The 288,358-nt window shown below is 42.6% G+C and overlaps 2 protein-coding genes across 8 annotated transcripts; one reads left to right on the top strand and one right to left on the bottom strand.

Annotated features, from left to right (window-relative positions):
* The first annotated feature begins 22,264 nt into the window (after positions 1-22,264).
* Positions 22,265-86,718, top strand: LOC139369089 (ethanolamine kinase 1). Of its 3 annotated transcripts, none has more exons than XM_071108618.1 (8): positions 22,265-22,351; positions 49,170-49,432; positions 55,445-55,585; positions 64,052-64,200; positions 65,401-65,484; positions 66,285-66,445; positions 82,261-82,334; positions 85,985-86,718. In XM_071108618.1, the coding sequence occupies exons 2-8, from the start codon at positions 49,200-49,202 to the stop codon at positions 86,052-86,054; spliced, it is 912 nt and encodes a 303-aa protein (XP_070964719.1). In that variant the 5' UTR covers positions 22,265-22,351; positions 49,170-49,199; the 3' UTR covers positions 86,055-86,718. The 3 variants fall into 3 exon arrangements, with proteins under 3 accessions (XP_070964719.1, XP_070964717.1, XP_070964718.1); XM_071108616.1 differs by lacking the exon at positions 22,265-22,351 and adding an exon at positions 42,842-45,900; XM_071108617.1 differs by lacking the exon at positions 22,265-22,351 and adding an exon at positions 46,383-46,524.
* Positions 86,719-110,805: 24,087 nt separating this feature from the next.
* On the bottom strand, positions 110,806-263,194 carry LOC139369033 (transcription factor SOX-6-like). Of its 5 annotated transcripts, none has more exons than XM_071108612.1 (16): positions 262,923-263,194; positions 232,502-232,574; positions 195,891-196,110; positions 192,768-192,978; positions 168,854-168,943; positions 152,701-152,873; positions 151,382-151,450; positions 145,758-145,875; positions 143,900-143,976; positions 135,771-135,920; positions 134,515-134,689; positions 133,563-133,744; positions 125,190-125,298; positions 123,629-123,802; positions 116,004-116,220; positions 110,806-113,931 (listed from the first exon to the last, which is right to left on the bottom strand). In XM_071108612.1, exons 3-16 carry the CDS (start codon positions 196,107-196,109, stop codon positions 113,634-113,636), a joined length of 2,262 nt encoding a protein of 753 aa, XP_070964713.1. In that variant the 5' UTR covers position 196,110; positions 232,502-232,574; positions 262,923-263,194; the 3' UTR covers positions 110,806-113,633. The 5 variants fall into 5 exon arrangements, with proteins under 5 accessions (XP_070964713.1, XP_070964712.1, XP_070964714.1 ...); XM_071108611.1 differs by lacking the exon at positions 262,923-263,194 and adding an exon at positions 261,950-262,241; XM_071108613.1 differs by lacking the exon at positions 262,923-263,194 and adding an exon at positions 261,214-261,366.
* Between the last annotated feature and the right edge of the window lie 25,164 nt (positions 263,195-288,358).

Here is a 288,358-nt window from a genome sequence, read left to right as displayed (position 1 = left end):
AGGAGAGAGAGAATCTTTCATCTTATCAAACACTTTAATAACTTGTTTCTCTTGAAATGGGTGTAGAATACAACATTTTAGAGTCAACTAAGGGCCTTTTACACTGTCAGAATTAACTTTCATATTATGTGTTGGGACCTACATTTTTGTGAAATATAAAGACAATTTAATATTATCATGTACACTGAACAAAAATATAAACGCAACAATTTAAACGATTTTATTGAGTTCAGTTCACGTAAGGAAATCAGCCAACATCATCAGTAATGACTTACCACTCATGTATTAAATAACTAGTGAAACACGTATTATTGAGTAGAACTTATAACGTAGTGATTCATAGTAAGTTAGTTGTTCTTTCATGAGGTTGTGGCGATATACTGCTATCTGGTGGTGACTAGAAACAATTGCATAATAGGAAGTATTGCAAAGTAGGCCAGATGGCGGACTGAACACAGCGGAGCAGATCGCCTCAAGATAAAAACATAATATTCAATATCTGTAAGTTTGACTAAATATTAGCACTTCACTCCACATTCGTGCGTAATAACCTTCAATCTGGATAACAACACAAAACAAATTATAACTTCTTAGGGCTAGGCCCCTTTTTCCCTCAATTTCTGCCTGTATGACGTGCCCAAAGTAAACTGCCTGTTGCTCAGGCCCTGAAGCCAGGATAAGCATATAATTGGTACCATTGGAAAGAAAACACTTTGATGTTTGTATAAGTGTTAAAATAATGTAGGATAATGTAACACAATAGATATGGTAGGAATAAATCCAAAGAAAAACCAACCTGAAATTGTTTTTGAGAGAGACCATGCTCTTACAATGGCAAGTATAAGGGCATACCCAATTCTAGCTCCCAGGATGCAATTCATATGGCTTCCACGGGGTGTCAGCAGTCTATGTTCAAGGTTTCAGGCTTGTAACTTCCAAAATGAATAAGAGATACCAGTTTTAGTACAGGGACACAGTCTTGGAAATTTGTGTTTGCGCTCGCCATGAAGACAAGACGCACCTGCTAAAATCGGTTTCCTATTGAACATACTTGTTTCCGTAAGAAATATTGTAGTTTGATTATACGAGTAGATTACTCAAGTCGATGGCGCCAACTAAACAGACGCTTTGGGATATAAAGGAGGATTTTATGTAAGAAAACGACACTACATGTTATAGCTGGGACCCTTTGGATGACAAATCAGAGGACGATTTTTTTAAAGGAAGTGAATATTAAATCCCTATTTGTGAATTTATGAAATCTGTGCCGGTGGAAATATATTTTGATGTGGGGTGCCATCCTCAAATCGCATGGCATGCTTTCCCTGTAATAGCCACTGTAAATCGGACATTGCAGTTAGATTAACAAGAATTTAAGCATTCAACCGATAGAAGACACTTGAATGTACCTAAATGTTTAATATCCATAATTTTTATGATTATTTATTTGAATTGCGCGCCCTCCAGTTTCACTGGAAGCTGTTAACAACATAACAAATTATAAGGCTAGAGAAATGTATCAACCAATATTATCAAACCATGACTGAGACTAAACATAGAGATCCAATCCCCCCCAAAAAGTGACTCCGACGGACACAGTCGAATTATGCTTTTCACCACCCGGAATGGTAAGGGTGGAAACAGATCTGTTAAAGTCAATAAATGAGAAACTGGGCATACTTGAATTAGTCAGTAAAGGTGAAGACGAGCCTTGAGATGAGTGACGAAAAAGCTGCGACAATGGAGAAAGAAACAAACAAGCTAAAAGGTATAGTCAATAAGATGGAAATGGACTTTAATGAACTTAAAAAGGAGAACATGTTTTTAAGACAAGCCTTACTTGACGTACAGAATAGATCTATGAGAGAAAATCTGGTACTTGCTGGTATCAAAGAAAATGGCGAAAATCCTGAAATCGTGGTGAAATAATTATTTCTTACAGTGCTCAGATCCCAGGCGATGTTTTCGTCAAAATCCAATTTGAACGTGTACACCGTATAGGACAGAGATGAGCACCCAATCGTTGCCAAATTTGCATTCTTTATAGATAAAATAATGGTTAAAAGCCTGGGTAAAAGACTCGCTGGCACGAAAATAGGCATGAGTGATCTTTTCCCGAAGGAAATTGCAGTACCGTACAAAGTTTTGTACCCACTCATCATGGAGAATAGATTAAAAGTGAAACGTGTAGCTCTTGTAGTCGATAAACTATATATTAATAACCAAATGTTACAAGACTACTCCATGACTATTCTAAATATTCCATAGAGGAATTGAATAATGGAATACCATCCATGGTAGGAATTGTAATAGAAAAAATATAGGAAAACAATAAACTAATGAAATAAACTGCAACAACACTACTATTCCAGATAGAGAATGTGGTAAAATAATGAGTATTCAACTTTCTATTTATAGTATTTTATAAATAGATAAAGCATTAGAATAAAGGATAATTAGCTAAATAATAAATCTTCAAATATAAGGAACTGGAAGATAAAAACACAGCACACAGAGAACATAGAAAGCACAGTATGTGGGTATGTGCGGATGTATTGTGACGTTAGAACTGTCACAAAATAACAATAATTAGACGCCCCTTTTGTTAAGATGGAAACAAAATAGCAGGCCATCTAATTATTGTTATTTTGTGACAGTTCTAACGTTAAAGGTCATCTATTTATGATATTTTGTTTTGTGGTATCGTTTGCTAAATGATCTGGTAAAATGATTGGGAAATCAGGGTGCGTTCATGTTATGTGTTTCTGTGGTTGTGCGATTGTGTTTACATTATAACGTTAAACTTCCAATGGAAAATAATATTTCTTATCCAATTTGGTCATTAAGTAACTGGATCATTTTTGTAATATTCTGCAGAAAAGTAAATGAAATGTATTTTACTGCCGCGTAAGTTAACAGTATGAAAAGGCAGGTTAACAGTAGTCTAACGTTAATTTATAGGACTGAGTAGGTTATCGACACATGCAACGACTAACGTAAAGGGATTTCTAACACGTTTAGGCCAGTTTCATAATCAGCAATCAGATTGTGTTGTTAACTTACAGCAAACTGCTAACAAACCCCTTCTGATTAATCAAGGTGAGTGTTCCCTGAAAATGACAGAAGTTTTTGAATGTTAACCTGTTATGGCTGCAATCCCGATACCGGGATCGATATGACAACTACCAGTAAAAATAGAGGGCGCCAAATTCAAACCACAGAAATCTCATAATTACAATTCCTAAAACATGTCTTATATCACTTTAAAGCTTTTCTTGTTGTTAATCCCACCAAAGTGTCCGATTTCAAATAGGCTTTTCAGCGAAAGCACCACAAATGATTATGTTAGGTCTCCACCAAACCACAATAAGCACAGCCATTTTCCAGCAAAATATAGCATTCATAAAAACCAGAAATAAAGATAAAATTAATCACTAACCTTGAATTATCTTCATCAGATGACACTCATAGGACTTTATGTTACACAATACATGCATGTTTTGTTTGATAAAGTTCATATTTATATTTAAAAAAATCGGAGTTTACATTGGCGCGTTAGATTCACTAGTTCCAAAAACATCAAGTGATTTTGCATAGCCCCATCATTCAACAGAAATATTCATCATAAATGTAGATGATAATACATGTTATACACATGGAATTATAGATATACCTCTCCTTAATGCAACCGCTGTGTCAGATTTCAAAAAAACTTTACGGAAAAAGAAACGCATGCAACTCAGGATTTTGCCTGCCAATATGAGTTCTGTTATACTCACAGACATCATTCAAACAGTTTTAGAATCTGCAGAGTGCTTTATATCCAATAATAATATCCAAATATTAGCAACTATGACTGAGGAACAGGCCGTTTGATAAGGGCACCTTTCATCCAAGCTACTCAATACTTCCCCTGCAGCCATAAGAAGTAAATGCAGTCACCTTGACACCTAAAAATCTCTGCTCTGTCTCTCTAACCTGCCAGCTAATTCCAGCAGTAGCCCCAGCTCTTCCCCCTACAGCCAGCCAGCTATTCAGCCAACAAAGGTGATTAAGGTTCCTAAGAATGAATGCAAGTCACTTTCCTTTAGTAATTCAGTTCATCAATGTGTGTTTTAGAGCTGACATTTGTCAGAAATGACTGAGAAGTTTTCAGAGTATAGTGAGATTTCAAACATCCGGTGAAGGTATACTGCAAACGTATCAAGATTTCTGACCTCTATCCAACAAGAGCAGTCTACACTTCATGTTGAAAATAATGCTGTTCCTCAGACATTTTATATGTCCAATGAGGCCGCTGAGGAAACGTTGCTCAGTGGTCAGGATTTTGAGGATGAACTGTTTGTGGATGCGTTGATGGACACTGCAGGTGTAGAAGGTGGAGGTCAGGGTCAAATCAAATCAAATTTATTTATATAGCCCTTCGTACACTAGCTGATATCTCAAAGTGCTGTACAGAAACCCAGCCTAAAACCCCAAACAGCAAGCAATGCAGGTGTAGAAGCACGGTGGCTAGGAAAAACTCCCTAGAAAGGCCAAAACCTAGGAAGAAACCTAGAGAGGAACCAGGCTATGTGGGGTGGCCAGTCCTCTTCTGGCTGTGCCGGGTGGAGATTATAACAGAACATGGCCAAGATGTTCAAATGTTCATAAATGACCAGCATGGTCGAAATAATAATAAGGCAAAACAGTTGAAACTGGAGCAGAAGCACGGTCAGGTGGACTGGGGACAGCAAGGAGTCATCATGTCAGGTAGTCCTGGGGCATGGTCCTAGGGCTCAGGTCCTCCGAGAGAGAGAAAGAAAGAGAGAATTAGAGAGAGCATATGTGGGGTGGCCAGTCCTCTTCTGGCTGTGCCGGGTGGAGATTATAACAGAACATGGCCAAGATGTTCAAATGTTCATAAATGACCAGCATGGTCGAATAATAATAAGGCAGAACAGTTGAAACTGGAGCAGCAGCACGGTCAGGTGGACTGGGGACAGCAAGGAGTCATCATGTCAGGTAGTCCTGGGGCATGGTCCTAGGGCTCAGGTCCTCCGAGAGAGAGAAAGAAAGAGAGAAGGAGAGAATTAGAGAACGCACACTTAGATTCACACAGGACACCGAATAGGACAGGAGAAGTACTCCAGATATAACAAACTGACCCTAGCCCCCCGACACATAAACTACTGCAGCATAAATACTGGAGGCTGAGACAGGAGGGGTGAGGTTGATGATGCTGAGGAGATGGTTGACAATACGGTTGAATTGGGCTCTTGAATATGGAATAACATTAGTTGCGTTAACAGCCCTGCTTTCGATTCTGAGGTTCCATCATCCAACCTTGCCAAAAGATGCAAGTACCCTCCTCAATACCAACAGGCTAAAGAGTTGCTGGGTTGCTGGTGGCACTTTTTTTTTAAACTTTGGTATTCTCTATCTTGCACACTTGTCAAACTTTGGCAGAAACTCCCAAAATCAATTTTGATGGGCTTCCTCTTTTCAAAAGTTATTCTATGCAGCTGTGGCCCATATTGGGACTAATGCAAGGATTTAACATTAAGAAATCAAATTCATTGGCAGTGTATCTAAAAGATTTAGTTGAAGAAGCAAAACAATTACACTCTGGCTTTATGTTTAAAGGGAAACAACTGTTCATTACAATTAGTTCAGTAATGGGTGATGCCCTGCACAGGCTTTCATCAAAGGCATCAAGTCACACATGGGCTATCCTGGGTGTGATAAATGTACAGCATATGGTTTGCTTTTTCAAGGTAAAGTCTCAGAATCTACTTTCTCTAAAAAGCTATACTCCCTCTGAGAAAGCCCTAGGGCTGTTGCTGAAAGACACAGGTGGAAGGCTACAGAATTCAGACAATTTTTGTTATACACTGGGCCAGTTGTGCTTTACAATTTTGAGTTTTGAGTGCACCGGTGTACAATCATTTCGTGCTCCTTTCAGTTGCAATATCAAATCTTGCTCGTCATTCCCTATGTGTTCAGATGTGTGACTGCTAAAGACTTTGCTGGTGTCTTTTGTAGAGCACTTTGCCAGCTCTATGGGGATAAGAATTTGGTACAATGTGTATGTCCTTATCCATACTGCCCTCCCAAGCAAAAAGGCAGTAACTGCTCATTTGGTCGAAAAGTGAGTTGTCATTTTTGTTACATTAAATGCATGCTTAATCATGTGGACAAGTACCCTGCCTCTACTGTATTGTGTTTTGGAGACAATGGGGGTCATATTAGCAGTAACTGCAAAAAGTTACCGTGAAACCAAGGTAAATGGCAGTAACTGAACTTACTGCCTTTTAGCTTGGTTTCAACCTGCCCTTGGCTGCAGTTACTGCGTTTTACCTTTGCATCTTATCATTTTATTCTGATAGTGATGCAATCGAACCTGTATGACACTGACTGACAGCGACACACACATACATTGCTAATCTAGGGATACAACACCATGGCACAGCATTCCCGGGGGGAAATGATGGTTGAACTTGCTCTGAAACGCCAACATCCAGACACTGCTAAGAACTAGCTAGCTAAGTAGATCTGACATCAAAATGAATTAGCTAGCTAGCTAAGCTACCTAACTAGCTAGCGTGCATAGACTAACAATGCTGCCTACTCTCATAAGAGATCTGCAATTGATGCTAACTTCAATCTATTACCCATATAATGAATTATATTCTGAAATGTCATCTGATGGTTTCTTTGAATCAGTACACCATACACACGATTTCTAGCCAGTGACAGCCACCTAGCCAAAACGTCAAAACCTACCTAGCTAGCATTAGCATGAAGCAATAGATTTGTGCTACATATTCCCATAAGAAACGATCAACAGTTTATACTAGCTTCAATCTATTATACCTAGAATTAATATAATCCTTATAGTTGTATTCTGACATTCCATGGGTTATTTGAATCCGTAACGTTACACCACACACACGATCTCTAGCCAGCTGACGGTCAGTTGGACGTGCACCCCATACTGAATTGTCAAAAACCACGCACACTCGTTTTCCGGATGAGCGCACACACAGCATTGCTAGCTCAATAATATCTCTACTCACATGTTCAGGGTTTCTGGCTTTGTTTTATATTCAAGTATTGCATGACTGTCCCGGTCAGGAAAGTTAAAATCCCAAATTGTATCCATCCCCTTTGTTGGTGGCATATGTAATTAGTACAACAAGCTTTGACATGCCAAATGTGTGCTCAATGGGTCTGCTTCAGTGCCATCATTACATGAATGCAGAAAAACAGTTTTGCATGACTTCCACCAATCTCTGCAGTGTAGATGATTAGTATCTATGCGGATCAAAGTTGCCATGTGAGGGTGTATTAGGACAGTACAACCACGTCAATACTAGATTTTTTTCCTGTCAATGTCCATCCATGCAATTCTTTTGTATTTGTAAATAAAGATGAAAATTTAAGAGCATTTTTGGGAGCAGGTATGACATTTATAGATTAACTGAGTTATGACAGTGAAAATTATTATGATAATGTTTGCACAAGATAAAATCAACATTGATTATATCCTATATTATAGAATAACTGAAAAGGATTATGGTCATATGTTTGCACACCACAAAATGTCAGTATTCATTATTATCATCCATGACAGATTAGAATCATTAGGATGCATGTCCCTGATTATTTGCTCTATTTATTTCAGTTGAGTTTGAGGGCTACATTCCAACAAAGATTCCTGATCTACCCTCTTTAACTGAAGTCACAGTGTCAACACTATTTGAATAAATAGAGAACCAGTGGGTGGTCTCTGACTCCTTAGACATCAGTCTATCAGATGAGAAATCAATTGCCAATGATGATGATGACCAGAGTTGGATGTTCCAGTACAAGTGGCAGCTGAGCCCGTGGACACAACTCCAGACAACCTATCAAACAAGAAATCCACTATTTCACCAATGGGTAAGCCGTGTGGTCCAAAATGCAAGAGGCAATGTGCTCAAAATATTTCAGAGGTTAGGTGAAAGGAAATATGGGAAAAGTATCGGGAGATGGAGAAGAGGACATGAAAAATATTGCTGTTGGCGCTGACAGTCGACGCAGCAGGTCGTTTCTGTACCATCTTCCAAACCAGAGTGGTTCCGCACAACAGGTGTGCAAAGTGTTTTTTCTGACAACATTGGGCTACCATCCCAAAAATGACGATGATGGGCAAGTCAATCACCACCAAACTGATTCCACCAAAGGATCCGAGGGGAAAGAAAGCTTCAGTAAGAAAATTGAACATGAATCCAATCCTGCAACACATTGAGTCGTTCCATCCCCAAATCAGCCACTACAGACGAGAGCATGCCCCACATCGCATCTAATGACGTCAATATTCGGTTCATGCATAATGACTAAAAGGAGAAGAACAAAGATGCCAGCTGCGGTTACGAAACCTACCCAAAGCGGTAAAGGGAAGGAACATCAGCTTTGTGAAGCTTGGAGAGGAGGAGTGCGAGCTCTGTTTGGTGCAGGGTCATCATCTGAAGATGGAGCACAGGGAGAATGAGGCCATGGAAACACAAGCCTGCCAAGACAACAGCCATGCAGCACCTGAATTCATCATCCCCAACCCCAACTGCATGCAATGTAGGAAATATGAGGACCTGAAGAAGACTGCAGGGCAGACAGAATGATTGGCTTGAGGACTGGTCTGTGAGGAACGTTATGCAAAAAGTCATCATGCTCCCTCGCATGCCAGGTGTGAAAACAGCATTGTTCACAAGAAGAATCGTTGCCTATCACGAGACATTCGCCACCACTGGAAAGAAGTATCAACAGAAGAAGAAAACAATCTCAGTGGTATGGCATGAAGGAACAGCTGGTCGGAAGGCAGAGGAGATTGCTTTATCTTACGTAACAGCACTGGAGAGGGAGAGAGATGTCAAGCATGCAGTGTATTGGGTGAATAACTGCACTTCTCAAAACAAAACTGGTGCCTCCTAACATCACTGGTGAGTGTTGTCAATGCTGACTCAACTTTGATGGAGGACATCACCATCAGGTTCATCGAGCCAGGACGCACCTTCATAAGTGCAGACAGTTTCCACCATTGCGTGGAACAGGAAATTAATGCTCGACCTGGAGGTGTGGTGTACGACTTCGGGGACTTCCTCCATGTGGTCGCCACTTCCAATGCAGGCAAGTTGGAGGTGGTCGAAATGAAAAAGGAAAACATCCTGGCATGGAAAGCTGGCCATTCCATCGTCAAGCTGAAGAAGGCAGCAGCACCAAAGCTGGCAGAGATGGCTGAGATCCAGTTGAGGTGTGGATCCAGGAGCCTCTTCTACAAAGTCTCCCATGAAAAAAAGGACTTCACAGAGCTTAATTTCATCATGAAGAAAGTCACTCTAGAGACACCCTCAACACTACGTACACATGATAGAGGGATAGAAGAGTCCAAGAAGATGGACATAATCACCAAGATGTATCCTCTGATGCCTGCAAATCGAAGGCAGTTCTGGAATGACTTGGCTGTGAACAGCATTGATGAGGATGAGGAGTAATATGGAAGAGCACTGAAGAAGTTTTTCTTAAAAATGAAATGAACTATTCAGCATTTGATCAATTGTAGCTTAATGTCATTTGTGTCCTCTTATGAATAGGAACATGTAAATACGTTTAAAATGTATTCTTAACGCTGTTATTTATTTCTTAATTTTAAAAAATACAAATAAATGTTTTTATTAGCCATCTCATGGTCATTTTATATAATTTTATTACCCTACGTCATACTTCTGTCATGTTCCATCATTATATATTACAAGACAGGTAATCATTTCATGTAATTCAAACAATTGCAGTGCTGCTTTTCACATTTATTCTTATAACAAGACATGGGCTACTTGTCAAACACAGTATGTAATGTGACTGACGCAGGACATACATCTCTATGTAAATGCAACTGGTATCTTAGTGGAAGACACACAAAGGATGCAGTTTCAACTCTGTTACACTGTCAGACATTGCACTGCTCTTGTATTAATAGCATACATGAGAGGTATAGTAAACTAACAAATGAAAATGGCCGATACTGCTCTTTGCTTTGGTATTACCCTGCAACTTATAACATATCATGCCAAGGAAGAAGGCAGTAACTGCTGTTTAAGGGTCAAAGGTCATGTCAGAGGTCATGGTCAACATGAATAAAAAATGTACTCATAGTAAGGCAATAGATAATTACATCTCCAATGATCTACCTAGAATGCATTTGGCTCGACAATTAAAAAACTCGGAAGACATTTTTCTCAGTTTCACTCTATGAGCAGTTACTGCCTTTTTGCTTGGGGGGGCAGCATAAGGCCTTATACATCTAAGTGATGATGTGAAACAGCACGGTCACCTTGATACTATCTTCGGTTTTCCTTTTGTAAACTTCTTAGGTCAAATTTAAAAAATGTTTAAAGTCCACACTTTCCTGTGGCACGGATATCAGAGTTGGAACATATGACCTCTGATGGTTGTAGTGACATTTCTTAACCTAAAGTGATTATTTTTTTCACATTGATGGTCCTATTCCACAACATGTTACCTGTCCAGTAAGTAAATACAAGGAAATATATGTAGCCAAATTCTGCGTCAAGGTTGTCACTGGTGACAATTGCATCCAAAGCAAAGACAGTATAGGTTTAGTTAGAAATATAATTTTGATTAAAGGGGATATCTATGTTGTACAGTTGGGCAAAATAGTATTTAGTCAGCCACCAATTGTGCAAGTTCTCCCACTTAAAAAGATGGGAGAGGCCTGTAATTTTCATCATAGGTACACTTCAACTATGACAGACAAAATGAGAAAAAAAATCCAGAAAATCATATTGGAGGATTTTTAATGAATTTCTAAGCAAATTATGGTGGAAAATAAGTATTTGGTCACCTACAAACAAGCAAGATTTCTGGCTCTCACAGACCTGTAACTTCTTCTTTAAGAGGCGCCTCTGTCCTCCACTCGTTACCTTTATTTTATGGCACCTGTTTGAACTTGTTATCAGTATAAAAGACACCTGTCCACAACCTCAAACAGTCACACTCCAAACTCCACTATGGCCAAGACCAAAGAGCTGTCAAAGGACACCAGAAACAAAATTGTAGACCTGCACCAGGCTGGGAAGACTGAATCTGCAATCGGTGAGCAGCTTGGTTTGAAGAAACCAACTGTGGGAGCAATTATTAGGAAATGGAAGACATGCAAGACCACTGATAATCTCCCTCGATCTGGAGCTCCACGCAAGATCTCACCCCGTGGGGTCAAAATGATCACAAGAACGGTGAGCAAAAATCCCAGAACCACACGGGGGGACCTAGTGAATGACCTGCAGAGAGCTGGGACCAAAGTAACAACGCCTACCATCAGTAACACACTACGCCGCCAGGGACTCAAATCCTGCAGTGCCAGACGTGTCTCCCTGCTTAAGCCAGTACATGTCCAGGCCCATCTGAAGTTTGCTAGAGAGCATTTGGATGATCCAGAAGAAGATTGGGAGAATGTCATATGGTCAGATGAAACCCAAAATAAAACTTTTTGGTAAAAACTCAACTCGTCGTGTTTGGAGGACAAAGAATGCTGAGTTGCATCCAAAGAACACCATACCTACTGTGAAGCATGGGGGTGGAAACATCATGCTTTGGGGCTGTTTTTCTGAAAAAGGACCGGGACAACTGATCTGTGTAAAGGAAAGAATGAATGGGGCCATGTATCGTGAGATTTTGAGTGAAAACCTCCTTCCATCAGCAAGGGCATTGAAGATGAAACGTGGCTGGGTCTTTCAGCATAACAAGGATCCCAAACACACCGCCCGGGCAACGAAGGAGTGGCTTCGTTAGAAGCATTTCAAGGTCCTGGAGTGGCCTAGCCAGTCTCCAGATCTCAACCCCATAGAAAATCTTTGGAGGGAGTTGAAAGTCTGTGTTGCCCAGCAACAGCCCCAAAACATCACTGCTCTAGAGGAGATCTGCATGGAGGAATGGGCCAAAATACCAGCAACAGTGTGTGAAAACCTTGTGAAGACCTACAGAAAACATTTGACCTCTGTCATTGCCAACAAAGGGTATATAACAAAGTATTGAGATACATTTTTGTTATTGACCAAATACTTATTTTCCACCATAATTTGCAAATAAATTCATAAAAAATCCTACAATGTGATTTTCTGGATTTTTTTTTCTCCATTTTGTCTGTCATAGCTGAAGTGTACCTATGATGAAAATTACAGGCCTCATCTTTTTAAGTGGGAGAACTTGCACAATTGGTGGCTGACTAAATACTTTTTTGCCCCACTGTATCTGGTTTCTGTTATTGTTAAGTTTGAGTTCTAACAAAAAACAGTCTGTGGTTTGCTACACTACGTTCTGTATGTGTCCGTTTTTATGTTATTCTGTATTTTTCCATCATGAGAAAGGCCCATGGCCCTGAAACTGTTAACAATGTTTCAAGTCAGCAATGGTGCATAACACATACATACATCCACACAAGCCAACAGCAGATAATATTCAATCACATATATGGTAACTGGCTATAGTGCATAACACAGAATCCTCATAGTGTCTGATCAGCATGCACTGCGCCCAGCCTGCCACAGGAGTCGCTAGTGTGGGACGAGACAGGGATATCCCTGCCGGCCAAACCCTCCTGATCTGTGACACTGGGCCAATTGTGCGCTGTCCCATGGACCTCCCGGTCGCGGCAGGCTGTGACAGAGCCTGGGCTTGAACCCAGAGTCTCTGGTGGCACAACTAGCACTGCATCTTAGACCAATGCGCCACCTGGGAGGCGCATTGTACGGAATGGGGTTAGCTTACGTTACTGCAAATGTAATGTACCATTGTGTAAGCTTGCCTTGCAATGCAGCTGAAGTAACATAGCTAGCTAACTATTTACTTTCTTATTGTGTACTGGAGGATAAAAATAACTGTATGCCTATGGATGTGTAGCCTGTCTGTTTATGGACCCTTAAACGTTAGATTGTTATGAATATTAGTTCAGAACCTATGAACCTCAGCTATCATAGTTGTATCAACTTCCAAGTCTGAATGGAATTAATGAAGCCTGTTGAAAGAGTAGAATATAATAACTTTGTGCCAAGGATGCAAGTCCTATATACACATGTACTGTAGTTATTACCACGCATGAGATTCCCACATTGTAGCCTGTACATTGATTATATTCACGTGTATATTCATGTAATCTTCCCTGGCAAGTAAAAGTGCGGTTCAGGTATGAGAGTCTGAGACATGATTTTTCAGTCATATCAAACTCCATTATTTGAATGATGCTGTGTCTACATGTATGTATTACAAATATACACACTTTAACAGTGTCTACTGCTCCTGGGACATCAATGATTACACATTGTAGCTATGCAATAGACTAGAAACATGATTGATTTGTAATTCATATATACAGAAAAAAAACTATGCATATATAACTCCCTTCATCTGCGGACACAGGATAGTATTTCAATGAGATACTTAATTTCAACCAGTGGAGAATGTGAAACGCTTTATTGAAAGAGGTTCATTATCCAGGTTTTGTAAATACATATGCATTATAATTATGGTAATTGTAATATATTATCAATACAAGTTCAATCTGTACTTCAACGCATGATAAAATGAGGAAGAAAGACGAGGTGGGGAGAGAGGTGTAGAAGACAAAGGGAATGAGGTAAGAACAGCGGCAGACAGTATATGATTAATTAATTACAGTGCTACCCTAATATTCTCTCAGTTCATTACAATTGCGGTGTCGCCTAACCAGCCTTGGGTCCCAAGTTTGCCCGAAGGTTCTTTTAAGAGCGGGTGAGGTGGCAATGACAGGACTGGCTTCCTCTCACATCAAAACATACCTGCAGACGAGTGACAGATGGATAGAGAGAGAGCCTTGTTTTTTTTATTCTATCATGGTCAGTCATCATAAATAAGGAGGTGAAATGCAAAACTGACCTTGGATCATTAACTCTGGGACTACTACATCTCTGTCTGTATTTCAATGAAAAGCATCTCTTTAATAATACTTCCTGTTGACCCGACAAAGTGACGCAGACACCTATTGGAGTGTACCTGAAACATTTAAATATAGAGGGCTTGTAACGGCCGTTGGTGGAAGAAGGTGAGGACCAAAGCGCAGCGTGGTACGTGTTCGTCATTTATTAAATAGAACTGAACACTAAATACAAAGTAACAAAAAGAACAACCGAAACAGCTCCGTCAGGTACAAAACAGAAAGCAACTACCCACAAAACCCATGTGGGCAAGAGCTACCCAAGTATGGTTCTCAATCAGAGACAACAATAGACAGCTGTCCCTGATTGAGAACCATACCCGGCCAAAAACAAAGAAATACAAAAACATAGAAAAAGGAACATAGAATGCCCACCCTAGTCACACCCTGGCCTAACCAAATTAGAGAATAAAAGCCTCTCTATGGCCAGGACGTGACAGGGCTATGTGTCTGGTTATTGCAAGGCTAACCTCCAGGGAAATCATGACTTGGCAGCAACAGATAGTCCAGTGAAAATGACTGTTTATGTGGTGTAAATCTGAAAATTAGCAGCTGACATCTTAAGGGTTTAAGTTTTTTTTCCATGTACAACAAAACAGGCAGAGATGGAGAAAAAGAACACAGAACAGTTTAATTACCTCTGGTTATGGACACAATAAAGCCAGCAATAAAGCTTCCACGGCCTGTTCCTCACACAGTGAACATCTGGCAATATCTACATTTTTTGACCCCTTGATCAGCTCGCTCTCTGAAAGTAAAGAAAACAGCTTATTTTTTTTATAGATATGAAAACAATAACTGAGATATCTGTTAAAGAGGCTGCGAATTTTTGCAGCTTTTTGTTAAAAATCGCGCAACATTTCAACGTCCTGCTACTCATGCCAGGAATATAGTATATGCATATGATTAGTATGTGTGGATAGAAAACTCTGAAGTTTATAAAACTGGTTAAATCATGTCTGTGACTATAACAGAACGCATTTAGCAGGAAAAATCCCAAGGAAAACTGTTCACAAAAAAAAATAAAAAAAATATCCCTCCGCCAGTCTCTGTATTGTCTATGGCAAGGGAAAATAGATAGGGCCCTGTTTACAATGCCTACAATGCTTCCACACGATGTCGCCAGTACTGTCAATTGATTTTAAATTAATCCTTGGTAACATAAGGAATAGGCACTTCCTGTCGTCGAGCACACCACAGGAAGTTATGAAAGAGAGAATGTGGACCATGATTTCAAAACGTGCTGCTATTGAATACAGATCGCCCCGTGATCAATTTGATCAATTATTAACGTTTACTAATACCTAAAGTTTGATTACAAAAGTAGTTTGAAGTGTTTTGTCAAAGTTTATAGGTAACTTTTTTTATTTAAAAAAATTACGGTGCGTTTTGGAACGATGCTTTTCCATGGATCAGACGGCCTTCATAAATGGACATTTTGGGTATACATGGACGGATTTAATCGAAAAAAAGACCCAATTGTGATGTTTATGGGACATAGGAGTGCCAACAAAGAAGCTCGTCAAAGGTAATGAATGTTTTATATTTTATTTCTGCGTTTTGTGTAGCGCCGGCTACGCTAATTATTCTGTTTACGTCCCCTTTGTGCATTTCGGGGGTTGCATGCTATCAGATAATAGCTTCTCATGCTTTCGCCGAAAAGCATTTTAAAAATCTGACATGTTGGCTAGATTCACAACGAGTGTAGCTTTAATTGAGTACCCTGCATGTGTGTTTTAATGAAAGTTTGAGTTGTATCGAGTACTATTAGTTGTCACTCTGAAATTTCCGCTGATGTTGATCCCTGTACAGGGACAGCAGCCGTAACTAAGACCTTTCAATCTAAAGCAGCAGATGTCATTTTTAGGATATGTCAATACAGCCCAGTGCTGCTTACCTGAGATGCCATCTTCTTAGGTGTCCACTTTGACTTCCTTTGTGTTGGAAAAAAGTTGCTTTCAGAACAATTATTTTTGATTGAAAATAAAGGTTTCGCTCTTGACAAAAAGACACAAACGCACCTCCATAGCATATAACAATTTGCCTGTGAATAACCACACCTTCATACAAACGTGCTACTGTATGCAGAATTCTTGAGCCACAACCAAAAAGGCTGCCATATCCTGCCAGCATGCCCACAAGCAAGCCACTGAGAATGATGACGCATGGAAGAGGGAAAGGAATGAGCTGGGAACAGCAATTTGTTGCAAGTTGGGGAGGAGGGCTAATAGCAGAACAATAGACTATTCAACCTTTACTACGGAAGGTTGCAAGTTCAAACCCCCGAGCAGACAAGGTCTGTCGTTCTGCACCTGAACAGGCAGTTAACCCACTGTTCCTAGGCCGTCATTGTAAATAAGAATTTGTTCTTAACTGAAAGTAAAAAAATAAAATTAAAAAAAAGAATAGTCTAATAGCCGAGCTAGGTGTAAACCTCCCCATCACAGACCAGATTTGCCCTATCAAATTAGTTACCTTGTTTGCATAAATTACCTGTGTTCTCCTGAAATTTATGCAAGATTACTAATGAGGGAATGCAAACCAGGTGTGTGGGAAAACAAGACAAAACAAATGGAAAATTAAAGGTGGAACGGTGATGGCTAGAAGACCGGTGATGTCGACCACCGAACGCCACCCGAACAAGGAGAGGGACCGACCTCGGCGGAAGTCGTGACACTTGATGTCACAAATACATGGTAGATAGGTTTGAGCCAAAAACCCATTTCCTTACATGCCAGATTGTTGACCAGTATCATACATTTACTATAGTACTTATCCATTATTTATTAGTTATTACATTAAAAGTTTCATTTGTTGTGGTCAGGATAGACTTCCATACCGTTCCACCACTTACTCCCAGCCCAGCTCTGCAGCATTCCCCTTCCCTGTAAACAACTCCTCATTTGCTGCTCGAAGAGTAATGAGGGTTTTGGTCTCGTCGTCTGACTCTGTTGTATACATCAACCTTGGGTGATAATTTGACAGTCAAGTATCGAGATAGATATCTAATTAGAATATATGATTATACAGTGCCTTGCGAAAGTATTCGGCCCCCTTGAACTTTGCGACCTTTTGCCACATTTCAGGCTTCAAACATAAAGATATAAAACTGTATTTTTTTGTGAAGAATCAACAACAAGTGGGACACAATCATGAAGTGGAACGACCTTTATTGGATATTTCAAACTTTTTTAACAAATCAAAAACTGAAAAATTGGGCGTGCAAAATTATTCAGCCCCCTTAAGTTAATACTTTGTAGCGCCACCTTTTGCTGCGATTACAGCTGTAAGTCTCTTGGGGTATGTCTCTATCAGTTTTGCACATCGAGAGACTGAAATTTTTTCCCATTCCTCCTTGCAAAACAGCTCGAGCTCAGTGAGGTTGGATGGAGAGCATTTGTGAACAGCAGTTTTCAGTTATTTCCACAGATTCTCGATTGGATTCAGGTCTGGACTTTGACTTGGCCATTCTAACACCTGGATATGTTTATTTTTTAACCATTCCATTGTAGATTTTGCTTTATGTTTTGGATCATTGTCTTGTTGGAAGACAAATCTCCGTCCCAGTCTCAGGTCTTTGCAGACTCCATCAGGTTTTCTTCCAGAATGGTCCTGTATTTGGCTCCATCCATCTTCCCATCAATTTTAACCATCTTCCCTGTCCCTGCTGAAGAAAAGCAGGCCCAAACCATGATGCTGCCACCACCATGTTTGACAGTGGGGATGGTGTGTTCAGCTGTGTTGCTTTTACGCCAAACAGAACGTTTTGCATTGTTGCCAAAAAGTTCAATTTTGGTTTCATCTGACCAGAGCACCTTCTTCCACATGTTTGGTGTGTCTCCCAGGTGGCTTGTGGCAAACTTTAAACAACACTTTTTATGGATATCTTTAAGAAATGTCTTTCTTCTTGCCACTCTTCCATAAAGGCCAGATTTGTGCAATATACGACTGATTGTTGTCCTATGGACAGAGTCTCCCACCTCAGCTGCAGATCTCTGCAGTTCATCCAGAGTGATCATGGGCCTCTTGGCTGCATCACTGATCAGTCTTCTCCTTGTATGAGCTGAAAGTTTAGAGGGACGGCCAGGTCTTGGTAGATTTGCAGTGGTCTGATACTCCTTCCATTTCAATATTATCGCTTGCACAGTGCTCCTTGGGATGTTTAAAGCTTGGGAAATCTTTTTGTATCCAAATCCGGCTTTAAACTTCTTCACAACAGTATCTCGGACCTGCCTGGTGTGTTCCTTGTTCTTCATGATGCTCTCTGCGCTTTTGACGGACCTCTGAGACTATCACAGTGTAGGTGCATTTATACGGAGACTTGATTACACACAGGTGGATTGTATTTATCATCATTAATCATTTAGGTCAACATTGGATCATTCAGAGATCCTCACTGAACTTCTGGAGAGAGTTTGCTGCACTGAAAGTAAAGGGGCTGAATAATTTTGCACGCCCAATTTTTCAGTTTTTGATTTGTTAAAAAAGTTTAAAATATCCAATAAATGTCGTTCCACTTCATGATTGTGTCCCACTTGTTGTTGATTCTTCACAAAAAAATACAGTTTTATATCTTTATGTTTGAAGCCTGAAATGTGGCAAAAGGTCGCAAAGTTCAAGGGGGCCGAATACTTTCGCAAGGCACTGTATACTGCCATTGCTATGTAAAGTATTTTTCAAAAGGGACTTGCAGTGATTTTCTTCAGTCACCCTTTCAAAACGAAACTTTTAAAGAGATAAAAACATCAACACAACAATTAAAGAGTTTGCTGTCCATTTTTAGCTACGTTTTACCCTCTACTGACCCTGACCAAACACTGTGACCACAGAAATGTTCATATTAATGCAGTGTTGATGTTTAAGTGTATATTAGCAATTAAAATCCCTCTGGGTCCAAATATGGCGACCATACCACCATGGACCCAAGTAGTACTAAATAAATATACATATTTTAATTGGCTGTCAAACCAATGGTGAAATGTGCACTAATTAGTCTCAGGTTTGAGTCTGGACATAAACGCTCTAATAACTTATTTATGAGGAAATACCCCCCAATATTTAGGCTAATGGCAGAAGACTACTTTCTAAGGATGTTATGCTCGACATTCACACTTGAAACTGTAGTGCTAGTGTTTTGACATCCGCCTCAAAATGCTGTTTCGACCATTCAAAACTGTTTTCGAAACAGCATTTCGAGCCAGATGTCAAAACACTAGAGCTACGTTAGCAATGACTATGGACACAGGTTTTTATTTAAATGTAACTATAAAATTCAAATATACATAGAATGCAAATTTTAAATAAAAATCACATGGCCATATAGTTTCACAAACAAATAAAAATTATGATGAGCAAATAAATTCAAGACAGTTTTTTTCTGATTAATAAACATTTCTTATCATGCAAACTAATTTGCAGTGGTCATATGTTTTTGTGAATGTGACAACATTTGTGACTCCACAGATTACCTTTGTGACCTACATTTTCCGTATTTGTGAATTTAATTGCGTTTGTGACTTGCGTCGCATTTGTGAGTTTTCTCACATATTTGTGAGTTGTGTTTTATGGATCAGTATGTGCAGATCAAAGATACACGATCCATATTAGGACATCCTCAGCTCTCAAGTCAAACTCCCTCAGTTGTTATTTTTCCTCCTCGTACCAAACTTCTACAACTTCTACTGCTTCAGTCCTACAGCTACTACATTAACTATTAATACTAAGACTACTACAGTAGTGACTTTGGGCATTCTACACTGCTACTATTATAGTCACAATAACAGTAGCAGCGAATCAGTGGCCATGTGGTTGTCACGCCCTGATCTGTTTCACCTGTATTTGTGATTGTCTCCACCCACCTCCAGGTGTCACCCGTTTTCCCCATTAGTCCCTGGGTATTTATTCCGGTGTTCCCTGTTTGTCTGTTGCCAGTTCGTTGTTCAGTTAAAGTCTCAGTTGTTGAATCTCGTTATGTTCATACAAATATTTACACATGTTAAATTTGCTGAAAATAAACGCAGTTGACAGTGAGGGAATATTTCTATTTTTGCTGAGTTTAGAAGCAACTCCTATTTTAGCAGCTGGCAACGTAAATGCTCATTGTCACATGCACAATGATTGAATAACATGTACAGTTGAAGTCGGAAGTTTACATACATACACTGGACGATGACCCCAAACATACTTCCAAAGTTGTGGCAAAATGGCTTAAGGACAACAAAGTCAAGGTATTGGAGTGGCCATCACAAAGCCCTGACCTCAATCCTGTAGAAAATGTGTGGGCAGAACTGAAAAAAACGTGTGCGAGCAAGGAGGCCTACAAACCTGACTCAGTTACACAAGTTCTGTCAGGAGGAATGGGCCAAAATTCACCCAACTCATTGTGGAAGGCTACCCGAAACGTTTGATCCAAGTTAAACAATTTAAAGGCAATGCTACCAAATACTAATTGAGTGTATGTAAACTTCTGACCCACTGGGAATGTGATGAAAGAAATTAAAGAGGAAATAAATCATTCTCTCTACTATTATAATGACGTTTCACATAATTAAAATAAAGTGGTGATCCTAACTGACCTAAGACAGGGAATATTTACTAGGATTAAATGTCAGGAATTGTGAAACACTGAGTTTAAATGTAGTTGGCTAAGGTTTATGTAAACTCTCGACTTCAACTGTATGTGTACATTTATTTTGCAATGCTCGCGCATGCGACGTGTCCGGTTTGGGGAGCGTGTAAGGGGTGGCTTAATAGCATGAGATTGACACATCGTATACACATCACAGTAACCCCCTTTTGCCACATATGACATTCCCAGGTTGCTAAGAATCAGGGATTCAGGCATCACCATTGAAAGACCACCACAACATGTCTCCTCCACTTAGTGCTGTCCCCCCAGAACCAACCTCTGAACAAAGGTTTTCAACTCCGAATACAAGGCCCTCGCTTCCTTCTCTTTCCTTCCTTCTAACATTGCGAATGATATGTTTCCTTGGCTCTCCTCTCGGCATCAATGCCAACACAGTGACTGAATTGCATTTCGGCTTCTGGATTGTTGCTCTAACTGCTTACAGTAACTGACTGTGGGGTATTCTTTTGAATGCTAGATACGGTAATAATGACTTTCAATGAGTAACTACGGCTTGGAATCCAAGTACAGTAAAAACCTGAACAGAAAATCTGAAATAGTAAGCCATTTTCATTAACACAGTAAACATTTGACAAGTCTGGATTTTTGTAAAATGTTTTACAGTAGCTTATTTCTTCTCCAATTATCGAGCCCTGGGAGAGAAAAAAACACTCACTGTCTGATGTGCATGTGACAACCCTCATGACCTGACTTGACATCTGCAATAAAACATTAAACAGCCCGGTTTGTTAGTTGGCCCATGCCGTGTGTTAAATGGAATGGTTGTGTTTCTGGGAATGGGACCTGTATCCTGCTTAAACGCTGTCACAATCAGTAACTTACGCACAAGCCAATGGACATAGTCTAAGGACATCATTGCACATTAAAGACAGATAACAGCAACTCGCTTGACTTTGGTACAAAACAGTCTATTATATCACAGGTTGTTCCTACAGCTTTTGTTAATAAAGTACATACAAACAGATAGTACATCTAAGTCACCTGCTCATGTATATGGACTTTGACTGTTTGGCTTTTTGGTTAATAATAAGTGACCAAGAGTCATCACATGAAATAGCTTCATAGACCATTTCAAATCCTCATTGTCTCTTTACTCTGGTCCACATTGTCCTGTCTCTCTCTCTCTCTCTCTCTCTCTCTCTCTCTCTCTCTCTCTCTCTCTCTCTCTCTCTCTCTCACATACATACATACATACATACATACACAATTTCACATGCAGCCTCACATCACCTCTAGAAACCGATACAATTTTCACCTGGTGTTTTTATAAGTCTACACATTTTATCTTGTTTATTTCTTTCCAAGCCCATGTTTGTTTTAAATGTTCCCGTGTGTTTCTGGCTTCCTCTATTAAAGTGGGCGATTGTGTACTTAATTCCATATACTCCTGTGCTGCTGATCCGTATCCCGGTCTATGAGCGAGCATCAGTACCCCAATGTAAATCTCTTTCATACACAAAGACAACAAGCCAATACGAGAGGAGGGGGACATTTCTTTGCTCCCCTTGACTGCAGAAATTCGAACAGCATTCAACACAGGTCCGGATGCCCTGCTCTAGTAGGGCTGTATAGTGAGACATCTGTAGAAAGTGTGTGTGTGTGTGTGTGTGTGTGTGTGTGTGTGTGTGTGTGTGTGTGTGTGTGTGTGTGTGTGTGTGTGTGTGTGTGTCCTGCTGCTCTAACAAAGCAATGGTAAATGGGTGAGTAAACGCTTATAAATATGTTATAAACTAAATAGTGTAGTTACACAGTGAACAGTTCCAAAGTAAACCACTTTGAATTGTTGTATGTGAGTATTGCTCTTTGTCAGTAAAAAGGCACTGTAAGTGAACAAGCATAAGGGAAATGTTTTTCTGACTAGCTTTGTTTTCTGCACCATTACCCACAATTTGTCCAGACGAAATATGGACAGTAAATATAACAAAAATGTATCTAGACTTTCAACATTTATTGCGCAGGACACTTGATATCGTTTCGAACATTTTATCCAACAAGAGGGAGCCAGCAGCATTGAGGCTAGACTGTGTGATCAGGGATGAAAGTGAATTTGTAATTAACACTCTCCCTGTAATTGCTATCAGACTTTCTTTTCATTTGAAGATGAAATGATTTATGTTCTCTTCCGAAACCAAGGTCAGATGCCCAGTCATAGATATTTAATAAAAACAGGCAGGAATAACACACGGGCGGGCAGGCTGGCTGCGAAGCTAAATGTCATGCTATCATATGCTCTAACGGGCATCTCTAAATGAATTCAATGCCATATCCAAAGTACACTCATCATGCAGACAATTATTACTGTAAAATGAAATCAAACTTGGTGATAGAGTTGGAGTTGACGTAACCATGGGTGAACGGGGAGTACGTTAGGGGACTGTGTGTGGAGTAGGCGTTGTCGCTTATCCTGTATTTGTGCATATTAATAGGCCCATAAATGCATATCTTAGTTCATTATTATCTCACAGTGCAAAACGGTATATTTCATTGGACCATGTAGTGCTAATAGCCCCTACTTAGAACAAACAACAGTCGGGTCGTTTCATTTCAGCAAGCCATGACACCCACAATCTCAGATTCTTCTGAAATGGGTTTCTGTATTTAGAAACAGATAATATAATCATTCCTGCAACGTTATTTTTGTTGAAAGACAATATGAACTCTGAGACATTAAGCTAATTTACTCCACCCAAATTGGCCATTTTAATTTATGGGATTCATATAATATTCAATAAATATAGTACCCAACATCGGATTTGGACCAAAGCTCCTCTTAACAATCCAAATAAATGGTCAAAAACTGCCCACGAACCACCCCAAACCCCACACCAAGCCCACCGCAATGGCCAGTATACATTATCAGGACAAACTGAATTGCTTTCATGGAGGACTGGCTTGAATTGTGACGATTACCACACAATTTATTTTCATAATGAACAAAGGCTATTGTTGCAACGAAAATGTACTCGGCTCTTGCAACCCATTATGACACACACCTGGCAACCCTCATTATGCACACCTGCGCCCCATCATGAGGCACACCTGGACACCATACCTCTGACGGAGGGCCTCCTACCACGGGTCGTCACAGTGAGCCAGTCCCCCAGCCTACCCAGCCGTCCGCCCAGGTCAGCGATGCCCGACTTTCCCTTCCGAGAAGTATGACGGTACTCTATCGAAATGCCGTGGCTTTCTATTCCAGTGCGCCCTCTATTTCACCTATCAGACGGGAGCCCCCACCCTCGAGAGGTCCAAGGTTGCCACGGTCATTTCCATGCTGACTGGACAGGCGTTGGAGTGGGCTACGGCCGTCTGGGAGAGAGGGGAGGATGAGTTGGGTTCCTATGAAAGGAACCCAACCATCCTCCAGAGGGCAGAGAGGGAGGTGAGTGACTTTTTATTTTTCTAAGGGGACACTGGTGTCCACCTCGCCACTCCTTTGGCTGTCCTGAGGCAGAGCCTGAACCCATGGAGGTGTGGGCCATGCACCTCTCCTTGTCACCGGAGACAGCTGGGACTCTGTTCCTATTGCGGTCAGGAGGAACACCAGCTTCAGCGGTGCCCGGTGCGCCCTAACCCGGGGTCCACTAGAACAGAGGGGTGGCCCTGTGACCTTCCATCTCCCAGGGTAGGCGTGAGTATTCCATCACTTTCCTCCAAACCCTTTCTGGCTTCAATTTTACTGGCTGTCCCATCTGTCTCTACAGCTCTAGTGGACTCCGGTGCCGCTCAGGTCCTCACCTCCTCCCTGAACTTAACTTCATACCTGCTCTCCTCTCCTTTTCCTGTCCAAGCTCTGGATATGCGACCATTGGGATCCACCACAATTACTCATGTCAAAGCACCACTCACCTTCAACGTGGGACCCAAGCACTATGAACGCCTTTCCTTCATCACCGCACCCATATACAAAGTCATCCTCGGCCTCCCGTGGCATCAACTCCATAACCCCACCATCTCCTGGTCAAGGATGAGACTCACCGCCTGGGAACCAGGATGCCGGAGGACCTGCTTTCCCGCACCCTGTGGTTCCACATCGGTGGAGAGTCCTGGGAGTGTCCTCCAGCCCATCAAGCGGTCCTCCCGTATCGTTGGTCCCATGTTTTAGGACATAGATGTGGACATCTGCCATGCTCTGGAGAGAACCAGCTCCTGCCACCTGCCCTGCAGAGAGCATCTACGTCCCCAAGGAGATGAGAGATCGGCTGTTGACCTGGGCACACACATCCCTTGCCGCTAGACACCCAGGTATCACCCGCACCATCTAGTTCCTCTCCGATAAATACTGGTTGCCCACCTTGGCGTAGGACGTCGCCCACTATGTCAACTCATGTTCGGTATGTACCCAATCCAAATCTTCCCGGCACACTACAGCAGGTAAACTACTTCCCCTTCCCTCAGCGCCCTTGGTCACATCTGTCCATAGACTTTGTTATGGATCTCCCCATTTCTGATGGTTTTACCACTGTTCTGGTTGTTGTTGACAGATTCTCAATCTTGCCGTTTTATCCTTTTCTCTGGTCTACCTACCGCTCTCCAGGTCGCTGAGGCACTATTCCAGCAGCTCTTCCGACACACGTCGCTGGTCTGGAAAGCCTTTATGGAGAAGCTTGGGACCACGGTCAGCCTCACATCTGGGTACTGGCCTCAGTAACGGGCAAGTGGAGAAGACCAACCAGGAGCTGGAGAGGTTCCCAAGGAGTCACTGGCAAGGGGAGTGGGCCCGGTTCCTTCCCTGGGTGGAATATGCCCAGAACCCACTCCTCCACCGGACTGACTCCCTTCCAGTGTGTCCTGGGATGTCAGCTGGCCCTGGCTCTGGCTCTGTGGACTCCGAGCCAGACTGAGGCCAGTGCAGTTTACGAGTGGTTCCGTCAGAAGGATCAGGTGGACCACCACTGCAGTGAGGCTCCCGTGGACTGGGAGGGTATGGTCCAGATGAGCAGTGTTGGGTTCCGGTGATTGACATTCTAGATCCCAACATCATCCAAGATTTCCACCCTCGCCATCCGGACCAGCTGGAGTCGTGCGCTCGACATCACCGGATTACTAACCACCAGTCCTGGCAACCCATCATTACGCTCACCTGAGCCTCATCACCACCTTGATTACTTCCCCTTTATGTAGCAATCCCTAGCGTCAGTCTTCAGGCAGTATTGGTTCAGTTTTCATGTCCAGGTGCATCTCTTGTTTTGTAACTCCATGTTATTATTAAACCAACCGTCTACGTTACAAATGTTTTTAAAATTGTATATTTTCCTTAATTTTGCTGGACCTCAGGAAGAGTATGTCGATCCATAATAAATACAAATAAACAATACACTCTGCCACAGCTTCATAATACTTGTCAAACATAGAGAACTGATACTTGGTTTTGGGGGGTCTGTGAGTGGCTTTTGACCATTTATTAAAATCATTGTTAAGAAGACGCTTGGTCCAAGTTGGATACTATATTTATTGAACGTTACATGAATCCAACAAATTGAAATAGCCAGTTTGGGTGCATCAATTGGCATAATTTCTTAGTTCTAATTATCTTTCAACAAAATGTTGCTGGAATGCTTATCTCTTTCCATCTACAGAAATTGTTCCATTTCGGAACAATCTAAGATGGTGGGTGTCGAAATCGTCTTGTGCTTTTTGAGGTGGAATGACTCGGTCGCCAGACCTAACTATCCAGTACTCATTATAAAACTACATTTGGGACTCATATGGTTGCGTGGTTATGGTGGCTGGGTCTCCGACAGATGATTTCAGCACTTAACCCACTGCCATGCTCGATAAACACAGCCCAACCGCAGTATTGCTTTCTGCGTATCCTACTATTCACATTTATTAACATTCACAGTCCGAGGAAATCTCTGGTAAAACGTTTTCTGAACATGGAATATATAATCCAGGAATGATACAATTTTATGGGGGAAATATAAGAGTGTTACCGGAGCAAGCCTAAGACTACATTTGTTCTATGCTAAGCACCCCAGCTGTGGTGAGGGATATGGCCTCTTCTGCCAATAAGCAGCACTGCTTTACAGACGCTAAGTATGAGTCCCAAATGGCACCCTAGTCCCAACATAGCGTCTTACTTTTGACCAGAGCCTTGGGCATGGTCAAACGTAGTGCACTATATAGGGAATAGGGTGCCGTTTGGGAAGTAACCCAACATCCTTGTAGAAGCTGCTGTTAGTATTAGACTAGAGCCATTTCTGTGGGTGACCTCATGGACTGTGGTTTGGATGGCACTCCAATGACGAACAATACTTAAAGGTATGGCAAAGGATGACAGGAAAGTGTACAGTACAACATGACCTCAACGTTTCAATCCTTGTCTGCTCTACACGTAGTAGCGTTTCTCCAACTCTTGACTGCCAAGCCAATTGATTGGATAAACATTGCCTACACATTTTCATTACAAACTGGATACAGTACATACACTCAGAAATAAAGGTTTATTTTAGTTCTTAAAGGGGTACAAACACTGTCACTGTAGTGGTACCCTGTAAGGTATGCCCTTTGTACCTTTAGTTATAGATACTTAATTGTACTCTTACCTTAAAAGAGCCAATAGTGTACCTTAGGGGACAGGTACAAAAACATACCTTTTTAGGGTACCACCAGTGTGACAAAACCATTTGTTACTTTAAGGTGGCAAAAAAAAATTCTAGATTTTTTTTCTCATTTTGTCTGTCATAGTTGAAGTGTACCTATGATGAAAATTACAGGCCTCTCTCATCTTTTTAAGTGGGAGAACTTGCACAAACCTACATGCCAACCAAGTATAGCATAGATTTTCTTTATCATTAGCCTATCAGACTTACTACCAATGCTCCTTATAGGACACATCACTGCACCATGTACTTCTCTGTAAACTGGCAATCTCTGTATACCGGGTGCAAGACACACTGGTTGATGCTTATTTACACTGAACAAAAATATAAATGGAACATGCAATAATTTAAAACATTGTACTGAGTGACAGTTCATTCAAGTCAATTGAAATAAATAAATTAGGCCTGGCCGAATCTATGGATTTCACATGACTGGAAATAGACATATGCATCTGTTGGTCACAGATACCTTTTAAAAAAACATTTAAAGGCAGGAGAGTGGATCAGAAAACCATCCAGAATCTGGTGTGACTATCATTTGCAACAAGCTCAATGGGTGACATGTCTGGTGAGTATGCAGGCCATGGAAGAACTGGAACATTTTCTGCTTCCAGGAATTGTGTACAGATCCTTGTGACATGGGGCCGTGCATTATCATGTTAAAACTTGAGTTGATGGTGGCGGATGAATTGCACAACAATGGGCCTCAGAATCTTGTCACGGTATCTCTGTGCATTCAAATTGCCATCGATAAAATGCAATTCTGTTATGCCTGCCCATAACATAACCCCACCGCCATCATGGGGCACTCTGTTCACAACGTTGACATCGGCAAACCGCTTGCCAACACAATGCCATAAACGTTGTCTGCGGTTGTGAGGCTGGTTGGGCGTACTGCCAAGTTCTCTAAAACGATGTTGGAGGCGGCTTATGGTAGAGAAATGAACATTCTGGCAACAGCTCTGGTGGACATTCCTGCAGTCAGCATGCCAATTCCACGCTCCCTCAAAACTTGAGACATCTGTGCCATTGTGTTGTGTGACAAAAATGTATCTTTTAGTGGCCTTTTATTTATCCCAACACAAGGTATAACGATCCTGCTGTTAATTCAGCTTCTTGATATGCCACACCTGCCAGGTGGAAAGGATTATCTTGGCAAAGGAGAAATGCTCACTAAGAGGCATGTAAACAAATTTGTGCACGACATTTGAGAGTAATATGCTTTTTGTGCGTACGGAACATTTTTGGGATCTTTTATTTCAGCTCATACATGTATTTGTATTTGTATTTATTATGGATCCCCATTAGCTGCTGCCAAGGCTACTCTTCCTGGGGTCCAGCAAAATTTAGGCAGTTTAGGCATTACAATACATTCACAGATTTCACAACACACTGTGTGCCCTCAGGCCCCTACTCCATCACTACCACATACAGTTGAAGTCGGAAGTTAACATACACCTTAGCCAAATACATTTAAACTCAGTTTTTCACAATTCCTGACATTTAATCAGAGTAAAGAGTCCCTGTCTTAGGTTAGTTAGGATCACCACTTTATTTTAAGAATGTGAAATGTCAGAATAATTGAAGAGAGAATGATTTATTTCAGCTTTTATTTCTTTCATCACATTCCCAGTGGGTCAGAAGTTTACATACACTCAATTAGTATTTGGTAGCATTGCCTTAAATGGTTTAACTTGGGTCAAATGTTTTGTGTAGCCTTCCACAAGTGTTAACTAACCTCCAGACGAGCTTCAATGCCATACAACTCTCCTAACTGAAGCTCTATGTTAAGTGTTGCAGTCATTTCAGTCGCTGTAGTAGCTGACCTGTATAGTGTTGAGTCATCCGCATACATAGACACTCTGGTTTTACTCAAAGTCAGTGGCATGTTGTTAGTAAACAAATTAAAAGGCAAGGGGCCTAAACAGCTACCCTGGGGAATTCCTGATTCTACCTGGATTATGTTTGAGAGGCTTCCATTAAAGGACACCCTCTGTGTTCTGTTAGACAAGTAACTCTTTATTCACATTATAGCAGGGGGTGTAAAGCCATAACACATACGTTTTTCCAGCAGCAGTATATGATTGATCATGTCAAATGCTGCAGCGGTAGTCTAACAAGACACACAAATGACTGATGATTGGCTGAGAGAAATTGATGATAAAATGATTGTGGGGGCTAAGTGCTGTGCTTGTTGAGTGCCCTTCCCTATAAGCGTGCTGAAAGTCTGTTGTCAATTTACAGTCATTTTCTTAGTGGGTGTGTGCTTATTAGTAACTGGAATAATCAATTTCATAAATGTGTCAGAAGTGCAGCTTCTGGTTGCTCCTCATTACACACCACAGACCAGCAAATATTCTTTACATCATCAACGTATGAATCACAACAAAACTTATTGTATGACGGCTTATACACTATATTATGCCCAGCCTTTGGAACTTTGGTTTTCCTTGATATACCTATTCTATTGTGGTCACTACTGTACATCCTATGGATTTGGATACTGCTTTAAAGCACATTTCTGCAGCATTGGTAAAGATGTGATCAATACATGTTGATGATTTAATTCCTGTGCTGTTTGTAATTACCCTGGTAGGTTGACTGACAACCTGAACCAGGTTGCAGGCACTAGTTATAGTTGTTTTCTTATTCTTGTGTGGGCAGCTTGATGATAGCCAGTCAATATTTAAATCACCCAGAAAATATACTTCTCTGTTGATATCACATACATTATCAAGCATTTCACACATATTATCCAGATACTGACTGTTAGTGGTCTGGTGGTCTATAGCAGCTTCCCACAAGAATGGGCTTTAGGTAAAGCAGATGAACCTGTAGCCATATTACTTCAACAGTATTTAACATTAGATCGTATCTAAGCTTTACAGGAATGTGGTTCTGAATATAGACCACAAAACTGCCCCTGTTGGGATTTCTGTCTTTTCGGTAGTTGTTATAACCATGTGTTGCTACCACTGTATCATCAAAGGTATTATCTAAGTGAGTTTCAGAGATAGTCAGAATATGAATGTCATCTGTTACAAGCAAGTTATTGACTTCATGGACCTTGTTTCTTAGGCTACATATGTTAATATGAGCTATTTTAGCACTTTTCTGGGTTGCTTGATTGTTTTTAAGGCTTTACTGGGAAGCTTATCAGAGGTAGACTTACTCATGTTATTTACATTGGAGCTGATAGTGCAGGGTGAGCTGCACAAAGTGTTTTTCCTACTAAGGCACACCGCCTCAGTGCTAACAGTGTAACTCTGATTCATAGTCTCATGATTACTGCATACAATAGCTGTAGGATAAACGGAAGTATTCGGTGCAATTAAGGGTACATAAATTAAATTACTTGCATTGTGTTTGCCAATGCCCCTATGATAATGCTACAGGAGTCCATCCAAATCATCTTGGCTCCCGGACTCTGTCCACGTTTTTCAAGGCTGCATTGAAACAATGAATGGTCAATGATCCAAGACCAGATCAGTTAATCCCTACCATTGTGACAATGAGTCGTCATAATGCTGCATCAAATGTCTTCTGTTTCCAGAAGGTGTCAAAGTTGTCTATAAAAGTGACTCCAGCAGAGCTACAGTAGTCTTTTAGCCAGATGTGTAATGCCAGCAGTCTGCTGAATCTATCACACCCGCGGCCTAACGATGGTACTGGACCTGAAATGATTGGCCGTTGTTTGGAGTCTTTTAATACAAAAATCAGTTCGGAGCTAGCCCTCCTGATGTCGTTTGACCCCACATGGACTACGACAGTGTCAGCTCCCGGCATCTGTGGTAGAACAGTCGGAAGCAGGCTTCTTGTGTCCTGTACTCGTGCTCCTGGGTAGCACATGATTTTTGCCTTGGGAACCGAGATGTTTCTCACCATAGAGCTGCCTATGATGACAGCTGGTGATGTTGAATGGGCCGGTCTCTCAGCCTCACGGTCTGATGAGGGTGGGAGCTCCGGGGATCTAAACCATGGAGACCCACGTTGCCAGAGGATGAAATTTCTTTGACTTCCACGGCGAGTGATGCACTTCCATAGCTGGTTGGTTGGGTCGAGAGCAGCTCCGTTCTCCAGGGAAGGTGGAGACCCCTTCAGGGATGGAACCCTGTCGAGCACCGGCCAGTCGGATGTGGATACCCGATACGGATGCAAAACTTCCACCAAACCAGAGTGGCTACTGGGGTGGAAGAAAATGAAAAAGTAGGCATGTAGCTACTTCGCTCCTGTAATTCTCCGCAAGCAAGCAGTTGCTACATTGAAAGTCAGCTCAGTCCACATTGTCCCAGAACAAAGCAAAGAAAACACAGCTCCTGCAACGCTGGAAATGTTCAATAGCGGCCTCCATTTGAGACTAGCTAGGTTAGCTGGGCTTTCGTGTCTCTCCCCCTATGCGGAATCTGGCAGGATCCTGGGACAGACAGCATCGCTCACAGCAATTGAATGTGACTGGCAGAACGGGTGCTGTATGTGGAGGATGAAGGTTGCAGTGGGTATCTCAGATAGGGGTGAGTGAGGCCTAAGAGCGTTTTATACACTGAACAAACATTTAAAAAACACAACACTTCATGTATTTTCGTGAAATGCCTGGGTTCACCGGGGATCTCTTGGTGAACAGGGCAACCTTGGAAAGGGGATTGGGCCTTTTCGTGGCACGCTTGTAATCTTTGTAGTTCTCCAGCCCACTGGTCACAGGTCCAGAAATGGCTGGACTTTCCAAGTTACAGTATTTCCTTTATAACATTTTTAATGACATCACAAAATGACATTAGTGTTCTACAGATAGTGTTCACATCTGACCATTCCCCACATTCCTCATTAGAAATATTGTTCCAGTATTCGCTTTTGAACATGTTAGTGATTCAGAGGGAAAAAGGTCTGTTGAGACAAAGCACATTCCTTTAGTGAATTTGGAGCGTGCATGACTGGATCTTCTCCCTTGATTCCCACTAGTTCTCTCCTTCTCCCTCTACGGGTGAAAGGGGTCTGATTGAAGTTATTCATTGCAAACCTGATCTGACCTATTTGAATCTCGTGGACAGTCATGATACCAATCTACCATAAAAGCCTGATTAGTGGAGTGCTGCAGAGATGGTTGATTTCCTGGAAGGTTCTCCCATCTCCACAGAGGAACTCTAGAGCTCTGTCAGAGTGACGATCAGGTTCTTGGTCACCTCCCTGACCAAGGCCCTTCTCCCCGACTGCTCAGTTTGGCCGGACGGCCAGCTTTAGGAAGGGTCTTGGTGGTTCCAAACTTCTTCCATTTAAGAATGATGGAAGCCACTGTGTTCTTGGGGAGCTTCAATGCTGCAGACATTTTTTGGTACCCTTCCTCAGATCTGTGTCTCGACACAATCCTGTCTCGGCGCTCTACGGACAATTCCTTCGACCTCATGTCTTGGTTTTTGCTCTGACATGCACTGTCAACTGTGGGACCTTATATAGACAGGTGTGTGTCTTTCCAAAAATGTCTAATCAATTGAATTTACCACAGGTGGACTCCAATCAAGTTGTAGAAACATCTCAAGGATGATCAATGGAAACAGGATGTACCTGAGCTCAATTTAGAGTCTTATAGTAAAGGGTCTGAATACTTACGTAAATAAGGTCTTTTTGTTGGGGTATTATGTGTAAATTGCTGAGGAAACCTTCATATTTAATCAATTTTGGAATAAGGCAGTAACGTAACAAAATGTGGAAAAAGTCGAGAACTTTCGAAAGCACTGTATCTGCCATATCAATTAATAAGGTTGCTGTAACAGATCAGAATGTTTATCTTAAAATATTGATAAACTATTTCTTCACATTTTAGTTGCAGCAATGTACACATTGCAATAGGCCCACTAATGATCATGAATGTTCCAAAGTGCAATTTGTAGGAAAACTCTCTAACAGATAAATATCTGTTTAGAGAAAATGTAGAGAGGGGGGATTTAAAGATGCCTACCTGTTAAAATGATATCATGATTATTTGCATCAATCCAGTGGCCTTTTATTTTGCAAACTCCATCTCATGTGCTACAGAAACACCTGTATTACAACAGTTCTAGGTGTCTGCACACTTGAATTAAAGGGTAGCTACACTCAAAAATCAACATTTCTTAGATTTGTCCAAGATCTCAAAAGTGGTCTGCTGATGTGGTTTAAGCACTGTTATGACTTAGAACATACAATTGTGTTGTTTTTCAGTCAAAGAAGTATACCTTTGAGAGCGAAAACCTGTAAAAAGAAACATGAAAAATTTGAATTTCTGTCTCAACTGACAGAATAATTGATCTGATTTAGGTCATTCAGAGTGTATGTCACTGTTTCTCATCAAATTTTTCACACCGGGCACCTCATTGCCAGGCACAGACCTTTTTGATTTTTTGTTGGCAAAATTACAGTATACCCACTTCTCCAAGCATCAGTACACCACTGATTATTTGTCCTGAAGAGGGCACTCTATACATGGCTTTAAGCCTATCTTGCCTCTTGCTACAGCAAGAGTGGACACTATAAACCAATGCAACTACACCAGGGCAAAACATGTGCATTGGCCATATATAGTAGGCTACTGTTACATGAAGTGTCATGGTAGGCTGTTCTGTGGTAAAGTTAACTTTACAGCCCTTTAGTGAATCTAGTGTGTTATTTTAGATTTTTGCAAAGTGTAACCTATTCCTCAAGCTCTTGTCATTCAAAGGTTTTCAGAGACACTAAATAATCATGGCAGTTTACAAAGTAGCGCTTCATAGCTACGTTTTTAACTTGAACCCCTATGCTAACCACAACCCTTACTTAACCCAGATAGTAAGGGCCGTTCACTGAGTCAACACTTGGGATGAGAGGCAGCGCTGTGACAGCAACGAATTCTGTGATTGATGTTTTTCCTTACAAGTGAAAACTACCAGAATTTTTGTGGCTACAGCTCTAAAATCAATGAAAACATTGCTCAATATCAATACATTGAAAATGTGTCCTATGTCGTTGTTTTCCATCAGGCTAGCATGAGGTGGCTCAGTCTTCAGAGCCTGGGACCATTTTTTTGCCGGAATCAGTGCAGTTTATCCTCCTTTCCCTAGAGTAAGTTTTTCCATTAAAAAATGTTGTCTTTCTGGTGCTCCTACATTTTCTCTGGGGCTTACATTAATGTTTTTTCCTCAAATCTTTCTCAAGAAGGCTTTCTGAGTAACTTTGTAGGGCTGTTTTAAGCGCAATCTATACAGAAAATGCTGTTTTTTCATTCCAGCTAGAATAATACAAATATTGGCATATATATCAGTTATCAGTAAATATTCCCAATCTAAAATTGGTATCAGAACCAAAAATCACATCTTGATCGGGCTCTACTAGTATTAGCCGATGTTCTTGTCATGCTTTGTGTTTTTTTTTTCATATTACACTACCGGTCAAAAGTTTTAGAACATCTACTCATTCAAGGGTTTTTCTTTATTTTTACTATTTACTACATTGTAGAATAATAGTGAAGACGTCAAAACTATGAAATAACACATATGGAATCATGTAGTAACCAAAAAAGTGTAAAACAAATCTAAATATATTTTATATTTGAGATTCTTGAAATAGCCACCTTTTGCCATGATGACAGCTTTGCACACTCTTGGCATGTACAAAATGTCCTGTAATTTATAAAAGGTTCACCCAATATGGATGAAAATACCCAACAATTAAAGCTGACAGACTGCACTTTAACCTTACAGTCATTGTATCATTTAAAATCCAAAGTGCTGGAGTACAGAGTCAAAGCAACAAAAAATGTGTGACTGTCCTAATACTTTGAGCTCACTGTAAGTCTGGTTGCACACCTGATTGGCAAACTTACTGTAATTGAGAAATTATTTGACGAAACTGAAAAAAAAAAAAAAAACATTTAAACCAAGATAAATGACAATGTATGATGGAAATAAATGGAATTATGGGCCGATAGACTAATTCAACTCCATCTTTCATTGAATCAAATGACTCATTTATCACAAAACCTTTTGATGTTCCCAATTACTTTAATAATTAATTAATTGGCAAAGTAGGCAAACTTAGGCATGAAATGCCAATAACAAACTGTGAGCCATCCTTTTCACGTATAAAATACCTAATAATGTCACGACTTTCACCAAAGTCGGTTCCTCTCCTTGTTTGGGCGGCGTTCGGCAGTCGACGTCACCGGTCTTCTAGCAGTCGCCGATCCACTTTTCATTTTCCATTTGTTTGGTCTTGTTTTCCCGCACACCTGGTTTACATTCCCTCATTATTTTTCGACGTGTATTTAACCCTCTGTTCCCATCATGCCTGTGTGTGGAATTGTTTGTTGTTATGTGTATGTGCACGTCAGACTGGTTTGTGCCGTGTTATGTCAACCCATAATTGTTTATTGTTTAGTGCCGTGTGTCTGTTCGCCGTAATAAATTGCTCCGTTCGCTACCCAATTCTGCTCTCCTGACTTCCCTGCAGACAGTTACGGATACCTTACAAAAAATGTAATGTAATTTGGAATTCTGTAAAGTTAGTGGGTGATGTGGAAAAAAAAAATGTTTCCATCAATAATGAAAAACCACCTGGTATTGATAACATACAGTGCCTTGCGAAAGTATTCGGCCCCCTTGAACTTTGCGACCTTTTGCCACATTTCAGGCTTCAAACATAAAGATATAAAACGGTATTTTTTTGTGAAGAATCAACAACAAGTGGGACAAAATTATGAAGTGGAACGACATTTATTGGATATTTCAAACTTTTTTAACAAATCAAAAACGGAAAAATTGGGCGTGCAAAATTATTCAGCCCCCTTAGGTTAATACTTTGTAGCGCCACCTTTTGCTGCGATTACAGCTGTAAGTCGCTTGGGGTATGTCTCTATCAGTTTTGCACATCGAGAGACTGAATTTTTTTCCCATTCCTCCTTGCAAAACAGCTCGAGCTCAGTGAGGTTGGATGGAGAGCATTTGTGAACAGCAGTTTTCAGTTCTTTCCACAGATTCTCGATTGGATTCAGGTCTGGACTTTGACTTGGCCATTCTAACACCTGGATATGTTTATTTTTGAACCATTCCATTGTAGATTTTGCTTTATGTTTTGGATCATTGTCTTGTTGGAAGACAAATCTCCGTCCCAGTCTCAGGTCTTTGCAGACTCCATCAGGTTTTCTTCCAGAATGGTCCTGTATTTGGCTCCATCCATCTTCCCATCAATTTTAACCATCTTCCCTGTCCCTGCTGAAGAAAAGCAGGCCCAAACCATGATGCTGCCACCACCATGTTTGACAGTGGGGATGGTGTGTTCAGGGTGATGGGTTGTGTTGCTTTTACGCCAAACATAACGTTTTGCATTGTTGCCAAAAAGTTCAATTTTGGTTTCATCTGACCAGAGCACCTTCTTCCACATGTTTGGTGTGTCTCCCAGGTGGCTTGTGGCAAACTTTAAACAACACTTTTTATGGATATCTTTAAGAAATGGCTTTCTTCTTGCCACTCTTCCATAGAGGCCAGATTTGTGCAATATACGACTGATTGTTGTCCTATGGACAGAGTCTCCCACCTCAGCTGTAGATCTCTGCAGTTCATCCAGAGTGATCATGGGCCTCTTGGCTGCATCTCTGATCAGTCTTCTCCTTGTATGAGCTGAAGGTTTAGAGGGACGGCCAGGTCTTGGTAGATTTGCAGTGGTCTGATACTTCTTCCATTTCAATATTATCGCTTGCACAGTGCTCCTTGGGATGTTTAAAGCTTGGGAAATCTTTTTGTATCCAAATCCGGCTTTAAACTTCTTCACAACAGTATCTCGGACCTGCCTGGTGTGTTCCTTGTTCTTCATGATGCTCTCTGCGCTTTTAACGGACCTCTGAGACTATCACAGTGCAGGTGCATTTATACGGAGACTTGATTACACACAGGTGGATTGTATTTATCATCATTAGTCATTTAGGTCAACATTGGATCATTCAGAGATCCTCACTGAACTTCTGGAGAGAGTTTGCTGCACTGAAAGTAAAGAGGCTGAATAATTTTGCACGCCCAATTTTTCAGTTTTTGATTTGTTAAAAAAGTTTGAAATATCCAATAAATATCGTTCCACTTCATGATTGTGTCCCACTTGTTGTTGATTCTTCACAAAAAAAATACAGTTTTATATCTTTATGTTTGAAGCCTGAAATGTGGCAATTGTCGCAAAGTTCAAGGGGGCCGAATACTTTCGCAAGGCACTGTATATGGTAAGCTACTGAGGATGGTAGCAAACTATATTGTTGCTCCTATTTGTCCTATTTTTTTATCTGAATCTGGAGAAAAATGTTTGTCCCCAGACGTGGAGGGAAGCCAAAGTCATTCCACTACCCAAGAATGGTAAAGCTCCCTTTACTGGTTCTTACAGCCAACCAATCAGCTTGCAGCTTGTACAAACATTGTGTTTGACCATATACAATGCTATTCCTCTGTAAACAAATTAACAACAGACATTGATCATGCTAATAGAGAACGGCACTTATGTACTGCACTGACACAAATCACTGATTGGTCAAAAGAAATTGATAAAAATATTGTGGAAGCTGTTAGATTTCAGTGCAGCCTATGTTATTATGAACCATAACCTGTTGTTGAAAAAAACATTTGTGTTATGGCTTTTCAACCTCTGCCATATTGTGGATTCAGAGCTATCTATCTAATAGAACACAGAGGGTTTTCTTTAATGGAATTTCTTATTTGTGGTGTACCGCAGGTCAGCTCTCTTGGCCCTCTACTATTCTCTATGCTTACTAATGACCTGCCACTGGCATTAAACAAAGCCTGTGTGTCTTTGTCTGTTGATGGTGCAACCCTATAAGCGTCAGCAACCACAGCAAGTGAAATTGTTGCTAAATAAAGAGTTGCAGCCAGTTTTAGAATGGGTGACCAGTAATAAACTAGTCCTGAACTTCTCTAAAACTAAGAGCATTGTATTTGGTACAAAGTTCTAGAACTCCTCTGAATCTGATAATTAATAATGTGGCTGTTGATCAAGTTCATGAGACTAAATGATTTGGTGTTAACTTGGATTGAAAACTGTCATGGTCAAAACCTATTGATTCAATGGTTGTAACGATGAGGAGAGGTCTGTCGAGATAAAGAGATCTCTGATAAAGAGAGCTCAGATTTCTTTTGACACCACACTCCACAAAGCAAGTCCTGCAGGCTCTAGTTTTATTTGATCTTGATTATTGTCCAGCCATATGGTCAGGTGCTGCAAAGAAGAAAAACTGCATCTGGCCAAGAACAGAGAGGCACGTCCTGTTTTTAATTAATCAGAGGGCTAATATCAAAACCATGCATGCCAGTCTCTCTTAGCTAAAAGTAGAGGAGAGATTTATTGCATCACTTATTGCCAAATTGCTTATAAAGTCAACTTACACACAACTCTGACACACACACTTACCCCATCAGACATGCTAACAGGGGTCTTTCCAATGTCCACAATTCCAGAACAAATTCATGAAAACGTACAGTATTATATACAGTGCCTTTAGAAAGTATTCACACCCCTTGTCTTTTCCACATGTTGTTGTCTTACAGCCTGAATTAAAACATGTATTACATTTAGATTGTTGTGTCACTGGCCTACACACAATAACCCATAATGTACATTTTTACAAATGAATTAAAAATGAAAAGCTGAAATGTATTTAACCCCTTTGTTATGGTAAGCCTAAATATGTTCAGGAGTAAAAATGTGCTCCTCAAGTCATATAATAAGTTGCATGGACTCACTCTGTGTGCAATAGTAGTATTTAACATTATTTTTGAATGAATGCCTCATCTAAGTACCCAACACATACAATTATCTGTAAGGTAACCTAAGTGGAGCAGTGAATCTCAAACACAGATTCAACCACATAGTCCAGGAAGGTTTTCCAATGCCACGCAAAGAAGGGCACCTAAAAAAGCAGACATTGAGGATGTCCCTTTGAGGATGGTGAAGTTATTAATTACGCTTTGGATGGTGTATCAATACACCCAGTCATTACAAAGATACGTGGTGTCACGCCCTGACCGTAGATTGCTTTGTATGTTTCTATTTTTAGTTTGGTCAGGGTGTGATGTGGGTGGGTATTCTAAGTTGTAGGTGTAGGTTTTCTTTTTCTATGTGTTTGGCCTGGTATGGTTCTCAATCAGAGGCAGCTGTCTATCATTGTCTCTGATTGAGAGCCATACTTAGGTAGCCTGTTTTCCCATTTTGAGTGGTGGGTGATTATTTTCTGGTTAGTGTTTGTTGCACCTGCACACTGTTCGTTTATCGTTTTGTTGGTTTTGTTCGTGTATTCATTCTGGATTAAAACTATTATGGATACATACCACGCTGCACTTTGGTCCTCCTCTCCTTCCACCAACGAAAATCATTACAACTGGTGACTTTAAAACAGTTACAGAGTTTAATGGCTGTGATAGGAGAAAACTGAGGATGGATCAACAACATTGTAGTTAATCCACAAAACTAACCTAAATTACAGAGTGAAAAGACAGAAGACTGTACAGAATACAAAATATTTTCCAAAACATGCATCCTGTTTGCAATAAGGCACTAAAGTACAACTGCAAAAAATGTGGCAAAGGAAATTCACTTCATGTCTTGAATACAAACGTTGTTTGGGGCAAATCCAACGCATCACTGAGTACCACTCTTGATATTTTCAAGCATAGTGGTGACTGCATCATGTTATGGGTGTGTTTCTCATCGGTAAGGCCTAGGGAGTATTTTAGGATAAAAATAAATGGAATCGAACTAAACACAGGCAAAATCCTAGAGGAAAACCTGGTTCATTCTGCTTTCCAACAGACACTGGGAGACAAATTCACCTTTCAGCAGGACAATAACCTAAAACACAAGACCAAATATAAACTGGAGTTGCTTACCAAGATGACATTGAATGTTTCTGAGTGGCTTAGTTACAGTTTTGACTTAAATCGGCTTGAAAATCTATGGAAGAGTTGAAAATGTCTGTCTAGCAATGATCAACAACCAACTTAACAGAACATGAAGAATGTTTTAAAGAATAATGTGCAAATATTGGACAATTGAGGTGTTCAAAACTCTAAGCGATTTATCCAGAAAGACTAACAGCTGTTATCGCTGCCAAAGGTGTATTATACTTATGTAATCAATATATATTCATGTTTTAGATCTTAATAATTTTTTACAAATGTAAAAATGTTTGTCCACTATGATATTACAGAGTTTTTTTGTGTAGAAATTTGATGAAAAATTACAATTAAATCCATTTTAAACCCATCTTGTAACAACAAAATGAGGAAAAAGTCAAGGGGTATGAATACTTCCTGAAGTACAGTCATGGCCAAAAGTTTTGAGAATGACACATATTAATTTGCTGAGTCTGCTGCCTCAGTTTGTATGATGGCAATTTGCATATACTCCAGGATGTTATGAATACTGATCAGGAAGCTGGAAGCTTCAAAAGGAGGGTGGTGCTTGGAATCATTGTTCTTCCTCTGTCAACCATGGTTACCTGCAAGGAAACACGTGCCGTCATCATTGCTTTGCACAAAAAGGGCTTCACAGGCAAGGATATTGCTGCCAGTAAGATTGCACCTAAATCAACCATTTATCGGATCATCAAGAACTTCAAGTAGAGCGGTTCAATTGTTGTGAAGAAGGCTTCAGGGCGCCCAAGAAAGTCCAGCATGCACCAGGACCGTCTTCTAAAGTTGATTCATCTGCAGGATCGGGGCACCACCAGTACAGAGCTTGCTCAGAAATGGCAGCAGGCAGGTGTGAGTGCATCTGCATGCACAGTGAGGTGAAGACTTTTGAAGGATGGCCTGATGTCAAGAAGGACAGCAAAGAAGCCACTTCTCTCCAGGAAAAACATCAGGGGCAGACTGATATTCTGCAAAAGGTACAGTGATTGGACTGCTGAGGACTGTGGTAAAGTCATTTTCTCTGATGAATTCCCTTTCCGATTGTTTGGGGCATCCGGACAAGGTGAGCGCTACCATCAGTCTTGTGTCATGCCAACAGTAAAGCATCCTTAGACCATTCATGTGTGGGGTTGCTTCTCAGCCAAAGGAATGGGCTCACTCACAATTTTGAACACAGCCATGAATAAAGAATGGTACCAACACATCCTCTGAGTGCAACTTCTCCCAATCATCCAGGAACAGTTTGGTGAGGAACAATGCCTTTTCCAGCATGATGGAGCACCTTGCCATGAGGCAAAAGTGTAGACTAAGAACAAAACATCGATATTTTAGGTCCATGGAAACTCCCCATACCTTAATCCCATTGAGAACTTGTGGTCAATTCTCAAGAGGCGGGTGGACAAACAAAACCCCACAAATTCTGACAAACTCCAAGCATTGATTATGCAAGAATGGGCTGCCATCAGTCAGGATGTGGCCCAGAAGTTAATTGACAGCATGCCAATGTGGATTGCAGAGGTCTTGAAAAAGAATGGTCAACACTGCAAATATTGACTCTTTGCATCAACTTCATGTCAACTGTCAATATAAGTCTTTGATACTTATGAAATGCTTATAATTACACTTCAGTATTCCATAGTAACATCTGACAAAAATATCTAAAGACACTGAAGCAGCAAACTTTGTGGAAATTAATATTTGTGTCATTCTCAAAACTTTTGGCCATGACTGTATAGGAGATTTGGTTGCGTTGTGAACCAAACACAATTCAATATTACTTTTGTAATACAGTAAATAGCCTACAGTTTAAGGCTATCTTACAAACAAATGTAACATTAATCCTTAAAATGCGTAACACATTCATTTGAGGTTACTGTAACTAAAAATGTCTTATGTAATCATATAAAGTGTGCATGTTCAAGATAGCATGGCATGCATAGGTCACAGTTTTGTGGAAATCTTCACAACTGCTGTAACAGTCCGCTCAACATCTCGAATGGCATTGATCACTTGCGCAATGTCTTTTTAATGTAATCTCAACTGCATTCTAGGTAATTTGGTTTTGATAGATGAAGCACAGTGATAACAATCTGTTGATTGAATAAACAAAATATCTGACATATTCCCATTTGAACTTTGCTGTATTTTTAAATGTTTGAAAACGCATTGATAGACATTTGGGTGACAACTAAACCAAAAATCAGACAGCGTTTTTTTCCATTGGAATTTGGTTGTGCTTTTGAATTGTTGAAAGCATAGTGATGATAACGTTCAGCTGCCTTTTTGAGAGGGTGAGTATAGGTTGTAATCGCATTGATCAACGCCTCAGTGAGAGGGGGGGGGTAGTGACGAAGTGAAAGTCTGTGAGAAAAAGTGAAGGAAAGACAGAAAAGAAAGTGTGTCTGTCTGTCTGTGTGCCCCCCAGCACCCTTTATACTGTTCTTCTAAATAATTTATGTGTACACTCATATCTCTCAGTACACAACTTCTTTGATGCCCTTTGATGACAACTGAATTTAATTTGCGTCTAAAAGCCTAGGAAATATTGAATTCATGATTATCAGCACATTCTTGACTTCTAAGCAATTACTGTAATTATGTAAATGTAGAACTTTGGACCATGTTCTGAATAATTAAAAATGTAAACAGACTGTTATTCAATATGGTAGAATGTTAAAGGGGAAGTTTAGGTTTTTACAACTTGATGTTAGATGACTCCTCACCCTAAAACGAGAAACTGTAATGCATGGTTCAGTTTTTTTTTTAAACAGAAAACCGAACCATCTAACATCACGTAGTAAAAACTTCCCATTTAACACATTCCATGGCAGTGAAGTAGCATGATTAGTCATGCTGAAAGGATGCTAAATGATGTTTAAATAAGTTTTAAAGAACACCACAGAGATGGCTGTGTATAATGTTGCCGGAGGAGATGGCTGCCATTTTACGGTCTCCTAACCAATTGTACTATTGTGTGTGTTTTTTTTTTTGCGTTATTTGAAACTTATTTTGTTCATAATGTTCCTGCCACCGTCTCTAATGATCGAAAATAGCTTCTAGATATGATGACAGCGATTACTCACCTCGTACTGGACGAACGAGTTGGACGCAAATGATTTACTTCAGACACCGACAAGCCCCAAATCCCTGTGATTCGCATGAGAAAGAGACGGAGATATCAGGACATAGGTCGGGTGCCTTGTTAGGATCCGACGGCGAGTGGGTAATCTTCCTCTAACATCAGTCCTATTAGCCAACGTACAATCATTGGATAACAAAATAGACTAACTGTAATATCTTGTGTTTCACGCGGCGTGGCTGAATGACAACATGAACAACATACAGCTGGCGGGGTTTATGCTGCATTGGCAAGAACAGCCACCTCCAGTAAGACAAGGAGTGACGGTCTGTGTATATTTGTAAACAACAGCTGGTGCACGAAATCTAATATTAAGGAAGTCTCAATGTTTTGCTCTCCTGAGGTAGAGTATCTCATGATAAGCTGTAGACCACACTATTATCCAAGGGAGTTTTCATCTATATTCTTTTTTGCTGTCTATTTACCACCAGAAACCGATGCTAGCACTAAGAGTGCACACAATGTGCTGTATATGGCCATAAGCAAACAGGAAAATGCTCATTCAGAGGTGGCACTCCTAGTGGCTGGGGACTTTAATGCAAGGAAACTTAAATCTGTTTCACCTCATTTCTGCCAGCATGTTAAATGTGCAACCAGAGGGGGAAAAACAATCTAGACCACCTTTACTCCACACACAGAGACGCGTACAAAGCTCTCCCTCGCCCTCCATTTTGCAAATCTGACCATAATTCTATCCCCCTGATTCCTGCTTACAAGCAAAAACTAAAGCAGGAAGTACCAGTGACTCGGTCAATAAAGAATTGGTCAGATGACGCAGATGCTAAGCTACAGGACTGTTTTGCCAGCACAGACCGGAATATGTTCCGGGATTCTTCCGATGACATCAGTCACTGGCTTCATCAGTTAGTGCATCGATGATGTTGTCCCCACAGTGACTGTACGTACATACCCCAACCAGAAGCCATGGATTACAGCCAACATCTGTACTGAGCAAAAGGTTAGAGCTGCCGCTTTCAGGGAGCGGGGCTCTAACCAGGAAGCTTATAAGAAATCCCGCTATGCACTCCGACGAACCATCAAACAGGCGAAGCATCAATACAGGACTAAGATTGAATCGTACCGCACCGGCTCTGACTCTCGTCGGATGTGGCAGGGCTTGCAAACTATTACAGACTACAAAGGGAAGCACAGCCTCTATCTGCCCAGTGACACGAACCTACCAGATGAGCTAAATTACTTAATATGCTCACTTCGAGGCCAGCAACACTGAAGCGTGCATGAGAGCATCAGCTGTTCCAGACGACTGTGTGTCCACGCTCTCCTCTCTGTGAGTAAAGCCTTTAAACAGGTGAACATTCACAAGGCCGCAGGGCCAGACAGATTACCAGGATGTGTACGCCGAGCATGCGCTGATCAACTGGCATATGTGGCTTCACTGACATTTTCAACTTCTCCCTGACTGAGTCTAATACCAACATGTTTCAAGCAGACCACCATAGTCCCTGTGCCCAAGAACACTAAGGTAACCTGTCTAAATGATTACCAACCCGTAGCACCCGTAGCACTCACTGTAGCCATGAAGTGCTTTGAAAGGCTGGTCCTGGCTAACATCAACACCATTATCCCAGAAACCCTAGATCCACTCCAATTTGCATTCTGCCCCAACAGATCTACAGATGATGCTATCTCTATTGCACTCCACAATGCCCTTTCCCACCTGGACAAATGGAACACCTATGTGAGAACGCTATTCATTGACTACAGCTCAGCGTTCAACACCATAGTGCCCTCAAAGCAAAAAATGTTTTTATTTATTTACTCAGACAATTCCCTTGGTAAAACGTCTTTGCAATTACCCCAGCCAACTCTATCAAAAATCTTCTTCACCCATCGCACACAATCTGCAGCACATTAGTGATTTCCGCCTGCAGTCAAAGGTACATGTTCTAGACAGGCGGCCACACAAATTGTTAACATTTAGCCCATGTCTATAGTATGTTTTAGCTTTGGCTGTGACTAGTGTCTGTGAGTTTGATGGTTAATGTGTAACCCCCACAAACTAACTGAACCTGGATTCGTGGAGATGTGCTTTGATAAGCCAGCTGGTGTTGCATGCTGAGTCACTGGACACACGACTGGACAAATAGGTGACAAGTTAGCTCACATAATGACAGTTTGACTGGGCCCACACCACCGCAAGACAACGCTGTGTCTGAACACTGTCTGAAAAGCGCATGTTGGACTGAGAATATTTGGACATCACTTTTACATCACTTGGTTGAACGACACTCGGGACTTACTACTACTAGTTGGTCGGAACGCCGCTCAACTTGTTCTAAATACTACTCCACTACACTATCTTGGTTGGACTACCACTCAACTTGGTCTGGCTACCGGTCAACGTGGTCTAAAAACGACTTAACCAGCTTGGGCCGACTTCCTCCGACCAAGTTTCAGACCCTGACCCATCTTGAGTAGTAACCCTGCTTCAGGGGGCCATGGAGGGTGGCTCTAAATGCACCAGGGGTCAGCTCCTGCACCTGGATGTGTGTGTGGATGAGCAGAAGCCTCGCGGCGGTGTCCTAGAGCTCCTCGGGAGACTGAGGCCCCAGTGGAAGCCACAGGACATCAAGATGAAGGTAAGTGAAGGTATCAAATTGTCACATCAGTATGCCAATGGGCAAAACTGGTTGAAATGACATTGTAATGCTGTCATTTCAACCAGTTCTGCCCATTGGAATGTAAGCGAGAAGAATTAGTATTCTGAGAAGTGAGTAGTATTAACCCCTAGTTGTTCTCGTGCGCATCAGACCTTGAACATGTTTCAATGAAAAAACATTCCCCTCAACCTTCAAACAGACCACTCAGAGGTAACAACCTCAGCAATAAGGTCATAGAAAACCATAGGATTCACGTAGAACGTCTGTCCTCAGCTAACATAGATTCTCTTGAGGTCTCCATTCGTGTGTGCAAACAGTGGGGCAATCTCCCAGAGAAATAGGATCTATGTTTGTCAGGGTCACAGTGGAGCGGGACTGACCTCTCAATCTAGAACAGGTCTAGTTTAAGCACACAGAGAGATGAACGCTATAACCCCCAGATTTCCCCCTCAAGCCCTCTCAATCACTATTGTATCTCGGTTGGTGAGGACTCTGAGCAAAAAATATGAATCCAAAAATATACACTCTTGGTTCATAAAGACGAAGCTGTTCAGAAACGAGAGAAAAGTGGATATATAGACATCTCCGAGAAATTCTCAAAAAGTAGGTAGCATAGCCTCTCAAACTCTCTGGGTTGAATTGAACCTTTTCTGTCTGGCTCAAATGTCTTTGCTCTGTCAATCTCAACTCCTAGACAGGCATGGTTCAACATAATTCAGAGGCCAAGTTGAATAGATATGAGTCAGAATAAATTAGAGAGAGAGACTTTTCAGTCAGTTGGATAGAGAAGTGATCCTCAGCCGAGCTTAGACCAAGACATCTAGTTTCACTGACTGGGTTGTGTTCATTAGACATGAAACCGAATAAAACATCCTGAAACCGGGAGGGACTACCTAGACTTAATCTACTTTTTCCGTGGCAAAGATGGAAGAATTCTTACAGCACTCCAATTCATCCAATTCATTTACTGGTTCTCATACCTCTTTGCGACAACACCACATCATAAACACTGAACATTTCCAGTCGATACTCAGTAATGAAAGTGGCCTGTAGGATTTGTCCCTGAAATTTTCCCACTCAGTTACATAATACACTGGAGTGACTATAAATGCTTACAAGCAGGATGTTTTAATGTTTCATTTTAATAGTTCCTCAAATTAAAGGGATATTTCACTCAAATTACAAAATGACATATTAGTTTCCTTACCCTGTAAGCAGTCTATGGACAATGTAAGACAGCAGTCAATGCTATGGTTTTGTTTATCTGGCCACTTTCTACAGGGAATTTGTATTTATTTTATTTTTATTTACCTTTGTTTAACTAGGCAAGGCAGTTAAGAACAAATTCTTGATGGTAATGGTATGGAATTTTAGTGAACCATCCCTTTAATGAGTAGGACCATACCCCTCTCCCTCCCTGGACGAGTCTCCAACTGCTTTGAATAAGAGATGGGATTGTCTCTCTTTGGTTAATCATGGGCTCAATCATCATAACATTGTTATTCTTATTGTGGTGTAAAGTTGGAGGTCATAAACTATTGCGACCTGTCAAAATAACATAACTTTAAAGACAGTATGAATGCTGGCCCAATTGAAGTGTTATGCGATTACTTTAAACAGGAACTTATGACTTGATGTTAGGACACACGTGTTATATGTAATGTTTTAGTTTGTTACGGAACAGTATTTGCCCTCGTGGAACAATCCACAGCACTGCAAACCTCTACTTCTTTCCATTTTTAATCTCATGCAGTTTGGACCTTTGTTTGGATCTATTCTGATCTTTTTGTGTGCTTTTCTCCTCTCTTTCCTCATTCATATTTTTAGACATTTTTGGACTGTTGAGGAACAGAGATTGAGTCCACAGGCCTTTCACCCTAAGCATACAAAACATAATTGATGTAGACATCATGCCTAAATGTCACGCCCTTTCTTTATTCTTTTGGTAAGGTCAGGGTGTGACAAGGGTGAGATGTGTTTTTGTACTGTCTAGGGGTTTTGTATGTTTATGGGGTTGTTTACTATCTAGGTGTTTTGTATGTCTATGGTTGCTTAGATTGAGAACCAATCAGAGGCAGCTGTTTATCGTTGTCTCTGATTGGGAACCATATTTAGGCAGCCATAATCATATTTTTTTTGTAATTTGTGGGTTATTTGTGGGTTATTGTCTATGTCTAGTTGCCTGTGTCTGCACTAGTATTATATAGCGACACGGTTGGTTGTTTTGTATAGTTAAGTGTTCTTTGTCTTCATTAAAAAGTATGTATTCATCTTACGCTGCGCCTTGGTCTACTCCATTAAATGAACGTGACAGTAAAAGTGATACAATCTGATTTAAAACAGGAGGAGTGGGAGACACTCAAACAAATCGATACAGTTACATATTGGGATATAATTGTTTACAATAAATTGTATCGTTTCGACAATCTCGCAATATTATTGTTTGGGATTAGTTGGCTGTACCTGCACCAAAACTCCAGTATTTTTTCTTCATAGCTTGTTCTCCATCTTCTTTTTAAAAGGGAGATCATTTGCTTTCAGCAGTTTTATTTCCATGACTGATCAAAACTCGTTTTCTCATGGCTCTCTCTTGTCCCTCTACATCAGACATATATGGTGAGCAATATGTTTGGAACATCGAATCGTAATATAATCACAGTATCAAATTGCAATACATACATAATTGTGAAAATCACAATACATATTGTTTCGGCAAAACAGGTATACACATGGGTGGGCTGTGACATCGCAGCTGAGCTTGCGCTGTTTGTGAAACCTCTGAGCAGAGAACTTACAGCTCACGAGAGGGTTAATATGGGGATGAGAATCAAGATCGTTACTGGTCCTCCCGAGTGGCGCAGGGGTCTAAAGGTTCCACTAGAGATCCTGATTTGAGTCTAGGCTCTGTCGCAGCCCGGAGCCGAGTCCAGGCTCTGTCGCAGCCCGGGGCCGAGTCCAGGCTCTGTCGCAGCCTGGAGCGCCGACCGGGGCCGGCTGCGGCGCACAATTGGCCCAGCGTCATCCGGGTTCGGGAAGGGTTTGGCCGGCAGAGATGTTCTTGTCCCATCGCGCATTAGCGACTCCTGTGGCACGGCTCTCAACCTTCGCCTCTCTCTCTCTCGAGTCCGTAAGGGAGTTGCAGCGATGGAACAAGACTGTAACTACCAATTGGGGAGAAAAAGGGGTCAAAAATTGAAAAGATTGTTTCCGCTATCGACACTATCCTGATGTTGTTGTGTTGTGTTCAGGTGTTCACAGAGGGCATCACCAACCAGCTGATGGGCTGCTTTGTGGGCTCGCTCCAAGAGTCAGGGGCCGTGCTGGTGCGTGTGTACGGGAGGATGACAGAGCTCTATGTGGACCGGGAGAGAGAGGTGGAGATGTTCCAGATACTCCACTCTCACAACTGCGGCCCGCAGATCTACTGCAGCTTCCGGAACGGCATCTGCTACGAGTTTGTGAGAGGGACCGTGTTGGACGACACACTGCTCACACAGCCTGCCATCTATAGGTATCTGTGAAAAGTTCTAAATGTCTTACACATACATTTACAGTACAGATTTGAAGAACACCATTTTTTTTGTTAAATCCTCAAGGATTTCATCATGACGCCTATGGTGACTTTCAAACAGTCACAGAGTTTAATGGCTGTGATAGGAGAGAACTGAGGCTAGATCAACAACATTGACACTAACATAATTGACAGATTGAAAAGAAGGAAGCTTTTACAGAATACACATATTCCATCTCATGCATCCTGTTTCCAACAAGTCACTAAAGTAATACTGCAAAGAAATGTGTCAAAGCAATTAACTATTTTTCCTTAATACAAAGTGTTTTTTTTTAAATCCAATACAACACATCACTGAGTACCACTCTCCATTATTTTCATGCATAGTGGTGGCTGCATCATGTTATGGATATGCTTGTAAATCGTTAAGGACTGGGTAGTTTTTCAGGAGTTTTTCAAGAATTAACAGAATGGGCCTCCCGAGTGGTGCAGCAGTCTAAGGCACTGCATTGCAGTAATTAAGGTGTCACTACAGACATGGGTTCGTTCCCAGGCTGTGTCACAACCGGCCATGACTGGGAGTCCCGTAGAGTGGCGCACAATTGGTCCAGCGTCGACCGGGTTAGATGAGGGTTTGGCTGGGGGGGCTTCACTTGGCTCATTGCGCTCTAGTGACTCCTTGTGGTGGGCCAGGCGCCTGCAGGATGACATCGGTCATCAGTTGAACGGTGTTTCCTCTAACACATTGGTGCAACTGGCTTCAGGGTTAAGCGGCGGGTGTTAAGAAGCAGGGTTTGGTGGGTCATGTTTGGGGAACGCATTCCCGAGCCCGTTGGGGAGTTGCAGCGATGAGATCGCAATTGGATATCACGAAATTGGGGAGAAAAGGGGGGTTAAATACAAATATATATATATATATATATATATATATATATATATATATAGTGATATATAGTGATATAGTATATATATAGTAGTAGTATATATAGTGATATATAGTGATTCCAAATAAATGGAATCCAGCTAACCACAGGCAAAATCCTATAGGATTCAGGGTTCAGTCTGCTTTCCATCAGGCACTGGGAGATGAATTCACCTTTCAGCAGGACAATAACCTAAAACACAAGTCTACACAGGATTTGCTTACTAAGAAGACAACGAATGTTCCTGGGTGGCCGAGTTACAGTTTTGACTTAAATCTGCTTGAAAATCTATGGCAAGACTTTAAAATGGTAGTCTAGCAATGATCAACAGCCTATTTGACAGAGCTTTTGTACAATCCAGGTGTGTAAAGCTCTTAGAGACTTACCCAGAAAGACTGTGACAGCTGTAATCACTGACAAAGGTGATTCGAACATGCATTGACTCAGGGGTGTGAATACATGTACTTAAGAAAAATATAAACACAACATGTAAAGTGTTGGTCAGTTACCATAGCAGGCGGTGATGCTCTTGATGGTGCAGCTATAGAATTTTGAGGACCCATGCCATGTTTTATGAGCTGAAATAAAAGATCCCAGAAATGTTCCATCCAAAAAGCTTATTTCTCAAAAACGTTGTGCACAAATGTGTTTACATCCCTGTTAGTGAGCATTTCTCCTTTGCCAAGATAATCCATCCACCTGACAGGTCACTAAAGTATCAATAAGCAGATTAAACAGCATGATCATTACACAGATGCAACTTGTACTGGGAACAATAAAAAGCCACACTAAAATGTGCAAATTGTCCTACAACATAATGCCACAGATGTCTCAAGTTCTGAGGGAGCGTGAAATTGGCATGGTGACTGCAGGAATGTCCAGAGCTTTTGCCAGAGAATGTAATGTTCATTTTTCTACAGCGTCATTTTAATTTGGCAGTACGTCCAACCAGCCTCATCAAATCAAATTCTATTTGTCATGTGCCGAATAGGTGTAGACCTTACAGTGAAATCCTTAATTAGAAGCCCTAAACCAACAATGCAGTTAATTAAGAAAAATAAGTGTCAGGAAAGTATTTACAAAAAAATACATAAATAATAATAAAAGAAGAAAATAGAAAAATAACAAATAATTAAAGCACAGGCTAGTCGAGGTAATAAGTACATGTAGGTAGAGGTAAAGTGACTATGTATAGATAATAAACAGAGAGTAGCAGCAGCGTAAAAAAAATGGGGATGGGGGAAGGGTGTCAATGCAAATAGTCCGGGTAGACCAGGTTCCCAGAATGTGAAGGCAGACACACTGTCCCGGCTGAATGACACAGAGGAGCGGCCCATGGATCCCACCCCCATACTCCCGGCCTCCTGCCTGGTGGCACTGGTAGTATGGGGGCTGGACGCGGACATTGAGCAGGCGTTACATGCAGAGCGTGCTCCCCTTCAGTGTCTCGCTGGGCATCTGTACGTTCCGTCTGCTGTCCGTGATCGGTTGATCTTTTGGGTCACCTTCCTCTGGTCATCCAGGCCTCGGTCGGACGGTGCGCTGTCTGAGTGGGAAGTACTGATGGCCCACTTTGGCCAAGAATGTGTGCACTTAGTGTAAGGCTCCTAGACACCTGCCCAGAGGTAAGCTACACCCCTTACCCGTTCCACAACGGCCATGGTCGCAACTGTCGATCGATTTCCCGACCGATCTCCCTCATCCCAGGGAAACACCACGATCCTGGTTGTTGTGGATCGTTTCTCTAAGTCCTGACGTCTCTTTCCTCTGCCCGGTCTCCCTACAGCCCTACAGACTGCGGAGGCCTTGTTTACGCACGTCTCCCGGCACTACGGGGTGCCTGAGGATATAGAGTCTGAACGGGGTCCCCAGTTCACTTCGAGGGTCTTGGAGGGCCTCGATCAGCCTTACCTCGGGTTTTCACCCCGAGAGTATCGGGCTGGTGGAGAGAGTTAACCAGGATGTGGGTAGGTTTCTGAGGTCTTATTGCCAGGACCGGCCGGGGGAATGGGCGGCATTTGTGCCCTGGGCAGAGATGGTCCAGAACTCGCTCCGCCACTCCTCCACTAACCTCTCCCCCTTCCAGTGCGTACTGGGGTATCAGCCGGTTCTGTCACCTTGGTATCAGAGTCAGACCGAGGCTCCTGCGGTGGACGACTGGTGTTGTGTATTTAACCCTCTGCCCCCCCCCCCCCCTCTGTCTTTGTGTGGAATTGTTTATTGTAAGTGCACATGTTTACTGGTACCCATTGGTTTATTCTTTATTCCGTTGGTTTTGAAATTAAACTGCTCCAGCTATTACCTAGTTCTGCTCTCCTGTGTCTGACTTCACTGCCACCAGTTACGCACCCCATTACAACTGGGAGGAAGTAACCAAGGTATTTATTGGAACACGGGGAATATGGAGTGCAGGCCAGGGGAAGCTCGGATGGGTTGCAGGAAACCAGGTGCGGCGACTGAGGCTGGAGCGAGAGGTGTTGGGACAGGGTAAGCAGGTCCAGAGGGGAATCCAAGGGAGCAGTAGAGTGGGGAATCCAGGGCAGAGTAGCAGGATGAGGAGAAGTGGGACCGGAGACAGGGACCAGAGTCAGGGGGGCCAGAACTGTAGCGGAGAGGAAAACCGTGTCAGACAAGGAAAACAGGCACAACAGGATAACAGGCTCTAAATAGTAACAAACGGCTAGAAACGTAGACTGACTGAGCAGAGATTACGATCTGGCAGTGTGGAAGTGGAAGAACTGAGTATTTGTGGAGGTCTTGATTATGAAACAGGTTGCAGCTGGTGGGGATCTGCTCTGACTCCAGCACACCTGTCTCCGCCCACACAATCCCACACACAGAGAGAGGGAGAGGGAGAGAGAGCACTGGGGGAGTGGCGGCAGGTCAAAGAGACACAGGATGAGCAGTAGAGGGCATGGCAGGAGCAGATGTAACACAATGAACACAGTTGCATTTTAAATGCACAGAGATACCATGATGAGATCCTGAGGTTCATTGTCGTGCCATTCATCCACCACCATGACCTCATGTTTCTGCATGATAACGCGTGATAATGATCTGTACCCAATTGCCGGAAGCTGAAAACGTCCCAGTTCTTCCATGGCCTGTGTACTCACCAGACATGTCACCCATTGACATGTCACCCAGTTTCCTTGCGATGCTCTGGATCGACGTGTATGACAGCGTGTTCCAGTTATCGCCAATATCCAGCAACTTCGCATTAAAGAGAAGTGGGACAACAATTCACAGGCCTCGATCAACAGCCTGATCAACTCTATGCGAAGGAAATGTGTCGTGCTGCACACTACAGCAGATACTGACAGGTTTTCTGATCCACGCCTCTACCCTTTTAGGTACAGTATCTGTGACCAACAGATGTATATCTGTATTCCCAGTCAGGTGAAATCCAAAGTTTAGGGATTCATTAATTTATTTCAATTGACTAATTACCTTATATGGACTGTATTGGTTACTCAGTCAAATCTTAGAAATTGTTGCATGTTGTGCTTATATTTTTGTCCAGTGTATGTAAATGGAATATTTCATTTTCAATAATAAGCAAACATTTCTAAAGAACACTTTATCATTGTGGGGTGTTGTGTGTGTGTATATGGGTGAGAAAAACAAATATTTAATTCATTTGGAATTCAGGCTGTAACACAACAAACTTGAGAATAAGTCAAGGGGTACGACTAGTTTCTGAAGGCACTGTAGTTCCAATGCAAATGTTCTAACTCTCAGCGAAGTGTCTTATGTCTTGAGCGTCAAATATCTTGATAAAAAGCATCAGGTGGGATTTAATCAATACACAAATATGAATATAGTTTTATATATATATCTGAAATGACTTTGTTTTTCGTGAATTTGATTATATATCATCTTGAAGTCTAGTCAAGAGATTATGGTACATGAACCTGGAAGTATGACGTAGGAACGCGTCATTTTCATAGGGTGCAGTAGCAGTGTCAATCCAGTGGGTCTCACATTGGATCTGAAAGTGTATCATAACAGTGGAGCATGGGAATGGAGGAATGAGAGGGTTATCCATTCATGTGTCTGGGGGAGGGGGGGGGGTCATGGCAGTACTCTGTTTTTTAGGAGTATCAGAGGAGAGGATAGGGTCGCTGAGCTATCAGAGAACAAAACCGGTTCTTAGAGGGTAGCACCGGCATGCTGGCTGGCTGGCTGGCTGGCTGGCTGGGTGTGTGTGTGTGTGTGTGTGTGTGTGTGTGTGTGTGTGTGTGTGTGTGTGTGTGTGTGTGTGTGTGTGTGTGTGTGTGTGTGTGTGTGTGTGTGTGTGTGTGTTACTTTATGTAAGACTCTCAGAGTGTGAGTTTGGGGCGCTGATTTAGATTTGGGTCTGGATAATGATTTCTCAGTGGGTACCAGAGTAAAGAGTATGTTTGTTGGACTCAAAACTGTACTAATACCAACCAAACAATTACAGTCAAAATTCTGTCCATGACCTTCAACCTTCTGACTTACTTTTACCAACCTCATTAAATATGCTCACTACCTCACTATCGGGTAATTCACTACCTCTCATGTGTGCAAATCAGTTATATACTGTATATTGTGCTTGTATTTAATTATATATATTATGCCTATTATTTAATGTAAATCAGTTTCCTTAGATTTAATCCCTGGATACATTTCCTTTGATCTCCTGAACCAGTTTCCTTAGGTTCTCTAAACCAGCAGTTTTTACTCCCATTGATCAATTTTAGGTTCCTTAGGTTCTACACTTGATTGTAGGTCAACTCTGGATCAATTTAGTTAAATCCTACTGTTCACCGGCCAGATGAATCATTACAGGAAAATAGTTCTGCCAAATTGAACCCCAAAATGTTGTGGATGAGGAGGACGAGATCTTTCACCATTAAGACTCGGCTGGAAAACGGACAGTACCTCACAGAGATGTTTGAATAAGGTCTCTTACCTTCTTAATTGTGGGCGGAGGGCTGACTGGGTCCAAGCCAAGTGAAACGGGTCAAGAAGTCAGGTCGCTTTTTTTTGTGTGCAATATCTTGGCTCAGTCTCATTTGTAGTTATGTTATACAATTCTACATTTTTTCCCCCCCTTCTGTAGATTGATTGCGACAGAAATGGGAAAAATCCACTCGATCAAGCTTGAATCGGACAACCCTGTGGAGAATATTCTGTGGAAGAAGATGGCCCAGTTTCTCAAACTTGTCCATAATGCTCTGAGCAACACAACAGCGCCACATAGGTGAGTTAACACAACCCGATCTACTTAGAAACGTAGACATTTTATTGTTCCTTAAATGGTTTTTGTAAACCAAAGATTTGTAATAGTCGTTCACTTTCCTCCTCCTTTATGAGTTGTATTGATGGTGCAGTCTGACTCATTTAGCCAGTCGTTACTGTTGCTATTATGCTGCTTTCATAACCAAGTGGGAAGATGGTATTTACCACATACAGCTGGGAAAAATCCTGTTGAATGTCCCTCCAACTGGTAATTACTATTGGTAAATAAGTCTATCACACCTGAGCTCCGATTTATCCTACATGCTGAACTCTTGCTGAACTCGCATATTACTCACGTGCTGAACTCACATATTAAGGAAATAACTCGATAACAGTATTTTCGGCAGTTAAATGCAACAACAAAACACTATTTATAAAAAGCAATCTATTAATATGGTTTTTAAACACTATCATTTGTTTGTGAGCTTAATGTGTACTTTTTGATTAGGGTTGACACAGCTTGTTTGCCTTCAGCCAATTTGTGTTTCTCAATTGGTTCAAAGCATGTGAATGCATCCAACTCGTATTTTAAGAAGCACTATGCAGAAATCGCTCAGCCATATCCTGGTTGCTAAAATTCTAATAGTTCGCCTAATTTCAGTTTGCATGACAAAACAAGCAGTCATTGTGTAGAGAATCATTGTACTGACTAAACCGGTGTTTTCCATAACCAAAAATATACAACCAAAGTAAAAGACTCAAAAACAAAACTACAGAAAGGGAAGCATAGAAATAGCATACATAGAACAGATCTACCGCTTCTTAGACTTGCTTTCAATGAACGTTCTATTACTCATATTTTTATGTGAATTTGCTAGGGTTGCCCAAAAAGTTACATATTGTAGCTTTAAGACTGAACAAGTGGAAATTACTAGCTTCCTACTTTGTCATGAACGCAGCATTAGTGCCCTCTCTCTTGCTATGTGGGGACACCAAGATGAGAAGAAGTGATTGGCCAATTGAGGAGGTGGGGGAGTAGCGACTGTGGTAATGCCATTGTGCTATCTTAGCCAGGGTCACAGGGTGAAAAGTGAGATGGAACTTCCAGACACTACAAATAAAACCAGACATTGGCTCGGTTTCCTTGAAACGCTCTCTCCCTTATCAGTCAAATGTGCTGCGTTGTTTACGTTAGCTAAGAGGGGTCGGAAGTCCATGCAAACTCGAGTCAAACTCGAGTCCCAAAGTACTGGGTCTGCTTTAGTTTTTCAGATTGAAAGAATATCACCACACTAGTCAAGTATGTTCTTTCTGGTTTTTTTTTTGTGTTTTTTTTTGGGGGGGGGGGGGGGGGGGGAGGCAATTAGCTGTGGAGTGGGTCATCTATTTAACATAGAAGTACGATGGGGAGATTGGGATCCCTATGATAAGATGGAAGCAGCTTTCTGCATACATATGAGATGTAGTCAGCGTGTCTCTAGTAGTCTTTTTAACATTGCTATGACAAGACGCAGACAACTAACAACTAACTTATATGGGATGTGGGATATGTAACATCCCATATAAGTTCTATTTTAAATAAAGAGAGTCGCACACGCTTGATATAAACTTCCAGTAATTTATTGGGTAAACCACCAACGTTTTGGCATCACTGTGCCTTCCTCAGGGGAACGTTGCGAATGCTTGAGCCAGGTTATGTAGACAAACAGTGCAATTAGTGCCACCAATGACAATAGTGAGGAGGCGTGTCATACTGGTGGTCTACAAGCATGGCCACAGTATTGGGGATAGCTTAGTCTGACGTGACCCCTGAGCCCACTCTGACACTCCTGACACCCATTCCAAATGGGAACTACGAATGTGGCTGATGCACCCAGTGCAGTAGCACCACATAAACATCCTTCTTCAGACACCCACATACAGGTCGAAAAATCTCTGCTCGGGGTATCATCTCATGCAAGACAAAGGGAGAAATCTATCTCATCACCTGTTCATGTGGGAAAGCATAGATAGGACAAACAAAAAGACAATTTAAACAATGCATAACTGAACACATTACCTCAATTACCTCGACTAACCAGTGCCCTCGCACATTGACTCTGTATCGGTCCCCCCTGTATATAGCCTCGCTATTGTTATTTTACTGTTGCTCTTTAACTACTTGTTACTTTTATTTCTTATTCACATTTTTTCAACTGCATTGTTGGTTAGGGGCTTGTAAGTAAGCATTTCACTGTAAGGTCTACACCTGTTGTATTCGGTGCATGTGACTAATACTATTTGATTTGATTTGTTACTCTACCTAGGAGAGGAGGTAACATCGAGACCCTACTACTACACAGGGAGGCCTACAGGATATCCTGTCTAAAAACACTGACCCCTAGTGGTCTGAATATTGACGTTGATCTCAAGCCCTTCTTATGAACATTTCCCCTTCTTATAAATGAATACATTCTTTCTACAGCCTATCAGCGTGCTTATTATGCATTATGGTTGAACCAAAAGATGACATGTAACAAAAATGAAATGTAATGGAAGCAAATAAATATATATGAAATAAAATTCAACAATAATGTATGTTGATGCTAATATGATGTACAATATCTAATTATGTTGCCATATGATAACGATAGCCTAATATATTCAACATGTTGTAAACTATTGTCTTGTAACGGTTTCACTCAATTCATTCTCATCAACCTAGTAACTATGACACACCCCCTCACTATTGTCATTGGTTGCACTAGTTGCACTGTTTGTCGACATAACCTGGCTCAAGCATTCACAACGTTCCTCTGAGGAAGGCACAGCGATGCCGAAACGTCGGTGGTTTACCCAAAGAAATGACAGGAAGTTTATTTATAGCGTGCGACTCTCTATTTATTTTTGATAGCTTACAGTTTTCTCGCCGTTAGTCACCACCTCTCCACAAAATCATTTCTCTGGGTGTGCGCCAGCTCACGCTTTTCCTTAGACGTATACATGATGTGGCATGACACAGGTCGTGGTATTTGCAATATGATAATGGGCGTATGAGCAAACAATTTTCAAGAATCTTAGAAGTAACCAAGATGATGTTAAACCCAAGTATGTATAGGCAATTGCTAACCTGTAGGCAATTTCATTACAGGAAGGGCGTTATTCATTTTGCAGAGCGTAGAGCCGCTTTAACCACAGTTGCACCGCATTCGGACGTCCAATAGATGGAGCTATATTGTGATACATTTTTAAACCTGGATCAGTCGACCCACAGTTAAGTCTCTAAATGAAATTCATAGGACAACAAAAAGAGCAAATAGAAAGGCAGAAAGGCTCCTCTAAAAGGTTGAACATTGTCTCCAGACATTTGGATACACAGGAGGTTGGTGGCACCTTAATTGGGGAGAACGGGCTCGTGGAAATGTAGAGGTGGAATGGTATCAAATACATCAGACACACGGTTTCCATGTGTCTGATGTCAATCCATTTACACCGTTTCAGGTATTATTATGAGCCGCCCTCCCCTCAGCAGCCTCCACTGTTTTGGATGTCTAGATCAATATTTAAATGTACGTTTATACACTACATGACCAAAAGTATGTGGACACCCGCTCGTCGAACATCTCATTCCAAAGTCATGGGCATTAATATGGAGTTTGTCCCCCCCCCTTTGCTGCTATAACAGCCTCTACTCTTCTCGGTAGGCTTTCCATTAGATGTTGGAACATTGCTGCGGGGACTCAGCCACAAGAGCAATAGTGATAGTTACAATTAATTTCAAAGGTGTTGGATGGGGTAGAGGTCAGGGCTCTGTGCAGGCCAGTCAAGTTCTTCCACACCGATCTCAACAAACTATTTCTGTACTGACCTCGCTTTGTGCACGGGGGCTTTGTCATACTGAAACAGGAAATGGCCTTCCCCAAACTGTTTCCACAAAGTAGGAAGTACAGAATCGTCTACAATGTCATTGTATGCTATATCATTAAGATTTCCCTTCACTGGAACTAAGGAGCCTATCCCAAACCATGAAAAACAGCCCGAGACCATTATTCCTCCTCCACCAAACTTTACAGTTGGCACTATGCATCCGCCAAACCCAGATTTGTCCATCGGACTGCCAGATGGTGAAATGTGATTCATCATTCAGGAGAACACGTTTCCACTGCTCCAGAGTCCAATGCGAGCTTTACACCACTCCAGCCAACGCTTGGCATTGCGCATGGTGATGTTAGGCTGTTCGGCCATGGAAAACCATTTCATTAAGTTTCCGACAAACAATTATTTTGCTGACATTGCTACCAGAAGCAGTTTGTAACTCGGCAGTGAGTGTTCCAACCGAGGGTCGACGATTTTTACACACTACGAGCTTCAGCACTCTGCAGTCCCGTTCTGTGATGTTGTGTGGCCTATTACTTTGAGGCTGAGCCGTTGTTGCTACTATAGACATTTTCACTTCACAGCAACATAACTTACTGGGGCTGCTCTAGCAGGGGCTACTCAGTGCCACGTGGAAAGTCACTGAGCTGAATCCACTCATTTGAAGGGGTGGTCCACATGCTTTTGTATACATAGTGCACATTTCTGTGCCGAACAAACTAGTTTATTTTTCACATCTCTCAATCTATTGGCTCTTACAAGTCAATCGTCCATAAAATATACATTTCAAATTATTGCTTTGAATGTTTGTTTGTAACGTGGTTTTGTGTGTGATTTAAAAGGAGCCACAGAGGGAGAGGTTGAGAACCGGACAACACACAAAAGCATCAGAGAGACTTTTGTACTTGGGGAATGTAAAAGTGCTTGTGAAAGAGTGTCTTCCGAGGAAACGGAGGTAGACGGGGAGCAGGAAGAGGCTGCACCTGCAGAAGAGCCCCCTCAGTCAGCGTCAGACAGTCACCCGCTGGGGTGGGAGGCAGAGGAGAGGAAGGAGAGGAGAGAACAGGAGAGGAGATACATCTGTGGTGTTGAGGAGCGGGGGGGGGGGGGGGGGGGGGGGGGAACAGGAGAAGAGTGGGGGAGGAGAGAACAGGACGGAGCAGGACAGAGAGAGAACATGAGAGGAGAGGAAAGGAGAGATACAGCTGCACTACAGTTCCCAAGGAGAGTGGCGAAGCCGTAGAGAGCAGCCTCCTGCTCTGCTCAAAGCCCTCCTGCTAATTCTTCCATTTAACACTCAACACAAACCACACAATACTGCCATAATCACTGCTGCTCCACTGGAGCTGGTAATCAGCTGTAAATAAGGCGCATTGATAACGAGCCGCCAGAAGAGGAAATTCCTCTAATTACTGTAGCTAGCTCTCTAGAAACTTCACTGAAAGAAATGAGAGGAGTGGGAGCCGGGAGACTAGCAGCATACTTCACGACCGCCTGCATCTGAAAGGCAGAGGAGTTGGGCAAGAGAAGGGGGGGGGGAAGTTCAAGATAGCAGAGTGGTGTAGCGATGTAAAATGTTTGGGAGCTTGTTTTTGTTGTTTGAATTTATTTTCAAGATAGAATAATTGATCGGAATTAATCCAGTTTTCTTTTTTACCATGGATTCTGCCTTTGAACAAACATTTGTTTTCTTCTGTACTGTTATTCTGCAAACAGAATAAAAAATTAGTTTGCATTTTGAAAGAGATATGGAATTTGCGAACCACATTTAATAGGACATATTTGAATGAATATTGATATACAAATAAATTGCCTATCAAGAGCTAATATATGAATGAAATACTAATATCATACTGTTTTATTTAACTAGGCAAGTCAGTTAAGAACAAATTCTTATTTATTATGACAGCCTACCAGGGAGTGGGTTAACTGCCTTGTTCAGGAGCAGAATGACAGATTTTTACCTTGTCAGCTCAGGGATTTGATCCAGCAACCTTTCAGTTACTGGCCCAACGCTCTAACCAATAGGCTACCTCCCACCCCCTGTACTAGGCTATTTTTAAGAGTTTCTGGGAAAGTAAAAAACTAAGAAAAAACTGGGTTATTCTAAAATTGCAAGAACACATGTTGTAAGAACAAAACTGTGTTACAGTGTAGGCTATATCTCAGAAATACAGATAACAATGTTGACTGAATATGGCCCAAAGCCTTTATGAGTGATGAGCAAAGTGTCCATTCGCAACTACAATGAAAAATGATTCAACGGAGCTGAACAAGATAATCTTCCATCCAAATGAGTGATTGTGGGTCTGAGAAAATAGTGCAGGGTCTGTAGGAGGGGAAAAGAGCTCTGTCATGACTGTAAACAACGGCCTACGTCTCTGCTTTAATTGTACGTTCCTAACGACCCCACTAAATTATGTCGACAACTGTGTATAATAACACCACAACTGTTTGTCCCTTTGCATAAATAGGTATAACAGTGTTTAAATACCTTTCTTTTATTTTTTTTTCTTCCCTTTGGCGATTGAAAAGAGACACACCCAAAAAAAATATCATTTGAACGGCACAACGCTTACGCAGCGTTTCCCAGGTGCATTTCGAGTGGAGTCCGTGAAAATAAGACCTTTGTTGATTGATAGAGCTTTCCCCGAGAAGGAAAAACAAAACATTGTGAAGGCAAGGATGATATGTTGTGCTGTCTAGTGTCATAAACAACTTGTTTTGATGTAAACGCATGCAGGCCTGGAGAATGCATCTACAGGTTGGCGAACTACTGCATTAAGTAATTCTCCCCCTGGTAGAATAAAAGACCGGGCCAGACATTTTCCTCTTCTAGTCTTCCTTCAAGTCTTTGCAGGCACAGGAAGTAATGGACTTTATTTGTCTCTGTATCTACTGATAGATTAATGGCCGACATGGACTTGATGTGATGCAACAACTTGAAACGTGGAAATAAGTCTAATATAGAATATTTTTTATTAACAATGTGCTGGAGTGGTAGAGGTAGATATGTATAGGGGTAGAGTGACTAGGCATCCGGATACATGATAAACAGAGTGGCAACAGCGTAAATGATGATTTGTGTGTGTGTGTATGCGGGTGTGTAGTCTGCATTAATGTGTGTGCATGTTATGTGTGTGTTGAAGTGTCAGTGTGCGTGAGTGTGTAGAGTCCCGTGAGTGTGTAGAGTTCCGTGAGTGTGCATAGAGACAGTGCAAAAAATGAAATACAGCATAAGGGTCAACTCAGATAGTCCATGTAGCCATTATGTCAGCTACAGTATTTAGCAGAATTATGGCTTGGGAATAGAAGCTGTTCGGGAGCATGCTGGCGTCAGACTTGATGCACCGGTACCGCTTGCTCTGCGGAAGCAGAGAGAACAGTCTAATGGCTTGGGTGGCTGGAATCTTTAAACAATTTTCCGGGCCTTCCATTCACACCACCTGATATAGAAGTGGTAGGGAGATCGACTCCAGTGATGTCCGCACCACCATCTGTAGCACCATGCGATCGAGGGCGGTGCTGCTGCCATAACAAGCAGTGATGCAGCCAATCAAAATGCTCTCAGTGCTGCAGCTGTATAACTTTTTGAGGATTTGAGGGCCCATGACAAACCTTTTCAACCTCTCGACTTGTGTGAGTAGACCATTTTAAGTCCTTAGTGATTTGGACACAGAGGAACTTGAAGCTCCCCTCCATTGCAGCCCCATCGTTGTGGATGGGGGGTATGCTCGCCCCCCGTTTCCTGTAGTCCATGATCAGCTCCTTGGTTTCACTGATGTTGAGGGAGAGTTTGTTGTCCCACCACCACACTGCCAGGTCACTGACCTCCTCCCTGTAGGCTGTCTAATCATTGTCGGTGATAAGGCCTGCCACCGTTGTGTCCGTCAGCAAACTTGATGATGGTGTTGGAGTCGTACGTGGCCACACAGTCGTGGGTGAACAGGGTGTACAGGAGGGGACTAAGCACACACCCCAGTGGGGCCCACGTGTTGAGGGGCAGCGTGGCAGTTTGGCCGTCAGGATCCAATTGCAGATGGAGAAGTTCAGTCCAGCTGATCAGCACATGCTCTGAGAATGCGCCCAGGAATATTCTCCGGCTCCGAAGCGGCGAACCTTCACTCTCCGTCAATGTGATCGGCGGAGTTTCGGAACATATTCCAGTTGGCGCTAGCAAAGCAGTCCTGTAGCATAATCTCTTATTTTGATTACATTTCTCAATGGGGTGAGTCACAGGTACTTCCTGTTTGAGCTTCTGCTTGTAAACAGGGAAGCAGGAATACCGATTCATGATCTGATTTGCCGAATGGCAGATGAGGGATGAGGGAGGAGGGCCTTGTACGCTTGCTTGTGGGTAGAGTAACAGTGTTTTAGGACTTTATCGCCCCTAATGGCGAAGGAGATGTTGGAAGTTTGGCATCACGTGTCTTAATGACACAGAATTAAAATAGCCGGTGACAAGAAAGGCTTCAGCACATTAATCTTTAGTACATTATAATATACATTATACCTTCCTTCATCTATGTTAAAACAGCATGTGTAATAGCATGAAATACATTTGAATGTGATGATACTTTCAGTGCCTGCAATGAGTAACTGTTATTTTTATTGATTTTTTTTGCCCACATAGTTCCAAGCTGCTGCAAGAGATCCCTAGCATCGAAACCCTGTCAGATGAAATGGAGACGCTGAAAAGACACCTCTCTCAGATCGGCTCGCCAACCGTGCTGTGTCACAACGACCTCCTGACTAAAAATATAATCTACGACAACAAAGAGGGTGGGTGAGGGTGTATGATGTGTTTTAGTGCCTGGAATTTAAATTGCAACACTGACATTGAAAGCGATCCAAGCGAGTTCATTTTGTACAGTAGTTAAAAAAGCAACGCGGCGTGAAGTATAACTGGATTCATTAGAATTCAACTGATTAGGTATAGCATTTGTTCTGCCAATCTGGTGCAATAGACCATCAGTGTCGGTAAGAATACAAGATTGCCATATTTTAGACTCAATAACTCTGATGTCCCTTCGATTTCACTTGTTTCCATAAAGTGGTCTGATTGTAGGACATGTTCCACTTTAAAACGTTGACAAAATGTGGTTCACAAAACAGTCTTGATCTATCCCACAGCTCTCCTTTATGTTGCCATGCATACGAACCCTATACCCTATTCCCTTAATCCTCTTTTCATTTTTCTTGCGGCAGTGTTATGGATGCATGTAAGGCACACGATTATGATAAGGAAATGATTCATGTTTCTCTGAATCTTGTCAGGGACGTTGTAGTTGCAACAGTAAAACACAAACTAAAAGCCTATGATACTGGAACATAATCTAATCATTTCATTGTATCTAATTGAGGAAATTTCGCCTTGACTTTTGGGTGTTGACTAAGGTGTGGCAGGTAGCCTTGAGGTTAGGCTCAAAAGGTTGGTGGTTCAAATCTCACAGCCGAAAAGTTGAAAAAAACTGCCGCTATGCCCTTGAGCAAGGCACTTAAACCCAATTGCTCCAGGGGCGCTGGACAATGGTGACTCTGGCCATGACCGCACTCCATCCGGGTGTCTCAGGGGGAGTTTGGATTCGCAAGAAGCACATTAACCATTACAAACTTGGAATGATGAACACGTGTACAAGTGTGTAACACGACAAATATAAGCACCCCCAAAATTACTATTTGTTGAAGCTTTCAGAAGCACACTATCAATTATAGCAACATGAATAGAGTATAGACTTGGGTTTCAAATACTTGAAGTCTGCCTGGTGGGTGGAGTTGACAGTTTTGGGACTTTGATTTATTAAGCCAGGCAAGCGCCAACAGGTCCAGGTAAGATATTTGAATGGATTTTTTTACAAGTATTTGAAACCCAGATCTGGATTCAAATACGTCTATTACTGAAGTGCCAAAGAACAGTTTACTAATGTGCATGTGTGTCATCGTAATAAGCTGCATTAACCCTACATGAATCTCCTCCTTTAGGCATGGTGAGATTCATTGACTATGAGTATGCTGATTTTAACTACCAGGCCTTCGACATAGGCAACCATTTCAATGAGTTTGCAGGTACGTTACTTCAGTTTATAATTCATATGGAGTGGCCCCTGATCCGTGACTGGTTGTTTTATTTCTGTGTATCTCGGAGGACCTTGAGACTTATTTTCATTACCTGGACCGGGTTAACTGCATAGTTTAATGCCAAAAGTAGATTAGCACTATGCCACTATGCAAAACGAAAAACAAACCCAACAAATGTAGCCAGTACAAAAATGTAATGCTAGATAGCTAGCTAGAAGGCCTCAGTAGACTATTTAATCTCGCTAGCCAACAAGTTAGCCCCATCAGACTCAGGCATTGGTCTAAAGCGCTTGCTAAAGGGCTTCTTAACTAGCTAGCTAACGTTAGCTGGTTCTATTTGAAGCCTTAGCTGAGAGCGGCATAGTGTAAACTGCAAAATCACATAAGTAAGTCACCTTTTTGACAGGTGTAGTGGCTATTGTTGTTTGTCACTAGGCTTTCTCTCACAGACGGGGAATCAGAGAGAACTTGAAATGTTTTTATTTAAATGTATTTCAATATTTAATTTTGCCTTCAACATTGAACTTGTACTAACCAAGCTCATTAAATGGACATTACACTTTCAAAGTTTGTTTTCAGACCTCTAAAGAAGTATTTTTTCAGATCTCTAAGTCTAATGTCAAGATACGACCCCTGTCCATCTACAGTATATGCCTCCACCCCAAATGTATAGAAAAGATAAACTGACAAGTTACATTTATGAGTAAAATGTCCCTTTAAGGCTGTGTAATCAAACCCTATGGTTTGACAAGTTCTCATTAATCTGTGTGTTTGATCCATCCCCCAAGGTACGAGTGACACTGACTACAGCCTGTATCCCAGACCTGAACTGCAGAGGGACTGGTTGACTGCTTACCTTGAGAGCTACAAGCACAGTGTGGGGCTGGAGGCCACAGTTACAGAACTAGAGGTTCAGAAGCTCTACGTTCAAGTCTGCAAGTTCTCACTGGTGAGAGTCAAAGGCACAGCACCCATTATCCGGCATTGATATCTACTTTCTAACTCGCATATAATTTTTTTTGTGTTCATTGGCTGACATCCATTTAATGAGTATTTGTTGATGCAGAGACAAGTAGTAGTTTGTGCAGAGGAGCCTGAATTTCACTATAGTTCAAAATTCAAACTAACATCCAACTATGTCCGTTTACGGGTCCAGATTCCCAAAAACCAAAGTATGATCGTCCTACCGCTCTGTGCGCTTTGACAGACTCTATCGGAGTTGATTTGAAACCACTGCAAGAAAAAAATGACAGCAGCCGAGATGTTTTTTTTTTTACAACCACAATTTCCAGTCGTTGGAGGCTCGAGTGGAGCTGGGCTAGACTAATGCTGCTTTCATAACTCGACACAATATGCAAGATTGTCTTGGTAATCTTTGGGGTAGTGTCGATGTCTCTCAAAATAGCCCAGAAATGATGAGAAGGCATTTTCTTTTCCTCTAAACGTGGAGGGAGAAAGAAAAAATGATGGCCTGGAAATGAATAAGAGCAGCGATAACATCTTGTTGATTGAAATCAGATTTCTGTGACAAACCAAGAACTCTGGATTGATGAAGTGGGAGAAGTCACTCACTCACTGACAACAAATGGCTGTGTCAAGTTTCCAGTCCAAGTAATTTACAAGTCTGGCGTGGAGATGGTGGTTATGCTTGTTGATCAAAACAATCACGAGAATAAAACGTTTGGCGTAGCTGGTTTTCATTTAAAGGCCCAGTGCAGTCAAAAATGTGATTTTTTAGGGAGTTTCTATATATTTCCACACTATGAGGTTGGAATAATACTGTGAAATTTTGAAAGTTATGATAATACCCTTATAGTTTAAGAACTGTTTGAAAAGGCCGCCTGTTATTTCAGCCCGTTGTGGTGGGATTGAGTTTTGGCATTCCTGACAACATCACCAGGCATTATAAGTTAATAATACCAATAACATAGAGAGTTTCAAACCTGTCTGTTTTCAGCTAGTTTTCAGGTTACATATCCCTCCCTTTAGACTCATCCAATTAGACGCCTCTTTCAGACCACACCCAGACAGTCCGAAAAACATTTTTGCTTGAGATATTGCTCTTTGCTAAGAAGCAATTCGTTTGTACCATTTTGATTTAAACAACAGTAAGGTACTTCGTTGTTACCCAGAAATTATTTGATTTTGAGATAAAAATTGGACCTTTTAAATCTGATTTCGAGATATGACTAGAAAAATACTAAGGACCTATACTAAGGTCTTTAGTTATTTGACAGGCTGTTTGTAGTTTGCCAGTGATTTTAGAGTGCAATGCCAGTTAATTGGAAAGCCTACAGGTCCACTGAAAGGAAGCTTATTTTGTCCATGGCCTTTCCATGTAAAGGACCCATGAGCACCAACATGTGAAGTTCGTAGGAGCATATCAAATTGGGTGTCAAATAAAGAGTTTATATTTTTGGAAAATGAAGGTATAGATACATTTTTCAACCGTTTTCCATCTTAAAAATCAGCCATAATGGAGGGACATCACAAAATGTATTTGCCCAAAACACAAAAACTGTCCAGTTGTGCGGATGATTCTAAAATGTTTATTTTAGGGTGCAGAAAACGTTCAACTGATGTTACAAGAACATTCCCATAACACACTTCTTCCAAGAAGACATTCCTATAATGTTGTAAGAATGTTGACGGAACACCTGGTACAAAGTTCCCAGAACATTTAATTAAGTTATGGAAATTGTCTAGAATGTTGCAATAATATTTTTGTGATATTCACATAGGTTGCACAGAACATTGTTCCACAATTTCCAAATAAGTACAATGCACTCGGAAAGTATTCAGACCCCTTGACTTTTTCCAAATGTTGTTAGGTTACAGCCTTATTCTAAAATGGATTAAATTGTTTTTTTCCCCTCAATCAATCTACACACAATACCCCATAATGACAAAGTGAAAACAGGTGTTAAGAAACTAATGCACATTTATTAAAAATTAAAAACTTAAATATAACATTTACACAAGTATTCAGACCCTTTACGCAGTACTTTGATGAAGCACCTTTGGCAGTGATTAAAGCCTTGAATCTTCTAGGGTATGATGCTACAAGCTTAGCACATTTGTATTTGGAGAGTTTATCCCATTCTTCTCTGCAGATCCTATCAAGTTCTGTCAGGTTGGATGGGGAGCTTCGCTACACAGCTATTTTCAGGAGGTGAACCTTCTCCCCAGTCTGAGGTTCTGGGCGCTCTGGAGCAGGTTTTCATTACGGATCTCTCTGTACTTTGCTCCGTTCATCTTTCCCTCAATCTTGACTCGTCTCCAGTCCCTGTCGTTGAAAAACATCCCCACAGCATGATGCTGCTGCCACCATGCTTCACCGTAGGGATAGTGCCAGGTTTCCTTCAGACGTGACGCTTGGCAGTCAGGCCAAATAGTTCAATCTTGGTTTCATCAGACCAGTGAATCTTGTTTCTCATAGTCAGAGTCCTTGAGGTGTCTTTTAGCAAACTCCAAGTGGGCGGTCAAGTGCCTTTAACTGAAAAGTGGCTTCTGTCTGGCCACAATAAAGGCCTGATTGATGGAGTGCTGCAGAGATGGTTGTTCTTCTGGAAGGTTCCCATCTCCACAGAGGAACTCTGGAGCTCTGTCAGTAACCGCTGGGTTCTTGGTCATCTCCCTGACCAAGAACTGCCCTTCTCCCCCGATTGGTCAGTTTGGCCAGGCGGCCAGCTCTAGGAAGAGTCTTGGTGGATCCAAACATCTTACATTTACCCACTGTGTTCTTGGGAACCTTCAATGCCACAGAAATGTTTTGATACCCTTCCCCAGATACTGTGCCTCGACACAATCCTGTCTCGGAGCTCTACGGGCAATTCCTTCGACCTCATGGCTTGGTTTTTGTTCTGACATGCGCTGTCAACTGTGTAACCTTATTTAGACAGGTGTGTGCTTTTCCAAATCATGACCAATCAATTGAATTTACCACAGGAGGACTCCGATCAAGTTGTAGAAACATGTCAAGGATGATCAATGGAAATAGGATGCATGATTTTTATTTTATTTTATTAATTTTAGAATAAGGCCGTAACGTAACAACATTTGGAAAAAAGCCAAAGGGTATGAAAACTTTCTGAATGCACTGTATGATTTTATGATGTTCATAGCATATTTTCCTTAGCTTAAACATAATATTCCATTGATGTTCATCTAATATACCTTGTCTTGGAGGTCCTCCAAGAACATTTAAAGGTTTACTTAAATTCTCAGCATGCAAATTTGTAGCTCCTTAAAGCAGATTGGAATCCATACCCATTGTTTGGCTTTAATTTAATGGAAATGTGCATTTGATATATCTTAATTTCATTCATAGAACAGCATTTCATATTAGACAGAACAATATTTTTAATACTGAGTACTGTAATGTTGACCATCTGCACATGTGGGGTTTGAAACTCAAATGTTTGGTGTCTAAGACAGGTCTTCTATCCGCTGCGCCACCAGTGAGGCTCTCTTCCTTCTTTTTTTTTCAGTAAACAGCCATGGTGGTATGGTCAATCGGGAATTCCATGCTTCCTTTTTAGTCTTTTAACCCAAGTACTGGTAACTGGGTTATTCCCCATCATTTCACCTATCCTCTTTAAATGCTGCATACTTCTTGGCCCTTATTTACAAGGTATCCAAGACTATGAGTGCTGATTTAGGATCACTTTTCTTATGGGAAATAAGACAGAAGGGACCATATCAAGAACCTCAACGTAGGAATTATATTGGGTGTGTTTAAAAAAAAAAAAAAAGTGAAAAGTGAAACAAATATTTTTTACACAATTTCCCCAAATATTTTTTATAAACATGGATAAAAGATTATGGGATTGAACCTGCAGTCTTCAGCTCTGAAGTCAGATCATTAACCCTCTACGCCACCAAGGGATGTCGCAGAAGAGGTGTGTACAGCAGTAGTTATATAGGATGCGCCTTGACTAGAATACAGTACATACAGGTGAATACAGTACATAAATACATAGGGCAGTCTCTAACGTGCAGGGTAGAGAACCGGGTGATAGCCGGCTAGTACCAGTGACTAAGGTTCAGGGCAAGGTACTGGGCGGATGTTGGCTTGTGGTGACTATTTAACAGTCTGATGGCCTATTTTTTAGTCTCTCAGTCCCAGCTTTGATGCACCTGTACTGTCTCCACCTTCTAGATGGTAGCGGGGTGAACAGAGTTCCTTGAAAATCTTCTTGGCCTTCCTGTGACACCGGGTGCTGTAGATGGAAAGCAAGGCCGTTTTGGTAATGAATATAGGCTACAGGATAGATAGGCTGTGTGAATACAGCCGTACACACAGCTGTCTTACCAAAATAGTGCAAACTATATACTGAAAGATTGTCTATTTCTATGGGCACAAGCACTGTTCATCACACAAATTGTTCACAACTCTCTTGTTGGCAGAGAGAACTTTTCGCAGGTTTTAAAGCTTATTTCCTGCAATTCTACTCATTTCGTCATGAGGTACAGAGACAATTTTGCAGTTTTCAAGCAATTTTTCAAGCAATTCTATACATTTTTCCATGTCTAAAGTGCATTCATGTGATATTTGAGTGACTCAAAACAAAATCTATGCGCTAAAAAACATTAGCTGACATTTCAAAATTGCTCTTCAAGGCAAGGTTTCCCTAACTCCGTCCTGGGCCCCCCCCCCCCCCCCCGAATTCACATTTGGGGTTTTGACCTATGTCAAGTTGGTATAAAGGGATCAGGAGACAGGCGCAGGAATGCGTAATAGGGGTTTTTATTTACCCAAATTACAGTATGCCATGTAAAGGCACGGGAACGAAACCCAAACAAAAGAGCAAGGAGTACCTCAAATAAGTACACAAGTGCACAATAATACCACATGGGACAAGACCGTAATCATCTGCGCAATACAAGCACCACCAGAGTCAAAACAAGGCACAGGTAGTCACAGGCACAACAGACATTGGAACAATAATCGACAGCCCAATGCTAAACCAAAGGGCACACTTATATAATTACAATCAGTGGGAATGGTGACCAGGTGTGGGTAATGACACAGTTCCGGAGGGATCCGTGTCACCCTAGCACTACACATTGATTGATTCAACTAATCAAAGCTTGATGATTAGTTGGTTATTTTAATCAGCTGTGTAGTGCTAGAGCAAAAACCAAAACGTGCACCCGGTGGGGCCCTGGGACCGATTTTTGGAAACCTTACTCTAAGGTATGAAATAACTGACATGACAAGAGGATTCTGCTAGTGCATTCTATTATTACAACTTTCAAGAGTAAGTTGTAAACCTGACTGAGTCCCGACCCCCCAAAAAAATAAATGTGGGAATAAGTTCGGGAACCACTGGCTTAGAATAATGACACAACTGCGAATGCGATCGAATGAATGTGAACCGAACAGAACAGTGGTACCAAGTAGGCCTAGTAAAACAAAATATCAGATTGATAAAGGCTTGACACAATCAATATTTAGGCTAGTTCCATGAACAGTCAACAAACAGTCAACAAAAGGCGAATGGAGATCCAAATGACCACTTCTAAAGTGAGATGCAGCCATGCACTACTGGCTCGCCAAACAAATAGGCATATAAGTCCGCTTCAAACATGGGAAACCATGCAGCAACACGTTGGAATATGAGGGCTTTGTGATGGCCACTCCAATACCTTGACATTGTTGTCCTTAAGCCATCTTGACACAACTTTGGAAGTATGCTTGGGGTCATTGGCCATTTGGAAGACCCATTTAAGACCAAGCTTTATCTTCCTGACTGATGTCTTGAGATGTTGCTACAATATATCCACATTATTTTCCTCCCTCATGATGCCATCTATTTTGTGAAGTGCACCAGTCCCTCCTGCAGCAAAGCACCCCCACAACATGATGCTGCCACCCCCGTGCTTCAAGGTTGGGATGGTGTTCTTCGGGTTGCAAGCATCCCCCTTTTTCCTCAAAACATAACAATGGTCATTATGGCCAAACAGTTCTATTTTTGTTTCATCAGACCAGAGGACATTTCTCTAAAAAGTACGATCTTTGTCCTCATGTGCAGTTGCAAACCGTAGTTTATGGCGGTTTTGGAGCAGTGGCTTCTTTCTTGCTGAGTGGCCTTTCAAGTTATGTCGATATAGGACTCGTTTTACTGTGCATATAGATACTTTTGTACCTGTTTCCTCCAGCATCTTCACAAGGTCCTTTGCTGATGTTCTGGGATTGATTTGCACTTTTCGCACCAAAGTAGGTTCATCTCTAGGAGACAGAATTTGTCTCCTTCCTGAGCGGTATGACGGCTGCATGGTCCAATGATGTTTTTACTTGCATACTATTGTTTGTACAGATGAACGTGGTACATTCAGGCATTTGGAAATTGCTCCCAAGGATGAACCAGACTTGTGGAGGTCTACAATTTTTTTTCTGAAGTCTTGGCTGATTTCTTTTAATTTTCCCATGATGTCAAGCAAAGAGGCACTGAGTTTAAAGGTAGGCTTTGAAATACATTCACAGATACACCTCAAATTGACTCACATGATGTCAATTAGTCTATCAGCAGCTTCTAAAGCCATTACATAATTTTCTGGAATTTTCCAAGCTGTTTAAACTTCTGACCCACTGGAATTGTGATACAGTGAATTATAAGTGAAATAATCTGTAAACAATTGTTGGAAAAATTACTTGTGCCATGCACAAAGTAGATGTCCTAACCGACTTGCCAAAACTATAGTTTGTTAACAAGAAATATGTGGAGTGGTTGAAAAACTGTATGTAAACTTCCGACTTCAACTGTAGCTATACCTAGGGATGCCATTTGGGTTCTTGCATTGAAATTATATTGAATTCTGCAGTAACCAAGTATTTCAGCCACTCTTCCTATGAACCAGTTGCTATTAAATTACCATTTTTGGACAGAAAACCTGCGGCTAGGGAAGGATTCTAGGCTAACCTGGGCTGCCTCCTCTGGTCCAAGATTGTCAGGAACAGTCGGAGGCAGAGGGGGCTGTGGAGCCATTATTGGCGGCGCTTTTGGTTTGGTGGGTTGGCTCTGCACTGGAACCTAGCTGGAGCTCGGCAAAATCATTGCTGCAGGTCTTGGCAGCAGCCTCTGTGGTTTGATGCCGCTCATCGCTCTCCTTCAGTGATGTAAAGTTCTTAAGTAAAAATACTTTAAAGTACTACTTATGTAGTTTTGGGGGATATCTGTACTTTACTATTTATATTTTTGTCAACTTTTACTTTTACTTCACTCGAAAGAAAATACTTTTTACTCCATACATTTTACCTGACACCAAAAGTACTCGTTACATTTTGAATGCTTAGCAGGACAGGAAAATTGACAAATTCAAGCACTTATCAAGACAACACATGGTCATCCATTCTGGCTCTGATCTGGCGGACTCACTAAATACAAATGCATCTTTGGTAAATGGTGCCATCTGCTTTGCTTAAAAGAATGGATTTGAAATAATTTATACTTCTACTTTTACTTTTGATACTTAAGTGTATTTTAGCAATTACATGTACTTTTGATACTTAGGTTTAGAACCAATCACTTTTAGACTTTTACTCAAGTAGTATTTTACTAGGTGACTTTTACTTTTACTTGAGTAACTTTAAAAAATATATATATTTTATTATTTTTTTTTACCCCTTTTTCTCCCCAATTTCGTGGTATCCAATTGTTGTAGTAGCTACTATCTTGTCTCCTCGCTACAACTCCCGTACGGGCTCGGGAGAGACGAAGGTTGAAAGTCATGTGTCCTCCGATACACAACCCAACCAAGCCGCACTGTTTCTTAACACAGCGCACATCCAACCCGGAAGCCAGCCGCACCAATGCGCCAGAGGAAACACCGTGCACCTGGCCACCTTGGTTAGCGTACACTGCGCCCAGCCCGCCACAGGAGTCGCTGGTGCGCGATGAGACAAAGACACCCCTACCGACCAAGCCCTCCCTAACCCGGGCGACGCTAGGCCAATTGTGCGTCGCCCCACGGACCTCCCGGTCGCGGCCGGTTACGACAGAGCCTGGGCGCGAACCCAGGGACTCTGATGACACAGCTGGCGCTGCAGTAACTTGAGTAACTTTCTATTAAGGTATCTATATTTTTATTAATGTATGACAATTGGGTAATTTTTCCAACACTGCTCTCCTACTTTTGGCTTTGTTTAGGTACTTTGGTGAAGCCAATTTCTGATAGCCTATTTAGCTAGCTCAAGCCAACTAATCTAAGTCTAGTAACCCTAACGTTTTCTTACAGCTAGCTAAGAAGCTAACTAAACGCTGTAGTGGTGGGGTTCAGACCCAGGGCCCCAAGCTTAGTGAGCTTGGAGGGTGCTATGTTGTTGAAGGCAGAGCTGTAGTCGATGAACAGCATTCTTACATAGGTATTCCTCGTCTAGATGGAAAAGGGCAGTGCGCTGTGCGATGGTGATTTGTTGGGGAGGTATGCAAACTGTAGTGGGTCTAGGGTGTCAGGTAAGGTGTCTTTTGTCTGAGCCGCTGAATTGCAACTCCACTCGTTTTGCCTCTGATTGCCTTACAGATGGCATAGCTAATCTGTTTGTACCAGTACATGTTCCCATTCACCTTGCCGTTGTTAAATGTGGCGGTTTGCGCTTTTAGTTTTGCCGAATGCTGCCATCTATCCACGTTTTTTTGGTAGGATAACTTCTAATCGTCACAGTGCGAACAACATCCTCTATGCACTTCTTGATGAACTCAGTCACCGAGTCAGTGTATACGTCAATACTATTCTCAGAGGCAACCCGGAACATTTCCCAGTACGCGTGATCCAAACAAACGTGAAGCATAGGTTCTGATTGGTCGAACCAACGTTGAACAGTCCTTACGACGGGTACTTCCTGTTTAAGTTTCTGCCTATAGGAAGGGAGGAGCAGAATGGAGGCGTGATCTGATTTCCTGAAAGGTGAGCAGGTGAGGACCTTGTAGCCATTCCGGAAGGCGGAGTAGCAATGGTCAAGAGTGCTCGATGCGCGAGTAGAACAGTAGATGTGTTGATAGAACTTTGGTAGCATTTTCCTCAGATTTCCTTTATTAAAGTCCCCATCTACAATAAATGCGGCCTCAGGATATGCAGTTTCCGGTTTGTACAAAGTCCAGTGTATTTCCTTGCTGTTGCGGTTATACACGGCCTTGACAATGACCAAAGAAAATGATCTCGGGAGGAAATATGGTTGATGGTGAGATATTCCAGATCGGGAGAACAAAATAACTTGAGTTCCTGTACGTTACCACATCACACCATGAGTAGTTAATCATGAAACATATATAAGGTACCAGTCAAAAGTTTGGACACGCCTAGTCATTCAAGGGTTTTTCTTTATTTGTACCATTTTCTACATTGTAGAATAATAGTGGAGACATCAAAACTATGAAATAACATTTATTGAATCATGAGGTAACCAAAAAAGTGTTAAACAAATCAATATATATTTTGTGTTTTGGTAACCTATGTCTTGTAATGTATCCACATTGTTCCCACAACCTAATTAAATGTTCTGGGAACCTTGAAAGAACTCAGAAAGGCTGTTCAGTCAATATCAAAGGAATGTTTTTCAGTATTACCTAGAAACCTAATGACAACTTTTGGGGGATGTTCTGTAGTGGTTGTTATGGATGTTTGTGCACAACATTTTACTGAATGTTAGGAGAACATTCGAAGGACATTTAATTTAAAACATGAAACGTTTTTTTTTTATCATAATCATTCTTTACATTTTGGGGGGATTCTATCATCCTAATGTTAGATAAAACCATAGAACTTAATGGGAATCTTAGCTAATATTTTATGAATGTTCCCAGTTTGCTGGGTAGGCTATTTACTGTATTGCAAAAGTAATATTGAACTGTGTTTGGTTGTCAACGCAACCAAATAGCAACATTTGTGCCACTGACTTAGTCTGGCTTAGTTTGTCTACAAATTAATAATTGATATGTTGGATTCACGTCTCCATCTCAACCAAGAATGAAAGTTAAAGAATAGGACTAAATCAAGTCATGATTGAGTCATGATTTTGCCCTATTCTTTAACTTAAGAACATATAAATGATTCACTTGTAGACAAACTGGAATTAAAGCCAGACTAAGTCAGTGGCAAAGATGGAACTATCCAAGCGGAAGATATCTCTTTCAAATGGTAATATTTGGTTGAGATAACAACCGAAAACACTATTCAATATCCAGTTTGACAAATTCATAATTGATATATTGGATTTACACCTCCAAAGAGTGTACTGTACAGTACAATAGGACAAAATCTAATCAAACTTTAAATGCACTTTAAATGAAGTTTGATTTGATTTAGTCCTATTCTTTAACTTGTATTTTTGTTTGAGATGTAGCCGTGAGTCCAACATATTAATGATTAACTTGAAGATTACATTTGAACTCAACCAAAGCTTGAAACTCTACACCTACACAGAACAGCCTCAATTCGTCGGGACATGGACTCTACAAGGTGTCGAAAGCGTTCCACAGGGATGCTGGCCCATGTCGACTCCAATGCTTCCAACGGTTGTGTCAAGTTGGCTGGATGTCCTTTTGGGTAGTAGACCATTGTTGATACACAAAGGAAGGTTTTGAGCGTGAAAAACCATACACAATCCATCTTTCAATTGTCTCAAGGCTTAAAAATCATTTTTTAACCTGTCTCCTTCCCTTCATCTACACCGATTGTAGTGGATTTAACATGTGACATCAATAAGGGATCATAGCTTTATATGTGTGTGGCCCGTGTGTAGTGTGTGTGAGTGTGTGTGTTCGGGTGTCAGTGTAAGTATGTGTGAGTGTGTGGGTAGTGAGTCCAGTGTGTGCCAGAGAGTCAGTGCGAGAGAGTTCGTGCAAAGAAGAGTCAATACAGGTAGTACGGGTAGCCATATGATTAGCTATTTAGCAGTCTTGTTCAGCAGTTATGGCTTGGGGGTAGAAGCTGTTCAGGGTCCTGTTGGTTCCAGACTTGGTGCACTGGTACCCCTTGCCGGGCAGTAGCAGAGAGAACACTCTACGGCTTGGGTGGCTGGAGTCTTCCTCTAACACAGCCTGGTATAGAAGTCCTGGATGGCAGTGATGTGCTGGGCCGTACTCACCACCCTCTCTAGCACATTTGCGGTCGGATGCCTTGCAGTTGCTATACCAAGCCAGTCAAGATGCATTCAATTGTGCAACTGTATAACTTTTTGAGGATCTGAGGGCCCATGCCAAATCTTTTCAGCCTCCTGAGGGGGAAGAGGCTCTGTCGTGCCCTCTTCGCAACTGTGTGGGTGTGTGTGGACCATGTTAATTGCTTAGTGATGTGGAAACCGAGGAACTTGAAGCTCTCAACCCGCTCCACTACAGCCACATTAATGTGGATGCGGGCGTGCTTGCCGCGTCGTTTCCTGTAGTCCACGATCAGCTTCTCTGCTTTGCTGACTTTGAGGGAGAGATTGTAATGTATTTAGTTATTAAGAGATCATGCAATCATTCTCACGATAGTGTATTGGTACTAGTCAGTGGCAAATATCAAAGCTAAGCAGCACTGGGCGTGGTTAAAACCCTGGATGGGGGACCAAATTAATAGCTTTAGATAGATCAACTATCCAGTAGGAGGTGCATATAACGTTGAAGATCTGATGTTGTTTCAAAGGTACAAATTAAACACATTTTATATAAGGTTTGTCTATATTGAAAATTGGTTACAATGATGACATAATCCTGTGGTTGAAACTCCACCCTCAAAACAACCGTTAACTTTTTTTCAAATTCAATGTATTTTCCACATAGATTCCGCAGCACAATACGTTGACAAATTACATTGAAACAACTTCTATTCAACCAGTTGGTGCCCAGAGGAATGTAGAAGTCGACCTACCAATTAGTTGTGGTGTTTTTACTGATATCAATTTTGTTTATGAATTAATAAGTGATTAAATCTCTTAATTCTGTTACCAAATTGGGAAATGGGAAATCATAGTACATGTGTAGTACAGTAAATACATGTAGAGTTCAGTACAGTACAGTAGAGCACACTAGATTATAGTACAGTTTAATGAACTGTTTTGTACAGTACTGAACTATACTTTACTGTACTGAACTATACTCTACTCTACTGTGCTGTACTGTAATCTACTTTACCCTACTGTGCTGTACTGTGATGTCCAAACTTATGAAACATAGACGTCTATGATTGGTTCAGATTTAGTCCGCTACAAACCAACCGAATGTAATAATACCCAAATATGCAAATTAGGATATTGCATATTTCTACACTATGTTAACGGTGCCTTTAAACAGCTTGGAAAATTCCAGAAAATCCATTTATAACATTTTTGACATGTGTTTTTCTGGATTGTGTTGTTATTCTGTCTCTCACTGTTCAAATAAACCTACCATTAAAATTATAGACTGATCATTTCTTTGTCAGTGGGCAAACATACAAAATCAGCAGGGAATCAAATACTTTTTCCCTCACTGTATATCCACAGTAAAACGAGTCCTATATCGACATAACTTGAAAGGCCGCTCAGCAAGGAAGAAGCCACTGCTCCAAAACCACCATAAAAAGACAGACTACGGTTTGCAACTGCACATGGGGACAAAGATCTTACTTTTTGGAGAAATGTCCTCTGGTCTGCGGAAACAAATATAGAACTGTTTGGCCATAATTGCCATCGTTATGTTTGGAGGGAAAAGGGGGATGCTTGCAAGCCGAAGAACACCATCCCAACCTTGAAGCACGGGGGTGGCAGCATCATGTTGTGGGGGTGCTTTGCTGTAGGAGGGACTGGTGCACTTCACAAAATAGATGGCATCATGAGGCAGGGAAATTATGTGGCTATATTGAAGCAACATCTCAAGACATCAGTCAGGAAGTTAAAGCTTGGTAGCAAATGAGTCTTCCAAATGGACAATGACCCCAAGCATACTTCCAAAGTTGTTGCAAAATTGCTTAAGGACAACAAAGTCAAGGTATTGGAGTGGCCATCACAAAGCCCTGACCTCAATCCTATCCAAAATGTGTGGGCACATCCTAACTGAAACAGCGTGTGCGAGGAAGGAGGCCTACAAACCTGACTCAGTTACACCAGCTCTGTCAGGAGGAATGGGCCAAAATTCACCCAACTTATTGTGGGAAGCTTGTGGAAGGCTACCTGAAACGTTTGACCCAATTTTATTCATTTAAAGGCAATGCTACCGAATACTAATTGAGTGCATGTAAACTTCTGACCCACTGGGAACGTGATGAAATGAATAAAAGCTGAAATAAATATTTCTCTAGTATTATTCTGACATTTCAAAAATAAAATAAAGTGGTGATCCTAACTGACCTAAAACAGGGAATTTTTACTCTGATTAAATGTCAGGAATTGTGAAAAACTGAGTTTAAATGTATTTGACTAAGGTGTATTTAAACTTCCGACTTCAACTGAATATATCCACGATTATGCAATTTTGTATAGTACAGATCAGGGACCCATTATGTAATTCCGTTACCCTAAATATTTTACCGGGTGTAAATCCACTACACTTATTGTAGTTCAATAACCAAAAGGGATTTTTTAAACTCAAGGTGTCATGTCATAGCTGACAAGCAATTCTTTCTACAGACGTCTTTGAATCTTAATTCGGAACACTATATTTGATAGAGATTTTGGAAAATGTGGTCGCATAAAAAAACGGAGGAAGATTTTTACCACGATTCTCTTATCAAATTTTGCTGCATCTGCACAGTTCTTCCAGTAACTGTGTTTTTGTGAATTTTTCGATGGAAATTGCTCAAAGTAGTCCCTGTGCATAGAGTTGTATGGTTTGTTGCCGTTATCCATTTCTGTGGAATTGCCCTCCATCAATCACAAAAAGAGAAAGAACTGATATTGATGCCCCCTGAACTGCTGGGGTATGTTTTGATATTTCCTAGAGCCCTTTAATAGACAAATCGTCTCTGTGGCATCACTAAGGAGTGCTGGTCCGCCAATGTTCTTGGGATGGGAGCTTCTCTACTGCTCCTCTCCCCATCTTAAGCCCAGACAGAGCGAGCCAAGGCACATAAAGAAATTGCAAAAGAGAATGTCTTTTTTTTAACGCAAACTGAAAATTTATAATATCGACTGCCATATTTAAAAAGTGTTCTATAAATCTGTCCTGCAGAATGTGCAGTCCTTTGGTCATATATGCATGCTTGGAAACCAAGTCAAGCTTGATCAAGACGGTGGAAAAGATAATTTGTATAGATCAAGAATCAGCCACCAACCGGTACACAAAAGTCATTCTCCTAAAACTTGTATTTCCCAGGACAGTACTCATCCCCTTTACTCAAAACTCAGTCACAGCAGCAGCCGGACAAGGAGAAAGAGACTTTTTCAAAAGAAAATCAAAACAGATAGATATGGGGACTCTTTTTTTCCCAACAGCCTGTATAATAGATAGTCTGTTGGTCCCTCGAGTATACAGCATATTGCACTTTCAATGTGTAGCTATAGCACTTTGAATTAATTCCATTGTGTAATTTCTATGTTTTCATGTTTTATGTACCGTCTTTTTAAGCACATGACGAAATTAATTCCCCCCCTGGTGGCATAAGAAAGTTGATCTGAATCTTCTTTGTCCCCATCAGGGAACCCCTTCCCAGGTTCCCGAAGGGCCAAAGACTGTGACTCTGTGATGGCTCCTCTATTTCGTATTAGTAGCATGCTTCGTCTCTGGGCTTTTCTGAATGGCTCCCTGTCATTGGCCATCTCTGCTTAGAGTTAGGCTAATGGCATCTTAATGTTATTAATCATAGCCACAAAAAAAAACTGCACTCAATCTCCATCTAGAGCCGAGGAGAGACGTTACATATGAACATGTGGCAGGAGAAAAAAACGAGAGGGGAAACCACATACTGCTCCAGTATTTCATTCCACCCTTTATTTGATTATCAAATAAAAATGTGATTATATCATTCGGCCACAGCACAGAGGTCTGCCTGGAACTCGTTAGGAAATGATTAGTGGTCCCACCATAGAGAATTACAATAAGGGTGGATGACAACAGAAATGTATGGAGGCGTGGGAACCTATAGACTTTTCCTCATATTTTTCAGAAGCAAAACACAGGGAAAGCAAAACCACAATTCACATGTGGTTTATGGGTATACAAAAGCCTGTCATGAAAACGTTTCCTAAATAACATCCCAAAACACTACACCTCTTGCAAGTTAGAGTCCGGGCCTCTATTTCAGCTCTTGCCTCAAATTCCGTCCAGCCGCAGTGGGCAGTATTTTCTGTCGCGGCCGTTGCAGCATTTGTCGTCGATGTCTCAACGAAAACAATGACATCTGTTTCTGTCCTGCCATCACGATTCGCCCGGGACGCGGCATAAGAAAGCTCATTACATTTCTGTCCGGTGGGCACACAATCTTTCACCATCAGAGGCACATCCTCAAAACCACAGCAATGTTCAACAAAGGCCGCTGGGGACATGCAGGACAATAACCAGAGAGGATTTTTTTTATTGTTTTTGGCATCAAAAGCACTTCAGATTCAACAGCAGGCTACATACAATGTCTCGATATGACCACTCAGTGGGTACTTCAATTTCAGAACTTTAAGATGGACAAGACTCTGAAATCTATTCAATAGTAATACAGCATTTGTTTTATGTTAGTCACCAGGTAAAGCATTCGATTTATACAGAAGACGAGGTCAAGTGCAACCCTGGCCTGATCAAGTAGGCAACCTGTATCCTAACTTTTGCTTTCCCTCGCTTTCTCCTTATCCCTCTGTTTTTCTCCATCTATTCGCAGGCCTCCAACTTTTTATGGGGTCTCTGGGCAATCCTGCAGGCCAGATATTCCTCAATTGATTTTGACTTTGAAAGGTGAGTGACCTGTATCTCTAGAGTCTTGAATGTGACCAATTTTCCCATTGGGCAAAACTGGTTAAATCAACATTGTTTCCACATCATTTCAATGACGACATTGAATCAATGTGGAAAACTGATTGGATTTGTAAAAAGTCATCAGCGTAAGGGCATTTCAGGGGTTTTTTCACTCAACTTTTTACCTAAATCCAATGACATGGTGAATGATTTTGTTGTTTTCGTGTTTCACATTATTTGACAACTCAACCAAATGTAAATCAAAACTAGATGTTGAACTGATGTCTTTCCCCAGTGCGTTGCTTCTAAATGCTGATACAAAGTCAAATCTACAAGGGTTTACATAGCTTTACTATGAATAGCCGTTCCTCTCTTCAGATCCCTGCCGCCCAACACTCACACAACCGTTATGAGAAATAAGAAAAATAACGCATTAACTTTAATTGAATCACCTGGTAACACATTAGCACCAGTAACAAATATTTGTATTTTCAGGGGGACAAAAATGTATTATAAACAGCATAGTCCTCTGAGCAGAAAATATTCCTCTCCTCCAATGCCCCATTGTACCCCACAGAAGCAGCAGTCGCCACTGTGCTGACGCTAATCACTATTGACACACGGCACCCACCCCTATGTGTGGCTTCGCTGTCGGCTCTGTGGATCAGTGACAGGGGCCCCGCCACTTTATATCGGAACTTTGGAGGAAATGCGATCCAGCAGGAGCAGATGGAACAGAGCCAGTATTGTTCCAGCCTCATTGGTCCTCCCTGTCTGTCTCTCACCCCTGGTTCGGCCATATGTGGCTGTTAGCCTGTCTGGCCCCACTAAGCTCCAGGCACAAGTTGCCCCAATGTGCGTCGCAAGAGTCAGATTACATCCCTATATCCAAAATCCAAGGTTAACCATAACAAGGTGGAAAACAACAGTAAGTTTGCACCAGTCACTTAAGGGGTTAAAGTCCCCCTCTAGAGACTCCAAAAGGGAGCCTATGTCCTAGATTTGGAGAAGGAGGGTCCTCACGATGGAGATTTGTTGGGGTGTTTCTCTCTATGCCCATTTACTTGTTGCGTTATCCCTCTGAGACGAGTCTCTGCTGACTACTCAACGAGTGACAGGCAACTGTTAGGCCTCACACTTAACCAAAGCCACATGTGCATGAGATATTAGGGAGACGCAATGGGAATGCATGATCTCCACCCTCCCTGCCTCCCACTCTACCGTTGATATTGACTTTATTTATTTTTTGTTTCACTTGTATCTGCTAGGCAGCGGTTGAGTTTGTGGATGTATTGGCAAGGCAGCGGTTATTCCATGCTTCCAAAGCCAATTTGACAAAGACATTATTATGAGGAAATGAGTAAAGAGGCCCACTGTTTGGAATGGTTTGAGTGAAGAAAATGGGGACCTGCACAAAAGCACATTGTGGAATGGTTTACCTGCTTTTCAGTGTGTGAATTTGCCCCTCTTTTCTAAATAGTAAACAGGAAAATTGTTTTATTTGAGATTTTATTGTAAGATGACATGGGTTATTTTTTTCTACTTTCATTTTCATTTAATACTGTTGGAGAAGTTACATGTAGGTTTTCTTTACTGCGCTTCATGTGGTCAATGAGGTCACGTGTCGAACAGTATGCCTTCATCATATAACCATAGACTTATTTAATCTTTAAGCAAAAGGGGGAAAAAATGCAAATTACAACAGCTTGCTCAATGGAAAAAAAACGAATGAAATATTTGTAATCATTCGTTGTCAACAATAACCGTTTTTTGATTAACCAAGTTACTATTAGAAGTCAGATGACGACTCTAAAACAAGTTCTACATTTTTTCAGAGGTTAACCAAATAACTTTTTCTCAAATTGAACAATGGAAACAATTTACCATCCTTTCCATTATGCCGTTGCCAATTTCAGGCCCAAACTAACAATTTTAACAGAGTGAAAGATTCATACAAACAAATTCAACAAAACCACATCAAAACGCACACAATGCCAAGGGGGTAAGTGGCAGAACTGGAACAGAGATTCATGTAACACAACTGTTGTTTGTGTCTAAAGGAGTCTTTTCATCACTGAGGTAAGACGCTGTCCAGTAACGTTCACACTCTGCACTGATTAGGCATTGAGGAGTTAACGATAAAGTCCTTTATGTCTCCATTTTCCGTTCTTTTGAAACTTCACTCTGTTTCAAAGGCGAGCACAATAGCCAACGGCAAGAGCACACACAGACATTAGATGTATTGAAGTGTTGTACAACACGGTTCAAACAAACACCAAACCACTTTACTCTTGGTAAACTTTTGAAACAAGTCTAGGCTTTAAAAGAAACTGTACTTTGTTCAGATGTTGAAAGTCAAAACAAACTTAATGTAATAAAAGGCAAGTACACAAAGCAATGCTATTTTGGGACAACTTCTGTGAAGATACAACATGCTATTGTATTTATTATGAATCCCCATTAGCTACTGCCAAGGCAGCAGCAACTCTTCCTGGGGTTCAGCAAAATTAAGGCAGTTTTTCGGAAAAAAATACATTTTCGGGGAAAAAAAATGGTAAAACAGTTTGTCCAAAGTAAGAGGGAGAAATTGCCCTTGAAATAAAGAAAATGTGTAATATATTGATTAGAAAACCTTAGTTTTCCTAATCAGTATTGTTTGATTATTTGATTGTCAAGTCCCATTATCATCAGCGTATCTACAGGATATGAAATGTAGGATGACATTTGGTATAAATCCCAATCTTTGTAAACATGTTATTTTTATTTCATCATTGTCATTTGTCAAATGACAAATGAAAGGAAAGGCAGCGTAGAATGAGGAAGATTTAAAGTGCTTTCACTGAATTGCTTCCTTTCCATGACTGAAACAAGCCACTTTTATCTGGCGTCACTGAAAGAACTGTGATAACGGTTATCAAATGAATCATGTTTTTTCCTCCCCTGAAAGCAAGCATTATGGCAACACACCACATTTGTGTTGATGAATAGGTCTCTACGCTGGAGTCTGAAGCACAGTTCACGAGTGTAGAAAAGCGCTGAAAAGGCAATCCGGGCCAGCCAAACAAGACTGGGACTGATCCCGAATCATCTCCTATACAGTTCCAAATGCGTTTGACAGAATGGATATGCTGTAGTTCGCAGAGCAATGCAACACTTTTTTAAAATTATTGTATTTATCATCTTTTTACCCATTAGCATGTGAATCCATGATTTAAATATTAATTAGCAGAGCAGGTGAAAACATTTTCTTTGAATAAACACCAGATGTTTCATTTCTTTGTGTTTTACGGCGTATAAATTATACGATTATTTAACTGTACTTCACTATGTTAAACTGTTGACGGTAAACAAAGAAATGTGTTTTTCCGCCAATGTCTTTCCACCTGTGTTCATGCAGGTGTGTTCATGACGGGAGTTCGATTTAAAGCCAGGATTTAATCCAAGGTGCTTTATAACGCAGAGCACTACAACATACGTTTTACGGTCATTTTACACATGAGCCGACATGCACTTACCGTGAATAAGACATCCGTGAAATGCCTTTAAGCGGCGAATTGACGGCTGTAAATGCACCTCGGATTGAATCCCAGCCTTATTATCGTACGCAGGGAACACCTCATGGTCGTTCATCTCTTATCCTCTATCTGCAGGTACGCCATAACCCGATTCGACTACTACTTTGAGAAGAAGGAAGAATACTTTGGATTGACTCTCAGTTAGAGAACCGAGCCCGAAGAAATTTAAACAGTTCAGGTCTGCTGCATCTTTATTTGAATTTAAGAGAGTATTTATATCAACACATAATGATGAAAGATTGAAAAAGAATGCGGGCAATATAACCACGTGTGTTTCCAGAAAATGTACACGTGATTGTTACAGTTTCCTAAAAAAGAATGGTGTAATTTCAACTGATTCTCCAAATATTTGTTTCATCACAGTGAGGTTGGAGATAACCTCATTTGGCAAATTGACATGGCTTCCAGGCCAGAAAGATGTTCATTTACATTTAGCCAAGTTACTCAAAGCAACAAGTACTAATACTAAAATCACGAGGGTTATTTCCAGGCTCATTCAACATTAAGCTCAGTTTAGATTTTTTTTTTTAAATGTCCCCTGGCATGGATTTTCAGTGTTGTATTATTTCAAGATGGTATTACCATCATGCTCTGTTTCAATTGTTTTGTTATAAGACTGCTCTCTTCTGTTGCCCAAAAGATGAATATTAGATAAATAAATGGTTCATACAATGTACATCGAACAGTACATTGTACAGTATATACTGCAGCATGCATAGGCAAGTGTTTTTGCTGAACTCCACTTCAGTACATATCATAACAATTGCATAAAAAGCATTTTAGAAATAAAGTGTTGCCTATCCATTTTATCTATCCCTCTTGATAGCTGGAGGGAGTGTCATCAATGGATTCATCTCTGTTAAATATCTACTATGGACATCTAGTTGCTAACGGTGTACATCAGATTTTGGCTACCATGGCTGCGTTCACACTGGCCTGATTCTGACCTTTTTTCTTTTTTTTTTTACTAATTGGTCTTTTGACCAGTCAGATCAGCTCTGAAAAGAAATCTGATGTGATTTGTTCAAAAGGACAATGAGTGGAAAAAGTATCTGAATTTGGCTGCCTGTGTAAACACAGCCATATATGCTTATTATATGCAATATGGGCAAACACATTTATGCTTTTGCTCATGGGTGTGGAGAGGTAATTTCTGGGCAATATCTCTGTCCATTTGGAGGACCCCTTTGGCCTCAAGAGCACCGCCAGAGGCAAACGTTTTTTTTTTGTTTTTTTTTTAAGTTTAAGAGTCGTGTGTTGTGCACGTGAGTGAGGACCCAAAAGCAGTTTAACAAAAACAGAGTCCTTTAATGTCAAAACACAGGGAAGACATAGATCCTCTTCAGATGTATATAATGGCAAAATAGACAACCCGCAGAGAGGGCGACAAATGAATCATAAAGTCCTTCTGATAATCACAGAAGAGTCCCCCTTCTTAGCAGCAGAGGAGAATAGCTGGGTTAGAGTCCCCTTCTTAGCAGCAGAGGAGAATAGCTGGGTTAGCGGCGACAGACTGCTGGTCTCTCTGGGTAGGCGCGGGTCGTAGAGGACAGAGGTACCTGATCACACGTAGCATCAGATGAACAGGCAGATTCCGACAGGACAGGACAAGGGTGAAGCAAACGAGACGATAGTTTGGTTCTGGCATGAGAAACTCAAACGAGAATCTGACAAAGACAGAAGCAGGAACAGAGAGAGAAATAGAGACCTAATCAGAGGGAAAAAGGGAACAGGTGGGAAAAGGGTGAACGAGGTAGTTAGAGAAGATGAGGAACAGCTGGGGGAAGGAGAGGAAGAGAAGGTAACCTAATACGACCAGCAGAGGGAGACGGAGTGAAGAGAAAGAACAAGACATAATATGACAATACATGACATCGTGTGACAGAAAAGTGAATTTCTTCTCTGTTGCTGTAAATGAGAAAGTGCCTTAATCAACTTAAAATAACAATATCAAATGAAAGACACAAATTTACTAACTGTAGTCAGCAATGTGCAACTACAGTACATCCTACCTCCAGAGCCCTATACCTAAACATCAGATTGAAGCCAAGAGATCCCAAAAATCCCAAAAAGAAGTTACAACAAAAAAACAACAAGAGGGGCACTGAGCCAAATCGTTTTGGACCGAGAAAGGCCTTTTAACTGATGATCCCATTCTCCAAGTCGGACAATGCTAATGTGAGGCGTGTTAAGGGCTGGTTAACGAAATCAAGAGGTGACCGCAGCGCTGACGGTCACCTCAACAGAACAGTTGTCTAATTCAAACCAGGCCATCTCGTCCCCTTTAAGACATGGTAGGACCAAGCGCTTATACTGGAAGGGGAGGCCTCGGAAAAAACACATAACTGTTTAGTGCAGTGCAGTGGAGGCTCCTCAGAGGAGGGGAAGGGGAGTACCATCCTCTTCAGTGAATTTCATAAAAATAAAAAGTGAAACATCTTTCCCTTTTAGATAAAACTATTCTAAATATATTCACGTCACCAAATAATTGATTAAAAGGTCTACAGGTCTACAGTAGTCTCAACAGCACTCTGTAGGGTAGCACCATGGCGTAGCTGGAGGACAGCTAGGTTTCGACCTCCTCTGGGTACATTGATTTCAATTCAAAATCTAGGAGGCTCGTGGTTCTTACAACCTTCCATAGACTTACACAGTAATTATGACAACTTCCGGAGGACGTCCTCCAACCTATCAGAGCTCTTGCAGCATGAACTGACATGTTGTCCACCAAATCAAAGGATCAGAGATTGAATCTAGTACAGAAAGCATAAGCTACATTTAGCTAGCACTGCAGTGCATAACATGTGGTTAGTAGTTGACTCAAAGAGAGAGAGAGACAATACTTGAACAGTTTTGAACAAATTATTTTCTTCCAAAATTAAGGAGAAGCAAGAGAGAGAGAGCTAGCTATATTCACTTACTTTCACTTACTTAGCTAGCGTCGAATGCAGTTAGCTAGTTTAGCCTACTCAAACACCCAGCTCAAAGAGAGGGATGTTATGATAGCTAGCTGACTATAGCTATCCAACACTGGAACTCTTCCAAGTCAAGGTAAGCATTTGGTGTAACTGCTTGCTGCTGACTGTACACTGTACTGCATGATTGTAGCAGGTTTACTAACACGTTAGTTCTAATAGCTATGTTGATTATGAAGTGACATTGATGTGGGCTGTGTTTAGAGGTTAGTGGTCATGATATGAAGTTTTGGCTTGGAAAGGTTTTTTCGCCTGGTCATAGACAGCTGATGTGTCATGCACTGAAGTCCACAAGCAAAGGGAAAAGGTGAGAGGAGAAGAGCACATAGATAGATTTGAGAAGGAATGACATATACAACAAGCTGTTTGTATGTGGCTGCTATGAAAGTGAACTGTGTTTGCGTGTGCTCAGGGGTGTATATTACATTACATTACATTACCTGAAACATACCTGAATTTATCCAATAGAAACTCTCGTTAACAGCTGTTGGGCAAATGATTACACCCTAGATCAACTAGATGCAGGCAACAGTGTGTAAGGCGGTACAGAATGTGTTGCTGTCACTTTGATTACTCAAAATTCTACCAACACCACGGACATCCAGTAGAGTAAGTTCAAGTGTGTGTGTGTGTGTGTGTGCGTGCGAGGGGGGGGGGGGGGGGTCTACTAAGCTAACATATGGAATTGTTTTAAGATGGTCATACAATGGATCATTTTGCTATTTGATTTTGAGATGTAGGATCCTGTAGGTATAAAAATGGATTATACATTGATTTTGGTCTGACTGCTATGAGCCCATAGAAACGCATTGAATAACAAAACATTGAATAGCAAAACAGATAGTCCAAAAATATATCAACAGGAAGTTTGTTTTGAAGTGTCTGTCCTAAATCAAATCAAATCAAATCAAATTTATTTATATAGCCCTTCGTTCATCAGCTGATATCTCAAAGTGCTGTACAGAAACCCAGCCTAAAACCCCAAACAGCAAGCAATGCAGGTGTAGAAGCACTAAACTGGGAGGTATAAGAAAAAACATATTTAACCTATTTTTTTGGCCACTAAACTACTTCCATATACACAGAGTATACCTATCAAGACTCAGGATATGACCCAGATGCAGACACAGGAGGCGGATAGTTTGATTCTCAGAATATTTATTATAACAAAGGGGCAGGCAAAGGGCAGGTCGAGGGCAGGCAGAAAGGTCAAAACCGGGAGGACTAGAAAACAAAACTTGAGAACAGGAGAAAAACGCTGGTAAGACCTGACATGACAAGATGAACTGGCAACAGACAAACAGAAAATGCAGGTATAAATACACAGGGGATGATGGGGAAAAACAGGAGACCCCTAGTGGGGGGTGGAGACAAGCACAAGGCAGGTGAAAGAGATCAGGGTGTGACAATAGCAAACATTAGGAACACCTTCCTAATATTGAGTTGCACCCCTTTTTGCCCTCAGAACAGCCTCAATTCGTTGGGACATGGACTCTACAAGGTGTCGAAAGCGTTCCACAGGGATGCTGGCCCATGTTGACACCCAATGCTTCCAACAGTTATGTCAAGTTGGTTGGATGTCCTTTGGGTGGTGGACCCTTCTTGATATACATTGGAAATTATTGAGCGTGAAAAGCCCCAGCACCATTGCACTTGTTGACACAAACCGGTGCACCTGGCACCTGCTACCATACCCCGTTCAAAGGTACTTAAAGCTTTTGTCTTGCCCATTCACCCTCTGAATGACACAAATACACAATCCATGTGATGTTCTAGACCTCAGCTGAATCTGGTAAAGAATGGTGTGGCTGTTGAAGAAGTTGAGGAGACTAAATTACATGGTGTTACCTTAGATTGTTTATTTTTACTATTTTCTACATTGTCGAATAATAGTGAAGACGTCAAAATATATCACATCAGTCACCGGCTTCATCGGCAAGTTCATCAAGGATGTCATCCCCACAGTGACCGTACGTACACATCCCAACCAGAAGCCATGGACTACAGGCAACATCCGTACTGAGCTAAAGGCTAGAACTGCTGGTTTCAAGGAGGGACATTAATCAGGGTGCTTATAAGAAATCCTGCTATGCCCTCAAACGAATCATCAAACAGGCAAAGTGTCAATACGGGACTAAGATTGAATCCTACTACACCGGTTCTGACGCTCGTTGGATGTGGCAGGGCTCGCAAACTATTACGGATTACAAAGGGAAATCTAGCCGCGAGCTGCCCAGTGACGCGAGTCTACCAGATGAGCTAAATACCTTCTATGCTCTCTTCAAGGCAAGCAACACAGACGCATGCATGATAGCATTAGCTGTTCAAGGCAACTGTGTGATCACGCTCTCCATAGCCGATATGAGTAAGACCTTTAAACAGGCCAACATTCACAAGGCCGCGGGGTCAGACAGATTACCAGGACCTGTACTCAGAGCATGCGCGGAACAACTGGCAAGTGTCTTCCCTGACATTTTCAACCTCTCCCTGACCGAGGCTGTAATACCAACATGTTTCAAGTAATCCACCATAGTCCCTGTGCCCAAGAACACCAAGGTAGCCTGGCTAAATGACTATCGCCCCCCGTAGCACTCACGTCTGTAGCCACCTGGAAGAAACAAACACCTATGTGAGAATGCTGTTCATTCACTACAGCTCAGCATTCAACACCATAGTGCCCCCAAAGCTCATCACTAAGCTACAGACCCTGGGACTAAACACCATCTGCAACTGGATCCTGGACTTCCTGACGGGATGCCCTCGGGTGGTAAGGGTAAGCAGCAACACATCTGCCTCGACTTCAAGGATCATTCAATCTCGACTTCAAGCACGACTTCAACACTATCATTAAGTGTTCCGAAGACACAACGGTGGTAGGCATGATCACCAACAACGATGAGACAGCCTATAGGGAGGAGGTCAAAGACCAGGCAGTGTGGTGCCAGTACAACAACCTATCCTTTAATGTGAGCAACACAAAGAAGCTTATTGTGGAGTTGAGGAAAATAATGCCTGAGCATGCCCCCATTCACATCGATGGGGCTGTAGTGGAGCGGGTCAAGAGCTTCAAGTTCCTTGGTGTCCACATCACCAAGAAATTATCATGGTCCAAACACACCAAGACAGTTGTGAAAGAGGGCACGACAATGCCTACTCCCCCTCAGAAAACTGAAAAGATTTGGCATTGGTTTCCAGATGCTCAAAATGTTATACAGCTGCACCATCGAGAATGGTCGCCGGGAATGGTGCCTGCTCGGCATCTGACCATAAGGTACTACAGAGGCTAGTGCGTACGGCCCAGTATATCAGTGGGGCCAAGTGTCCTGTCATCCAGAACCTCTATACCAGGTGGTGTCAGAGGAAGGCCCTAAAAATTGTAAAAGACTCCAGCCACTCAAGACTGTTCTCTCTGTTACTGAATGGCAAGTGGTACCGGAGTGGCATGTCTAGGTCCAAAAGACTTCTTAACAGCTTCTACCCCAAGCCATAAGACTGCTGAACAATTAATCAAATGGCCAACCAGACTATTTGCATTAACCCACTTTTTTTACACTGCTGCTACTCACTGTTTATTATCTTTGTACTTTACCCCTACCTACCCACATGTACATATTACCTCAATTAGCTTAACTAACCTGTACCCCCGCACATTGACTCAGTGTGGTACCGGTGCCCCCTGTATATAGTTTCTTCACTAAATATTTTTGTAAACTATTATTTTCTTAAAGCAGCATTGTTGGTTAAGGGCTTGTAAGTAAGCATTTCATGGTACCTGTTGTATTCGGCGCATGTGATTAATATAATTTGTTGGTGCCGACATGGATAACAATATCCCTATGCCATCTACACTCGCCAATTTTAGCCTCAGCCAGCACCGTCTTCAGATTAGCCTTTTAAGTCAGTAGCCCTGCTCCCTGGTAACCAATGCATGATCGCTGGATGATTATTTGTATCTCTTAATATTGCGAATAATGGAGTCACCAATGACTAGGCTATTTCAATTTGTCAGAGCTAGCGGTGGGAGGCTTCGGCGACTCAGACCACGTAACAGGTGGAGGAAAGACTTGGGAAGGCTCGTGAGCAACACCGGTTGAGAATGCCCCACAGCTGTCAGAAAATGGTCCGGCTGCGGGGACTGTGCAGTGGGATAAACACTACTGGAGGTGAAATAAACGCACACATGTTTAGGTGAGAGGAGTAGAACACTTGAACAAAAAAGGAGAGCTGTACCCTCTAGAAGCTCAAATGCAATAATTTTATAACCAAAAGCCAGGTTGTCTTCATCAGGGTATAATAACAAACACTGCGGGTCACTAGTTTATATAGTTTGAAAGGCCATACACAGGTGTCTGTAATCATGGCTGGCTGTAGCTTGATTTCATTGGTTGATTAAGAGATATAAATGGAACATATAAAAATCATAAATGGATAACATAATATCATAGATCCAATTTGGCTAGATACAGTGCATTCGGGAAAGTTTCAAACCCCTTCACTTTTTCCACATTTTGTTACGTTATAGCCTTATTCTAAAATGGATTCAATACATTTTTCCTCATCAACCCACACACAATACCCCATAACGACAAAACGAAAACAGTTTTTAGACATTTTTGCAAATGTATTAAAAGTAAAAAACTTTATTTACATAAGTATTCAGACCCTTTGCTATGATACTCGAAATTAAGCTCAGGTGCATCCTGTTTACATTGATCATCCTTGAAATGTTTATGCAACTTGATTGGAGTGAACCTGTGGTCAATTCAATTGATTGGACATGATTTAGAAAGGCACATACCTGTCTATATAAGGTCCCACAGTTGACAGTGCATGTCAGAGCAAAAACCAAGCCATGAGGTCGAAGGAATTGTCCATAGAGTGCTGAGACAGGATTGTGTTGAGGAACAGATCTGGGGAAGGGTACCAACATTTTTGGGCAGTATTGAAGGTCCCCAAGAACTCAGTGTTCTCTATTAATTCTTAAATGGAAGAAGTTTGGAACCACCAATATGCTCCAAACTGAGAAATCGCGGTAGAATGGTCTTAGTTAAGGAGGTGACCAAGAACCCGATGGTCACTCTGACAGAGCTCTAGAGTTCCTCTGTGGAGATGGGAGAACCTTCCAGAAGGACAACCATCTCTGCAGCACTCCACCAATCAGGCCTTTGTGGTAGAGTGGCCAGACAGAAGCCACTCCTCAGTAAAAGGCACATGACAGCCTGCTTGGAGTTTGCCAAAAGGCACCTAAAGGACTCTCAGTCCATGAGAAACAATATTCTCTGGTCTGATGAAACCAAGATTGAACTATTTGGCCTGACTGCCAAGCTTCACATCTGGAGGAAACCAGGCACCGCTCATCACCAGGCCCATACCATCCCTACGGTGAAGCATGGCGGTGGCAGCATCATATTGCGGGGATGTTTTTCAGCTGCAGGGACTGGGAGAATAGTCAGGCTCAAGGGAAAGATGAATGTAGCAGAGACAGAGAGGACAGAGAGATCCTTGATTAAAACCTGCTCCAGAGCGCTCAGGACCTCAGACTGGGGTGAAAGTTTACCTTCCAACAGGGCATTGACCCTAAGCACACAGCCAAGACAATGCAGGAGTGGCTTTGGGACAAGTTTCTGAATGTCCTCGAATGGCCCAACCAGAGCCCAGACTTGACATCTCTGGAGAGACCTGAAAATATCTGTGCAGCGATGCTCCCCATCCAACGTGACAGAACTTGAGAGGATCTGCAGAGAAGAATGAAATAAACTCCCCAAATACAGGTGTGCCAAGCTTGTAGTGTAACAGTTTAGCTTCCGTCCCTCTCCTCGCCGCTACCTGGGCTCGAACTCCGCAAACTAGCTAGCCATTTCACATCAGTTACATTGACCTTCTCCTTTTCCGCAGCAACCTGTGATCCGAGTTACGGCACCAATGCAACAGTTTAGCTTCCGTCCCTCTCCTCGTCCCTACCTGGGTTCGAACCAGGGACCCTCTGCACACATTGACAACAGTTACCCTCGAAGCATTGTTACCCATCGCTCCACAAAAGCCTCGGCCCTTGCAGAGCAAGGGGAACAACTACTTCAAGATCTCAGAGCGAGTGACGTCACCGATTGAAACGGCATTAGCGCACACCTTGCGAACGACCTAGCCATTTCACATCGGTTACACTAGCATCATAACCATGAAGACTCAAGGCTGTAATCGTTGCCAAGGGTGCTTCAACAAAGTACTGAGTAAAGGCTCTGAATACTTTTTTATTTGTTATACATTTACAAAAATGTATATGTTTTTGCTTTAACATTATGGGGTATTGTGTGTAGATTGATGAGAGGGAAATAAAAAATATATATATTTTAGAATAAAGCTGTAACGTAACGCACTACGTAACGCACGTCAGCCTACAAACATGATTTACAATGGATAGCAAAAACACAATAATCACAAGAATGGCTTCAGATCAAAGTCTACGTTTAGACCGTAGGGAGCAAGGGTCCTTGACCCTTTCTCCCTTCAGTCTCAACGTAAAGTTTTATCTGAAGCCATTCTTGGGATTATTGTGTTTTTGCTATTCATTGTAAATAATGTCTGTAGGCCTTATGTTATCGACTCATGCTTTTTTATATGTTATATTTATATCTCTAAATCAACCAATGAAATCAAGCTACAGCCGGCCACGATCAAAGACACCTGTGTGTGTCCTTTCAAACTGAACAAAAATACAAATGCAACATGTAAAGGTTGGTCCCATGTTTTATGAGCTGAAATAAAAGATCTGCAAAATTTTCCGTACGCACAAAAGTTTTGTGCACATATTTGTTTACATCCCTGTTAGTGAACATTTCTCCTTTGCCAAGATAATCCATTCACCTGACAGGTATGGCATATCAAGAAGCTGATTGAACAGCTTCAATAAAAGGCCACTCTAAAATGTGCAGTTTTGTCACACAACACAATGCCACAGATGTCTAAAGTTTTGAGTAAGTGTGCAATTGGCATGCTGACTGCAGGAATGTCCACCAGAGCTGTTGCCAAAGAAATAATTTCTATACCATAGCCGTCTCCAACGTCGTTTTATAGAATTTGGCAGTATGTCCAACCAGCCTCACAACCGCAGATAACATGTAACCACGCCAGCCCAGGACCTCCACATCTGACTTCTTCACCTGTGGGATCGTCTGAGACAGAGGAGTATTTCTGTCTGTAATCAAGCCCTTTTGTGGGGAAAATCTCATTCTGATTGGCTGGACCCCCAGTGGGTGGGCCTGGCTCCCCAACGGGTGGACCTATCCCATGGCTCACCCATGGCGGCGCTCCTGCTCAGTCATTCGAAATCCCTAGATTAGGGCCTAATGAATTGATTTCAACTGACTTATTTCCTTCAATGAACTGTTACTCAGTAAAATCGTTGAAATTGCTGTTCTTAAAGATTGTTTGTTCTTATACCCTGATGAAGACAGCTTGGCTGTCGAAACGTTGGTTATAAAATGGTGCATCTGAGCTAGAGTGTGCAACTCTCCATTTTCTTTTTCAAGGATGAACTCTACTACCTGTACTTTTGCGTGGCACAGGCACTGTTCCATCCTTCCCTACACTTAAATTGCCCTTGCCTAACGGTTGTGTCTGAAGCCGAGCTTGCAACTCGGCTATACTCATCTGAAGGGGATAGTTCTCCTGTATATTATGAGTACAGCGACTGCAGTGAAAAGGCATACAGTTACAGTGCTTTGCTTTTTCGGGTTGGAGGAGGTCCTTCAAATCCATGTCCAGATAAGCGGAAGTGTGACGGAATGTAACAGCCTGTCCCTTTTAATAGCCGGGAATCAGCACACATTTCAGCAAATAAACGCCTCTCTCAAATAAACGCCAGGTGTAATTTAATTGTTCACGAGGTTACCATGGACACATCTTTGAGATTCCCACGGTCGTGTGCAATAAAAGTATTATTATTTGTTATTGCGTCATCGTTGGTAGCCAGGGCGCCACCAAAAAGAAAACACGACATCAAATTCAAGCTAGCAGTGAACAAATTCAGAGAGCAGAATTTGGTCGAGGCAACAGCCAGGTATTTTGGATCCAAACGAGTGAGAAAATGGAGGAGTCAAAAAAAAATCGAACTCCAACGTTTTGTCTGAGGGGGATCAGAAGAGGGCGAGACTGCAAGGTGGGGGGGGGGAAGAGAAAGGTAAGTTGAATGCACGCACTGGAGCAATCAGAAAACACAAAACAAAAACAACATTAAGATACTGAAAACATTTTCTATTTCGGCATCTTTGCAGGTCGACTCAAGGGCTTAATGGGCAGGTTTGGCTTTGACCTTATCAAGCTGAAGACAATACACTCAATTATCACTCCAAACAAAAAGGTGTCAAGAGTGACTGCACCACAAACATCTTTCCAGGGTGTTGATGCAACTTATTCCCAATCCAGTTCCACCTCAAAAAGCACAAGAAAAAGGATTTCCAACACCCATCATCTCAGATTGCACTGAAATGGTTTCTGTAATTTGTAACATTTTGAAATATAAATTGATCTCTGAGAAATTAAGGTAATGGATTGCACCCAAATTGGCCATTTTAATTTATAGGATTCAGCATCTACTTTGGACCAAACTTCTTCCTACCAATGACTAAGACATGAGCACCCCCCACACCCATGCCAATTCCACCCCAGTCAATCAATCACACTTATTTATGAAGCCCTTTTTACATCAGCAGATTAGCCAAAAACCCAAAACAGAAAGCACTGCAGATGTAGAAGCACAGTGGCTAGGGAAAACTCCCTAGAAAAGACAGGAACCTAGGATATAATCCCAACCACTTTGCCAAAGCACAGCCCCAACACCACTAAAGGGAAATCAACAGACCACCAACTTAGGCTGAGTATAGCCCACGAAGATCTCCTCCACCGCACAAGCCCGAGGGGGAGCAAAACCAGACAGGAAGATCAAGTTAGTGGCTCAACCCACTCAAGTCGACCATAGCAGAGAAAAACCCTGGCACGACGTGACGCATCCCTCCTAGGGATGGCATGGAAGACTATTAGTGAACCCCATAATTGGGCTCTGAGTGGCGCAGGGGTCTAAGGCACTGCATCTCAGTGCAAGAGGTGTAACTACAGTCCCAGGTTAGATTCCAGGCTGTATCACATCAGGCCATGATTGGGAGTCCCATAGGGGGGCACACAATTGGCCCAGGGTCGTACGGGTTTTGTCGCGGTAGGCCGTCATTGGAAATAAGAATTTGTTCTTAACTGACTTGCCTAGTTATATAATGGTAAAAAAAATAGGTCAGAGGCAGAGAATCCCAGTGAAAAGAGGGGAACCGGCCAGGCAGAGACAGAAAGGGTGGTTCGTCACTCCAGTGCCTTGCCGGTCACCTTTGCACCCCTGGGCCAGACTACACTCAATCAAGGGACCTATTGAAGAGGTGAGTTTTCAGTAAAGACAAAGGTTGAGACTGAGTCTGCGTCTCTCACATGGATAGGCAGACCATAAAAATTGGGCTCAATAGGGGAAAGCCAAAACTCCAGCTACTTAGAAATTCTTGGGACTTGTAGGTATGTACGGCAGGACCAAATCAGAGAGGTAGAAGCAAGTCCATGTAACGCTTTGTAGGTTAGCAATAAAACCTTGAAATCAGACCTAGCCTTATCAGGAAGCTAGTTAAGGGTAGCCATTAGAGAGGCTGGCACTGAAGCAATATGATCACATTTTTGGGCTCTAGTCAAGATTCTAGCAGCCATATTTAGCACTGACTGAACTTTATTTAGTGCTTTATCCGGGTAGCCGGAGAATAGAGCATTTTAATAGTCTAATCTAGAAGTGACAAAAGCATTGAAGTTTCTGGTTTTTGCAATGTTAAGAAGATGGATAAAAGCTGCCCTTGAAATATACTTGATATGTTCGTCAAAAGAGAGATAAGGGTCCAGAGTAACGCTGAGGTCCTTCACAGTCTAATTTGAGATGACTGGACAACCATCAAGATTAATTGTCAGATCAAACAGCAGATCTCTTAGTTTCTTGGGACCTAGAACTAGCATCTCTGTTTGGTCCGAGTTTAAAAGTCAAACGTTTGCCGCCATCCACTTCCTTATGTCTGAAACACAGGCTTCCAGGGAGGGCAATTTTGGGGCTTCACCATGTTTCATTGAAATGTACAACTGTGTGTAGTCCGTGTACTGTAGCAGTAAAAGTTGATATGGTGATGTCATTCGGAAACACAAAGAGGTAGAATATATAGTGAAAACAATAATGGTCCTAAATGGAACCTTGACGAACACCAAAACTTACTATTGATTTGTCAGAGGACAAGCCACCACAGGGACAAACTGATATCTTTCCGACAGATAAGATCTAATCCAGGCAAGAACTTGTCCGTGGAGACCAATTAGGGTTTCCAATCTCTCCAAAAGAATGTGGTGATCGATGGTGTCAAAAGCGGCACTAAGGTCTCGGAGCACGAGGACAGATGCAGAGCCTCGGTCTGACGCCGTTGAAAAGTAATTTACTACCTTCACAAGTGCAGTCTCAGTGCTATGAGGGGGTCTAAAAATAGACGGGAGCGTTTCATATACATTATTTGTCTTCGGGACAGCAGTGAGTTAGTGCGCAACAGCTTTTTCTAAAATGTTTGAGAGGAAAGGGAGTTTCTATACAGGCCGATGGTTTCTGAGTCAAGGTTTGGCTTTTTCGGGAGAGGCTTTATTACTGCATTTTGGATACTTTTTATTCTCCTCATTCAGGTTGAAAAAGTAGGCTGATTGAGCAGCAGTTGAGGGCTCCTCGATATTGCACAGTACTGTCTTTCCAATAACCAGTATACAGTATCAGTTCTCTATGTTTGAAAAGTACTATGAAGCTGTGGCTTGGAGTATTGCTTCTCCATCCCATAAAACTCCATCGCTTACTAGGCATCAATTAGCTAACATAATTTATTTGTTTATTGGGAAGTTTAAATTAATAAGTTAGACACTCATCATACAACTTTGTTAGGTAGGTCATTTGGTTTCCATTTCCAACAAATGTTTCTTCTTCCACAGACTTTCTGGTCTTGGAACTGGTCTTGGAACTCCTGTGTTCAACAGAAACGACTTCTGGTAAACTGTTTGCCACTAGTGGCAATAAATATTGTTGCCACAGGTTTGCCACAGATTGAAATAGAAGAATCTCGAGAGAATTCTCTGGCGAACTGTTTGCTGCTACTACATATGATTGTTGCCGCAGATGCACCACTATTGGCAAACATTTGCAAACCTCTGGCAACATTTTTTGGCACACTATTTAGTTTGCAGCAAATTTGCCACAACCTTAATTAAGGGACGTTTGCAGGAACACATACAAAAAAATGTATGAACTTCTATGAACTTCCGGCGCCGACAGAGATGGCCGCCTCGCTTCGCGTTCCTAGGAAACTATGCAGTTTTTTGTTTTTTTACGTGTTATTTCTTACATTAGTACCCCAGGTCATCTTAGGTTTCATTACATACAGTCGAGAAGAACTACTGAATATAAGATCAGCATCAACTCACCATCAGTACGACCAAGAATATGTTTTTCGCGACGCGGATCCTGTGTTCTGCCTTACAAACAGGACAACGGAGTGGATTCCATGCAGCGACCCAAAAGAACAACTCCAAAAAAGAGGGAAACGAGGCGGTCTTCTGGTCAGACTCCGGAGACGGGCACACCGTGCACCACTCCCTAGCATTCTTCTTGCCAATGTCCAGTCTCTTGACAACAAGGCTGATGAAATCCGAGCAAGGGTAGCATTCCAGAGGGACATCAGAGACTGTAACGTTCTTTGCTTCACGGAAACGTGGCTCACTGGAGAGACGCTATCCGAGGCGGTGCAGCCAACGGGTTTCTCCACGCATCGCGCAGACAGAAACAAACATCTTTCTGGTAAGAAGAGGGGCGGGGGCGTATGCCTTATGACTAATGTGACATGGTGTGATGAAAGAAACATACAGGAACTCAAATCCTTCTGTTCACCTGATTTAGAATTCCTCACAATCAAATGTAGACCGCATTATCTACCAAGAGAATTATCTTCCATTATAATCACAGCCGTATATATCCCCCCCCAAGCAGACACATCGATGGCTCTGAATGAACTTTATTTGACTCTTTGCAAACTGGAAACCATTTATCCGGAGGCTGCATTCATTGTAGCTGGGGATTTTAACAAGGCTAATCTGAAAACAAGACTCCCTAAATTTTATCAGCATATCGATTGCGCAAACAGGGGTGGAAAGACCTTGGATCATTGTTACTCTAACTTCCGCGACGCATATAAGGCCCTGCCCCGCCCCCGTTTCGGAAAAGCTGACCACGACTCCATTTTGTTGATCCCTGCCTACAGACAGAAACTAAAACAAGAGGCTTCCACGCTGAGGTCTGTCCAACGCTGGTCCGACCAAGCTGACTCCACACTCCAAGACTGCTTCCACCACGTGGACTGGGACATGTTTCGTATTGCGTCAGACAACAACATTGACGAATACGCTGATTCAGTGTGCCAGTTCATTAGAACGTGCGTTGAAGATGTCGTTCCCATAGCAACGATTAAAACATTCCCTAACCAGAAACCGTGGATTGATGGCAGCATTCGCGTGAAACTGAAAGCGCGAACCACTGCTTTTAATCAGGGTAAGGTGTCTGGTAACATGACCGAATACAAACAGTGCAGCTATTCCCTCCGCAAGGCTATCAAACAAGCTAAGCGTCAGTACAGAGACAAAGTAGAATCTCAATTCAACGGCTCAGACACAAGAGGCATGTGGCAGGGTCTACAGTCAATCACGGACTACAGGAAGAAATCCAGCCCAGTCATGGACCAGGATGTCCTGCTCCCAGGCAGACTAAATAACTTTTTTTGCCCGCTTTGAGGACAATACAGTGCCACTGACACGGCCTGCAACGAAAACATGCGGTCTCTCCTTCACTGCAGCCGAGGTGAGTAAGACATTTAAACGTGTTAATCCTCGCAAGGCTGCAGGCCCAGACGGCATCCCCAGCCGCGCCCTCAGAGCATGCGCAGACCAGCTGGCCGGTGTGTTTACGGACATATTCAATCAATCCCTATACCAGTCTGCTGTTCCCACATGCTTCAAGAGGGCCACCATTGTTCCTGTTCCCAAGAAAGCTAAGGTAACTGAGCTAAACGACTACCGCCCCGTAGCACTCACTTCCGTCATCATGAAGTGCTTTGAGAGACTAGTCAAGGACCATATCACCTCCACCCTACCTGACACCCTAGACCCACTCCAATTTGCTTACCGCCCAAATAGGTCCACAGACGATGCAATCTCAACCACACTGCACACCGCCCTAACCCATCTGGACAAGAGGAATACCTATGTGAGAATGCTGTTCATTGACTACAGCTCGGCATTCAACACCATAGTACCCTCCAAGCTCGTCATCAAGCTCGAGACCCTGGGTCTCGACCCCGCCCTGTGCAACTGGGTACTGGACTTCCTGACGGGCCGCCCCCAGGTGGTGAGGGTAGGCAACAACATCTCCTCCCCGCTGATCCTCAACACTGGGGCCCCACAAGGGTGCGTTCTGAGCCCTCTCCTGTACTCCCTGTTCACCCACGACTGCGTGGCCACGCACGCCTCCAACTCAATCATCAAGTTTGCGGACGACACAACAGTGGTAGGCTTGATTACCAACAACGACGAGACGGCCTACAGAGTGTGGTGTCAGGAAAATAACCTCACACTCAACGTCAACAAAACTAAGGAGATTATTGTGGACTTCAGGAAACAGCAGAGGGAACACCCCCCTATCCACATCGATGGAACAGTAGTGGAGAGGGTAGCAAGTTTTAAGTTCCTCGGCATACACATCACAGACAAACTGAATTGGTCCACTCACACAGACAGCATTGTGAAGAAATTTGGCTTGTCACCAAAAGCACTCACAAACTTCTACAGATGCACAATCGAGAGCATCCTGGCGGGCTGTATCACCGCCTGGTACGGCAACTGCTCCGCCCTCAACCGTAAGGCTCTCCAGAGGGTAGTGAGGTCTGCACAACGCATCACCGGGGGCAAACTACCTGCCCTCCAGGACACCTACACCACCCGATGTCACAGGAAGGCCATAAAGATCATCAAGGACATCAACCACCCGAGCCACTGCCTGTTCACCCCGCTATCATCCAGAAGGCGAGGTCAGTACAGGTGCATCAAAGCTGGGACCGAGAGACTGAAAAACAGCTTCTATCTCAAGGCCATCAGACTGTTAAACAGCCACCACTAACATTGAGTGGCTGCTGCCAACACACTGACACTGACTCAACTCCAGCCACTTTAATAATGGGAATTGATGGGAAATGATGTAAATATATCACTAGCCACTTTAAACAATGCTACCTTATATAATGTTACTTACCCTACATTATTAATCTCATATGCATACGTATATACTGTACTCTATATCATCGACTGTATCCTTATGTAATACATGTATCACTAGCCACTTTAACTATGCCACTTTGTTTACATACTCATCTCATATGTATATACTGTACTCGATACCATCTACTGTATCTTGCCTATGCTGCTCTGTACCATCACTCACTCATATATCCTTATGTACATATTCTTTATCCCCTTACACTGTGTACAAGACAGTAGTTTTGGAATTGTTAGTTAGATTACTTGTTGGTTATTACTGCATTGTCGGAACTAGAAGCACAAGCATTTCGCTACACTCGCATTAACATCTGCTAACCATGTGTATGTGACAAATAAAATTTGATTTGATTTGATTTGATTTGAAAAATGTAAGGGAAACACACCAAGAAAAGACATTGACAGCTCTTGTCTTTGGTAAATGTTTTGTGTCTTTATCCATTATTAAAAGAGATGCGAATGCAAAAGTGATTGTAAAATGGTTATTGATGTAGGGGCTGTTATTTTTTGTACCATAAGTCTTGGACATATGGCAATGCATTCTGTTACATCATTAGAAGTGCAGCTGCACACAATTCCACTGATCAAGGCTGCAATAACGCCTTTCATTCACACAATCTGACAAGCTTTCAAACGAACATTGATTGAGTATAGCATATTTAATTAATGAACTGAGCATGTGAAAGCGTCCAAGGACTTTGAATGAAGAAAGGAAAAATTGCCCTTTTGTCCATTGACCATTTTCCTTTGAATGTTTCCTTTTTTTAATTGAAATAAAAGGTTTGATGTATAAGTACAGAATTCTAAAGCCTGTCTCACAAAGGCAATGTTTCAACATTTTATTTTATTTCTGTGATTTGCATTTAGCATTTTAGTATCTCCAAGGTTGACCTCTTGGTATTTTAATTACTAGTATTCCTGAACTGAACTTTCTTAACAACTTTTACAGTGGCTTATTGTGGGCCATTCTATCAAAGCTGAGGATGATTGCTACTGCGTAGTCATGGGGACACTAGACCTACATTTTCAGTTTTTTTTTTAACGAGTCACAGCCAAGCATGCCGCAGTCACCCGGGTCAAAATTTGTGAGTAAAAAGGCAGTCACAAAATCATTTAATTTCTGTGGCATTTGTTTTTGTCATTTAATTAAGTTAAATATTTATCCCCAGGCGAGTGAGGCATCCTGGTCTGTGCTGTGATGTGAGACAACGACATAAAGGACTTGGACCTGACTGAATCGATGAACTGATACTTGTTTATTGTACCGCCACGTCTAGGTGTAACAAAGACAACTAATGAGACAACGCCCTTGGAGAGAGACCAAACCTTCTACTGTAATGACCTCATCAGACGCTAGCTACCTTTTGATGCCTCGTCGGGAAGAGAGAGCCTCTCCAAGAGCGTGTTAGCATGACCAAACCTTCTACTGTAATGACCTCATCAGACTCAAGCTACCTTTTGATGCCTCGTCGGGAAGAGAGAGCCTCTCCGAGAGCGTGTTAGCATGACCAAACCTTCTACTATAATGACCTCATCAGACGCAAGCTACCTTTTGATGCCTCGTCGGGAAGAGAGAGCCTCTCCGAGAGCGTGTTAGCATGACCAAACCTTCTACTATAATGACCTCATCAGACGCAAGCTACCTTTTGATGCCTCGTCGGGAAGAGAGAGCCTCTCCGAGAGCGTGTTAGCATGACCAAACCTTCTACTGTAATGACCTCATCAGACGCAAGCTACCTTTTGATGCCTCGTCGGGAAGAGAGAGCCTCTCCAAGAGCGTGTTAGCATGACCAAACCTTCTACTATAATGACCTCATCAGACGCAAGCTACCTTTTGATGCCTCGTCGGGAAGAGAGAGCCTCTCCGAGAGCGTGTTAGCATGACCAAACCTTCTACTGTAATGACCTCATCAGACGCAAGCTACCTTTTGATGCCTCGTCAGGAAGAGAGAGCCTCTCCAAGAGCGTGTTAGCATGACCAAACCTTCTACTATAATGACCTCATCAGACGCAAGCTACCTTTTGATGCCTCGTCGGGAAGAGAGAGCCTCTCCAAGAGCGTGTTAGCATGACCAAACCTTCTACTGTAATGACCTCATCAGACGCAAGCTACCCTTTGATGCCTCGTCGGGAAGAGAGAGCTTCTCCAAGATGTTTGAAGAGCCTGCCTTTGTAATAACGATTTATAATTCTCTTGGTCTGAAGCAAAAATTGGTGAGAGGAAAAAAAAAAAATTTTGTAATGTACATTAAAAATCTTCTTTTTTTTTATAAAAAAGTAAATTGCGCCTTGAGGGTCCATCTTAAGGAGAGTCTTTCATAAGATCACCCAAGAGCAGAGCATGTGATTATGTCACAGTTCCTCTGTAACCATAAAATAATAAAGGTCAAATCAAAGGCTTTGTAATTAGCATCAGTTTGTGAGTGTGTCAGTGTTTCTCTCTGGCATTGGGCCATATAAACCCGTGTTAGACGAGAGCAGAACTCATGTCTGCCTTTCCTTTTTGGATTTGATTCATTAGACGATAGTGGATTTGGACTCGAGCGGTGTGTTGGAAATCTCATCACATTTCCAAGCGAGACACCAGGTAAATGCACAAACTGGGGGGGGGGGGGGGGGGGATTCAGACCGGAAATGTCACTCTCGGTCACGTTCATTAGGGCAAGCAACGGAAAATACTTAAAAAACAATGTGCAACAGAAAACACAAATAGGCATTTCTTATTGGGAATCCTGGTGGTCCCCACCTTTCAGTCCATTTACTTCCGTTTTGGTGCCTAATGAACACAACCCAGCTCTGTCAAATGCATGCTCCTCTAAAACTCTCCCCTAACTGTGTAGTCAGCACAGGAGAGTCCATTGTAGACGCAGTGCAATACATTAAGGTATCAATCGCATCAAACACATGGAACCCACCTTAGACTCTGTTCCATTAATTCCATTCCAGCCATTACAATGAGCCTGTCCTTCTATAACTCCTCCAACCAGCCTCCTCTGATACACACATACAGTACACACACACATTCACACACACATGTAACCCCACATACTCACACACACACAACTGATCCTTTCTATTTATCTGGTGTACGACTAACTGTACATCCTATAAAAACATTGGGGCGGAAAGAAGGGAAATATAAATGATTTTGACTTATTTAACAAGATTAAGATGGCAAATGGCACAAGTCTGACTTCAAGCAGGCTCATCTCCTGGGAGCCACAGACACAGACACATGCACACACAAAGAGCAGTGTGACAAACTTCCCGGCGCCCCTCATAGAGGGTACAGTCAATTTGGGAATTACAATAGGATTTATTGAGTGAATGGCTGGGACTGTGTACACACCACATGGTAGTGAGAATGTGTGGCATTCCCACACACCGATACACACACACACACACCGATACACACACACACACACACACACGCGCGCGCGCAAGGACAACTCATGTTGGAGGAAAAGAACAATAGGCCACATTTAAATCGGTTCCCAAAATGACACGAATAGAACGGGGTATTGCCCAATATTATTGGATGGGGACAACATGGATGGGAGACGGTATACAATCTGAATTTATTATATATAACACATCGACTAGGGCCGCAGTGGAGCGGGTCAAAATCTTCAAGTTCCTCACCTTGCACATCACTGAGGACCTGAAATGTTCCCTTCACACTGACAGCGTGGTGAAGAAGGTGCAAAAGTGCCCCTTGAACCTCAGGAGGCTAAAGAAATTTGTCACAAACTTATGTAGTTACGAAAGTTCAATCAGTAAGGCTGGTCTGAATGGATTGGCACTTTTCATTCATCTAGTAAACTCATAGAATTCACATCGCGTCCTAGCTCACTCATCAGCGCAGCAGGTATTTATAAGGTAGTGTCTATAACACTAACCCCCAGCATAGGGCAACCTATCATCAGCATCTGGCTATGAGGCGCATTCTTCAGAGATGAGGGCTACCCCAAACTGTTCAATAAAATTACATATTTTATTTTGTCTCTGTTGTCATTCAGATAAGCCTGTACTCGATTGAACTACAGATGCCCCATCGAGAGCATCCTGTCAGAGTAATCGGGAGCACACCGCCTACCCTCCAGGACATCTACAGAACCTGTTGTCACAGGAAGGCCAAGAAGATCATCAAGGACCTCACTATCTTGCAGTTCTTGACATAAACCAGTGTGCCTGGCACCTACTACTATACCCTGTTCGAAGGCACTTGAATAGCCCTCACCCTCTGAATAGCACACATACACAATCAACTGTCTCAAGGCTTACAAATCCTTCTTTAACCTGTCTCCTCCCTTTCATTTACACTGTTTGAAGTTAATGTAAAAAGTGACATCAATAAGGGATTATAGCTTTCACCTGGATTCACCTGGTCATTCTATGTCAGTGGTCACCAATCGAAGAGCGACTGATCGATCTCCAAGGCATTCATAGTCGATCACCAAACATTTTTGTAAAAAACCAAGCGATAAAGCCTATTTTGGCGGTATTCAGCAGCCCTAGTGCCATGAAGATAAAGTGTACACATTTTTAACCATTTCATATGTCTGAAGGTAGAAGTCCGCCTACCTGGCAGGCCCAGAGAGAAAATCAACAGCACCTATAGGTCTACCGCTGGCCAATCAGATAGCACAGTTTCCTCGAGCTATAGACTATAAAAAAAGAAGCCTCAAATGCACAGCAAAGTTGACACTGTGAGATTTCAAAACTTTTAAAACCACGACTAGAGAGTGACTAAACGAATACAGCAATTCCTCGATTTTTTTTTAAATCGAGGAATATCTCACTTTCTCTGGTCATTGGAGTAACAACATGAATTGGTGCATGAGGCAGAATTAATGCGGTGAGAGTTTTGCCATCAGCTGGAAGGGGCGGTGAGTCGGGTGAGAGGCAGCCTCAACGCTGCTCCCTCCATCCCCTCAGACTGACCATCAGATGCAGGCCATCTGTCCAGTAAAAAAAAACAAAAGACAATTATTATGCTCACTGCCTTACAAGTAATCTAAAAAATGATTTATTACCAGTGTGATCATACACCATTTAAAAATATATATATATGTCATTTCCAAATGATCTGAGAAGAACAACATTGGCAGGGCCTATAGCCTACAGACGTGTTTTAATTGGTTAGTGTTCTTTGAGTGATGTTTAAAAAAAATCTGAGCGGTAGATCCCGACTTGAATTTTGACTCAGAAAGTGATCTTGACTCAGAGAAGGTTGGTGACCACTGGTCCACGTCATGGAAAGAGCCGGTGCTCTTAATGTTTTGTACACTCAGTGTACATGCAGTAAGTATTTATACTGAACTAAAATATATATATACGCAACATGATTTTACTGAGTTACAGTTCATATAAGATAATCAGTCAATTGAAATAAATTCATTAGGCCCTAATCTATGGATTTCACATGACTGGGCAGGGGCACAGCCATGGGTGGGCCTGGGTGTCACGACTTCCGCCGAAGTTGGCTCTCCTGCCTGTTCGGGCGGTGCTCGGCGGTCGTCGTCACCGTCCTACTAGCCACTACCGATCCCTTTTTCGTTTGTCTGTTGGTTTTGTCTTATTAGTTTCACCTGTGTGTATTTTAGTTTAATTAACATCCTTATATGTAGTAGGTTGTCCCGCCCTTGTTTTGTGCGGGATTGTTTTGTATTCATGTAATTTGGTGGAATACGTGTGTGTTATTTCTCCGGTCTATTTTTGATCCTGTGTTGGATTGTTCACCCTGTATGTTGGGTTGACCGTGTTTTTTGTGCGCCGGAGAATAAACTGTTGAATCACTGAACCCTGCTCTCTGCGCCTGATTCCACCCACCTTGATAAAACGTGACACTGGGAGGACATAGGCCCACCCACTTGGGAGCCAGGGCCACCCACTAGGGAGCCAGGTCCAGCCAATCAGAATGAGTTTTTCCCCACAAAAGGGCTTTATTACAGACAGATATACTCCTCAGTTTCATTAGCTGTCCTGGTGGTTGGTCTCAGACGATCCCGCAGGTGATCAAGCCGGGATGTGGAGGTCCTGGGATGGTGTGGTTACACGTGGTCTGCGGTTGCGAGGCCAGTTGGACGTACTGACAAATTCTCAAAAAAATGACGTTGGATTTGGCTTATGGTAAAGAAATGAACATTCAATTATCTGGCAACAGCTCTAGTGGACATTCCTGCAGCCAGCATGCCAATTGCACACTCCTTTGAGACTAGAGATATCCGTGGCATTATGTTGTGTGACCACAATGCACATTTTAGAGTGTCTTTTATTGTCCCCAGCACAAGGTGCACCTGTGTATTGATCATTCTGTTTAATCAGCTTCTTGATATGCCACACCTGTCAGGTGGATGGATGATCTTGGCAAAGGAGAAATGCTCAATAACAGGGATGTAAAGAAATTTGAGCACAACATTTTAGAGAAATACGTTTTTTTGTGCGTATGGAAAATTTCAGAGATCTTTCATGTCAGCTCATGAAACATGGGACCAACACTTTACAGGTTGCGTTTATATTTTTGTTCAGTATATATTCCGGACTCTAGTCGGGAAGCTTATTTATTGCCTGCAATTCTATCCATTTTCCCATGTGGTTTTATACTGTATTTTGTACTGTGTATTTACTGTAATACTGTGTTCTCGACATAACTCATTCTAATATTTCGACTACTGTACATTGCATTTTAGTTACACTGTTTATACACAGCACGTTTTTATGTATATAGTGGACTAATATATTTACGGCTATACACATCATTCTTAGTATATCTTGTATAAATTCATCTGGTGTAGATACGTATAGATTGCATTTGGATTACTGTTACAGTGCTATTTGGGTTGTTAATTGGATTCGTCCCAACATTTCTTGTTGTGTTTCTTCTTCTAATTATTATCTGTGTTCTTGTTAGACATTTCACTGCATTGTTAGGAGCTAGTAACATAAGCATTTCGCTGCACCTGCTATAACATCTGCTAAACTGTGTCTGCAACCAATAACCTTTTGTTTGACATATTTCTGCAGGACCACTATGGAAAAAACATCAGTTTTGAAGGCGGTTCTTCCACGGAAATCCCAATTTAACCATTGGGAATAATAGCTCAATATTATTTTTGAGAAAACACATTTTAAATCAATAAATGTCTAACATTTTCTCTAACCTCAAATGTATACATTCTGCTCGCTTATTTCTCATTCAACCAAAAAAAAAGCAAAATATATTTTATATGGCCTGTTAATTACTCCAAAATGTCATTGTACGCTTGTACGTATGAACGCTTGGCCTGGCCTCGAGCATTACTATAGAAAGCATCTTGCTGCAACCAACTTCCTTCTCTGTGTGTGTCTACTTACTGTACTTGTTTATATCAGCTTGGTATTAGTCTCTTGTTGAGGACACTCTGTTAGTGTTATAAGCACTAATAACAAATAAATACAATAAGTAGCATACAGCGAAAACGGCTGCCTTTTGTCCATTGATAAACACTTCATACATGTCAATGATGAATTTGTAAGGAAATCTGTCTTTATTTTTTTTCTCTGATTGTCTTTCTCACAAAGTTGTACTGACACTTTTAGAGCCAACACCAGCTAATAAATACAATGAAATGTTAAAAAGCACAATTTAATTTCAAATACAATACTCAACACAAAATGTGTGTGACCAGGAGAAAATTAAATGACGTCTGCTTCTGTAGGTCGAAACAGACCAGTGGTCTGAGTGACCTTTGGACTTGTGTCAAAGGGCAAAGCACCTCAGGCAGCACTGGAGTTAAAACAATGACTTCTGCATAAATAAGTTTTAAAAAATGCTACTAAACTGGAAATGTGAGGTTTTCCTCTCAAGTCAAAACAGGTGACTTTTTTCTTTGTCAGAATTTTGTCGTTTTTTTTTTACGACAACTTCACATTAGGCAGTACTGAGAAGAGAACATTAATATCCAGTGCGTGTGATGCTTAGAACACTGGGAACAATGTCTACGCACGAGGCAAGCGGTATAACTCTCCTTTTTGTGGTAATGCAAGTTCAATCAAACTTCAGTCCCAAAAAAAAATTAAAAACGTGTTTTTTTTCTTCTACCAACCTGCAAAAATGTCGTTCGACATGGTCATAAAGAGTTACAAATCACATATAAATCAACCAGCAAACAGAGTAACACAAACCCTAAAATAGAGCTTGTAAAAGTAGACATATTTGCAAAATGGAGGATTATGAAAATAGGACTTTTATGGGTACGTTTTAAATTGACTTTAAATATCCGTTTCAAAATATACATGCACTGCAGAAATATACATGTACCTTTTGAAATGCTCGAGGTTATATTGACCCACGTTTTTGTTTTTTTGACAACGTACCAATTTGACAAAAAAAACATTGGTCTGTATTTTGAGAACCACCTCTGACGTCAACATAATTGTAAACTGATCAATTCACAGAAACAAAATCTGATCTTCTGTACCTCGGTATAACGCAGTAAAGAAAATGTACATTTTAAACCCCTAAATATATGGTGTCCCTACTATCGAAATGACTGTCTGGACCGCTCCTCTGCGTTTTCCTGTCATTCGGAATGACCATAGAACTAAGAGTCTAACTTTAAGACTTATTGTGCCTATTAAGATGTACTGTGTCATTAACAACATTTGCTGAGTCTGTATAACACATGTTATACTCACAAACTCTACACACAAACTTTAAATAAAATCCAACCTAAAAAGCCACTCAAGCTGAAAGTCAATGTACTGTAACAGTGTACCAAAACAACTAATTTGATCATTTTTGGCCTCTATGCATTATGGGTGACGATCAGGATTTTACAACTTGATTTTAGATGGTTCCTCACCTTGAATATAGTCTATGGGCCAGAATAAACATGTTAAACATGGTTAAGGTTTTCTATAAACAGCCAATACAAACCTTCGTTGTAAAATCATGAACGACCCCTTTAACATCCCGTAGAAGATGTGGGCTAAGAAAAGAGAGAGGGGAAGGTACTTGGGGCTAAACATCCCCAGATTGATACTCTCTACGATGAATCTCTCTACTGGTCTGTGTCACTGCCAGAGGTGGTGCCAGAGATGACAGATATCAGTATCCGGAGGAATCCTGAGGCATTGCGTTTGGCGATGAGTGCTGGGTTGTTTACTGGGTTATGCAAGGGGAAAACGCTTCAAATGTCGGTTGTCTTTCATTTGGTACCTAATCAACATGACCCTGTAGCGCACCACAAGGTGTCCTAGAGCGCTGGGCCTACCTATGGTCCGGGGGTCGGGGAGATACTAATGATTGTATAAGACATTTTGCAGCATCAAAATTAAGACTAGAATATTTTAGAGGGATGTGAATGTAGGTTTGGCACATTTCAAGAAAAACTGTACAATATCTAAAAATTAAAAAAACATTATAATAATATTAATAATAATAAAAGGGATTTTTTTTCCTCCCCTGTTTCGTTGTCAGTCTGAAAAGTCCTACCATTCTCTCATATGAAATCAAAAACACATTCACAAGCTGGCACAGCATACCTGAGCAAGGATATAAAACCCCATCATAAACAGTAATGTAACATGTTGTAAGCATTTGTCGAGAAAGGTGTAGGGGTACTGTACTCATGAGAAATAATCATGTCAAACTACAAGAGCTAAGGATTTTACATTACCTTCCACATTTTCAAGTCCTGTCAATCCAAGGTTTTACAGGCAAGTAACCTCTCAAGGAACATGTCCATGGAAATCAAATTTAAAAACGCAAAAAAAAAATGTCATCACACTTAAAATAAACATTTAAGACTGACCGCTGTCGAAGACCAATTCCTGATGTTTTAGTCAAATCCATGCACGCTCCTATAAAAAAAAATACACACGCGGGAAATGTGTAGGCTCTCTCTTTGTTCTTTAATCTCATTCTCTTCTCATCGACCTCTTACTGACTCTTACTTGCTCTTGTCCGTGTTGCATTGTAATTGCCGTGTGAGTATGTTCACTGTCTTTCTGGTAGATTGTCTGGAGGTTGTCTGGAGGTTGTCTTTGCCCAATCCCTCTGTACGGGATCGTTTCCGAGACGTTTGCGCATGCTAAAAAGAAGCACTCCCGTCAAGGTATTTTTTTTGAGCAACATGCTCTGTGAGATCTGATGTCACTTCCTGTCGAGAGTCAATCTGAGCATGCTCAGTCTGTGGTGCATCGTATCCCGGACGGAGCTGCTTCGAGCACATGCTCAGCTCCCGTCGTACTGTTGAAAAGTTGTTCTGCTCATAACACTGTCTCTGTCATATTGTCCCGCTTTTTAGTTCAAAAAAGTTCAAAAAAATCAGAGGTTCTTCTGAGCATGCTCAGTTGGCGCCGACAGGCTCCCGTGTCTCATGGCCACTGCTGTAGTCCGATTTGTCCTCAAAGTCTTCATACATGTCTATCTCGTCCTCTCCGATGACCGGGTGATCACCGGTCACCATGGCGACCGGCTTGGGCTTGACCACGCCGAACGTGCTCTGGGTGGCGGGGATGGCGGGCTCGGGGCTGGCCGAGGCGCTGGAGCAGTCCGACGTCAGGTGCGGTGAGGGCGTGGCTGTTGCTATGGCAGCCGGGTAGAGGCCGCTGGCACTGTTGCTGATGGGGATCTGAGGCTGTGGCCTGGGGTAGGTGGAGAGAGAGAGAGAGGGGGAGAGGGGAGAGAGAGAAATAAAGAGGGAGAGAGAGAGTGAGAAGTGGAGAGCAAGAGAAGGAGAGTGAGGGAGCTTTTGAACAGCTATTTAGAACAAGTTGAACGGTAGCTAACTCTTGTCTTTCGGGAAAACCTTAACACAGAGCTTTTGCCAGCACACAGTAGCCCTGTCAATGCTAAATAGCCTCTTGGGTAATGGATGGAATGAAGGTAAACACATATCACTCAAGCAAGCCCTCTGCCCTCAAATGAAGCACATAAACCAAGAACATTGATGTCAGTTTCCTCATCTAACAGTTCACTCCTTCTAGAAATAATTACAGCAGAGAACCTCTGACAAACACATTTTCACATTAAACTGCTTAAAAACGACCCTGTTTCATTATACGGAGCCGGGTCAAAATTGGTCATACCTCAATTTATAGCTCCCCCCCCCCCCCCAGTTATTTGATTCAGTCCTGAGTGAAACTCCAGCCGCTATGGTGAATCAGGCTTTTATTCCGCTTGACCACACACACTAAATTACAGAGTTAAACCTGTGACGTCTGCCCTGTTTTCTCTCTCTCTCTCTCTCTCTCTCTCTCTCTCTCTCTCTCTCTCTCTCTCTCTCTCTCTCTCTCTCTCTCTCTCTCTCTCTCTCTCTCTCTCTCTCTCTCTCTCTCTCTCTCTCTCTCTCTCTCTCTCTCTCTCTCTCTCAAACATCTGCTAGTATGATTTCTGTGTCATATTTCTACCGCCCGCAAGTGCCTGCCATTGTCCTAATTTCATAAATGACAACTATTAAAAATCGCTCCAATTCAAAGCAGTGCCCCTGGTAAATCCATTAAAACGTGGCCTGTCGTGATGACTTTAATCACATCTATGCCTGTTTTCTATTAGGACCCAGCCACTGGCTTCGGCTGAATCCCAAAAGGCACCGTATTCCCTATAATAGTGCACTACTTTTAACCAAGGCCCATTGGGCTTTGGGTGAAAAGTAGTGCACTATTTAGGGAAATAGGGAGCCATTTGGGATGCACCCTTTGTTTTCAGCATTGCCTGCAGTTTGACGTGAGAGGATGAGAAAAGTGCTATGATAAAGGGACCTTGTTATCTTTAAACTAGTAGTTTGGATTACAAATTCAGGCTGTAGCTCAGCACTATTACTTGAAGGGAAATACTGGGTGCACGGAGAATTAGCCTTACAAAGAACAACTTCCCCTTAACAAAATGATTAGGAGCAGTCGATTCAAGTATTCCAATCCAAAAATGGGAGCCGTCCATGACAAAAATATTGAAGAGATAGTTGACCCCAGGACCAGTTTCCTTATCTCTTTTAGCTTAGTATTAAAGTGACCTACTTCAAAATGTTTTTAATTAAGTATGTTAAAAATCCGTTTTTCTGTGTTTAAATGGTGTGGGCGTAACCCCAAAAACAGAATGATGTCGGTGTATACCGGTCACAAAAAATATACATGACAAGTAATGGTTGGTTGGCCAGCTCAATCAATGAGGCAACGTGACGTCACACTATATGAGGAAATAGCAAGCACTGTTTTGTTTAATGTGATGTTTTTGAAGTGTTTTTTCCCCCCACTAATTAAAGTATAGGATGAGTCAGCCACATGATTTGGGTATGAGATAACAGAATATAAACCCTTAAAAGGGAGATTTTCACTGGACAGTTACTTTAATAAACTCCAAAATCAAAGTTTGTCAGATGTTTTCTGACCTCAAAAGTAGCCTAAAGTCAAGATGATCCACGTACCACATCACCAGTTGTGTATGTCCAGCTATATTCAAATGAATGAAAAAGATCTCTTTGTTCTGGAAATGACATGGTGCTTATCTCTTCCATTTATTATGGATTGTGGCGTAAAGCCTAATCTACAAAACAAATGGCCTGGGACATGGACTTACCTCAACAGAAGACCACTTTTGAGGTTTGAAAACACAAGCTTTGATTTTGGAGTGTAATGTCCCTTTAAGAATACTAACAGTTAGCCTAGTCAGCCTAAAGACCGCACAACAGCAGATCAGTAGAGTGTCTCTCTCTTCTTACCCCACACTGAAGAACTGCCTCATCTCCTGTCGCCGCGAGCGCATCATCTGCTTGTACTCCCCGATGCGTAGCTTCTTGCCGTCGATGATGCAGGTCCTCTTGGGCCGGGGCTTGTACTTGTAGTTGGGGTACTTCTCCAGGTGGATCTTACTGAGATGGGCCTGTTCCTCGTAGTATGGCTGCTTCTCCTGGTTGGTCATGGACTTCCAGCGAGAGCCTACACACGGATAGCGGGACACACACACACACACAGCAAGAGTCAGGGTTGGAACCCAAACTACAGCGTAAGGACACACAAACACACACACACACACGCACACACACACGCACACACACACACGCACACGCACACACACGCACACACACGCACGCACACACACACGCACACACACGCACACACACGCACACACACACACACTGAAGGACACTATTAGGGTATTGGTGTTCGTAGAGAGTATTGGAGTTGGTGTTCGTAGAGAGTATTGGAGTTGGTGTTCGTAGAGAGTATTGGAGTTGGTGTTCGTAGAGAGATTTGGAGTTGGTGTTCGTTGAGAGTATTGGAGTTGGTGTTCAAAGAGTGTATAGGAGTCAAAGTTTTGTCAAGTATAGTCCTGTAACTAGAAATCTTTTCACAGTTTAGTGGATTATACAACGTTCTGTAAATTGCTTGTTTATGTTCTTCTAATAATAACAGTTACATATCGCAATGTAATTTTTGGACGATATAATATCGAAATTTGACTATATAGAATTTTTGGTTAAACTAGTGTTAGACAGCTGTACCCGCGCCAAAACTCTGGTATTTTTCACCCTATAGCTTGTTCTTTCATTTTCTTTTTAAATAGTGAGACAAAAAGTTCCCCGACTGATCAAAACAAATGTTCTCCTGTTCTCTCTCGTCCCTCTGCAGCAGACATATTGTGAGCAATATGTTTGGAACATCAAATCGCAATAAAATCGCAGTTTCGAATCGCAATCCATATAGAATCATGAGAATCGCAATACAGACCGTGATAATATAGAATGATGATAATATTGTATTGTGAGGTCCCTGGTAATTCCCACCCCTGTCTTATCATGAGGTTCAATTAGCCATTGAATCGTACGTGTCAGCGCTTCCACTGCACAAAATCTATGCCGTCTTACTTCTATCATAGCAGGAAATCTCTTCAAGGAGGAACTTGTAATAAGAGAGAGACTACTGGTGCATCTACATTGTTGAAGGGTGCTTGAAAACAAGGATCTGTCCCACTTTAGGATCCCTGATACAGTTTGGTTCTCATCATGTCTCTACTATAAGCACCCAGCGACGGAACAAGTGGACAGGACTGTTACCGCAGGAATGGAGCACATCTGCGTGGCCTTTCTGACAACCCATTATACACACACACACCACAGCTTGGACACACACAGGGAGGAATCCAGGACCTGTGTCCCAACGGACACCCTATTCCCTATTTGGTGCACTACTTTGTCCTGGGGTCTGGTCAAAAGTAGTGCCCTATTTATGGAAAAGGGTGACAATTGGGGCGCAAGCTCAGGACTCTGTTTACCGACGTTTATCGAGACTCCCTTCTTTTTCAACTAAGGAAACAGGGAAGACACTTTTTTTTTAACGGACTAAAGCGGCCGCATCGTGTCCCTCGTCTCCAGCTGTGTTATTGTGTTTGGGCAGCACACACTCCATCGTCTCCTGATTGCCTCTCAGGTCTGGCATTTCCCTGTTGTCATCACAAACAAACCGCTAACTAAGTAAATATCCGGAATGTTTGGTCTCCGCCAGATAGGTGGAAGTGATAGATGACCTCTGACCCTTTCAATTTGACTCCAACTTTGAGTGATGAGGTTTGAGCTATCCAATGCTTCGGAACCCTCAACTCTGGACCTCGAAGCCAGTTCCACTGCGCTTTTTCATCGTTGCCCTCCTAATCCGGGACGAATTTAGACCTGGGACAGCAGGTGGGTACAATTCATTATCAGGTTGAACAGAAAACCAGCAGGCTCCGGATCTCATAGGGTCAGAATAATCCTGCTTTAGAATGATAACTTCAGTGATGTTGAACAATGGTCTATGTATACGACAGATGAGCAAAGTGCAAGGATTTTATTTCTTTAATACAGCGTTTAGTTTGCCTCAATTCACTGACTAAATGACTAAAGTCATTTGACACCGTTTGCTCAAAAGCCAAACATTTTGGCCTAGTGCATGGGTCGGCGACCCTTATCACTGGAAGAAAAAGACAAAAATCCACACACAAAAAAAAAGGTGTTGAGGGAGCCCTTTCCAAGCAATATCTTATATTCAGCACCACGGATAGCAGTCTGATCAAATTACCACGAAATCTGACGTTCAGGGTCACAGAGCAGTGGACCCAGTGGTCGTCTGGTGAAGTCGCAGGGAGAATCGAATCTCGTGAACATACAGTAAAATTTGCTCAAGGAGTGATTTTACTTTTTGATTTAAAAAGCTACCAACGAAGGAAATATTGTTGTCCAGTGATTAACTGACATACCCACATCAAGCCCCACAATAAATGTAATCATGAAACGCAGAATAAACAAGTATTATAAGGCAAACGGAAGGTTTGATTGAAATCAATATTTATTAAAGGCATACTGCTTTCAACTTAAAACAAAGTGTTGTCTGTTTCTTTACCTTACTTTAATAATTAACATTTTAAAACTCTAAAATGCTATTTGGAGGACAGCTAAAACATCATTATTGCACACAGAGTGAGTCCACGCAACCTATGTGACTTGTTAAAACACATTTTTACTCCTGAACTTATTTAAGCTTGCCACAACAAAGGTTGAATACTGATTGACTCAAGACATTACAGCTCTTCATTTTTCATTCATTTGTAAAAGAATTAAAAAAATAAAATAAAAAAAATTAAAAACAAAAATTCCACTTTGACATTACGGGGTATTGTGTGTAGGCCAGTGACAAGACATATTTTTTATTTTAAAATTCAGGCTATAACACAACAAAATGTGTAAAAAGACAAGGGGTGTGAATCCCAGTATCAATGCTAGTATCAACACAAGAAGCACTTTTCACTACACATATCCATCACCCCAGTCAGTCTCACAGCAGAGGATGTGTGTGTGTGAGGGAGAGAGAGAGACGGAGTTATATGGGTGTGTGTGAGTTCTAGAAAGATGTTATTTATTCTAATATGAATGATTAAATAAGATCAGATTGATCGATTGGTAGTTGACCGATTTACAATACTTTGAATACATCATTGAACGTTTAGGTGGACATGGGGGGGGCACATTCAGTTTCTGTTTCATACGGCAGTGTTGTTTTAAATGAGGCACACACCCTCTTAAGACATTATCTACAGTGCCTTCGAAAAGTATTCAGACCCCTTGATCTTTTCCACATTTTGTTAAAGCCTTATTTTAAAATGGAATTGAAAAAAATTATCCTCAGCAATCAACACACTCATAATGACGAGGTGAAAATGCTCGGGATTTGAAAAACAGAAATACCTTATTTACATAAGTATTCAGAGCCTTTGCTATGAGGCTCAAAATTGAGCTCGGGTGCGTCCTGTCTCCATTGATCATCCTTGAGATGTTTCTACAACTTGATTTGAGTCCACCTGTGGTAAATTCAACTGATTGGACATGATTTGGAAAGACACACACCTGTTCATATAAGGTCCTACAGTTGACAGTGCATGTCAGATCAAAAACCAAGCCATGAGGTCAAAGGAATTCTCCGTAGAGCTCCGAGACAGGATTGTGTCAAGGCACAGATCTGGGGAAGGGTACCAAAACATTTCTGCAGCATTGAAGCTCCCCAAGAACACAATGGCCTCCATCATTCTTAAATGGTAGAAGTTTGGAACCACAAAGACTCTTCCTAGAGCTTGCCGCCCTCTTCTTAAATCAGGCCACATACACTGAGATTACATTCCAATAATCTCTCCTTTCCCCTGAAGTGTGTACTCATTCACTACTATGTACAAGCATTGAGTTGGGGTATGGCTAGACTGAGGGAGTTTCTACCATATATCTTATAACAATCATTTCCATCCAAATTCATGAAGGGAAGGGAACTATTGGGACGCAGCCTGAGTATTTGTTAACTGTACATCTTCCACTATCACTTGTTCACAAGGCCTTCTGGAAAGATTTGAAATGTTTTCACACTCAAAACCGCTTAAATCAAATCAAATTTTATTTGTCACATGCGCCGAATGTAACAAGTGTAGACTTTACCGTGAAATGCTTACTTAAAAGCCCTTAACCAACAGCGCAGTTCAAGAAGAAGAAAATATTTACCAAGTAGACTAAAATAAAAAGTAATTATAAAAGTAACACAATAAGAATAACAATAACGAGGCTATATACAGGGGGCACAGGTACCGAGTCAGTGTGCGAGGTTACAGGTTAGTTGAGGTAATCTGTACATGTAGGTGGGGGCGAAGTGACAATGCGCAGGGTAACAAACAAACAGCGAGTGTACAAAAGGGAGGGGTGTCAATGTAATCGCGATCTGGCACCGCATGCCGTGTGGTAGCAGAGAAAACAGTCTATAACTTGGGTTACAGGAGTCTGACAATTTTATGGGCTTTCCTCTGACACCGCCTATACTATAGGTCCTGGATGGCAGGAAGCTTGGCCCCAGTGATGTACTGGGCTGTTCGCACTACCCTCTGTAGCGCCTTATCTGATCAATTATGTCGCTCTCGCTGCTGGTGATTCTTTGATCCACCTCTACGCAGACAACACCATTCTGTATACCTCTGGCCCTTTGTTGGACACTGTGTTAACTAACCTCCAGATGAGCTTCAATGCCATACAACTCTCCTTCCGTGGCCTCCAACTGCTCTTAAATGCAAGTAAAACTAAATGCATGCTCTTCAACCGATCGCTGCCCGCACCTGCCCGCCTGTTCTGACTTAGAATATGTGGGCAACTACAAATACCTAGGTGTCTGGTTAGACTGTAAACTCTCCTTTCAGACTCACATTAAACATCTCCAATCCAAAATGTAATCTAGAATCGGCTTCCTATTTCGCAACAAAGCACTACTGCGACATGTATGCTCTCGTTGGCTGGCACTCGCTTCATACTCGTCGCCAAACGCACTGGCTCCAGGTCATCTACAAGTCTCTGCTAGGTAAAGCCCTGCCTTATCTCAGCTCACTGGTCACCATAGCAGCACCCACCCGTAGCACATGCTCCAGCAGGTATATCTCACTGGTCACCCCCAAAGCCAATTCTTCCTTTGGCCGCCTCTCCTTCCAGTTCTCTGCTGCCAATGACTGGAACGAACTGCAAAAATCTCTGAAGATGGAGACTCTTACCTCCCTCACTAGCTTTAAGCATCAGCTGTCAGAGCAACTCACAGATCACTGCACCTGTACATCTGTAAATAGCCCATCCAATCTACCTCGTCCCCATACTGTATTTATTTATTTATCTTGCTCCTTTGCACCCCAGTATCTCAACTTGCACATTCATACATATCTGCATATCCTACCATTCCAGTGTTTAATTGCTATATTGTAATTACTTTGCCACCACGGCCTATTTATTGCCTTACATCTCTTTACCTACCTCATTTGCATATGCTGTACATGGATTTTCCTACTGTATTATTGATTGTATGTTTGTTTATTCCATGTGTAACTCTGTGTTGTTCTATGTGTCAAACTGCTTTGCTTTATCTTGGCCAGGTCGCAGTTGCAAATGAGAACTTGTTCTCAACTAGCCTACCTGGTTAAATAAAGGTGAAATAAAAAATAAATAAATTATAGTTTCGTTGGTGATGTGGACACCAAAGAACTTGAAACTCTCGACCCGCTCCACTACAGCCCCGTCGATGGTAATGAGGGCCTGTTAGGCCCGCCTTTTCCTGTAGTCCACGATCAGCTACTTAGTCTTGCTCACATTGAGGGAGAGGTTGTTGTCCTGGCACCACACTGCCAGTTCTCTGACCCCTCCCTATAGACCGTCTCATCGTTGTTGGTGATCATCAGCAAACTTAATGATGGTGTTGAAGTCGTGTTTGGCCATGCAGTCATGGGTGAACAGGGAATACAGAAGGGGACTAAGTACACTCCCCTGAGGGGCCCCAGTGTTAAGGATCAAAGTGGCAGACGTGTTGTTGTCTACTCTTACGACATGGGGGCGGCCCGTCAGGAAGTCCAGGATCCAGTTGCAGAGGGAGGTGTTTAGTCCCAGAGTCCTTAGCTTAGTGATGAGCTTCGTGGGCACTATGGTGTTGAACGGTGAGCTGTAGTCAATGAACAGCATTCTGACATAGGTGTTATTTTTGTCCAGCTAAGAAAGGGCAGTGTGGAGTGCAATTGAGATTGCATCATCTCTGGATCTGTTGGGGCGGTATCTAGGGTGTCCGGGAGGATGCTGTTGATGTGAGCCATGACCAGCCTTTCAAAGCACTTCATGGCTACCGACATGAGTGCCATGGGGCGGTAATAATTTAGGCAGATTACCTTTGCTTCCGTGGGCAAAGGGACTATGGTGGTCTGCTTGAAACATGTAGGTATTACAGACTTGGTCAGGGGGAGGTTGAAAATGTCAGTGAAGACACTTGACAGTTGGTCCGCACATGCTTTGAGTACACGTCCTGGTAATCTTTCTGGTCCAGCGGCCTTGTGAATGTTGACCTGTTTAAAGGTTTTGTTCACTTCGGCTACTGAGAGCTTTATCACACAGTCATCCAGAACAGCTGGTGCTCTCGTGCATGCTTCAGTGTTGCTTGCCTCGAAGCGAGCATAAAAGGCATTTAGCTCATCTGGTAGGCTCGCGTCATTGGGCAGCTCGCGTCTGGGTTTCCCTTAGTAGTCTGTAATAGTTTGCAAGCCCTGCCACATCCGACGAGCATCAGAGCCGGTTTAGCTATTTGGCATGGGTCCCCAGTTGGGCCGACCAACCAGTGCTCCCGCACATTGGCTAACCGGGCTATCTGCATTGTGTCCCGCCACCCACCACCCCCCAACCCCTCTTTTATGCTACTGCTACTCTCTGTTTATCATATATGCATAGTCACTTTAACCATATCTACATGTACATACTACCTCAATCAGCCCGACTAACCGGTGCTACTTTTATAGCCTCGCTACTTTTATAGCCTCTCTAGCTTCGCTACTGTTATTTTACACTGTCTTTTTACTGTTGATTTATTTCTTTACTTACCTATTGTTCACCTAATACCTTATTTGCACTATTGGTTAGAGCCTGTAAGTAAGCATTTCACTGTAAACACCTGTTGTATTCGGCGCATGTGACAAATAAACTTTGATTTGATTTGAGTAGGATTCAATCTTAATCCTGTGTTGACGCTTTGCTTGTTTGATGGTTCGTCTGAAAGCAATTGCTGTCTGTGGTAGATCAATCCACTTAATTTTTGCAACTGAAAGAATCTGTATGACCTGTATGGCCACGGTATATGGAGGGCATATTTAATATATATATATATATATTTATTTATTTTTGACACTTCATTCAGACAGTAAGGAAATCAAACAGGCATGTGGGAGAAAGAGTGAGAAGGACGGGATTGAACCCTGGTCTCCGGTGGGGAGTTTTATATGCCACATGCCAGGGAGTATTACCACTTGACCACAGCTCTGCCATCTTACCCAGGATCTTGCTGATGTTGGAGTTGTGCATGTCGGGGAAGGTCTGCAGGATCTTCCTCCTCTCGTCCTTGGCCCACACCATGAAGGCATTCATGGGTCTCTTAATGTGGGGCTCAGTACTGTTCCTGCCCCTGGTCTCCCTGAAGACCCGGGCCTCTGTAGTGCAGGAGACACCTGTGGGAAGGGAGGGCCATTTCATGACTTACTCAATCACTCACTCGTTCGTGTAAAAAAACTTTTAAGCCACAGAGTACATACATTGCAGCACAGTATGTCTAAGAGCGTGGCTTCCAGACAGTGAGGGAGGGGACAATTGAAAGTGTGTGTGTGTGTGTGTGTGTGTGTGTGTGTGTGTGTGTGTGTGCACTTGTGTTTTACAGTAAGGATGGGGTCTGTCTACTCTACACAGAAGACCATAGAGGCCGCAGAAATAGGGGTGGACCCCCTTGCTGCGGTCGCCATCAACGACGCTCTGATTATCAGACAGATAACATCTCTGTTTACGGTCCCGTGTTTACAGCTCTGATTTCAAACCACAGCATGATGAATGCTTACCAATCCACCGTAACCTGTAAACACTGGGGGTTTTATAGAAAACAGGTGGGCTTCTGGGCCAGAAAATATTTTAAAAACCTATTCCGTTTTTAACTGCCTTGCTTCTGTTTGCATACTTCGGCAGGGTGGAATTGTCTGAGACACAAACAGTGTTTGGTGGGTTGGAAAGAGGGGGAGAATCTAGAACACCGCTTCTTGTTCCTCGTCGACGTACAGTAAGAAGCCCACTGAACAATTGTGTCGTGTTAAAGGTCCTTAATTTGAAAAACTAAACGGAAGCCCCGTCATTTGGTTTGCTATAAAGTTCAGGGGTTGTGATGGGGGTATTGAACAACTGTAAATATCACAGAGTGAGCCTTATTGGTGCAAGGCAGGGGTTTGTGCCTGGACATTCAAGTGTCCACTTACTGAGGCGATCCGAGGAGAACACAATAAATATTTGGGTCTGGTGAATACCTGTGTGCAGAGCAGACGATCTCTCTGTCTGTGTCTCTGCCGTAGGGAACACAGTTGAAAGAGGCCCCAAAAGTGGTGCTATCTAACCAAGGGCCCCAAGTGAAGGGTCACTGGCATCTATTTAGCCTGAGCAGGATGTGCCCACTTTTGCCTCGAACCCAACCTCTTTTCCTGTCTGTTAAAGATCTATCTGACCCTCTCTCTTCTCCTCTGGTCTCCTACTATTACGCACCAAGCCATACAGCGGCAATGTACTTCTATACACATTCATATAAACAGGGATGGCAAGCATACACACAGTCATAAACATGAACCAGAACACACTGTACTGTACAGTATGAAACGTACGTAAAAGTATGGAGAACTGAAAGAGATGTGTATGTAGAACTTTCAGGAGATGGACAGAAAGGGAGAAAAATGTATTTCTTTGGACATTTTTTGAAACAAAGAAAGAACATATTATTGAGACATTTTGAAAGAAAGAAGGAACATATTATTGAGACATTTTGAAAGAAAGGCAGGGGGGGGGGGGAAAGAAGAGGAAACTCACCATCAACATCCTCATGTCTGGTGAGGTCAATGACCCTGTGGCCCGTCTTTCCATCATCCTCTCCCAGGTTGCCCAGGTGCTGACTCAAACTCTCAAAGTGCATCCGCTCCTAAAACACAGAGAGGTCAAAGGTCAATAAGGGTTGATTCACACTACGGAGCCGAGCCAAGCGAGCCGAGCTGTTACGGAGCTGACCTGGTTTACGCACGCACCACAGTTGTCGGAACCATGCTGGAAAGAACAATGTGAAAATAAATATCCAAGCCAGCACAGTACAGTTTGGGTCTGCCTAATAGCGTGAAAATGCTATTAAGAGTCCAATTAAGAGGCCTGTAAAGCTCTGGTATAAGGGCTCAGAGAATAACACAATCATCACATCACAGAACACACATTCTCAAAGAAATTCAGCAATTTAGCAAACGTACACAGCAAACAAGTTTCGGTCTTCAATGTGTAGCTGTTTGCATTGTAATTTGGCCGTCTTCGGATCAAAGGTTTTGCTCTTCTTTGTGATCTTAGAGGCGGTCTATATGAGTAGGTTTGTGCTAATGATCGTGTGGCAAACTCGACTCGTATTTTCTCACACACTGCTTTTGGCGAGAGGTAAGAGTTTAAAGACAGCCACTCCAGCTTAGGGGAGGTAGGGGAGGAGGTTTTTGAGAAAAGACCGGATCGAAAAGAAGAAGAGAAGAGAACAGGAGAATAAATGAAGTCAAATAATACAGGAAAAATGAAGAGAGAGCGTGCGCGCGCGAGAGCGGGAAAGACAAAGAATGCCCCCCCCCAAAATGATTTATGGCCACAGAACAAGATCATTCGCCAGATCTATCCAGCGCAGCGCTACCATGTAAGCTGCCACTGACTCGATGCTCCCCACCCATCCTGCCTACTGAGTCTCTGCTTTTCCTGCACTGTCCACCCATCCTGCCTACTGAGTCTCTGCTTTTCCTGCACTGTCCACCCATCCTGCCTACTGAGTCTCTGCTTATCCTGCACTGTCCACCCATCCTGCCTACTGAGTCTCTGCTTTTCCTGCACTGTCCACCCATCCTGCCTACTGAGTCTCTGCTTATCCTGCACTGTCCACCCATCCTGCCTACTGAGTCTCTGCTTTTCCTGCACTGTCCACCCATCCTGCCTACTGAGTCTCTGCTTATCCTGCACTGTCCACCCATCCTGCCTACTGAGTCTCTGCTTATCCTGCACTGTCCACCCATCCTGCCTACTGAGTCTCTGCTTATCCTGCACTGTCCACCCATCCTGCCTATTGTCTCTGCTTATCCTGCACTGTCCACCCATCCTGCCTACTGAGTCTCTGCTTATCCTGCACTGTCCACCCTTCCTGCCTACTGAGTCTCTGCTTATCCTGCACTGTCCACCCATCCTGCCTACTGAGTCTCTGCTTATCCTGCACTGTCCACCCTTCCTGCCTACTGAGTCTCTGCTTATCCTGCACTGTCCACCCATCCTGCCTACTGAATCTCTGCTTATCCCGCACTGTCCACCCATCCTGCCTACTGAGTCTCTGCTTATCCTGCACTGTCCACCCATCCTGCCTACTGAGTCTCTGCTTATCCTGCACTGTCCACCCATCCTGCCACCTGAGTCTCTGCTTATCCTGCACTGTCCACCCATCCTGCCTACTGAGTCTCTGCTTATCCTGCACTGTCCACCCATCCTGCCTACTGAGTCTCTGCTTATCCTGCACTGTCCACCCATCCTTCCTACTGAGTCTCTGCTTATCCTGCACTGTCCACCCATCCTGCCTACTGAGTCTCTGCTTATCCTGCACTGTCCACCCTTCCTGCCTACTGAGTCTCTGCTTATCCTGCACTGTCCACCCATCCTGCCTACTGAGTCTGCTTATTCTGCACTGTCCACCCTTCCTGCCTACTGAGTCTCTGCTTATCCTGCACTGTCCACCCATCCTGCCTACTGAGTCTCTGCTTATCCTGCACTGTCCACCCTTCCTGCCTACTGAGTCTCTGCTTATCCTGCACTGTCCACCCATCCTGCCTCCTGAGTCTCTGCTTATCCTGCACTGTCCACCCTTCCTGCCTACTGAGTCAATGCTTATCCTGCACTGTCCACCCATCCTGCCTACTGAGTCTCTGCTTATCCTGCACTGTCCACCCATCCTACTTACTGAGTCTATGCTTATCCTGCACTGTCCACCCTTCCTGCCTACTGAGTCTCTGCTTATCCTGCACTGTCCACCCATCCTGCCTACTGAGTCTCTGCTTATCCTGCACTGTCCACCCTTCCTGCCTACTGAGTCTCTGCTTATCCTGCACTGTCCACCCATCCTGCCTCCTGAGTCTCTGCTTATCCTGCACTGTCCACCCTTCCTGCCTACTGAGTCAATGCTTATCCTGCACTGTCCACCCATCCTGCCTACTGAGTCTCTGCTTATCCTGCACTGTCCACCCATCCTACTTACTGAGTCTATGCTTATCCTGCACTGTCCACCCATCCTGCCTACTGAGTCTCTGCTTATCCTGCACTGTCCACCCATCCTGCCTACTAAGTCTCTGCTTATCCTGCACTGTCCACCCTTCCTGCCTACTGAGTCTCTGCTTATCCTGCACTGTCCACCCATCCTGCCTACTGAGTCTCTGCTTATCCTGCACTGTCCACCCATCCTGCCTACTGAGTCTCTGCTTATCCTGCACTGTCCACCCATCCTGCCTACTGAGTCTCTGCTTATCCTGCACTGTCCACCCATCCTGCCTACTGAGTCTCTGCTTATCCTGCACTGTCCACCCATCCTGCCTACTGAGTCTCTGTTTATCCTGCACTGTCCACCCTTCCTGTCTACTGAGTCTCTGCTTATCCTGCACTGTCCACCCATCCTGCCTACTGAGTCTCTGCTTATCCTGCACTGTCCACCCTTCCTGTCTACTGAGTCTCTGCTTATCCTGCACTGTCCACCCTTCCACCCGCTCCGTCAAATGAGTCTGCCACGCTCCAAAACTGTGGTGGAAAAGACTGTTATATATATATATATATATATATATATATAAATAAAACACACACACACACAGCGGGGTCTGAAATTGTTGGCACCCTTGATAAAGATGAGGAAAAATGACTGTATAAAATATATAATTCAAATACTGAGCTATATTGTATGATCAAAAACATTCTATTATTTTGAACTAACACAATTGCTCATAGAAAGAGATTTTGACACCCCTGTTTTAATAATGGCACTGAGCATTTTTCTAAAATGCTTTATAGACCATTCCTCCATACAGAATATTTCCAGATCCTTGACATTCTTTGTCTGGGCGTATGGACGGCCCTCTTCAATTCAAACCGCAGGTTTTCAATGGGATTTCAATTCTGGCGATTTTGTGGTCAATTAATGATTTCTTTGTGTATTTTAATGTGTACTTCGGGTTACTGATCCACTTGTGGCCAAGTTTCAGGCAGAGGCAACCATGTCCTGGTACTTGGTCAAGTTCGTGATGCCGTTGACTTTAACAAGGGCCCCAGGACCAAAAAAAGCCCAATAACATCAAAGATCCACCCCCATATTTTACAACAGGAATGGGGTACTTAGATATCTGTTTATGTACTGTCATTTCAATGCCAAACCCACCACTGGTGTGCATGGCCAAAAAGCTCTACGTCATCCTGGAGTTGGTTAAACGGCATTGGCACTTGGACTGAAACTAGTGCTCTGGTCAGATTACATGGAAATTCACCTCAACGGGGCTGTCGTGGAGCGGGTTGAGAGCTTTCAAGTTCCTTGCTGTCCACATCACTAAGGACCTATCATGGTCCAAACCCACCAACATAGTCGTGAAGAGGGCCCGACAATGTCTATTCCCCCTCAGGAGGCTGAAAAAGATTTGGCATGGGACCTCAGAACCTTAAAGAGTTCCACAGCTGCGCCCAATGAGAGCAACTTGACTGGTTGCATCACTGCTTAGTAGAGCGTCCTGCCATCCAGGGCCTCAATGCCAGGCGGTGTCAGAGAGGAAGGCCTGAGAAATTGGCGCATGTGACAAATAAAACTTGATTTGAAATAGAGTTCCTTGACCACGCACACCAGTGGTGGGTTTAGTGTCGAAATCAGGACGCACAAGGCGAAAATAACCCCATACCCACTGTAAAAATATGTCGGTGGATCTTTGATGTTATGTGGCTGTTTCTGATTCTACAGGCCCCGGGGCCCTTAACGGCATCATGAACTACCAGGATATTTTTGCCAAAAAACCTTCAACGGGGGATTTCGAGTCACCTAAAGACCTTATAGGAGACGAATACAGACAATAAAGAGACAATGACTTGTAACGATTTTTTAAAGAGCCAGTCTCTGCCTGCAGAGAAACTGAAGGGGCCAATATCAATTCCAATACTCACAGAACACTTGGAAACAGTCTACAGGACTAACTCAAGATCAAATCAGGACTCACCCAAAAGTCCCCCAAAAAGTCATTTGGGACTTAATCTGCACCCGTACTTAGTATGGCAGCAAGCCTACAGTCAGAAGTCCAACGTGCTCGCTCGTAAATGACAACAATGATGAATAATCGACATTAGCTACATTGTTCAAAGCCATAAAAGAACGTTTTAAAAAATATACAATTGTTACTTTATGGGACTGAGACTTGTCCAACATTCAACTCTTAAAAAAGACACACAGAGCTCCTCTATTGGCTAGGCTCTCCTGGGCACATGTTTCAACGGGTTGCTATGGCAGCCCTATAAACACCGCGCCGGCCGAGCAGTTTTATCAGCGTCGTGTTGAGCTCATTACCGCGGCGACACATACGGGCAAACCCTGCTCTCACCGACCCACAAATGTTAACAGCTTCCTCCAGGAGCAGTGAAATCCCTCACTCCTCCTTCTCTCCCTCCTCCCTCACTCTGCCTGTCATCTCTCAACACAGACGCCTTGCCCTGTTGCCCACTGAAACTAAAGGAGCTCATGGCCCACCCTATTTAAAAAATAGTACACAGAGTGTTGAATAAATGCAGTGCCCGCCATAATTATTTGGTCAGTGACAATTTTGTTGTTGTTTTAGCTGTACTGTACTCCAGCACTTTGGATTTGAAATTATATAATGACTATGAGGTTAATATGCCAACTGGTAGCTTTCAGTTGAGGGTATTTTCATCCATATCAGTTGAACTATTTCCCCCCACACACAAACACACACACACATTTTAGGGGACCAAAAGTATTGGGACGAATTCAGTTATATTGTCATGGGATTCTTCTGTTGAAGGAGAGGCGGACCAAAACGCAGCGTGGTTATTGTGATACATCTTTAATAAGGATGAAAATAGAACAATATACAGAACCGTGAAAAACCGAAAACAGCCCTATCTGGTGTAACAAACACAAAGACAGGAACACTCACCCACAAAACCCAACACAAAACAGGCTACCTAAATATGGCTCCCAATCAGAGCCAATGACTAACACCTGCCTCTGATTGAGAACCATATCAGGCCCAAACACAGAAACAGACAAACAAGACATCCAACATAGAATGCCCACTCAGATCACACCCTGACCAAACAAAACATAGAACATACAAAGCAAACGATGGTCAGGGTGTGACATAAGTATAGTATTTGGTCCCATTTTCCTAGCACACAATGACTACATCAAGCTTGGGACTCTACAAACTCGTTGGATGCATTTCCTGTTTGATTCGGTAAATTTTTCAGATGATTTTGTGTCTAGTAGAACTTAACCTAAACCTCATAGTCATTGTATCATTTCAAATCCAAGGTGCTGGAGTACAGAGCCAAAACAACAACAAAATTGTCACTGTCCAAATAATTATGGCGGGCATTGCATTTATAGGCCTTGAATTTTAACATCAACGCTAACGCAAAAGTATTTATACATGACTTAGCTCAAAAAAACGATGAGACGCGTCCTACCAATGACAACGCGCGCCATCACACCCTGTGAATAGCACAACAGGCAAAAGAGACGGCTGTGTGGTGACTGGCCGGACTTGACTCAAGGCATCCCCATTCTAATGTTCTCCTCAACCTTCCCTCCTTTCCCTGCAGTGTGGCACACTAAAGAGCTGGTGTGACGTAGTTGAGTAGTCCCGACAGCTCATGTCAACTACCAACAGAGTTAAGTGGGTTTAGTGACAGGGGCGTTCAAATAAAGCACTAGTCCTCTCCTGAGTAGGACGCATTAACGCTCTACGCAAGGGCAGCTCGCTTGCTCAAAACTGGCCTAAACTTACTCCACACACACACACACCTACACACACACACACACACACACACCCTCAGTCTCTCTCTCTCTCACACACACACAGTATCACACACACAGTCTCTTCATATAAAGTTACACCGCACACTCTCTCCAACCCAAGCTGTGGCATAAGAACCCATTCATCTGTGTGGATACCTCACTCAATCCCTTTATGGCTGAGGTGGATCACGTGTTTGAGTCGTTTCAGACTGTCTAATCTAATGCCCATCTAAAGAATGTCTATAAAAATGTCCCCAAAATAGCTTTTCTTGAAAAGCTAGAAAATGCTTTTCAAGAAAGCATGACGCTCAGACGGAAATACACGAGTGTAGCATCTCCATTGAATTGTACAGTGGTACCATTTTGCAGAACGGAGGAGGTGAGTCATGAATGGACTAAGACAGATATAATCCTATGAGTGTCTAAAAAGAAAAAGCTCCCTTTTACAGAAAAAGGATACTTTTAAAGCTCAGAAAAGCACGCTCGAGGAACTGTTGTTAGGTAACGAATAACACTGAACTACAAACACTGCCCTGCCCTGTTTTAGAAACGGAAACAATTACTTTGAGGGATTCCAAAGTTTTATTAGAAGGTATGGAGCCATAAAGTAAATTGCTGCATCTCTCGGTTTGTTCTTATAAAGTCGGAAAATATAGTGTTGGTACAAGTGAGAGCGGAACAGAGAAACGCATGAGAAACTCACCTAAAAACCTGTTGTTCACAATCAACCAAGCTTCATTTGATCATGTAAAGGCCCAGTACAGTCAAAAATGGGATTGTCCTGTGTTTTTGACTGGTACTGTATATTTCCACACTATGAGGTTGGAATAATACTGTAAAATTGTAAAAATTATGCTAATGCCCTATTAGTGTAAGAGCTGTTTGGTGGGATGGAGTTTTGGCCTGCCCGGTGACCAATAATATACCATAATTAATAGACCAATAAGAAAGCGAGTTTCAAACCTCTCTGCCAATAAGAGCTAGATTCTGTTTTTCCCTCCCCACTCAGACCAGTCCCAGACAGTCATAGCTAAATTCTTGCTTGATAATTTCTAAGAAGCCATTTTATTCTTTTTTTTAACCATTTTAATTGAAAACAATCACATTAAGGTACTTAATTGTCACCCAGAAATGTGATATTTGATATTGAGATAAAAAAACGGGTGCATTGGACCTTTTAAGATAATTGATACATTTAGACGTTTCGATTAGGATCATGTAAACCCATCTACAAAAAAAAAAACACATTCAAAACACTGATAAATAGCAGAATATTTTTCACCACTTTGAATGTTTTCAACCACTTAATGTGAAACAAACAACTCCCAATCAAAAGCAGATATCCTAGTTGAATATGTACATTAAGCTTGGCCTAGTTGGGGCTGTGGGAGAAGGGGTTCAAAGTATGCATCGCTGAAATATTCATGGTTCATCTTCGCTTTCCTCCTTCCTGTCTGCCAACATGGGGATCAATCAATCCCTTCGGAAGACGGCAGGATCATTTCCTCTTTTTAAAATGTATTTTCCCTTGCTCCTGTCCCATGATTGACAGATCTGATTGATATTTTTGAAGATATTTTTTAACATGGGGGTTCCCGTGGGTGTACGATTAGGGGGCGGGGGGGGGGGGGGGCAAGAGGTGCTGCTGGACTCAAACCCCCCCCCCCCCCTGCTTCACACACATACACACACACAGGCACACACACAGGCACACACGCGCGCACACTGACGGACACACACACACGGCCCAGCTGCTGGCTGTTCAAAGCAGTCTGGGCTTCTGGGTGGCCATGTGGACATGAACGAAGTTAGGATCTCAAGAGCACTGGCCAGGGATCCAGAGCAACAAAAAAAGCAGACATAACAATTTCCCCTTTACAGTACATGCATGACTTGAGAGGAGAAAGTGACAGAATGACAGAATTGGGCTTGCCCTGTGTCAATCTGAGAATGGCGTTACAGGTGCGCACGTGAGTAGACAAGTGTACATTGTTCAGGCTTCTGTCGGCATTGTGAGGCTAATAGCGCTAATTAGATAGTAGCTAGTGTGTGTGTGTGCGTGTGTGTGCGTGTGTGCGTGTGCGTGTGTGTGTGCGTGCGCGTGCGTGCGTCTTTATCGGTGCCGTGACTCTGACCTTGCTGCCATTGCTGAAACTCATGCCGCTCAGGGCCGTGAGCTTGGCCTCCAGGCTTTGCTGCTGGTGATGAAGCTGTTCTCTCTGGATCTGCTCCCTCATCTTCCTCGCCTCCTGGATGGCGCTCATCACCGCATCCTGGTCCCCAAACAGTGGCGTGGGGTTCAGGCTAGACAGGATGTCTGTGGGCGGGAAGCATTGAGCCCCTGTCAGTGGTCTGATTGTGACGGACAGAGCAGCAGACCGATCTGAAATCACTACTGTGCGTGAACTCACAGGAAAAACGTCGGAATCCAAAGGGACACCGACCGTAGCTCCTATTCTTTGAGACATGCGTAGAGAGCAATATTGTGAAAATTGTGCCTCGACTGTCCGAGGGTGAGGTGGAGCTGTTACCGTATCGCTTGTACATATCCGGCTCTTTCAGATGAACACATGTGCCTAGGTGGTTGAGGCTAGGGGTTTATTTTGGGTTAAACAACAGCGTGGGGTGCAAACTTTCCGTTGCCTTCCTTTTCTAACGGGGGGCCAGTCAAAAAAGGTTGAAAAAATAGCACATAGGAAGGAAACACGAGTGATGCGGCTCTAGAAGACCGAGCAAAATAGTTTCACCGTAATGAGAGGCTTGAGATTGGGCTTAATCACAGATAGCATAACGGTTTATGTTACAGGGCAGACAATGATGTTAGGAAGTCTCTTGAAACCAAATAACGTGTGCTGGGTTTCACTGCTTCCGCTAACTGGGTCTTTCAGGGGGGCTAAATACAGGGCTTTAGACTCTCGTAAATAAAAAAATTAAAAAAACAGGTCTCCTTTGGGGTTGAAATCTCGTGACTTGAACTAGCGGAGGATGCTAGGACTGTTTGTGTGCAGCGTGAAGGGGTTTGTGTGCATTTACATGTGTACCTAATGTGAGTGATTGCGCATGCATGTGTGTGTTCCCTGCACCCACCCAGTGAGCCCCTGCCCATGTTGGAGAGGGGGCTGGGGATGCGCCTCTTCCCCATGCTGATGGGCCTGCTCTTGTTGCCAGGGTACAGGCTGTGTGACGGCGAGGATGGGGAGTGGTGGGGCTCGCCAGTCTTGGGTCGGGCTGAGAGATTCAGGGGCTGTGTCGATCCTTCCTCCTGGGGAAGACAGAAGAAAGAGTGGGCACAGAACTAAGCGAAGGCTGAAAACACACCATGGCCCTGTTACATGGGAAAGTATTTTGACGGTGTTATGAAGGTATTATAACAAACTGCTTTAAGTGAAGACCTGGTGAAAAACTTGGCTGTTGGTTGGAGAGTGTGTATAATGTGTTTTAGAGTGCGAGAGTGCTTTAAGCCTTTTGTGGTGTTCCCCAGGCCACTGTGTTGGGACAGCACATTATTCAGAGGATGAGAAAAATAAGGCTACACAGCTATATTTTCAACCTCAGATTGCTACTTGATCAGGTCTTTACTCAATTATCCCCCCTCTCAGGTCGTGGCCATTTATAAATACATTTGATCAATTCGATCAAAAATACAGGGCTGTACTGTTCACCACTCCAGCGCTCAAATTGAAAGTCCCTTAACTATCTCATCATCCAGTAGGGTTGAAAAAAAGCCAATGGGACTTTTGTTGTGGTGTCTTATCCTCTCTTTCCTAATCAAAGGTTCATGACCACATCGCCTCACATTGAGTTTGTGAGAAATCCCTGGAAGGGGACAACAACTGGAAAAGAGGAAGCCTCTTGTGTGGTAAAGGATACGCTAACAAACATGGATTTAATTTGAAACCGGTCTTGAGGAGAGGAGAAGGAACGTGATTTGGGAGGCTGGGGGGACGGGTGGGAAGCCAGTGTGGGCTTTAGCGAGAGTGGAAAGGGGTTAGGGAAGGGTGGACGTTCCAAGGCCAGAGTACTACTGTACAGCTGCGGTGAATTCTGACTCTGGTCTATTGTGATGCTGGTTGCAGCGACCCCACATAGACACATGGCTCCCATTATTGCCTCGTCGAGTCAGGATTACGAGTATGGTCTCGAGCTCGCTCCAGTGAAGAGGTCTGAGCCCATGCCAAGCAGCAGCCAGTGCCAATGACTCCATGAGCGTGTGTCTGTGTGTCTCCGTATGAGCGCATACATGTTCACTCCCTTTCACTTGAATCATTGCCGTAGCCAGTGATTCATAGATAACCAAGGTCCAAAACCAAACACACAAAGTCAAGCATAAAGGGACAGCTCACCTTAATGTGAGTGACAGGACTCGATGCTCTCTTTTTACTCTTCAAGGCAGAGGGTGAGAGGGGGCCTGAGGAGTTTTGAGGCTGCGGCAGGGAGGCCATTTTGGCTCCGGGCGAGATCTGCATGCTGGCCAGCTGGGCAGCGTACAGCTGCTACAAAGGGAGGAAATAGGGAAACCGACAAGTGATTAACATCAGCAGCCAGCCGCTAGTCGGACACTTACTTCCCGCCTCCTCTCTTTGTATGACTCAGTGTATCGTTTTCTTATCCCTGCTTGGCAAAGCTCCTGTCTACAATGTGATGTGTGTGTCAGAGCCAACCACACACACACACACACACACACACACACACACACACACACACACACACAATTCTGAGAGAAAACACAGAGCACTTGTCTTTAGTTGATCGGTTTGAAGCTAGAATGAAAAAGATAACGGTGAACATTGTTGGAAGAATATGTTTGTTTACCAAGGTTGGGTTCCAGAGAAAGCACATTTAACTCAAATTGTCAACGGTGTATCTACGACGCCAATTCATTCAACTGATGCTTGGAACAGAGGGGCGTGTTGATTCATATCAACGCTTGGATCCAGTTTGAGGTTTTGAGTGTTCCTCAAAACCTCAAGTCAGAGAAATGCTTAAAAGTTAAATGACAGAGTACACATGTATATATATTTCTTACTCTTCACAGAATAACTCTTGAGAATCAACCTCAATTCAGTCCAAGACACTTGGTAAATATATATATTTTTTAAACAATCTAGCAAAGAGAAACACAGAGTCTCTGTCTGAGGTCCAGCAGTCTGAATCAAAGCTCTGACCACTGCCTGAAACCGCTGTCAACCTCCGTCTGAGGACTTGACAACATATCAAAGCCCCAATCCTGCAGGAAAACCACCCAGAAATGGCCTGTGTTCAGTAAAACTTGGCCTGCCTCACTCTCCTCCCTACCTCCTCCTCTCCCCCCTCCCTCACTCCTCTCCTCCCCACCTCCTCCTCTCCTCTAATCTCTCCCTTTCACCACTCTTCTTTAATTTTATGTTCTCTCTCCTTCTCTCTTGTATCTTCTCTTCTCCTCTCCCCCCTCCCTCACTCCTCTCCCCCTTCACCTCCCCAGTCTTCGCTCCCCCCACCCCTCTCCTTCCTCTCTCCCCAGTCTCTCATGGCCCCAGTGTTGTGAGATCTAATTTCACTTCAGTATAAACTGCTGGGCCTCCTGGGAGCTCTGAGGTCCGGGAGGAGGGCGGCAGACACACGAGACCCACCGCAGCGGAGCGGAGCGGAGGACCGCCGCGCCGTCTTATTCTGGGGTTCAGGCAGTGAGTTGGACGGCCCTCTCCCAAGCCGATATTAAACACAAACAGAAGGTGCCCTCGCCGCAATGAAACAAAGCCCTGATGTCACACCGCTTATTTTCCTTGGAGCGTACGAGGAGCGCCCGGGCCTCTGGCGATATGAGATCTGCGCAAGAATGTGCTTTGAATGACTGGTGGGGCCTCACACGTCAATCATTAGTGGCCGCAAGCGTTACTCGCCGCGGTGCATGGCTGCTGTTCATACGACTGGGGAGGAGAGGAGAGCTGGGATTGAGGTATCGACGCGGAATGTCTCGGAGGCCCATTGCACATGCACAAACACACACACTGTCTCGCTCTCTACTAAGCACGAATTATGTATGGGAATGAGTAAGACAGTTAGACACCGGAAGTCTGAGTTATGGGCCTCTATACCCAAGTACACTCACACCCACACAAACTAAAACAGGAATGCCCCGCCCCTTTAAATATGGCTGCCAAAACAACATCAGACAAGAGCTTCACACATACAGTGCATTCGGAAAGTAATTCAGACCCCTTCCCTTTCTCCACATTTTGTTATGTTACAGCCTTATTCGAAAATGAATAAAAAATAAATAAATCCATATCAATTTACACACAATACCCCACAACGACAAAGCGGAAACACTTATTTTTTAACATTTTACACATTTATTACAAATAAAAACAGAAATAGCTTATTTACATAACTATTCAGACCCTTTGCTATGAGACTCGAAACTGAGCTCCGGTGCATCCTGTTTCCATTGATCATCCTTGAGATGTTTCTATAACTTGATTGCAGTCCACCTGTCTATATAAAGGTCCCACAGTTGACAGTGCATGTGAGAGCAAAAACCAAGCCATGAGGTCGAAGGAATTGTCTGTAGAGCCAGGATTGTGTTGAGGCACAGATCTGGGGAAGGCTACCAAAACATTTCTGAAGCATTGAAGGTCCCCGAGAACACAGTGGCCTCCATCATTCTTAAATGGAAGAAGTTTGGAACCACCAAGACTCTTCCTAGAGCTGGCCGCCCGGCCAAACTGAGCAATCGGGGGAGAAGGGTCTTGGACAGGGAGGTGACCAAGAACCCGATGGTCACTCTGACAGTGCTCCAGAGTTCCTCTGTGGAGATGGGAAAACCTTTGTGAAGGACAACCATCTCTGCAGCACTCCACCAATCAGGTCTTTATGGTAGAGTGGGCAGACGGAAGCCACTCCTCAGTAAAAGCCACATGACAGCCCGCTTGGAGTTTGCCAAAAGGCACCTAAAGACTCTCAGACCATAAGAAACAAGATTCTCTGGTCTGATGAAACCAAGATTGAAGTCTTTGGCCTGAATGTCAAGCGTCACTTCTGGAGGAAACCTGGCACCATCTCTATGGTGAAGCATGGTGGTGGCAGCATCATGCTGTGGGGATGTTTTTCAGCGGCAGGGACTGGGAGACTAGTCAGGATCGAGGGAAAGATAAACAGAGCAAAGTACAGAGAGATCCTTAATGAAAACCTGCTCCAGAGCGCTCAAGACCTTAGACTGGGAGAATGTTCACCTTCCAACAGGACAACGACCTTAAGCACACAGCCAAGACAACGCAGGAGTGGCTTTGGGACAAGTCTCTGAATGTCCTTGAGTGGCCCAGCCAGAGCCCTGATTTGAACCTGATTGAACATCTCTGGAGAGGCCTGAAAATAGCTGTGCAGCGAAGCTCCCCACCCAACCTGACAGAGCTTGAGAGGCTCTGTAGAGAAGAATGGGAGAAACTCCCCAAATACAGGTGTGCCAAGCTAGTAGCGTCATACCCAAGAAGACTCAAGGCTGTAATCGCTGCCAAAGGTGTTTCAACAAAGTACTGAGTAAAGGGTCTGAATAGTTTGACATTTTTATACATTTGTATTTTTTTTTAAAAACCTGTTTTTTCTTTCATTACGGAGTAGTGTGTGTAGATTGATGAGAAGAACAAGGCTGTAACACAAGAACATTTGGAAAAAGTCAAGGGGTCTGAATACTTTACAAATGCACTGTAGATCTGACAAACACGGCCCGTAGTCGACTGTAACTGGGGAGTCAAGCGGTGCAGATTGCCACAGTCATTCTTAGCCACATTGAGTCTTGTAAATGTACAATTTGACTATTGTTTACCTGACGTCGACCCTATCCTTGCCAATTGGCATAATGCCGTTTAAGGAACTGTCTAACAAACAAAAGCGTAAAAAAACAGGCCTTTTTCTCCCTTTTCCCCGGAAAAAAAACACAGTGGGATCGATGGCCGGGCTAAAAGCCAATGTGCAACGTAAACAACGCCAATCGCACCTCTCGCTTTTCAGTAAACCCTGAGGAAAGACAATGCAGTGATTTTCTAAATTACAAATTGACAAACAGTCTTCAAAAAGACCCCTCGCTGCCTGATTATTGGACGGGAGCTCTGGCAGTTAGTGCTAATTTGACTGAAACTAAATGACGAGTGTCATTTTCCTCCATCAATGCTGGTTTTGATAGCCAGGTTAGTGAAATAATATGCAAGAGAAAGCATGTTATTGTGCTTTATACATTTGAATCTGAGGGCTGAGTAGTGCTGATCTAGGATCATTTGTTCCTGATAGATAATAATGAATAAGACTACATGGATCCTAGATCTGCCCCTAGGGGGAGTGGGAGAATCCCCTTAGCTAGCTAGGTTTCTATTGATCAGGAAAACAATTGGGGTTTTGTCTTTTTCAGCAGGTTAGCAAGGAGAGAAGGGGGGTAATGGACTGCCTGTCTGCCTGACACTAACTAAGGAAAGGCTAAATGAAACACTTCCTGGTGTGTGTGTGTGTGTGTGTGTGTGTGTGTGTGTGTGTGTGTGTGTGTGTGTGTGTGTGTATGTGTGTGTATGTGTGTGTGTGTGTGTCCGTGTGTATTCCTATGTGTGTGTGTGCGCGCGCGAGTGCATGCGTGTGTAAACGCACGTGTAAACATTCACATTAAGCGTGTCATATATATATTGCACACATATGATATTCCCTCTCATACTGTATACTCAAAGCTGAGACTCATTTAGAACACATCACCACTCCTCAAGTTGGGCCAATGCCCCGAAACATTTAGACTCGATTCTCCTATAAACTCGTGAAAAATCACAAATGTCCTGCCATGAAGGAAATCACATGCAGTAGGACACAAAGATCTGCAAACGCGACGTCTCGTGACGACAACAGGAACGTCTGCAAAGCAACTCCATTGCACTCGCATTATTCTTTGATTGAACAAGACTGCAGACGCGAGACACCGGCCATAAGGACTGGAAACAATTGTATGACGAAGTTCCCACGGTGGCAAGGGGACATTTAGGTTTGCATCCCAAATGGCACTCTATTCCCTATATAGTGCACTCCTTTCGACGTGAACCCTATGGGTCCTGGTCAAAAGTAGTGCACTATATATATATATATATATATATATATATATATATATATATACAGTGCCTTGCGAAAGTATTCGGCCCCCTTGAACTTTGCAACCTTTTGCCACATTTCAGGCTTCAAACATAAAGATATAAAACTGTGTTTTTTTGTGAAGAATCAACAACAAGTGGGACACAATCATGAAGTGGAACGACATTTATTGGATATTTCAAACTTTTTTAACAAATCAAAAACTGAAAAATTGGGCGTGCAAAATTATTCAGCCCCCTTAAGTTAATACTTTGTAGCGTCACCTTTTGCTGCGATTACAGCTGTAAGTCGCTTGGGGTATGTCTCTATCAGTTTTGCACATCGAGAGACTGACATTTTTTCCCATTCCTCCTTGCAAAACAGCTCGAGCTCAGTGAGGTTGGATGGAGAGCATTTGTGAACAGCAGTTTTCAGTTCTTTCCACAGATTCTCGATTGGATTCAGGTCTGGACTTTGACTTGGCCATTCTAACACCTGGATATGTTTATTTTTGAACCATTCCATTGTAGATTTTGCTTTATGTTTTGGATCATTGTCTTGTTGGAAGACAAATCTCCGTCCCAGTCTCAGGTCTTTTGCAGACTCCATCAGGTTTTCTTCCAGAATGGTCCTGTATTTGGCTCCATCCATCTCCCCATCAATTTTAACCATCTTCCCTGTCCTTGCTGAAGAAAAGCAGGCCCAAACCATGATGCTGCCACCACCATGTTTGACAGTGGGGATGGTGTGTTCAGCTGTGTTGCTTTTACGCCAAACATAACGTTTTGCATTGTTGCCAAAAAGTTCAATTTTGGTTTCATCTGACCAGAGCACCTTCTTCCACATGTTTGGTGTGTCTCCCAGGTGGCTTGTGGCAAACTTTAAACAACACTTTTTATGGATATCTTTAAGAAATGTCTTTCTTCTTGCCACTCTTCCATAAAGGCCAGATTTGTGCAATATACGAATGATTGTTGTCCTATGGACAAAGTCTCCCACCTCAGCTGTAGATCTCTGCAGTTCATCCAGAGTGATCATGGGCCTCTTGGCTGCATCTCTGATCAGTCTTCTCCTTGTATGAGCTGAAAGTTTAGAGGGACGGCCAGGTCTTGGTAGATTTGCAGTGGTCTGATACTCCTTCCATTTCAATATTATCGCTTGCACAGTGCTCCTTGGGATGTTTAAAGCTTGGGAAATCTTTTTGTATCCAAATCCGGCTTTAAACTTCTTCACAACAGTATCTCGGACCTGCCTGGTGTGTTCCTTGTTCTTCATGATGCTCTCTGCGCTTTTGACGGATCTCTGAGACTATCACAGTGCAGGTGCATTTATACGGAGACTTGATTACACACAGGTGGATTGTATTTATCATCATTAGTCATTTAGGTCAACATTGGATCATTCAGAGATCCTCACTGAACTTCTGGAGAGAGTTTGCTGCACTGAAAGTAAAGGGGCTGAATAATTTTGCACGCCCAATTTTTCAGTTTTTGATTTGTTAAAAAAGTTTGAAATATCCAATAAATGTCGTTCCACTTCATGATTGTGTCCCACTTGTTGTTGATTCTTCACAAAAAAATACAGTTTTATATCTTTATGTTTGAAGCATGAAATGTGGCAAAAGGTCGCAAAGTTCAAGGGGGCCGAATACTTTCGCAAGGCACTGTGTATATATATATATATATTTTTTTTCTTCTAAAGGGTGCAACTTGGGATGCATACCCCGGGCTCCTAAAACATTCTGCAGCTTGTTGTGCAGGTCATGAATGAGGAAATACGATGAGTGAATTAGCTGTATTCTAGTTCCCTTCCTATGACTTTACCATAAGCGCAACTTATTGTTGACGTAAAATCAATAAAGGGTGTGGAATGCAAGAGACGTGGAGATCAGATCTTGTCTTCCATCTTTAAAGAGTTTTAAATAGAAGCATAACTTTATAGGAGTGTAATGGATTTGGTATTCCTCTTTCTTTCGTTCTGTCTTTCTTTCTTTCTTCTGACCAATCACATCAGATCTTTTCCAGAGCTGATTTGATTGGTCAAAAGAGCAATTAGCGGAAAATTGGGCTGACTTTCTTTCTTTCTTTCACTCCAGCTGATGTATGCTTACATTTGTCCCCGATACATACAGTAGACAATGACCCTGACACACGTTCATCCGCAGCTCTTTGACTCTCGAACACTACGATAAGAGTGAAAACACACTATTTTTCTCAACGTTGTAGAGACTGTTTCGTACTGCAATGACAAATGGAGCTGTTGAGGCCTGTTACCTATTGTCTGTGTGTCTCTCTGTATCTCGCTTGTGTGTCGTTTTTTCATCTCACAGTGTCCATCTTTCATTTCACGCTGTGTCAATTTGTCTCTCTGGCTGCGTTTACACAGTTAGCCGAGTTCAGGATATTTTTACCCCACTAATGGCTCTTTTGACCAATCAAATCAGCTCTGAAAAAGATCTGATGTGAACAGATCTGATGTGATTGCTCAAAAGACCAATTGGTTGGAGATCCGAATTGGGCTGCCTGTGTAAACACAACCTTTGTGTCTCTGTGCCTCAATGTGTCTCGCTGTGCCTCAATGTGTCTCGCTGTGCCTCAATGTGTCTCGCTGTGTCTCGCTGTGTCTCAATGTGTCTCAATGTGTCTTAATGTGTCCCATTGCGTCACACGATGTCTCTTTTTTTGCCGGCTATGTCTCGCTGTCATCTCACTGTGTCCTCGCCGTGACTCGTCTCTCAGGCGGCAGAGCTACATAGGAAGCAGAGCCTGGCCTGAGAGAGGAAGACTGTCCTGTTCTTCGTCTTCTTGTGTAGCCATGTTCTATGATAGCTGTTATCTATACGTGCCAATTGCTAACCACAGGTGTCAAGCACCCATAAAAAAAAGATGACGAATTGCCTAGGCCAGGTGCTGTGCTGGTGGGTTGGAACTCGGAATATCAAAGTGATTTATCACATTGGCCTTTGTTTGACTCTGCCCGACATGTTTCAGAGATTAATAGCGTGAGTCTATAGGATTTGGTAAACATGGGAGTCTATAGGGGGTTGATTAGTTAGCATTGTCGCTAATGCCGAGTTAGTTTGTTAGGGAGCGACTGTTTCACAAACTGATAATAACATTGGCTTATTGGGATCTACCCTCTAGAACTAATTCCCTCCGCGGGGGAAAAAATAAAATAAATAAAATACATTTTGCACCTGGTGCAGATATTTGGTAGGCCTAAATCCTGGCACTTTAAATACTTGTTAGCATATCAGCATCTTTCCTTTGTGGAGCAGCACATGGGGGTGTAGGGTGAAGTTGCCCCTAGATGCTGATCTCGGGTCAGTTTTAGGACCAGGAGCTGGTCCTAGATCCTACGGGAAACGTTTCACTGCAGGAGCAGCACATGGGCCTACCTGATGGAGCGGGCTCAGTCCTGAAGCGGCTGCAGCTGCCATTGTGGTTGGAATGAACTGCATGGGGTAGTTATCACCTGTCAGGAGGGGAGAGACAACACAACACACAGCATGGGATTAGACAAGGGAGTTTACCACACCTAGAGAAAGCCTGCACCCCTCCCCACACCAGACCTATTTGCTCACTCTGGTTCTCTCTCTCTCTTTTGTTTGTTTGTTTGACTCATTCCTGTAGGTGGCTTCCCTAAATGTCTAGTTCCTCCACAACAAAAAATACAATTAAAATACTGTCACAAAAAAAAAGATAACCACAGGCCACCCCTCCTTGAGATAACTTTATTACTGAATTTATTACTGAATTGTATCATTTTTTATTCCATCTCCTCTCTCAAAGATGTCTTATGTTCTTGTGCTAGGTTTTACAAGAGTACTCTAAAAACGCTAGAATGTATTATTTTGAGCCCCATAAAGTATTCCAGTATTCCAGCCCACGGGGGGTTTTATTTGGCCCCCAAATTTCCTGACCATAAAAACATATACATTTGCTGTAAAAACACCAGGAAATCAGCTCCAAGTGATTAACATTTAGGAAATGTGTTCCCAAGTATTCCCACGCATAATAGAGAGACACGTGATCGTCTACATAAGCAAGGTTCGAAATTATCATGTTTTCGTCAAATATCTATTTGTGCTTCTTGCGGTCAATTTGCAGTCTACTCATTATTTGCAATTACGTCCCCCCCCCCCCCCCCCCCCGACCGTCCGCTCCAGAAAAAAATTGTCCCGCGGCTGAACCTAGTCGATGATCCCTGATCTATTCATTAACATGTTGTTGAGTAACATCTGTACAGGTGTCGTATCTTCATTTGATCACTCTGTTGTCACAGAGAATCTTCCTGGGGGGGGGGGGGGGGGGGGGAATTCAAAAGAACCTCGTGACTTCACGGAAAATCCGTAGTTCTATTTCTTTCGCTAGATCTCACAGCTAAACTACAGCCTACAAGAGCCTCAAACTCATTTCCTGTTAGAAATTAGCACTTTGATTGAAGATAATCATATCCTCCTGCTGATGGGACTATTTTACTCCTGTGACGTAACTGGTCAAATTAAGGACCCCACATCTGTATGCGTGTGCAGTGTCTAGAACTGCGTCCCAAAATAGCACCCTAATTGCCTACATAGTGCACTACAAGTCTTTCGGTAACGTAATGCATTATATAGGGAATAGGGTGCCCATTCGGGACAAATCCTGGGCCTTGGAATGTGTGAAAGAATGGAATGTGGAAAAGGAAGAGTAGAAAATGGAAAGCAGGTGGTGACTAGAATACTGCCTTGGGAATACCATGTACTCCAGGGAGAGGGAGTCTGTGGTGGGTGTGTGCGCGCGCGTGTGTGTGTGTGAAAATTCATGCCACACATGTGTTGTGCAACTGACATGCTTTCAGCGCATCATGACCAACAACATTCCACCGTTCACTATAGCCAATCTATTGCTCCTTAAATGACCAACCAGGAAGTGAGCCTTCTCTCACACAGGTTTCTGCTGATCTCATGGGCAACAGAAGTACAAGCAAGATACGGAGAAAGAGTGTGAAATACTGCAGGAGGATGAGAGAGAGAGAGATAGAGACAGAGTGAACGAGACAGAGAGAGAGAGAGAAAGAGACAGAGAGAAAGAGAGAGAGAGAGAGAGAGAGAGAGAGAGAGACAGAGGGAGAGATAGAGATAGAGACAGAGAGAGAGAGAGAAAGAGAGAGAGAGAGAGAGAGAGAGAGAGAGAGAGAGAGAGAGAGACACTAAGGGCCACATCTTAACTTGAAACAAACACATAGAACGGAAATATTTTGTGTGTGTGTACCTGGCTTGTAGGACATGTTCGGTGGGAAGAGGAAGCCCTGCTGTGCGGCAGCGGCCGCCATAGATCGCTGGTCGTGAGGAAACACTGGGATCATCAGAGGAGGCATGTGACCCTGCACCTGACAGAGCGAGAGAGAGAGTTTAATAGTTTTGTTCTACTAATGACTATTCTGATTAATATGTCTATATGTCTTCTCTTCTTCTTCTGTTTCTGTTTCTAATAAATTTTTCTTAGTGTGTTTATGTTTCCAATGTTGAATTGTTCATAATAATATTTTTTTATTATGCCAATAAAGCAATGAAATGTTATTGAGAGACAGAAAGGAGGGAGAGACAGATGGGGAGTGAGAAAGACAGAGAGGAGGGAGAGAAACAGAGAGGAGGGAGAGAGACAGAGAGGAGGGAGAGAGACAGAGAGGAGGGGGTAGGGAGAAAGATAGAAGAGTATTTTGATTCTGTGGCACTATCATCACATCCAAAAAGCATATTGCCCACAATTCACATGCTCATATCTTCCAGAGAGAGAGAGGTAAGAGAGTAGGCACTTTCGTGCGCGCACACACACACACACAGAGTATAGTTCAAAGGGGGCCTGACACAGAGACCTTCACACAAACACAGGAGCAGAGGAGTGGAGGGTCAACTTGGGAGGAAGAAAAAAAAACAGCAGTTTCCCTGGGAAAGTCAACATAATGCTGTGTGTGTGTGTAGTTTATTTTATCTGACCCTGAAAGCTCTCAAAGTGAGGGTTTAAGTTAGCATCAAAGTAGTTAAAGTAATGAGGTTGGTATTGAATGGACGACTAGATCGTATCAAAGACAAGCCTGAGGGTTTTCTCTTTTGAGTAATCTATTAGTACTATATGTATGCACAGTTAATGAGCTCTCTCTTTCTCTCTCCCTCTCCCCCCCCCTCTCTCTCTCTCTCTCACCATCATCATCATAATCAGTGACACTCTCTGACTATCTGACCTTACTTTTTTTTTTTTTACCTGAAATTATCGCTGGAAAAGGAAAGTAACGTTGTGGTCCAGTCAGGCAGAAGTAGAAGTGGAGAAAATATAAGGGGAACATGTGTGGCTGATTTAGCTAAATGAGTGGCGTGTCTCTAGGGTGTGAACTCAAAGAGCATGGGTGAACAGGAGAGCAGACACAAACAACCCGGCCTTGACTGTGTCTGTGCAGCGTGTGTGTGTGCTTCTCTCAAAGACTGCGGAGCGCTTTTCTTGATTGCCATCTCTTGGAAGGCCCTATAAGGTTCCCTCTCACTGCACACACAGGAGGCCCAGACACAAAGACACACACACACACACACACACACACACACACACACAGACGTCTTGTGACATCACCGAGAGACCAGGGCGAGAATGACGGGGAGAAGAAAAACAAGTCTGCGTGTCCAAGTGGAGGAGGAAAGCGGGACTGAATGCTCCATTCATTGTGTTCCTCTGGGAATGCCTAGACTCCCCTCCACCAGTACAAACACAAAGCGCAGGCCTTCTTCTAGGGGGGAGAGAGGGGTGAATGGACTGCCCTGCTCTCCCCGAGCCATAAGAAAAACATAGGGCCCCCTTCCCCATCTACCCACCAGACACACACACACACACACACACGTACGCACACGCAGACACACACATGCATACATGGTATTAATGGTCCTACTGTGTAAAGGGTGGGGTGGGGGCAGTAACGTGTGTGTGTGTGTAAGGTTGGGGACTGAAAGAGTGTGAATGTGTATGTGAGAGAGGTGGGTGTGGGGGGGGGGGGGGGGGGGGGGGGGGGGTGAGAAAAATGAAGAGAAAGAAAGAGGGAGTAAGCACATGTGTCTGCGAGATAGATTCCTGTCCGTCTGCATTTTTTGGGGGGTCTAGTTTAGGCTGGTAGGCAGAGTTACTGTTTGTATGCTCTACACCCACACATTCATATCAGCAGCTTTTAAGACATATTCTAAGTCAGTGTTTCCAGCTCTTGGTCCAGGGGGCCCAAAGAGACGCACGTTTCTTTTCTTTCTTTTTCTTTCTTTTAAACTCTAGCACTAACACACCTGATTTAAATCCTCGTCAAGCCTTTGATTACAGATTTCAATCAGGTGTGTTAGCACCCCTTCGGCTCCACGGGAACAGGATTGGGAAACACCGCTGAAAGCGCAGAGGTCGTTTCGATCTGAAATCTCATTTATCCAACCCCCGAAATGGTGTTTCTTCCCGAAGGAACTCACCATTGTCTAATGTGGTGTATGTGCGCGCGTGTGTGTGTGTGTGCGTAACAAATGTGCGTTACTCATTTCCCAAACACGTGTAAATATCCTCTGTGCGCATTGCCAGCAACATTAGCTCCAGACAAATCCCTTACCAGCCAATCCCCATGATGGCTCACACTTGAATTCCTGTCATTTTCCATAGTTGCTGAATTTGTTTCGACATTACAGTTGGCCACTGGCTTTCCGAGCCATTGTGTCCCGTCCTGCTTGCTGAGGCTATTGAACAAGACATTTTTATACCTAATTGTTAAAGAGCGACGGCATTAGCTACTGGGCAGAAGGGACAAGGTCAGGTTTAAGGGAGAAAAGAGAAACAGGAAGTAAAATATAACTATTTTTTTTTTAAAAAGGTGACGAAAGAAAACCTTTGAAAAGCGAAGTGAGAGGAGAGGAGAAGGCGTGGAGGTAAAAAAAAAAAGGGTGGAAAATGGCTTGATAAGGAATCTAAAAAAAAGAAACCCTTGGGAAAACAGTAACGTGGAGAAGAGGAACAAATGAGCGGAGGTGAGGAGCGCTCAAAGGCAAGGAGCAGATGCATTTCCTCCTAGAGGAGGTGAAGAACGAGAGAGGGATGAGGAGTAAAAAAAAAAAAATTAAAGCAAGAGGAGATGATTGAAGAACTGAGGGGGACAGAATGAAGTGTGGGTTTGCAGTCATTAATTAAGTCTGGGCCTGCCTCTGTGGCCCTGCGGAAACGAGGATAATATGAGACACATTAAGGGCTCACTTAACAAAGACACATGCCTGTCAACCACTGTGACGAACAAAGGAAGGGGCACCCTCACTCGCGTGCGCGCGCGTGTAACCAAATATTTCACCATGAGGCTGTCGGAAGCTTTCCGTTAACCCATGGAAGTTCCCTGCTGCTTCTACAGGCCATTTAAAAACCACATGACAGGAAACCAGTGTCACTTTGAACTGGGCTCTCCCTCACCGTAAAGCGCAAGACTGGTAAAAAACAAACATTACAACCAGAGAAAGGAAAACAACTTTGACATAAGCGGTTGTACTTCTGGATTTGCGAAAAGGGAAAAGTTGGGTCATTTCCAGTCCTCCAAAATGCTAGGGATTTAGGACTTGGGCAATTGAATTTACTCCAACCTGGGAAGTACAGGTGTGAACCCGGGGAACATCGTTTAACACACGGGATCAAGCTGATCTCGTCAAAATGCCGTAAAACGCTGTCTCCCCCAGAAGTACAGTGGGGGCCCCGCGTCCCAAATGGCACCCTATTCCCTAGGCAGTGCACTATATAGGGAAGAGGGTGCCATTTGGGACGCAGACCGGGGAATGAACCCCAAACAGTAGCCCTTGGTCAGTCCCTTCAGAGCATTGGTCCCCAGTAGCCTGGAAGGAGAAGCAGGCCTGGAGTCGATCAGTAGAAGCAGACGGACTGTTCTTGTGGTGCCGGGCTGCGTGTATGTTTAAGGCCAAAACACTTTCAACACTGCATAAACAGCCAGGACCCCAGCGGGCCGGGCTCTAAAGTGAATCCATATTTCAAGGCATTGTGTTCTACAGCTGGAGTTAAGATTATAATACATATATAGGCTACTTCGAGAATAGAATAGGAGTAATCCTACTCATTAGAATAATGTTCTTTCTAATAATGACACATTTTATGCAGTGATTTCCATGGACCCTAATAAGCTTTTATTTCCTAACTAAGCATTGGCCGCTGCTCGCATGAAATGCATTGCGTTAGAAGTCAATGAACGTAATTTCCCTATACTCGTTATCCCCTATTACACTCCACTAGAGTCACGACTGGTATAAACTGGTAGCAATAATAATAATCACAATTGATTATTCCTAATCACTGTTCCAGACACACAAGGGCATTCATTGACAAGGGCAACCAAAGCTTACTTATGTCACGCTCGTTATAAAGAGTGGACCAAGATGCAGCGTGGTATGGTTCCATCCTCTTTATTAGGAAGTGAAACTCAAAGAAAACAATAAATGCAAAACGAAACGTGACGCTGCTATAGTGCTAACATAGCCAAGATACCACAAAGCACAAAGGGGAAATGGCTGCCTAAATATGATCCCCAATCAGAGACAACGATAAACAGCTGCCTCTGACTGGGAACCATACCAGGCCAAAATAATTATAATTACCTAGATGACCCAGCCTAGTCACACCCCGACCTAACCAACATAGAGAATAAAAAGCTCTCTATGGTCAGGGCATGACAACCTAGCTCTTTCAAAAGGACTTAGCATGTTTAAGAGTATTTACAATGCATTGACAGGCACTGTATGCCAGACATGGGTTCAAATACTATTTGAAATCATTTCAAATAATTGATCTGTGCTTGACTGAGCTTGCCTGTTGCAATGGAACCAATAGAAAAGTCTGATGTGTAAAACCCCACCCACTTGACACTCCAGCCAGACTTAAAGAAAAGGCTCAAAGTGTTTTAAAGATTTCGAAACAGCATTTGAACCGAGGTCTGCCGATCATGTTTGCACTTCTTAACAGCAGCAGACATGCCAAAACGTTACTTCTCTCAACAACACCAAAACAAACTGTAGCCTAAGGACACATTGAGGCCATGTGATCATAAAGACTAGTAGTTTTGCTGTCACACACAGACTCTCCCGAGAGCCGGTCCTAATGAACTCAGATCTGTGGTTTATTAAAAGCAGAGAGGGGGGGGGGGGGGGGGGGGACGACTTGTTAAAAGCAGAACACCTCCAGAGCTGCAGAGCACAAGGGGCCCTGGCTCACTGCCTTCCCCAGCCACGGCGTGCCTTTTCTGGGGTGTGTGAGAGGGAAGTAGCTCCCCTGTCTGGGTCAGTGTCTCTGCAACCAGTCAGCGTCGAAGACGGGACAGTGGGAAAAGTCTGGTGAAGAGGGAATATGAGCGAGAACTCTGCCACGCGTTACGATAGAAGGAACGAGAATCAAGGAGAAAAGAGGTGGATATAGGTGAGAGGGAAAGAGACATGGAGTGGGAGGGAGGGGGGGGGGGGGGGAGTAGCAAGTAGCTAGAGAAAAATAGATGACCAGTATGATTGAGCGAATTTAGAGGAATGAAAGTGTGGAGAAAGGAAGGAAAAAAAGATGTTGATAAACGGAAGAGGTAGCAGAGAAGCCGGTAGTAGGGACTCCGGGGATAGTGTATTGATCTAAGCATGATCAATGACCCAGCAATTGATCCCATAAACAGGTCAATTACAGGGGCCATCGTGTGTGTGCACCCGAACACATTCGGGTGCGCGCACATGTGCGTGTGTATGTGTGTGCGTGCACGTGTGCACGCATACGTGTGTGTAAGTGGTGTGTGTGTGTGCGTATGAACACATGACTAAGATGGAAGAGAAGGAGCGCGGCCACAGTAAGCAGTGGGCACTGACCTGTATCTGCTGCTGGAGAACGTTGATCTTATGCTGCTGCTGCAGGAGCTGCTGCTGCTGCGTCGTAATCTGGAGGGAGGCACAAATGAGACACGAGTGAGAAGAGGAGATACCGAGGGAATAACATCCTTTAAAAGCTCTGGTTTTGAGTTTGAACATGGCAATCTGGGGAGACAGAGCAGAGTGAGACAAGGACGAGACGACAATTAGAAAATAATGAGATGTCGACGATGTGCTGGAGTGGACACAAGGGAAAATACAGAGTGACGCGCAAAAGGTGAGAGTTTTGAGTTTGAACATAGCAAGACTAAGCATACAAGACAAGAACAAGACATGAAAGAACAAAGTGAGACAAAACGGGAAAGAAGAGAATTTAAGCTTGAACATATCTTTATTTTTGACATTGGGTGACAGAAGACGGGATACTTCAGTGAGAAACATGAGAAGCAACAGGAGGGAAAGGGCTGAGACTGGGTGAGTCCAAAAATTTGACAAAGGCGGAAATATTGGGAGACAAGAGAGAACCAACACTGGCAGTAGCACGTGCTCAAGCGACGCTATCAGTCAACAGTGAAGCAGTGAGATTGACATGTTTACGACCCTGACTGACACAAGCCTGCCTCCTCCTTGGCTACCTGTCGCCAGGGGCGGAGCCTAGGCAGTGACAGACAGTTGCAATTATCCAAAAGCGGAGTGTATATTCACTCAACGAGAATACAAAACAGCTGCCCCATTTTTGAAAAGTTATTTGATATATATTTGTATTTATATAATTACAGGCTGTCCATTATGGGACGTCGCTCATCCGAACATGTGTCAAGATTCATTTAGGCAAGGCTTCTCAGTGGCGTCAATATAGGTCATTACCCCGTCATGTCTGAACAGCTAAATAGCAGGCCAATTTAGAAATCTGTCTATTAATCACACTCACTTTTCTTTTGTGATGGAATGTTGTCTCATAATGGGGTGATGGGAATAAAGTACTTGTCCAAACATAATCTCTCTCTCTCTCTCTCTCCCTCCCTCCCTCCCTCCCTCCCTCCCTCCCTCCCTCCCTCCCTCCCTGACTCCCTCCCTCCCTCTCCCCCCTCCCTCCCTCCCTCCCTGCCTCTCTCTCTCCCTCCCTCCCTCCCTCCCTCCCTCCCTGCCTCTCTCCCTCCCTCCCTCCCTCCCTGCCTCTCTCTCCCTCCCTCCCTCCCTTCCTCCCTGCCTCCCTCCCTCCCTGCCTCTCTCCTTCCCTCCCTCCCTCCCTCCCTGCCCCTCCCTCCCTCCCTCCCTCCCTGCCTCTCTCCCTCCCTCCCTCCCCCCCTCCCTCACACCTGGTCCTGCTGCTGACGGGCCAGCTCCATTTGCTGCCTCTGCTTCTCCATCTGTGAGACGGCCATCTTCTTCTGCTCGTCGTGGGCCGCCAGGAGCTGCTCCCGCAGGCTGATGAGCTGGCCAATCATGGTCGAAAGCTGACGCTCCTTCTCCTCCAAACTCTCTGGGGTACCTGACGGAGAGCGAGAGTTGAGGGTTAGAAGGATGGAGGGAGAAGGAGAGGGGGGGGGTGTGGAAATGTCGATGAAATCGCCATCATATACAGTGCCTTGCGAAAGTATTCGGCCCTCTTGAACTTTGCAACCTTTTGCCACATTTCAGGCTTCAAACATAAAGATATAAAACTGTATTTTTTTGTGAAGAATCAACAACAAGTGGGACACAATCATGAAGTGGAACGACATTTATTGGATATTTCAAACTTTTTTAACAAATCAAAAACTGAAAAATTGGGCGTGCAAAATTATTCAGCCCCTTTACTTTCATTGCAGCAAACTCTCTCCAGAAGTTCAGTGAGGATCTCTGAATGATCCAATGTTGACCTAAAGGACTAATGATGATAAATACAATCCACCTGTGTGTAATCAAGTCTCCGAATAAATGCACCTGCACTGTGATAGTCTCAGAGGTCCGTTAAAAGCGCAGAGAGCATCATGAAGAACAAGGAACACACCAGGCAGGTCCGAGATACTGTTGTGAAGAAGTTTAAAGCCGGATTTGGATACAAAAAGATTTCCCAAGCTTTAAACATCCCAAGGAGCACTGTGCAAGCGATAATATTGAAATGGAAGGAGTATCAGACCACTGCAAATCTACCAAGACCTGGCCGTCCCTCTAAACTTTCAGCTCATACAAGGAGAAGACTGATCAGAGATGCAGCCAAGAGGCCCATGATCACTCTGGATGAACTGCAGAGATCTACAGCTGAGGTGGGAGACTCTGTCCATTGGACAACAATCAGTCGTATATTGCACAAATCTGGCCTTTATGGAAGAGTGGCAAGAAGAAAGCCATTTCTTAAAGATATCCATAAAAAGTGTCGTTTAAAGTTTGCCACAAGCCACCTGGGAGACACACCAAACATGTGGAAGAAGGTGCTCTGGTCAGATGAAACCAAATTTGAACTTTTTGGCAACAATGCAAAAAGTTATGTTTGGCGTAAAAGCAACACAGCTGAACACACCATCCCCACTGTCAAACATGGTGGTGGCAGCATCATGGTTTGGGCCTGCTTTTCTTCAGCAGGGACAGGGAAGATGGTTAAAATTGATGGGAAGATGGATGGAGCCAAATACAGGACCATTCTGGAAGAAAACCTGATGGAGTCTGCAAAAGACCTGAGACTGGGATGGAGATTTGTCTTCCAACAAGACAATGATCCAAAACATAAAGCAAAATCTACAATGGAATGGTTAAAAAATAAACATATCCAGGTGTTAGAATGGCCAAGTCAAAGTCCAGACCTGAATCCAATCGAGAATCTGTGGAAAGAACTGAAAACTGCTGTTCACAAATGCTCTCCATCCAACCTCACTGAGCTCGAGCTGTTTTGCAAGGAGGAATGGGAAAAAATTTCAGTCTCTCGATGTGCAAAACTGATAGAGACATACCCCAAGCGACTTACAGCTGTAATCGCAGCAAAAGGTGGCGCTACAAAGTATTAACTTAAGGGGGCTGAATAATTTTGCACGCCCAATTTTTCAGTTTTTGATTTGTTAAAAAAGTTTGAAATATCCAATAAATGTCGTTCCACTTCATGATTGTGTCCCACTTGTTGTTGATTCTTCACAAAAAAATACAGTTTTATATCTTTATGTTTGAATCCTGAAATGTGGCAAAAGGTCGCAAAGTTCAAGGGGGCCGAATACTTTCGCAAGGCACTGTAAGTGAGATATAAATGTATACATGATCATCTTCAATTTGTTATATTAATTTCATCTACAAGGTCTCCCATCTCTGAATCGTGCCACTTGAGTTGTCCTGACCTCTGCTTCCTACAGTTGGTCTGCATCCCCATGCATTCATCACTGCTTTCACCAAGGTACTTGACTACAATGTTTTTCCAAGTAAAGAGTAATACCTTTCCCTTTTGTCACACCCTAACCATAGAGAGCCCTTGGTTCTCTATGGTGTAGTAGGTCAGGGCGTGACTAGGGGGTGTTCTAGTATGTCTATTTCTGTGTTGGTGCTAATATGGTTCCCAATTAGAGGCAGCTGTTTATCGTTGCCTCTGATTGGGGACCATATTTAGGTAGCCATTCCCTACCTGTGTTTGTGGGATATTGTTTGTGTTTAGTTGCCTGTATGCACGTCATGACTTCACGTTTTGTTTGTTTCACGGAGATTCAAAATACGTGGAACTATACTCATGCTGCGCCTTGGTCCGTTCATTTTCAATTACATATGTATGCTATTGATTTGCAGGCTAATATCAATAGCTTTATCCAGATGCACTAACTACAGTAATAGCGTATCTACAATAAGCCCAAGAGTGGAATATACTTGATGACTCTCTGTTCCATCTACGGTTACTTGATTTGGCCTGCGTCCCAAACGGCACCCTATTCCCTATGCAGTGCACTACTTTTGACCAGGGCCCATAGGACTCTGGCCAAAAGTTGTGCACTATGTAGGGAATAGGGTGCCATTAGGGACAAAGTCTAGGTCTGCATATATCAAAGACAACTGTTTCCTCTCTTCATTCTTTTCGCTCACTTTCTCGGCTCTCTCACACTCCTCTCTTCCCTTGTTTTCGCCATTACTTTCCCAAAATTAACTTGAGTCTATTTTCTCTCTGGCCGGTTCCTCTCTTTCGTTTGTATTCTCTTCCACTTTTCCTTCTTCTCCTTCCCTTCTTCCACTCTCCCCGCTCCCCCTTTTATCACTCTTATCCTTTCTTAATTCAAGGTGTTCTGTTTCCAATAATGTTATATTCTCATCAAAGCAAAAAAACACAAGTTAATGCATGTTTGCTCACTGCTCAGATATATTTTTTCCAACAGCTAGTGGAATGTAACCAACAGAAAGGCTAGCACTGGCTAGCAGAGAAGGCTAGTAGAAAAGACTAGCGGAACAGTCTGGCATTGTAGGCTAGTTAGCCATATCAGCTCTGATGCTAAATTCATCTTTCAATTCAATAAAACTTTATTTATCCCCTCAGGGGTAATTACAAAAGGCAAGTCAGTTCCAAGTAAATAAATTAGGACAAGGGCCAATCATATCAAACACAGACAGAAAATCTCTGATAATGATGTTACCACCAGGCTGCATAGAGATCAACCAAGGGGCTGCACATGTGACTAAGGCTCAATCATCGCTTAAACCCTAGACTCACTCCAATTTGCAAACCGGCCCAACTGATCCACAATCTCCATTGCACTCCACACTGCCTTCGCCCACCTGGACAAAAGGAAAACCTATGTGAGAATGCTATTCATTGAATTCAGCTCAGCGTTCAACACCATAGTACCCTCAAAGCTCATCAATAAGCTAAGGACCCTGGGACTAAACACCTACTTCTGCAGCTGGATCCTGGACTTCCTGACGGGCCGCCCCCGGGTGGTAAGGGTAGGTAACAACACATCCGCCACGCTGATCCTCAACACAGGGGCCCCTCGGGGGTGCGTACTCAGTCTCCTTACTCAAAGTTGAATTGGAACACAACTCCGAATCTACGCAGCTCGTGGGATCTCGCAAAATGGAGAGGGAGGGCTAAGGGACGGAATTGGGATTGAGCCTTCAGCTTTCCAGTCAGCAGTCCCCGTTAGCAGTCCCCCCAAACTCTTGCATACATACACACACTCACATACACTACCAGTCAAAAGTTTTAGAACACTTACTCAATGAAGGGTTTTTCTTTATTTGTACTATTTTCTACATTGTAGAATAATAGTGAAGAAATAAAAACTATGAAATAACATATATGGAATCATGTATTACCCAAAAAAGTGTTAAACATATACAAAAATATTTAATATTTGTAGCCACCCTTTGCCTTGACAGTTTTGCACACTCTTGGCATTCTCTCAACCAGCTTCACGAGGTAGTCACCTGGAATGCATTTCAATTAACAGGTGTGCCTTCTTAAAAGTTCATTTGTGGAATTTCTTTCCTTCTTAATGCATTTGAGCCAATCAGTTGTGTTGTGACAAGGTAAGGGTGATATACAGAAGATAACCCTATTTGGTAAAAGACCAAGTCCATATTATGGCAAGAACAGCTCACATAAGCAAAGAGAAATGACAGTCCATCATTACTTTAAAACATGAAGGTCAGTCAATATGTAACATTTCAAGAACTTTGAAAGATTCTTCAAATGCAGTCGCAAAAACCATCAAGTGTTATGATGAAACTGGCTCTCATGAGGATCGCCACAGGAATGGAAGGCCCAGAGGTACCTTTGCTGCAGAGGATAAGTTAATTACAGTTACCAGCCTCAGAAATTGCAGCCCAAAGAAATGCTTCACAGAGTTCAAGTAATAGACACATCTCAACATCAACTTTTCAGAGGGGACTGTGTGAATCAGGCCTTCATGGTCGAAGCTGGTTGAGAGAATGCCAAGAGTGTGCCAAGCTGTCATCAAGGCAAAGAGTGGCTATTTGAATAATCTCAAACCGAAAATATATTTAGATTTGTTTAACACCGTTTTGGACACTACATTATTCCATATGTGTTATTTCTTAGTGTTGATGTCCTCACTATTATTCTACAATGTAGAAAATAGTAAAAATAAAGAAAAATCCTTGAATGAGTAGGTGTTCTAAAACTTTTGATCGGTAGTTTACACACACAATTGGTGTTGGACAATCAACCTACTCAATCACCCCCAACCCCCACCCCCTACACACACACACACACACACACACACACACACACACACACACACACACACACACCATTGCTTCCCTCCCTCTCCTTGCCCCAACCTGGGCTCAACCAGGGACCCTCTGAACACATCGACAGCAGTCATCCAAGAAGATTCACTATCTATCACTCCACAACAGCTGCAGCCCTTACAGAGCAAGGGAAACAAATACTTCAAGGTCTCAGAGTGAGTGACTTCACCAATTGAAACACTACTAGTGAACACCTCTAACTGGCTAGCCATTTCACACCGGTCACACACACCCTTTGACCTCCTCCTTCTCCGCAGCAACCCCAGCAGCTGGGCAGAGCCCAACTGAGTAATCTGGGTTAACAGCATCAACGTAACGGTCTTCTTTCATTCTGTCCTTCTCCTTGCCCCGACCTGGGCTTGTCCCAGGGACCCTCTGAACTGTTTCCCATGAAGTATCGTTACCTATTACTCAGAAAAGCAACAATTTCAAGGTCGACGTCAATTGAAACACTACTAGTGCGCACCGCTAACTAGGTAGCCGTTCCCAACCGGTTACACACACACACACACACACACACACACACACACACACACGCACACATTCCCTAAAGTGAATATTTCAATGCCAGGTGCAGTCACAGGACAATAATAGACATGCATATACAGTATATGTATTTGTTATGCCATGTGCAAAAACACATGCTAGACATTCATCAAATATAGCTGACAATGGTAATAATAATAATTTCAGCCTTTTCTGCCTGTCAACTAACCATCCATCAGGATTATGGAGGAAGTGTCATACCAGTTGAATTTACAAGGCAAACCAGGAACCAATTCCCTTTCTTTCTCTCCCTCGCGCCAAAACAACAAGAGAGCCTTGACCAATTTTGCATTAATACAATTGAAAACGGAAAACCGTGTAAACTTTAATCCACACACAAACAAAGACACACCACACAGACACAGAAACACACACACACACACAGACACAGAAACACACACACACACACACACACACACACACACACACACACACACACACACCATGAAGTACTTGTACTTTTTAAAAAAAAATTTTTTTACTATGGCTGGTTGTCCCACCTTCACAAACTTTAAGTCGCTGTGGATAAGAGTGTCTGCTAAATGACTCAAATGTAAATGTAATGATGATGAAATGAATATGTTCGTGGCGGGAGACCCCGTTCCTCTTGCCAAAAACATCATCATCATGTCAAAGGAACTCCTGTGTGTGTCAGCTTATTGCATTCCACGTTATGACTAACCTCCCTTCAGTAGCACACAACAAAAAGACCCAGACACCTGGCCCACGTACCATCGCGCCACACAAAAACGAACATGTTCGCCACATCTGCCACAACTAACACAATGTTTCAATTGGGAGCCGAGCTGAGGAACTCTAGCTCAGATGATATGCACCTTTTTCATATGAGCTCACCTCTTCAATACATGTAAGTCAATGAACCTCAACTGCACAGGTTCCTTCCCAGACCCAAATGTTTATCGATAAAAAACAAAACAGCACAGATGAAAAACCCAAGAGTGGTACAGTAGACTGAATTTAACAGACATACTATCACAGATTTTCTCAGGCCGACAGGAGGAAACATCTGGGAAAATATTATCAGATTTGTCTAGGCAAATTTTTTTTTAATTACCTTACCTTACCTTACCTTACCCTACCCTACCCTACCCCTACCCCAACCAACCAACCAACCAACCAACCAACCAACCTATCTATCTCAGTGGTTAGGCCCCGTTCCATGTCAGCCATTAAGAAGTGAGTCGGCTGTTTGAAATTAATCACAGTGTTTTGGAGAGAGGACACAGCTGGTGGAACAGAGAGCGCTCTGTGTAGAGAGAGCGAGAGAGAGTGTGTGTGTGCGTGCATTTCTGTGTGTGTGCGCATGTGGAGAGTCCATATAGTCGCTTCCTGTGGGGTTGGGGGATAGACCGGCATTGCTTTCCGCAGGGTGCAGATAGAAATGTAGTGAATAGAGTTTACACGATTCCTTATTCTACATGCCAGAGAGGCATGTCTGTTCTACACTAACTATTTCTAGCTGAATGTTCCACAGCGTTGTGCCGTACTGAATGCAGCCCACATATTTGCACTGTGTGGGAAAATACCATAATGTTGCTCCCTTTGATGGGACCAGGGTTGTATTCATTACGCACCAAATGGAATAACATTTACTGAATCATGGAGGGTCTACCTGATCTTGTCCAATAAGGAACACTAGTTTTCATTTTGCTACATTTTACACTAATGAATAGGACTCAGGTTTAAGGCTATATGGCCAGCAACGGCAAGCGGTACCGGAGCGCCAAGTCAAGGTCCAAAAGGCTTCTTAACAGCTTCTTCCCACAAGCCATAAGACAGCTAATCAAATGGCTATCCAGACTATTTGCATTGTCCCCCTCCCCCACTCCCTATTTTATGCTGCTGCTACTCTCTGATTATTATCTATGCGTAGTCACTTTAACTCTACATACAGTACATGTACATATTACTTCAAATACCTCGAAACATTGAGTCTGTACCGGTACCCCCTGTATCTAGCCTCGCTACCGTTATTTTATTGCTGCTCTTTAACCATTTGTTATTTTTAACTTATCTATTTTTTACTTAACACTTCTTTTTTTAAACTGCATTGTTGGTTAATGACTTGTAAGTAAGCATTTCACTGTAAGGTTGTATTCGGCGCGTGTGACAAATAACATTTGATTTGATTTGAACTGCATGGGAGAGAGCGAGAGAGAGAGAGAGAGAGAGAAGAGGGCGAGAGAGAGAGAGAGAGAGAGAGAGAGAGAGAGAAGAGGGCGAGAGAGAGAGAGAGAAAGAGAGAGAGAAGAGGGCGAGAGAGAGAGAGAGCGAGAGAGAGAGAGAGAGAGAGAGAGAGATAAGAGGGAGAGAGAGTATACATGAGGAAAAAGGGTGAGGGAGAGAGAGACAGCTCCAGCTGCTTAAACATGAGAGTTGAAGTGAGGAGGTTCAATGTCAGTCCTGTTCCCACTCATGAGTGTTTCTGTGCATTTTTTTTTACGCTTTCCACTGAGGAAATGCTTGCCATTTCTAAGGGGCCAATCTAAATGACGCTTTCAGAGTGCCGCTAAGAAGGAGCAGATTGATGAGGAATGAGAGGGCTGGACTCAGATAGCTCATCATGGGTGAGTCCTAAATGGCACCTTTACTGCATTCCCCACATAGTGCACAACTTTTGACCAGGACCCGTGCACTATGTAGGGAATAGAGTGCCATTTGGGACACATGGCCGTAATGTTAAAGCCAGGAGGGTTTTTCAAAAACAGCGCAGAACGTGTTGTGTAGCATGTTTTTAGAGTTTTGTATGATTATTCAGCTGGATATCAGTTTTTTTCCTGTGGTTTATAATAATTTTATCAGATGTTATAAGTGTGTCTGGACAGAGCCTGCAGTCACTCAGACACTGAGGAGGCCCAGAATATGGTGAAATAAAAGGGAACTGTTTCAAATCAAAGTATTCCTGTCCAATATAGATGGATGTGTGTGTGTGTGTGTGTGTGTGTGTGTGTGTGTGTGTGTGTGTGTGTGTGTGTGTGTGTGTGTGTGTGTGTGTGTGTGTGTGTGTGTGTGTATGTGTGTGTGTGTGTGTGTGTGTGTGTGTGTGTGTGTGTGCGTGATAATCAAGGCTATAAAACACTCTGTAAAACATATTGTCACCTCTGTAAGTCAGCTTTCATACAATGCACAGCCTCACAGCCACTCCTATAAGCATGTATAGAATGGACTAGATGTTAACCTATAACCACACTAAAGCACTTTTTTGATTTATCCATCAACATTCTGTGGGTCTCAATTCGTAGACCCTGTGCCTCGCCAACTAAAGGACGATGATGCATTTTCTCTCTGTGTGTGTGTGCCTGTGTGCGTGTGTTTGTCGGGATCAATATATCTGTGTTGTATTTGAGGGTGTGTTTGTGAGAAAGAGAGTATTCAAGTTTGCAACCCCTAAAGTAGATCCCGTCCACTTAAACGGGCCTTTGTGCAATTTTACGTATCGCTCCTCCACCTGTGTATATTCACAAGCTAGTGCTTCATGATCTGTATCTTCACAATGAACGTGAGTTTGAATTGAACACGACACGCTAAAATCGTTTAGCCTACCTAGCCCCGTGCTCAGATTCGCTTTCTTTGCATATCAGACCAAGTGAGAGGGTCAAGCTTCAGTCCCACATCACACACAAACTATCACATACACCAACTGACACGCATGAGTGCTTGGTTGACTATTATCTGAACAACGTTCTTTTCATTCTTTGTTTGTTCGTTTTGTTTCCCTGCATATTATGTCTATCTCTGATAAGCTACCCAGTAATGGGATAAAAATGACCCATTAATATACTGTATGTTGATTTAGAAAAAAGGTTCATTAAATAACTTGCTAACATCAGATAACGTTCATGTATTGGCCATCTCTGAGACTCACTTTGATCATTAATTTGATGATAAAGCAGTAGCAATAGAAGGATATAACATCTACAGAAGAGACAGGAATGCCTATGGGGGAGGTGTTGCTGTATATATTCAGAGCCATATTCCTGTAAAGCTTAGAGAGAATTGTATGTATAAAGCTGTTGAAGTGTTGTGTTTGCAGGTTCACCTGCTTCATCTACAAATCAAAAGGGCTAGACAATCTGGACCCTCTCTTTCTAAAATTATCAGCCGAAATTGTTGCAACCCCTATTACTTGCCTGTTCAACCTCTCTTTCGTATTGTCTGAGATCCCCAGAGATTGGAAAGCTGCCCCGGTCATCCCCCTCTTCAAAGGGGGAGACACTCTAGACCTAAACTGCATTTCTAAGGTCGTCGAAAGCCAAGTTAACAAACAGATCACCGACCATTTAGAATCCCACTGTACCTTCTCCGCCATGCAATCTGGTTTCCGAGCTGGTCATGGGTGCACCTCAGCCACGCTCAAGGTCCTAAACGATATCATAACCGCCATCGATAAGAGACAATACTGTGCAGCTGTATTCATCAACCTGGCCAAAGCTTTCGACTCTGTCAATCACCACATTCTTATCGGCAGACTCATCAGCCTTGGCTTCTCAAATGCCTCGCCTGGTTCACCAACTACTTCTCAGACAGAGTTCAGTGTGTCAAATTGGAAGGCCTGTTGTCAAGGACCTCTGGCAGTCTCTATGGGGGTGCCACAGGGTTCAATTCTCGGGCCAACTCTTTTCTCTGTATACATCAATGATGTCGCTCTAGCTGCTGGTGATTCTCTGATCCACCTCTACGCAGACGACACCATTCTGTATACTTCTGGCCTTTCTTTGGACACTGTGTTAACTATCCTCCAGACAAGCTTCAATGCCATACAACTCTCCTTCCGTGGCCTCCAACTGCTCTTAAATGCAAGTAAAACTAAATGCATGCTACTCAACCAATCGCTGCCCGCACCTGCCCGCCTGTCTAACATCACTACTCTGGATGGTTCTGACTTAGAATATGTGGACAACTATAAATGCCTAGGTGTCTGGTTAGACTCTAAACTCTCCTTCCAGACTCACATTAAGCATCTCCAATCCAAAATTAAATCTAGAATTTCCTATTTCGCAACAAAGCATCCTTCACTCATGCTACCAAACATACCCTCGTAAAACTGACTATCCTGCCGATCCTTGACTTCGGCAATGTCATTTACAAAATAACCTCCAACACTCTACTTAGTAAATTGGATGCAGTCTTTCACAGCGCCATCCGTTTTCCTACCAAAGCCCCATATACTACCCACCACTGCGACCTGTGTGTTCTCGTTGGCTGGCCCTCGCTTCATATCTGGTTCAGATTATTAATCAACCTACCAGGGTGATTACAAACAGTACAGGAACTATACTTTCACTTTATCATTCACGTGTATTGATCACATTTTTACCAATGCTGCAGAACTCTGCTCCAAAGCTGTATCCATACGCACTGGATGTACAGTCCATAATACAGTGGCCATATCTAGAAAAGACAAAGTTACAAAGGCTCGGCCTACAATAAGAGATCATGCAAAATGTTTTGCACTGATTCCTATGTTGAAAATGTTTAAAAAAATATTTGTTGGTCTGATGTGTGTAATGAGGGGCATCCAGACGCTGCACTTAGTGCATTTATGAAATGGTTTCTTCCTGTTATTAACCTCTTGGATCTCTAGGGGCGCTATTTCATTTTTGGATAAAAAACGTTCCCATTTTAAGCGCAATATTTTGTCACGAAAAGATGCTCGACTATGCATATTATTGACCGTTTTGGAAAGAAAACACTCTGAAGTTTCAGAATCTGCAAAGATATTGTCTGTAAGTGCCCCAGAACTCATTCTACAGGCGAAACCAAGATGATACGTCAACCAGGAAATGAGCAGAATCTCTGAAGCTCTGTTTTCCATTGTCTCCTTATATGGCTGTGATTGCGCAAGGAATGAGCCTACACTTTCTGTCGTTTCCCCAAGGTGTTTGCAGCATTGTGACGTATTTGTAGGCATATCATTGGAAGATTGACCATAAGAGACTACATTTTCCAAGTGTCCGCCTGGTGTCCCTGCGTCGAAATTGGAGCGCAAAGCCAGGTGCAATTATTTTTAAATTTGAGAGCAAGGAGAAACCAGGCTTCCACGAAGGATATATCATCGAAGAGATATGTGGAAAAAAACCTTGAGGATTGATTCTAAACCACGTTTGCCATGTTTCAGTCGATATTATGGAGTTAATTTGGAAAAAAGTTCGCGTTTTGAGGGCTGAATTTTCATTTCTTTTTTTTTTTTTTTTTTTTTTTTTTTTGGTAGCCAAATGTGATGTACAAAACGGAGCTATTTCTAATACACAAAGAATCTTTTTGGAAAAACTGAGCATCTGCTATCTAACTGAGAGTCTCCTCATTGAAAACATCAGAAGTTCTTCAAAGGTAAGTTATTTTATTTGAAGGCTTTACTTGTTTTTGTGATAGTTGCCTGCTAAATGCTAACGCTAATGCTAACGCTAAATGCTACGCTAGCTAGCTACTGTTACACAAATGATTGTTTTCCTATGGTTGAAAAGCATATTTTGAAAATCTGAGATGACAGTGTTGTTAACAAAAGGCTAAGCTTGAGAGATAGCATATTTATTTCATTTCATTTGCGATTTTCATGAATAGTTAACGTTGCGTTATGGTAATGAGCTTAGGTCTATAAATAGAATCCCGGATCCGGGTTTGGTCGTCGCAACAGGTTAATAAGCATGCACCTATTAAGAAACTGACTGTTAGAACTGTAAAGGCCCTGTGGATTGATGAAGAATTGAAAAGTTGCATGGTTGAGAGGGATGAGGCAAAAGGAGTAGTGATTGGCAAACTTACTGTAAATTGAGAAACAATGTTTTTAAATTAATAAAAAATTATTTTATGAAACCAAGATACATTTTATAAAGTATGATGGAAAAAATCTTTGGAATAGTTTAAATGGAATTATAGGCAGAAAGACTAAATCAACTCCATCTTTCATTGAATCAGATGGCTCATTTATCACAAAAACCTTTTGTTGACAATTACTTTAATTACTATTTCATTGGCAAAGTAGGCAAATTTCGGAAATAAATGGCAACAATAAACTGTGAGTCATCATATTCATGCATAAAATACCTAATAATGAATTTTGTAATTTAAGTGTCGGTGAGGTAGTGACAATTTAGATAGCAAGCTACTGAGGATGGTAGCAGACTATATTGCCACCGCTATTTTTTATATCTTTAATCAATCTGGTAAAAAATGAGATTTTTTTAAATCCTCAGACCTGGAGGGAAGCCAAAGTCATTCCGCTACCCGAGAATGGTAAAGCATCCTTTGATTCTAACAGCTGACCAATCAGCTTACTGCCGACTCTTAGCAAACTTTAAATTTGTATTTGTTTGACCAGATACAATGCTATTTCTCTTTCAGCATGCTTATAGAGAAGGGAACATATGTACTTCACTGACACAAATTACTGATGATTGGTTGAAAGAAATGGGTAATAAGAAGATTGTGGGAGCTGTAATGCAACCTTTGAAATTATTGACCATAACCTGTTATTGAACAAATTTATGTGTTATGGCTTTTCAACCTTTACCATATTATGGATTTAGACCTGTCTATCTAATAGAACACAGAGGATTTTTTCTTTAACCAGTTGAGTCTATGGGGGCGCTATTTCATTATTGGATAAAAAAACGTGCCCGTTTTAAGCGCAATATTTTGTCACGAAAAGATGCTCGACTATGCATATAATTGATAGCTTTGGAAAGAAAACAGTCTGACGTTTCCAAAACTGCAAAGATATTATCTGTGAGTGCCACAGAACTCATGCTACAGGCGAAACCAAGATGAAACTTCAAACAGGAAATGAGCAGAATTTCCGAGGCTCTGTTTTCCATTGTCTCCTTATATGGCTGTGAATGCACCAGTAACGAGCCTGCCCTTTCTGTCGTTTCTTCAAGATGTCTGCAGCATTGTGACGTATTTGTAGGCATATCATTGGAAGATTGGCCATAAGAGACTACATTTTCCAGGGGTCCGCCCGGTGTCCTTTGTCTAAATTGGTGCGTAATCTTCAGCTGCGGGCATTTTCTCCTGGGATTCAGAACAGAAAGCACACTTCCACGAACGATATATCATCGAAGAGATATGTGAAAAACACCTTGAGGATTGGTTCTAAACAACGTTTGCCATGTTTCAGTCGATATTATGGAGTTAATTTGGAAAAAAGTTTGGCGTTTTGATGACTGGATTTTCATTTTTTTTTGGTAGCCAAACGTGACGCACCAAACGGAGCGATTTCTCCTAAACAAATAATCTTTCAGGAAAAACTGAACATTTGCTATCTAACAGAGTCTCCTCATTGAAAACATCTGAAGTTCTTCAAAGGTAAATGATTTGATATTTGAATGCTTTTCTGGTTTTTGTGAAAATGTTGCCTGCTGAATGCTAACGCTAACGCTAAATGCTACGCTAGCTAGCTACTGTTACACAAATGATTGTTTTCCTATGGTTGAGAAGCATATTTTGAAAATCTGAAATGACAGTGTTGTTAACAAAAGGCTAAGCTTGAGAGCTAGCATATTTATTTAATTTCATTTGCGATTTTCATGAATAGTTAACGTTGCGTTATGGTAATGAGCTTGAGGCTGTATTCACGATCCCGGATCCGGGATGGCTAAGTGCTAGAGGTTAATGGAAGCTTCTCTAATGTTAAACATGTAAAGTGTGCTGTACCGCAGGGGCGCTCTCTTGGCCCTCTACTCTTTTCTATTTTAACTAATGACCAACCACTAGCATTAAAACAAAGCTTTTGCATGTTGATGATTCAACACTATACATTTCAGCAACCACAGTTAGTGAAATCTCTGCAACCCTAAACAAAGAGTTGGAGTTAGTTTTAGAATGGGTGGTCAGTAATAAACTAATCCTGAACATCTCTCAAACAATTGTATTTGGTACAAATCATTTCCTAAATTCTAGACCTTAGATGAATCTGATCATGCATAATGTGGCTGCTGAGCAGGTTGAGAAGCCTACATAACTTTGGATTGTAAACTGTCATGGTCAAAACATATTGATACAATGATTGTAAAGATGGGGAGAGGTCTGTCCGTCATAAAGAAGTGCTCTGCTTATTTGACACCACACACACACCACACAAAGCAAGTCCTTCAGTCTCTAGTATTATCTCATCTTGATTATTGCCCAGTCATATCGGCAGGTGCTTCCATGTAGCCATGGCTCTATGTAATATTATGTGCCTAGTCTGTTCTTGACTTGGGGATTGTGAAGAGACCTTTGGTGGCATGTCTTGTAGGGTATGCATGGGTGTCCGAGCTGTGTGCTAGTAGTTTAAACAGACACCTCGGTGCATTCAGCATGTCAACACGTCTTACAAAAACAAGTAGTGATGATTTCAATCTCTCTTCCAATTTGAGCCATGAGAGGTTTATATTATTAATGTTGGCTGTCTTCGTACATTTACGGGCCAGCCGTGCTGCCCTGTTCTAAGCCAATTGTAATTTTCAGAGGTATCTCTTTCTGGCACCTAACCACGAATGAACAGTAGTCCAGGTGCAACAAAACTAGAGCCTGTAGGACCTGCCTTGCTGATAGTGTTGTTAAAAAAGCAGAGGAGGCTTTATTATGGACAGACTTCTTCTCATCTTCACTACTGTTGTATCAACATGTTTTGACCATGACAGTTTACAAACCAGGGTTACTCCAAGCAGTTCAAGTCACCTTAACTTGCTCATTTCCACATTATTTATTACAAGATTTAGTTGAGGTTTATGGTTTAGTGAATGATTTGTCACAAATACAATGCTTTTAGTTTTTAAAATATTTAGGACTAACTTATTCCATGCCACCCATTCTGAAAACAACTGCAACTCTTTGTTAAGTGTTGCAGTGATTTCACTCACTGTAGTAGCTGACGTGTATAGTATTGAGTCATCCGCATACATAGACACACTGGCTTTACTCAAGGCCAGTAGCATGTCATTAGTAAAGATTGAAAAAAGTAAGGGGCCTGGACAGCTGCCCTGGGGAATTCCTGATTCTACCTGGATTATGTTGGACAGGCTTCCATTAAAGAAGACCCTCTGTGTTCTGTTAGACAGGTAACTTTTATTTACAATATAGCAAGGGATGTAATGTCATTACCGAATCGTTTTTCCATCAGCCGACTATACTAAAACATCTAATAAAATACCAATACCAAAATAAAAACAAGTACATTTACCCCACCTCATTTATATGCTCGTAAAAGTTATTGCTGATGCATACAAACATTAGAAAGTGGACAGCTTTTTTGTACAGGTACTCAAAGTTACAATTACAACCTGGACAGGAAAAGGTTTACTGCTCAACCAATTGTGAGAAATAGGTGTGTGTTTAGACTGTTTCCCTATATATGGATAAATGCATGCATAATGGTAACAGCTTTCACCAAGCAAGAGGATAAATATTCTGTCTTGATAAGAAGTTCTTACATTATATTGTATTTGTAAAAGTTTCCTGAAGGACCCCTGAACATTCTTGGGAGGTTTTGTATAGTTTGTAGTTGGTTGCAGAGGAAATTTTTAGGACACTCTTTGGACATTGTGTCATGGTCCCCCGTTGGTTTTGTCACGTGATGGTCACATGTGTCCCAAACCATTACAGGCAAAGTAATTAAATGGTATGGACGTTTTAATGTTAGTGGCAAACTGTTCAGCATGAGAAAGGAGGTATTATTGGGACGCAGCCTGTGAATAACAGCCGTCTCACCTTTGACCTCTCCTAGGAGCTCGCTGGCATTCAGTCTGTCCCTCCTGTCTTTCCAGTCCCTGGACAGAAGTGTCTCCGCACAGGTAGACTCTACGGAAGGAGAGAGGAACAAGCAAGTCAGTAACTTGGTTCTTTCAAACAAGGCACGTGTTATACCCTAAGCAGAATGCAATGGGAACTAATACACCACTCTGAATCTTTCAATGGGACTATTTTGCTTCTATGAGGCAAGACAAGAATATTGTGATTAGCCTTCATCTCTATGCATCCAGTTTTAAACTTTTCACCCGACATACACACACAAGCCTCTTAGGGGTTGTGTGTGTGTGTGTGTGTGTGTGTGTGTGTGTGTGTGTGTGTGTGTGTGGATACATGCTGTTGTGTATCTGTGTGCATGAGTCTATCTTCCAGAGAATCCTATCAGAGTCGTAAACCCCATGAGAACAGTTTCATTCCTCAGTGAGATCGGAGAAGTCTAGCAGTCAGGATGGCATTTTTCGATTCCAGTATTTAAAAAAAAAAACTAAAAGGCTTTCTAGATGAAAAATGGTTAAGTGGACAATGGCTCATTTGTGAGAATTTATCCTAACAAAAGGACCAGCATTCATAAGCATATGAGCATTGTGAATGGCTTAATGTTTGGTTTGAGAGGTTTGTGCGTGTAGGCTATTGTGGTCATGAGGCCCTTGCCAGGGGTACACAACTTACTTAGCATGTGTCTCAAATGGCACCCTATTCCCTATTTAGTTCACCACTTTTGACTGGAGCCCTATGGGCCTTGGTAAACAAAATAAAGAATTGCACTATATAGGGAATAGGGTACCATTTGAGTCATACCCTTATTCAGTCCCATTAAAGCCTAGCATGTTTACACTGGATTATGATTATGGTAAATAAGTTCATGCTGCAACGGATCACATGGAATCAACACGAGCAACGGTCAACATAGGGAGGCAATGTGTGTGTCCCAAATGGTGCCCTATTCCCTACATAGTTCACTCCTTTTGACCAGGGAATTAGGGTGCCATTTGCAGCCCATAACAAACAGCGACGGAACGTAAATGCTTACAAAAGAGGTTTTCAAAATGTAATTCCAAAAGCCTTTCCCACCCTGTATACTCAAAACAGGGAATTTCCAAGACTGATCCCTAATAACAAGATAGTTGATACAATTTTGCTGTCAAAATGGATGGTTTGTCATCTAACCACTAGGCAGATAGCCTAGTGGTTAGAGCGTTGAGCCAGTAACCGAAAAGTTGCTGGCTCGAATCCCCGAGCTAACAAGGTAAAAATCTGTCGTTCTGTACTCTGAACAAAGCAGTTAACCCACTGTTCCCCGGTAGGCCATCATTGCAAATAATAATTTGTTCTTAACTGACTTGCCTAGTTAAATAAAAAATGTAATTAAAAAAATCTCAAACTGAAAGTATGCCTAGCTTGATATGTACTGTTTATATTTGGTAGTAATTTTAACTTTTTACAACCAAGGGAAGAGAATGTCTTTCCCTCACTATGAGAGTTAAACACACACAGTCTGCTAGGCTTTGCATAAAGTAGAATTAGAGGGAGGATTTATTGACTCACTTAGGGAATAACATTCAATCTAATAATTCTACTCTGCATCCTTGCTTCGAAGCTGTACGAGGGAAACGTGCGTGTTTGTGTGTGCATACCTGCACTGTAAGACTGTTCTGTAATCTCAACAGTAAAACACTGTAAAATGCACAGTAAAATGCTGTACATGTTGTTTTACAGCATTAATGCTGTAGATGGCACTGTATTATGGGAACAATGATGGAAAATACTGTTATTAACTAAGAATCCTGTAAAAAATTACTCGAACACATTATTTTTACAGTAACAGCTTATGCCTACTGTAGATTCAAATGATCAGTTTCAGGCGCCAACCTCATGCTGTTAGGTGACACATGAAGCTCAGACTATTTTTGTAAATATCTTCTTGAAACGGCTGTGAAGTGGAAGCATATTTTCAGCAGCTGGTGGTTCGGAACCTTGACTTGTTTTATAAGTCTCTTTATTGCGAGCCAACGTTGAATTACTGCATGTTTTCTTAGCTAACCTAGCTAGATGGCTAACGTTTGAGATAGCTAGCGCAAGTTGACACAAGCCATTTCAGTCGGCTCTAAATTGCTCGTAAACATCTCGCTGTGAGGCCTAGAAAAAAAGAAGAAGATGATAATCGTTGTGATGATAAGCTTTTAGATACACCTCTTAGTGCCACAGAGAATAAATTGAGCGCAGATTCGTGACCGTTATGTTTTTACCATTACTACAGAGAAAATGGCTTGTTTCTAGCAGTTCAAAAGATATTACCCATATTATAACTGCTGCAAAGGGGTTTTTTTTCTTCCGATTGACGGGACGCATTCTACACATGAACCAAGCCATGGGCCGTTAAACTACGCGCAAGCCGCTAAAGTCCATACTAATGACCAGTGCACCGGTGTCGTATTGAGGTACCTGCCGACCTAAGGTGCTTGCCACACTGGGCAGCTGTAACACAGTGTCGCTGGCAGTAGCTAGTGAAATGGCCAATTGTTTATATTATATCTCAAGTAGGAAAACAGCCTACATAATAAATAACTAATGTTGGTAGCCACCTAGATGTCCCCATGATACAGTCTACTGAATGGGGAGAGCGTGAACGGCAACAACACCGGGACACAGTGTCCTCCTGTGATTTGGATCACTCTGCTCTCAGCTGTGCCGACATACGTCATAGTTTTGCAGGCCAGGAGCGTCCGTATAGCCTCTCCTGTTTAATTTAAACAGCACTGTTTCATAATGTGACAGTATTAGCTAAACCTGTTCACTTTACTAATCGAATGCAAACGCTTGGTGGCACGGAAAGAAAAGAAAACGTTGTGAGTCGGGTAAAATAAGCTGGGATATTGTGAAGGCTATTGCAATGTTTCATTTAGTTAGCTAGGATTCGAAGTAGGTCTGTATAGCGGTCTTACTTGTATTTGTTCAATGACTCAATTGATGTTGTGTGGCTGCACAGGTTCCTAGTTCTCAAATCAACCCAAGAAGATGAACCCTGAAGATGGGACAAAGTGCATGGCAAGGTGGCCCAGAGGAAGCCAGCTGTTCTCAACCGCTGCCTTGCCCCATTCTACCAAGAGCTCGCAGAGTTTGAACGAATGAAGACCTCTGGTGAGGTGAGTACACACACAGTCTTTTTACCCACAAGGTAACAGCCCAGGTGTGCTCGGTCTCTGATTCTATTATGACTTTTTCTATGCTTGTCCTAGGGGTGAGAAATAGCTGAGAAAATCCGAACTGAGGAGGATTGTTATGGAGACCCATGAGGAACAGTTGACTTCTCTCTCTCTCTCTCTCTCCTGGATGCTCTGCTCCTCAAATGGAGTTGCCCCTGATCATAGATCTAGGATTGTACCCAATCCTAATTTCAACTCCCTCTCTCGCTTTGTCTCTCTCTCTCCGCCCACACCCCCACACAATATCTTTTTTAGATTTGTGTTGCAATGATGCTCTCATATGTGTTAACCGTTTATACTTCTATTGTCAAGTCGGTTGTTTACTTTGTTGCTAATGTTGTTGCCAATTTGAATAAACACATTTTATGTACAAATGTATTGTTTTCTTACATTTTACGACTTCAGTAGTGCTGAGCGATTAGTGCTATTTACAGTCGCTTTGGTTTCGGTTCTATTATTAAAACATCATCCCTGATTTCGGTTTTGATTATTTGGGTTGAATGCTGTGACACACACAAAAAAAGTCCCATGACGGTAGTGACTGCCCATTACTCACTTATTAACCATCATTTATTCACATTACTTTAATAAAATATTTCAGTTGTGTACATAACAGTTGTTTTATTTGATGACTTTATAAGTGAATTCCAAGAAATCACATCTCTATATTTTGTAGTTCTTCAAAGTAAATAGGGGATACTTTTATGACTGCTGAATACCAACTATCAATCACTTAGATCATGTATTTTCAGGTAGAGATACCCCTCGAAGCTACAGCTGCTCTCTATATCCCCTCACGATTGTGCAATATTTTGTCACCTCCATAACAGGCGTAAAAAAAAACACAGACCAGACAAGTAGATGTGCAAAGGATTATGGTCATTGTAGTTAATTACCACATTTGATGCACTAAACTATGTAGAATATTGGCCTGCTGAAAACTACAACTCCCTACTACATCGCCCAGTTCAGGCTGGATCTGATTTATCTTCAGAGAAACTGTGCAATTTGCGCATTGAGCTCACAAGAAGAAGAAAAAACGAAATGTAATTCAAATAATTTAACCGACTTAGGCCAAACAGTTGTTTAAAAACCCAAAATTGTGGTTAATCGCTCAGCACTAGGGAGAATGTCACTGTACGTTTACAGCATTACAGATTTGAGCTGGCAACTCTGGTGCCAGTATAATGCTGTACATTTAAAGGGAGAAGTTTTACAGTGTGTACATTACGTGCACGCGGATGTGTGTGTGACGGTTATCCACGATTTATAACCCTCAAACTGATAAACACATCTGAAAAGAGAAGGAGGAAGGAAGAGCAAGAGGCAGAGGAATGGAGAGGAGAAGAGAGGAGGAAATGGTGTGTTTAACCCTGGATGGGTCTCTATCTCTCCCTCCTTTCTTAACCCTACAGAATGGGGATCAAGTGCTGTTTAGATTGGGGACTGGATAAAAATTCCACACTCACTCTCCTTCCCCTAATAGAGGGGATATTCAAATGATGAACGACTTGTGAACAAGGTCCAGAGAAGTGAGGGAGAAGGGGAGCAGGGGAGAAGAGGAAAAAGGAGAGAGTGGGGCGAGAAGAGGTAGGAGAAGAGGAGAAAGAGGAGGAGAAGAAAGAGGAGAATAAGGTGGGAGGAAAGCCCCACGGTGCTTCTATTGGTTGCTAAACCACACACACAGACAACGCTGTCATTGTAAATCTGTGGAGCCCAGCCAGCCAGCCAAGTATCAGAGATTGTGTTTGGTGTAAACAGACTTTTTATCACCTGGCTGTCTTAGCGTTGTGCCAAAAGCAAGTGTTTATGGTGTTTAACAGAAACCCCAGGCGTGTAATGGTGTGCGGCAGGCAAGCGTCAACAGTCGTGGAGGGAGGACACTGCCAGGAGTTTAGGAGCCGAGCCTTTACTGTCTACAGTAGCCTAGCATGAGGTCACCACTTGGAAAGAAAAGAATGATATCTCTCCTCTCTCTCTCTCTTTGCCTTGTTTTCTCTCACGCATGCACGCACACATGCGCACACACACACACACACACACACACACTAGCAGTTGTCCTAAACGCTAATTTAAGGTTTTTTTTTTTTTTTATCCTCCCAACAGTTAATGCATGATACCTACAGCACTGAAGCTTAAGAGAATAAGAGAACCATTGAGATCCCCCACCCAAGTCTAAATCAATCAATATACACGAATGAGCAATATCAACTCTTCCTCCAACCCACAGCAAATGGAGTGGGTAGAGCAACGAATTAACAACGTTTGCTCAGCTACCATCTACTGTTAGTCCACTTCTTATTTAAGAGGGCGGATCAGACACATGCACTATACCTAGTTCAGAAGGGGGTACTCAGTACTCAATGTTGCACTGCAGCTGGAGAGCAGGAGAGAAAGACAGAGAGCGAGAGGACAGAGAGTGAAGTGAGAGGCAGAGAGACAGAGAGACAGAGATAGAGAGAGAGCAGCTGGGCTGAACAGCTGGCCAGGAGGATTTATGTCAGAGTGAAATAAAACTCAACATATGTCCAAACACAAGCCGAGGCCAGAGAGGAAAGGAGAGATCCTCTCTTTAGCACATACAGCACAGCCACTAACATACAGTACACGCACACACACACAAGTGCACCCCCCCCCGATACAGCCACAAAACCCATAGCAACCAAACTTCACACACAGCTCTGTTCTGTCTCTCACACACACAAGTAGCCTAAGGATTCAAGTAAATGTGTGTACTGAAGCCAGCTAGCCACTACAAGAGCGAAGTGCTGTAAAACCATTAGAGTCTGAGTCAGATGTGTGTTGTGCGTGTTAGCGCCGTGTCCATTACAGAAACACTATTTTCATCTGTCAGATGACACCTGCTCTGCCTCTCTCTCTCTCTTGTTCGAGCTGCCAGCCACGAGCTCCAGGGTGAAGTTTCTCCTAGGTACAGCTCTAGGGTCAGCTAGGCCTCCCCAATCCTAACCTTAACCATTAGTGGGAAAAAAATACAAAACTGACTCAAGATCAGTATCTTGGGTAAACTTCACCCTGGTCTAAATGTTGGGCCATGGTTGGTGAATGCCTGCAAGCTGCTCCTTTAGAGAGGGTGGATGGGGGCTGGATGAAAGAGGGTAGCAGCATACTAGCCTCCCTGTATGACCTCATCAACTGACCAGCATCTGACCCACAAGCTTCCACCCTATAGCCATTCTCCACTTCACCTCTCTTCATGTTCCAATTCTTTCCCCTGAAGTACGCACTTGAATGCCGTTGGATTAGGTATATGAAAGGGAAGTGGAAAAAGTGCCCAGAAGGGTAGAAATGTAGGGAATTGGGAGGCACACACAGTTTTCTGGTATAGAACGGCTACTGTGCTTCATCCCGTTGGGTGCGGCTACATTGGCAGTTGCAGATAGAAATGTTTCGTATGGAGCTGACATGAGTCCATAGTCTGCACGACCGAGGCAAATCTGTCCTAATACCGTACAGTACATTTCTCGCTGAACCTTCTGCAAAGTTGAACCCCAGTCAACGAATGTCGTCCTGTTCTGGGTAGCCCTCGGTTACTTGTGTGACAGTCGCGGCGGCCAGTCGCACAACTAGCACAATTATAGTCTGAAGAAACGTAATGCTAAGCGTTTAACCCTCAACTTATAACCCAGCCTCGACTTATACAGTGGGGTCCAAAATGATTGACAACCTTGATAAAAATGGGTGTCAAGGGTGTCAATCATTTCGGACCCGACTGTATACAAGCAGACGCTTGTATCCTAAACGACTTACGTGCGCATACATTGTACGGACGGGTAGTCCTGGGAACGGCTCATAATAATAGCCGGAACAGAGCAAAACCTTCTTTTTTTTCCCCTCCAATGTATTTGATACCGTTCCACTCATTCCGCACAAGTCAATGAGCCCCCGTCCTCCCCAATTAAAGGTGCCACCAACCTCCTGTACTACCAACTGAGCTACAGAGGACCAAAGTACTTGCTTATCACACCTGAAGTCTCTCAGTGCAAAATACAATTCAAAGGAAAGAGAACGTCTCACCCCTGTCATGTTTCAGAATACCTCACCCCTCCGCACTCATCCAAAAAGTCCATTGGATTCGGTTTGCACTTTTACTCGTGATTTGAGGAAACCCTATCCAACACCATGTGAGGCGGAGACACAATAGAAGTGTTGTTGTGGGGGGGGGGGCCATAGGGTGACAGGAGGTTGGGGTGGGAGTGGTTGGATTCACAGGGGGTAGAAGAGGTGTTGGGGGGGGGGTTCTTGCTGGGATCGACAGCTGAGTGCTTTAGAAAGTGAGAGGCCGACCTAGTATGTCTACCCACGGGCCCCCACCGCTGTCGACGCATCCGAACAGGGAGAATCCGAGGGGTTTGGAAAGACATCCGAGGGGCTTGGAAAGACATCCGGACGCACAGAGAGAGAATAGCACACAAGTACGTCACACAAGCAGCTGGTTCATTATATATCATCTGTAATGGGGGGTGATTATGAAACTCTCTCACAGACACTGTTACAGCCTCCCGCTCTTTAAAACAAACTCTGAACCACTATACGTTGTGTATTTTATGCCACATGCTTAATTGAAGGCCTGCTACTCTTTGAACATTGGGGGATACAAAATGTCCTTGGTAAAAAAAAAACAGTTGTTTCAAAAAAAGACAAACATGTTTGGTGTATTTGAGAGAGTTCTGGTTTACCTCAGGTACTCCAGGGAGGTGTGTGCGGGACTGGATGAGGTCTATCAAAGAGGACTATATGATCATTTGGCCAACTGCCAAGCCGTGGAAAAGGCTACTGGGCATCCCATGGCTTGATGTAGTTAAGGCACTCTGCCACAGATCATTACAGCAGAGATCCCTCTTCATTATGGGGAAAGCAGGGAAACAGACGACGATATAGAGGAGGATGGGAAGAGGTACAATCACACAAACTTGGAAAATACACACACTCAAATGTGCGTATGCGCGCACACACATACACACACACACACACGCGCGCAAGCTGCCAATCCTATAGAGAAGGGCAAACGCAGTGGCAATGCCAAGCCTCGAGTCAAATACCTTGTATAATTAGCCTACAGGCTTAACCCTTGGCCTGACCTTATTCTCTCTACACCACCTCTACCTACCACTGTACCACCACTACTACCACCTGCCTGCACCCACACAAGCACCAACATGCATACACACACAAACACACACTTCACATAATGTGGGTTCCACAAAGGATCACTGTTCAATCAGACGACACTTACTCTCTGCATTACCCGCCCCTTTACGATGAGGCTGTGTCGCAAATGGCACTCTATTCCTTACATTGTCCACTACTTTTAAAACAGAGCCCTATGGACCCTGGACAAAAGTAGTGTACCACATTGGGAATAGGGTGCCCTTTGCGACTAGGCGGTAGCGTGTAACCGACAATAGCTACCATGGCCATCAGGTAACACCTAAATGGGGATTTGCTTTATGAGAAAAGAGGATTATGATATGAGAAAAGATAATTGGTCTATGAAACATAATGAATCCTAAGTGAGGAAAAGTAACTGCTAGTGACATCACTGGTACAGTTGTAAAGAAATAGAAAGGTACAAGCAAGGGTGACTGAATAGGAGCGCTTAATTATACAGATTGTCAGGCAGGCTAGACGGAATAGTTGCACGCCTTTTTTTAGAGAGGTATTTCCGGATACACTGAAAGACACACACACACACACGTGTACACAGACTAAGGCTGTCCCCGGCTAAAAAAAATCTTTGTGGACCGAAATTCGTCTGTTCTTTCGACCAATCATTTGGTCGGCATCTTTTTAAACGTGTATTTTTTTCCATATATAGACATATATCGATGCATTTTAATAAAATCATCTATATGCATTGAGCTTGTCTGATGCTTTAAGCTTACAAATAAAATAAAACAAATGTCTCAAGAGGGCGCCAGAGATCTTAACCTGACCCAACTATACTCCTCCCGCTCCTGCTAGCTTTCACAGATTCTGCCATTACTCTCCTGAAGTTGCCGGTAAAAGGCTACACGAGGTGTCGGCAACCTTTCTCATGTTGAATGCCAATTTATCTTACTATTTCTACCGATCTGCGTGCCAGTTAAGGTTTTCATATGCACACTTTCGTAAAACAGTTTCATTGAATTTATAATAACGTCTTCATATCTCAAAATCCTTGTCATGTGGTTAATCAAAATTCTATCCAAATCTAAATGAAAATGGTACAAATGAACTTATATTGCTATTGTCAACTATGTAAAAATAGCCTACATAAAGCAAACAAATAAAAACGTTGCAGCCTGCAGGTAGAAAATAAATATCCTATGAATCACATTGGCTACACATGGCCTTTCTGCAATGAACTTGAAACATTGCATGAACTATTAAGTTGGGTCCAGCCCCGAAACATGCGCTAGCGATCTTGCAACATTGTATAAAATATTCAGGGCCCTCTAGCACCACTAAGCTCTGGACAGACACCTGTAGACTATTTGCGCAAGGGATAAGAAGCAGAGCTTGACTTGGGCAGGAGCTCACCGGAGCTGAGTACCGGCACCTCACATTTTTCTACTGCTTGAGCTCCAGTTTCTCCAGAATATTAGCTCAAAAGTATTGTGAAGCTTCTGCACCTAAATATAAACAGTACCAGCACCCAAAATAAATGAGTACAGGAACCTACTTCAGTCCAAGTCAGTACTGATAAGAGGTCTATTTTATTACGTTTCCACTGGATCAGAGCATGACATGTTTCCCTTTCACGCTGAAAGGGAGAGAGCTGGAAATATTTTCCAAACACATTGAGGAACTATTGTAACTCTCAATGGATGAAAAAAACATACTTAGTTCCCTTGCTGTTTGAGGTGAAGAAAACATGACTTTGAGAAGCTCCACAGGTCATTAGTGGTGGTGCGTTAAGCCAATCAGAAATACTATCAGATCCCCAAATGGGAAATTCATACGCCTACATTTACGCACAGACAAGGTAGCCTATAGGCCTACTTATATGCGTGCGTGTCCTTACTAAACATTGGCAGGAGCGCTCCAAACAAAAGACAATGGCTAAATTGACAAAACCAAATAAACCAAAACTTGTTTCTCACAAGTGAAGCATAGGTTGTGCACTCTGCAAAAAATGTGTCCACTCAGACAATGAGAACTGGAAGACTTAAATAATAATATTGAATGCATTAAAATAAATTACCGTAACCAAAGTAACAAACACTGTAGATTAGAAATGATAGGAATTAACTGTAAATCTACCACTGGTGATATATGATTGAGAAGATGGTGCCGATAGAGATGGCAGCTTCGCTTCAAGTCCTTAGGATACTGTGCAGTATTTAGTTTTTTATTGATTATTTCTTACATTGTTAGCCCAGAAAACCTTGAGTGTTATTACATTCAGCCAGGAAGAACTATTGGATATCAGAGAGACATCAACTTACCAGCACAACCAGCATTACGACCAGGAATACGACTTTCCCAAAGCGGATCCTTTGTCTGCACCTCCCAGGGCATTTTAACTGATTCCAGAGGCCGATCCAAACCAAAGCCGCCGAGAGGAGAGGGTGCCAGAGCGGTCTTCTAGTGAGGCTTCGGATGCGCACACACCACCCACCGCTTCCGAGTATATTACTCGCTAATGTCCAGTCCCTAGTTAAAAAAGCAGCCGAAATTAGGGCAAGAGTTGCTTTCCAAAGAGATATCCGGGATTGTAACATACTCTGTTTCATGGAGACACGGCTAGCTGGGGAGATGCTGTTGGAGTCCGTACAGCCAACGGGATTTTCAGTGCATCCCGCCGACAGGAACAAACATCCCTCTGGTAAGAAGAAGCGCGGGGGTGTATGTTTCATAATTAACAACTCATGGTGTAATTGTAACAACAACTCAAGTCCTTTTTTTCACCTGACATAGAATTCCTCACAATCAAACACCGACCATATTATCTCCCAAGAGAACTCTCCTTGGTTATCGTCACAGCAGTGTATATCCCCCCGCAAGCAGATACCAAGATGTCCATCAAGGAACTTCACTGGAATTTATGCAAATGTGAAACATATATCCTGAGGCTACATTTATTGTAGCTGGGGATTTTAACAAAGCTAATCTGAGAACAAGGCTACATAAATTCTATCAGCATATTGATTGCAGTACACGAGCGAGTAACACACTTGACAACTGCTACTCTAACTTCCGTAGTGCATACAAGGCCCTCCCCCACCCTCCTTTTGGCAAATCTGACCATGACTCCATCTTGTTGCTCCCCTCCTATAGGCAGAAACTAAAACAGGAATCACCAGTGCTTAGGTCTATCCAATGCTGGTCGGACCAATCGGATTCCACGCTTCAAGATTGATCAAGTGGACTGGGATATGAGATCGATCAAGTGGACTGGGATATGTTCCGGGTAGCCTCAGACAATAGCATTGACACTGACTCGGTGAGCGAGTTTATAAGGAAGTGTATAGGAGATGTTGTACCCACTGTGACAATACAACCTTCCCTAACCAGAAACCGTGGATTGATGGCAGCATTCGCGCAGAATTGAAAGCACGTACCGCTGCATTTAATCATGGCAAGGTGACTGGAACCATGACCAATTACAAACACAGTAGTTATTCCCTCCGTAAGGCAATCAAACAAGCAAAGCATTGGTAAAGAGACAAAGGAACTTAAAACGTTCCACCTTCTCCACTGTTGTCTCGTCGATGTGGATAGGGGGGTACACCCTTTGCTGTTTCCTGAAGTCCACGATCATCTCTTTTGTTTTGCTGACATTGAGTGAGAGGTTATTTTCCTGACACCACACTCCTAGGGCCCTCACCTCCTCCCTGTAGGCTTTCTCGTCATTGTTGGTAATCAAGCCTACCACTGTAGTGTCGTCTGCAAACTTGATGATTGAGTTGGAGGCGTGCATGGCCACGCAGTCGTGGTCGATGAGTTTGTTGGTTACTATGGTGTTAAATGCTGAGCTGTAGTCAATGAACAACATTCTTACATAGGTATTCCTCTTGTCCATATGGTATAGGGCAGTGTGCAGTGTGATGGTGATTGCATCATCTGTGGACCTATTGGTGTGCCACCAGAGACTCTGGGTTCGCGCCCAGACTCTGTCGCAGCCGGCCGCGACCGGGAAGACCGTGGGGTGATGTACAATTAGCCTAACGTTGTCCAGGTTTGGAAGGAAGTGAGTTTGTGTTTATACAGGAAGCACCGCCCCCACTTACCAACCAACCATGTCAATGGGAGGTGGATGGCGATGTGTTACAGAGTTTGATTTGGTCTCTGCATGCCTCTGGAGGCTCCGCAATTGCGTCACACCCTCCATATGGAGCCACCGACCACATTTTCGGATCAAGCATAAATTTGCTTTTAGCCCCCACTTACCAACCAACCATGTCAATGGGAGGTGGATGGTGATGCGGTACAGAGTTTGATTTGGTCTCTGCATGCCTCTCTGGAGGCTCCGCAATTGCGTAATGGATTAGTTCACTGAGATTGGCGCAAATATATATATATATTTGTTCCTGCTCGGCTAAAACAATCTCGGTCGACCAACAGCCTAACGACCAAACAATCGACCAGTCGACTAATTGGGATCAGCGCGAGTGCACATGTACACACACACACTCTCTCTCTCTCCCTCTATCTATCCCAGGAACAATAGTGCCAAGGGAAAACCCGCTCTGCGTTTTGAGTGGCATTGACAGAGATGCTGAAATGGCATATCATCGCTGCGAGAGAACAAAGTGGAGAAGCACACAATGAGTCTATTGTCACAGACAGGGGTTAAGCGAAGTTGGACTCCCTTGATGTTGCCCTCCAGCTGGTTAAGCCATTAGATGTTGTGATCGGATCCCCAGGCCTGCGATGGGTCCCAAATGGCACCCCATTTCCTATATAGTGCCTTATTTTTAACGAGGGAGGAATAGCGCTCTGGTCAAAGTAGTGCACTATATATTGAATAGCGTGCCATTTCAAACACAACCTAGGGCTGCAGGCAGAGCTACCCTAGGCCAAACTAGCTGTGGAGATGTGAGAGACTGTTGGACCACACAAGAAAAATCATTGCAAGGGCCACTACAAGCCGTATACCACCCCTTACGGAAAAACCACATGACTTCACAAGACATTTCCACATGTTTTGCACATGTGAAAACATGTGTTTTTGGAAATGTCACATGTGAAGTGTTCCAAATACAAATGTTTTCACATGTGAAAGGCCCAATTTATTGGCAAGAATATATTACTGCACTTCGATAAAAGTTGCCTGTAAACAAGTCAATATTTGTGTGATTATCAACTAAAAAGTTTAAGTGCAGAGGGACACTTGACATTAAGACCTAGAGTCAATGAGATCAAGCGTAAACACTCAATAGCTAACATTAATGAGGATTTCTAGGTGTAGATTACATATCACAATCCAGTGTTCCAACTTGTAAGGCTACATGGGATCCCTTAACGCAGCTCTATGCAGCCAATAGCAATTTCTGCTTCAAGTATAATGGCATGAGACACTTGTGGATTTGACAGCTCTAACGCAGTTCCAAAACAATCGCTATGTGGGTGTCCACTAGCGTGGATATGATAGAATATTGCCCTAAACGTGCATAAATACTCTCTGGATTTGAAATTGCAACCATTTGTCAGAGGTAAGCATGTGGGATAATTCAGAGCTCAGGGATGATAAACATGTTTCCTACTAGTTATTAACAGTTGGAGGGTCATACAAGTGGATTTTTGCCAGTCGTATGTGGTAAATTCCCACTTCCCACTAGGTACAATCACTACTGCACTTTGAAATGGAGGTGGAGCATTGTGCTGGTGGGGGCTCATTAGCATATGTGGGGGCATGGTCTAGAATATGATGTATTTGTGCCAACCGTCAGTGGAAATGTTGTACCAGTTTACGTGGTTTTATCATTATGTTGATGAAGGTTGAGCACCTCTTTTGATATTGTCAGTACTGCAATCTTTTTAAAAACTTGTGAAAATCAAGAGCTGCACTGTGAAGAGGTTACTGTGCATTTCCAGTAGCTTAATGGAAGATGGTTCACAGAAAGTTAATGTTTAATTTTCAATAATTTATGGTCAACTAATTACAAGTGGATTATTGCTAATCCATCACACTCACTGACTTGATGGTCTGGAAGGGAAGTGAGTATTACAATTACATGGTGACTAGTCATAAATGAGCTATTGTATGGTTCTTTGGTATCACATGCACTTGTCAGTCTTTTAACAAGGCTGAAGAACTGACAGTTCTGACAGTTCAAGCTTAATGTTTATAAACAGAGCAAATTAACTGGGATAACCTTACCTTATGGGAGACCAAAAAAGCTAGCTGAAAGCCACGCCTGCAATCTTCTGATAGGCTGGTGCTGTTACAGTATGCTGCCAATCAGCAAGTGATGTGCATGTTGTCAACAGAAGAGTCAGTGAAGGCACCGTAAGATTGCTGGTGGCAGCAAGTTACTGTGACTTTTAAAATAACTTACTGCCAAGTAGTTTCCAGTTAAGAAATGAGTAATTCACAGCAACAAGTTCACAATAAGTTACTGGAACATTCATAATAACCTCTTCACGGTGCAGCTCAGGGCTGCTCATTACCGACACATTATCTTACAACATTTGCAGAATGAACAGTATCAAAGGATTTGCATTGGCATAACCATCAAACACTTAAACTGCTACAAAACTTCCACTGACGGTTGGCACAAATACACATATTTCACCACACCTCCAAATATGCTAATGAGCCCCACCAGTATATTGCTCCCACCTATCAAAATGCAGTGATGATCGTGTCTTATATTCCAAATATTAGGTAGAAAAATGTACCATTATACCTACATGTTGACAAACTGTACCATGTGAGTGCACCTGTAAAGTTGACATTTTACCTGGTTGCACCCAAGGTAACGACACTGTAGTATACCCTAACCCTACCCTTATTTTTTAAGAGTGTGTTAATATACAGTATGTTCCATGTAATTCGTATGAACCTGGTGGCACTGCAGATACATTGATGCACTTCCAACTAAAAGGTTCAAATCCCCAAATAATTCATATATACTCTACGTCAAGTGTCCTTGAGCACTGCTCGTTTTATGTTGGTGGTGATAATTGGACAATTATTTCCTTGAATCTGGGCAGCTTTTAGCAAAGTGCAGAAGTGCATTCTTGCCAATAAGTATGTGGCCATATCTCTTTCACGCTCACAGATCTGGTGATGTAGCTGCACTATAGCAGGACATTTCTGTTTGATAGCGACCAAGAAGTTATGAGTTCAAATTTCATTTAAGGCTGACTCCCAAATGTGGTCACAGTACAAGGTTGTACAGTAATTGAAATCAGAATACAGCATTATACTGACATTTTATAGAAATAACACCTTCCAGTTGTTGTATATACACAACCGTTCAAAAGTTTGGGGTCACTTAGAAATGACTGGTGTTTTGCAGGAGTGATGGTTGCTGATAATGGGCCTCTGTACACCTATATAGATATTCCATTAAAAATCTGCTGTTTCCAGCTACAATAGTCATTTACAACATTAACCATGTCTACACTGTATTTCTGATCAATTTGCTGTTATTTTAATGGACAGAAAATGTGCTTTTCTTTCAAAAACAAGGACACCTCTAAGTGACCCCAAACTTTTGAACGGTAGCGTAGGTGTCTAAAACTATGAATAGTTGTTCTTAAAAGAGAACCCTTCAAAAATAAAAAAATAGAAAAAAAAGGAAACAAAAGTACAGTAGTTTGAGAAATGCATTTCTGTAAAGAGATCGGTATATAGCAGCACTTCAATCCACATTAATCTAAATCTATATGTTTATGGCTGCATTTGAGTTTGTGGAGAGATGTTCTCAGAGCCAATCAATGCATTCATTTAGAAGGGACGATATCCATCTCTCAGTGATTTATTGATCCCCTGCTCTCTTTAGCCAAACACATTGAATGAAATGAACCCAACTATTAAGCTCAATGGGAGTGGTCAAATTCCAAAAATGTATATAGAACCATATTTAATGTACGAGTGAAGGAACTGAAATTCTAACGGCTACAGTACAGTGCCCTGAGGCATCATCGCTGTAATTCATGTCATCGCGATCTCAAACTTCAAAAAGGGAGCTAAAACAGAAAGATGTTACTTGTAGCCAATGGATGGTTGAATCCTAATCTACAACACAGTGTTTGGGTTATTGGTGTTTCTCATTCATTTTGCCTTGGCTAAGTGCTCTCAGTGCGATCAATGCGACTGGTGGGTCCCTGGGGACTACAGTCATACTAATTAGGAGTGAAACAATAGGCCTGTTTTTTTTTTATTCATTAACAACGTACCGTTACTGTATATTTCACCATTAGTGTTTTGATTATATGAATTAATTTAATTTGACACATAGAATTCTGTTAACTACTTTTTTGAGTATTAAAATATACTGTATACCTTACACACAAACGTACACACACACACACACACACACACACACACACACACACAAACGTACACACACACACAAACGTACACACACACACACACACACACACAGAGTCAAAGCTGCTGTTCTAATATATACTATTGACTTCACTACCCACTTTATATTTATAAATACAGTCCATTATTACATTGCGTATGACCTATTCTATTACTTCCACTACTTATTCTTTTTGACTTGATTAGTGATGAATGTACTGCATTGTTGAGGGAGATAGCACATAAGCATTTCCCTGCACCTTTTACACCTGAAGTAAACTGTGTATGTGACATGGGCTGTTGCGGTGACCGCATTACCGCTACACCGGCGGTCTTGAGTCAAATTCCACGTGACCATCTAGTCAAAGTAATTAGGCTTCTCCAAGCTCTAATGCTGCTGATGGTCATTAGTAGGCTATCAAACTTGCTAACTGCCTGGTACTCAGCACTCTATTGTACCTCGAATCACTCTGACATCAATACAAATGTGATCGAAAATCTAATCACACACTTCATAAGATCCCATGAGCTCATGTGGACCAACATTTCTATAGGCTATGTAATCTCACGCATATATTATTTAGTATGTAAAGACAAGATTAAATCAAGAATAGTCTGATGGTTGATAATATTAGCCTATCACTTGTAAATTATATATTATCACTATATATTATCACTTATGAATGATGCCCAGTTTAAGGCAAGAAACTATGTCTTTATTTTGTGACGTTTTCTAATCATCGTCACACACCTGTATCCTAGCCCATAGGCCTATTAATGTTTTGATAAGGGTTGTATCACAACTAAAGTGGCCCAATAACTTCAAAGTGAAGCACATTAATCCGCTTTCCCAGTGGTGTAGAGCCTAACTGGCATACATAAGCAGCGCGTGAGTTTCAAGTTTGGGGAAGATCATTTGAACCATAAAAATGCACCTTTATCATAAAAGCATTACATGCATAATCGCATTTACGGCCACTCTTGATAATGGTGTTTTCCGCTGATGGAACATTCATGCTTATAGCCTACTGCCGGGTGCGCATTGCTGTGCTTATAGTGTGAAGAAATAGCCTAATAGTTTATCAACATTCTAAGCTAAACGTTCTGATCTGTTGTGTCAGCCTCATTGCGTAAAAAAGTTTTTGGATGCTAGTGGTTGCATTAATTTGTGATCTATCGCATCCCACAACTGTCCCAGAGTAAGTTTGGAATATTTATTTCTCTCACAGAATAGAGTAGGTAAACTTTTGTACAATGGGGGATAGTAGATTGACAAAGGCTAGTGCTTTGCTGTTCGTTAGGCCTACTCATCTTATTGGCTGACGAAAAGTAAATGTGGACAGTTCTTCTGTCACGTTGTTCGTAATAATGATCGGACCAAGCCGCAGTGTACTTTGAGTTCCACATACTTTTAATGAATAAAGTGAAACTTAAGCAAATACAAAACAAATAAAGAATAAACTAACCGCGACGACAATGCAGTGCGAACAGGCAACTAAACATAAACAATATCCCAAAACGAACAGGTGGGAAAAATGCTACTTAAGTATGATCCCCAATTAGAGACAACGATAACCAGCTGCCTCTAATTGGGAATCATACAAATCACCAACATAGAAAATGAACCTAGAACCCCACATAGAAAATATAAACTAGAACAACCCCCCAGTCACGACCTGACCTACTCTACCATAGAAAATAAAAGCTTTCTACGGTCAGGACATGACATCTTCCAATATCTTCAATATGCACCTCGGAATTGGATAAGGATGCGCGCAGTTGCGTCCCTGATGTGTCTGTCTTCACTTGTAGCCTGTGAGAAAGACACGGTCACGTGTTGGGAAGCCATGTGAGTGAGGTGAGATGTGCTTTGGAGCAAACAGCACTCAGGGAGAAGGGCTGCAAAAGGCATGGATTTTTTAGGGTGCATTATGGCCACACAAAGGGGAAATTCTAGGAATTATCAAGTGCTTCTCAAAATGCGAGACTGACGAAGTGTGTACAATCTGCGCAAAAAAACAAAGCGGAGCTCATGCCTTTCAAGATACTTTTTTCAAATCATCATTAGTCGCATCATTCAGCCTTACAATGTATTACAAATCAAAACATATAGCCCAACGTTTGTAGAGCAACTAAAGTTACATGAATAACTCTAAATTAAACATATAGGAGTACATATTTCTTCATTATCCACTCAACACAGAATAGCCAAATGTGCTCACTCCCTCAAATCGTTTGGAGAAAATATCCTTTCTATTTTATTTAGCTTTGTTCAATTGTATTCTTCATACTATAAACTAATGTAAAATAATGCCTCGGAATTCTAAGCAAATCTTGTCTTGATAAATGAACTAGTGTAGCCCACAGCCATATGGCATAGTGTGATCAGTACCTAACATAAGGACAACTCAGAGTATGCTATTCTGTTCTTCTGAAATATCATGTTTCTTTAGTCCTGTCTAAAATAAATAATTGATTTATTCTGAAGGTGTAAGCTATCTTACATGGATTTATTAGACTTTTTAAAATGTAGATGTTCCAAAGGTCTGTATCAGTGGCTTGTAGGCTATGTGTGGAAGCCAGGAGATGCTTAATGTGTTTCCATTAATTAACAGTCAATTACCGTGAGGCCGACAGTTACAGAGACCATCACCATCACCGGCTGACAAAATGTTATGACCGCCACAGCCCTAGGTGAGACCATAAACTGCTTGTGTACATAAACATTATGTGACAAATACATTTGACTTGATTTTGATTTGTTGATTTGATACACCCTCCATATGTATTTGGACAGTAGATTTAAGATATTAGGGTATTCATTATTGATTTATTTATTTGAGGGTACGTTCATAAATCAAAAAGAATAAGCCCTTTATGTATTACAGTAGTCAAAAGTTTAGTATTTGGTCCCATATTCCTTGCACGCAATGACTACATCAAGCTTGTGACTACAAATTTGTTGGATGCATTTCCGGTTTGTTTTGGTTGTGTTTTGGATTAAGATTTGTCTGATATGAACTGAATGGTGAATAAAGTCGTGTGCCATTTTGGATGAACTTTTATTGTAAGTACGATTAGAAGATGTTTCTGAACATTTCTACATCCAAGTGGATGCTACCATGATTATGGAGAATCATGAATGAATCGTGAATGATGATGAGAGAAAAGGTTACAAAAGGCACAAAGATCATACCCCCCCAAAATGCTAACCTCCCCTGTTACTGGTAATGGTGAGAGGTTAGCATGTTTTGTTGTAGCCTCTGAATGGCATCTCACTCATTATTATTCATGATTCATTCATTTCTTAATCACGGCATTATCAGGATTACATTTAGTAGTGTTCAGAAACATCATATCTACTCACTCAAAAAGAAAACGTGATGGACTCTCCAGTCACCGTGCAGACAGGACAGTGGATTCAGGGAAATCGAGAGGGAGAGGGGGTATGTCTCTCCATTAGTATATACCTGAATGTAAAATGCAGACCGTTCTATCACCCGAGAGGTTGTTATCATGACTGTTGTATATATTCCACCTCAGGAGAACAACAAGCTGGCACTTAATGAATTGCAAAAGGACACTATAGGAACAAGGAGGAATCCTATTACACCGGCTACAATACTCAACGCATGTGGCAGGGGCTACAGTCCATTACAGATTACAAAGGTAGACCTAGTCGTGACTAATCCAACGATGCCTCTCTACCAGAGAATTCAAAGCATTTTATGCAAGTTTTTACAAAAACAACACTGAGCCGTGCACGAGGGCACCCACCGTCCCAGAGAACTGGGTGATCTTGCTCTCAGAGGCCAATGTGAGTAAGGTTTTCAATCTGGTCAAAACTCGCAAGGCAGCGGGGCTGGACGGTATACCAGGGCGCATTCTCAGAGCATGCGCAGACCAGCTGGTAGGCATCTTCATGGTCATTTTCAAACCTCTCCTTGTCCAAGTCTATAATCTCCACATGTCTCAAACTGACCACCTTCATTCCTGCCCCCAACAACTCTAAGGCTACCTGCCACAATGACTATCGCTCTGTAGCACTACCATCTGTAATCAAGTGCTTTGAAAGTCTGGTCATAGCACCCTAGACCCATTCCAAATTACATACTGCCACAACAGATCTACAGACGATGCAATCTCAACTGCACTCCATAATGTCCTCTCCTACCTGTACAAGAGGAATACCTATGTGAGAATGCTGGCTCACTTCAACACCATTATCCCAGAAACCCTAGACCCACTCCAATTTGCATACCGCACCAACAGATCCACAGATTACGCAATCTATTGCACTCCACACTGCCCTTTCACACCTGGACAAAAGGAACACCTATGTGAGAATGCTATTCATTGACTACAGCTCAGTGTTCAACACCATAGTGCCCTCCAAGATCGTCACCAAGCTCGGGAAACTGGGACTGAAACCTCCCTCTGCAACTGGACTCGGTACTTCCTGACGGGCCGACCAGGTGCTGAGAGTAGGCAACACTTCCTCTGCCACGTTGACCCTCAACACCGGGGCACCCCAAGGATGTAAGCTTAGCCCTCTCCTGTACTTCTTGTTTACCCACGACTGCGTGGCCATGCACGACTCCAACTCCATCATCAAGTTTTCAGACAACACAACATTAACAGGTCGCAGTGCAGAGGGTCAAGAGCTTGAAGTCCCTCAGTGTCCACATCACTGAGGACTTAACATGGTCCTCTCACACAAGAGCAGTTGTGAAGAAGACATGGAAATGCCTCTTCTACATCAGGAGGCTGAAACAATTTGGCATAGCCCCTCAGATCCTCAGGCACTTTTACAGCTGCACCTGAGAGCATCTTGACTAGTTGTATCACCGTCTGATATGGCAACTGCACCGCTTGCAACCGGAAGGCCCTACAGAAAGTGGTGCGGACAGCCCAGCATATCACTTGGGGCGAGCTCCAAGCCATTCAGGACGTACAGTGCTTTAGAAAGTATTCATACTTCTTGACCTATTCCACATTTTGTTGTGTTACAGCCTGAATTCAAAATGTATTAAATAACATTTCAAAAATATCACCCATTTACACACAATACCCCATAATGACAAGGTGAAAACATATTTTTAGACATTTTAGCAAATGTATTGAAAAATAAACATCTCAAATACATAAGTATTCACACCTGAGTCCAAACTTTGTAGAAGCAACTTTGATTACAGCTTTGAGCCATCTTTGGTATGTCTGTATCAGCTTTGCACATCTGGAGTTGGGGGATCTTCTCCCATTCTTCCTTACAGATTTTCTCAAGCTCTGTTAAGTTAGATGGGGATTGGCGGTGAACAGCAATCTTTCCACCGATTTTATATGGGATTCAAGTCTGGGCTTCGGCTGGGCCACTCAAGGACTTTCACATTCTTGTTCTGAAGCCATTTCAGCGTTGCTTTGGCTGTATGCTTGGGGTGATTGTCTTGTTGGAACGTAAATCTTTACCCCAGTCTAAGGTCGTCTGCGCTCTCTCATCATGTATTTGCCTGCATTTTGCTCCATTCATTGTTCCTCTATCCTTACCAGTCTCCCAGTCCCTGCCACTGAAAAACATAAACATAGCATGATGCTGCCACCACCATGCTTTACGGTAGGGACGGTGTTAGATGAACTATGCCTGGTTTTCTCCAGACATAGCACTTTGCATTCAGGCCAAAGAGTAACATTTTTGTCTCATCTGACCACAACATATTTTGCCTTATGCTCTCAGCGTCTTTCATGTGCCTTTTTGCAAATTCTAGGCCAGCTGTCATGTGCCATTTTCTCAGAAGTGACATCTGTCTGGCCACTCTCCCATAAAACACAGATTGGTGAAGTGCTGTAGAGACTGTTGTCCTTCTAACAGGTTCTCCCATCTCAGTCAATGAACTATGTAGTTCTGTCAGAGTGGTCATTGGGTTCTTGGCCACCTCCCTGACCAACACAACAAAATGTGGAATAGGTCAAGGGGTATGAATACTTTCTGAAGGCACTGTATATATTACCATTAGTATAACACCATAAGTATTTATATATTCCTGCTATCAGTCACTTTTCAACCCTGTTTACATGGCTATCCTACTACCAGTTAGTGTTGTCATGATACCATCATTTTGACTTTGATACCAGGTGTAGTATCATGATTCTCGATACCATCACGATACTCAATATCAAAACAATATCACTGTAATTTTAAAAAAAAAGTAATCCAGGTCAAATCCAGGTCAGATTAGGTGCATATAGATGTCAGCCCCCATGCAATTATCATAATTCCTCTAATGGCACTTGATCCCGACAGAAACTCAGCTACTGCTCCATTCAATTGTTGGGCATCTTTTCAATATCATTATTTGTGACCCGTTTCAAGAAGTCAGGCATATGCCGCACGTCACTAGACGCGAGGAGAGGCATTTTAAAGTTTTTTAAATAATTTAAAAAAAATAAAATGCGTTTTCTGGCAGAAATGCTTTCTGGATCATGTGACGGTTCACTAACAGTAAACAGAAGACTTCAGCAGGGGTTCTGAAACTTTTTCAGCTCAAGACCGAAAATGAAAAAATCCCCTGACCCAAATCGTCCTCCATTGACCCAAATGAAGACAAATTGTTTTTGATTATACAGTAGATGCATTCTCATAACTTGCGACCCACCTCTTACATGCTTAGGGCCCACTTTGGGTCACGACCCCTAGTTTAAGAAACCCTGATCTACAGTACAGAAGACATTGCAAAAAAACTTTGATGCCTTTGGCTATCCGGCTCTAGAGATCACTACTCTACACTTCACTATATCAATAAAGTGAAGCATTTAAGACGAAAGATCAGTGGGGCCAGTGATATCATGACAATTACAATGTGTAGCATAACAGTACAGAGAGTCGATAGAACTCCATAGCTTTGGGGAATAGGCGCATGCAGGGGCATGCAACGGGAGTCAACCACTAGCCTGATGTGAGGTTTCACTTCTCACAGATCTATGATCTATGGGCGGGGGGGGAATTTGTCACTCATTGAAAGGTTTAAAAGATCCGTCCGAAGAGGATATGGACACAAAGTAAAGGCTGAACATACTGTGGTTACGGAGGCGGGCATGCACACACACACATAGCACACGCACACACATGTGCAAGAGAGCTCACACACGCATGCACACATAGAGAAGAGGGGGGTTATAGGAGATCTCCTACCATCCTGTTCTGTCTTTGTCAGCTCTACTAGTTTCTTCTGTTTCAGGGTGTCCACCACGTCAGCCAGGCTTCCTTTGCGGCGTTCCGGTGTTCTGAAGGCGGATCCGCCTAGCAGCTCGCCGCAATCCTGGGAACACTCCTCAGGCTTTGGTGGAGATATAGAGTTATTCCGGTAGGAGTTCAAGGAACAGCCCTTGCTACTAGCATTGTCCTATAGGAACAAATAAAACAGGGGTGTTTTGGAATTAGTGGAATGACAATACTAGGACTTTTTCATTTTTTCTTTAGTACCTTATGGACATTATTTCAACTTATCACTCGCCACAAAGTTAAGTGTAACTTACAATCTATTTCTCTAACAACTTTGAACGTTTCATCACCTCTCTATTGATATCCCTGGACTAATGTCTGTGGGTGTTGTTGCTGTGGGTGTTGTTTAAATTGTTGCGTAAATCATGGCAATCATCTTCTTACAGCAGAATTTAGACTCGGGCCAGGTTGCAAATCTCTGTATTGGCAGCCAGAGAGTGACACCTTGGCACAGAGGGACTGGCATGGCAGTGGGGAAAGGTCAAGTTGAGATATATGTCCCAAATGGCTTCCTATTCCCTATGTAGTGCATAGGGCTCAGGTTAAAAGTAGCGCACTATATAGGGAATAGGGTGCCATTTGGGACAGACCCCATAATTCAGCGGTTTCGCAACAAAGACAGAACACGGTTACGGATATCCCCTCCCTCCATCTTGTGATTGACGAATGCAACTCAATACAGGAGAATGACACCGGTCATACATAGACTGTGGGGCAAGGGTGAGAGGTACATTTTTACAACTGTCATGCATGGAGATAGTTCTTTTATTTATTTTTTTTTTTGTTGAATTTTTACCCCTTTTTCTCCCCAATTTCATAGTATCCAATTGTTGTAGTAGCTACTATCTTGTCTCATCGCTACAACTCCCGTACGGGCTCGGGAGAGACGAAGGTTGAAAGTCATGCGTCCTCCGATACACAACCAACCAAGCCGCTGCTTCTTTAACACAGCGCACATCCAACCCGGAAGCCAGCCGCACCAATGCGCCGGAGGAAACACCCTACCTGGCCACCTTGGCTATCGTACACTGCGCCCAGCCCGCCACAGGAGTCACTGGTGCGCGATGAGACAAGGACACCCCTACCGACCAAGCCCTCCCTAACCCGGGCGACGCTAGGCCAATTGTGCGTCGCCCCACGGACCTCCCGGTCGCGGCCGGTTACGACAGAGCCTGGGCGCGAACCCAGGACTCTGATGGCACAGCTGGCGCTGCAGTACAGCGCCCTTAACCACTGCGCCACCCGGGAGGCCCGGAGATAGTTCTTTTTAACCTGAAAAGGCCAGCTAACTCTGACCCTACGTCAAAGAATCCCACAGGACTGACGATGGCCATTTGGGGAGAGAGATTCAGCCATGCTTTTTGTAGGACTATGAGTTTTTGTGACACTGAATAAACTTCCATCAGCTAACATATGTGACTCGTTTCAGGATACTAGGTGTGTGTCATGCGTCACTACTCCACAGGAGAGCAATTAGTACGGAAACTTCTGTATTTTAATCAAAATGCGTTTTTTTGGGGGGGCAGAAATGCCTTCTGGAACAGGTGAACTTTCATGTGCCTAAATAACAAATATTTATGCCATCTGTAGATATGAATACAATTGTTAAATTATGAGCCTAGTTGGTTTAGCCACAGAAAAAAGAAAGCAAACTTCCCGCTAGCCATGATTGGCTGAGATATTGAGTTCGGACCGGTCTGCCATGCTTCTGTCTATTTGAGCTGGTCAGTATGTGTAGGTAATCCTGTCTAACACGGCTTTAAAAAAAATATATCCCGTAGTAGAACTGCATAAGTGTTGCTCTCCACCTTCTGGAGGACCGAGTTTTGAAATCAGTGTAATTCGAGTTTAATAGCTAAAGAGATGGAGAAAACACCTGTCTCCGGATTACATCTTCAAACTAAGGGCAACCATGGCATCCGTGACAGAGAAGGAGAAGCGTCCAGCCATGTATACGTAAGATATTCTAGCTAGCTACATTTTCAGATATTACACATTTCTAATTTTGTCAGAAAGTCATTTTCATTTCAAGATAGTGTACTGTTGGCTCGCTAGCTAATGTTACGTGAATGATCTGTGTAGTAATATTATTTGTATCTCAGAGCCATTTGCTTTGCTAGTTATAGCCGAATGTTAGCTAGCTAACATTGCACCTGGTTGGTTAGCTACCTGCAGATTCACGCAGGGTAGTAACGTCATGAGTTGGGATTATGATTAATTGTTTAGCTAGCTAGCTACATGTCTTAACAAGAGACCCCACTATGCAAGTATCCATTTCAATAGAATGTTCATGATGTCACTGTGATATGACAGCTGTTGATAGACTTATTTGGTAAATTGGCTCCCACATGGCCGGTGTCTGTAAACGTGGGCAAAAAAGCGTAAATTGTTGACAGCAGCACAGTTGCAGTTAGCAATACTCTGGATAACATAAAAACAGCCTAACCAGCTCTGCTAGGGCGAGTAAAATGGTCAGAGTGAGCTGTTCTCTCATTTGTGTCTGTAATTAGCTAGCCAACGTTAGCCAGTTAGCTTGGGTGCTAGACTGCTGTTAGGACAGAACGCTCGGATCAACCCTTAAAAAGATGGATGGGGATGAAGCTTAAAAGGGTGTGAACGATGCTGAACGGGTGTACTTTTATCCAAAGTAAAAAACAAATTCAAATTTTGATACATAAGATCCTACGGGCTTTGGTCAAAAGTAGTGCAATATATAGGGAATGAGGTGCCATTTGGGACGCAAATATACTGTTTGGTATTGAATGCACATTGTCCATCAGTAGACACTCTAGCACAGGTGGCCTGACGAGAGGTTTATTCCTGTATGTTTTCTCCTCCTCTTACAGAGCGGCGGGGGGGGGGGGGGTGGTGTCTCCAAGAACTTTAGATGGCTTTGACTAACAGCGACATCTTAAGACCTCCTTGAATCTGTTCCAAGAGGCATTTGTCTTAAAGAGGAAGATTCCTCTGTAATAGGGCTCAGTGGCAGTGTGTCAATCTGACGGAGAGTGTGTGTGTTTGTGTGTGTCTCACTGTCTGAGTAGGGCCTATACTCTCCCAGTCCGACTCAGGCTGGCTGTCTCTGATTGGCTGGTGCTCCTCTGGGAGGGGTTTGCCGTGCAGAGGGGGCGTAACTGGCTGGTCATGGCTTTCTCTGTCCTCATTGGCCCAGCCCACACTGTCCTGACCTATCGCTTCCTCTTCCTCTGTCGCCGGGGGAAACGGAGGTGTGGCTCGCTTGGACGACATCATTCTATAAGGAAACAGGGAGAGGGAAAACATTTATGAATTTCCTCAATATTCAGGCATATCTACAGTTTTTCAATCTTGAAACAGATATGCACCCGCTGGGAATAACCCAAAACAACCCCTATAATTGAATTCCAGGATTAGGTTGGATGGCAGGATGATAGAATGCTCTCATACTGGAAGAGAAAGACAGAAAGAAATTGTGAACCACAGGAAGACTTCCTGGATTAAGCGGATGTTGCTGATGGCAGATCGCATGGAGATAAAGACCCAAACTCTGATGTGGGTTTTATCAGTGGTGTGACTCCATCGCCTACTGATTCCTAGAAGTCGAGTATTGAGGTCCATCATCAGGAAGACAATCACGACTACACTGCAAAACAAGTCCTTCTAGTGTCTGGTTTTTACACTTGTTTTTTTATAAAACTAGTTGTTCCTGCCAAAACTAGCATCTGGATTTAAAAGCACTGCTGTGCAGAGGGGTTTCTCTGTCTCCTTCTCCAGTGGAATTTATAGATTATTTTGAGGTTTTTGAATAACTTCGTTAAAGGTGCAATAAACAGAAATCGCTCTGCCATTTCCTGGTTGCTAAAACTCGAATTGTTCACCTAATTTCACTTCATGAGACAAAACAAGCAATGCATAATGTAAAGAATCATTGTACCATCTAAACCGCTGTGAAATATATTTTCAATAACCCAAAATGTTGTATTTTCAGCTGCTTGAAGCTGGTGTACAAAACCGAAAGTAAAAGACGCAAAAAAAAAAAACTTAAGAGCGGGAAGCATAGAAATAGCGTGCTTAGAAAATATCTATCGCTTATAGACTTGCTTTCAATGAGAAAGACATTCTCATTAGTCGCCCAAAAAGTGATATATTGCAGCTTTAAAACCTTCACTGAATGTTTCAATAAGACTGTTTATTTGGGATTGAGCACAGAGAGGACACGTGGAAATTCATTTCCTTAGGCATTAATCACGGAAACACATTTCTTTTTAATTGTGAAAAGCATTAGGGATATTCATAATTCTCTGTTGTGTATCAATGGAATTGGTCCACTGTGCCACCAGGTTGGAGATAGCAAGCAATGTTATTGTTTTTTACGCATAAAGCTGTCAATTTTTGTCGATTCAAAAATAACCCATTTAATAAGGAAACACGCAATCATTAAGATCAGGTGTGGCCAATTAGTGGGTACAGCCAACACACCTGAACACACTTACTAAGATAGAGGCTAGAGAGAGCTTTGTTGATGCTGAAAATGTAATGTATATGTTTTTAAATAATATTCTTTGAACATTCTCTAATTGTCATTAGTGTTCTTTTATGGAACGTTTTCTTAACGTTCTCTGAACAATTTGACAACATGACTTTAAATAGAACCACGAGAAAACCTGTAAGAACCTTAATGCTGAAGTACTGGAATTCACACATTGTGAAACAAGAACATTGTTTCTTAAAGTTCTCTGAACTATGAGAACATTCCCAATGTCAAACCAGTTGGAGAACATTCCTAGAACATTACCAAACTTGAAATTAAATGTAATGTAACCATGTTTGAACTTTTGGGAAATGTTCTGTTAAAGTAATGAAATATCAAGGAAATACAGTGGGCTTGATTCAAAGTGGCCTTCTGTGTAAACCTGTATTTCCTAACGCAAAGCCTCATGCCACCACCTGACCGTGCCACGTCAATAAATCACTTGCTGCAATTACTTTACACACAAACCCCCTCAAAACTATTGTTAAGTGTTGATTGATAGTACAAAAGCTGCATGCCAATTCTCCACTCTTCTCCCAAAGTGTACATTTGCACACGTACTGTCATGGATTTAACAATGGCGTAACGCTTACACAGACCACATGATACCAAATCCATGACAGAGAGTGTGCAAGCGCACACTCGGGGAGAACGGTGGCGAATTGGGCCTCAAGCCAAATGGGATTATAAAGTGGGAACATGAGAGTTGTGTTTCACGCCAAAGACAATCAAAGCCCAAAGATTCTATGAAGTAGAACAGTATTAGCACTCCATAAATCACACAGGACGGTTTATCTTTGAAGTGTTCTGTCTCTTGGGCCCTCTGACACGTAAATCCAACCCTTACTCAAATATCTACGACAGACAGACAGACAGACAGACAGACAGACAGACAGACAGACAGAGAGAGTCAGAGAAAGAAGGGGAGAGGAAAGTTGAGAAAGAAAGAGAACAAAATGGGAAGGAAAGGATAGCAGGTATCCCACAGTAGCAGGTATCCCACAGTAGCAGGTATCCCACAGTAGCAGGTATCCCACAGTAGCAGGTGTCTGGAAGCATATGCACGGGATCAGAGGTGGACGTTCTGCAACTGTCACCTGGAGAAAATGATACATCGTATGTGCTGAAAAGAACCTTGGAGAGAGGGGGCAGGGTCTGTACTAGCATTGTGTGTGTTGGTGTGAGTATGTGTATGCTTGCATGTGTGTGTGCGTTCAAAGGGGTGTGAGATGGTTGTGTGATTGTGCGCAAAGCCAAACTTGGACAGGAGAGGCCCCTTGCATGAAGTCACACGGCCGTCCTTGCAAAGATGACATCTGACGCCAGCCCTGACCCGACCGTGACACTGACGATAGCATTGGTTAATTACCCCACCAAATCCATCTACTGTGTTCCTGTGTGTTGCTATCATGCTCACTCCCTACAGGCTGAATCACAACCGGCCGTGATTGGGAGACCCATAGGGCGTCGCACAATTGGCCCAGCGTGGTCTGGGTTTGGCCGGTGTAGGTGCGTCATTGTAAATAAGAATTTGTTCTTAACTGACTTGCTAAGTTAAAGAAAGGCTACATTTAGCTTTAAAAAGGGAAAATTCACACTTTTTCAACATAAAATGCATAATCTTCAGCACCACCGCAATGTGGTGTGAAAATGTGAAAATGTCTATGTTCTGTAGTTAAAAAGATAGAAAAAGATAAGTGTTTCTGATGACATCATCTGGAGACACTCGTGACATCATCTGATGTGCATCATGTGATAAAACAAAAATATGAGCAGGCAAAGGTTAGCAAGCAAGTGATATGGAATACACACTTAACCCAGGCCCATAGGCTAGCATAAAAATTGTACACAATCAACAACAAACCCAGTAGTATGCGCCATTTCCCAATGCCATTCAACACAATATCACAATGCTTCATGTAAGGAACCAGAGAGTCTGGCCCTCCAGTCAGAGTTAGCTATAAGAACTTTCACGCCCCCTGCATAACAGAATACAGACAGACAGACAGACAGACAGACAGACAGACAGACAGACAGACAGACAGACAGACAATCAGAGTTCACATATAGACCCATATGTCCCCTGACTCCAGATAACAATCCAAATTTACTACAACGCTTCAGCGGCTAACACACCAAGCGAATCGATAAGCGTGTTGCTTATCGATTTGGGCGGGAGGCAGAGGGGAGAAGAGGGGTTGAGGAAAAAGGAGGGAAGAAAGAAGGTGGCCTATATTTAGCTGACAATATTGCCGCCTGCTGTGTTCATGGGAGCTTAAGAGCTAGCTAGCTTCTTGGAACTGAGATATCATATGGCCTGGAATGCCTGGACCTCATAAAATCGCTGCCACTGATAGTATCATCACGCAACAGACCCAGAGCTGTTTGTTAGTGTTAATGAGACCAACAGACCGTGTGTAGTTAGTTAGCATTAGCCAGACCCAATCATAGAAAATAGCAATCTCCATTGGCAATATCAGGCCCAGTATAATTGAGTGAGGCAAGGGTTTGGTTTATGTTAGCTAAAGCGGCAAAAAAAAAAACTATGATAACAAGAATGCATTGCTGTTTAGTCCTCAAACAGACACTATAGTCTAATCTAACAATAACCATTTTTCATCAATTCCGTTCAAATTATCTCAAATTTACATTGAGGGCCATCAATGAAGAGCCCAACCGTTGCAGATACATTATACAGTGCCTTGCGAAAGTATTCGGCCCCCTTGAACTTTGCGACCTTTTGCCACATTTCAGGCTTCAAACATAAAGATATAAAACTGTTTTTTTTTGTGAAGAATCAACAACAAGTGGGACACAATCATGAAGTGGAACGACATTTATTAGATATTTCAAACTTTTTTAACAAATCAAAAACTGAAAAATTGGGCGTGCAAAATTATTCAGCCCCCTTAAGTTAATACTTTGTAGCGCCACCTTTTGCTGCGATTACAGCTGTAAGTAGCTTGGGGTATGTCTCTATCAGTTTTGCACATCGAGAGACTGAATTTTTTTCCCATTCCTCCTTGCAAAACAGCTCGAGCTCAGTGAGGTTGGATGGAGAGCATTTGTGAACAGCAGTTTTCAGTTCTTTCATCCAACCTCACTGAGCTCGAGCTGTTTTGCAAGGAGGAATGGGAAAAAATGTCAGTCTCTCGATGTGCAAAACTGATAGAGACATACCCCAAGCGACTTACAGCTGTAATCGCAGCAAAAGGTGGCGCTACAAAGTATTAACTTAAGGGGGCTGAATAATTTTGCACGCCCAATTTTTCAGTTTTTGATTTGTTAAAAAAGTTTGAAATATCCAATAAATGTCGTTCCACTTCATGATTGTGTCCCACTTGTTGTTGATTCTTCACAAAAAAATACAGTTTTATATCTTTATGTTTGAAGCCTGAAATGTTGCAAAGTTCAAGGGGGCCGAATACTTTCGCAAGGCACTGTATATACAAAAGTATGTGGACACCCCTTCAAATGATTGGATTTGGCTATTTCAGCCACACCCGTTGCTGACAGGTGTATCAAATCGAGCACAATGCCATACAATCTCCATAGACAAGCATTCGTAGTAGAATGGCCTTACTGAAGAGCTCAGTGACTTTCAACGTGGCAACATCATAGTACGCCACCTTTCCAACAGGTCAGTTCGTACATTTTTTGCCGTGCTAGACCTGCCCCGGTCAACTGTAAGTGGTGTTATTGTGAAGTGGAAACGTCTAGGAGCAGCAACAGCTCAGACGCGAAGTGGTAGGCCAAAAGTGAAGTGATGGACAAATGTGGGTTTGTCAAATGCCAGGAGAACGCTACCTGCCCCAATGCATAGTGCCAACTGTAAAGCTTGGTGGAGGAGGACTATGCCCCTTAGTTCCAGTGGAGGGAATCTTAACGCTACATCATACAATTACATTCGAGATGATTCTGGGCTTCCAACTTTGTGGAAGGCCCTTTCCTGTTTCAGCATGACAATGCCCCAGTGCACAAAGCGAGGTGCATACAGAAATGGTTTGTCAAGATCGGTGTGGAAGAACTTGACTGGCCTGCACAGAGCCCTGACCTCAACCACATCGTACACCTTTGGGATGAATTGGAACGCCGACTGCGAGCCAGGCCTAATCGCCCAACATCAGTGCCCAACCTCACTAATGCTCTTGTGCCTGAATGGAAGCAATGTTCCAACATCTAGTGGAAAGCCTTCCCAGAAAAGTGGAGGCTGTTATAGCAACAACGGTGGGACCAACGCCATATTAATACCAATGACTTTGGAATGAGAAGTTCGACGAGTGGGTGTCCCCATACTCCTGGTAATGTAGTGTATGTTTGAATCTCCCTGATGCCGTTTCATAATAATAAAACACATGTTTGCGTGATTAATTCCGAAGGAAATTCATTTCCACGTGTCCTATCTGTGCTTAACCCCAAATACGCTAGCAGTCTTATTGAACCATTCAGTGAAGTTTTTAAAGCTGCTATATGTAACTTCTTGTGCGACCAATGAGAATGGCATTCTAAGTAGTAGCAAGTCTAAGTAGCGGTGCCCGAATACCTTTGGCTATGTAGTATGTATGTGATGAAAGATGAACAGAAAATCAATAGTTGTACACAAAGGAGCATGAATGAAGTACACTCCCATCTACACACACACACACACACACACACACGCACGCACACACGCACACACGCACACACACACACACACACACACGCACACACGCACACACACACACACACACGCATGCGCGCACACGCGCACGCACGCACGCACGCACACACACACACGCGCACACACACACACCCCTACTTAACTTACCTTGGTGCAATGGCTGTTACTATACATCTGATGAGGCACACAGAGCGAAAGAGACAGAGAAACCCCCAGAGACATCAGCCTTTACTTCACTGTAAACTAAATATTACTACAGTTTGAGATGCCTGGAGGAAGCCTTAGGAGAGAGGAATGTAGAAATGGAGTAATTACAGTCGAGGCGGTGGCGGACATTTTCCCTGAAGTAGAGAATGTTCCCGCTGGGAGCCCAACAAAAGAGTGACTCTGGCTTCCTGGAGAGACTCTGATGAGACCATGATGAGACAGTGGTTCTAACAATACACTCTATTCATTTTTGTTTCACATGATTACCGGTCATGTGGCTCCAAACCGACTAGGCCAACCTAGGGCAACATCCCGAACGACCACTACCCGTTTCCAGGCCAATATTTACACACTATTAGAGTATCAAAATCAAATTGCTTCTCTCGAAGTTGCGTTCATGTCTAAGATTTTTTTCTCGGAAAGTCGAGCCAAAGTAGCAAATGTATTGTATATCCATGACACAAGAGTTGTCAAGATTGATAAGGAAACAGATCAGACACTGTGTGACCAAGTCAATCACATATGCCTTTTATCACTTTAGTCATGATGAGTAAAATGGCTAACTGATATTCCACAAAAACAAGTAGCTAAAAGAAAACAGTCATTCAATCTAATTTAGCTGCTGGATACAAAATAGCTGCATGTAGTTTCTTTCCATAATAAGGCCAAGGGGGCATATTTCTATTTGCATATATATATAGGCATATTTCACGGTTCTACATTAGGGGTTGCTTCTGGTTAATGTAGTTTCTTCCATCTCTCACCATAGAAAATATATAAAAGACTTTTGGGTAATGTATTTCCAAAAACACACTCGCCCAACCTATATCAATGGACGTTGATCCCTTCGTGAGCTCAAGCGAAAGAAAATGGGGGGTCAGAATTTGGCAGGAGTTCATCATTCACTACCTCTCCTGGAACATGGAAACCTGACTATTCCGGAAAAACAATAGGCCATTGTGGAGCGTGGAGGCAGAAGGACCTGTCCGTGACAGATGAGAGGTAGAGCGAGGGCCCCTCTTAGAAAAACAGCACACAATACACCATTCAGAAGCCAGAGTCCCCTCTGCCACTTGTGGAGTGATGAGGGCGGCAATAAAGGCCTCTGATTCGCCCAATTGGGTGTAAAATCTCCAGCAATTCCCGCTGAAGGGAGCTGAGGAAATGGGAAATGCCAAAAAGAAAGGGCACTAGAGAGAGAAAGGAGAGCGAGAGAGAGTGAGAAAGAGAATTAAGAAAAATAAGTCACAAAAAAGAGAGAAAGAGACCTTTCTGGATCTTCTTGGTCTCCTGGACAACCCCAATAAGCACACAAAAAATGTTGGGTTAAAAACAACCAATGCTGGGTAAATAGTGGACAGAAAACAAGTTGGGTTATTTTTGACCCAGCCAGTTGGGTCACTTAGTTGGGATATTGAGCTATGATCCAACAGGTTATATCAAAATACTAGTGGTGTGGCTTAGTAGTGGTGTGGATTTCAGTTATTTTTGGCCACCTGTGAGAGTAAATGTCATTCCGGTTCATCTATTCTATTGTATTGTCAACACATCTTAAGGTTGAGAGCTGACACTTTTGTAGCTTAATGAGGCTTGAACAAGTTGAGTTCCTCAAGTGCCTACGCTTATCCCAATGTTGGGAAAGTTTCCACTTAATGATATTTAAATAATAATGGTTTTAATTGTATATTAAAATATTGAAGGCAAATTTACATTTGCAGTGTACAAACATAACATGAACATGAATTACATTTACTCTCACGGGTGTAATTTATGTTCATCCTGTTAAGTCTGTACACTGCAAATAAATATGTTCCTTCTCATTACATATTTGAATATAACATTCATAACATTATTTAAATATTATAAAGTGGTAACTATCTCAACATTGGATATGCATAGGCACATAAGGAACTCACACTTTTGTGTAAGCCTTATTAACCCTTTGACACGTGTTAACAAACAGGTGTGATCCTTCTAAAGGGGTCTCTGCAACGTACACTCAAACCGGTGTGGTTAGAACGCTTATTTATAACGTCCAGTTTTGATTGACGCAACAGTTAGCGTCTGAGCTGGTCGGACTGTTTTTTCACAAAAACATTTTGCACAAACACAGCCCTTACAAACGTCTGTCCTGAATGTGACCAGTTTATTTTTGAATGCAATGTTCAGACATTCACAGAAGTAGCAACAGCATAACATAGTCATCCAAACCGGTAAATGTAGGCTACGTTAGTCCTAGCACTAACTGAGGAAACGTAACACAAGCGGTCATATGTAGCTAACTCTTGGCTGACAGAAACCACAATATGAATTAGCTAATAGCAACTACTATTTACAACTGAATAATTTAGTGAAACACTCTCAAAAAATGTAAAGTAATCCGACAATGGGTAGTTTGGGTGCGCAACCATGTTTGTTTTTTCGCATCAACCAAAGATGAGAAGAGGAGACAAGATGAGTTTTGTCTGTTTGCAGTATGTATATTGAAGGGGGTGTGTCGTCGACGATCATTCACTTCCGGAAGTTTACTCGAAAGATGAGTGAACCATTCTTTCACCTCATTATAACATCTTTGTTCTGACATACGATTCTGTGACACCCAGAATGCAGTGTATAACGTCAGCAAAAATGTCTCCACACATAGCTGGCAAATAACTTAGCATTAGCTCATCATAATCATTACAACCTATTTTACAGGGGCCTCCCAACTGGCACAGCAGTCTAAGGGGGCCAGGGTTCAGCGTCGTCCAGGTTAGGGGAGGGTTTGGCCGGGGGGCTTTACGTGGCTCATTGTGCTCTAGCTACTCCTCATGGCAGGCTGGGTGCCTCCAGGCTGACTTCAGTTGTCCGTTGAAAGGTGTTTCCTCCGACACTTTGGTGCAGCTGGCTTCCAGGTTAAGTGGGTAGGTGTTAAGAAGCGCGGTTTGGCGCGTCATGTTTCGGAGGGAGACACGACCATCGCCTCTCCAGAGCCCGTTGGGGAGTTGCAGCTGTGAGACAAGTTCACGAAAAAAAGGAGTAAAATACAAAAATATGTATGCAATAATCCCCAGTACTTGAACGTGAATAAAACTGTAAATACATTATGCTCCATACATACATACATACATACATACATACATACATACATACATACATACATACATACATACATACATACATACGGTATGCTACAGTTGTCACGACTTCCGCCGAAGTTGGCTCCCCTGCCTGTTCGGGCGGTGCTCAGCGGTCGTCGTCACCGTCCTACTAGCCGCTACCGATCCCTTTTTCGTTTGTCTGTTGGTTTTGTCTTATTAGTTTCACCTGTGTGTATTTTGGTTTAATTAGCTTCCCTATATCTAGTAGTTTGACCCGCCCTTGTTTTGTGCGGGATTGTCTTTTGTTACGTGTGTACATATTAGGTCGTAGTGTATTTTATTTTCTATACTGGACACCCTGTGGTTTTGGGTTGTCTGGTATAGTGTCCTGCGCCCTGTATTGTATTGGGCTTATCAGTTTGGTGTGCAATAGTAAAGCACTTTACTCCGTTACTCTCTCTCTGCGTCTGATTCCTGCACACACACAGTAGAAATGACAACACAATATACAGAAAATAAGGCACTTACTTTGATAGGAACGCACACATGTCCAAAGTTATTATTTGTACGGAAAACAACAAAGGCAATGCGAGTGCCAACCAGAAAATGTGCCACGGGGGGAAAGTATGTGCAAGACCGCGCAAATGTCTGCATACTTGATCTGCGGAAACATTGGGGAAGTGCTTGGGCTCTCCTCAAGAGTAGTCTGTCCGGCTCAGTAAAGCCTAAAACATATTGTCCGCAACAGTGAAATGGGCTACTTCTATGTGAATTAACGAGGAGACGGAGCACACCACAATTCAAACTGTTGTCAGAAAATAAAAACTTGTTCAAAAATTTGTTGAAACAAAGCCTCTAGATAATTAGCAGGCAGCGCGGGTTAACTATCCTGTTGTGTAACAATCACATTTTGGAACAGTGAGTGCATTCTGACATCACGTGCATAAATCAACTCACGCTGGGGGCGACCATTAGAGATTTTTGGACAAATATGTCAGTACTCAACCCTCCCCAATGTGTATTCTGGTCCAACAGGCTAAGCGCTACAAACCGTTCAAACATAATAGGTCCTCTTCTTACTACCGTGTTCCCCCCAGAGTGTCTGAATGTGCATCCCAAATGGCATCCTATTCCCTATATAGCGCACTACTTTCCCCATCTATAGTGCACTATACAAGGAAACAGGGTGCCATTTGGGATGCATCCCAGATCCATAAGTTGCCCATTAGTCAGTTTGGTCCCTCGTTAAATGGTAATTGAGAGGCCCAAACAGAGGCTACTGTCATTCACATACGTTGGAATGCAGAGACACACACACAGACCCGGCTTTCTCCACAGAGATTCTTTAAATTCTCACCGAAATACAAAAATTCACAAGCAACCAATCAGTCGTAGCGAAAACAGGCCAATTTTGAAAGCTAGTGCCCTAATGACAAGAAAAGCAGTTGTGTTTCCTGTCATTCTATTCCCATAAATGGATTTCTCTGGGAAGGGGGTGGTGCTGGAGGAAATGTACTTTAGCACTGTGTCCATTATGGGGTGACTCTCTGGGTAGCTGCGTGGCGGCTTTCAAGTAACACTACAGATACACTGCATTGTGGGGGTACTTTCATGACACATTGAAGGAACCTGTGAAGCAAGCGGATATAGTGTATGGTGGATACGTCAATTGCTCGAATATTGTGCATTTGGCTCAATGAAACACTTAAAAACCACAGGAGTTGCATTCATCATTCTACAGGTCAATGGAAAGTTGGTGTATAGTCAACAGTGTGTTTCAATTGGACCTCTATGTATTTACCTTATTGGTAAAGGAGTTCCGACCTATCGCAAGGACCAATTCATCTGGCCCCTAGTGAATGGAGGGCCTGGTCGACAGTGTGTTTAAAGCTGACAGCTTGCAGGAGGGGTGGCAGGGGAAAGTGAATGGCTGCTGAATCAATACTTGGTAGCAAAGTCCACATTCTATGTAGAGTGCTGTATGTGTATTGTAATAAACCTGGGGCTGTATCAATCACCTCAGAGTAGGACTGCTGATCTAGGATCAGTTCCCCGCTCCATCCACGTAATCTTATTAATTGTGATCTAAAAGACAAAACTGCTCTGGCCCTCAGGGATGGCAAGTTCGAATTCTATTTCTGCAGGCCTGTGTGTGCAGGCCTGTGTGTGCAGGCCTGTGTGTGCAGGCCTGTGTGCGCAGGCCTGTGTGCGCAGGCCTGTGTGCGCAGGCCTGTGTGTGCAGTATAATGCTCTGTCTGGGACTGGTACTGTACCTCACACCCAACTGTCCCATACGTCCCTTAGAGGCTTCAAAAGTCAACACAGGCTGCAGCTGGCTCAAAACAAAGCAGCACTCCTTGCCCTTAACTGCACACCCAGAACTAACATCAACAACATGCATGAAAGTCTTTCATGGTTGAGGGTTGAAGAGAAATTGACTACCTCTCTTCTAGATTTTTTCTTCAAGAAGCATTTTGTGTGTTGAAAATGCCTAACCACTTGTATAATCTATTTGCATACACTTTGAACAGACATGCAAACCCCACCAGACACGCCACTATGGGTTTCTTCACGGTACGCAAAACAAAAACAGATTTAATGTGTCGCTCAGTTGTGTATAGAGCCATGTCATGGTGGAATGCTCTGCCACCAGAGATTACTCAGGCAAAAAGCAAGTTTAGCTTGAAAAAAAACAGATAACACATATTGTATCACTCTCCTATAATTGAACTGTGTATAAGAATATGAATATACAAATGTGTAAATAGTATATTTGTTGTGTCTTGGTGTCTTTCCAATATATACCTATTATATTTTATATACAGTGAGCTCCAAAAGTATTGGGACAGTGACAAATGTTTTGTTGTTTTGGCTCTGTACTCCAGCACTTTGGATTGGAAATGTTACAATGACTATGAGGTTAAAGTGCAAACAGCTTTAATTTTAGGGTATTTTCATCCATATCGGTTGAACCGTTTAGGAATTACAGCACTTTTTGTACATGATCCACTAAAATGGGGGACTAAAAGTGTTAGGACAAATTCACTTACAGTGGGGAGAACAAGTATTTGATACACTGCTGATTTTGCAGGTTTTCCTACTTACAAAGCATGTAGAGGTCTGTCATTTTTATCATAGGTACACTTCAACTGTGAGAGGCGGAATCTAAAACAAAAATCTAGAAAATCACATTGTATGATTTTTCAGTAATTAATTTGCATTTTATTGTATGACATAAGTATTTGATACATCAGAAAAGCAGAACTTAATATTTGGTACAGAAACCTTTGTTTGCAATTACAGAGATCATATGTTTCCTGTAGTTCTTGACCAGGTTTGCACACACTGCAGCAGGGATTTTGGCCCACTCCTCCATACAGACCTTCTCCAGATCCTTTAGGTTTCGGGGCAGTCGGTGGGCAATACGGACTTTCAGCTCCCTCCAAAGATTTTCTATTGGGTCCAGGTCTGGAGACTAGCTAGGCCACTCCAGGACCTTGAGATGCTTCTTACGAAGCCACTCCTTAGTTGCCTTGGCTGTGTGTTTCAGGTCGTTGTCATGCTGGAAGACTCAGCCACGACCCATCTTCAATGCTCTTACTGAGGGAAGGAGGTTGTTGGCCAACATCTCCAAAGAATGATGTTTCCACCTCCATGCTTCACGGTTGGGATGGTGTTCTTGGGGTTGTACTCATTCTTCTTCTTCCTCCAAACAAGGCGAATGGAGTTTAGACCAAAAAGCTATATTTTTGTCTCATCAGACCACATGACCTTCTCCCATTCCTCCTCTGGATCATACAGATGGTCATTGGCAAACTTCAGACGGGCCTGGACATGTGCTGGCTTGAGCAGGGGGACCTTGCGTGCGCTGCAGGATTTTAATCCATGACGGCGTAGTGTGTTACTAATGGTTTTCGTTGAGACTGTGGTCCCAGCTCTCTTCAGGTCATTGACCAGGTCCTGCCATGTAGTTCTGGGCTGATCCCTCACCTTCCTCATGATCATTGATGCCCCGCGACGTGAGATCTTGCATGGAGCCCCAGCCTGAGGGTGATTGACCGTCATCTTGAACTTCTTCCATTTTCTAATAATTGCGCCAACAGTTGTTGCCTTCTCACCAAGCTGCTTGCCTATTGTCCTGTAGCCCATCCCAGCCTTGTGCAGGTCTACAATGTTATCCCCGATGTCCTTACACAGCTCTCTGGTCTTGGCCATTGTGGAGAGGTTGGAGTCTGTTTGATTGAGTGTGTGGACAGGTGTCTTTTTTACAGGTAACGAGTTCAAACAGGTGCAGTTAATACAGGTACTGAGTGGAGAACAGGAGGGCTTCTTAAAGAAAAACTAACTGGTCAGTGAGAGCCGGAATTCTTACTGGTTGGTAGGTGATCAAATACTTATGTCATGCAATAAAATGCAAATTAATTACTTAAAAATCATACAATGTGATCTTCTGGATTTTTAGATTCCGTCTCTCATAGTTGAAGTGTACCTATGATAAAAATTACAGACCTCTACATGCTTTGTAAGTAGGAAAACCTGCAAAATCGGCAGTGTATCAAATACTTGTTCTCCCCACTGTATGTGTGTATTCAAGTAGTAAAAAGTATTTGGTCCCATTTTCATAGCATGCAATGAATACATCAAGCTTGAAACTACAAATTTGTTGGATGCATTTGATGTTTGTTTTGGTTGTGTTTCAGATTATTTTGTGCCCTGTAGAAATTAATGGTAAGTAATGTATTGTGTCATTTTGGAGCAACATTTATTGTAAAAAAGAATAAATATGTTTCTAAACACTTTTACATTAATGTGGATGCAACCATGATTACAGATAAACCTGAAAGAATAATGAATAATGATGAGTGAGAAAGTTAGACGCACAAATATCATATCCCCCAAAAAGACTGACCTCCCATGTTATTGTAATGGCGAGAGTTTAGCGTGTCATTTGTGTGTCTGTAACGTTCTCACTCATCATTATTCACGATTCATTCGGGATTATCCGTAACCATGGTAGCATTAACATTAATGTAGAAATGTTTAGAAAAATATGCTATTCTTACTGACAATAAAAGTGACTCCAGAATGACACTATCATTTCAAATTCAAAGTGCTGGAATACAGAGCCAAAACAACAACAAAAAAATGTTGCTGTCCCAATACTTAGAGCTCACAAAAATATAAACACAACACGCAACAATTTCAACGATTTTACTGAGTTACGTAAGGAAATCAGTCAATTGAAAATAATTCATTAGGCCCAAATCGATGGATTTCACATGACTGGGAATAGAAATATGTATCTGTTGGTCACAGATGCCTCAAAAGAAAAGTCAGGGGGTGATCACAAAACCAGTCAGTATCTGCTGTGACCACCATTTGCCTCTTTGTCTCACATAGAGTTGTTCAGGCTGCTGAATGTGGCCTGTGGAATGTTTACCCACTCCTTTTCAATGGCTGTGCGAAGTTGTTGGATATTGGTGGGAACTGGAACACGCTGTCATACACGTTGACCCAGAGCATCCCAAACATGCTCAATGGGTGACATGTCAGTTGAGTATTTAGGCCATGGAAGAACTGGGACATTTTAAGCTTCCATGAATTGTGTACAGATCCTTGCGATATGGGGCTGTGCATTATCATGTTGAAACTTGATGGCGGATGAACGGCACGACAATGGGCCTCAGTATCTCGTCACAGTATTTCTGTGCATTCAAATTGCCATCGATAAAATGCAATTCTGTTCATTGTCCGTACCTTACGCCTGCACATACCATAACCTCACCGCCACCATTGGGCACTTGGTTCACAAAGTTGACATCAGCAAACCACTCGCCCACACGACGCCATTCACGTGGTCTGCGGTTGTGAGGACGGAGGGACATACTGCCAAATTCTCTAAAACAACATTGGAGGCAGCTTATGGTACAGAGATTAACATAACATTCTCTGGCAACAGCTCTGGTGGACATTCCTGCAGTCAGCATGCCAATTGCATGCTCCCTCAAAACTCGAGACATCTTGTGGCATTGTGTTGTGTGACAAAACTGCACATTTTAGAGTTGCCTTATATTGTCCCCAGCACAAGGTGCACCTGTGTAATGATCATACTGTTTAATCAGCTTCTTAAAATGCCACACCTGTCAGGTGGATGGATTATCTTGGCAAAGGAGAAATGCTCACTAATAGGAATGTAAACAAAATGGTGCACAACATTTGAGAAAAATATGCTTTTTGTGCGTATGGAACATTTCTGGGATCTTTTATTTCAGCTCATAAAACATGGTACCAACACTTTACATGTTGCTTTTATATTTTTGTTCAGTGTATATTTATGTTCAAGTTTTACAAATATATACAGTACCAGTGAAAAGTTTGGACACACCTACTCATTGCAAGGTTTTTCTTTATTTTTCCTATTTTCTACATAGTAGAAACGCATATGGAAAAAACGTATATGGAATCATGTATTAACCAAAAAAGTGTTTAACAAATCAAAACATATTTAATATAAAGTAGCAACCCTTTGCCTTGATGACAGCTTTGCACACTCTTGGCATTCTCTGAACCAGCTTCATGAGGTAGTGACCTGGAATGCATTTCAGTTAACAGGTGTGCCTTGTTAAAAGTTAATTTGTGAAATGTCTTTCCTTCTTAATGCGTTTGAGCCAATCAGTTGTGTTGTGACAGGTAGGGGTGGTATACAGAAGATAACCCTATTATGTAAAAGACCCAGTCCATATTACGGCAAGAAGAGCTCAAATAAGCAAAGAGAAACGACAGTCCATCATTACTTTAAGACATGAAGGTCCGTCAATATGGAACATTTCAAGAACTTTGAAAGATTCTTCAAATGCAGTCGCAAAAACCGTCAAGCGCTATGATGAAACTGGCTCACATGAGGACCGCCACAGGAAAGGAAGACCCAGAGTTACCTCTGCTGCAGAGGATATGTTCATTAGAGTTACCAGCCTCAGATTGCAGCCCAAATAAATGGTTCACAGAGTTCAAGTAACAGACACAACTCAACATCAACTGTTCAGAGGAGACTGTGTGAATCAGGCCTTCATGGTCGAATTGCTGAAACCACTACTATAGGACAACAATAAGAAAAATAAACTTGCTTGGGCAACGAAACACGAGCAATGGACATTAGACAGGTGGAAATCTGTCCTTTGGTCTGATGATTCCAAATTTGAGATTTTTGATTCCAACCTCCGTGTCTTTCAGAGACGCAGAGTAGGTGAACGAAGGATCTCTGCATGTGTGGTTCCCACCGTGAAGCTTGAAGGAGGTGGTGTGATGGTGTGGAGGTGCTTTGCTGGTGACACTGTCAGTGATTTATTTAGAATTCAAGGCACACTTAACCAGCATGGCTACCACTGCATTCTGCAGCGATACACCATCCCATCTGGTTTGCGTTTAGTGGGACGATAATTTGTTTTTCAACAGGACAATGACCCAAAACACACTTCCAGGCTGTTTAAGGGCTTTTTGACCAAGAAGGAGAGTGATGGAGTGCAGCATCAGATGACCTGGCCTCCACAATCACCCAACCTCAACCCAATTGAGATGGTTTGGGATGAGTTGGACTGTAGAGTGAAGGAAAAGACATCAACAAGTGCTCAGCATATGTGGGAACTCCTTCAAGACGGTTGGAAAAGCATTCCTCGTGAAGCTATTTGAGAGAATGCCAAGAGTGTGCAAAGCTGTCATCTAGGCAAAGTGTGGCTACATTGAAGAATCTCAAATAGAAAATATATTTTGATTTGTTTAACACTTTGTTGGTTACTACATGAGTCCATATGTGTTATTTCAAAGTTTTGATGTCTTCGCTATTATTCTAAAATGTCAAAAATATTAAAAATAAAGAAAAACCCTTGAATGACTAGGTGTGTCCAAACATTTGACTGGTACTGTATATTCTTATGTATTTGCATGTTTTATGAGGACACCAGGAAGAGTAGCTGTTGCATGTGTAGAAGCTAAATGGGAATCCTAATTAAACTAAACTAAACACAATTCCCTTTCGGATACTCAACTAAGTACGTTACACAAGTGTAAGCCTGTTTTGAGACCTTAACTTAACAGCAGGAGTGAACAGGGGACAATCCTATTACTCTACCACTACAAAAGCCTTGCCTTCTCTCAGAGGTACCTTTTTGGACCGTCTGCTAGTGACTGAAATGTAAATGCAATGAGTCAAACGGCTTAGCAAAATACACTTCCAAACGAGTCTTAAAATGTCATCATGATTATTTGATTAGAGCAATACCCGAGTCTGTACTATAATGTGGTAGAGTGGTAAACGTGTTATTAGCCAATTCAATTTGGGCTAGCGACTGATATAGAGACGAGAGCGTGAGTATAGACAGTGATCGGGAGGCTGTCAGCGTGCGATTGCAACAGCTGCCTCCACACATATTTCAGAGAGACTGCATTAGCCCCGAGGCTAAAGACCAGACAAAGTGAGCTTCAACAAATCATTAGACATCTCCCTAAAGTTAAAATAATCACAAAGTGTTCATTGTGAAGCTAAATCAAAGATTGTTGTGTGGTGCATTTTGCATTTGTGGTCATCAGACACGCGCACACTCACACACACACACCCCTATGCATCATTCAGGGCCACAGAGGGCCACAGAGGACCCACGTCCCACTCAGTCAAGAGAGGGCAACAGATAACTGAAGTGGAAATATGTTAATTTTCACCGCTGCTGAGTTAAATCAGCTATTCTCACTGCTGCTGAGTTAAATCAGGTTATGGCTTTGTGTTGTTATGTGTATAGCCTATGTGGAAAACACAAGACCATGACAACACAAATGTAAGGTCAACGACGATACTATAGCGATGGTTACACTTTTCCACCACACTCTGCACATTAACCTGGAGCCAAATCCATGTTACGGGTGCATCTAATAGTGCTGAGATAATCTGTAACAAGCATACAAACAGGTGGCTTTTCGATGGCACTTAAACCTCCAAATCCTAGATTAAGACTGACAACAGGTCTTCGCTGGATTGGGAAGTACACCTTCATTGTGGTCCCAGGCTGACTCCTAGCTCTCCGCCCGCAGCACACTTTGTTCTCCATGAAAAAAACAACACGATGACACTCCTAAGTCCGTATGCGTCTTTCAGCTGTATTATTCACCACAAAACGTCTTTCTGACTGGGGATGAACAACAACAAAAATCCGTATTAAATGATTGAAAAGCGTGAAAGCATAACGTCCGCAGATGGTGGCCCGATTTAACTCGGCTCTCCCGATTCAAGACGACGTAAATTTGTTTTAGTTTTTATACGATAAATAATGAACTTGGTTTGGGTATTAATAGTTTGACGCGAGGAGCGTCACAGGCTTTGCAGGGAACACGATACACAACGGAGAGCCATTGGGGAGACGGATGTGTGTTTAAAGTACCTTGCTACAGAACCAGTCTGACAGTCCAAGAGTTTTGAATGCATACTACTGGTAGAAAATCAGGGCTAGAGTGAATACGGGCCCATAGCATTAGAATACGGTATTGCTTTCTACCAAGAAGAGGTGACTCACACACTTTCTTACAGGGGAGAGGAGACTCACAGGGAAACAAGCTCAGGTTCCAAACAGAGTTCCTCCTCATCCCCAGTCACAGGCTAAAACGTAGACGGAGAGGAGAGAGCGAGAGTAGATGATGGTGCAAATCCACTGATGGCGTATGCAAGCAGAATTAGAATAGCTCTTGGATGACTTGAAGGCAGTGGAGGAGGAGAGGGAGGGAGGGAGGTCAGGGAATGCTGGGGTAGCAATCAGAGAAGAGCCCTTAGCCCCTTAAACTGTTGTTCTCTCCCCTCCCAGAGCAGTTGTTGTCGGGTTGCAGGCACGTCAGCAGTGTTCCCTTGGCATGGCCAGCTGTCAGAATGCAAGCTAATCCTCTGAGGTATCCCCCCACCAAGCCAGGACATGGTATGACCCCCCCCCCCCCCCCCCTGCTGCCCCCGCCTCCACCACACTGTCTGTCTGTCTGTCTGTCTGTGGGGCACGTTAAAGGTTTATTATGGGGCAAAAGGCTGGCACAGACACACATTTAGATTTGTTAGCATAGACATACAGTACAGACAGACAAACACACACACTCCCTCAAATACAACACAGATAGATCTACCGCCAAAAACACGCCCACGCCCACACACACACAAAACACTTAAATCCTGCCTGGTTTTGAGAGGAGTACAGTAAATATTAAAATGGTAAACCAATCCATCCTACACAAGGTAGCCACTGTCCCATGTTGCCACGGACATTGCATAGGGAAAGGAAGGCCTTAGGCAGTAATTTAGCCAATTGTAGCCTTTTCATTCACATAGGGCTAAAACTTGAAATCACCATCCACATCAGCAAAGTCTCAAGGGCTTGTTTCATCAAAATATTTCCCATGTCCCACAAGGAAAATACGGCTTTTGTGTATTGAGTAACACCTGTGTTCCACTGTGCGTATAACTAGGCTCCGTCTTTGTTGTCAACTCTTTGACTGGAGCAACAGTCTTACAGCTGTTGGGATTTCTATCAAATTAAAGTTAATCATATTAACAAATCTCCTCTCCGGCCCTCATGGATTTGGCGAGATGTGAGGAATGTCATAGATGGACTTGCGTCTCAAATGGCACCCTATTCCCTGGGTAGTGCACTACTTTTGACCAGGGCCCATAGGGAACAGAGTTCCATTTGGGACTGCTCCTTGGAAGAAAGGCATTCTTAAGCACTTTGTTTGCTGGCATTTATGCCACGATGTTGATGATAACGGGCTGAACTGGTCTTTACCTCTGAACTGCACTGAACAGTGTACAGCATCTCTGCTCAAATCGGTCTCTCTCTCTCCGATTCAACCCATCCCTAAATCCGTCACGCTGCTCTCTTTCTCTCCATCCGTTCACTGAAGGCTTCTCTTGTGTAAGTCAAAAAATAAGAAACGTCTATTTTGAAGGTATTTTCAAATTGTATTGAAAGATTTAGTATAGATATGAAGATGGGGAAATAGAGGAGATGCATTCAGCAGAGAAAGTGAGAGGCAGAACGGGGGATCCAACCGCTTCTTCCAGGGGCATTTGTGGTCCGGGGACTGCAACACTACCACTTCACTTGGCTTCTCTATCGAGGTTCTAGATATGTAGTAGTATTAAGCAGTTCATTAGTCAAGCGTGGTTTACTAACACTCACAGCTGGTCCCTAGGCAACCACCATATATTAGCCAACCATGAGTATATTCAATTCTCGTGTGTGTGTGTTTGTGTGTGTGTGTGTGTGTGTGTTTTTTTTTTTTTTTACATGATTTATACCCCCCAAAATCTTTTCTGTTAGTTATGGAGTAACATAAATTACCATACGTCAAAGTTCATTTACCACCACCTATTCACCATTAACCATAGATGGTTATTGATATGTAAGAATGTTGTTCATCACTTACAGATCAGCATTTAACACCATAGTATCCTCAAAACTTGTCATTAAGCTCGAGACCCTGGGTCTCGGCCCCGCCCTGTGCAACTGGGTCCTGGACTTTGACGGGCCGCCCCCAGGGGGTGAGGAAACAAGATCTCCATCCCGCTGATCCTCAACACTGGGGCCCCACAAGGGTGAGTTCTCAGCCCTCTCCTGTACTCCCTGTTCACCCATGACTGCGTGGCCATGGACGCCTCCAACTCAATCATCAAGTTTGCAGACGACACTACAGTGGTAGGCTTGATTACCAACAGCGATGAGATGGCCTACAGGGAGGAAGTGAGGGCCCTCAGAGTGTGGTGTCAGGAAAATAACCTCACACTCAACGTCAACAAAACAAAGGAGATGATTGTGGACTTCAGGAAACAGCAGAGGGAGCATCCCCCTATCCACATCGACGGGACAGTAGTGGAGAAGGTGTAAAGTTTTAAGTTCCTCAGCGTACACATCACGGACAAATTGAAATGGTCTACCCACACAGATAGTGTGGTGAAGAATGCCCAACAGCGTCTCTTCAACCTCAGGAATCTGAAGAAATGTGGCTTGTCACCGAAAACACTCACAAACTTTTACAGATGCACAATCGAGAGCATCCTGTCCGGCTGTATCACCGCCTGGTACGGCAACTGCTCCTACCACAACCGTAAGGCTCTCCAGAGGGTAGTGAGGTCTACACAATGCATCACCGGGGGCAAACTACCTGCCCTCCGGACACCTACACCACCCGATGTCACAGAAAGGCCATAAAGATCATCAAGGACAACAACCACCCGAGCCACTGCCCCTTCACCCCGCTACCATCCAGAAGGTGAGGTCAGTACAGGTGCATCAAAGCTGGGACCGAGAGACTGAAAAACAGCTTCTATCTCAAGGCCATCAGACTGTTAAACAGCCATCACTAACATTGAGTGGCTGCTGCCAACACACTGACTCAATCTCTAGCCACTTTAATAATAAAACATTGGATGTAATAAATGTATCACTAGTCACTTTAAACAATGTCACTTTATATAATGTTTACATACCCTACATGACTAATCTCATATGTATATACTGTAATCTATACCATCTACTGCATCTTGCCAATGCCGCAAGGCCATCACCCATCCATAATGTACATATTCTTATTAATTCCTTTACACTTGTGTGTATAAGGTAGTTGTTGTGAAATTGTTAGATTACTTGTTAGATATTACTGCACGGTCGGAACTAGAAGCACAAGCATTTCTCTACACTCACATTACCATCTGTTAACCATGTGCATGTGACCAATAAAATGTTATTTTATTTGATAGTGTCTATTGAGTAGATAGTACAACAGTAAACCACTTGAAGGGACAGTTCAGCTATTTTACATATTTAGATGTCTGTTTCCTTATCTTGAAAGCAGTTACTTCTTGTCCGTAGACGGCTTTCCAAGGTAATTAAATATCTAAATATGTCAAATCTAATAATAATAATATTATGAATTACTAGTCACGATACAGTGAGCAGTGTATGAAACAACCTGGAGCGTCACAATAATTTATTCCCTAAGCTTTTCCTTATACACGCCAGAGCTGTTTGCCTACCTAATCTCAAAGATATATCTGTTCTGTGTTTGTTTTACAGTCAGTTCAGTACCAGGGGTGCACAGGGCAGTGCTCAGGGCAGTGTGGAGCTCTTCTGTTTCTCTGTGCATTCCAAATGGCCTATTTCCCATGTAGTGCACTACTTTAGGGCTCTAGTCAAAAGTAGGGAATAGGGTGCGGTTTGGGACACAAGCTCTGTCTAATCCTGGTCCATTTATCATACTCTCCCTCCATTCTACCCTTTTCTTTCCCCACTGACAAACTAGTTGAATCAACATTGTTCCACGTCATTTCAACCCCCAAAAATCTGTGATGATGTTGAATCAACGTGGAAGACTGATCGGATTTGAAAAAAGTAATCCACATGGCACGGTGACATTTTTCGAAGCTGCACGGGTTCTGTGGGGGTTCTGCACGGGTTCTGCAAACAGGAGAGCGAGGTGTACACATGGAGTGACACTTGACCAGTGAGAACAAATGAACACCCAAAACTACTACTGGTGCATATTCACATGGCATCCAAATGTTCAGTTGGGAGTGAATAAAGAGAACTATCTCATAGGATAGGATACAGTGGCATACAGAGCAAGCATAAGGGAGGGGCATTTTCCTCTAGCAAACCTACTATGTGAGTACAAGTAGCGTTTTAAATAAACAGGAGATCTGACACTGCAGCTAGCGATTGCATTACGTGTACCGCGTGAATACCAAACGTCCTCCTCACTGATATTGTCAGAGGAAGGTTACAGCATATTATCATTTCACTCGTTTGCACACAGAACAGGTGAGGAAAATGTCACCCTGGGACCTGGGACCCCCACTACTTCAAAATTCGACCCTTGATGTCTTGTCTCGCTCTCTTTCTTGCTTTCTCTCCCTCTTTCTCTCTTTCCCCTTGCGCGTCCGTCAGCATGGTAGGCCAACGGTAAATAACAATAGTCCCCCAAAAAAGCTACATCCTGTTCCTTCCCCAGATGTTCCTAAATGGTTGTATTTTACATAGACTATTTAGACTATTACATAGACTATTTGTCAGAATATTGAAATCATAAACAGAATCATATTTAGAGCCTTTTTACCATTTGATTTCACACCAATTCCCCAACCTAACCCGCCAAGACAATGCGCTGTAGGACGACGGTACCCAGCCCGGTGCTAACGTGTTGCTCTCTGCTCACCGAATGAATGACAAATGGAGGAATGGGCGATAATTGTGCACCTTACTTCACAATGGAATTTCAGTTAGGCCTAACTGAATGATAAGGAGGGTGAAGAAGTTGATTTAATTTCGAACAACAATAATGTAATGATGAGTTTGTGTTACGCCTATTCATCAGCGTTGGCGCTCATGTTGATCATTTGACCGTGGCAAACATATTCTTGACTCTATCCAAGTTGATGAGTGCGGGGAAACAAATGAAACCAGTCAGCCTGCGCAACAGGTCCTTCAAAACTCCACCTAACCTATACCAAAACTAATTTCACACATCGGAGTAAAATCACAATAGTCTGCGTGACATATTATCAGTTGTCAAATTGTACATGAAGAGATGGACGCAGCTTGTAATTGACAGACGCAGGGAAAGGAGCATCACTTTATCAAATCCTCCTTCAGTCACATGCAGGTAAAACGTTTTCATTAAATAACTCAAAAGTTCAAGAGGTTGTGCAGCTCTTTTTCCAACTTCCACCTGTTCCAGGAATATCTGCAGTGTCCATGAGTTCAACACATGACCACTCGTGCTGCAGCATTTCTCTGGCTACTAAGCAGAGACTAGTAACATAATACACTTGCGATATGCTATTCTGTTTTCTTTTAAATATAGAGTACCAGTCAAAAGTTGACACACCTACTGATTCCAGGGTTTTTCTTTATTTGTACCATTATTTGTACCATTTCTACGTTGTAGAATAATAGTGAAACCATCAAAACTATGAAATAACACATATGGAATCATGTAGTAACCAAAAAAAGTGTTACAAAAATACATCTAAATATATTTTCTTTAATTAGATTCTTCAAAGTAGCCACCCTTTGCCTTGATGATAGTTTTGCACACTCTTCGCATTCTCTCAACCAGCATCTCAACATGGTCGAAGAAAACACTACTAAAGGACACCAATAAGAAGAAGAGACTGGGCCCAAGAAACACGAGCAATGGACATTAGACCGGTGGAAATCTGTCCTTTGGTCTGATTAGTCCAAATTTGAGATTTTTTGTTCCAACCACCATGTCTTTGTGAGACGCAGAGTAGGTGAACGGATGACCTCCGAAGTGTGTGGTTCCCACCGTGAAGCATGGAGGAGGAAGTGTGATTGTGTGGGGTGCTTTGGCCGGTGACACTGTCAGTGATTTATTTAGAATTCAAGGCACACTTAACCAGCATGGTTACCACAGCATTCTACAGCAATACGCCATCCCATCTAGTTTGCGCTTAGTGGGACTATCATTTGTTTTTCAACAGGACAATGACCCAAAACACACTTCCAGGCTGTGTAATGGCAATTTGACCAAGAAGGAGAGTGATGGAGTGCTGCTGGTGACCAGATGACCTGGCCTTCACAATCACCCGACCTCAACCCAATTGAGATTGCTTGGGATGAGTTGGACCGCAGAGTGAAGGAAAATCAGCCAACAAGTGCTCAGCATATGTGGGAACTCCTTCAAGACTGTTGGGAAAGCCTTCCTGTTGTAAGCAGTGAATGCCAAGACTGCCTTGATGACAGCTTTGCACAAAGTGGCTAGTTTGAAGAATCTAAATATATTTAGATTTTTTTTTACCCTTTTTTTGGTTACTACATGATTCCATATGTCTTATTTCATAGTTTTGATGTATTCACTATTATTCAACAACGAGTAGGTGTGTCCAAACCTTTGACTGGTACTGTATTTTCTAATTTCCACAATGTTTCTTTAGACCTGCCAAAACAAATTGATAAAATACTTATTTGTGATGGACTTGAATGAGTGGTTTCTAGTTATTATTTACAGCACAGAGTAACATAAACTAATGAAAATGCTATTAAGTTCTTATGGAATAGTTTTTTTTGTATTTTAAATGTTACCTAAGACCTTTACAAAAACAACCAAATTATTATTCTTCTGATAGCATATATGAAATTTATTAGACTGCTAGAATGTTGGTGCGTCATAGACTGAAAGTGTACAAAATTGTCTTTAGGCGTACGTTTTTCACTCTGAATTTGTAGAATTGTACAAAACATAGAGTCAAGTATATCTAAGCAACTATTGTTATATTTTTACATGGATATATTCCCATGTTGATGCACTATTTATCATGCGTTGGTGCTTATGTTTGCGTACCTTGCTGGTTGATATGCAACTGATGCAGTATGCTAAAGGAGACGCCCGGAAACGTTCTCAACATTCTGTAGCGGGTACTTATAGGCTCAAAGGCCAGGCGGTTCTAATGTTAAGACCATATTAGTCCGCAGGTCAGGTGAACTTTGAGCCTATAAGATTAGTTACCGATTACGGGGGTTAAGTTCAAGTTCTTAGGTCTATATTTAGTTGGTGGAAACGCCATAGTGAAGAAGAGAGGGGTAAAAGACGAGAAAGAGAGCCTATTTGCCTTGTCAACCTTCCTGTTCTTAATCTACTCTGATCCAGTAGGAGAATAAATGAATTAGATCACTCTTACACACACACACACACACACACACACACACACACACACACACACACACACACACACAGTCTTCCCTAGTTTAATTGAACAGACAGGGCGCAAAGACCCCCAAAGCAACATCTAGGCTCTCTGACATCAACAGAACCGTCATGCAATTTTAGGTGAAACCTGCGCTAACCGAATGGAAAGAGCATTTCACCAAAACAAATACAATCTCCTGCCTTGGCGTTTTGGCACTGCCTTGGTACAGATCACATAATGTACATAGTGTATTCTGAAGAAGAGGGACACAGATTAAATGCATCCACTTCAGTATGGCGAGAGTCTGAGTCTCCCCTTGATGAGTTATGTGTACTGTGACGTATATCACTGTGCATCTGAAGACATCTGAGAGGATGAGAGAGGGGCGAGGCAAGGAAGGATGTTTGAAGGATGTCAGTCATCACTGAGGATAGGAATGATGATAATGAAGATCATGAAGCTGATGATGACAATGATGACGATAAAGACGACGATGATGACGATGATGACAATGGTGATGACAATGGGGATGACGATTAAGACGATGATGACGACAATGGTGATGACGATAAACACGACGATGATGACAATGGTGATGACAATGGTGATGACGATTAAGACGATGATGATGACAATGGTGCTGACGATTAAGATGATGATGATGACAATGGTGATGACAATGATGATGACAATGATGATGACAATGGTGATGACGATTAAGAAGATAATGATAACAATGGTGATGACGATAAAGACGACGATGATGACAATAGTGATGACAATTAAGACGATGGTGATGACAATGGTGATGACGATTAAGACGATGATGGTGATGACAATGGTGATGACGATAAGGACGATGATGACAATTTGCTCTTATCCATTGGCATGGCAGTGAGCACAACAACATACTTTGTGCCACGGACACTCATGGTACAGTAAGCAGTACGACCTTACTCCGTTCCCCAACTCTCCGCTCCAGTCATACTCTCACCCTCCCCCTCCACCTCCTTTTTGTTATATATCTCTCCCTCTATCACCCCATCTCTCACTGCATGACCTCATGGAAGGAGGATCGCCCTAAAGCCACAGTGGTTTTTGAACAGACAAAAGTACTAATCTAGGGGAAGCTGCCGTCGCTTGTGGTTTGGAGGACGAGAGGGGGAAAAAGTGACTAAGCCGCGCGGCTCCTTTCTTCTCTCCAGTCCTTCATAAACGGAGGGATAAAATAGAAGGAGATAATATTTAGAACAGGCCTAATTTCAATGGTAATATAAGTGAAAGAGGGATAGAGCTGGTGGTTTTGTGAAGAGGCTGTGGGATGAGGCTGGTGGATTCTCTCACTGGCTCTGAGCCGCTTGCTGATCCAGCCTAAGTTAGGAACCACATCCCGGGCCCAACCTATAGCCTCTCCATCTGCAACCAATGTGCGCATTCAAAACAGAACCATATGGACCTCGGGCGGGATAGTAACACGGTCTCGCACACACACACTCCCTCTTGAGCTAGCGCAGACATCTGATACTCATTCACACTGCCGGCTAAATGGGTCCCTCATCACCACAGACTTGCAAGGCATTTCAATTGAAATATGTTTTTATTTGTGTGGCCTCTACTTAAAAAGAGCCTATCACATAACCTCCAAGTCAAACCGATGCAAAATGATAACTGAACTGAACTTCCACCCTGACCAGCATTGCGGAAGACTTGTCGAGTCTTGTTACCAAGTTTGCATTTGACAAAATACCAATAAAAAAAATCCTGATGAAGCCTAATGACCGAAATGCGCTGGCTTTACTTTGAACAATAAAATAAGCACTTTCATCAACTTCTACTGTGCACCAAGAGTTGCTGAAATGTCTCTTCATTCAGTCGGCAACTCAATTGACGCCCCTCGGTTGGATAGCGAAGTCGCGGCAGTGTTCCCTTCCCTTTTACAAAATGGAAAGACAAAGTAGAAGGATGCGGAGGGCACTCAGTAGAACACAGTACGGTTAGTTCGGATAGTTCGGTTTTAAGGGTGCCCCACCGGAGAGTATGGTGAAGGCGCCTTTAGAAGCTGATCTTGGGACATTTTTTAGTTTTCCACCAACTAATGGTTAAGATTGGGGGAGGGGAAGATAATCCTAGATCTGTACCCAGGGGAAACTTCACCCTAGAGCAAGCCAAGCCAGCCTCATTAACTTGTTAGCTCATTAGCTTACCACAAATCCATCCAAAAGGGCGCTGACTTGCCAGGTCAGTTCTCTCTGACTCTGTTGAAATGACTGTCATTATTAACAACTGAGAAACCAGGAGGGATATAGGCTGTTTCCCAAGTGGTACCCTATTCCCTATAGAATGCACTACTTTTGACTATGGCCCATAGGGCTCAGGTGAGGTCAAAAGTAGTGCACTATATAGGGAATGGGGAATAGCAATGGGGATAGCAATAATAGTTAGTTACAACTGTTCGGCCATTTGTCTGTCTTAAAAGAACACTATGGCCGCACACTAAATGGCACTCTATTCCCTATATGGCACACTACTTTTGACCTGGCCCATTGGGCTCTGGTCAAAAGTAGTGCAGTATGTAGGGAATAGGGTCCAATTTGGGATGCAGCCCAGGAGGGATACAGTTCTTTCAAGACAGACAAATTGCCAAACAAACAGTTGTAAGGAGTTTCCTTGTGTCCTTCCTAAAAAACAGATGAATTGCTGTCAAGATTAAACGAACTCTGATTTGCCATGAATGCACAAATAACACAAATAACGGCATTAGTGGAAAAAAAGGTTATATTTAATAAGGATGGACTAAGGGGCATTTCATATCTGTAACCAGTGCATTGCCAAGACCCATGGAGTAGGGACACAGGAGCATGATCTGACTTTGCAAGAAAAGAGGCCGTATATGTACCAACCTTCTCAGAGTAGGATGTCCATGTTATCCTATTCATTGTGATATAAAAGCTTCCGTGGGACAACGTAATGGCAAGTTATTACCTATGGGGGGTTGCGCCATTCTATGATTCAATGATTACATAACCCAAATTTGTACTCCATCTGTAAATGCGGAATTTTTTTTTGGTTAATCTCTGGTTGGTTTATCTCTGGTAGAGATAATGGATGGGCTGGACATGCCAAGAGATGAGTTCGGATTGGTCTGCCATGTAGCTTGCTTCTGTCTACAACATGAACTGCATTTGTATGTGTGGATAAGCCTGTCTATGGATGTTTTTTTAAGATATCACGAAGAACCTAACATGTTTTGCTACTGCTCTCAACATTGCTGCCCTGAGGTTAATAGTGCTACGGACAAAGCTCAGTGGGAAAATGTTGCGATGGACATGTTGCGATGGACTACTTTCTGGAGAGTGATCGTGCCATGCTGACTCTCTCTGACTCTGAAAAGGAATCAGACAATGAGGATATCCCTGATTTAGTTAAAAACATTTTTCATTGAACCAGACATTGTAGAGTCTTCTGATGACAATGGTGGGGAAGAAATGGTGTCATCACGGAAGAAGTTGAAATCAGTGGAATGCCCGGTGGAAGCAGAGAGATGATTGCCAAATGTGTGAGTCCAAAAAGAGAACACAGAAAGAAGGCTGTTGTATAAAACACCTGGCAACCATGGCAACCATGGCACCCATGACAGAGGGAGAAGCATTCAACCATGTATATAGGTAAGAATCTAGCTACATTTTTAGATATTATACGTTTCTAAAGTCGTTTTCATTTCAAGTTAAAGCGTACTGTTAGGTAGCTAGCTAATGTTAGCCGGCTGGCTCGCTAGCTAACATTACGTGTATGATCTGTGTAGGAGCTCTAGGGGACGACAAGCCTAGTGGAATTCCAAGTTGAATGACCGTTCAAATACATTTTTCCCAGTCAGAGTTTGTTTTATTCCCAAATTCCCAATTGTTTTGAACGCAGCATTAGTGTTGGGGATTATGGTTCATTGTTTAGCTAGCTAGCTACAGGTAAAACAAAAGACTTCACTATGCAAGTAACCATTTCACTTTACTGTTTACACCTTCTGTAACATAATATTTTATTTTATTTACTTACCAGAGTGGGTAATGTGAAACACAAACATGACCTGCAACAAAGTCAGATCAGGATATAGGCCAAGGACTAGATAAAGTTTATTTTTACAATTACTTTTTCTACTACTTTCACCACTTTTAGTCTTGAAAACGTTGGTTGTTTCCTACACTGTGAATCCTTAAAGAGGTGGGTGGGGCTACGGCTTAAGAGGGTGTGAACGATGCTGAATGGGTGTAGACAAAGAAGAGCTCTCCAGGAGGTGCACCAAAACATTCACAGGCCATTTTCTCAAAAGTGGAGTTACAAGTTTATCAACTTTCAAAGCAGAATTACTTTCTCATTGTTCCTCAACTGCAGTGTATGATATTCAATTTTCAAGCTCGGAGTCTCTACCTTTAGCCACTGTAAAAAACACACTTTCAAATTTAGCTACATAAGACTGAATCGAGCTGGTCGGTCAGGAAGAAACCGTGAACTGATGTCTGTCATGACAGGATTCATACATTGTAATTGTGTTATGAGCGTTCATTTTTGTCCTCTTTCCGCCGTGTAATTCAATTGGAAAGGCAAGTGGCATCTTAAAAAGAGAATAATTTAATTTCAAGTTTCCCGCTAAACCTGATAAAATTAGGATTTGGAGACGATTTATGCATTTAAAACTGAAGTGGTCTTGTTTCCGCCATGCCTCGGCTCTGTACTTCAAACAACATCAAATGTGGAGACAGTGAGATCTAGGATAGGTCTGTATCGGTTAATGGTTCTTTCAGACAACCCTCCTGGGCCTGTGCATTTCCAAATGTGGCAAAATCCAAAATGTATGGCTAGGGGTACAACATGAAGTGCACACCTCGTTAACAACAAAGCTTTTGAAATGGAGCTCCCTGCCCTAGCCAACAAAGTAGACATGTATTAGCCCATCACCAAACAGTAAATCAGTAATGCCTGCCCAAGTTGTGGGCCAATGGGGATCAGGTACCTGATGACCTACTGTATACTGTAAACTCCCTCCCCCTCTGACATGAAGACAACTATTATAACAACTATAATTACTTTAAACGTGCGATTAACCATTTGGCACTTTTCTTTAACTTTTCCCATCTTCACATTTCATATGTTTCTCCTATCCCCCTGGCAAAACCATTTAAATCTGTATGACTTCAGTATTGCCGGTCTTAATTTGGGCTAGTGTTAACTACAACGACATTTGACTCTTTATTGCGAACAGAGATAAAGTCCATTAAAGGGCTGTAACATAGTGCTAAAAGGCTCCTGGGGTGCTGCCTGCCTGTGTATCTTTAAAAAGAGGCCTTTCTACATCATACTGAATGCTCCTATTGAGTGAATACAGAGAAACACACTGACCAGAGTAGTGGTCTACAGCCGCATGAGGGAAGCTATCAAAGGAACCCTGTATGTGAACGATGAAGGCAAACTAACTGACACCAAAAAAGTAAGGTACAGTTTGTTCAGATAAGCAAAAAAGGCGTGATTGAGCCGACACTCAAAAAGATGTCGCATAAAGCTTACTTCATTTTTATATTATTAGTATTATTATTATTATTTTCACTGCATCAGGGATAGCGCACAGAATACGTTTCAGCTTTGCAGTCTCATTCAGTGTGTAGGTACAAATCTTTTTCATTCAAAACAGCATTTGTAGGGAACACAGGTGAGCAACCGATTAGCAGCAGGTGCTTCTAATCAGGGTTGTCACTCATCTGCCAATCAGGGATGTTGCTTCTCTGGTCTACCTGCGTACAAGTTACAACCACATCTGATTTGAACAATATGTTTGATAGATATCTTGATCGTTTCTAGGTAAATAAAGATTGATTCCGGAAGGCATCATTTAAAGACCAGTCTGATGATAGTATATGCCAGCGCTTTTTCACAATAGACTTGATGATATTATAGCTATCATTGAAAGTAAGTATATCGTTTTTGTTAGGCTTCGTGGAGTAATCGATGGCTTCTGTTCCAAGCTTTTAATTCGTTTAAAAAAAATCTTTATCAAGCCAGGTATCGGGGTATCGTCTCAAGTGGAAACAATGAGAGAATTTGATTGTCTATCATATTCTTCCTCTGTGTCAGATGCGACGCAGTCTATGAAGTTGGCTGCCTTGTATCCATCAGCTGTTAGTATAGTATTTTATGTTATTGTATTCTAGAGTTCATGTAGTTAACATTTATTTTTTCAATTTCAGAACCCCTCCAGATCATTATTCAATTGTCTATGTAGCGGGTTGAATATTTCACATAATCTTTGGAAGGATTATTTTCATAAATGAAATCCAATTAGAATTTCCCCATTAGGAAATGTGTGTAGTTAGAGCTAATGGGGTTCCCATCGCTGTTCCAAAGGTCTGTAGGTGGTAATATTACTAAAATAGTTTTTAGTAAGCACTAGTTGCGTAAGCTCAATTATATCATTTACAGGCACATCGCTTTCCCGGCTGGAGAGGAAGAATATGAGAGCCTCTATACCTCCATCATGAGGAATATTTGTGTATAGCAATGAAACATCAAGAGTGACTAGCCAATCACAGAGGAAGAATATGATAAATAATAAAATTCTCTCCCTTATTATTTACTTAATAAATACCAACCAAAACAGAAGGACCCCTTGACTTCTTCCACATTTTGTTACGTTACAGCCTTATTCTAAAACTGATTTTTGTATTTTTTTATTATGGAGAGCGTTGCTGCACAGCTATTTTCAGGTCTCTCCAGAGATGTTCAATTGGATTCAAGTCCGGGCTCTGGCTGGGCCACTCAAGAACATTCAGACACATGTCCCGAAGCCACTCCTGCATTGTCTTGGCTGTGTGCTTAGGGTCGTTGTCCTGTTGGAAGGTGAACCTTCGCCCCAGTCTGAGGTTCTGAGTTCTCTGGAGCAGGTTTTCATCAACGATCTCTCTGTACTTTGCTCCGTTCATCTTTCCTTCGATCCTGACTAGTCTCCCAGTCCCTGTCGCTGAAAAACATCCCCAGGGCATGATGCTGCCACGACTATGCGTCACCGTAGAGATGGTGGCAGGTTTCCTCCAGACGTGATGCTTGGCATTCAGGCCAAATAGTTCAATCTTGGTTTCATCAGACCAGAGAATCTTGTTTCTCATGGCTGAGAGTCCTTCAGGTGCCTTTTGGCAAACTCCAAGCGGGCTGTCATGCGTCTTTTACTGAAGGGTGGCTTCCGTCTGGCCACTTTACCATAAAGACCTGATTGGTGGAGTGCTGCAGAGATGGTTGTCCTTTTGAAAGGTTCTCCCATCTCCACAGAGGAACTCAGGAGCTCTGTCAGAGTGAACATCGGGTTATTGGTCACCTCCCTGACCAAGGCCCTTCTCCTCCGATTGTTCAGTTTGGCCGGGCAGCCAGCTCTAGGAAGAGTCATGGTGGTTCCAAACTTTTTCCATTTAAGAATGAAGGAGGCCACTGTGTTCTTGGGGACCTTCAATGCTGCAGAAATGTTTTGGTACCCTTCTCCTGATCCTGTCTCGGAGCTCTACGGACAATTCCTTCGACCACATGGCTTGGTTTTTGCTCTGACATGCACTGTCAACTGTGGGATCTTATATAGACAGGTGTGTGCCTTTCCAAATCATGTCCAATCAATTGAATTTACCACAGGTGGACTCCAATCAAGTTGAAGAAACATTTCAAAGATGATCAATGGAAACAGGATGCACCTGAGCTCAATTTCGAGTCTCATAGCAAAGGGTCTGAATACTTATGTGAATAAGGTATTTGTTTACATTTTGAATACATTTGTATAAAACACTGTTTTCACTGTCATTATGAGGTACTGTATGTAGATTGATGAGAAACATTTTTTAAATACGTTTTAGAATAAGGCTGTAACGTAACAAAATGTGGAAAAAGTTGAGGGGTCTGAACACTTTATGAATGGACTGTACTTACTTTCAACAATAGCTATACTAGCATCACATCTATTGTCAAGAAGCACTGGCATATACTATCATTAGACTCCTCCTTAAATTCTGCCTTCCAGAATTCACCTGTATTTACCAGTGGTGTAAAGCACTTAAATAAAAATACTTTAAGTCATTTTTGGGGGTATCTGTACTTTACCATTTATATTTTTACTTCACTACAAAAACAAAGAGAGAATTTTTACTCCATACATATTCCCTGACACCCAAAAGTACTAGTTAGATTTTGAATGTTTAGCAGGACAGGAAAATAAAATTCACACACTTATCAAGACGGGTCATCCTTACTGCCTCTGAGTGTTGGAGTGTGACCATGGTTATACGTTAATTAAAATTGAACAATTGCACAAAACTATTTAGGTAACAGGGCTCTTGAACCAGGGGGGGAGATTGAATGTCTCTGTAGTAACCAAGAAGTTTGATCTTGCCATCTAGCTACTTAGCTAGCAAAGATATCTAGCAAAGATATCATTTATTTGACACATCTTAGATTTATTATAGTTACACTTAACTTACTACAAGCAGAGGCGCAGCACGCACCCCCAGTGAGGGTATTGAAATTCACACCGTTGGTATTTCAAAATACCGCGGTATATGGTATAAACTGTATATCGCCCAAACCTAACATTCATAAAAGGATGTTTCCCCATGTAGATCACGAACCTCATGTAGCACCATAACAAAATGTACTAGCGTTGTATGCCCTCAGACGTCTAGGAACAATCAAATAAATGTCTAACTTGCATTACTAGAGGAGTTATGCATGTGTTACTGTGTTTCTTGCAATAAGATTTATAGTGGAAAAAACATCCCATGCCTTGAAAGTACGCCTTGGAGAACATAAATCCGCTATCAGATGTCAAGATATCACCTCGCCAGTTGCGAGACACTTCATAGAACAAAATCACTCTAATAATGAATTATGTTGCGTCAGGATCTAGAAAGTTCCTCCACCACCCAGAGGTGATTACAACAACAAATGACTCCAAAGAGAAGCCATGGGGACACAGCAATTCTCCAGTGTTAAACACTGACAGTGTGTAATTTAAACACCTGTCCATATGGGTCCACACTTTTCTGTGTTAGATTAACACACTGCTTAATGTGAAGCTGTATTACTTTTTGCCTTTCTGCTGAGTTACCAACCATGACTGTATTTGTTAGGTGACAGAGACTTGGTTTGTCTTGTGGCCTTCACCAAGTGAGATTCTAAGCAAATACTCTGTCATTAAACACAACACAAGTATTTAGGGTCAAAATGAAAAAATACATAAAAAATCATGGTCACATTATGCTAGCTTGAAAATGTATGTGTAACTCCTATTGGAATCCAGCCAAAGTTGGCACAGCCAACAGTTGGAACTTGTATTCACCCGCAACCTGCATTCAACCTGCACGGGTTATTAACACCAACACCAAAATTAACACTAGGTCACACTGGCCAATTTGCTGTGGATATATACATCTAATTCCGTATCCCAACACAGTTTAAACAAATAACTAGATTTCACCTCCTTCCTCTAAGAAAAATGTAGACTCTTGTACAAGAACCATATTTTGCATATCATTTATGAGTTAGCCCCACATATTTATAAATGACCTAGCCTGATGTCCTGTGTGGTAAGCACTCATCAATTGATACAATGTATCCAAGTGAACAGACACCTAAGGCAATTGATTCATGAAAGGCTCACACCTGATATCCCTAATTGCCCTTCATGCCCCCTCCCATACCCTATAAGTCTTATCTGTCTACCTTTGCGATTGTAACTTGTATGGAGGCAGATTAGAGAAGCCACATCCTTAATTGGCTGATGAGTGGCATCCCCGATTAGAAGCACCTGCTGCTGCTCATCAGTTGCTCACCTGTGTTCCCTGCTGTTTTGAACAAACAAAAAAGATTTATGCCTTACACACTGAAGGGTGCAAAGCCTTACGCAACATCTTTTTGAGTGCGGACCCATCACACCTTTTTGAGTGCGGACCCATCACACCTTTTTGAGTGCGGACCCATCACACCTTTTTGAGTGCGGACCCATCACACCTTTTTGAGTGCGGACCCATCACACCTTTTTGAGTGCGGACCCATCACACCTTTTTGCTTATCTGAGTTTACAGGTTTTATACACCAACCACACTTCTGAGAGCACAATGGTCCCCTTTTGATTTTAGGTACAGTTTGTTCACCTAAAGCGCAGACCTGAAAAGGTGTGCGCGCCACCGACATTACCAGTTCTACAAGACCGCCACATTTCTTTATAGCACAACATATGCACTAAGAATTCCAAGATTTAAAGTGAATGTTCACTTTTTTAAACGTTCTACTTATTTTCTACTTCCCTTTGGCCTTGTCGATTTCCTCCAAACCGCTAAAAAAATTCATTAGCAGATTATTTAGCAACGTCCAGAATAAGCTTAACTTCAAAAAAGGGAAGTGATTTCTTCCACAGTAGAAGTTAGAATAGCCTTCAACACTTACCGCAGTAGAGAGACTTCAACCCCAAACACCCTCAGCTCACTTATGGGTCAGTTTTTGGATTCATGAACGTCACCTGAAAAAAAGAGCATAAACAAGAGGTCATCATTACATTGCGATTAGGGGGGGGGGGGGGGACAATGTAAACACATGTGGACAGCGTAATGATTACAAGGTCATATCTTGCACACATAAATGCCAATGTTATGTATTCAGTTTGTCATGGAGTGTGAATTCCCACAAATGTTTTTATTGGACAGAGAAGAGATAGGAGAAGAGTGTGTGACGAAGGCAGCGGGTCACATTCGAACCCACGCTGACACTGGTAGATGTGCTGCAGGCCACAGCGCTGACCTCTAGTCCATGCGTAATTGCCACTTAAGCTGCTGCTGTTTTGATTGCAATGAGAAATATCTCATTAGGTTCTGTGTGAATGATCACGATTCGCTCAGTGTGTTGCCCCTAAAAACAAAGAGGTCAAGGCATCTTTAATAAATGACGCTTACCGTCTCCATCTCTAGCGTAGTGCTGTGCATTTCTGTCCCCCCTCCCTTGCATATAGGCATGCAATGTGCTTTTCATACCTGCTGCCTATCCAGAGAGCCTATATGTGGGAGAGGCAGTGTAAAGTTATGACGCAACACACGTCACCACATGAACGTTAGCACACATTGTACGCAGGCACACAAACCCGGAAACACAACATCACGATTATTGAACGCAGCTTTGAAGTTGGCAGCCTTGTCGTTATCCTGATTATTGTGGACGCTGCTGAGGTAGGACATGTTGTCCTCGTAAAACTTGGGAGGGAGAAGAAGGCGGTGGCACCCTATCCCCTATGCGGTGAGCTAGTTTTGACAGGAAACCTATGGGCCCTGGAAAAAGTAGTGCTCTGCGTAGGGAATAGGGTGCCATTTGGGACGCAGGGGGGGTGATCGCTCACAAGCTACTTAGCTTCTAAAGAGCCTATTCACATGCCTGTGACTGTCAGTTACTGTGAGTCAACCTTAATTGATCCACAAGCATCCCTAACTACCTGGGTTTGTGGCACGACGGCAACAAACAAATACAATAAAGCAGGAGCTGTTGCCGGAAAACTTCAAGGCCTAGTAGGGGTGAGAGGACAGTAACAGGAAAGGAAATGGACAGACCAGCTCATTAGACACCTAATAGGAGAGAACAGGACTTTCTGCTTTCCATTGCGAAATGTTTTTCATTTCGATAACAACTCATTTCTGGGTAACAATTAAGTACCTTACTGTGATTGTTTTGAATTCAAATTGTGAAAAATAAACAAATAGTTTCTTAGCAATGAGCAATTTCTTAAGCAAGAATTGTCTTAGGACTGTCTGGGAGTGGTCTGAGTGGGCAGGGGAAAACTGAACATTTGCTGTTATTGGCCGAGAGGTTTGGAACTCTCTTTCTTATTGGTCTGTTAAATAATTTACCGCTTGGTGAAGTCAAAACTCCATCCCAACAAAACATGCTGGTCTTTTCAAACAGCTCTTACACTAAAAGGGCATTATCGTAATTTTCACAATTGATCATTTTCACACAGTATTATTCCAACTCATATTGTGGAAATTTGTCAAATTATTTTTTTGGACTGAACTGGGCCTTTAACCTGATATGTTGTATGTTCTCACCTTAGAGCAGTGTCTGTTGAGACCAAACTACAGGTACAGTAACTGACAAAATAAAGGAACACCAATATAAAGTGTCTTATTAGGGCCACAACGAGCCAGAACAGCTTCAATGTGCCTTGGCATAGATTGTACAAGTGGCTGGAACTCTATTGGAATTACCATTCTTCCACGAAAACTGTAATCATTTGCTGGTAGGAAACGCTGTCTCAGGCGCAGCTCCAGAATCAACCATAAGTGTTGAGATCTGGTGACTGAGACAGCCATGGCATATGGTTTACATCGTGCCCTGTGAATGGGGGCATTGTCCTTGGTTTTTGCTCTGACATGCATTGTCAACTGTGGGACCTTATATAAAACAGGTGTGTGCCTTTCCAAATCATGTCCAATCAATTGAATTGAGATGTTTCTGCTACAAAGGATGATCAATGGAAACAGGATGCACCTGAGCTCAATTTCGAGTCTCATATCGAAAGATTTGAATACTTAAAAAAAAACCATTTGCAAACATTTCTAAAAACCTGTTTTCTCTTTGTCATTATGGGGTATTGTGTGTAGATTGATGAGGAAAAACATTTATTTAATCCATTTGAGAATAAGGCTGTTAACAAAATGTGGAAAAAGTCAAGGGATCTGAATACTTTCCGAATGCACTGTACATACTGAAGATGTGAACCTAATAATTTGGTAGGATGAAGTCAGGACAAAATTTTCTGAAAAATGGCATGTGAACATAACACACACACAGAAAGAGAGAGAGAGAGAGAGAGAGAGAGAGTCAAAACGGTCGAAACAAACATGCCTTTGATTCTACAATTTGAAGCTAATTGAGAACAATGAAGAAAACAAGCTAATATGGGGCACATAAGATCTTTTATTCATGGCTTTTAATCAAGACAATTATTCTCTAGTAGAACCATACTATTTTCTGAGGGTACAATTAAGAGCGTTTCCAACAAAAACAACCAGAACCCTTACACGACTAAACAATTACTCAGCAGAAAACACCACCACTGAGCTAGAATCATCCACTTATATCCCTGTTCTATGGAATAGGGTAAAGTTGCCCCTACTCAAAAAAAACAAAAAAAACAATTTGGGTTATTTGGTAACCCAGCACAGGGTTTATATTGGACAGAACACACACAGGGTTCATTTTAATGCAGCCAGTTGGGTTGTGTGAATAACCCAACAAGTTGGGTTGTTAAGGATTACCCAAACATGGGATAATTTAACAATAATTATTTTATTTTTTTAGTCTCAATGGTCTTTTTGAATATAATCCTTCAAGTATTTCCAGGAGGCGTGGTTTCTTACGGGTGTGGCTTTCAGATAAATCTTATTGGTCACCCGTAAGATTCATACTTCCATTGCTAAAAAATAAATAAATACAAAAATATTAATATTCTATAATATTACGATTATTTATTACATATTACAACAAGTTATACAAATGGGTGGGTTGATTGCTGATTGGTTAAAACCGCATTCCAGCCGGTGTCTATTCCACGGCTAAATCTATGATGTTGAAATGTTTATTTACTCTGTTCCATCTGACTGCGTAATCTACTGTCTCACCAGCTCAGCCAAGCAATTTATAAACTTGTTCTCTACTATAAAAGCATCTAGACATTATCGCACATTTCTTTTACACTAACATTCAGTTTTCAACAGCGGAGATTTTTATAAACCTTGATGTCTGTCTCTCTGACATTTGCAACATTGTTTCAATACTCAAATTCAATCTCCAGTTGTCCCATAGTAATGAACGTGTCGGGAGTCGGGACGAGACAGGCAGGCAGGCAACGTTTCTCAACTTGTTGATATCATGAATCAGCTGGCATATTTTACTTGGCTCATCATGCTCTAGCGACTCCTTGTGGCGGGCCGTGTGCCTGCAGGCTGACCTGGTCGTCAGCTGAAAGGTGTTTCCTCCGACACATTGATACGGCTGGCTTCTGGGTTAAGTAGGCGGGTGTTAAGAAGCACGGTTTGGGGGGTCATGTTTCGGAGGACGCATGACTCGACCTTCGCCTCTCCCATGCCCGTTTGGGAGTTGCAGCGATGAGACTGGATTGCAAATTGGATATGAAAAGGGGGGTAAAAAAAAAGGAAAAATAACAATAACTGTGATCATGCCCTTGAAGCCAGCCCTCAAATTATTCTCGGGCCTAACAACACCGGTGCCAATATATCCTCCAAACACCGACTTCGAGGGCATTATCACTTAAGTATTCCACCTTATTGTATCCCAACAATGGGATTTACATAGGCTTTCAGAAAACTCATACACTTTTGTAAGTCTCATTGAGGCAACAAAAACGTCAATGTTCGACCTTAACATCTGATAATAGTACAACTGAACAGATGAACAGGAAGGACATTTACTCTCACGGGTGGCTAAAAATAACCATCTGAAAGCCACACCCCTACTAAACTACACCTCCGGTCTTCTGATCTAACACGCAGGGTCATGTCTCAATAACCTACACGTAGCACCGATAAAGAAAACAACCCAACTAAGTGACCAAACAACCCAGATCTAGGAAGCTGATCCTAGATCTGTACCTAAGCGAAACTTCACCCCAGAGCCTGTTTCTGACTGTTACACAGTCAGTTGCAGAACAACCACTGCCACCCCATAAGATATTCCATAATACCACAGAGTCAAACCCACCTTTAAAAAAAACGTTACACTAGGATCTCTCAAGATCCGTTCACATTCTCTCGTTAGCTCGTCTGAACACGTTCCAGATATCTGCAGAACCAGTTATTCTAGCTCTCCTCTCCTCCATTCTCTCCTTCTCTTTTTCTCCGCCGGTCCACACAGCCTCGCCACTCACTCCCATCTGCAGCTGGTGGCCTCAACACCTGGAGGATGCTGGGTAATCAGAAAGACAGCTGGCTACCCAGGAGAGGACAAGAACAAGCCACGGAACACACTTAACACACATGCGTATGCACATTAGAGCACACACACACACACACGTACGTACGTGCACTAGCCCGCACACACTTCACACGCACACACTCCTTAACATAAATACCTTAATTTCACAGTATATGGCATGCGACACGCTCAAAAGAACGTTCAGCCTCGAAGACATTTGTGTGTGTGCGTGCAGGCACGCATGTGTTTTCATGTGCGTTCATGTACACGTGTGTTTAAATAAATCTTGCTGTGCAGGTCAGTGCTCTGTCCGTGCATAGAGGCGAGGGTGAGAGGCTCACGACCCTGCCACGATAACCTAACTAATCGAGGTCTATACATTTGCTCAGGAAAACACAGAGGTCTGTCACAGAGGTAGCAGAATAACAAAAGACAGGCCTTCCCCTCAGAGAACATCCACCAGGTCATTGAGTTACTGGGCCCCATCCAGTCCACCTCCTGCACTGCTGGTGGGAGCATTGGGCAAAAAGTGAGGATCCATACAAACATACACACTCTCCTGTGCACATAATGAACGCACGCACGCACGCGCACACACACACACACACACACACACACACACACACACACACACCACATCACATCACATCACATCACATCACATGCACATGCACATACACACATACAAACCGACAACAAGTCTCTCCCCTCCACACATACACGTACCAGGAACTCCCTAAAAACTGGGAAAAGGCTGCTACCTGTTTGGCAAGTGTTCTATCAGCTGTCAAATATTACTGTCCATGCTAGGCAAACATTCAGGCAGCTATAGAACATACCTGTTTGAGTGAGGATCAGAAAAGGGTTCAATTATAGGGTAGCTAGCAACCTGTTTGGCAAAATGTCAGGTAGTTTGTGAGATAATACCTTTCGTGAGTCAAGAGAGAGATATTGACCAACGAAAGACGGTACAGGGGTACAACCAGGGTAAATATGTGGAGAAATACACACATGGTGCAAAGCATGCAGTTGGACAAACACATGAATACAGAACATTGCCGGCACACCAAAACATCCATGTGTTGTCTCATCCCATTTGTCAATTCTGCTCAGAAAAAAAAGCACAGACATTCAATAGTAGACAAAGAGACACTGTGAGACAGAGAGCATCTCAATAACACTTGTAGCCCCTGAGCTTCGGTGTTGCGATGTCAATGCAGTACTAAGCACAGCACTACTCAGATACTGTTTTACAGCAACGGTCAATTAAACTACAATGAAGGTCAACTGATCCGGAAATGACGAGCTTAAGTCAGTGGATCCACTGAGCACTCACTGACGGTGCTACACTCTCAGAAAGAAACGTTACGATTTGTTCCTAAAGGGGTACAGCCACTTGTCACAGGGGCAGCACCCTGTAAGGTCCTCCTTTGAACTTTTATTTACAGGTACATAATTGTACCCCAGTTTAGCGGTCGACCGACTATGATTTTTCAACGCCGATATTGATACCGATTATTGGAGGACCAAAAAAAGCAGATACTGATAAATATTTGTAGTAATGACAATTACAACAATACTGAATGAACACTTTTATTTTAACTTAATATAATACATAAATAAAATCCATTTAGTCTCAAATACAGTTGAAGTTGGAAGTTTACATACACTTAGGTTGGAGTCATTAAAACTCGTTTTTCAACCACTCCACAAATTTCTTGTTAACAAACTATAGTTTCGGTAATTTTTCCAACAATTGTTCACAGACAGTTTATTTCACTGTATCACAATTCCAGTGGGTCAGAGGTTTACATACACTACGTTGACTGTGCCTTTAAACAGCTTGGAAAATTCCAGAAAATGTCTTCATGGCTTTAGAAGCTTCTGATAGGCTAATTGACATCATTTGAGTCAATTGGAGGTGTACCTGTGGATGTATTTCAAGGCCTACCTTCAAACTCAGTGCAGAACCAGTTTTTGCTTGACATCATGGGAAAATCAAAAGGAATCAGCCAAAACCTTACAGAAATTATAGACCTCCACAAGTCTGGTTCATCCTTGGGAGCAATTTCCAAACGCCTGAATGTACCACGTTCATCTGTACAAACAATAGTACGCATGTATAAACACCATGGGACCACACAGCCGTCATACCTGCTTAGGAAGGAGATGCGTTCGGTCTTCTAGAGATGAATGTACTTTGGTGCGAAAAGTGCAAATCAATCCCAGAACAACAACAAAGGACCTTCAAAAAATCCTGGTTGAAAGATTCCCTGCTTATTCAGTTCCGTTTCCATTAATCTCCCAACCAGGATTTCTGGAAAACCTGGGAAGTTTGGGAAAGTTACCAGAACTTTGCTGCCCAACCTGCAAGTGACATTATGCTGGCCTGCAAAGTGATTTGTAATTCCAACCGTTTTATTTTATTATTATTTTTTTTATCTACCTGTAGTAGAGCATGTTGGGAACTATGATGATGATAATAATTGTGGAAATGTGCCTTTTTCAGGTACCACCCCAGTGACAAAGCCATTCGTTTATTTTAGGTGGCAAAAAAAAATCATAATTGTACCTTATGGTGGTGGGTATTGAGGGTACACAAAAATAATTTGTACCCTGGTAAACAGAAATGTACCTTCACATTGTACCCCTTTTTTGAGGGTGAGAATATGATGATTGTACCTTTTATATTCAAAATTATACTCTTTATCTGCACACCAAACGGTACCATGTGAGATCATTATGTGTACCTCTGAATGTACATTGTGTATTTTTAGATTTGTGTACCCCAGGGAACGATACTGTACCTTTATAATGTTCTGGTTGATGCCTTGTTTTTGTAGCCACTCTTTCACTCATTGAGAATGCAACCCCCAATATAAGGGGTTCCAAGACACCAGGGCTGTGTTCATTAGGAGAAACTGTAGCAAAATGTTTTCAGAAAGGAAGCCTTTTTTATATGGGGTTCAAATAGTATCTCCCCGTTTCGGGCTGCTTTCTTTTGCTTCGTACCTACTGAAAACGACCCAGATGTCAGTATGGATGAAAACTCCCAAGTCAACACATTCATGAGGGGAACAAGGTAAGGGATGCCTTGCATGGCTGAAATGCTATGGTGCTGGCTCACAAAAGACCTGGTTATTAACACTGAATCGACTTAACTGACAACAAGCATTATTGAAGCCGTCGTTAACATGAAATATTGCAGAGGTGAGGGGAAAGGGGGCAAGTGGCAACACATCAGTCTCAACCTCACCCTTGCTCGGTACACTTAGGCAAGATTACATTATGCTCGCTACCATTGTTTCCCGGTTTTCAAGACAAAGCCTGTTCCACTCTGCAAACTCTCCCCGAACGTTGTAAAAACAAGGGTGAATGTCAAGAGGGAGCCGTGAATAGGATTTCTCTTCTTTTGTTGGTATGCACAAACACGTCACTGCGTGAGAGAGAAGAAAGGAGGCCCTGCGAGGGAGTCGAGGAGCCCGACGGTCTTCGCATGAAAATACCTATCGTGAGAAGAAGTGCCTTCTTGGGCCTAGACAGTGTTCTCGGGAAAACAGACCCCTGACAGACCCCGAAAGGCAGACCTGTGAGCTCGTAGAGACCGTAAATGAAACGTTCAACAGTCATAACACTACCAAAAGAGATATATACCACAGGTCCCAGAGTGGTGAGGTGTTAAAAAATTAAAAATAATAATAATTCTGGGGCCCATTGTTTTTTCTGATCTGGTAACCTAACCAGGTAAAACTCTGGACCTTATGCGGTGTGCCGTGAGTTTCTCTAATCAGGTCACATGGTTTTAAAAAAAAACTCCTGGAAAAACTCCTGGCCTCGAGGAAGATGAAAATCCTGTCGAACTGCAGCAACCTTGTACTTGTTTATATGAATTATATTTCAAAGAAGGCCTAGGGGGTTCCTATGCACAGACATGGAGAAAGCAACATGATTGGACAATACAACTCACATGCAGCTGTAGGCCTAATTAAAAAAATAAAAAAACAGCTATTGTGTTTATTGATTCATTCCAGTTCATCAATTTGGATTGAAAAGTTCTAGGTAGCCTAGTCAGCCCAAGTCTGAATATAAACCACATTTTTTCCCATTTGCATTTTCTCACAAACAAATGGGCTATAAATACACCAGGGCTGTGTTCATTTGGACAAACTGTAGCAAAATGTTTTCAGAAAAGAAGCCTTTTTTTATATGGGGTTCAAATAGTATCTCCCCGTTTCGGGCTGCTTTCTTTTGTTTCGTACCTACTGAAAACGACCCAGATGTCAGTATGGATGAAAACTCCAAGTCAACACATTCATGAGGGGAACAAGGTAAGGGATGCCTTGCATGGCTGAAATGCTATGGTGCTGGCTCACAAAAGACCTGGTTAACACTGAATCGGCTGGTTGAAGAATGCCTTGCATGGCTAAACAAGGAATTTTCTAGCTGAAGTATATGTTCATTAAAAGTAGTTAAACCTACACCCCAGTTTGTCATTATACAAGGAACAAACATAACACATAGTAGGCTAGACTATGCAGCTGCTGTTGTTAGCAGCCTACAGTTGATCAGACTGAACAATAGTATTGTTTCCATGCAATACAGCATATCAGATCGCTAATGTTTAGGTGTATAGGCAGGTTCATTTATATAAGAGTTTTTGCTTGTGTCTGTCGGGAGTGGTGTGCTATCACGCGTGCTAAATAAATACCGGAGGAAAGTGGCGAGCATGCCTTGAGCTTTGTGTGTTGTGCCCGGCCCGCCCAACCCGCGATTTCTGTGAATCTGATTGGTCAAGCAAAGAGCCTGCAGCAGCACACCGGTGTGAAGGATAGAGAAACTGTACGTGAGTTGACAAATCATGAGGCAAATCAATAAAAAAAAAACAGCACTTTGCCCCTCTTTTTAATGCTTTGCGTCGATAGATTTTAAGTGGTGTGGAGCTGCCACACCCGATTTCGAAAGTGCTGTGGCAAATGCCGCCTAACCGCAATTTTTCTGGCGGCCCTGAACGTACAAAGTCGGAGAGAGAAAAACACAAAGAAACAGTTCCTGACCTGTGTGGAGATATCGTAAGAACCCATGAAGGCGACAAAACACAGAACCAAGGGGACTGATTCCAGAGCAGTATCATAACTCTAAAGATTTGACAGCACTGTACTGAACGGTTGCACAGCATCAACCTGATGTCGACTGTGTCATGGCTCCACCAACTATTTAAACTGTCAGGGCAATTAACATAGCAACTGGCATGCTTTAATTTACAAGGCCAGCTCAGGTCTATAACTAATTGCTGCGTGCGTAAAAGTAAATGAATGGGGGGGGGGGGCTTAATCTACGAGAGAGGGAAATGATTTAGTGGAGAAACACAAATCTATCATATGATGGAACTCAAGGAAGGAGGTGTACAGTGTGTTGTGGAATTGAGATTGGGATTGGGGAGTTAGACAGGTCTCTCTTAATCTCTTAAAGGAATAATCTACTCAAAAAACTATCTTTAGGTATTGTTTTTCATTGGTCCCCTGTTGATAGAGTCCCTAAATGTTTTGCATGTCAGAAATCCACTTATAGGACTTTCCAAAAGCAAATTGTACCTTGCCACATCATCATGATGATGCGTTTTGCATCAACTCGCCACAAAGTTACTTTCCTATGATTCAAAACGCATCATACCGTGACACTTTCTGTATTTTTATTTAAAGTTCCATATCTTGAAAACGTGTTGCTGACATGTGGACTAATGGAGGAAATACCAATATATTGTTTTTGAGTGGTGTTTTCCTTTAAGTCAGGAAATGTCCAACCAAACGTGCTCACTCCAAAAGTCCTCCTCGTCTTCACAGTGGGGTGCTGAAGCTGCTTTCTTAGATCAGGGAAAAGGGTGAGAGCGGTTGAATCGGATCTTCATTGTCTCTTAACTGTCTCATCTACCTTTTCTCCAGAGACAAGCTTCTGTCGTGCTGACCACTGCTTTAATCAAGTGAAATGCACATTCAGCAGAACGTCCCCGTAACTTGAGGTTAAACAGGAATGGTTGTGCTTGAGAAGGCATGATTAGAAAAGAAGCAAAGAAAGACAGAAAGATACATATTGATCCACAACCTATCCGCTACAGCTACCCTCGTCACTCCCACGGATCCTAATGCTGTGCACGTGCAACGCGGTGAGTTCTCTCCTCTTCGAAAGAAGACGAACTCTGGGGGGGGGGGGGGGGGGGGGGGCTGTCAATTGCCCATGACAAACCTACCTGGCAGAAAGGGGGTGTATGTGTTTTTGAAGTCGTTCGACACCATCGAAAGCACTCGCCGTTATTCTCTTTCATCCGGACCACCAACTATAGAAGTGTGTTAGAAGTACGCGAGTACTATAGAAGTACGCGATGACAAACGAGCACAAGAACATACAATCATCTGCGGCGGCTTCCATGGCTGCTCGTATTCACAAATCTGTCTCATAAAAAGGTTGGCACTTAACCCTTTTCCGGTGTGCACCGTGAACAAAACAGGCACAGAGTCCATTGTGCATTGAGACTGGCGGCACGCTGGAGGGGTAAAAACACACGTGAAGTTTAACAATGTATGGTGCGAATAGAGCCAGCAACACTTCACCAAGCGGGCCATGGGTGCCACAATAGCGCCTTTATGACAGGAGCTTAAGTAAAGCAAATGAGATTTTTCCTACAGCATGGACCCAGCAATAACAATTGACATCACAAGTCAGCCTATATTTGCCATATTAAAAAGGGGGGACACCGCGTAAGCTCTGCGAAAAGGAGACTACACATGACCACAGCCTGCTGAGGCAGCTAGTTTCCAGTTCTACTGAAGGGAGGCCCTTACAAAAGGGAAAGAATAAGTCGGGAGCCATGAGAAAAGTTATTCTCCTCTGGCTACATTTGCTTCTAAATCAGCGTAAGTCCTGCAAGCCAGACCGACCAAATCTCCCTTCATAACCCTATCAGTCCCGAGACTGACTCGGCTTTTCGTTAGAAAAGTGAAGTGTTTTACCATTTTCTTCCCCTGCACGAGGGCTGCGTCAGTGGTGCTGGCTGCACAACAGGTGGGGCCCGTGAAATGTCTGTAATTATCTTCAGGTGGGCTGCTGTACACAGCGCTACAGTTGCGAGACGAGAGGAGCGTTTGAGAAACTCTTCAATAGAAATGTCAGTGAACCTCAACTGCTATCGGTCATATCGTAAACAGCGTGTTAGATTACATGAGGTCACATGCAGTCCTGCAGCAGTCCAACCCAGTCAGTACTGGTGCCAAAGCCACTCTTCAATACTCCGTCATCCAGAAACAGTATGCCTCAGCAGCCCAGCGAATAGGATTCCTGCTTAAACAAGGCTGTACAGTACACTGTACACAAATAAGGCAATGTGAGAGAAACAAGTAGCCTTAATCATTTTTAACACTTCATCATTGCTTGTCTCTTGAACCGTGGTTGGACTCTTAAAACACAGAATATCATGTTATACACCTTGTAATGCTCAACCATATTTCACATGGAGAGATTTCAGGGTTGTCAATCAAAGCGTACGAATGCATTTCTATTCTGGGTTTCCCGAACCCATCCCTTTCCCTGTGGCTTCACTTCCCCTCTCAGGCCTCCAAGACAGAGCCAGTCTTACTGTGGGCCCCATCCCTTTCCCCGTGGCTTCACTTCCCCTCTCAGGCCTCCAAACAGAACCAGTCTTACTGTGGGCCCCATCCCTTTCCCCGTGGCCTCACTTCCTCTCTCAGGCCTCCAAACAGAGCCAGTCTTACTGTGGGCCCCATCCCTTTCCCCGTGGCCTCACTTCCCCTCTCAGGCCTCCAAACAAAACCAGTCTTACTGTGGGCCCCATCCCTTTCCCCATGGCCTCACTTCCCCTCTCAGGCCTCCAAACAGAGCCAGTCTTACTGTGGGCCCCATCCCTTTCCCCGTGGCCTCACTTCCCCTCTCAGGCCTCCAAGACAGAGCCAGTCTTACTGTGGGCCCCATCCCTTTCCCTGTGGCCTCACTTCTCCTCTCAGGACCAGGACAGAGCCAGTCTTACTGTGGGCCCCATCCCTTTCCCTGTGGCCTCACTTCCCCTCTCAGGCCTCCAAAACAGAGCCAGTCTTACTGTGGGCCCCATCCCTTTCCCCGTGGCCTCACTTCCCCTCTCAGGCCTCCAAGACAGAGCCAGTCTTACTGTGGGCCCCATCCCTTTCCCCGTGGTCTCACTTCCCCTCTCAGGCCTCCAAACAGAGCCAGTCTTACTGTGGGCCCCATCCCTTTCCCCGTGGCCTCACTTCCCCTCTCAGGCCTCCAAGACAGAGCCAGTCTTACTGTGGGCCCCATCCCTTTCCCCGTGGCCTCACTTCCCCTCTCAGGCCTCAAAACAGAGCCAGTTTTACTGTGGGCCCCATCCCTTTCCCTGTGGCCTCACTCCCCATCCCAGGCCTCCAAACAGAGACAGTTTTACTGTGGGCCCCCTCCCATTCCCCGTGGCCTCACTTCCCCTCTCAGTCCTCCAAACAGAGCCAGTCTTACTGTGGGCCCCATCCCTTGCGCCCCATCCCTTTCTCTTGTGCCCTCACTTCCCCTCTCTTGCCTCCAAGACAGAGCCAGTCTTACTGTGGGCCCCATCCCTTTCCCCGTGGCCTCACTTCCCCTCTCAGGCCTCCAAACAGAGCCAGTCTTACTGTAGGCCCCATCCCTTTCCCTGTGGCCTCACTTCCCCTCTCAGGCCTCCAAAACAGAGCCAGTCTTACTGTGGGCCCCATCCCTTTCCCTGTGGTCTCACTCCCCATCCCAGGCCTCCAAACAGAACCAGTCTTACTGTGGGCCCAACTCTCACCACCTCGTAATGACGACAGTTTGATTAAAGACCTCTCTCCAAGCTGGAAACCACGGGAACAGCCTGCGTCGACAGCTGCTGGCCACCGACCAATTAGCGTCGGCTATAGGGTCATGGGTGGATGGGACCACTGTCCTTCCCCTGGCGGTCCGACCACGGAGGCCTCACGCCCGAGCGTTGCCGCCACGCCCCATTAGTAGCAGCCTCTGTGAGAGTGGTGAAGTGTGGTCTCATGGGAGTTGAAGGCTGGAGCATTTCATCCAGGCACCAAAACATGTTACACAACATCTTGATATGACTCCATACTGTGATACATATCAATACATACAGTATACCCTGCTTGGGTGTGTGCGTGCAAGTGTGTGTGCGTGTGCTATGTATACGTGTGTATGAGGGCAAGTGTGTGTGTGCAAGTGTGTTATGCCAGTGCATCTGTATGTCTGTGGCGTGTGCCAGTTTCAGCAGCCCTTTCAGATGGTCAGAGAGGCTCATGGGAACTGCATGGGAGGCCAAACCTCAAACCCTCACCACAACATTTCAGCACATTTCCCTTTTTCAACCCCATCCAGAAGAAGACAAACTGTAGATGTACAGTATGTCAATACCACAAAGAAGAAATCACAGGATCTCATAAAAGAGTTGAGGCGTTTGTTAATTGTGCACTTTACTCTGATTGGAGGTTCAAATCCAGCTCTGCCAATAGGATTCTGGGAACACATTGATGAACTCAAGCTCTTAACTCAACATTTTTGCAAACCAATGTTCTTAAACACAAACGGTAGTAACACTAGCAAAAAAACATGACAACTGGTAATAATTCTTAGACCGTCTCGCAGGTGGTCAACACTGTGGTGTGAAATGATCGAGCCAAAGGCCACGTGACCCCGCGACCTCGAGGTGACACACATACTCACCTAGAGGCAATGTGGCGCAGACAGACAAGCATCAACACCTTCTCACCCTTTTGTTCGCCACGTCTGGTGTCAGCCTTTTGACCGTGCGTAAAGCACACAATGAAATGTGTGGGAGTGGAGCCTAACAAAAGCTGGTCTATGTTTTGTTATTTCATACGGTAACTCATTCACCGCTTTCCTCTGTGGCGTGTCTTTTGTTTCGTGAAGGAAGGCCATTTTTCTCCCTTGACACACCAGAAAGAAAGCCAGGCTTAACTTCATTATGATTTGTTTTATCCCATTTCGATCCAAGTCGAGTGTTCATATTTTCCTAGTTTCCCTTTGTGCGTCCTTGCGGCTGGGGTGCTCGTGGAAGACAGCTTCGGGGATTGTAAGCTTCCTGGTCTGGAGACCATTCGTAGCCTGTTCATAGTCTGTTTTAGAACCTGCTCATAACCCATTCATGTTGCAGGTCTCATCCTTTACGATTGCATTGACTAGTAGTTGAAGACGCTAAGCAACATTCTTGGAACTAAACCTGCTGCCGCCTTCTGCCTCCTTAACAGCTAGAGGAATTATTAGCCAATTACCTCCTAATTAAGGTTAATTAAGGCTTTAACGCACGTACCAAACGAACAAATCTCTGATGTAAAACGAGGTAAGATGAAATAAGGTAAAGTGAAAGACGAGAGGGAGGGAAAGCAAAACATTGAAACATTACAAGGGGAAGTAAATGGGGGGGGGGGGGGGAGGATCTATTGATAATAGATCTATTGGATATCAGCAAAACTGCTAGCCTAGCGGGTGTTCCTTCCCACTGTGGTAAATCCTTGAGGCTTCCATTAATAAACAAAGAATTTGCTGCAGTGCAATAAGAGGGACGACTGAAGCACAAGTGTCAGTCACTACTAGGCCATCTCACTCTGTCAACGATCACAAAGTCAGCACTCCATTGGCTTTTAAGGAGCCCCCCCCCAAAAAAAAAAAAAAAAATAGTCAGCAGTTTACCTACAGTGTACTTCCAGAGGACAGCTCCTTGACATGTCCTTTTGGCTGTACCACCAACGTTTAGAAGTCAGTCATCGAACGATCGAGAAAAGCCCCGGCAGAATTATGTTGTTTCTCTTTTACAACGATTCAGTCTTTTTTTTTAAACTTACTAATAAAGTTACAATGACGGGAGCTACAGACAGTACAGTGGCGAATATAAACAAGGGACACTGATCTATTTGGCATACCCCATGCAAGCATCAGACCCTGTGCTGCCTGGCCAGGCTGGATGCATTGGGAGGGTTTTTGAGTGCCTCTAGATGTTCCTCAAATTCAAATCTGGAACACAAAGCCAGTTCCACTGTTTTTTTTTTTTGTTTTAATTGCACCCACCCACCCAGGTGGGTGCAATTAACTATCAGGTAGAAGAGAAAACCAGCAGTACCTTGTAGGGTAAGATTAGTAGTTGTATTTTTACTCATCATTGGATTGGCTTTGGGTTCCTTCATTGCTGGCTCATGATGTCATTTCCTGTGGGCTTTACATGGAATCCTCCAGGTATTATCTTTGACAAGCCTAAATAAACTGATGATTAAGACGGCTGCCGATCCAGCGGTTTTCTCCCTGTTGGGTGGTGGTGGAAGTCACGATTTGAAGGTTGTGTTGATACTGCCACGGTCCTTTGTTGAGGCCTGTTGTCTAAAACCACTCACTCAAACGTACTGCTTTATTCGCCCTATGCTGCAGCCTGCAGGTGCAGCCCATTGCCACGGTTAGCTTCAGGGATGCTTAGAATAGATTGGAGGATTCCCTTAAAGACAAGATGACCATGGGTTCAATGTTTTCAAAGGAGGACAGGGGGTGAAGGAGAGAGATAAGGGGATCACAAAAAGGATAAATAAATGAGAAGCAGGAGAACTACTGCTATGCATTGGGGGACGGAAAAGTACTGGTTTGATTGTTGTGGTGAGTTCAAGGGGCATGTTCGATGTCTAATAGCAAAGTACATTTGGGGAGAGAGGCGCAAACGCACTTAAGTGACTCTCGCAGAAGGAGGCCCAAGCACAGTTTGGGTTGTCATTATTACTGGTTTGTCAGGTATGATCCCATTCAGACTTATAATTGGATGGTGGGGGGAGCAGGATCTTAATTTGAGCCAGTTTGCTACAGCAGGAAAATAATCCTGTAGCAACAGGAAATGTGAATTTAGGGATTATAATTAATGGACATTTTTGTAGGGGTTGATATATTTTCCGTAAGGGAAAATCAAGTCTGACATTTCAGAGTGGAAATGACAAACTTCAGAAGCCTTTTCATCAAATCAAATCAAGCTTTATTTACACAGCACATTTCAGACATGGAATGCAATGCAATGTGCTTCACAGGAAAAAAACGAATAAAAACAATTAACTACACAACAAACACAAGAGGATAAAAAAACAAAATAATGACAAACACTGAATGACTAAAGAGCACCATAAAGAAAATCAAGGCTAAAAAGGTATGTTTTAAGATTTATTTTAAATATGTCCACAGTTTGGGCCCCCCTCAGGTTTTCTGGCAGGTTATTCCACAGGCTGGGGGCATAATAACTAAAGTCTGCCTCTCCATGCCTCTTGGTCCTAGGCTTTGGGATAGTTAAAAGGCCAGTGCCAGAGGATCTGAGGGACCAACTGGGAATACAACTTAAAAGCATGTCTGACATCGTGCACAATCATGGATTGATTTAAAAACCAATAGAATAATCTTAAAAGGTATTCTAAAACTCACAGGCAGCCAGTGCAGAGACCTTAAAACCGGTGTAATCTGTGCTCATTGTCTGGTCTAGATCAGCACCCGTGTTGCAGCATTCTATATGTTTTGCAGTTGACCAATGGCTTTCTTGGGTAGACCAGACAGGAGAGCATTACAGTAGTCAAGCCTCCTTGAATTAAAAGCATGGATGAGTCTCTCTGTATCAGCCTGAGAGAGAAACGGCCGCACCTTGGCAATGTTCCTCAGATCGTAAAAACCTATTTTGGTCACATTCCTAATGTGTGATTTGAAATTGAGTTCAGAATCTAAAATGACATCTAGTTTTTTTTACCTGGTGTTTTATCTTTATTGCCCGCAAATTAAAATGTGCGGCCAGATTCTCGCTCTGTGCTTTGGCTCCACCAATAAGTACCTCGGTCTTGTCTTGATTTAGTTGGAGGAAGTTGTGAGCCATCCAAGTAATTTAAATCACTAATACAGTCTAATAATTTATCTGTGGAGGCCAACCCACCTCTCCAGTCTGTCCAGAAGGAATTCATGGTCAACAGTATCGAATGCAACACTTAAATCCAAGAGTACAGAGAGCTGTTTGGCATCTATGTCGGCTATAAAATAATGTATCACTTTAACCAAGTCTGTGTCTGTGTTGTGGTGGGCACGAAAACCAGATTGGATTTTTTGTTTTTTTTAATACAGTTGGCACAAAATCATTTCGCTGTCCGAAAACCAATTTCTCCAGAATTTTGCTTAAGAATGGAAGGTTGGAGATTAGCCCAAAAGTGCTAACAGCTGAAAAATCTAGATGACTTTTCTTCATAAGGGGTTTCACCATAGCATTTTTTAGTGCAGTGAGGAAAGTGCCTGTCATTAACAATAGCTTGCATTTAAAACCGTTTTGAAGAAGGTGGTGGGGATAGGATCGAGAAGGCAGGTAGAAGGCTTAAGTTGTGATCACTTTCCCGAGCATGTCTGCGTCAGCCTGGGAAAATCAATCTATAGTGCCTTTGCGTGTTAGGGTAGGGCACATATCATCAAACTTCTCATCTTGCTTGACTGATACCTAGCTTAGTGTTTGTTATCTAATCTCTGAAATATTCCGCAAACTTATCACATTTAGATTTTGAGGAAAGTTCACATAGGTTTGCGGGGGTAGACCATCAATGGTCGAGAAGAGCACGCTCATACTATTCTGATTATTAGTGATCAACTTAGAAAAATTAGCCCGGTCTGGTATTTCTAATTGCCTTGATACAGTGCATTCGGAAAGTATTCAGACCCCTTGACTTTTCCCACATTTTGTTACGTTACAGCCTTTTTCTAAAATGGATAAAACATTAAAAACATTCCTCATCATTCTACACACAATACCCTATCATGTCAAAGTGAAAATACATTTGAATACATTTTGCAAATTAATTCAACATAAAAAACTAAAATATCTAATTTACACAAGCATTCAGACCCTTGACATTGAGCTCAGGTGCAGCCTGTTTCCATTGGTCATCTTTGAGATGTTTCTACACTTGATTGGAGTCCACCAGTGGTCAATTCAATTGATTGGACATCATTTGGAAAGGCACACACCTGACTATATAAGGACAGACAGTTGACAGTGAATGTCTGAGCAAAAACCAAGCCATGAGGTCAAAGGATATTATCGTAGTGCTCCCAGACAGGATTGTGTCGAGCACAGATCTAGGGAAGAGTACCAAAACATTTCTGCAATATTCAAGGTCCCAAATAACAGTGGCCTCCATCATTCTTAAATGGAAGAAGTTTGGAACCACCAAGCCTCTTCCTAGAGATGGCCGCCCGGCCAAACTGAGCAATCGAGGGAGAAGGGCCTTGGTCAGGGACGTGACCAAGAACCCGATGGTCACTCTGACAGAGCTGCAGATTTCCTCTGTAGAGACAGGAGAACCTTCCAGAAGGACAACCGTCTCTGCAGCACTCCACCAATCAGGCCTTTATGGTAGAGTGGCCAAACAGAAGCCACTCCTCAGTAAAAGGCACATGACAGCCCTCTTGGATTCTCTGGTCTGATGAAACCAAGATTGAACTCTTTGGCCTGAATGCCAAGCGTCATGTCTGCAGGAAACCTGCACCATCTCCACGGTGAAGCATGGTGGTGGCAGCATCATGCTGTGGGGATGTATTTCCGCGACAGGGACTGGGAGAGTAGTCAGGATCGAGGGAAAGATGAATGGAGCAAAGTATAGAGAGATCCTTGATAAAAACCTGCTCCAGAGCACTCAGGACCTCAGACTGGGTTGAAGGTTTACCTTCCAACAAGACAATGACCCTAAGCACACAGTCAAGACAACACAGGTGTAGTTTCGGAATGTCCTTGAGGGGCCAGAGCCCGGACTTGAACCCGATCCAACCTCTCTGGAGAAACCTGAAAATTGCTGTGCAGCAGCACTCCCCATCCAACCTAACAGAGTTTGAGAGGATCTACAGAGAAGAATGGGAGAAACTCCCCAAATACAAGTGTGCCAAGCTTGTAGCTTCATACCCAAGAAGACTCGAGGCTGTAATCGCTGTCAAAGGTGACACAACAAAGTACTGAGTAAAGGGTCTGAATACAATACTGAGTATTGTCTGTAGATTGATGAGATGTAAAAAAAAAAAAATGGGAACAAGGCTGTAATGTAACAAAACATGGAAAAAGGGAAGGGGTCTGAATACTTTCCGAATGCACTTTATATAAGCCAAGTTGCTCTCTCAGAATATCATAATGAACCAGCAACTTTGACTTTCTCCACTTTGGATCTGCTTTACTGCAATTTCTCTTTCATTGATTTAGTTTCCTCACTCTTCCAAGAGGCTCTCCATTTGGATGGGGCATTTTTCTACCTTACTGGAGCTATGGCATCAATGGTTGCCCTTTATTTGCTATGAAAGTTATCAACTAAATCATCACAAGAGGAAGGCAGAATAGGTTCCTACACTCAAAATCTGTAGCAACATCCGAGGTAAGATCTTAATAACGCGTTCAGTATTACCCTGTGCTATGGGCAAAAAGTTAGTAAAAAAAACACACAGTGGTGATCAGATAAAGCAACATCAACAATAGAGGATATGTCAATAGAAATCCCCCTGGTAATAACCAGGTCCAAAGTATGGCTGCGGTTATGGATGGGCCCAGTAACATGTTGGATAAAGTCCATAGAGCTCAAAAATTAATACATTCAATAGCCTTGAAGTCAGTCTCTTTGTCAACGTGAATATTAAAATCGCCCAATAGAATGATTTTATCATAGTTCTCAAGGACAATAGACAATAGTTCAGAGAAATCAGTAAAAAAAGTGGGGAAGTGCTTTGATGGCCTATACAGGGTTCTGGCCAGCACTGGTGGATGACATTTAAACAGTATAGCATGATGCTCAAAAGACCAAAAGTCGCCTGTCACGTTCGTTATAAGGATCGGACCAAGGTGCAGCGTGGTATGCGTACGTTCTTATTTATTTACAGAATGAAACGCTGAACAAACTAACAAAATAACAAAACGAAATGTGAAGCTTTACGAATAGTGCAGACAGGCAACTAAACATAGAACAAGATCCCACAAACACCAAAGGGAAATGGCTGAAGGGCTGAAGACACGAACCTCATGGCAAGTGTGGGGAGGAGGCACAGGACATACTGGACTCTTTCTGGCCTGGTGCGTGGGACCAGTACAGGTGGTACCGGGCTTGTGACACACACCTCAGGGCGAGTGCGGGGAGCAGGCATATGACGTACTGGACTGTGGAGGCGCATTGGAGATCTGGAGCATAGTGCTGGCACAATGCGTCCTGGCTGGATGCTCACTTGAGCCCAGGAAGTGCGGGGCACTAGCACAGGACGCACTGGGTTGTGCAGACGCACCGGAGACAAAGTATGCAGAGCCGGCGCAGGATATCCTGGTCTAAGGAGGTGTACTGGAGACCAGGAGCGCTGAGCCGGCACCATCCATCCTGGCTGGATGCCCATTCTAGCCCGGCAAATGCGAGGAGCTGGAATAGAGGGCACCGGGCTATGAATGCGAACTGGAGACACCGTGCGCATCACTGCGTAACACGGTGTCTGACCAGTCACACGCTCACCACAGTAAGCACAGGGAGTTGGCTCAGGTCTAACCCCTGACTCTGCCAATCTCCCCGTGTCCCCCCCCCAAAAAAATGTGGGGAGCTGCCTCTCGGGTTTCCGTGCTAGCCGTGTCCCCTCGTATCATCGCCGTTCCTCCTGCGCTATCTCCACCTGCTTCCATGGCAGGGTCTTGTCCCCTGCCATTACCTCTTCCCAGGTCCAGGATGTCCTCCACTCATCTTTCTCCCAAGCCCAGGATGTCCACTCCTCTTGAACACGCTGCTTGGTCTTTTTGTGGTGGGATCTTCTGTCACGTTCGTTATAAGGATGCCTCGAGGTAACCAATGGAATAACAAACCAATTATTAACGTTACTACCACGTTTTCTGACCGTCTCTAATCTATCAGAATAGTAGGAGATGACAGTTTGTATAAACTCACCAGAAGGTGGAGTTAAAGGAACATAAATTAGGTTACTCATAATAACCATAGTGCCATTTCTACAGGAGTTAATATGCTTTCCAAGTCCTCTGTTGCATATTCTGACAGAGAGAACTGGAGAACTACCAGACCCTGTATGTCAATCTCAAAAACAGTTTGCGATATTACTGGTAATAATCCGGGAATCCCTGTGGTTAGGGTGAATCCAATCTCTTTTTTAATAAAAGTTGTCACAAAAAGAGACATTCCTGTCGTTGCAAAGTTCCTTCAGGTACTCGTTTAGTGCAACGGGTCGGCTGAAAAGTTCCAAACCCTATCAGTAGCACGGGAGGGGGCCAGAGATAATTATCTTCCCTGTGCTAGCAGGTTGTTGACATTTTTTTTGTAGTCCTCAGACTGCCTAAAACGAAGGTCGTTAAAACCTACGTGAGTGACGATGGTGTCAATATTGGAGTAGTTGGCCAGAAGAGGGAGTTCCTGTCCTGGACACCGGCTCCTGGGTGACAGTGGACCTTGGTCGGTTTACAGACTGTAGGCAGGCTAAAATCTCTCACCATTGATCTGCCCACAATGATTGGTGGTCATGATGGAATCCGATGGGGAACGAAGAGGGGGAGCGGTTTGGGACTGCCTCGGGCAGGGGGGGATGGAGGATTCAAGCCAGGCTAGCCTGACTTTTCGCGCCAGCTACAGAGGATGGCGTCGGAAACCCCAGGAAGGTGGAGGATGGCCCGAGACCCTTCTGTTTTGAGTCACCAACCTGCTGAACTGTCGTGCTCGTGGGGGAGGGGGCCACTGGGCGGCAGCCGGCTGTTGGTATACACCCAGGATCCGTGCTGACTCCTGGGGGCTGGTAGGTCCTTCTCAAGCAGGGCAAAGCTGTTTGATAGTTTGATCTTCTCGGATAGATGAAGGGTGGCCAGACTGCCTCCCCAATCTCCTACGCTTTGCGAGTGTCCAGATTCCTATGGGCCGGGGAGTTGAGTTTAACATCTGTCTGTTGGATTGGGACAGATCAACGCCGCCCGACTCACCGACAGCTTTGCTATATTAAAACAGATTCGGTTTGCCTGGTCGGTGTACTTAGATGTAAGTACACATTTTTTCCTGGTCGGTGTACTCAGCAAGGTCGGTGTACTTAAAAAGCAGGTTATCCGGGCCTCCCGAGTGGTGCGTGCAGTGGTCTAAGGCACTGCATCGCAGTGCTAGCTGTGCCACTAGAGATCCTGGTTAGAGTCCAGGCTCTGTTGCAGCTGGCCGCAACTTTAGCTATGATTAATGGTTCCGTATTTCACTGAAAGAATAAACGTTATGTTTTCGAAATGATAGTTTCCGAATTTGACCATATTAATGACCAAAGGCTCATATTTCTGTGTGCTTATTATAATTAAGTCTATGATTTGATATTTGATAGAGCAGTTTGAATGAGCGGTGGTAGGCAGCAGCAGGCTCGTAAGCATTCATTCAAACAGCACTTTACTGCGTTTGCGAGCAGCTCTCAGCAATGCTTGAAGCACAGCGCTGTTTATGACTTCAAGCCTATCAACTCCCGAGATTAGGCTGGCAATACTAAAGTGCCAATAAGAACATCCAATAGTCAAAGGTATACGAAATGCAAATGGTATAGAGAGAAATAGTTGAAGCGTCATAATTCCTATAATAACTACAACCTAAAACTTCTTAACTGGGAATATTGAAGACTCATGTTAAAAGGAACCACCAACATTTCATATGTGCTCATGTTCTGAGCTAGGAACTTAAACGTTAGCTTTTTTTACATGGCTCATATTGCACTTTTACTTTCTTCTCCAACAATGCATTTTTGCATTATTTAAACCAAAGGGTTCATTGTTCATTCAGTATTGCTGTAATTAGTCATAGTTAAAAATATATATAAAAATCGGCCGATTAATCGGTATCGGCTTATTTTGGTCCTCCAATAATTGGTATCGTATCGGCGTTGAAATATCATAATCGGTCAACCTCTAATGCAAAACTCTCTCTTTTAATAAACCTCAAATACACTACAATTTTTACATTTCCTCCATTGCAGAAAGTTCTCCTGCAATGGAATGATCAAATTAAGATCCTACTTCTGAAGAGCAGCACCCACAAAAAGTATGGGTCATTACAGCCATTGAAAGTGAGCAGGAAAAATAAAACTGGCAAAATGGGAAATCGGGTTCCAAGGTTATATGGTGGAGGGAAAATAGAAAGCAATTCAATCCACCCTCAACTGGCATTGTGGTTAAAGAAGGTACAGGCATATGCCACTGTACTTCAAGTGCTCATTCACTAGAGCTTCATCCTTTCTTTTTCAGCAGCAAGACTGCAATTTGGGTGTGTCGTACAGCCGCAGATAAGTATAGGCTGGCTAATATGTACTTACGAGATGGAGAGAAATACTTACGGCTAAATGTTTAATGTCTGTTTGTACAACACATGTCCAATTTGGGTGCTGGTGTCCTTTTGAAAGAGATCAACAACCAATAATTATGACTTTCTGGCTCTGTCACTAACAAGAATAAAGCTTTCTGAATGACACCTTTAATCTCAAAACAACACACAGAGGGGAAAAAGTGCAAATGTGGACGTAATTTAAGTAATACAAATATAATACATGTATAGTGTTTAGAAGCAGCATGCGCTTAATCAAATAAGGATAAGCCAAACAAAATGACAACAAAAAAAACAGGGTCAGAATAAGGATGAAAAAACTAGCAACATTAATAAATATGTATTCATTAACACATGTGTTTTAGTCACTATGAAAACTATTGTGTCTTAATGAAATACACCTGTGGCCATTTCTATGTTATTACCATGGTTATAACCATCAGCAAGGCTGCAGGCAAGCTGCTAATGAGTGCAGCCAATTGTACCAATCTCGAAGTAGTCCATAACTCACATTCTCACTCTCTCCCCCTCTCTCTCTCAGCTGTCAAACACCCTCACCTGTAAGTCGCCTGCAACCGTTTGCCCCTTTTCCTATTGCCAAGAGAATGTCACCCTAGATGAAAGAGAAAGCTAACAGGATCTACTCTTTCACTCTGCTGCCAATAGCAACTCATTTGACATCAGCATTTATCATATATTTTCTTAAAAGACAACTTGAGCCTTAAAAATGTACAAGTCACTTAGCACTATAGATTGAACTTCAGAAACTGTTTCAATTATTTTGAAGTTCTGATATATTCTGGTGAAAAAATGCTGAAAAGCAAAATGTATTGAAGGCCAAGTGCAGAGAATCTAAAAAAATATATATAATAGCCGTTGTTTTATATGATATTATCTACACAATCACAAACCAAATTGCATCTTAAGTTATCTATATATATTTACATACACACACATGACCTGTACACACATACACACAGACACACGCACATTTTCCATAAGCACAAAAAGCTTATTTCTCTCAAATTTTGTGCACAAAATTGTTAACATACCTGTTGGTGAGCATTTTATTATTTGTCAAGATAATCCATCCACCTGACAGGCGTGGCATATCAAGAAGCTGATTATTATACAGATGCAATTTGCGCTGGGGACAATAAAAGGCTACTCTAAAATGTGCAGTTTTATCACACAACACAATGCCACAGATGTCTCAAGTTTTGAGGAAGCGTGTAATTGGCATGCTGACTGCAGGAATGTCCACCAGAACTGTTGCCAGAGAATTGAATGATCATTCTCTACCATAAGCCACCTCCAACATCGTTTTAGAGAATTTGGCAGTACATCCAACCAGCCTCACAACCGCAGACTAGGTGTAACCACGCCCCCCCTCACGTCTGGATGAAAAGCGTGCCCAAAGTAAACTGCCTGTTACTCAGGCCCAGAAGCTAGGATATGTATATAATTGGTAGATTTGGATAGAAATACTCTAAAGTTTCTAAAATGATGTCTGTGAGTATAACAGAACTGATATGGCAGGCGAAAACCCGAGGACAAACCATAAAAAATAAAATAAAATAAAAAAAATTGGCCTTCCACTGTTTCCAATGGCTTTCATGTTTATTATGAGGTGAAGTCCTCCCAGATTGCAGTTCCTAGGGCTTCCACTAGATGTCTTTAGAAATGTTTTCAGGCTGGTTTATGGAAAAATTAGCTAGAAATTGTAGTTTTTCTAAGTGGCTCCCATTTTGGCTGTAGTGTTTCCATGCGCGTGGGTGAAAGCAGGTTCTTTGATATTTATCTCCGGTTATAAACATACTATTCTCCGTCTTAAATTGTATTGTTTATTTACATATTAGAGTACCTGAGGTTTGATTATAAACGTTGTTTGACTTGTTTGGATAAGTTTATTGGTAACGTTTGGGATTCATTTTGTATGCATTTTGATGGAGGGAAACCGGTGGATTATTGAATGAAGCGCACCAGCTAAACTGAGTTTTTATAGATATAAAGAAGGACTTTATATTTTTAAAACAAAAGGACCATTTGTGATGTAACTGGGACCTTTCGGAGTGCCAACAGCAGAAGATTTTCAAAGGTAAGGCATTTATTATATCGCTATTTCTGACTTCCGTGTCGCACCTGCCTGGTTGAAAAATGTTTTTCATGTTTTTGTATGCGGGGCGCTGTCCTCAGATAATCGCATGGTGTGCTTTCGCCGTAAAGCCTTTTTGAAATCTGACACAGCGGCTGGATTAACAAGAAGTTAAGCTTATTTTGATGTATAATACTTGTATTTTCATGAATGTTAAATATTTATATTTCTGTAATTTGAAATTCGCGCTCTGCAATTTCACCGGATGTTGGCCAGGTGGGACGGTAGCCCATAAGATGTTAACAAATCAAAATATATTTGAGATTCTTCAAAGTAGCAACCCGTTGCCTTGATGACAGCTTTGCAGACTCTTGGCATTCTCTCAACCAGCTTCATGAGGTAGTCACCTGGAATGCATTTCAATTAATAGGTGTGCCTTGTTTAAAGTTAATTTGTGGAATTTCTTTCCTTCTTAATGCGTTTGAGCCAATCAGTTGTGTTGTGACAAGGTAGGGGTGGTATACAGAATAAAGCCCTATTTGGTAAAAGACCCTGTCCATATTACGGCAAGAACCGCTCAAATAAGCAAAGAGAAACGACAGTCAATCATTACTTTCAGACACGGAGGTCAGTCAATCTGGAAAATTTCAAGAACTTTCTTCAAGTGCAGTCGAAAAAACGATCAAGTGCTATGATGAAACTGGCTCACATGGGGACCGCCACAGGAAATGAAGACGCAGAGTTACCTCTGCTGCAGAGGATAAGTTTATTAGAGTTACCAGCCTCAGAAATTGCCGCCCAAATAAATGCTTCACAGAGTTCAAGTAACAGACACATCTCAACATCAACTGTTCAGAGGAGACTACATGAATCAGGCCTTCATGGTCGAACTGCTGCAAAATAACCACTACTAAAGGATACCAATAAGAAGAAATGACTTGCTTGGGCAAAGAAACACGAGCAATGGACATCAGACCGGTGGAAATCTATCCTTTGGTCTGATGAGTCCAGATTTGAGATTTTTGGTTCCAACTGCCGTGTCTTTGTGAGACGCAGAGTAGGTGAATGGATGATCTCTGAATGTGTGGTTCTCACCATGAAGCATGGAGGAGGAGGGGTGATGGGGTGGGGGTGCTTTGCTGGTGACACTGTTGTGATATATCTAACATTCAAGGCACACTTAACTAGCATGGCTACCACAGCATTCTGCAGCGATACGCCATCCCATATGGATTGCGTTTAGTGGGACTATAATTTGTTCTTCAACAGGACAATGACCCAAATCACATCTCCAGGCTGTGTAAGAGCTATTATACCAAGAAGGAGAGTGATGGAGTGCTGCATCAGATGACCTGACCTCCACAATCACCAAACCTCTACCCAATTGAGATGGTTTGGGATGAGTTGGACTGCAGAGTGAAGGAAAAGACATCAACAAGTGCTCAGCATATGTGGGAACTCCTTCAAGACTGTTGGAAAAGCATTCCAGGTGAAGCTGGTTGAGAGAATGCCAAGAATGTGCAAAGCTGTCATCAAGGCAAAGGGTGGCTACTTTGAAGAATCTCAAATATAAAATAGATTTAGATTTTTTAAACACTTTTGGGTTACTACATGATTCCATGTGTTATTTCATAGTTGTGATGTATTCACTATTATTCTACAACGTAGAAAATAGTACAAAATAAAGAAAATACCCTTGAATAAGTAGGTATGTCAACTTTTGACTGGTACTGTATATACAATTAAAAGTATCATTATTGCTTAAATATACCATGAGGTAAGGTTTAGCTCTTGCACATGCAATATTTTCAAGAATGGGTTATTATAACATTTATTTTCAGGCACCTCCCTCATGTCAGCATAAGTCTGGACATGACAGGTTGTAGCCAATGTCTATCACCTACACTTTGACATGTAGGCTAACTATTTATGTACGTTTTTCGGGTTTTCAAATCAATCAAATCAAATCAATTGCCTATGTTTGGAAAATGGCCTTGCCCCCAAAATCAAGAAATTCCAGGCCTGGTGCTAATCATAACCTAATTATCAAATGACAATGAGTCACAGTTTTCTCAATGCAAGGTTTATTGTGTTTTTTTGTATTACTTCTTGAAGGTATTTATCATATTAGCTCTGTGTTTTAATAGGCCTAAATAGTTGGACATGTTAGCCTACACTTGGGGGCACTTAGAAGGCTAACCTATATGAACGTGTTTGATGGGACTGACATAATTAATAGGCGGTATTTGTGCGCTGAAACGACAAATGAACGGTCCATAACTAAATCCAGGCGAGCTACAGGTGCGCCGCGACTGTATGGTAGCACGTCCCGGGACAATGTGCTGAATTGGCAGCCTATTTATAAGTCTGCCATTTGAACGTGGACTGCACTCTAATGCCACTTTACCTTATGAGGGAACTTTAACCCACAGCACCTGCTCAAAACAAATTGGCATACGAGATCAACTTCACCCCAGCGAAGGGTCCCGTCGTCGGATTGTTTTTCAAACAGACACTCTCGCTTACAACGGGAATGTGCTTCTCTATTGGCTAGCTAGAGAGCACAGACAATTAAACTTAAGCTGAAGAATATAGGCACTATTTCAATTCGAGATCATGGATTTGAAAGGTGTCCAAATAGCAATGAGGCTGCTGCATTTAAAGTATATGCTAGGTTAAATAGAAGAAAAATGGGGTGGAACGTTGCGTATCCTTCTTACATGGATGTCACTCTCAGTGTCAACAAGTTAGAGGGATCAAAAATAAATACATCTGTGTGGCATTGATCCGGATATTACCACAATCCAGTTAATTACATGTTTAGTTGTTTTAAAACCGCATCACTGGCACGTGAATTCATTTCGATCGCCAGTGCGTGCGAGGGCTCTCTTTCAAAACGTTATCACCCGGCGTGCAGCACTCCGAGACGCATTATCTGAGAACGTGTGTGCGTGTAAATGTGGGAAACTCCCTAAAGTGATGACCTATCTCGCTTTTCCAGAAAGGCTATGATGCTTCAGTGCGCCTTGTCCTCCTATACACTGACAAGTAAACGTATCATTAAGTTCACCGCACGAAACCTCAAAGAAACGTTCACTCTTTCACAAGATAGCCTACAAAAAAAGTCCATACTGTTAAGTGCAAGGCAGAACGTACAGTTCTAAATGTCAGTCGAAGTGTGTGAAGCATGGCTAAATAAACGCTCCTCCTAAATCGCTACGCTCATATGACAATCAATTAAATGACATTTCGTAATTATCCACCATAATAGGTATTGCCTTGGCAATCATCTAAAACAACAGCCTAAGTCAAAAGAAAAGATATAGAGACAAGTAGTCTAGTCTATAGGCTACGCTAACATGCTGTTTTCAACTTGAAAACGTTCACGAAAAAAAATTAAATGTTCAATGTCGGCTATAGCCTAGGCAATCAGAATTCCAATTGAGAACAACTTACTTCAAGAAGTTCCCCTTGCTTCGCACCGTGTTCTCGCTGGGACCAACGTCTTGTTTCTTCTGTATTGTCTCCCAATGGAACCGTTTTAGAACGAATGGTTACGTCTATTTTAATTTATGACTCACCACGCATTCTTTTAAGGTCAGTTTCCATGACCCGAGAGAGAGTAAACTTGTGAGAGAGACATCCCCTACTCGGCAGCGTCGACAATATTCCCATTTTCCAGTTGATTACAACTGAATCAAATTCATTCTGATTTGGACATGGCGCCGAAGTCAACCGAGCGCACAGTGAACAAACTCCGAAAGGCTCGGCATTTACAGTTGAGGTGGTGGCCCTGTGGCCAGAAAAGCGCACGTCGTTTCGATGAATAGTAGCCGGCTACCACTATGTGGACAAACATGAAACTACGTCCTATTACAATAGCTTGCAATACCACCGGGCAGCTATTTTCAAGCTGCGGGGCTCGCTCACAAAATTAACGGGGAATGCAGAAAAAACGACTTGTATTAAACGGATTGTGGGCCTATTACAGTGAAACGTGCTGACATAAACCAGCTTGCACGGAATTCTATCACTTTAAGCTACAGACATCGTTTTACAATAAGCATTTGACAACACTTAGTTTAGCAAAGTAGTTCAGTCTGAAACACAACGTAGGCACAATATTTTGTAAATGTTATATGCAAATGGAAAATACAATAGGCGTATGTTGCAAATCATCAGGCTACGTGTGATTTGTTCACTGACCAAACTCGCCTCATTTGACATTTTCCCTTTCATAATAACATGTAAGTGTAGGCATAGTAGCCTATCAATCTCAATGGCAAAACGTTAATAACCTCTTAATAACCTATGATGCAGGGACTTAAGCTACACATTGGCTTTCTACTGGGAAGCAACACACAGCCACGGCCAGACAAAGCACCACATTCATATAAATGTTGGGATATAGCAATAGGGCTATTCTTACCTTGGCTTGGTGTATCCAGTCTGTGGGCATCACGTTGTATTATCAAAGGACAATGTTGTCTGTATCAGTGGAGAAAGCAATACAGGCAACTTGTGTGGCCATGGGCCACTTAATTAACACTCTGGTGCGCGAAGTGAGGTTCGCTTGAGAGGCTCTTTGGTAACTTTGTTAAACTAGTCAATCTTGGCTACCCATAACTATTTTAAGCAATTCCCATCGTGCAACCATTTGAAAGTGAGGCGAAGTGAGTGAGTGTTCACTGTTGTCGTGCACGGATAGTACTCATTCTCCCTAATGGATGCAACGAGAGAAACTGAGAATGAAAGCATTGAGAAGGATCGAGAGAGAGCGAGAGAGAGAGAGCGAGAGAGTGTCACGTTTAATAAATTGGTCTATTGGTATTTCTATAATGATAATGATCTCTTGTTTGCTTCAAAATACAACGACCACAGTGCATTACTCGTTTGCTTTCAGTAAAACAAGTTTTCATTTTGGTTATTTTTAATATGCGAAGTGTATAATCTGCTTCTTATAAAAACGAAACGATTTGGCAAGGAAATCAGACTACCACCACTTTAGCAACGTCAATGCAACCAACCGTGCGTTGTCTAATGTCAATGCCTTTCATGGCACACATTCGTTGAGTGGCAATCTAAAACAAATATTGGTTCCCGGGTGACTTGTTTAATTAATTAGTTTGTATGACGCTGTTTATAAAAGATAAACAAATGAAGGAGTTTCACTTTTGGATCAAAATGTCATTGTATCAAGCATTAATAATATCATGACATGTCGACGACATTGTTGCTTAAATGTCTGTTGAATAATTATATCCCTATTTTAATAGAATGAAAGGGCTATTGCATGATTAAATGTTTGGCTATATTCTAAATTAGTAACATTTCAGAACAATGTATCTTAACGAATAAGATAAATATGCCAAAATGCATGCATGTTCACGATCAAAGCTTTTGTAAATCAGCCTATAGCCTATGAGCAATTATCGAATTTATATTAATTTGATATTCGTATAAATTGGAAAGTTAATTGTAGCCTATTAAAAACGGACATGTAGGCTTTTTGGTTGTCAACCTATTCAATCCCATCTTAAAATACGAGACATGGGTTATTTATTTCCTTCAAAGATGATGGATTGACTAGACTATTGATAGGGACATTTTGGAGTTGAAACTTTAAATATGAGTGCCTTTTAAAGATATGCCTGGTAAAATTGCAGACAAAAACGCAGTTCCTCTTACGCCACCCTGTGGTAAACGTAGACAGCTCAGCTCAAACTCACCAGAGTGTCTACGATCACTGACTGCCAGTAAACGCACACTTTTGGGTGATGTATCAAAACGGTCAGTGCAATCTGGAATCCTTGGGACGCCCCGTACCCTAAAGCCTAACCTTAACCCATATCCTTGTCTGAGACCAGCCACCCGGACAGCTGATGAAACTAAGGAGTATTTCTGTTTGTAATGAAGCTCTCTTTTGGAGAAAAATTCATTCTGATTGGCGGTGCCTGGCTCCGCAGCCGTGGTCCTGCGAAATCGAGCGCTGGAGAGGGAGCGGGATTAGGCGTGACAGGCTTGAAAATAACCATGACCAAATATACAGTGAGCTCAAAGTATTGGGTCAGTGACACGTTTTGTGGTTTTGGCTTTGTACTCCACACTTTGGATTTGAAATGATATGACTATGAGGTTAAAGCCCCGACTGTCTGCTTTAAATTGAGGGTATTTTCATCCATATCGGGTGAACCATGTAGAAATTCTAGCATTTATTGTACATAGTCCTCCCATTTAAGGAGACCAAAAGTATTGGGACAAATTCACATATGTGTCAGTTCAAGTATTTTTTTTCTTCATTGTCATTCTTCATGTGTACAATGTTAAGAATTTCGTCCCATATTCATAGCACAGAATGAATACATCAAGCTTGTGACTACAAATGAGTTGGATTCATTTGTGTTTTAGTTTTGGATGTGTTTGAGATTATTTTGTGCCCAATAGAAATGAAGGGTCAATAATGTGTTGTGTAAATAAGCATAGCATATGTTTCAAACACTTCTACATTAATGTGGATGCTACCATGATTACAGATAATCCTGAATGAATTGTGAATAATGATTAGTGAAAAAGTTACAGATGCACAAATATCATAGCCCCAAGACATGCTAACATCTGACTGTTACATGGTATTCAGACCCCTTTACTTTTTCCACATTTTGTTAGGTTATTTTAAATTGATTCAATAGTTCCCCCCCCCCCCTCAATCTACACACAATACCCCATAATGACAAAGCAAAAACAAGTTTAGATTTTTAGTAAATTTATTAAAAAAATAAAAACGAAAATATCACATTTACATATATATTCAGACCCTTTACTCAGTACTTTGTTGAAACATCTTTGGAAGCGATTACAGCCTCGGGTCTTCTTGGGTACACCTGTGTTTGGGGAGTTTCTCCGATTCTTCTCTGCATATCCTCTCAAGCTCTGTCAAGTTGGATGGGGTGCGTTGCTGCACAGCTATTTTCAGGTCTCTCCAGAAACGTTTGATCTGGTTCAAGTCCGGGCTCAGGCTGGGCCACTCAAGGACATTCAGAGACTTGTCCCGAAGCCCCTCCTGTGTTATCTTGGCTGTGTGCTTAGAGTCATTGCCCTGTTGGAAGGTAAACTTTCACCCCAGTCTGAGGTCCTGAGTGCTCTGGAGCAGGTTTTCATCAAGGATCTCTCTGTACTTTGCTCCGTTAATCTTTGCCTCGATCCTGACTAGTCTCCCAGTCCCTGCTGCTGAAAAACATCCCCACAGCATGATGCTGTTGCCACCACCACCATAATTCACTGTAGGGATTGTGCCAGGTTTCCTCCAGAGGTGACGCTTGGCATTCAGGCCAAAGAGTTCAATCTTGGTTTCATCAGACCAGAGAAGCTTGTTTCTCATGGTCAGACGTGACGCTTGGTGCCTTTTGGCAATCTCCAAGTGGGCTGTCATGTGCCTTTTACTGAGGAGTGGCTTCTGTCTGGCCACTCTACCATAAAGGCCTGATTGGTAGTGCTGCATAGATGGCTGTCCTTCTGGAAGATTTTCCCATCTCCACAGAGGAACTCTGGAGCTCTGTCAGAGTGGCCATCAGGTTCTTGGTCACCTCCCTGACCAAGGCCCTTCTCTCCCGATTGATCAGGAAGAGTCTTGTTGGTTCCAAACTTCTTCCATTTAAGAACATTGTTGAGAATATATTTTATATATTTTTAAATACATTTTAGAGGGCATAACATAACAACATTTGGAAAAAGTTAAGGAGTCTGAATACTTCCTGAATGAACTGTACTCCATGAGCCACCCCCATTGAATTATTTAATTTATTTAATTTAACCTTTATTTAACTAGGCAAGTCAGTTAAGAACAATTTCTTATTTACAATGACAGCCCAGGAACAGTGCCTTGTTCAGAGGCAGAATGACAGATTTTTACCTTGCCAGCTCGGGGATTCGATCTAGCAACCTTTCGGTTACTGGCCCAACACTCTAACCACTAGGCTACCTGCCACCCCTTGATAGGTGCCCTGCTTCGAAAATCCATACACAAAATATTACACTCCGATTTCTTTTTCAGGCGCAAAGCGAACTTCCTCTGCTCCGCAGACACACACAAAAAAATCTAAATAAGTCCACTTCTTGTTACTCTCACCGACGCCACATTATCCTCCGACGCATCCCAGATTTTCCTTGAGATGTCCAACAGATCTCCCAGGTAGCATTGGGCCAAAACCCTCACTAACTAAAAACTAGACTAGGCTTGGATTTCACTACACCTTTACTTCTCATTTTCTTTCCTTTCCTTTTCACCACTGTAACCACACTCATTCTCACTCTCTGTGCTCTCATCTTCACACAAAGCATCGTCGGTTTCAAACATAACATCCGTTTCCGCCATCATCCGTGCATCTCCCAGCTGCCTTGATTAGAAGCAGGTGAGGCTACTTAAGGTGTGTTGGAGAAGGAAGTCCTGCCCCTGCAGGAAACTGGAAGGGGTGATTGGTGGAAGTCAGTATGTGAAGTGAATTTTCTACAAGCAGTTTAAGAGCTGGAGCTTCTGGATTTAATAAAGTAAAAGTAATGGCAAGTGGTAAAGTATTATAACAACAGAGAAGCACATTTCAAACATGTTACTAATGTAACATTTCAATGGGTTGTTTCACAAATTGAGTTCCTTTTATGTCCCTCAGACATTATGCGTTTACATTTTGATCAAACACTCAAGTTGGCATTTGGATCAAATAAATCTGCTCTAACTAAACCATGTTAAAAATGTTTATTAAAATAAATGATTCCCCCCCCCCCGAAAATCCACATTTTGGCATGTACCTCGTCGTGTTTGTCTCATTACATGATTTTGCCAAGTTTCCCCCATTGCAAAGCCCTAATTATTTTTGTTGCTTTGATGAAGTTCTCTGAAGAAATGTATTTATTTTGTATAAATTATTTTAAATTACTTATTTAATGTGATTAGCACTACTACTGCACTACTACTGTTGCATACAACAAGCTTCCAATGGTCAAACCTATTTACCATCAACACTCAACTTTTATAGTCATTTGTCTTCATTTAACCTCTTGAGATGGGAAAACATGTTTGTTATGAAGTTAAATGTGCACTTCATGACAGAAGGTTAAACTTAGATTAAATAAATATCATTTATTTACAAAACAACCCAAAAGGCACTCTATTTGTGGAATGACACCAATCAATATGTTACATGAAATTGTTCAATCACAAACACTTAAGAAAGGCAGAGGTAATCAAGTAAAAAAAATACAATGTTTTCTAAATGTCGAAAATATCTTACAAAATTGTATTATTTAAATGATTCCAGAAACAAATTTTCACCCTAACCAATTTAAGACTTTAACTAAGCTCTCATGCCAGATCTGTCAGATACTGTCACGCTCTGGCCATAGAGAGGCTTTTATTCTCTATTTTGGTTAGGCCAGGGTGTGACTAGGGTGGGCATTCTAGTTTCTTTATTTCTATGTTTTCTATTTCTTTGCCGAGTGTGGTTCCCAATCAGAGGCAACTGTCTATCGTTGTCTCTGATTGGGAATCATACTTAGGCAGCCTTTTTATAACCTGGTTTTTAGTGGGTAGTTTTCTGTATAGTTGATTTGCCTTACAGAACGGTTCGTTTTTCTCTTTGTTATTTTGTTCGAGTGTTTTGAGTAATAAAGAATCATGAACACCTACCACGCTGGGCTTTGGTCCGATCCTCATTCTGACGAGAGACGTGACAGATACGGCATCTATGCAATATACTATGAGACACTTTCCTCTGACTCTGCAAGATTACTAAATCACACCTCAATTTGAGGCAGGGAAAAATGGAGGGACAGAGGGGTCCGGTTACACTTTCCTGCTCTCATCCAACCCCACGCCATCCCTCTGTGGTTCTCCTCTCTCTCCCAGAGGCATCGCTCCTTTCCTCCCGAATTCTCCACTCCTCCCGAACACTCCCCTCCTCCCAAGCGGTCTCCTCTTCCCAATATTTCTCCTCCTAAATGTCGCTTGCACCTGCCTTTTTTGAAATGCCGTCTGCACCTGCTTTTGTTGAGACGGAACAGTGCATTCTTCACCACGTCGTTGCGGAGTATACAGACAACAGGGTTGATGCATTGAGGCAACATGAGCAACACCAGCAATGTGACATGCTGGATACTCCATTGCTGAGACAAGTGAAAGGACATCGTTTTCTCTTGTAGTAGTATAGAGGTTAGACTATAGATGAATGGCAGCAGCTGCATTACAAACATGCAGAGGTAGAAGGCTACAGTGCTACAGGCATGGTGGTTGTTTACTTGGCTTACCACAGCGGCTCTGCGAGCCACTTTGCACATGCATCCATAACCGGAGCAGATGCGAGGGCGGGAGAACAGTACCTTTTCCTTCGGCATAAAACGCATTAGATCCTTCAACAGTTGTAGGGTCACAGAACAGTCCTGCAGTGGCTTGGTTAACAGCACTTTGTCCCAGGTTGAGCAGGACATAGCAATCACGACCAACACTGCCACTCAACACCAGCTTAGCACCAAGGCAAGCTGCACACACCTGGAAGTCATTATTCTTAGTTAGTGGATGCTGTGGCAAAAAAAACACGTATCTTTCTATCGCCATGAGGTTTAAAGTCATCTTGAGAGCTCACGAGGACAGCGGTCATACCACTCAGATGTGTTATGCACCATCAGCCGAAAACCACTGTGCGGCGGAGCAGAAAATAGTATGACAGAGTTAACGCTATGAAAAAGTTATGCAAAACATTGCAGATCAATGCATTATTTAACAAGGTGCAGGATGGCTGTTCTCTAAAGCTCACCAATCCAATGAGATCGTAGCTGTTCATGGCCAGAAAAGAGAATAATTTATGACAAGAGTCATAAAAATTGAAGTTTTCCCTACAATAATGTGCCGGGAAAAAAAACATGTAGATGGATCAAACATGCCTTGATCCTCTTCAACCATTGTCATGTTGAGAAAGCGTGCACTTACCATCAGGCCTCACATCAAAGGGCCTCATGAGCACGGCATTATAAATAAAAAAGAATACTAGTAATAACTTTTTTTGATTCGCGTGAGGCCCAACCCATGCTCTGCTCAAGTAGTAGGGGAATTCCACCAGTGGAGGCTCCTCAGAGGAGGAAGGGGAGGATTATACTCCTCAGTGAAATTTCATTAAAAACTATACTAAATATGTTCATAAGTCACCAAATAATTGATTAAAACACACTGTTTGCAATTGCAATGAAGGTCTATAGTACCTTCAACAACACTTTCTGGGGTAGCACCATGGTGTAGCCGGAGGACAGTTAACTTCCGTTTTTCTCTGGCTACATTGACTTCAATACAAAACCTAGGAGGCTTGTAGGCCTCACCCCCTTCCATAGACCTACATGGTAATTATGACCACTTCCGGAGGACGACCTCCAACCAATCAAAGCTTTTGCAGTGTGAACTGACATGTTGTCCATCCAATGATAGGATTAGGATCAGAGAATGAACCTAGTGTGTTGTATTGGGGTTGTGCCGCAGAGAATTATGGGGGGGGGGGGGGGGGGTTCTATGTGGTGAGAAGCTTGGTTAGTTTAAACACGTTTGTCGTCTCTGTGCGTAACAGAAACGATTGAATTCGGTTCAGTTAGTCTTCCTGATGAGCCCTTCCCAGGGGTGTAAACATTAGTCCAACTAAAAGGAGAGTTTCCATTGGACAAATTTAGGTAGGTCCCTTCCGCTTCCATTTATGAAACATTTTGCAACAGACTGGGCATAATAACTAGGCTACCCCCCTGCTAAAGTTAATGCTGGCTAGCTTGCAACAACAGTAGCTTGGCGCTAGTTAACATTTAGTAAGTGATGTCTAATACGATAGGCGACTTTTAGTATTTGTCTGCATGTCACTGTCACATGCCAATCAGCTAACGTAACAACAAGCTGTGCGAATGACCAGTGCAACGGTGTTGTAAGCTACAGTTGTTGCAAGCTAGCCAGCATGAACTTTAGTAGGGGGGTAGGGCAGCAGTATCACGTCGCTTGTGGTAGCTACGTGGCCAATTTGTTTAATCCCACAGAAATAACTTGTAATATTGGTTGAAACCATCTGGATGTCACCGTGATACAGTCTACTGCTCAATGGGGAGAGTTTGAGCTGCAAGCTGGCAACACAACAACACGGGGCACAGTGTCCTTCGCTCCCGCGTGTCGATCACTGCTGTCCTGCAGCACAGATTATCCGTTATATTGACCAGATACTGTAGTGGCCACTCTAACAATGAAAATAAAAGTCTAAAAAAGGGAAGGCAGTCGGGAGGAGGCGAGATCAGGTGGGACCATTCTAGCCAATGAGAGAACAGATACCCGTGTGGACAACAGGCACAATGGTTTTCACTAGTTACCACAGCCACAAAGTAAAAAGTATATTTCGTAAAAATTCATCAAAACAAAAAGGGGATTTTTGGTTTAAATTTAAGGTTAGGGTTAAGCATAAGGTTATCAGTGTGGTTAGTCAATCACATTTTAAGAAGAGAAATTGTAGAAATAGTATTGGTTTAAGACTTTGCGGCTGTGGTAACTAGTGACGACCAGGCATAACTACGATAGTGTTTTTTCTCAAAGTTGCCGGGATGTCACGTGTACTACTTATATCAGTACACTCGTAACAACCTAATCATTGTGACATTTAAATGTGATCAAATAAGCCACTTGTTGATCACTGCTGTCCTGTAGCACAGACTAGGAGAATTAATGTAGCAGGTTAGACGAATAAGGTTAAACTGTATCCCATCTAGACATGACCCCAAAACAAGGCCAATAATAATACCCAGTGTGCTTTCCAGTTAATTTTGGTATGGTTATTTTCACATGTTCATTTTCACATATACATTTAGGTCATTTAGTAGACATTCTTATCAAATCAAAAAAAAGGGGGGGGGGGGGGGGGGGGGTGTGGTATCAATGTAAATAGTCCGGACGGCCATTTGATTAATTGTTCCGCAGTCTTATGGCTTGGGGTAGAAGGTGTCAAGGAGCCTTTTGGTCCTAGACTTGGTGCTCCTTTACCGCATGCGGGGCAGTAGCAAAGAGAAGAATCTATGACTTGGGTGACTGGAGTCTTTGACAATCAATTTTTTGGGCCTTCTTATGACACCGTCTTGTATATAGGTCCTGAATGTCAGGAAGCTTGGCCCCTTTGAATTACTGGGCCGTACGCACTACCCTCTGTAGCACCTTACGGTCAGATGCTGAGCAGTTGCCATACCAGGTGGTGATTGCTCTCGATGGTGCAGCTGTAGAACCTTTTGAGGATCTGGGACCCATGCCAACTCTTTTCAGTCTCCTGAGGGGGAAAAGGTGTTGTCGTGCCCTCTTCACGACTGTCTTGGTGTGTTTGGACCAGGATAGTTTGTTGGTGATGTGGATACCAAGGAACTTGAAACTTTCGACCTGCTCCACTTCAGCCCCGTCAATGCTAATGGGGGTCTGTTTGGCCCTCCTTTTCCTATAGTCCACGATCAGCTACTTTGAGGTGTTTCGTCCCAGGGTCCTTAGCTTAGTGATGATGTTTGCGGGCAATATGATGTTGAACGCTGAGCTGTAGTCAATGAACAGCACTCTTACATAGGTGTTCCTTCCTTTTGTCCAGGTGGAAAAGGGCAGTGCGATTGAGATTGCATCATGAAATGTAGCCTACACATTTTGTGCTCTTGTAGGAAACAGTACCTCCCCATTGCTGACATATACTTATCTATAACTGGGCTAATAGCTCGCTAACTATATCAACAAATGTGCACAAGCAAGGGTACTAATGTTACCAGTGTGTGTGAGTGTTACACTACTTCTACCCAGAGGCTTGGGATTTTTTCATCAGCTTTAGCTGAGCTGCTTTATCGCAATTTCGACGCTTGCCTTGGAGCTCCAGTATCAAACGACGTACAACGACTTGCACGATTTAACGAACAAACATGAGCACTCAATGGTCCTGCCGACCAAGGATCCATGTGCGCTGTTGACCAGAGTTCTCTGCCTGCCTTCTCCCCGCCTGCCCTGGTCTTTCTCTACCATTATTGTACAGGTGCCCTCGCCACTTTCTCTCTCGGACCTTTGCTTGTCTACATCATACGCATACATCATTGACTTTTTTTTGTTGATCAGCGGTTGAACTATTTGATTAGTGACTTTTAGGGCATTTAACAAACATGATGCTGTTGTTCATTTTGCTGGTGTCTACCCTTGGCTTTTACAATGTTGGCGATACATTTAGAGCCTGTTGCACTGTGAATGGGGAAATATATTTTAACGACCCTGGGTTTATAAGCACGGAAATCGACCATGCACGAGCATGCTTTTGCGGCACAGTCGATAGCGCGCCGGAACCTCGGGCTAGAAGGTCGAGACCTGGGGCCTGTTGCACAAAAGTAGAATTAAGACATCCGGGATAAATGACTCAGCTGAGCTCAATGAAGCCAAAACATGTGCGTCCAGGCTTAATTGGTTGCACAAAGACCAAGCCAGGATGAGCAGACACGGATTCATTAAGCCAGGTGAAACCAATCCTGGATAGGTGCGCGCTCACGGCTCACTCAAATAGACCCCGCCACAGATCACAGATTAACTGATTTACCATGGCAACTAGAGCCGCGTACTTTTCCCCGTCGGAAGCACAAATCCTCATGGAGGCATACGAGGAGGTAAAAGATATAATTAAGAAGAAAGGCAACACCGCCAATGTGATAAAGCAAAGAGAAAAAGCGTGGCAAAGTATTGCAGACCGCCTGAATGCGTAAGTAGTGCACAATTACACACTCACCGCTCCGCTGAAACATCACAATTACAATTCAAATATTTAATTCACATCTCCAAAAATGCAGTTGTACTGTAATTATGAAACGGTTAAATTTTTTATTGAAATGCACTGCAGATATGAGTGAAATTGTGTAAAGTAACTCCATCACACTGTATAAAGCTATGATACATTTTTTGATATTTTTACTGAAAACAAGACAAAAATACCAAGTAATTTTTTTGCAGTGTGACTCCATTAAATGTGTGTGTGTGTGTGTGTGTGTGTGTATTAAACATGAACGGGCCAAAACGGACATGGCAGCAGGTCAAAATCAAATACAAGAACATTCTGCAGAATGGTATGGTCCCTGACTAATATTTAACAAAGCACAAGCATATATTGTGGGGCCTTCACCAGCCATGGACTGGGACAATCCGGCAATCTTCCCTGATGACGACAGTGGTCGGCTGCTGAGGGACCAATATGTGTTGAATTATTTTAGTTAGTATGTGTGCTTTCAATTTTGGTTAAATATGTCCTGCGGTGGCAGAGGAATTTGGGTTTTTTTGGGTTCGTTTTTTGACGAATTTGGCCTCTTATGATGTTTGTGCGGTATACTGTGTGTAATACAAGGCTGCAAGGAGGCTACTGCATCCATTCATTTGTCTGTTCAGTTGATGTGTATGGATTTGTCCTGCATTTATTTTAGTGTGCAGACATGCAGGGTGTGTTATATACAGACCTTTGAATGTGTATGTATCATTTTGTATAATATGCTTGGATTCTGTGCTTTCCATCTTGTAGAGTCACTGTGACTTCAGTTTCGAAAGGAGCTGATGGTTTACCTGCTTTGTTTTGTCCTTATTCAATAAAGGAACATAATGTTACACATTGTGTTTTTATATTCATATGGAATGTGTATTTGTTTATATGACAGAGTACTAGGGCCACACTGAAGAAAAAGGATAAAGTCATAAATTTATGAGGCTGGTTCTTTCTGCAGAAAAGCTACATATTGTTCTTACAGTTTTGATACTTATGACAATGTGATACTTAATATTCTGGCACATCAGCATGTCTTTGTTTATGAAACCATACTGAAGTACAATTTCACGAAATGCCCCACACCTGTCATTTTAACAACTGTCCTCCTTTAAAACAACTGGTTACAATATTATGACTTGTGTTTTTTTCCCCTCTGTGGCCCTAATATTCTATCATTTTATATATAGCCTTATAGTCTATGGGAAACTGTAAATTATCTAATGATAGCAACATCTAAAAATCATTTTTTATCCAAAATCATTGAAATGAATGATCACAAACGTTTAAATAATAACAGTGGGTCTAGTTATATGTGATAACAATGTATAGTGAGCAGTGAAATAACTATTGGTTTCCATTTGTGGTGACTGCTGACTGACATTAGGGATGAGATTAAATAGATCCTGGAATTTAGCCTGGTCTGGAGCAGGCTAGCTCCACAGAATAAATCTCCATGGTAATTTATACCATAACATATCCTCCTGCCCCCTATCCATCTTTAGTGCAACCGGATTACGGATCAATTGAGCCAGGATCACCAAGATATCCTGGCTTAATCCCTTATCCTAGTTTTGTGCAACAGGCCCCTGCTCCCTGCTGTTTCATTACAATATGATTGTTTCTCCCTCGAGTATTGTGAGAAACCCCGCGCTTGTTCCGGAAATGCACATGAGAACTATGCACATTTCTCCCGAACAATATGGGAGAAATCGGACTCTTGCGCTTACATGTCAGGACTGTTCTCTTAGTACTTAACCATGTCTCTGGACTTTCCACATCTCCTGAAATATTAAAGACTCTGGTGACTATGGATTCTCGTTCAAAAACCCTCGATCTAGACTTGCCATTATCTTGCTGCTTCTTCAGTCTGGAAATGTCCAGTCTAATCCAGGTCCTGACATTCTTACCCCTGCCGAATTAAGTAGTCAGAGTGGCCTGAAGTTTTTGCATATGAATGTAAGAAGTCTTCTGCCGAAGCTTGATTTTGGCAATATATGGCTAAAACCTGCCCGAATCGGATGTATTTATGCTTTCTGAAACCTGGCTTAAAAAATCTATTACAGACAAAAATATTGGCATAAAAGGTTACAATGTTTTTCGTACAGATCGTAAATCTAAGGGTGGTGGTGTTGCTGTATATGTAAAAGACAAGTTCTCGGTGGTCGTTCTGACTTCTGTTACTAAACCTAAGCAATTTGAATATCTGTCTTTGAACCTAAACATTGGCTCATCTTTAAATATTGTTGTATCTTGTTGTTATAGACCTCCATCTGCTACTGTTGGCTCTCTGGGTTGTATTTTCAAATTGTTATCACAGAATGTCAATTCTGAGTTTGTCCTGATGGGTGATCTGAATCAGGCTGGTTAACATCTAGCTCTGATCACCTTAAAATTCCATGCAATACCTACAATCTCACTCAGATTGTCAACAGTGTAACTAGGTTGAATATAAAATATCCTCTGAAATCCGCTTTGATTGATTTGATCTTAACCAATACTCCTCATCGTTTTAATGCTTCTGGTATTTTTGCAAATGACATAAGTGATCACTGTGCTATTTCCTGTGTGAGAGATGGTAAAATTCCTAAGAAATCGCCACGTGTTATTATGAAAAGAAACTGGAAGTGATTTGATATTCAAGGTTTTTTACTATCTGGCATTGAATGGAATAAATGGAATTAATCCCTGAAGTTGAACTAGCCTTTTCTTCCTTCCACAACGCATTCCAGGATGTATGCAATAGGCATGCCCCTTTTTTAAAAAAAAATCAGGATTAAGGGCAGAGAGAACCCTTGGTTTACTAAGGAACTTACAAAAATTATAAGGGAACGAAATGCTATGTAGGCTAAAACACGAGGAACTTGTTTGGCAGATGATTGGATGGCTTTTAAATGTTTTCGAAATATGGGTGTGGCTATGATCCGTAAATTGAAAGCAGACCACTACCTGAAATCTACTTCACAAAATGTAAATAATCCATCCAAATTTTGGCAAGTAGTGAAAGGTTTGGAGTGCAGAAAAGATACACAGCTTCCTAAACAATTGTTGGTTGACACACAGATTGTAACTGAGAGAACCTCCATTCTGAAAGCCTTGAAACAGCATTTTTTAGATGCAGGCAGTTTATTTGAAAAGGTCAAAGGTATAATTGAGCCCCCTATAAATTTACCTGACACCCCTGTGCCCTGATGAACTAGACCCCTGCCTCCTACACCTAGCCACAGGCATCATTGCTCCCCCCATGTATTTTTAACCTTACACTTGATGTTAAGGAAATCCCCAAGTTATGGAAATCTGCTTTTGTACTGCCTCTCATGAAAGGTGGAGATCCCTCGCTACTTGACAACCATCGACCCATATCAAACTTGTCTGTACTGTCAAAGGTACTGGAGGTAGCTAAAGGCCTACTTCCAAGAAAACAACATCTTAAATGGAATGCAATCAGGTTTTTAGGTCTGGCCACAGCACTGTTTCAGCAACATTGAAGGTTTTAAATGACATCCACTGTGCTCTTGATAAGAAGTTACATTGTGTGTCTGTTTTTATTGATTTGTCGAAGGCTTTTGACACCGTGGACCATGCTGTGTTAGTGCAAAGGTTAAAATGTTGTGGAATTACTGGTCATGCTCTAGATAGGTAATTTATAAACCAATCAAATCATACACAATGTGTAATGGTGGATGGTTGTAAATCTGAGTCTATAGAGGTGTGCTCAGGTGTTCCGCAAGGTTCTATTTTTGGCCCACTGTTCATTTTGTATATCAACAACATTGGGGATCTTATTGAAACAGCAGATGTTCATTTTTATGCAGATTATACTGTTCTTTATTCAAGTGGTAGTAGTTTATCTTAAGCTTTTGAAAATGCCCAAAGAGCATTTAACATCATACAACAGAATCTGTGTGATTTAAAGCTGATTCTAAATTCGGGTAAAACAAAATGCATGGTATTTTCAAATGCCTGGCATGTTACAAATCATGTCATTGCTACATTGGCCGGACATACTATAGAGCAAGTTAAAGTGTACAAATATTTGGGTGTGTGGGTTGATGATATGCTGAGCTTCACTGTGCATGTAGAGAACTTGATAAGGAAGCTGAAGCTGAAAATAGGATTTTATTACCGGCATAAGGCTTGTTTTTCTTTTGAGGCCAGGAAGGAGCTGGTACGATGTACATTACTGTCGGTTTTAGATTTTAGTGATGTTATATATATGCAGGCCTCAGCCACTACCCTGACAGCACTTGATTCAGTGTATCATGCAGCCCTCATGCAGCCCATGACAAATCAGAAACGTCTAACACATCATTGTGATCGCTACGGCACTGTTGGCTGGTCGTCATTGACCTTGCGTAGGCTTAAACACTGGTATACACTGATTTATAAGGCCATATTGGGTAAAATGCCATTTTATCTATGTTCTTTTTTAGTCAGTACCAAAAATTAGAACAGGTCATGGTAGAAATAGTTTTAGTTACTTAGCACCGTGGTCCTGGAATTCTCTCCTGAACATTTTAAAATGTGATGATCTAGTTTCGTTGGTGGAGTTTGAACACTTGATCGATGTATATATCATAGAAGAGTGTAATTGTTTTTGGGCCAGCTGTTTTTAGTCAATATGTTTGTGTTTGTGTAATTGTTGTACTGTATGTGTGTTTATAGTTTTGTTTAACGTTGTGTTTGTGTATGTAAGTTGTTTTGTCTGAAACGCTGTTTCCCCCTGCTGCTATTGGACCAGGTCTCTCTTGGAAAAGAGATGTTATCTAAATGAGGAAAAACCTGTATCAATAAAGGTAAAATGTAAAAAATAAAATCATCTCTGGATCTGTTGGGGCCGTATGCGAATTAGAGTGGGTCTAGGGTTTCCGGCATAATGGTGTTGATGTGAGCCATGACCAGCCTTTCATGAGTGACTTATAGTCAGTGCATTCAACTAAAGGTAGATACAAATTTTAAAAAACATATCACTCATAGCAAGTAAAACATTTCTGTAACCGTTACTGCGAATGTTGTTGCTGTTCGGGCCGGCTACTTGCAAATGTATTTCTGTATTTTAATTTCATTAATTAAATACATTTCAAAATACAAGTATCTTGTAGTTTATTTTGATACATTGATCTTTATGGTATTTTGTAATTGTATTTTGTAATTTTGCCCATCTCTGCCTGTCACCCCTCTGCATTAAAATCTTGTAAACCCAAGTACTTCTCTGCAGCTACCAGCACAACACCGATTTTATGTGATTTAAGTTCCATTTCTGCGATACTGTTGATAACCATTGCAATGAACACTAAAAAGCCAACCTTACTAAAGATTTCATTTGTAGGCTGATCCCTCAACCTTGACCCATCTTCCTCCACTCTCATCACTGCCTCAGCATACGACACCTTCTGTACTACTCTGACCCTGGCAACCACAACCAGCTTCTCTCACACCGGACACTTCTGATCCCCATCAACATGGACACCCCTACAGTTAACACATACCGCTTCTTTTGCCGAAACGACCCATTCCTTGTACCATGCCCTCCTGCACACTTCTCACATCTAGGAATCTCCCTCCTACACACTGCTGCAACATCAACATAAGCTTGGCATTCTTCTTGCCAATGTCCAGTCTCTTGACAACAAGGTTGATGAAATCCGAGCAAGGGTAGCATTCCAGAGGGACATCAGAGACTGTAACGTTCTTTGCTTCACGGAAACGTGGCTTACTGGAGAGACGCAATCCGAAGCGGTGCAGCCAACAGGTTTCTCCACGCATCGCGCAGACAGGAAAAAACATCTTTCTGGTAAAAAGAGGGGCGGGGGCGTATGCCTTATGACTAACGTGACATGGTGCGATGAAAGAAACATACAGGAACTCAAATCCTTCTGTTCACCTGATTTAGAATTCCTCACAATCAAATGTAGACCGCATTATCTACCAAGAGAATTCTCTTCGATTATAATCACAGCCGTATATATCCCCCCCCAAGCAGACACATCGATGGCTCTGAACGAACTTTATTTAACTCTCTGCAAACTGGAAACAATTTATCCGGAGGCTGCATTCATTGTAGCTGGGGATTTTAACAAGGCTAATCTGAAAACAAGACTCCCCAAATTTTATCAGCATATCGATTGCGCAACCAGGGGAGGAAAGACCTTGGACCATTGTTACTCTAACTTCCGCGACGCATATAAGGCCCTGCCCCGCCCCCCTTTCGGAAAAGCTGACCACGACTCCATTTTGTTGATCCCTGCCTACAGACAGAAACTAAAACAAGAGGCTCCCACGCTGAGGTCTGTCCAACGCTGGTCCGACCAAGCTGACTCCACACTCCAAGACTGCTTCCATCACGTGGACTGGGAGATGTTTCGTATTGCGTCAGATAACAACATTGACGAATACGCTGATTCGGTGTGCGAGTTCATTAGAACGTGCGTTGAAGATGTCGTTCCCATAGCAACGATTAAAACATTCCCTAACCAGAAACCGTGGATTGATGGCAGCATTCGTGTGAAACTGAAAGCGCGAACCACTGCTTTTAATCAGGGCAAGGTGTCTGGTAACATGACCGAATACAAACAGTGCAGCTATTCCCTCCGCAAGGCTATCAAACAAGCTAAGCGCCAGTACAGAGACAAAGTAGAATCTCAATTCAACGGCTCAGACACAAGAGGCATGTGGCAGGGTCTACAGTCAATCACGGACTACAGGAAGAAACCCAGCCCAGTCACGGACCAGGATGTCTTGCTCCCAGGCAGACTAAATAACTTTTTTGCCCGCTTTGAGGACAATACAGTGCCACTGACACGGCCTGCAACGAAAACATGCGGTCTCTCCTTCACTGCAGCCGAGGTGAGTAAGACATTTAAACGTGTTAACCCTCGCAAGGCTGCAGGCCCAGATGGCATCCCCAGCCGCGCCCTCAGAGCATGCGCAGACCAGCTGGCCGGTGTGTTTACGGACATATTCAATCAATCCCTATACCAGTCTGCTGTTCCCACATGCTTCAAGAGGGCCACCATTGTTCCTGTTCCCAAGAAAGCTAAGGTAACTGAGCTAAATGACTACCGCCCCGTAGCACTCACATCCGTCATCATGAAGTGCTTTGAGAGACTAGTCAAGGACCATATCACCTCCACCCTACCTGACACCCTAGACCCACTCCAATTTGCTTACCGCCCAAATAGGTCCACAGACGATGCAATCTCAACCACACTGCACACTGCCCTAACCCATCTGGACAAGAGGAATACCTATGTGAGAATGCTGTTCATCGACTACAGCTCGGCATTCAACACCATAGTACCCTCCAAGCTCGTCATCAAGCTCGAGACCCTGGGTCTCGACCCCGCCCTGTGCAACTGGGTACTGGACTTCCTGACGGGCCGCCCCCAGGTGGTGAGGGTAGGCAACAACATCTCCTCCCCGCTGATCCTCAACACTGGGGCCCCACAAGGTTGCGTTCTGAGCCCTCTCCTGTACTCCCTGTTCACCCACGACTGCGTGGCCACGCACGCCTCCAACTCAATCATCAAGTTTGCGGACGACACAACAGTGGTAGGCTTGATTACCAACAACGATGAGACGGCCTACAGGGAGGAGGTGAGGGCCCTCGGAGTGTGGTGTCAGGAAAACAACCTCACACTCAACGTCAACAAAACTAAGGAGATGATTGTGGACTTCAGGAAACAGCAGAGGGAACACCCCCCTATCCACATCGATGGAACAGTAGTGGAGAGGGTAGCAAGTTTTAAGTTCCTCGGCATACACATCACAGACAAACTGAATTGGTCCACTCACACAGACAGCATCGTGAAGAAGGCGCAGCAGCGCCTCTTCAACCTCAGGAGGCTGAAGAAATTCGGCTTGTCACCAAAAGCACTCACAAACTTCTACAGATGCACAATCGAGAGCATCCTGGCGGGCTGTATCACCGCCTGGTATGGCAACTGCACCGCCCTCAACCGTAAGGCTCTCCAGAGGGTAGTGAGGTCTGCACAACGCATCACCGGGGGCAAACTACCTGCCCTCCAGGACACCTACACCACCCGATGTCACAGGAAGGCCATAAAGATCATCAAGGACATCAACCACCCGAGCCACTGCCTGTTCACCCCGCTATCATCCAGAAGGCGAGGTCAGTACAGGTGCATCAAAGCTGGGACCGAGAGACTGAAAAACAGCTTCTATCTCAAGGCCATCAGACTGTTAAACAGCCACCACTAACACTGAGTGGCTGCTGCCAACACACTGACACTGACTCAACTCCAGCCACTTTAATAATGGGAATTGATGGGAAATGATGTAAATATATCACTAGCCACTTTAAACAATGCTACCTTATATAAATGTTACTTACCCTACATTATTCATCTCATACGCATACGTATATACTGTACTCTATATCATCGACGGTATCCTTATGTAATACATGTATCACTAGCCACTTTATACTATACTATGCCACTTTGTTTACATACTCATCTCATTTGTACATACTGTACCCGATACCATCTACTGTATCTTGCCTATGCTGCTCTGTACCATCACTCATTCATATATCCTTATGTACATATTCTTTATCCCCTTACACTGTGTACAAGACAGTAGTTTTGGAATTGTTAGTTAGATTACTTGTTATTACTGCATTGTCGGAACTAGAAGCACAAGCATTTCGCTACACTCGCATTAACATCTGCTAACCATGTGTATGTGACAAATAAAATTTGATTTGATTTGAAACACCGCTGCGGGTTCGGAAAAAAAGCTATTGCGCGATAACTGATATATCCTAACATGACTTTGTCAGGTAAAGGACTGACAGTGACTCTTTTGTTTCGCCACCGGGTCTGCGTTGCACCAAACAGCCGGCATCCGAGACACCGGGAATCTTCAACTTCAGTTAATCCACCTTCACATCAGTAATCACTCCTTTAAATGGCACCCTGTTCCTGAGAGCAAAGCAAGTAACAGGTATTTCCCTCTGGACAGAAGAAGCACAACAAATAATCACAAGTCCACTTTGGATTACTTTCACCAACTCAACAGTACCCAACTATTTTTTTTCACCCTGAGAAAACATATGGCTCAGCCAAAAGGCAGGGGTCCACTTTCTCCAATAACTGGACTAGATTCATCTTTATCTTGACCATTGGACCGTCGAGCTCTGAGATCTTTACCACACCTGCCACCGCAGGTACTTGATCCTTACTCTCTTCCAATTCACCTCCAGAGCTATTGGAGTATGGCTCATTCTGTTTGTACTTGACCCCAATCATCCTCGACGCCCCAGTCTCCCTCATTACTGCTAGCTTCATCGGAAAACATATAACCAACTTCCAGCCATCTCTCAACGACAACACATTTGGAATTACACTTTCAGCAAAATCCTTATCACTTTCACTCTCGGACTCCTTGTTCCACATGTCTCCACCTTTTTCCACTGCTACTTTTCCTTTGCGTCGCTTGACCGCCACCATGGTAGGCTTCCCTCCCAAATGCCGCGTTTGGGTGCCTGTCTGATGATCATTGCTCCTACTTTTCTTGTTCTTCTTTGACTTTGGCATGGCTCCTAATTGAATAGCTTTTAACTGTTGCAAGAGTGTCAATCCTCAAAGCTATGAGCCGACGGTCGTTCTTCGAAAGACCAGCTAAATACTTAGCTACGTTGTTGTTTACCAACCTCGCATGCCCTGGGGATGGCTCATTAGCCCGACTGACTTAACTGACTGAACCATATGTTTGTCTCCATTCAACTCAGCTCGACATAACAGAACATTCAGAAAGTATTCAGACCCCTTGACATTTTCCACATTTTGTTACGTTACAGCCTTATTCTAAAATGTATTAAATAAAATAAAATCCTCATCAATCTACACACAATACCCCATAATGACAAAACAAGATCATCCTTGAGATATTACTACAATTGTATTGGATTCCACCTGTGGTAAATTCAATTGATTGGACATGATTTGGAAAGGCTCACACCTGTCTATATAAGGTCCTACAGTTGACAGTGCATGTCAGAGCAAAAACCAAGCCATGAGGTTGAAGGAATTGTCCGTAGAGCTCCGAGACAGGATTGTGTCGAGGCACAGATCTGGAGAAGGGTACCAAAAAATACTTGCAGAAATGAAGGTCCCCAAGAACCCAGTGGCCACCGTCATTCTTCAATGGAAGTTATGAACCACCAAGACTCTTCCTAGAGCTGTACGCCCGCCCAAACTTAGCAATTGGAGGAGAAGGGCCTCGGTCCGGGAGGTCACTGACAGTGCTCCAGAGTTCCTCTGTGGAGATGGGAGAACCTTCCAGAAGGACAACGATCTCTGCAGCACTCCAGCAATCAGGCCTTTATGGTAGAGTGGCTAGACAGAAGCCACTCCTCAGTAAAACGCACATGACAGTTCGCTTGTAGTTTGCCAAAAGGCATGGTTGGTGGAAGAATCATGGTGGGGGGGGATGTTTTTCAGCGTCTGGGATTACGATCTTATGTCATCGCTCCCCAACGGGCTCGGGAGAGGCGAAGGTCGAGTCATGTGTGCTCCGAAACATGACCAGCCAAACCGCTCCTCTTAACATCTGCTCGCTTAACCCGGAAGCCAGCCGCACCAACGTGTCGGAGTAAACACCATTCAACTGACAACTGAAGTCAGCCTGCAGGCGCCCGGCACGCCACAAGGAGTCGCTAGAGCGCGATGAGCCAAGTAAATCCTCTCGACCAAACCGTCCCCTAACCCGGACATCGCTGGGAAAATTGTGCACCACCCTATGGGACTCCTGGTCACGGCCTGTAATGATACAGCCTGGGATCGAACCCCACTGCGATACAGTGCCTTAGACCGCTGCGGCACATCGGGAGGCCGCTACAGAGAGTTCCTTGATGAAAACCTACTCCAGAGCACTTAGGACCTCAGATTGGAGCGAAGGTTCACCTTCCAACAGGACAATGACCCTTTGTCAACAAAACAAAGGAGATGATCGTGGACTTCAGGAAACAGCAGAGGGAGCACCCCCCTATCCACATCGATGGGACAGCAGTGGAGAAGGTGGGACGTTTTAAGTTCCTCTGCGTACACATCAAGGACAAACTGAAATGGTCCACACACACTGACAGTGTGGTGAAGAAATTTGGCTTGTCAACTAAAACCCTCACAAAATTTTACAGATGCACAATTGAGAGCATCCTGTCTGGCTGCATCACCTCCAACTGCACTGCCCACAACCGCAAGGCTCTACAGAGGGTGGTGTGGTCTGTACGACGCATCACGGTGGGCAACAATCACCCGAGCCACTGCCTGTTCACCCCGCTACCATCCAGAAAGTGAGGTCAGTACAGGTGCATCAAAGCTAGGACCAAGAGACTGAAAAACAGATTCTATCTCAAGGCCATCAGACTGTTAAACAGCCATCACTAACACAGAGAGGCTGCTGCCTACATACAGACTTGAAATCATTGGCCACTTTAATAAATGGATCACTAGTCACTTTAATAAGGCCACTTTAATAATGTCTACATATCTTGCATTACTCATCTCCTTTGTATACACTTTATTTTATACCATCTATTGCATCTTGCCTATGCCACTCTGTCATTGCCCATCCATATATTTATGTGTCACACCCTGATCTGTTTCATCTGTCTTTGTGCTTATCTCCACCCCCCTCCAGGTGTCGCCAATCTTCCCCATTATCCCCAGTGTATTTATACATGTGTTCTCTGTTTGTCTGTTGCCAGTTCGTTCAGTTTTTGTGAACCTCCCCCCCCCTTGCTCCTGTTTGTTCTAGTTCCTGTCTTATAGTTTTTACCGGTTTTGACCATTCTGCCTACCCTGACCCTGCCTGCCATTCTGTTCCTTGCCACACCACACTGGATTACTGACCTCTGCCTGCCCTTGACCTGTCATTTTGCCTGCCCCTGTACTAGTAATACACTTTTGTTACTTCGACACTGTCTGCATCTGGGTCTTACCTGAAACGTGATAATATGTATGTATTCCTATTCCTTTACTTAGATTTGTGTGTATTAGGTAGTTGTTGTGGAACTGTTAGATTACATGTTAGATATTTCTGCACTGTCAGAACTAGAAGCACAAGCATTTCGCTACACTGCAATAACATCTGCTAACCATGTGTATGTGACCAATAAAACTTGATTTGATTGGAGCACACAGCCAAAATGCAGGAGTAGCTTCGGGACAAGTCTCTGAATGTCCTTGAGTGGCCCAGCCAGAGCCCGGACTTGAAGCCGATCCAACATCTCTGGAGAGACCTGAAAATAGCTGTGCAGCAACACTCCCTATCCAACCTGACAGAGCTTCAGAGGATCTGCAGAGAAGAATGGGAGAAAGTCCCCAAATACAGGTGTGCCAAGCTTGTAGCGTCATACCCAAGAAGACTCAAGGCAGTAATAATTTTTTGTTGCTACAATTTCTAAAAACCTGTTTTTGCTTTGTCATTATGGGGTATTGGGTGTAGATTGAGGGGGTAAAACGACTAAATCAATTTTAGAATAAGGCTGTAATGTAACAAAATGTGTAAAAAGTCAAGGGGTCTGAATACTTTTCCGAACGCACTGTACTTCATCAGTTTAGTGCACCAGGCATGTCCGTATAGACCTGTCCAGACCGGACCAAATTTGTCCAAATCCTATACACCTGTATGTCTAAGTTTGGACATCACAGTAGAGTGCAGTACAGCAAAGCAGGGGTTCTGAAAGTGGGGTGCTGGGGGTCCGTGGCCAGATATATGTATTTGTATTTTTTATGAATATTACTAACAACAACAGATTAAACAAATTTGGCCAGAGTTGCAAAGAAAAAGGCATATCTCAGATTGGCCAAAATAATTCAAGATTAAGATGGGCAAAAGAACAAAGCCACTGGACAGAGGAACTCTGCCTAGAAGGCCATCATCCCAGAGTCGCCTCTTCACTGTTGACGTGTAGACTGGTGTTTTGCGGGTACTATTTAATGAAGCTGCCAGTTGAGGACTTGTGGGGCGTCTGTTTCTCAAACTAGACACTCTGATATACTTGTCCTCTTGCTCAGTTGTGCACCGGGGCCTCCCAGTCTTTCTATTCTGGTTAGAGACAGTTTGCGCTGTTCTGTGAAGGAAGTAGTACACAACGTTGTACAATATCTTCAGTTTCTTGGCAGTTTCTCGCATGGAATAGCCTTAATTTCTCAGAACAACAATAGACTGATGAGTTTCAGAAGAAAGTCTTTGTTTCTGGCCATTTTGAATCTGTAATCGAACACACAAATGCTGATGCTCCATAAACTCAACTAGTCTAAAGAAGGCCAGTTGTATTGGTTATTTAATCAGAACAACAGATTTCAGCTGTGCTAAAGTAATTGCAAAAAGGTTTTCTATTTCTGATCAATTAGACTTTTTGAAATGATAAACTTGGATTAGCTAACACAACATGCCAGTGGAACACAGGAATGATGGTTGCTGATAATGAGCCTCTGTACGCCTATGTAGATATTCCATAAAAAATCTGCCGTTTCCAATAATCATTTACAATGTAAACGATGTCTACACTGTATTTCTGATCAATTTGATGTTATTTTAATGGGAAAAAAACGTGCTTTTCTTTCAAACAAGGTAATTTCAAAAGGTTTGAGAACCCCTGGAGTAGAGTTGAGTACAGTACAGTAGAATAAATTACAGTAAAGTAAAGAGTATAGTTCAGTAAAGTGTAATACAGTAGAGTAGAGTTCAGTACAGATGTCTCATTTTATTTTATTTAACCTTTATTTAACTAGGTCAGGTAAGAACAAATTCTTATTTACGACCTACCTCGGCCAAACTCTCCCCTAACCTGGATGACGCTGGGCAATGGGACTCCCGATCACGGGCCGGTTGTGATACAGCCCGGGATCGAACCCGGGTCTGTAGTGACGCCTCTAGCACTGGGATGCAGTGCCTTAGACCGCTTCTCAACTCTGTCCCAAAGTAGACTACAATACAGTACATTGTACTGAACTCTACTCTAGTGTGCTCTACTCTACATTCTTTACTGTACTCTACTTTACTGTCCTGTACTGTACTCTACTATGCTCTACTGTACTGTACGGTGCTCTACTGCAATTGTGGTTTGTGACTACGATGATTTCCCATTGTGCCCAATTGCTGCCATTCTGTTACAGATTTTTCGGTCAATCTGTTACCGACCTGGTAACAGAGTGACACGTTTTAATCACTTAAAACCCTATAACTAATTGGTAGGTCTACCTTTACTTGTTACTTCTGTGAACTTTCATTATCCTTCCTCCTCATGAGGGAGAGAAGCTAAACAATATCTTAAAGATATGTGAGTGTTTGGTAACAGAATGAGACAGATGAGACACTAGGCAATATTTCAGATAGGCAAATTAGTTGGCAGGGGCCATGATCGTGTTTTGATGTATTTCTAATACATTTTACGACTTTATCTAGTAAAGTATTTTAAGACCCCCGATGAGCTAAAACACAGTAAACATTTATCAAACTTCTTAACCTCCTCAGAGGAGGTCAGAGGAATGTTAGAAACCCCAGTGAATGTCAACCCCAGAAGTCCTTCAGAACCTTTAAAGAAAGGGGTTGTTTGCATGTAAGGATATACAGTTGAAGTCAGAAGTTTACATACACCTTAGCCAAATACATTTAAGATCAGTTTTTCACAATTCCTGACACTTAATCCTAGTAGAAATTCAGTTTAAGGTCATTTAGGATCACCACTTTATTTTAAGAATGTGAAATGTCGAAATAATAGCAGAGAGAATGATTTATTTCTGATTTATTTGTTTTATCACATTCCCAGTGGGTCAGAAGTTTACATACACTCAATTAGTATTTGGTAGCATTGCCTTTAAATTGTTTAACTTGGGTCAAACGTTTTGGGTAGCCTTCCACAAGCTTCCCACAATAAGTTGGGTGAATTTTGGCCCATTCCTTATGACAGAGCTGGTTTGTAGGCCTCCTCGCTCGCACACGCTTTTTCAGTTCTTCCCACCAATTTTCTGTAGGATTGAGTTCAGGGCTTTGTGTGATGGCCACTCCAATACCTTGACTTTGTTTTCCT

The sequence above is a fragment of the Oncorhynchus clarkii genome, chromosome 2 (genome assembly GCF_045791955.1).
Source record: "Oncorhynchus clarkii lewisi isolate Uvic-CL-2024 chromosome 2, UVic_Ocla_1.0, whole genome shotgun sequence".
NCBI lineage: Eukaryota > Metazoa > Chordata > Actinopteri > Salmoniformes > Salmonidae > Oncorhynchus > Oncorhynchus clarkii.
This window is presented reverse-complemented; position numbering and strand designations above follow the sequence as displayed.

What these genes read in the sequence shown, in the direction of transcription:
- LOC139369089 (XM_071108616.1), top strand. Translation starts at nt 45,760, where the DNA reads ATGGAGGGTGGCTCTAAATGCACCAGGGGTCAGCTCCTGCACCTGGAT. An exon ending in CACAGGACATCAAGATGAAG is followed by an intron (nt 45,901 to 49,169) that starts GTAAGTGAAGGT and finishes TGTTGTGTTCAG; the next exon opens with GTGTTCACAGAGGGCATCAC. An exon ending in AAGTCTGCAAGTTCTCACTG is followed by an intron (nt 66,446 to 82,260) that starts GTGAGAGTCAAA and finishes ATCTATTCGCAG; the next exon opens with GCCTCCAACTTTTTATGGGG.
- LOC139369033 (XM_071108612.1), bottom strand. Translation starts at nt 196,109, where the DNA reads ATGATGTCGTCCAAGCGAGCCACACCTCCGTTTCCCCCGGCGACAGAG. An exon ending in GACAAAGACAGAACAGGATG is followed by an intron (nt 168,944 to 192,767) that starts GTAGGAGATCTC and finishes CTCCTTCCGTAG; the next exon opens with AGTCTACCTGTGCGGAGACA. An exon ending in GCTCCTAGGAGAGGTCAAAG is followed by an intron (nt 152,874 to 168,853) that starts GTGAGACGGCTG and finishes GCTCTCCGTCAG; the next exon opens with GTACCCCAGAGAGTTTGGAG.